The sequence below is a fragment of the Bos mutus genome, chromosome 3 (genome assembly GCF_027580195.1).
Source record: "Bos mutus isolate GX-2022 chromosome 3, NWIPB_WYAK_1.1, whole genome shotgun sequence".
Lineage (NCBI taxonomy): Eukaryota > Metazoa > Chordata > Mammalia > Artiodactyla > Bovidae > Bos > Bos mutus.
Window position 1 is genome coordinate 42,625,499 of NC_091619.1, and position 271,027 is coordinate 42,896,525.

The following is a 271,027-nucleotide window of genomic DNA, read 5'->3' on the forward strand; positions in this document are numbered from 1 at the left end:
CCAGAACCACCCCATACTCCTCATGTTTCTTCTTAGTAATTCTTCATCCACTGACCTCCATCTTGCTCCTTGGCTATCAATTCCTGATTGTCCTTGCTGTACTAGAAATTGAACTCAATCTCTTTCTCCCACTACAAGACCACATTGCAATGATTCCTATACCCATGATGATACAACCCCTTGAGTTCTCCTTATCCTCTTCACGTATCATGAATACTTTTTTTATTTAACAAGTCTTACACCCAACTTGTGTTTCCGCATTGCCTCAGTGGTATAGAGTCTGCCTGCAATGCAGGAGGCAAAGAAGATGTGGCTTTGATCCCTGGGTCAGGAAGATCTCCTGGTGGCGGGCATGGCAACCCACTCCAGTATTCTTGCCTGGAGAATATGGATAGCGGAGCTTGGCAGGCTGCAGTCCACGAGGTTGCAAAGAGTCGGACATGACTGAAGCAACTTAGCATGCAGGCACGCACACTGAAGTTAATTTGAGCATTAGCCCCACATAATTTATTTCTGTGGAATGAGAAAACAACTGTACCTGAATGTCATGGAGACTGCAGATTCTGGATCATCAGTACTCCACAGTTACCCAACAGCAACTATGAACATGACCAGAACACCTACGAATGCCTGGTACTACACTAAGTTCTAGAGGTACAGGTAGATATAAGACTTTTCCATGCCAAGCCAAAAATTACAATTGTTTGGAAGAAAAAGTATATTTCATAATGGCAAATAACTATTTACAGCTTCTTTAGGTCAATATTTCATTTCATGATTTATGTTAAATCCCAGTCTTGTCTTATTGTCCCTATAAGTCCAGCAAAGAAATTGTATATATCTTGAATCCTTTCAAATTGTCAGGACAGAAGAATGTCTAAGCAAATGAAATAAATTAGGAAATAGAGCAACATTACCAATAGACTACTTCTATGTATTTGAATTTATCTTATGTTTACACAACTTACTAGGTTATAAGAGTACATGCTGCCTCAAAAATTCACCAAGAAAGTATATAATGTTTTGTATTCTAATTTCAGTTCAGTTCAGTTCAGTCAGTCAGTCATGTCTGACTCTTTGCAACCCCATGGACTGTAGCACACCAGGCTTCCCTGTCTATCATCAACTCCCGGAGCTTACTCAAACTCATGTCCATCGAGTCAGTGATGTCATCCAAATACCTCATCCTCTGTATTCTAATTTACTATAGAATAATAAGATATTTATCTAATTCATATCCCATCTGACACATTTAAACTCAGTAGGCTCTTGAAAAATTTTGTGACTCCTGCTGATTCTTCTCATCTCCCTCTCCTGTTTCCTTTTATCTTTTGAGAAGCACATTTTTAAGAAGTTCTTCTAAAGGAACTGCTCGAAGAGCAGTGTTGATTCTGTATACAATATGCTTCTCATCACACAATTTAGATTGCTTTGGTAACCTGGTAATTTACATTCATTCCCTTCAGGTAGCATTCAGACTCCACAAAGCACCTTCCCCATAAGGCTTAATGCTTTTCAATCCTGTGGAGTCTTATGCTGAGACAACTTCAGACACAGGCCTTCAATCACAACTCCTAGACTCACTAACACCCTGCTGTGATTCTTACATTCATTGCAAGATGGTTTGATGGTTTACATTGCCAGCTTTCTACAGGAATAATAAGAAATGTTGAGAGGATTTGATCTGTTACATCTCTATAAGAATTGGTCAATTTAAAACAACTATAAAAAAGCACCTTCCAAACAAAAGCTTTTCTTCATGCCATAAAAAGCATCATCAGTTCAGTTCAGTTCACTCGCTCAGTCGTGTCCAACTCTTTGCAACTCCATGAATCACAGCACGCCAGGCCTCCCTGTCCATCACAAACTCCTGGAGTTTATACAAACTCATGTCCGTCGAGTCGGTGATGCCATCCAGCCATCTCATCCTCTGCCGTCCCCTTCTCCTCCTGCCCCCAATCCCTCCCAGCATCAGGGTCTTTTCCAATGAGTAAACTCTTTGCATGAGGTGCCCAAAGTACTGGAGTTTCAGCTTCAGCATCAGTCCTTCCAATGAACACCCAGGACTTATCTCCTTTAGGATTAACTGGTTGGATCTCCTTGCAGTCCAAGGGACTCTCAAGAGTCTTCTCCAACACCACAGTTCAAAAGCATCAATTATTTGGCACTCAGCTTTCTTCACAGTCCAACTCTCACATCCATACGTAACCACTGGAAAAACCATAGCCTTGACTAGATGAACCTTTGTTGGCAAAGTAATGTCTCTGCTTTTCAATATGCTATCTAGGTTGGTCATAACTTTCCTTCCAAGGAGTAAGGTCTTTTAATTTCATGGCTGCAGTCACCATCTATAGTGATTTTGGAGCCCAGAAAAATAAAGTCTGACACTGTTTCCACTGTTTCCCCATCTATCTCCCATGAAGTGATGGGACTGGATGCCATAATCTTCGTTTTCTGAATGTTGAGCTTTAAGCCAACTTTTTCACTCCCCACTTTCACTTTCATCAAGAGGCTTTTTAGCTCCTCTTCACTTTCTGCCATAAGGATGGTGTCATCTGCATATCTGAGGTTTTTATACTTCTCCCGGCAATCTTGATTCCAGCTTGTGCTTCCTCCAGCCGAGCGTTTCTCATGATGTACTCTGCATATAATTTAAATAAACATCATGGTATACCTTATAAAATTTATTTCATCAGAGAAAGACAGTATGTCAAGCCCTATATAAGTAACTGTAGGTATATATTCTCATGAATGTTTCTTTTTTCTCATTTGGCTCATTTTTAAGCAAAAAAAAAAAACAAAAAACTGTACTTTAACCAAGACTACTAATACTGATAAAAATGATACTGAAGAGGCAGTGTGATAAAATGCCCACTAAGTTGAGATGCTCGTGATTCCTGTGAAACCTGGAATTACTTGGTGGAGAATGTTTTGTTTAGTGGATAACCATATTTTGGAGTCAGATCCTTGGATTCAAATTCATCTCTTAGTAAAAGTAAAAGCTTTGGGAGTTACTTTTTCTCTGAGACTCAGTTTCTGCTTCTGTAAGATGGAAATACTTCGAGTGCATTGTTCACAGGATTGTTGCTAGGAATAACTAAATCATTTTACATAATGTATTTAGTACTACACCTTGTACATATTGGTTCTCAATACTGCTAGTTGTTAACGTTTATTTATTCAACAAGGGGTTATTGTGCTGTTTCTATGTCCTCATCTGATTTGAGTATTCCAAACTGAGTGTTCCTGCACTCAAGGATTGTGCAACTTAATATAAGCAATAACCTCATATTTAAGTCATTTGAACAAGCAGAACCTGTAGAAGCAAACCTAAGAAGCCATACCTCCTTTCTGTAATTTTTTCTTTTGACCAGTTAATTATACCAGGATATCTGATTCAAGGCGATTCTGTCAGTTCCTGACAATGGAGATTTGGAATTGGTGTTAAGAAATACAAATTAGTCTCTGAATATTGCCTGAACTGAGGTTAGGTATATTTAGGAATTAAGGAAATCATGCCATGTATTTCCGAAGCAAATCAGAGAAATTTGATATTCTAGGAAAGAAGAAGAATGAGAGTAAAGCTGCCTTGCTTTTTGGTAGTTTTCCAATTTCTGATTCCATTTCTTTGTGAAAGCAAGCTTCAGTCTTCTGCCTATGGGTTACATTTAAAGTCTATGTCTTAATAATTAATTTTCCTTTTGGTCTAAATTTGTATCATTTATTACTTAAAACCAAAGTGCTTTAACTAAGACTCACAAATTGATATGAGTAAATGATATGAGGATATTTAAAGATCTGGAAACAAAGTCAGATGTGATGAAGGATTTGTTGTCAGTTATATCTAATAGAAATGAAAAGAGAGAGAGAGAAAGAAGTGAATGATAAGCAAGTCATTGCATATTTATATAACATAAAACTCCTCAGCAGCAAGAAGGCATAAACTATAAGCCTAGCAGCACAGATGAATCTCAGTTGTGCCAAGCAGAAGAAGTCACAGGCCCTAACAGGACTATATCCTATTTTGGTTTATTTATTTATATATTTCTAGAACACAAAAAATAATATATAGTGAAATAATATATAGCAGATCAGTCCTTGCTGAAGCATGGGAGACGGAGGTGGCAAGGGGAAGAAGCTTTACATAAAGGGCATGAGAAAAATTAAGTTGATGGATTTGTTCATTATCTTGATAATGATAATGGTTTCATGGGTGTATATATCATCTTTACTTACCATCTTATGTATTTAAAATATGTGTGGTATTTTGTATGTATGTAATATACTGTATTTGTTGTTTAGTTTCCAAGTCGTATACCAACTCTTTTGCAACCCCACAGACTGTAGCCTGCCAGCCTCCTCCGTCCATGGGATTTTCCAGGCAAGAGTACTGGAATGCGGAGAAGGCAATGGCAACTCACTCCAGTACTCTTGCCTGGCAAATCCCATGGACAGAGGAGCCTGGTAGGCTGCAGTCCATGGGATCACACAGAGTTGGACACGACTGAAGTGACTTAGCAGCAGCAGCTGCAGCAATAGTGGAGTGGGTTGCCATTTTCTTCTCCAGGGGATCTTCCTGATCCAGGGATCAAGCTCATGTCTCCTGAATTATAGGCCACATCTCTTGCATTGCAGGTAACTTCTTTGTTGCTGAGCCACTGGAGAAGCCCATGAGTTATATATACTATGCATTATGAATTATATGTTTATATCTTCCATTATCCTATGTGCTTTTCTTGAGCCACCAGGGAAGTCCAAAATATTGTATATGTGCAGTCAAATTTTATCAATTTTATCTAATAAAGCTGATAATGATTTTAAGAAGCAAAAAAAGCCTTTTAAATATGAATATTTTAGCATTTTAAAATTTTCAAGTAAAGAAAACCAATCTAGGCCTGCTGCTGCTGCTGCTGTCGCTTCAGTCGTGTCCGACTCTGTGCGACCCCATAGATGGCAGCCCACCAGGCTCCCCCGTCCCTGGGATTCTCCAGGCAAGAACACTGGAGTGGGTTGCCATTTCCTTCTCCAATGCATGAAAGTGAAAAGTCAAAGTGAAGTTGCTCAGTCGTGTCCGACTCTTAGCGACCCCATGGACTGCAGCCTACCAGGCTCCTCCATCCATGGGATTTTTCAGGCAAGAGTACTGGAGTGGGGTGCCATTGCCTTCTCCGCAATCTAGGCCAGTTTACACTAAAACACCTATATACAATCTTGAATGCCATTAGGTGGAATGAAAAGAGGAGTTTTGTCATTAATCACATATCAATATTGTTTCAGGATGATGATTGTCTATAGGTCTAAATTTTTACAATGTTCCCCACTGAAATCTGTGTTCCTTGCTTTTTTGTTCATTCATCTATAAAGTACATTATTTTTCATTAAAAACTGATCCAAATAGTTAATTGATTGGATAAAGGCAAAATATATTTTATTATTATGCCATTTATTGATGAGATTATCCATTTATATATTAGCTATTATAGGCAAAAGCTTTCTTTGCTTTTATGATCAGACAAATTTAAATAATTTACTTAATTTTATGAATATTGATGAATGAAGAAACAAAACATGATTCATTTCCTTATCATTTCTCATTTAAAAATTATTGTAGGAAGTACATAACACTCAGCTCAACACAGTGAACAGGGCCCTCAACATGGGGGTAGTTTTGCTTCATCTCTTTAATTGATAAACTGTCCTTAATTCATACAATGGAATAGTACTCAGTCATAAAAGCTATTAATATATAAAACAACATGAGTAGAGCGCAAAGATATTGTGTTAAGTGAATGAATCAATCTAAGTAGATCCCAAAAATATAATTCCATGGACATGGCCCTCTAAAAAAGGTGGGTACCAGAAGTTAGCGAGAGGGGAGGGTCTGACTCTAACAGATCGGCAGAAGGGAATTCTCTGGGATGTTGTAATTGTTCTGTATCTTGTTTGTGTTCACTGTAAGCTTTCTTTTAAAGTTCTCCTTTAATTTATTTTTGGGTAGCAGTGTTTCACCTAAAACCTCAATTTCCTAGCCTACCTGTCCTTGAAGCTATGAATAGCCATGTAACATAGTTATGGTTATTAACGTGGAAATATGGTACCAGTGGGAGGTATAGAAAACTTTTCTCACCTAATAAAATATTGACCAGACTAATCTTGTGTGCACGTTTTTTCCCATCATGATTTCCCATTACTCTTTCCCTTAGTGCAGATGGCATGAATGAAGGTGTGGCAGCCATCCTGTGACCATGGTGTATACACTATTAAAAAAGAGAAGAACAAGTTCTCATGTTCTCAATCAATGAGTTTGAAAAAATGCTGACATTTCTATTACTCAATTTATGTTTTAAGATTATCGTGTTCAAGTGAATAAACGACCTAGGAAAACTGTGCTTGGTTAACAAAGAAACTTGCCTTCATATTGGTAGCATGAACGTTCCAGTGATCTGTTATAAAAAGCTTCCCCTTTGAATTCCTCTGCAACTTTTCATAGCGATCATTAAATCTACTCTGAGACTGTATCAACACGTTCAGACTTTGCCTTTTGTGGGTAATACAAACGTTGCACTCTATCAACCTGTCACTGCATTTGGCTTTTGGAGCTCTTACTCAAAGAGATTCATTCCATGTTATCTTGAGGTGGTAGCAGCTTGTAAAATTTTACATGTGGGAAAAGATTTTTCTCCTAATGCCCATCTCTTACAATGAGTAATTATCAAAACAGATGGAGTAAAAGGAAAGCTGCTGCTGCTGCTAAGTCGCTTCAGTCGTCTCCGACTCTGTGTGACCCCATAGACGGCAGCCCACCAGGCTCCCCTGTCCCTGGGATTCTCCAGGCAAGAACAGTGGAGTGGGTTGCCATTTCCTTCTCCAATGCATCAAAGTGAAAAGTGAAAGTGAAGTCGCTCAGTGTGTCTGACTCTTAGCGACCCCATGGACTGCAGCCTACCAAGCTCCTCCGTCCATGGGATTTTCCAGGCAAGAGCACTGGAGTGGGGTGCCATAAATAGCAAAATGTGAACTTTTAAAAGGATATTAATACCTATATACATATTTGCTTAGTCTATATCTTTATCATATAGATAAATGCAGGACACTGTATAGAGGATGGCACTATTCCCTACAGACAGACATTAAGAAATGTAAGACTTCCCGGGACTTTCCTCATGGTCCAGTTGCTAAGAATCTGCCTTTCAACTCAGAGTATACAGCTCTGATTCCTCGTCTGGCAACTAAGATTGGACATGTCTCAGGGCAGCTAAGTTCACATTTCCATGTCTAGTGAGTCCGTGGGCTGCAATGAAGACCCAGAACAGCCAAAACAAAAAGACTTCCTGATCTTGTATTTGAGAAAGTACTATGATTTTAAAAAATATAATACGATGAATCATTTGCTAATGTATAAAATAGCAGAATCTCTTCAACAAGGAAAGAAAGAAGTCTTGTTAAATAAAATTGTCTAAAGAGTGCTACATAGCTCCTTCTGCACACTGCTGAAAGCAGTAAGAATCTCAATGGTAGTAACTCTCTGAGGTCCCCCCACCACGTGTATATCTATGACATCAAATTTACTTTCTTGGGGAAAAATAGGCATTTTCCTTAATAGGTACCTTGACATAGGAAAATGAATTTCAACCAACTTGTTAGCAATTGGTAACACTGTGGTAAGAAGAAATCTGAAGTCAAGTTTGGGTTCAACATAGAAGAACTTTTTTTAAAATAATTAATCAATTAATTTTAATTGAAGCATAGTTACAGTATTGTGATGGCCTCTGCCATACATCAACATGAATAGGCCATGGGCATGCATATGGCCCTTCCCTCCTGAACCCCTCTCCCACATCCCTCCCCACACTATCCTTCCAGGTTGTCACAGAGCACCGACTTTGTGGTTCCCTGTGTCATACATAAAGCTCCCAATATTTTACATATGGTAATGTGTATGTTTTAATGATATTTTTTACAATCATCCCATCCTCTCCTTCTCCCACTGTGTCCAAAAGTCTGAAAAAACAAGATTCTTGATTACCAGTATCTGCACTGGCTCAGCAGGTGATGTGAAGGTTGATGTACTGTGCACAAGCCAGCTGTGGACTGTATCGTAAAAGATGAAGGGATTCATATACAAATGTCTGATTTCTCCTTAAGGAATTAATGAAAATCCTCAGTTAAAGGAATTATTTTCATTCTGAATTTCTTTTCTTTTAGGTTCTCTTTATCTGTGTGTGTGTAGCCCCTGTCACCATTTTTCTAGTAGGTTTGCACTGGAATAAAATGTTCTGGAATAAGACACTACTTATTGGAGACAATTTTTGGTCTTGGCTTCCGTATTTGCCATTTCTTGCAATAGATTTTGTTTCCATATTTTTGTCTTCCTAGTATCTGGTCTCCTTTCCTGAGCTGTGTGAATTTCCTGCTTCCTATGTGTGTGAATCCTTAGGCTATGTGTACAATTTTTGGTCTTTATGGAAGATGGAGCCTGATTCCCATCTTTTAGAAAGCTAACTGACTAGATGAACATTATCCCAGATTCTTGAAGCAGAGTATGTATAGTTTACCTGTGTGTATGTGTCCCCAGTCACTCAATCATATCTAGCCCTTTGCAACCCCATGGACTCTAATCCACCAGGCTCCTCTGTCCATGGAATTTTTTAGGCAAGAATATTGGAGCAGTTTGCCCTTTCCTACTCCCACGGTATCTTCCTGAATCAGGGATTGAACCCATGTCTCTTGCATCTCCTGCATTGGCAAGTGAAAGTGAAAGTCATTCAATCGTGTCTGACTCTTTGCAACTTCATAGGTATAGTCTGTGGAATTCTCCAGGCCAGAACACTGGAATGGGTAGCCTTTCCCTTCTCCAGGGGATCTTCCCAACCCAGGAATCAAATCAGGGTCTCCTGCATTTCAGTGGATTCTTTGCCACCTGAGCTATGCAGGAAGCTCCACTCCCTCCCCCGCTTCACCCGGCTCCCACCCACCCCGGGGGAACTGCTTCAGAATTTTCCTGTCATCCTTGCACAGGGGCCATGCTAATCTTCTCTGTATGGTTCCAATTTTAGTATATGTGCTGTCGAAGGAAGATTCTCCACTGTGCCACTTGGGAAGCCCCATAGTTGACTGAAGATCAACCAATCAAATACTGTAGCCATTCAGACAGCAGCTATTGATAACAAAGATGCAAAGACTGCAATAGAAGCAGATACGGAGATTGTGATGGTGGCAGCAGTAGAAGTATGTTTCCAAGAGCAGCTATGGCGGTAGTTCCAGTGGCAGCATCCAGTGTCCAGGGCTGGTCCTCCAGGCGGTGGCAGCTGCAGTGTGCACTCTAGCACCTAGCAACCAGTGTCTTTACTAGACCAGCTCTGTGACAGGATTCAGGCTGGGCTTCTTGCTACTTCCTGACTTCCTGTGCTTCTGCACAAGTCTGTTTTTCCACACTTACCAAAATTCTGTGGAAAGTCCAGTATACTTTCAATAGTAGTACTTTTTCTGCTTAAATGAATCAGAATGGATTTCTCTTGGTTGCAGCTAAGATCATTGACTAACAGACTTGTGAAGTCTTTATTAGTGAAAAAACTTCTCACTTTGCTCTGTAGATGATAGCTAGCTTTGCTACTTGTTGTAGTTGTTTAGTTGCTAAGACATGTCTGACTCTTTTGTGACCCCATGGACTGTAGCCTGCCAGACTCCTCTGTCCGTAGGATTTCCCAGGCAGAATACTGCAGTGGGTTGCCATTTCCTTCTGCAGGGGATCTTCTTTACCCAGGGATCCAATTCTTTACCACTGAGCCACCTGGGAAACCCAGCTTTGCTACTTGTTAAATCTCAAAAACTGTGGTGTTGGAGAAGACTCTTGAGAGTCCCTTGGACTGCAAGGAGATCCAACCAGTCCATTCTGAAGATCAGCCCTGGGATTTCTTTGGAGGGAATGATGCTGAAGCTGAAACTCCAGTACTTTGGCCACCTCATGCGAAGAGTTGACTCATTGAAAAAGACTCTGATGCTGGGAGGGATTGGGGGCAGGAGGAGAAGGGGACGACAGAGGATGAGATGGCTGGATGGCATCACTGACTCGATGGACGTGAGTCTGGGTGAAGTCCGGGAGTTGGTGATGGACAGGGAGGCCTGACGTGCTGCAATTCATGGGGTTGCAAAGAGTCGGACACGACTGAGCGACTGAACTGAACTGAACTGAACTGAAACCTCAAAAAAGGGTTTTCTGTCTCCCTATTGAAATGTGCTCCTTTATATAAGCTCTTCATATAGGTTATATGCTGTGGTATCTGCTACACTAAGTAGTGAGGCTGATAAGTTTTCTACCTTTTTGACAAAAAGAGTAACTTTAAAAGTCAGAGCTAAAAGTAGAAAATTCATCTTCAGAAACACAGATACCATAACTATTTTGTCATAATTTCTAATGATGAAGATGATATATTCCAAATTCAACCAATTCTCACATCTCTACTTCAACACTGTCAGCATCATTTCTCCATAGATGACTCAACAACTGAGTAACTGATCCCTGGTTTGTCTCCTGCCCATCCTAGCCATCTCCCACGAGTCTGGGTTACCTTCCAAATAAAATTATTAATGACATCTCAGCATGATTTAGGCAATGGCACCCCACTCCAGTACTCTTGCCTGGAAAATCCCATGGACAGAGGAGCCTGGTGGGCTGCAGTCCATGGGGTTGCTAAGAGTCAGACACGACTGAGCAACTTCACTTTCACTTTTTACTTTCATGCCCTGGAGAAGGAAATGGCAACCCACTCCAGTGTTCTTGCCTGGAGAATCCCAGGGATGGGGGAGCCTGATGGGCTGTCATCTATGGGGTCGCACAGAGTCGGACACAACTGAAGTGACTTAGCAGTAGCAGCATGATTTAGGGGAAAAGTCTAGAATCATCTCCATGGTTTACAAAGAGCTACATCTCTGACTTCATTTCCTATCACCTTTCATTGTGCTGCACTGGCCTTTTTGCTGCTCCTTTACCAAGTCAGCAATGCTCCTGTCTCAGGGCCTTTGCACTTGCTCTTTTTCTCTGCCTAGAAGACTCCTTTCCCAGATGCTCACAAAACTCATCCACTCACTTAGTTCTGATCTCTCTTATGACACCATCTCCACAGTAAGGACTTAACTCATCCTTCTTTCTAAATGACCACACTTGTTAGTCTTTGATCCCTAATCTACTTTATTTTCTCCTCATAATTCTTATCACCATCTGACATTATACAAGCCTTTGTTTGCTTATTTATTTTATTCCCTACCCCCATGAAAATGTGAGCTTCTTGGAAGAGGCAGAGACTCTCATATATATGCGTATTTCATGGCTATATTACAAGTGCCTGGTCAAGTGTCTGACACATGGTATTAAATAAAGGGCTGAAGGACAGTTTAGAGTTGAGTACTGGTTGAGTGTATAAAACTGCTGCATAGAATCTCAGATTTTCTTTATTACTATTGCACGAATTGTTTTATTGGAGCTGGACTCAAAAATAAAATCTTTGCGAGAAGCATGAACCTAGCACCTGACAAATTCTAAAAGTCTCTATATGAGTGACTGAATAACGACATAAATTAATCGGTGACAAAACCACTCAATAAACATTTAAATAATGATCAAATGATTAAATAAGTGAGTGATCAAATATTAATTAAACAGTCAACTTGGAATCCTTAAAAACACTAGGAAATGGCTTAGCATTCCTCAACTCTATATTTTTTTCCAGAGGTTTATATTTTGTTTTTGTACCAGCGGCTTAATAAATTTTTGTGAGCTTTTATGTTAAATCAGAGCAGCATGGACAATATAAATTATTTGTTTAGTTATAGTTCTTATTTGGTTGGTATTTGTGGCTTTTACTGAAATTCAACTAAGCAATTCATTTGCCATCATTTATCATGAGTGTCCGGGTAAATATTATTTACTCTGTTCCAAGAATATGATGTTATCTGATGCTTGCTTCAAGTCAATCAAATTCAGAGCACAGTGCAAGGAAATGTGGAGACTCTCTAAAGAAAATGGCATATTTCCTGCCTTCAAAGAATCTGTCAGTTCTAACATTAGTACAAATTGGGTCTCTTTCTGGGTATGACACTTGGTCTATTTCCAGCTGAGTCAGTCTCTATCTTAGCTTTCCCAGCTGCAAAAGCTAATAATATCACTGTCATGAAAAACAGTGGAGAATAGTGAGGTAATGTTTAGAGTTTGAACTTATTAGTAAGGTACAAGTTAGGTCGATATAGTCTAGAATGTTTTAGTTGCATGAAAAAACTAACAAAGAAATTAGAGACTCTTCTAGTATCTATTAGAGCTAGATGATCTATTAAAGCTGTAATTCTAACAATTCTCACAAAATAACTAATGTAGTGTTTTGCAAACTTAAAACATTGAAATCATTTTGCAATGAAATCTTAAGCTGAGGCATAAGTGCTTAAAGTTGTTAACAATAAAACTATATACATGTATACTGCTTAGTTAGAATTTGACATCTCTGGGACTTACCTCCTGATAAGCTGTTATAGGATACAACAGCCTTGCAGTTTTATGGTCAGTGGCACCAATTCAGATACAGTCTTCCCACTGGCACCGTTAGACAGAGATACCCATTTCCAGGACAGTAATACAAGCTGTCCCAGTGTAATCAAAAGTGAAGTCTAGTTGCTCACCTCCCAAAAGTCATTAAAGAGGCCCGGTTGGTGGAAAGGAAAGTATGCTTTATTTTGGATGCTCACAACCAGAGGGTAGGGTGGCAATGGACTCCTGTCCAAAGGTCGACTTCTCCCCAGTGACAATCAGTGGGCTAGAGCTTTGATAGGTGGAGGGAGGGGGTTATATGTAGACAGCACAGTCAGCTCTTGACAGTCATCTTGAAATTGGTCTGATCAGCATCATCTGGATGGTTTTGAGTACAGTTAATCTTCAGTTCTAAGGACCACTTGTTCCCATTTCCTTGAAAACAGTTCTTAGAATTGGAACTGTGACAGTTTATATCATCATGTAGTTTGGTCATCATGTAGCTAACCTGTTGGGGTTCAGTGCCTATACGATAGCTCACAGGATATGGCTCAGAATATTCTCTATTACCCTTGAACGTGAATGTGAACGTGAAGTCGCTCAGTCGTGTCCGACTCTTTGCGACCCCATGGACTGTAGCCTACCAGGCTCCTCTGTCCATGGGATTTTCCAGGCAATAGTACTGGAGTGGATTGCCATTTCCTTCTCTAAGGGATCTTCCCAACCCAGGGATCGAACCCAGATCTCCCACATCGTAGACAGACGCTTCACCGTCTGAGGCACCAGGGAAGTCCTATCACCCTTGAGGAGGAACTAAATGTCCTTGACCATGCTTAATGACTAAACTATTATTATTTGGTCTCCTTTGACTCTTTTCCTTTGTTTCTCCATGTTCTCACGTCTGTGATTAGATTAGACTTACTGTTTGGCTAAAGTTTTTCCACAGACAAAAGAGAAGCTGAGGACATGGGGAGGTGGGCAGGACCAAAGGGTCCGGCTCCATTTCACCAGCCCAGAGAGATAAGAGGAAGAAATTTAGCTGCCTTAGATAGAAGAGTTAGACTCTATCTTAGCAATTTCCTCTTGATATTTTGAGCTATAACCAGCCTTCTTATCTCTTTAACTGTGCTGCCTTCTGAAAAATTAAGAACCTAACTATTGCCCCAGATGTGATTATCTGTTCTCCCAGTCTGTGTGTGCAGGAAGGTCACCTGCACACACCACCACACACACACACATACACACACACAATCTGATCCCATTCAAGTTGGTGGTCACAACCCAAAGCAGACAGGCCTCTATCTGTTCTACCAAGACAGTGTTGGCAGAGAACTTGTAGATCTTGTTCACCATTGTATTGATATCCCAAATGCTGCCTGTATTCATGTATGTTACATCTATTTACTTACCACTTAGTTAAATATACACGTGCTTTCTCTGCATCTGACATTGTTCTTAATACAGAGAAACAATGTTAAGAGAATTTGTTCCTGCCTTTCTGGATATTACCATCCCATGTATGGTTGGTTTAATAGTAACACTTTTTCAGTTCATAAACAGTTTCTTGCTGGCAAATAAAGAAGCAGTCATGATTGAACAACAAACAAACAAGATTTTTAGAGCAGATTTAGGTTCACAGCAAAATTGAACAGAAAATATGTGGGAACAGAGAGTTCCCATATACTCCTTGCTCCTCCACCCCCACAGCTTTCCCCACTACCAACATCTGGCGCTAGAGCCTATGCTGCAAATTACTACCCTACACATAAATTACTACTCTAAATCCACAGTCTACATTAGGGTTCACACTTAATGTTGTACATTCTATGCTGCTGCTAAGTCACTTCAGTCGTGTCCGACTTTGTGTGACCCCATAGACGGCAGCCCACCAGGCCCCCCCAGGGATTCTTCAGGCAAGGATGCTGGAGTGGGTTACCATTTCCTTCTCCAATGCATGAAAGAGAAAAGTGAAAGGGAAGTCGCTCAGTCGTGTCCGACTCTTAGCGACCCCATGGACTGCAGCCTACCAGGCTCCTCCGTCCATGGGATTCGCCAGGCAAGAGTCCTGGGGTGGGGTGCCATCGCCTGCCTTCTCTGTACATTCTACGGGTGTGGACAAATGTCTGTTGACACGTGTCTCCCATTTTAGCATCATACAGCCTAATTTCACTGCCCTCAAAATCTGGCTAGACTTTTAAAATTCTATTTTAGGATATACAGAATTTAGATTGAATAACATCTCCTTTCAGCTTTTCTGATCAAAAGTTCTGGCTTGGATGATATTTGATTTTCTGAGGAAGCAGCCCATTCTGGCTGAAGCGTGCTTTCAGATCAGGTGACCTCACAAGTATAAAAGATCTGGCTTCTCAATCTCTCATAGCAAAGTAGTTTCTAGAGAAATTTCCCCAATGAGGCAGTACATGGAATGAAAAAAAAAAAAAAAAAGCTCTGCCTTTATCATTGCTAGGCATGAACATCACTTCGCTAGTCTTCTGTTTAACCTTTTATTCCCTTTTGGAAAAGGAGCCTCAGTTGGCTGATTTTATTTTCAGAAACCCACGCAATCTAGAGGGGTTTCTTTATAAATTAGGGATTGGCTGGCATGAGCCCCTCTCCAGTCATGACCCAACCATTAGGCCAAACAGGTTGCCACTAAGACTTGACTTTGCACTTGGCTGCTCACAGGTGGGCTCTAGACCAGGGGTCCCCACCCTCTGGAATCTAATGCCTGATGATCTGAGGTGGAGCTGATGTAATAATATTAGAAATAAAGTGCACAACAAACATAATGTGCTTGAATATCCTGAAACCATCCCCCACTCCAGTCTGTGGAAAAACTGTCTTCCACAAAATCAGTCCCTGGTACCAAAAAGCCTGGGGACCACTGCCCTCGACCTAGAACCTAGAGAGTCTCAGAAGTCAGAAAACAGTATGAGTTGAGCACAGTTCTACCTGACCCAGTGGTTCCTGCAGCACTGAACACAACTTGAAGTTCAGATTTTTGATTCCTTCCTTTTCAGAGAAGGGAACACAGACTTACAGGGTGAAGTCACCTACTTGCTTCAGGTTAAATAGCCAAGTGGAGGCAGAGCTTATGCTGCAACAGCAGGATCTGGCATCATTCCACTGCTTTGTATTAGTGATGTATTTTCCAGTGTACTTACTGTCATCAGTCTAAACCGACTAATCAGAAACCAAGATGTAATAGAATTGCATGAAGATAATATTCCTGACTTAGTAAAACACTTTGTAGCAAGATGAATCAAAATTTTCCCATTGAGGAAACAGTTCTCTAAAAGCAGAAATATGATGTCTGCGTATCTGAGGATATTTCCTTATCCTAGAAATTCTTGGGCTACCCTGGTGGCTCAGTGGTAATGAATCTGCCTAACAATGCAGGAGACATAGGTTCGACTCCTGGGTCAGGAAGATCCCCTGGAAAAAGGAAATGGCAACCCACTTCAGCATTCTTGCCTGGAAAATCCCATGGACCTACAGCAGTCCATGGGGTTTCAAAGAGTCATGAAGAGACATGACTGAGAGACGAAACAACAGCAACAACAACAAAAGGATCGCTCAAGATAATTTTTGATGACACTACTCCTTCCTGAATCCCACATATAGGGCATGAGTAGCCATTTGCAGGGCCTTGGATTTCTTCAAACTCTATTATTTTCTTCATCCTTTAAACTCAAATATAAATCTGACCAACACAACTCTGCAACTACTGAAAACAGAAAGGAAGACTGTTTTAAGTAGGTGAAATCCCTAGAAGTCTCAAGCAAGTCAAATACAATTATTTGAGAACTACATGGCATTTTTAGTGAGAAGACACAGTAAAACATCTAGTTTTTTTTTTTTTTCCCTTCAAAAACTGATCACATTTAACTCCTCTGAGAATAATGCAAGAGTTAACCACTACTGCCATCTAATTATAGAAGTCTAGATTTCTTTTTGAAATATACAGAAGCTGACAGATTCGTTGAGCCAAGGCTACCGCATCCCACAGGGTTTCGCTTGAGTACTCGTAACAGATGGCTGTCTAGACTGTTTTGAATACCCTAGGGATGAAATTCCAGTTTTAATTATGAAAATCATTTATATAATACATTAACATGCTTAAACATGGTTTTCCTACTTTACACAGCAATGGTGAGGATAAAATGAGATAATACATACAAAATGTTAAACACAGAGGCTGGAATACTATAGAGTTTAATACAATTTACTTTCTTTTCCGTTTCTATCACCAAAAGTAAACAGAAAATAAATTCAAAAGACATTAAGGTAACTGCATGTGCATTTTTGCTAATATAATAAGAAAGAGTGTGAAAGGAGAAGGGTGAGAAAAAAGGGAGGGAGGAAAGAAGGAAAAAAATAAGGAGGGAGAGGGTAGGAGATAGCAAGCAGTCAAACAGGCCTATATTTTTCTAGTAATTCCCTGCCATTTTTAGCTTGGATATACATACAATTTATTTTCATCTCCTTCTCTGTCACCAAATGTAAACAAAAAATAAATTGCATATACCTGAAACAAATACAACATTGTAAATCAACTATACTTCAATACTTTTTTTTTTAATTTCAAAGACTGTAAGCTAACAATGTGAATTTTTTTCTAATGCACTATATAAGCCCTTAAAGCAGACGCTATCATAATTCTGTACTCTTCCTGCCTAGTTCTGTGCATTGCTGAAGAGTAGGAACTAAGGAAGGAAGGAAAATAAACATGAAGGGCGAAGGTAGGAGACAACAAGCATCAAACAGGATTTCTCAGTGATTAGCTGCCACTTTCAGGAGGGAGAGACATGCATCTCCTAAGCTTGGCTTACAAGAAGGATCTTGTTTGGCCCTGGCAGCCTCTGTAACCTCTATAAATGCAGTCCATATTCAGCTTCTTCTGCTGTTAAGTCGCTTCAGTTGTGTCTGACTCTGTGTGACCCCATAGAAGGCAGCCCACCAGGCTCCCCCATCCCTGGGATTCTCCAGGCAAGAACGCTGGAGTGGGTTGCCATTTCCTTCTCCATATTCAGTTTCAGTGATGTCCAATTAGGAGAACTTTTGTGAATGCACTCTCCAGTCAGAGCCCCCAGCATTTGCATACTTTACACTTCTAACTAGAACATGCCCCCTCTTGATTTCTGTCCCTTTAACAGCCTAGCTAACTTCTCTCCATTTAAGCCTTGCTTAATGCATTTCATATAACCACAGTAAGTAGATTTTTCCCACTCTTTTCCTTTCTATTTCCTCGCATTTCATTAAGATGTTTTGTGGTTTTTTTTCTCTTTCAAATACTCATACATGATAGCATATTTGCTTTCTTAAAATGTACCCCAAATATTTTTTGTTTCCCATCCTATCCATTTTATGTATACCAAGTCCACATAGAAATTTCTTTATCCATAATATGTGCAATCTTCTTCCCCCTAAATGTTACTGGTTCCCACCTATTCTTTCCTGCTATGTATTCAAGAACCAGTGTTACACCTTAAGTAAATAGCTCTCTTTGACTCTGGGACTCTGGAATATTCTGTAGGAGAGCTTTTTTTTTTTTTTAACTTCAGTCCTACTTTAATGAAATGAAACTTTTTTATTTTATATAATTGTAGATTTATATGCAATTGTGAGAAACAGTAGAGAGATGTCTAGTACCATTTTCTTAGTTTCTTCCAAATGTAACATCTTTGAAAACTCCAGTACAACATTACAACCACGATTCTATTATCAATATACTCAAGATATGCAATAGTTCCATCATTACCAGGATCCACTGAGCTGCCTTTTATATTACAGCCACCTCCATTTCCCCAACACTATTTTTGACAGGTGGCAACCACTGATCTGTTCTTCATTTCTACAAGGTTTCATTTAAAGAATGTCATAGACATGAGACCATATAGTATGCAACTTATTAAGATTGGTTATTTTCACCCAGTACAATCCCCTGGAGAGTCATCTAGGTTTTTGCACATATCAGTAGTTCCTTCCTTTATGTCACCAGCTAGTATTCCATGATGTGGACACACTATAGTTTCTTTAGCCAGTCACCCACTGAAGGGCATCTAGGCTATTTCCAGTCTCAGGAATTATAAATTTGTTTTGTTTTTTTTAAATAACTATTTATTCAATGAATAGATAAGGACTGTGAGAACAGAGGTTATTACTCCATTATTTAAACCTCTATGTACATGTAGCAGTATCATTAGCACAGAGTATGTGCTTGATACATATTTTTGAATAAATAAAAGGTAGAATCTTGTTTTCACCTTATGATCCAAATGAAGATAGCTATACACACAAAAACTAGGTATTCTGAGTATTTCAGGGTCCCTCCTTTCTGCCACATAAGATGCGTATCTTGCAAATATATCATGATAGGAAGGTAGCGATCAAGTCACGCAGTCCCACCATTCCTTAAGCCTGACAAATGCTATTGCTCTATGTCTCCTCCGGGTCTCTCTGCTCTAACTGCAGCTGACAACCTCTGAGAGCTTCACTCCTTCAGTCCCATCTCTGTGAAGCCCCTCAAGACTTTCAGTTTATTCAACAATTGTATTGAGCACTTTCTCTGTGCCATGCACTGTGTTTGAAGCTGGGGGTAAAGCAGTAGACAAGATGAAAAGAGAACCTTAGCTTTTATGTACTCCATACTTAATCAGTGAAGACAGGCAATAAGTATGAAACATAAATTAACAAGATTTCAGATACAAAATACAAATGCAAAAATATTTAATTCTAATAATCCACATTGTCTTATATGACCATAGTCTTATGGTCTTATATAGACCATTGTCTAACATAGACCACGGACTATATTATGTTGTGGATTTTTGTGAGAAATTTCATCAATATATTATTTCAAAGTCCCTTATATCTTCAAATGTTGTTTTATTTGAGTAACTTTCATCCACCAATCTTTTTGTGATCCTCTTTCTCCCTTGGCCCAAACTCTACTTGTTCCTGCCTCACTGTTGTTGGTAAACCCTCTTGCCATCCATTTTCACCTAATTTAAGATCCCAAGGCAGCTCTTAGGTATTTATTCCACTTTCATAGGAAGTTATAATTTATGTATGAAGTTAATTCCCCAGAAATTTAAAAACTGTATTTATTTATTTTTGGTTGCACTGACTTTCTTCAGTTGTGGCAAGCACGGGCTACTTTTCACTGAAGTGCACGGGGTTCTCATTGTGTGGCTTCTCTTGCTGTGGAGTACAGGCTCTAGGCACACAGGCTCAGCAGTTGTGGCACACAGCTTTAGTTGCTCCAGGTCATGTGGAATCTTCCCAGACTAGGGATCAAACCCATGTCTCCTGCATCGGTAGGCAGATTTTTATCCATTGTACCACCAAGGAAGTCCCTCAGAAATTTTAAAAGAGTCGTTTTAGCTAGAAAAAAAAGTTCAGTTCAGTTCAGTTGTGTCCAACTCTTTGTGACCCCATGGACTGCAGCACTCCAGGCCTCCCTGTCTGTCACCAACTCCCAGAGTCCACTCAAACTTATGTTTGAAAAGAGGTGGCAAGAATACACAGAAGAACTGTACAAAAAAGATCTCCACAACCCAGATAATCACGATGGTTTGATCACTCACCTAAATCCAGACATCCTGGAAGGTAAAGTCAAGTGGGCCTTAGGAAGCATCACTATGAACAATGCTAGTGGTGGTGATGGAATTCCAGTTGAGCTACTTCAAATCCTAATAGATGATGCTGTGAAAGTGCTGCACTCAATATGCCAGCAAATTGGGAAAACTCAGCAGTGGCCACAGGACTGGAAAAGGTCAGTTTTCACTCCAGTCCCAAAGAAAGGCAATGCCAAAAAATGCACAAACTACTGCACAATTGCACTCATCTCACACGCTAGTAATGCTCAAAATTCTCCAAGCCAGGCTTCAGCAATACGTGAACCGTGAACTTCCTGATGTTCAAGCTGCTTTTAGAAAAGGCAGAGGAACCAGAGATCAAATTGCCAACATCTGCTGGATCATGGAAAAAGCAAGAGAGTTCCAGAAAAACATCTATTTCTGCTTTATTGACTATGCCAAAGCCTTTGACTGTGTGGATCACAATAAACTGTGGAAAATTCTGAAAGAGATGGGAATACCAGACCACCTGACCCACCTCTTGAGAAATCTGTATGCAGGTCAGGAAGCAACAGTTAGAACTGGACATGGAACAATAGACTAATTCCAAATAGGAGAAAAAGAAAAAAAAAAGTCATGGAAAGACATTATTTTTTCCTAGGAGCTACTTTTTAGAATTTTTGATAGTTTTTTATGGAAGTATGGTTCATTTACAATAATATATGATTTAGGTGTGTGCGTGTCCTAAGTGTGTGCTAAATCACTCCAGTCGTGTCCAACTCTTTGCACCCCCATGGACTGTAGCCTGCCAGGCTCATCTGTCTGTGGGATTCTCCAGGCAAGAATACTGGAGTGGGTTGCCATTTCTTCCTCCAGGGGATCTTCCTGACCCAGGGATCTAACCTGTGTCTCTTAGGTCTTAGGTGTATAACAGTAATTCACATTTTTTGAAGATTATACTCCGTTGGCTGTATTTCCTGTGCTTTATGATATATACCTGTAGCTTATTTATTTTAAACATAGCAGTTTGTATCTCTCAATATTTTACCCCTTAATAGCCCCTACTCTCTTCTCTCTCCCACTGTTAGCCACTAGTTTTGTTTCTCTATGTCGGTATCTATTTCTTATTTTGCTATCATCATTAGCTTGATTTAGTTTTTAAATATCACATATAAATTATAACCTACAGCACTTGTCTTTATCTATCTGACATTTCACTAAGCATAATACCATCCAAGTCTATGACAATTATTAAATGGTTTAAAAGAAAGAAGCCTTCAACCGCCAAAGAAACTCAAGACGGTTTTCATAAATATGGTAGAATTATGACCAGCCTTTTCCTAAAGGAACTTATGAACTGAACTAGTCCTTATATAGAATGGCGGATCAAAGTGACTAATGTTTCTGAGACTTTGCTAATCATGGCACTATGTCAAAAGGCTAATTAATTCAGCTGAAAGTTATGAGATTTTACCTGCAACTATACTTGTGGAAATAGCCATTGACTCAGCAAATAAAGAGCAATAAGAATTTCCTAGTAAATCAATTTAATTATTATGTATGTGTTTATAAAAACATGTTTTATGTGATACTGCTAGCAGTTAATGAGTTATTGAGGTGCTGTCTCCTAATTCTCTTTAAGCCACATGATTTTATATTCTGTTTCTACAGAATTATAAACCATGTAGCAGAAATCTCACATTAAGCTACTACCTTTGCACAATCTAATGGTGGGATTTTTGCAAAGTTAGATAAGTTGTAGAATAGATCTTCCAATGACATAGAAACTTTCTGGAAAAAAGACATAACTGGGTTCATTGCTGATCTTCAAGAATATCTGATCATGCTTGATGAATTGATGCATTGGCTCCAAAGAAGTCTAATTGTAGTAAGAGATTAAAAACTATATAGAGAGAACTGATTCCAAAGAAGAATAAACCAGGCGAATGGCTGGGATCCAATAACAAAGATTTTAGTCATCAAAGGAGGAGGAACTCAGTATGTCTTGGTTGATGCATGATTTCATTCTAGGCTCAGCTTCAAGAACCTATAAATTAAAACAGAAAGACTTCTTTTGCTAAATGCTGTAAGACTTTGTGACACAGGCAACACTAAATTCCATCATTGTAGTAAAAATTTGTTTAAAAATATTCAGAGGGAAATAAGATTGCTCCCACATCATTTCATAGACCATGTAGACTCTTGTTGTAACTAAGGGTTCAGAGTAGACATTCAGAGGTCTTGGGTACCCAGGAAAGCAGCAAGAAAGACTCTCACAACCATTGTAGCTGTGTGGTGGTAATCAGCAGTCTCTGAATTCTCGAGAACAGAGATTTTCATGCAAGTGAAGCATCATATAGAACATACGGTACCAATGAAGCAGCATGGATGCTATAAGTTAGGTCTTCTTCCTGACAATTTAAGACACTTCCTAGGGAACCTCTGACTAATTTATGGCCAGCTGTGTGGAGCTGGAAGTAGGAAGGAGGTGGTGCAATGCTAGGAGAGGAAATTTAGCTATATTGGATTTTCCTATATTGAGTATGTCAAGGCCAGAGTCAGAATAATTTAATAATCTAAAATAGGATAAAAATTTTAATTTACTCTAAAATTGAGAATTTATATAGGTAGCCATTTATACATTTTAAATATATTCATGACTGCCTTTATTTCTTCCCTTTGAAGCCAAAAATGGAAAAAATTGTGCATGTAGTTGGGCTTATAAAATTTCTGCCATTTTTCAGTTCTTTGTCTTGTCTTAATCTTAGTTTCTTTATTCTTTCTTAGTTCCCTATCCCTCTTTGATTATGTTTTGAAAATTGTTCTTAGAATTATGAAGTACTATATCAATAAAAATTGACATTTTTGTTGTAAAATTTGTTGGTTATTAATTATTCACCATCCTTTTCTCCTGGTTCTAGCTAATTGATAAAAAGAAAAGAGGGGTTAAATAAGGGATACAATTAAGTACCGATTTTACTGATAAAGTGGGATTGAGAACCCAGTCTGGATCTGAGGCCAGAATGGTCCTTCTGGTAGCCCCTCCTGAATGGAGTCTCCTCAGTCCCAGCGAAGTATTGCCTGATTCACAGGCAGAGATGCTGAGTTAGGGAGAACAGAGGCCAAGCTGGGCTCATCAAGGCATGTTTCAATTTGGTGACCACAGGGTGGGAATGCAAGTGTGGCTTGGCCCTCAGCACTTGTGGGTTGGTGGGTGACTGGAATTGGGGGGTGGAGATTACTTAGCAATATGGGAGCATTTCAACAGAGTAACACTGCCTTGAAGTAAATGCAGCTCATAGACATTAAGCTCCTCTAGATCTCACCAAGCAGATGTTTTATCTCTGCTCCTATGTGTGGAGTATGTTACATACTGTCTTTGCTACATGGAAATAGAGAGAAGGAAGTCAGGGAATGAGTTTTCTTCCCTGGTATTCTCAAATTTTGTTCTTATGTAATTGTTTATTTTTAATAGCCAAGCCTATGTTCATCCAAGGTAGTGGCTAAACTGTTACTGAGTCCAAGCTCACTCTGCTCACTACATGACAGGAAATGAAGTGTTGAGGCAAGGAATATGACTTTATTTGAAAAGCCAGGGGACCAAAAAGATGGCAAACTAATGTCTCAAAATAACCATCTTATCACGGTCTGGATGTCAGGTTCTTTGATGGACTAGAGAGCGGGGGGCGGGGGGGAGGAGGCGGTGAAGAAGCAAAATAAAAAGGCCATTAATCTTGCAAATACCTGGAATGGCAAGTCTAGGGGAGGGGATGTTTTCATTTTTTAATTCCTGTAGCCACCCAGAGGTGGAAGAGGTCCTGAACAGATGCATTATGGTTTAACATTCAAGCAGATGGGCAGGGTTCCCCAAGGCAGGCCATTATATATAAACAATATCCTTTTAGTGAATAAAAGCAATCAGGAAGCAAAGGTTAAAGTAAAAGAAACAGTTTTAATCTGAAGTCAGAATTGACTCTTTCTTTCAACAATACCTCTTGTTGCAGGAAAAAGGAATTAGAAGTGTATCAGAGATGCATCATGGCCCACCACTGTCCTCTGGGCCTCCTTCTGGGTAAACAGTTCAGTTTTTGCATTCAGAAAGTTCAGACAGAACTTAGAATAAACAGTGAATTGGTGTAACTCACAGAGTACAATGTGTTCATGGCCCACAACTCTTTCCCTGTTCAATTTCTAACCTCAAATTATGCCCCACTACATTGTCAAATGCTTCTTATTAGAAGCTATGCAAAAAATCCATATAAAAGCAAAAGTAACTCTGACCAAAAGCAAAATCTTATTCAAGTTAATGAAACTTCCAGGAAATCCAAAATCTTGCTTATTCAATACACTTTTCTTGCTATTTTCAACAAGAAGCATCTCAGTCACATGCAATCAGCATTCTTTTAGGAGCAAGTTGGCCTTTTTCTATGGGAATAGGTGTAGCCTCTCCAACACCTTTGAAATTTAATGACTCCAATTTTAAGTCACACTCACATATGATGTTATCAGGCAGAGAATCCAGGGTCAATAGGACACATAAGATGATCTCAGCTGCAGCCTTCGCTCATAAAGTTTGGAAGAGACAAGGCAATTCCAATCCTCCCTTATCAGTTGTCCCCATACATAATATGATGTCACAAGGCCATCATCAGCACTGAACCATAGCAGAAAAATACAGTAGATCTGATTTGTCTTGCCAGAATTCCTGACAGGCTAGGCCAGTTTATTTTGAGTCCTTAAACCATGAATATAAATTCAGTTATGAGAATGCTTCCATTAAGAGATTGATTATGATGTTGTTTCTTGTGTTTGACATATTTCTACATTACAAATATTGCAAATTTGCTGTGATGGCCTCTTCGCCTCCAGGCCTTATCTGAAGCTCTTGTCTTTCACTTTATGTTCATTTCACATCTTTTCATTCCCATATCTCCTCGGAGCCATACTCTTCCAGCATGATTCTGACATGTGGATGCTGAGGAGAAAGCACAACGCCTGGGGATGCAAACGCCACACCACCTTAGATCTGGATGCCCAACTTTTTAAGAGTCAGAACTCCAAGGTTCACTGCATCACATTCTCCACAATGTTAGTCTTCTACTCTTTTTCTGGATTTATTCAACTTCAGAAATATCTCAAGGCATCTTTAGCAGTATGCTTTTTGCTATTGCCTCTTCTGGAATTCCTTGGGCCTGGAGAATCCCAGGGACTGGGGAGCCTGGTGGGCTGCCGTCTTTGGGGTTGCACAGAGTCGGACACGACTGAAGCGACTTAGCAGTAGCAGCAGCAAGAATCCTGTATCTTAAGGGGATCCTTTCTGAATCTTCATATTTGCCTCAGCTGGAGATTTTCCTTCAATATATTATTGACTGAAAGCTGCTATTGATTTTTCCAGTATTTGTGCCATTTGTGGTTTGTTGCTCTTGTTTAGTCATTGAGTCATGTCCTACTCTTTGCGATCCATCAGCCTCTTCTGTCCATGCTATTCTGCAGGCAAGAATATTAGAATGCATTACTATTTCCTTCTCCAGGGGCTCTTCCAAACCCAGGGATTGACCTCCCGGTTTCCTGAATTGGCAGGCAGATTCTTTATCCTCCCAGATACTAGGGAAGCCCCAAATTACTCATTGTCTACATTTGAATAGAACACCTCTGTCTCTAAAAATTATGCCCAAATTCCTAATTTCATTAGCCAGTTAAATCACTTATCCTTCAATAAAGAAGAGCAACTGAGGGGTTAGAGATAGTATCAGAAAATACTTCCTCCCATTCTGGAGAAAGGTAGTATTTTCTTGGGGTCAAGGATCTAAAATCTCTGAGTTGTTGTGGAGACTAAATGATTTCCTATAAGTTACCCTCATTAATAAAATCAGTAAGTGCTTCTCCACTCTCAAGAGTGTTACAACAGCTCCTTCTTTCTACACAGTGAAGGAAAGAGAGAATAATTCTGTTCTCTTATAATGTTCAAATTCAGGACACTCAGCCAAGGATGTGACTCCTCACAGCCACAGTGGAAGGAGAATTTGTTGATTCACTTACATCATATTTCTATCTTACAGCATGGAAGCAGAGTACACTGCTTAGGATTTAGCTTGTGGTGATTATGTCCCTTCTATGTTTTATAATAATGGTGCTTGATCATTTTTTCACAGCATTATATTGTATATAAACTTTTGGGTAATTTTCCTAAAAATAGCTTGACTTTTTAAAATTATAAAGCATGCCATTGCAAATATTTCAAACAACACTTAAACAGAGAAAAGAAAATGGAAATCATTGGTTATTCTACTTCCAAGAGTTACTGTTAACATTGTCATGGTAACCTCCTAGGGATTTTCCTGTTCACATGAACACACATAGCTTAAAATTATAAAGTGGGGCATCCACTGTACAAGTGGCCACTTATTTGTAAGAATGTATTTTTCCCTTAATAATATATCATTGATAGAGGGGAATCAAGCTGGTAGAGTAGGAAGCACTGAGCTCAACTGAGGGAACCCCCAAGCACATCAAAGTTTCAATTACATACATGGCAACTCTCAGTAAGAATTACCTGAAGACTAGCAGAACAACCTAGCTCTTCTTCAACTAAGGCTATAAGGAAAGAACCATATGGAGTCTGACAGGAAAGGAGGGGGCTTCCCAGGTGGCGCTAGTGGTAAAGAATCTGCTTGCCAATGCAGAAGACTTTAGAGATACGGGTTTGATCCCTGGGTCAGGAAGATACCCTGGAGGAGAGCATGACAACCCATTCCAGTAACCTTGCCTAGAGAATCCCATGGACAGAGGAGCCTGGCAGGCTACAGTCTATAGGGCCACAAAGAGCTGGACATGACTAAAACTACTTAGCATGCATGCAGGAAGGATAATTGATCTGGTTGGGACCCACACCCTTAAGGGGTGATCCAGAAGAGAAAGGGGATATCACAGGCTTGGAGATCCTCCCTAAGAAGTGAGAGTCCAGACCCCAGTAGAGTACAGCACTGGGAAGATGAGTCCCTTTGATGTGTTGGAAAACTAATGGGCTTACCTGAGGATTGTAAGAAAGTGAGACTCCACTCGTAAAAAGTACATACACAGTTTAGCTTTTTCCCAAGACCCAGGCAGAGGCAGCAGATCAAAAACTGCCTGATGCTCTGGCCTCCTGCCAAAATTGCCCCAGTGCACCTCAACCCACACCAGCCTCTTGCTGCAGTTCACCCTGGTCCTACACTTCTCCCTGCTAAGGCAGAGACCACCACTGTCTACACCAGGGAAAAGCAAAGAGAACTCAGAAGAGCAGCTCCAGGGCCTCGGGCCCCACATCTGTTCACAACCAAAGCAGAGACTGCTGTGGCTAGGAGGAGAAGCTCGACTCCTTCAGGGCTCCTGCTCTAGCCCCGGAGGCCCCAGCCCCACTCCCTGATAGCATGACAACAGCCATTGCTCCCAGGAGAAACCCCAGCTTGCACAGGGCTTTGGCTCTAGCCCTTCCAACTCCCAGGCTTCCCTCCCACCAAGGCAGCACCACTAGGGCATCGCAGAAGACGCAGCTCATGTTCCCTTCAGATTCAGCTCCCCAGTACTCTTGCCTGGAAAATCCCATGGATGGAGGAGCCTGGTAGGCTGCAGTCCATGGGGTCACTGAGGGTCAGACATGACTGATCGACGTCACTCTCACTTTTCACTTTCATGCATTGGAGAAGGAAATGGCAACCCACTCTAGTGTTCTTGCCTGGAGAATCCCAGGGACGGGGGAGCCTGGTGGGCTGCCATCTATGGGGTCGCACAGAGTTGGACACGACTGAAGTGACTTAGCAGCAGCAGCAGCAGCAACCAAAGCCACAGGGCACACACAGACTGCACAGGGACAGTCCCAAACAAGGACTCCTGACTGTCCTAACATGGCCAACCCCCACCAAGGCAACTGATAACAAACACACAACTACTTAATTGCTCACTCAGTGTAGATATTTGCAAATGAGTCCTCAGTTTACACCCACATCTGCCTAATGTCCTATAACTAATGTATTATTTCTTTAAAATCACCTTCCTACAATTCTCCAACAATCCTAGGGAGCATGGAAAATAGAATTTAGTTTAATCCAGTAACTTATATTGATCCAATAACTTAAACTTTTCCTTTACATAACAGTCTTATTCAAGCAAATTCTCCATCTTCCAGATTCCCTGTCCTTTCTCTGATATATCCAAAATGTTCTCAAGAGATATAAAGGGCTACATAACCCATGGTGATGAGAGGATGGGAGGGACAGGCCTGCACACATATCTCTGAATGCCCTGCTTGTATACTGTGCTAATGCTTGTGATTGGGGAATTTATTGCATCCTCTTTGGTTTGATCAGGACCCAGAGATCTTGCCTTCCTGACTCAACCATCCCTTCACTTACAAGTAAGAGATCCTACGTGGCTGCAGGGTTGTGTACTTAGTTGTACTTGGCTATAGTACATTCAGGAGACGGCAATGGCACCCCACTCCAGTACTCTTGCCTGGAAAATCCCATGGACGGAGGAGTCTGGTAGGCTGCAGTCCATGGGGTCGATAGGAGTCGGACACGACTGAGCGACTTCACTTTCACTTTTCACTTTCATGCATTGGAGAAGGAAATGGCAACTACTCCAGCGTTCTTGCCTGGAGAATCCCAGGGATGGGGGAGCCTGGTGGGAGGCCATCTATGGGGTCGCACAGAGTCAGACACGACTGAAGTGACTTAGCAGCAGCATAGTACATTCAACCCTTGCCAGACTTCTGTAGAGCCTCTGGCAGGGGAAGAGGATCTACCATAGCTGGATCCCCAAATACCTCATCCCCACATCAACTTCACTCTTAGGACATGTGGTACCTTCCAGGTCTTTTTCATGGCACATAAGCATTAGCAGCGCCTTAGGAGTTTTGTCTAAGATTCTCATTTTGTCTGAAATCTCTAAAAGGAGAGAAGGAGGGATGCTTTCTGCAGCTATGTCCTCTTTAAGGTAGACTGATGAAGACAGTTTTCGATCCAGATTTCAGTGCTAGCTGATATATTTCTCCATCTTGTTATTAATGTTTCCTGTTTGGTGTGACAGACACATACGTATAGATATCAGGTATAATACAAATATTATGTTCCAAGCTTGTGTCAAAAATATTTTTGATAGTCCTTGGTGTGTTGCCATCCTAGCTTAGTGAGGTATGTAGGATAAGACAATTTTCAGTCACAGCTCATAAAACAGAATTACCATCAACAAGTAGCTACAAAAGTATTTGATCAAGGCTGGTGTGAAGGGTGATACAAACAAACATAACAGAGACATATGAAAGGGTGCCTGGGTCAGCATTATAACACAAAAGTTGTTGCCAGTATTCTTTCATTTCCTAAAGTCATTTGCAATTTTAGAGGTGCCCAGTTTGTACTAGGGAGAAGGCAATGGCACCCCACTCCAGTACTCTTGCCTGGAAAATCCCATGGATGGAGGAGCCTGGAAGGCTGCAGTCCATGGGGTCGCTGAGGGTTGGACACGACTGAGCGACTTCACTTTCACTTTTCACTTTCATGCACTGGAGAAGGAAATGGCAACCCACTCCAGTGTTCTTGCCTGGAAAATCCCACGGACAGGGGAGCCTGGTGGGCTGCTATCTATGGGGTTGCACAGAGTCGGACATGACTGAAGTGACTTAGCAGTTTGTACTAAGGCATAATGAACCCCATGAGGTTTTAACATTGTTGGCCCAGTTTTAAAATGTGGTTAACTGAGTGGTTAATGTAGGGTGAATTCCTGGGACAGCATTAGGCCAATCAGTCTAATTAGGTTGTGTGCCCATTGGGCATGAACTATGGGTATTTTACTAAGTTTTTCTCTAAAACTTAGCACATTTTTTGTTTCAATAAATTTCTTTTGAACTAACTCCCACAAAGAGGTATGCTAAATCACCACTTAAGTATTATAAAAATAAAACACATGGTTTATAAAACTAATACTTTCACTCAGTCTTCAAAACTGGCCTCTGATATTATGAAAGTGCTTTGGTACTGCTAGATAATTTTTTCCCTGAAACATTAATGGAAAAAATCTGTTGATTCAGTTATGCATTAGCTAAATGTTAGGCTATTGGACTTCTGTAGAATTCTATAATTCTATACTTATGTAAAGGAACTTTAGAAAATTATTCTATTTCCACCCAAAATTTCCAGACTGATTTATTAGTTGTTCACTTATTCTAATCAGTAGTTCAAGATACCTTAGGACTTTCCACTTTTTTCAATAGTTTGAACAAATATTAACACCGGTCTATGTAAACAGGACTTTTTACTTCATTGATAGTTAACTAAAAATCTTATGAGAACCAACCTTTTTCTACTGTTCACAGATGTTTGCATTATATATGTTCTAAGAGTTAATATATTTTTCTAGAGAAATTTTCCAATCATATGCCCATATCATTGTATTTAGACTATAAGATTTATGAAGGCACATCAAGTCTTTTTCATCTTAGTTTTACAACAGAGTCTGGCGCATGATCACAACCAAATATGAATAAGTAGCTTATTGAAACTTCTTGGCAATAAAGGACACCCAGTTATGTATTCTTGAGATGCCACCTTGGGAAAGAGAAAGAACAGTGACTCCAGGAGACTCTGCTTATGAAGATTCAGGAGATTCATAAGAACTTCAGTAAGAAAACAATTCATTCAAGATGGCGAGAACCATGCAGGCAAATATTTCCCTACAAATAACATACCTGTATCTTACCCTGGTTATTGTGACTTTAACATCCTTGAGAACACCTTGTAGATTTCACAGAGTATATAAAATCCATAAAAGGTACATAAAAGAGAAAATAAGGCAAACATTTTATAGTATCAGAGATTCTTAGAGTTGAGAAAAATCTTAGAGTTCATCAGCCTAAATTTCTACAAAAAATTAGAGATTCCCTTTCCAGACATGTTATTCATCCAGTTCAAATCCTTCCATTAATAGGAAATATGTGCTTTGTAATTATGTACTTATGTGCTTGTAATGGAGAAGGCAATGGCACCCCACTCCAGTACTCTTGCCTGGAAAATCCCATGGATCCAAGAGCCTGGTGGGCTGCAGTCCATGGGGTCGCTAAGAGTCAGACACGACTGAGCGACTTCACTTTCACTTTTCACTTTCATGCACTGGAGAAGGAAATGGCAACCCACTCCAGTGTTCTTGCCTGGAGAATCCCAGGGACGGGGGAGCCTGGTGGGCTGCCATCTATGGGGTCACACAGAGTCGGACACGACTGAGGTGACTTAGCAGCAGCAGTGCTTGTAATGGGCTTCCCGGGGGGCTCAGATGGTAAAGCGTCTGCCTTCAATGTGGGAGACTCGGGTTCGATCAATGGGTTGGGAAGTTCCCCTGGAGAAGGAAATGACAACCCACTGCAGTATTCTTGCCTGGGAAATCCCATGGGCTACAGTCCATGGGGTCACAAAGAGTCGGACATGACTGAGTGAATGCCTGTAATACAAACTAAGGGCTTCCCTGGTGGCTCACAGTGAAGAATCCACCTGCCAATGTGGGAGACACAGGTTCCATCCCTGGGTCAGGAAGATCCCCTGGAGAAGAAAATGGTAAAACAGTAACCCACTCTGCTATTCTTGGCTGGGAAATCCCATAGACAGAAGAGCCTGGCAGGCTACAGTCTGTTGGGTCCCAAAGAGTTTTACATGACTTAGTAACTAAACAACAAATCCAAACTAAACATGTCCTAAAGAAATGAGTGGGCTTGAAGAAAACAACCGTACATATAGGACAGAAAATTCCAGACATAATGAAGAAATTTACCTAATTAGAAATAAAGCCTATAGCTAGATCAAAGGAAAACATTAGACTTCAAAAGCCAAGATTAATGAAAGAGACCAAACACAAATATTGGGGAAATTGTGATTTCAAGGATGAAGCATCCTTCAGGCTATACTACAACTGCTAATTGACACTTCTGACCCAATATGATTTCTCACCTTCTTTTGTAATAAGCATATTTTAACAGAGCTACCTAAAATAAGCATTCCCTTTCTCAGCCTCTCTTGCATCTCAGTGTGGCTATATATCACATTCTGGTTCAAAGGATGTGAGCAGAATTTGTGTATGTAACTGCTAGGTCCCGTTCTTAGGAAGAAGAGGTATATTTGTCCCTATGACCACTTTCTCCTTCTAGCTGGCTGAGATGTGAATATGGTCATGAGTCATTTACCATGTGGATGAAAACAACCTCCTAGAAATGGCAGAAAAGCAGGTTGAAAGGACTTGCATGTTTCCCTTGATTGTTTATGTTAGGATTATTACAAAGGAGAAAAATAAACTTACTTCTAACTTGTTTAAACTTATATCTTAGATTCTTACTTAATACATACACAGCTTACCCGGGTAGACAAATTGCAAAATATCAGGATCAGGATCTAAGTGATACAGATATAAATGTGTTTAGGAAACTTAAGCGTCATACAACAGATATGATACTTTCTCTGCAGAAGCTGATGAAATATTTTCCAATATTATGTTAAGCCACCAAAAACTCATTAAACTACAAAAAGCAAAATTTGTGCGCATGATTTTATTTGATAAAGAAAAGAATAACAAAAGGGTTCAGTTCAGTTCAGTTCAGTTGCTCAGTTATGTCTGACTCTTTGTGACTCCATGGACCACAGCACACCAGGCCTCCCTATCCATCACCAACCCGCAGAGTTTACCCAAACTCATGTCCACTGAGTTGGTCATGCCATCCAACCATCTCATCCTCTGTTGTCCCCTTCTCCTCCTGCCTTCAATCTTTCCCAGCATCAGGGTCTTTTCAGATGAGTCAGCTCTTTGCATCAGGTGGCCAGGGTATTGGACCTTCAACATAAGTCCTTCCAATGATCACCCAGGACTGATCTCCTTTAGGATGGATGGGTTGGATCTCCTTGCAGTCCAAGGGACTCTCAAGAGACTTCTCCAACACCACAGTTCAAAAGCATCAATTCTTCAGTGCTCAGTTTTCTTTGTAGTCCAACTCTCACATCCATACATGGTTACTGGAAAAACCATAGCCTTGACTAGACAGACCTTTGTTGGCAAAGTAATGTCTCTGTTTTTTAATATGCTGTCTAGGTTGGTCATAACTTTCCTTCCAAGGAGTAAGCATCTTTTAATTTCATGGCTGCAATCACCATCTGCAGTGATTTTGGAGCCCCCAAAAATAAAGTCAGCCACTGTTTCCCCACCTATTTGCCATAAAGTTATGGGGCTGGATGCCATGATCTTAGTTTTCTGATGTTGAGCTTTAAGCCAACTTTTTCATTCTTCTCTTTCACTTTCATCAAGAGGCTCTTTAGCTCTTCTTCACTTTCTGCCATAAGGATGGTGTCATCTGCATATCTGAGGTTATTGATATTTCTTCTTGTAATCTTGTTTCCAGCTTGTGCTTCATCCACCCAGCATTTCTCATGATGTACTCTGCATAGAAGTTAAATAAGCAGGGTGACAATATACACCCTTGACGTACTCCTTCTCCTATTTGGAACCAGTCTGATGTTCCATGTCCAGTTCTAACTGTTGCTTCCTGACCTGCATACAAATTTCTCAAGAGGCAGGTCAGGTGGTCTTGTATTCCCATCTCTTTCAGAATTTTCCACACTTTATTGTGATCCACACAGTCAAAGGCTTTGGAATAGTCAAAGCAGAAATAGATGTTTTTCTGGAACTCTCTTGCTTTTTCCATGATCCAGCAGATGTTGGCAATTTGATGTCTGGTTTCTCTGCCTTTTCTAAAACCAGTTTGAACATCTGGAAGGTCACAGTTCACGTATTGCTGAAGCCTGGCTTGGAGAATTTTGAGCATTACTTTACTAGCATGTGTGATGAGTGCAATTGTGCGGTAGTTTGAGCATTGTTTGGCATTGCCTTTCTTTGGGATTGGAATGAAAACTGACCTTTTCCAGGTGGATAATTATGGAAAACATTTGACTACTTAGAAAATTTTAAAATGTGTCTTTTAGGTCAAAGAAAATTAAAGTTGCAATTATTGCTATTTAGAAAATAATGACAAGAAGTTTCTATTAAAGTTTATGAGATGTGACCTCAGTACTGTGACTGTGGTCTCTGGATGTTGTTTTCTGCCAAAGGGAACCAGAACTCATTGAAAACAGCTGTTTTCATTTCTGGGTTAGGAAATGTACAAATGTACAAGATGAGTCCAGAGTATTTTTCATAACAGAAATAAAGTTTTCACAGTATACTGAGTTCATGTCAAAATGACTCCAGAACAAACATGAAAAGATTTCCATTGGACAAAGTGAATATCTTGAAAAAAAAAATATCTCCCTTGGATTGAAACACATCAAGTATGTTAAATCTGTTGATCCTTTCACTTCCCCCAAGAAATTTTTTTTAAAAATCCTTGGATATCTATAAAGGTAATAGGAAACAAACTCAATATTTTGAAAAATGTGAAAAAGAAAATAATCCATTATTTATCTTGTCCTTCACATAGGAACTACACACCAGAAAAAAGACAAATAATTGATGAGTGAATGTATCCTTTTATGGAAATTTTGGAGTTAATAAATTAAAAAAAAGAATGATAAAAGTGAAAATTACTACTCTGCAACCCCCTAGGGCAGAACTAACATAAATACTCCAGGCAATAATCAACAAAGGCTATAATATGACAAAAAAACATTCAACATAATGTGTTTCTTGATAGAAGTACATAATTCCACTTTTGATTGAAATCAAATATGCTCTGATAAGGACCAATTTAAAGGGAAAACAAGGGACAGAGAAAAATATGATACATGATACCTAAAGAAAATATCAAAATCAAGTCTTCTGAAACTTCTACAGAATAATAGAAAAAAAAGAGTCAGATTTCTTCAGTAAAAAGATGGAGAGAGATGGAAAGAGAAAAAGAGAGACTTGTAGAGCATAAGATATTTAATAGAATTTCAAGATCCTGATAGATAAAATTATATGAGGTCTAAGATTTCTTTTAAAATAATCCAACAGTAAAAGAAAGTGAAAGAAGATTGGCCATCAGTTGATATATTTGGACCTGAGTAAATGGGAGTTTATTACACTAATTTACTTCAAAAATAAGGAAGTTAAAAAATTATGGAAAAAAGCATTTCTCAGAGAAATTATCTTAATCTTAGAACTCTTATTAAACAAGATATAAACAGATCATTCAGCTCAAGAATAAAAGCAATAACTTAATTTTTAAGTTATTATTAAGCAAAAACTTAATAATTTAAAAAGAATAACAAAGCAAACTCAAGGAATATAAAATAAATTTAAAAGTTAAAGAAAATATTAAAAAATTCAGAAGTGTAATGATTTCTTTGTTATAAATGGTCTTCAGTACAGTAATTGATTCCTAATTTCCCGTATGAGGGCATTTGAATCAAGCAGTCTTCAAGTCTAGCTTAATAGCCAAAAGACTTTCTAATGGAATTCAGCCAGCATAGCTTCCTTGTCTTCATCTAACAGATGTAGAATATGTAGACTTCTTACAAGTCTTGGTGTTGCAAAGTCAATAAAAGTGATGGAAATTATTTCCCTTAAAACAGTATTGGAATATTGGTCTGTTTCTGGGACCTCATGGGTATAGTCTTAGGACTGCTGACTCTCCTCAGATTTGAACTCTTGCCAATAACCCAAGTGACAGTCCCTTAAAGAGTCTCAAAGCACTGTCCACACATCAAATTCTTCAAGGAGCTTTCTAGTCATGTTGCATATTGTTGACTATATTGTTTTCTCTCCTTCAGACTGCTGTCAACTTGACACCTCCCTTTACTACTTCTATATAGAGCAAAAATGTCTGGAAGACAAGTTTTTCATCTGATAATTCAATCCTTCTACTCAGGCAAGATAGATTCCAAAATCAAAATCATTATACAAACATCAAAGATGATACTCTCCACTTAAAAGGGTGCTGGCATTGAGCTGGTTAAGTTTCTGACGATGAAGGTCATTTTATAATACACCCCATAAATAAACAGTAAATCCTCAGTGACAGCGCATGATATGTATTTTCAATATGTGTAATCACTTCTTTTTCTCTAACATGTTTTCCCTAAAGTTGAATTTGCAATAGCTCATGTGGGCATTATTTTATGTATCCATGTAACTATTTGCCTAAGAATATATGCAATATTGGGAAAATACTTTGTTTCTCTGAGGCTGCATTTCTTTGTAGGTAATATTGAATAGTGACACTTACCTTATACTGATGTTGTACAAATTAAATAACAACATAAATGTTCAACATAGTGCCTGACATGATATATACATTGTATAACTTAAATTTCTCTGGACACAAAAAGGACAAACATTTAAGCATCAAAGTATATTCCTTAGGAGTTGTATGTATATCACTCTGCTATTGCAGTGGCAACACTATGATATTTGCACAATCATTCTCGTATGCTTTTCATTCTTTCCATTCACCATTCAGAAGAAACTTTTAGAGAAAATCATTTATAAAGAAATACAATTTACATTTTTCTCACAACTTAATGACAAAAATCATGAAATATATACACCTAATGGAAGAAAAAGTCATGCAAAGAAAATTAAAATGAAGCTATTGCTGGTGGCTTATTCATTAGCTATTGATTATGCTGATTTAATTACACAGAGTTATAAGATTTTAGAACTAAAAAAGAAAAGTTTGAGGACATCCAGTGCAATTCTGGTCATCTCAGCTTCTGTAGTTAGGAGTATTATTCATTTTGTAAGGGTACTACAGGTCCCAATAAGTCAAAACCAAATGAATTCTTCCTATGTGAAATCATTTAAGGATATAAAATTGGCAGAAGTTTTGAAAGTTTAGTTGGGAACCTCTCTCTTTCTTTATTCCTTTAATGGAATATGGTAAGGGTAGAAGCCTGGGGAAAGAAGAGATGAAAAATAATATCATTTTGGTTTATTACAAGGCATAAGCTAATATTATTTCTGTCCTCCATAGTACCAAATAGAGAAAGTAAAAAAAGCAGTTATATTCAAGAAAAACGTAGAAGAAAAATAAACTTACTGAAATTTCTTTGATTGTATGGTTGCTAAATCAACCTCATTTTCCACTGATTTATTTTGTTGGAAAAATAAAAAGCTCCCATGATCTTACACCCTATTAACTCTATGATGTCATCTGCTGCTAATTTCTCATTCTGACCTCATCTCATCTCAATTATCCTGCTCTAGCCACAGTGTCCTACTTGGAAATCCAAGAGCACAGTGAGCACACTCGGGCCTCAAACCCTGGCACTTGCTGTGCCTTTGCCTGAGAACGTTTTCCCCGCACATAGTCACGTTTGCCTTTCACTTCTTTTAATTATTCGCTTAGTCACCTCCGACTCTTTGTGACCCCATGGACTATAGCCCATCAGATACCTCTGTTCATGGAATTCTCCAGGTAAGAATACTGGAGTGGGTTGCCATTCTCTACTTCAGGAAATCTCAACCCAGGGACCAAACTTGGGTCTCCTACATTGCAGGTGGATTCTTTACTGCTGAGCCACTACATAGATCCCTTCCTTTAGTATCTGCTCAAATTCCACTTTATTACCTAACTATCCTATAGTATGTCTATACCTTTCTCATTTTGCATAATTTTTCTGCATATTTATCACTACCCAAATATTACTAGGTATTTATCAAGAAACAGCTTTTCCTGCTAGAATATAATCTACGTGAGAGGTTTTTTTTTCACTTCTCTGCTTCCAGCATTCAGATTGTATCTTTCAAGTAACTGCTCTCAATAAATATTCGTTGGCTAAATAATAATACCACTTGTTTTATCTTCTGGTATGTAATTCACTATAGCTTGTTTGCACTGTATATAATACATATTTATCTTCTTGTCCATATACATAGTATATCTTATCAGAGCAATCAATGATGCCTAACAATACATCTGCATTCTGCATACACTATCTGTGTTAACTTTCTTAACAACACTAAGGGTTATATTATGCTCATTTTATAGACATGTAAACAAATTCAAAGAGACTAAAAGTGTCAAATATGGTTACCATTTACAAAAACCTCATTCCTGACTCTGCCACAAATTAAAGTCTTTCCCCATCCCACATTTGAATTTGCTTTTCTAACATTTTGTCCAAACTATGACTATGCCAAAGCTTTTGACTGTGTGGATCACAATAAACTGTGGAAAATTCTGAAAGAGATGGGAATAGAAGACCACCTGACCTGCCTCTTGAGAAATCTGTATGCAGATCAGGAAGCAACAGTTAGAACTGGACATGGAACAACAGACTGGTTCCAGATAGGAAAGGGAGTACATCAAGGCTGTATATTATCACCCTGCTTATTTAACTTATATGCAGAGTACATCATGAGAAACGCTGGACTGGAAGAAACACAAGCTGGAATCAAGATTGCTGGGAGAAATATCAATAACCTCAGATATGCAGATGATACCACCCTTATGGCAGAAAGTGAAGAGGAACTAAAAAGCCTCTTGATGAAGGTGAAAGAGGAGAGTGAAAAAGTTGGCTTAAAGCTCAACATTCAGAAAACGAAGATCATAGCATCTGGTCCCATCATTTCATGGGAAATAGATGGGGAAACAGTGGAAACAGTGTCAGACTTTATTTTCCTGGGCTCCAAAATCACTACAGATGGTGACTGCAGCCATGAAATTAAAAGATGCTTACTCCTTGGAAGGAAAGTTATGACCAACCTAGATAGCATATTCAAAAGCAGAGACATTACTTTGCCAACAGAGGTCCGTCTAGTCAAGGCTATGGTTTTTCCAGTGGTAATGTACGGATGTGAGAGTTGGACTGTGAAGAAGGCTGAGAGCCAAAGAATTGATGCTTTTGAACTGTGGTGTTGGAGAAGACTCTTGAGAGTCCCTTGGACTGCAAGGAGATCCAACCAGTCCATTCTGAAGGAGATCAGCCCTGGGATTTCTTTGGAGGGAATGATGTTGAAGCTGAAACTCCAGTACTTTGGCCACCTCATGCAAAAGAGTTGACTCATTGGAAAAGATTCTGATGGTGGGAGGGATTGGGGGCAGGAGGAGAAGGGGACGACAGAGGATGAGATGGCTGGATGGCATTACTGACTCAATGGACATAAGTCTGAGTGAACTCCGGGAGTTGGTGATGGACAGGGAGTCCTGGCGTGCTGTGATTCATGGGGTCTCGAAGAGTCGGACACGACTGAGCGACTGAACTGAACTGATGGTATTTATTGGAAATTTAGTTAAATTAAGTAACAGGTGGGTTAAACATAGCATCATTTGCACACCTTTGAAATTTGGATCTACAGAAATAGCAGTTGAATTAACTACTTGATAAGAACTATTTTCCCATTCATCTTCATTTTCCTCTATGTTCATTAATGAAAGCACACTTTAGAACCATGAAATTATGGAGTTGTGTAAACAATTAAGCGTGAAAAACTGGAAAAACACATTGTTTCCTCTCAATGAGACATTGAAATTTCTATTTTTAGAAATATTTTTGGAGAGAGTAAAGCTTGATGAAGTACATGAAAATTTGAACTGAAATGTTTTATTTATTGACCTAAATTTTAAAAAACACCCAGCTTTTAAATCTTTTTCAGACTTAATTAGTTTATGCCACTAATTTTCTATGACTTTCTACTCATGCTCCCGTATTATTTCCCTCAAGTCTTTATATTTCTATTTCTCACACATATAATAAAGGCTGGAACAAATTGATGAGAAAAAAGAAGAAATTTGCCTTTCAAGATCTTTTTTGTAATTTCTAGCTGTGCATCCCCTGCTTTTAAATTAGCTTCAGCTCAGGATGTGATGCTCCTGTAGCTCCAAACTGAATATATGAGTATTCAGATATTCAAAAGAAGCTGGACTTTAGACAGAGAACCTTTCCTGTCTTGCACATCTCTGCACAGGGTTATATCATCCACTCAGGGGCATAATGTTTATTACCACATGCATGGAAATCACCCTGGACATCTCTTTTCCCTCTCTATGCTTTATGTCGCCATATTCAATCCATCACTGAATCCTATCGACTTTGTTGTTGTTTAGTTACTAAGCAATGCCCAATTCTCTCATGACCCCATGAACTGTAGCCCTCTAGGCTCTACTATCCATGGGATTTCCCAGTCAAGAATCCTGGAGTGGGTTGCCATTTCCTCATCCAGGGGATCTTCCCAACCCAGGGATCAAACCTATGCCTCCTGCATTCTTTACCTCTGAGTCACCTGGGAAGCTCCCTATCGACTTTGCTTCTAAATCACTCTCTAATCTATGAACTTCTCTGCCTATTTATTGTCCTGGTCCAAGTCTCTGGTTTATGGCAACAGTTTTTATACATGTTTTCCAGCTTAAAACCTTTTTTTTTTTTTTACTAAACTAGTCACTGTGATCTATTTTAAGCACAAATCAATTTGTAACTGTGTAAAACTTTTCAATATCTTCTTGTTGTATTTAGAAAAAATTCAGCTCTTTCCTGTAAATTATAATGTTCTTTATTCTTTGGCCTAGCTAATACCACTCTCTCTCTACCTACCATCCAGTGTATAAACTTCATTGCAACTTTTTCAGGTGGTCATCCCTTCATCTAGAATGTTCTTTTCCAGACTCTGTAAGGCTGGATTCTCACTTTCAGGTCTCTGTTTAAATGACTCTTCAGAGAGGTTCTCCCTGAATAACCAAATTAAAGTGATTCTTCTCACTGTATTCTCTGTCAAACAATTTTATTCATTTTCTCTGTGATATTTTTTGCCTTCACAATGATATATTTACTTGTTGACTCCATGTGTCTGTCATTAGACTACAGACTTCATGGGAACAGAGACAAGGTCTATATTGCTCTCCAGTGCAAAACCAAGGCCTCACACAATGCCTGGCATATGGTAGTTGTTCAATAAATAACAGATGAGTAAATGTTGAGCAAATGAAAAACTGAAAAAATTGTTTGATTAACTTGGTAAACCAAAATTATTGAGTTCAGATTATTTTACAAGATGTTCAAGTCAAATAAGCTTAATTACAAATAAAATAAAACACACACACACATATATATACATAACTTTTGAAAACTGTAAAGCACAAAAGAATTTTTAAACTTTTTCATTCAATAAAAAATATATTCTTTGTTCGATCTGATATCTATAATTATGGATTAAATCCTGGCTCCTTAAAAAAGCATAAATAAAATCATTACTGCATAAAAATATACAATAGTGCTTTACATTTTTAATAGTATAAGAGTAAATTTGTCTCTGTGGAAACATCAATTTTATCAACACAGCTTTAATTAGCAGATAAACTATAAAGGTTGGGCTCCTTAATTAAAAGTGAAGGCTTATCTGACTCAGCACTTCGAGTCCCTTATCCTCACAACGTTCCTCATGAAAGCATCTCCTTGTGTTTAAGCCTCATTCCTTTCCACAGGGCTAGGATTTATTTACGTTGTACTATTGCTCCGGGAAAAGGACATCACGCTGCCTACTTTCACTGCCTCAGACTCTGCCCCATTCAAATCAACTTATGCAAATAGATGTCTGAGAGCAGCCTTCTCTATCTCCACCAACTCAGCAGATAAAAGGAGTTCTTTGTTTAGGGTCAACATGTGTCATGTGTACATCCACATGGCATGAAAAATATTTTTCTTATATTTTTAAAAGATAATCTTAATATAAAAATGTAAGCTAAAAGCACAGAATATAAAATGTGGGAAAGAAACTATAGTAAACGTGACTAAAGACGTGATATGTAAAGCTATATTATAATCCAAGAAAATTCATCACAGCAAAGATGAGAAAACATAGCCTTAATATCTATTTACTCTCCCCAAATACTGCTGAATTCTGAGAAGAACATGTGGGAAAAAATAACAGCAAAATATTTTGAAGCCTTAATTTTCCTAAGCACTTTCTGTGTATCAAATAATTTATGCCTCACAAAAATTCAGTGACGTAGGTAGTATTATTCATAATGTTTTAGAGATAAGTAAGCATGACACATAAGTACTGGGGAACTAATACACAATCATGCAGCAAGTAAGTGGTATGGTTGAGATTTGAGTCAAAACCCACATTCTTAAATATTGGTCAATACTGCCTCTGATAAATAGTTATATTCCAATCCATTCTTAAGGACCCTACAGATCAGTAAGGCAGAAAGACATGTGCCTGAACAAACTATTAATCCTTTTACACAGATATTTATAGTTTCCATGATATTTTACTATGTTGTTCTGTGCTGTGTTACGTCACTTCAGTCGTGTCTGACTCTCTGCGGCTCTATGGATGGTAGCCCACTGGGGTCCTCTGTCCGTGGGATTCTGCAGGGAAGAATACTGGAGTCAGTTGCTGTGCCCTCCTCCAGGGGATCTTTCTGACCCAGGGATTGAACCCACATCTCTTACATTTCCTGTATTGGCAAGCAGGTTTTTTTTTTTTTTTTTTTTTACCACTAGCATCACCTGGGAAGCCCAGATATTTTAATATATTATTACATTAATTAATATAGGTAAGCAATTTGCATAATACTTGGCAGAGCATATATGGGTGAAAAGTGTTTTTCTTCACTGGATCCTCAGCTTTACTCTGTGAGATAGGAGAGAATAGGTGTCAACATGAGGAAAGCTATTCATGATTAAAAATTAACCCTGAAATTCCGGAGACACATTCAGTAAGTTTATTTCTCACTCATGCAAAGGGTCATGTGAGTCAGCACGGGGTCTCCTTCAAGCATTGATCAGAAAGAGTAAATCTTTGACCATGGTTAACCAGTCATAAACCTCAGTCCTACTTCCTCCACCTCAACACATGGCTGCTTGAGAAGGCACAGCATAAGGTCAGGTGCTGATAGCTCCCTCTGATTAATTCAAACCAAGTCATTTCTTTTTGGTTTTTTTATTGAGGTATAGTTGAAGAAGGCAGTGGCACCCCACTCCAGTACTCTTGCCTGGAAAATCCCATGGACCGAGGAGCCTGGTGGGCTGCAGTCCATGGGGTCACTATGAGTCGGACACGACTGAGCGACTTAGCTTTCACTTTTCACTTTCTTTCTTTTTATTTATTTATTTATTTTTTAAATTTAATTTTATTTTTAAACTTTACAATATTGTATTAGTTTTGCCAAATATTGAAATGAATCCACCACAGGTATACCTGTGTTCCCCATCCTGAACCCTCCTCCCTCCTCCCTCCCCATACCCTCCCTCTGGGTCGTCCCAGTGCACCAGCCCCAAGCATCCAGTATCATGCATCGAACCTGGACTGGCATGAAAGTTCACTTTTCACTTTCATGCATTGGAGGGGGAAATGGCAACCCACTCCAGTGTTCTTGCCTGGAGAATCCCAGGGATGGCGGAGCCTGGTGGGCTGCGGTCTATGGGATCGCTCAGAGTCGGACACGACTGACGTGACTTGGCAGCATAGTTGCTGTGGGCTTCCCTGGTGGCTCAGCAGTGGCCCCCTGCAATGCAGGAGATGTGATTTGATCCCTGGGTTGGGAAGATTCCCTAGAGAAGGAAATGTAACGCACTCCAGTATTCTTGCTGGGGAAATCCCATGGCCAGAAGCACTTGGGGTGTTACAGTCCATGGGGTCCCAAGAATCAGACATAACTTAGTGACTAAACCACCATAATTGCTGTACAATATTACATAAGTTTCAGATGTACAACATGGTGATTCACAATTTTTAGAAGCTATATTATATTTTGTTATTATAAAATATAGACCATAGTCCATGTACTATACAATATATCCTTGCAGCTTATTTATTCTATACATAGTAGCTTGTACCTATTAATCCTCAACATCTGTCTTGCCCCTACTCCTTCCCGCTCCCCACTGGTAACCACTAGCTTGTTCTCTATATCTGTGAATCTGTTTCTTTTACGTTATATTCACTAGTTTTAATTTTTTCAACACAAGTCATTTCTGCTGCTTACATTTTCTTGATCAGAACCAGTCATACAACCTGAATGCAAATCCAAAAGAAACTGAGAAACATTGTTTTTCTATGGGCCTATAAAAAGAAAATCATATAATAAACAGAAATAATTGTATCTGTTATAAGTATTCCTCTTTGTTGAATCAGTAGAGTGATTACAGTGCCCTATTGACCAAATGCAATGGGCTGTCTGCCTTTTAAATTAGTGGTCATTATACCAAGTACTTAAAACCAAAGTACTTATAACCAGATAGTTAAAATCTTATGAAGAAAACAGTCATTTCAGTTGATATTGAGGGAAAGCCTCCATAGAAGACATGCCATTGAAACTGCTACTAAACGTACGCAGGATTTGTGTATGGAAAGATGGGATTGGGGAATCCTAGCAAAACTACACAAAAGAGTAGAAGGAGAACAGTAGAAGCATAAACAAGAACTAACTCAGTGTGACCAAGTCAGGATGATTACCTTAACGGCATATACTTACTCTGCTAGTGGGAAATTTCACCTTGATCTGATTGACACAAAAATCTAAGTACTAAGTTGATATAAATACTAAGGAAACTTACTATTTTATAGTTTTATCACCTTTGCTCCTTTTATTGTTAACCTAGACAACTCCTTGGGTTGTAAAATGTACATATGACACCGAAAAACCCATAATTTATTTAGAGCTTGCTAATAATGGTGATGGACAGGGAGGCCTGCTGTGCTGAGACTCATGGGGTCGCAAAGAGTCGGACATGACTGAGCAACTGAACTAACTAATGGTAAAATGCTTCAAAATATTCCCCAAATTTCAAGAATGGTCATTAATGACTGGTATATACTTGAAAAAATAGAAGCCATCACTATAGGAATATTAAATTTAAACAAAACTAAATTTAAACAAAACTAGCATTCATTCTGGAGAAGGCAATGGCACCCCACTCTAGTACTCTTGCCTGGAAAATCCCATGGATGGAAAAGTGGTGGGCTATAGTCCATGGGGTCGCTAAGAGTCAGACACGACTGAGCGACTTCCCTTTCACTTTTCACTTTCATGCATTGGAGAAGGAAATGGCAACCCACTCCAGTGTTCTTGCCTGGAGAATCCCAGGGACAGGGGAGCCTGGTGGGCTACTGTCTATGGGGTCACACAGGGTTGGACATGTCTGAAGCAACTTAGCAGCAGCAGCAGCAGCATTCATTTATTTATTCTTTTGTCATCTACTTTTCAAGGCTTTGTTATGTTCTACGCAAGATACTCATTGCAGGTTAGACATGATTGAGAGAGTTCACTCAGATTCTTTTTATTAGCAGCAGCTCAGTACAGTTGCTCAGTCGTGTCTGACTCTTTGCCACCTCATGGACTACAGAACACCAGGCTTCCCAGTCCATCACCAACTCCAAGAGCTTGCTCAAACTCATGCCATCGAGTCAGTGATACCATTCAACCATCTCATCCTCTGTAGTCCCCTTCTTCTCCGGCCCTCAATCTTTCCCAGCATTATGGTCTATCCAGTGAGTCAGCTCTTCGCATCAGGTGGAAAAAGTATTGGAGCTTCAGCTTCAGGACCAGTCTTTACAATGAATATTAAGGATTGATTTCCTTCAGGACTGACTGTTTGGATCTTCTTGCAGCCCAAGGGACTCTCAAGAGTCTTCTCCAACAACACAATTCAAAAGCTTTAATTCTTCTGCACTCAGCTTTCTTACTCTCACATCCATACATGACTACTGGAAAAACCATAGTTTTGACTAGATGGACCTTTATCAGCAAAGTAACGTCTCTGCTTTGTAATATGCTGTCTAGGTTTGTCATAGCTTTTCTTCCAAGGAGCAAGTGTCTTTTAATTTCATGGTTGCAGTCACCATCAGCAGTGATTTTGGAGCCCAAGGAAATAAAGTCTTTCACTGTTTCCACTGTTTCCCTATCTATTTTTCATGAAGTGATGGAGCCAGACTATGATCTTCATTTTTTGAATGTTGAGTTTTAAGCCAACTTTTTCACTCTCCTCTTTCACTTTCATCAAGAGGCTCTTTAATTTCTCTTCACTTTCTGCCATAAGGGTGGTCTCAACTGCATATCTAAGGTTATTGGTATTTCTCCCAGCAATCTTGATTTCAGCTTGTGCTTCATCCAGCCTGGCATTTCTCATGGTGTACTCTGCAATAAGTTAAATAAGCAGAATCAAAATATACAGCCTTGACATACTCCTTTCCCAATTTTGAACCAGTCTGTTGTTCCATGTTCAGTTTGAACTATTGCTTCTTGACTTGCATACAAATTACTCAGGAGGCAGGTAAGGTGGTCTGGTATTCCCATCTCTTGAATAATTGTCCACAGTTTATTGTGATCCACACAGTCAAAGGCTTTGACATAGTCAATAAACCAGAAATAGATGTTTTTCTGGAACTCTCTTGCTTTTTACATGATCCAGTGGATGTTGGCAATTTGATCTCTGCCTTTTCTAAAACCAGCTTGAACATCTGGAAGTTCACGGTTCATGTATAGCTGAAGCCTGGCTTGGAGAATTTTGAGCATTACTTTACTAGCATGTGAGATGAGTGCAATTGTGCAGTAGTTTGAGCATTCTTTGGCATTGCCTTTCTTTGGGACTGGAGTGAAAACTGACCTTTTCCAGTCCTGTGGCCACTGCTGAGTTTTCCAAATTTGCTGGCAAATTGAGTGCAGCACTTTCACAGCATCATCTTTCAGGATTTGAAATAGCTCCACTGGAATTCCATCACCTCCACTAGCTTTGTTCATAGTGATGCTTTCTAAGGCCCACTTGACTTTACATTCCAGGATGTCTAGCTCTAGGTGAGTGATCACACCACCGTGATTATCTTGATCTTGAAGATCTTTTTTGTATAGTTCTTCTGTGCATTCTTGCCATCTCTTTTTAGTATCTTCTGCTTCTGTTAGGTCCATACAATTTCTGTCCTTTATTGAGCCCATCTTTGCATGAAATGTTCCCTTGGTATCTCTAATTTTCTTGAAGAGATCTCTAGTCTTTCCCATTTTATTGTTTTCCTCTATTTCTTTGCATTGATCGCTGAGGAAGGCTTTCTTATCTCTTCTTGTTATTCTTTGGAACTCTGCATTCAGATGCTTATATCTTTCCTTTTCTCCTTTGCTTTTTGCTTCTCTTCTTTTCACAGCTATTTGTAAGGCCTCCCAGACAGCCATTTTGCCTTTTTGCATTTCTTTTCCATTGGGATATCTTAATCCCTGTCTCCTGTACAATGTCACGAACCTCAGTCCATAGTTCATCAGGCACTCTGTCTATCAGATGTAGTCCCTTAAATCTATTTCTCACTTCCACTATATAATCATAAGGGATTTGATTTAGGTCATACCTGAATGGTCTAGTGGTTTTCCTTACTTTCTTCAACTGAAGTCTGCATTTGGCAATAAGGAGTTCATGATGAGCCACAGTCAGCTCCTGGTCTTGTTTTTGTTGACTGTATAGAGCTTCTCCATCTTTGGCTGCAAAGAATATAATCAATCTTATTTCTCTGTTTACCATCTGGTGATGTCCATGTATAGAGTCTTCTCTTGTGTTGTTGGAGGAGGGTGTTTGCTATGACCAGTGTGTTCTCTTGGCAAAACTCTACTAGCCTTTGCCCTGCTTCATTCTGTATTCCAAGGCCAAATTTGCCTGTTTCTTGACTTCCTACTTTTGCATTCCAGTCCCCTATAATGAAAAGGACATCTTTTATGGGTGTTAGTTCTAAAAGGTCTTGTAGATCTTCATAGAACCTTTCAACTTCAGCTTCTTCAGCATTACTGGTTGGGGCATAGACTTGGATTACCGTGATATTGAATGGTTTGCCTTGGAAACGAACAGAGATCATTCTGTCGTTTTTGAGATTGCATCCAAGTACTGCATTTCAGACTCTTTTATTGTCCATCGTGTCTACTCCATTTCTTCTGAGGGATTCCTGCCCGCAGTAGTAGATATAATGGTCATCTGAGTTAATTTCACCCATTCCAGTCCATTTTAGTTCACTGATTCCTAGAATGTCGTTCACTCTTGCCATCTCCTGTTTGACCACTTCCAATTTGCCTTGATTCATGGACCTGACATTCCAGGTTCCTATACAATATTGCTCTTTACAGCATTGGACCTAGCTTCTATCACCAGTCACATCCACAACTGGGTGTTGTTTTTGCTTTGACTCCATCCCTTCATACTTTCTGGAGTTATTTCTCCACTGATCTCCAGTAGCATATTGGGCACCTACCAACCTGGGGAGTTCCTCTTTCAGTATCCTATCATTTTGCCTTTTCATACTGTTCATGGGGTTCTCAAGGCAAGAATACTGAAGTGGTTTGCCATTCCCTTCTCCAGTGGACCGCATTCTATCAGACCTCTCCACCATGACCCGCTTTTCTAGGGATAAACATTGACATACAAAAGGACAGATTTTTCTTTTTAATCTTTCCTGGCAGGATTTACTTAAAGAAAACAGAGGATCAGCTTTTTCTCTCTTTCTGTGTATATTGTCCAGAATGAACAGGAGATTCTACAGCTTTGGCAGAGGACTTGGAAAAGAAGCACACAGCATTTCCCTAGGCAAAGCCCTAACAAGATTTAAACTGTGGCTCCTGTGAATCACAGTGTATGTGATATTATTAGGTGAAGTAACCAAGAGCGTAGAAAACAATAAAAACAATGCAGCTTTTCATTTGTATTCCACTTGAAGATTAGGCAAAGAGGATTCACTCAAGAACAGACTAGCTACATAAAACATGACACATGTGCCCAATTGGAGGACACCTCCATGTTTACGTTCTTTGGTTCCTGTGGTTACAGAAGGCTTGGCCAGATGGAGATAGACTGGCCTTGTCTTTCTTATAGGGTGAAGGGGTGACAGGGAGATATTTTTCCACAGTCTTACCATGTGTAAGTGTGTCTGGAAAGAGTAGACTGAGTAGTAAGCTACAAATTTAAAAATATTATTTTAGGATTTTGGGCTTACAAAGATAGTGAATGGATTTTGGTACAAGTTATAAAATGTTCTAATTTAAAACTGACTATATATTCTAGAAGACACTCCAGGTTTAAAGGAAGTTCCTATAGCAAATAGAAATATATAATGTAAATGTTCTCTGGGGTCACATTTTTGTGGCTTCATTATTTAGTGGGAACTTCTGATGTGGGAAACTAAATTATTCACTGGAGAGAGATAGTGATATATGGAATCTAGAAGTAGAATATTTCAAATAGGGCTTCAAGGTTTAATTAGAACAGGAAAGTTAGCAACCTATAAACCTAAAAAGAAGATTCCAGGTTTTCTGTCTTAAAAAACAAAAAAATAAACATATCATCAATAGACCGCTCTTACAGAGCCTTTGCTATAAGCAATGAGGGATATTTAAAAGAGAATGAGAAAATTTAATGCCATTTTTGAGGGGACAAAATCCTCCATGATGAACATTGTTATTTGTCAGTTCTGAGAACCCTATGAACAGAAGAGGACTGGCGGCTAATGTGCTATAATCAGGAAACAATATAAGTTGGGATAGAATGAAGAACCAAATTGTTGACTTTTCATATTATAGAATTTTGGAGAAAAGGTCTATCTGTAAATACTAGATTAGAGAGAAAAATATCAGGAGAAAAGTAAGGCTTGAGTTGAAGCTTCAGTGATGGGAAGAAATGATATTGAAAAGAAGATAGCAGAGAATTCTGACAGCGAATGGTGAGAAGCTAGGACATAGACAATAAAAACCTGGGAGGTGGCATCAAGAGGGAGCTGAAAAATGATAAAAAATTATGGAATTGATATGCTTAGCAGAGAATTCATTGAAAGTCATTTTTATAAAGTGTGATGTGATAATTAAGCTCAATGTCTTCTGAAGAATAATCTGGAAAGTTAAAGATCACTGATAGATGAATAAAGAGGATATAGTGTATATATATATATATATATATATATATATATATATACACAAGTCAGGTAAAGACAAATATCATATGATATTGCTTATATGTGGAATCTAAAAAATGATACAAATGAATTTATTTACAAAACAGAAATAGGCTCACAGATATAGAAAATGAATTTATGATTGTCAAAGGGAAGAGGAGGGAGGGATAAATTAGGAGTTTGAGATTAACACACTACTATATATAAAATAGATAACCAACAAAGACCTATTGTATAGCACAGGGAACTATATACAATATTTTATAATAACCTATAAGGGAAAAGAATCTGAATCACTTTGCAATATACCTGAACTAACACAGCATTGTAAATCAACAGTACTTCAATTATAAATAAATAAATAAGATAAAGTATAAGAAGTGAGGGAAAAAAACAAAACAATGGCTCCAGGGAATACAACCTAAAATATTCTTTAAGTGATGGGAACAGCTGAAGAGTTTTTATCCAGTGGGTGTAGTTTGGAATCAAAGATTAGAACATAAATCATATTAGAAATGTATTATTTGGTTAGTGCTGTCTTTTCCCCCTTAACACAGTACCTACAAAGTTAGTGTTCCATAAACTGGTTTTGAAAGAATACATTCTATACTGAGTTTCAGGATTAGCGAATGTGTTCTTTTTGGAGTTGGAAAGGTAGGTCTGAAAAGCAGGAGAAAATAGGAAAGATAGATTTGAGAGGCTTCTGAATGGACCTAGATGATGATCTGGTGTGGAAAAGGAAGTTTCAGGTGTCAGAAATGCATAAGTGTTTTAATACATTCGCGTGACTAATTTGTGTAAGAAAAGTTACTCTCATTTGACTAAAAAATTGTTTTAGCAAATTTAGAAATTAATTTGAAAAATTTGCAACCTAGAGGCAGAGCATACAAGTGCTAAACTTCTGAATTAATTTTATGCATACATGTCTTTTATTCATTAGGTAAATTTCTGAAAAGTAATGTGCAAATCAAATAAGGGCAAATCTAATTACATTGACTTACATTAGAAGAGCTATTTTATATGCATTTCTGATTGATTTGCAATTGGCAGTCCTTCATAACACCTTCATCATTTCTTTGCCCTTCAAGATTCTGTCAATTAGTTGATGAACTGTCAGCATTTAAATTCATCAGGAGCTTACTATTTAAAGGATGCCATAGTGAATGCTTTAGTTAGATGAGAAAATCATACTGGGATATACTGAGTTTTACAGAGAGTAAGGCACATCTTATCATGACATCTCAGAAAAGTTCGAGTTTCATAAGTACACACAAAGCATAGAATGAGATAATAGCTGTTTAAAACACAATAAATGTTGATACAAATTAGTTCATTGAAGTTTAAAGGGAAGATATATAAAGTTTTTAATTAGTGTAAGAATTTGACCAGCTATGAAGGTCTCTGAATTCAAATTTCGAAGACTGGGGATTTGATGAAAACTTGAAAAAGCTATTGATTTTCTTCTATTTCATTCTCTTTGGTCTCAAGCTTAATGTTTTTACTTTGGGATTTGTTTTAATTATGTGTGTCTGTGTGAATAGTAATTAGTTAACTTATCTTATTTTTCCTCCCTGTCCTTGGAACATCTATAGTAAATATTTGAGTCCACTTGAACCAATTAACATCTTCAAGAAAATGTTTTTTACATGAAAATGTTGGGGAAACAAATTTGAAGAAACTCTGAGCCTGACTCAAAGAGTTCTGAAATTCATGATCCAAAGAGCACCCTGAGGAGGAGGAACCCAAGAGCAGGGATCCTTGTCAAGTTCTCCCTTTTAGATCCCACGGCACCAGTGAAAGCTGTGAGGTTGGTACTTGCACAGAACATGTTCTCTGCTCTGAAATAAACTTCTTGCATTCATATTGATATAGTTACTCTTTCCCCCTGTCTTTTGAAAAAGTGACAATAACATGAGCAAGTGAGGCATCAGACCTTAGGCACAGACTCTTTTCTAATGTTAACTTCTTCTAAACCAAACCCACTTCTCATGTTCTCACCTAACCTCAGTTATTCCCCTTTTCTCACCAAAAGGTATGATTTTGATACTGATGGTCTCAATTTCTTTCCCTAAGCATTCCTGCTAAAGATACAGACAGAACAAGCAAAGCCCCATTTTAATACTGTTCATAATCTTTCCAAAGATTAAATAATGACCGAGAATGAGAGTAAATTATATAGGAAAATATCATTGAATAATTCTCATATGCAAATATACTGAGTGTTAATCAAATACACTAAAATACGTTGTAGTTATTTTTTTTAAAATCCTTTAAAATCTTAGTGGCTTCCAGCAACAAAAGATTTGGATTTGTTTATTTGTTTTGTCTTCTTTATTCCTGCAACATATCCATCTCAGGTCAGTAGTGAGCCCCGTTCCTTGTATTCTTCATTCAGTAGGGGTGGAAGCATACAAGCCAATATGGTATCAAGTTGAGAGCAATCAACTCTGTTTTTCCCAGGCTTCCAGGTGGAAGCTGCCACTCAACTTACCTTCACAATACTTAAACTAAAGCACATCACAGGTCTACACGCATCCTCAAGGGGATGGAGACTGTTGTCCCATCAGATTCCTGGAAGGAGGAAAATCACAAATCACAAGTACTCCTAAAAGGAGGTCACCTTGAAATGAATAAGCATTGTGTGTATACACTTTCATTTTAAATATAAATGTTCAGTTTAAATCGGTTCAAATGCATTTCGGGGAAGAATAAAGCACTATATATATTTTATTATTGTTAACATATTTTAGGCAAATATGCTCATTACAATAGCGAATTTGGTAATTATAATAAACGACTAAAGTATCCCTTGATATTTTTTTTTCTCTCATTCATAGAGAAATTTACTGAGCACTTCTAATTTTTCTAGTACTAAAGCACATAAGGATAAATGAGTCAGATGGCTTCCTATCAAGGAAATGACAATCCAATAGAAAAGAGTCACTAGTAAGTCAACAATAATGATAGACTACATTAAAATGATGGCAGAAACAAATAAGGGATGCAAAGAGAGATTTCACACAACGAGGTCAGGGTGACTCTGCCCAGACAGACTGCCAAGAGTAGGCGACTTTGAGATGAGTCTAAAATACTGAACAGAGATTCTTGTAAAAAGGATGAGAATGGTTTGGACAAGGGAAATACTATAAAAAGTTTATATGATGGTGAAAAATGGCAGGGGGTTCCAAGGCTAGAGAACAGATGTGCGGGGGCAAGGAGTCCACAAAGCTAAATATAAGTTGAGAGAGGTAGGCAGATACATGTGTGTCATGCTAAAAATTTGTCAATTTTATCTGAAAGATAATGGTAAAACACAGTAGATTTTCCACATTAGAAAGAACATTCTGTTGGTAGATAAACAGATCTTCACTCTGTTATATAATACCTGGTATATAATTCAGTTCAGTCACTCAGTCATGTCCTACTCTTTGCAACCCCATGGATTGCAGCATGCCAGGCTTCCCTGTCCTGGTACATAGTTGGCACTCAGTAAACAGTGTTGACTGAATGAGTGAAAGGTGACAGGTAGGCTCACTGCAATACATCAACCAATTTTTCTGAAATTTGGAAATATATGCATTCAAAATGTTGATAATATTTATGACAAATATTTCTGAATAAAGTAGTGATTCAGAAATGCAATTATTAATTTATTCATTCCTGTATTCATCTACTGATTTTCTAAATTCATTAATGAATGAATGAATTTCCTAAATTCATTTCTTTCTAAATTAATTTAGGTTTTTCTTTCTGTGCAAAGCACTATATTAAGCGACATGAGAAGAAAATATATTAATCATATAGATTTGTTTTTTTCTTGCAATAACTGTAGAATCCAACAACAAAAAAATAAGACCCATGCTCAAATAATTGCTTCAACATGGTGTAAGGTGAAAGGAATAAAAAAAAAAAACATATTGGTACTTAGTCTAGGCCAGTGGTTGTAAATAGTTTTTGGAATAGGTTATTCAGGCTGGCCTTTGACAGATTTTAGACTTCCAGAGACAGTCACATTATGAGTAAATAAAAAGCAATGCCTATTTCGAACAATCTGGTCATTTTGTTTTTTATCGTCATTGTTTACTCTAATCTGTCAAAATTATGAGTCAGACTGATTTTTAACTAAGCAGCAGATTCCAGCAAAACAGTCACTTAGATAGCCCTGAATTTATCTTGCATGCAAATGAGCTATCAGTGCACTCATATTTAGTTACCTTGTCTGACTTGTGGAACAAATACTGACAATTTGTTTTTATCACCAATATTTCCAGAAAATTAAAAAGTATCAGCATTTTGAACAGTTTTAAAATTTTATCCTTTGGGGAAAAAACTGGTAATGGAATAATTGAGTACATATGGATATTTTGCAGAAAACATATTACATTTTATAACCTGATAGTTGATAAAATACTTTTATTATGCTATTTAATCTCACTAATTTATTAACCATTGGAGTATTAGTTATGTTCCAGAAAATGTACCAAATGATTAATAATACCAGATTCATTAAGCCTATTGATTTGTCAGGCACTCAACTGTTTGCTTTGTACCCTTTATTCATTTAACTCTCAAAATGGCAATATCAGTCAGTTCAGTCACTCAGTCATGTCCGATTCTCTGTGACCCCATGGATTGCAGCATGCCAAGCTCCCCTGTTTATCAGCAACTCCTGGAGCTTGCTCAAACACATGTCTATCGAGTCAGTGATGCCATCCAACCATCTCATTCTCTGTCGTCACCTTCTCCTCCTGCCTTCAATCTTTCCTAGCATCAGGGTCTTATCCAATGAGTCAGCTCTTCATATCAGGTGGCCAAAATATTGGAGTTTCAGCTTCAGCATCAGTCCTTCCAATGAATATTCAGGACTGATTTCTTTAGGATTGCCTGGTTTGATCTCCTTGCAGTCCAAGGGACTCTCAAGTGTCTTCTCCAATGCCATAGTTCAAAAGCATCAGTTCTTTGACACTCAACCTTCTTTATGGTCCAACACTCACATCCATCCATGACTAATGTAAAAACAATAGTATTGACTAGACGGACCTTTGTTGGCAAAGTAATGTCTCTGCTTTTTAATATGCTGTCTAGATCAGTCATAACTTTTCTTCCAAGGAGCAAGTATCTTTTAATTTCATGGCTGTAGTCACCATCTGCAGTGATTTTGGAGCCCCTAAAAAATAGTCTCTCACTGTTTCCATTGTTTCCCCATCTATCTGCCATGAAGTGATGGGACCAGCTTCCATGATCTTAGTTTTCTGAATGTTGAGCTTTAAGCCAACTTTTTCATTCTCCTCTTTCACCTTCATAAAGAGACTCTTTAGTTTTTCTTTGTTTTTTCCATAAGGGTGGTGTCATCTGCATATCAGAGGTTATTGATATTTCTCCCAGCAATCTTGATTCCAGCTTGTGCTTCACCCAGCCTGGCATTTCACATGATGTACTCTGCACATAAGTTAAATAAGCAAGGTGACAATATACAACCTTGACATACTTCTTTCCCTATTTGGAACCAGTCTGTCATTCCATGTCCAGTTCTAACTGTTGCTTCCTGACCTGAATACAGATTTCTCAGGAGTCAGGTAAGGTGGTTTGGTATTCCTATCTCTTAAAGAATTTTCCACAGTTTGTTGTGATCCACACAATCAAAGGATTTGGCATAGTCAATAAAGCAGAAGTAGATGTTTTTCTGGAACTCTCTTGCTTTTTCGACGATCCAAGGGATGTTGGCAATTTGATCTCTGGTTCTTTTGCCTTTTCTAAATCCAGCTTGAACATCTGGAATTTCACAGTTCACATACTGTTGAAGCCTGGCTTGGAGAATTTTGAGCATTACTTTGCTAGTGTGTGAGATGGGTGCAACTGTTTGGTAGTTTGAACATTCTTTGGCATTGCCTTTCTTTGGGATTGGAATCAAACTGATCTTTTCCAGTCCTGTGGCCACTGCTGAGTTTTCTAAATTTGCTGGCACATTGAATGCAGCAGTCTAACATCATCATCTCTTAGGATTTGAAATAGTTCAGCTGGAATTCCATCACCTCCACTAGCGTTGTTCATAGTGATGCTTCCTGAGGTCTACTTGACTTAGCATTCCAGGATGTCTGGCTCAAGGTGAGTGATCACACTATCGTGATTATCTGGGTAATGAAGATCTTTTTTGTATAGTTCTTCTGTGTATTTTTCCCACCTCTTCTTAATATCTTCTGCTTCTGTTAGGTCATACCATTTCTGTCCTTTATTGTGCCCATGATTTCTTTGCATGAAATGTTCCCCTGGTATGTCTAATTTTCTTGAAGAGATCTCTTTACTTTCCCACTCTATTGTTTTCCTGTTTCTTCGCATTGATTACTGAGGAAGGCTTTCTTATCTCTCCTTGCTATTCTTTAGAACTTTGCATTCAAATGGGTATGTCTTTCCTTTTCTCCTTTGCATTTAGTTTCCTTTCTTTTCTCAGCTATTTGTAAGGCCTCCTCAGACAACCATTTTTTCTTTTTGCATTTCTTTTTCTTGGTGATGGTCTTGATCACTGCCTCCTGTACAATGTCATGAACCTCCGTCTATAGTTCTTCAGTCACTTTGTCTATCAGATCTAATCCCTTGAATCTATTTGTCACTTCCACTGTGTAGTCACAAGGGATTTGATTTAGGTCATATCTGCAAAATGGAAATATAATATTAAGATAATCTTATTCTTGCAAAGAAGAAATTTCAAGAGTAGAAGATTAAGTAACCTGCCCAACATCACATAAACAATACATGGAGATCTGAGATTCAAACCTAGATCTGTCTTTTCCAAATTACGCTCTTAATTTCTACACATATTGAAGAAATAGTGGGAAAAACATCTGACTCATCCTTAACGTCAACACACATGCTGAAATAGAACCTGAAAGCTCCCAAAGGCAGAGGCTGCCTTTCACCCTTTGAAATCCCAATACCTTATCTTGTTTGATGGTATATAATTGGGCTTGCCAGGTAGTTCAGTGGTAAAGAATCTGCCTGCCAATGAAAGAGATGCAAGAGATGTGAGTTTGATCACTGAGTCAGGAAGATCCCCTGGAGGAGGATATGGCAACCCATTCCAGTATTCTTGCCTGAAAGATTTCATGAACAGAGGTGTCGAGTGGGTCACAGTCATGGGGTTGCAGAGTTGGATAGGACTGAGCACAGCATAGCATGGTGGTTGCTTAGGAAACTTTTGTTTAATGGACAAATGAATAAATAACTACAAAGTGATACAAGGAGAAATTGCATCATCAGGAGATTTTTTTCTGAATAAGAAGAAATCGAGAGGTTAAATGTCTGCCCCAAATCAAACATCTATTCTAATCAAAATTAGGCTTGAGCCCAGATCATCTAACTCTATTCTTTTCCATGCTATCACAACTGCAGGAAGGTGGCACGCAGACACAGATAACACTTGTCGTGTATTTAGATGACAATACCCTGAACTCAGGTGTTGCTCCATATTTACTCTAAAGCTCCAGTTTGCTACTGTATGCATCAGGGGGCAGTATGTAGTGAGGAGAGCATGAACTGTCAGTTAGGTGTGAGCAGGTTCGAATTTAGGCTCTGCTCTTTATCAGCTGGGCTTCCCTTGTGGTTCAGCTGGTAAATAATCCACCTGCAATGCAGGAGACCTGGGTTTGATCCCTTGGTGGGGAAGATCCCCTGGAGAAGGGAAAGGCTACCCGCTCCAGTATTCTAGCCTGGAGAATTCCATGGACTGTATAGTCCATGGGGTCTCAAAGAGTAGGACATAACTGAGACACTTCCACTTCACTTTATCAGCTGTGCAATCTCAGGTAAATTGCTTAACCTCACTAAACCTCAATGTATGTGTGTGTATCTTAGTCTCTCAGTTGGTTCCGACTCTTTGTGACCCCATGCACTGTAGCCCACCAGGCTCCTCTGTCCATGGGATTCTCCAGGCAAGAATACTGGAGTGGGTAGCCATTCCCTTCTCCAGGGGATCTTCCCCACCAAGGGATCAAACCCAGGTCTCCTGCATTGTAGGCAGATTCTTTATTGTCTATGCCACCAAGGAAGCAAAATACCTCAGTATGACCACTTTATTTTATATAGACATGTTGCTCCCAATCCATAGGACTGTGGATTGGGAGCAATCCTCCCAAACTGTGAGGACTGAATGTGAAAACTTGTAAAAAGAGCTTAGCTCAGTGTCTAATGCACAGTTCAAAAGAACTGGCTATTATTTTGTATTATCAGATGTATCTGCTTCTTAGGACTGCTGTAGCAAAGCACCCCAAACTAGGTAACTAAAAACAATAGAAATGTGTTGTCTCACAGTTTGGGAAGCTACAACTCAGAAATCAAGGTGATGGCAAGGCCATGCTTTCTCTGATGGATCTAGGGGCAATCCTTCCTTCCCTTTTCTAGCATCTGACATTTGATGGCAAGTCTTTGGCATTCCTTGAAGAATGTATTACTCATTATTGGCTTGAGGGCTCCAGTCACATGGCCATCTTCTCCTTGGGTGTCTTTACATCATCTTCCCTCTGCACATGTCTGTCTCTGTGTCCAGATTTCCCCTTTTTATAAGGATACCAGTCATACTGGGTTAGACCCCAATCTAAAGACTTCATTTTACCTTTACAGACTACCTCTGTAAAGATGCTACTTCTAAATAAGATACTGGGGACTAGGACATCAACATATTGTTTTGGGGAGACAAAATTTCGCCTTTAATACCAGGCGTCTGTTTTTAATACTGCTCCTTTGTTTTAAACCTTTGAGGGTTTGTTGTTGTTGCTGTTGTTATAATTTTATTTATTTTTGGCTGTGCTGTGTCTTTGTTGCCGTGCAGCCTCTAAAGTTGTGGCAAGTGGGAGCCACTCTTCTCTGCAGTGAGTGGGCTTCTCATTGTGATGGCTTCTTTTCCTGTGGAGCACAGGCTCTGGGCATATGGGTTTCCGTAGTTGAAGCCTGTGGGCTCAGTGGTTGTGGCTCTTGGACTCTAGAGCATAGGCTCAATAGTTGTGATGCATGGGCTTAGTTGCTCTGCAGCATGTGAGATCTCAAACCAGGGATCAAAACCAGCGTCCCTTGCATTGCAAGGCAGATTCTTAACTAGACCACCAGGGAAGCCCAAATACTTTTCTTTAAAGGAGCCATGTAACTTCAAATCTCCCAACCCACAAAAGCTGTATAGAAAGCATTTTTCTGAGAACTGTCTCTTGTGCGTCCTACTTTTCTTTACCTAGCTTCCCAGCCATCTCCTGACAGCCTCAATTGAGAGTTGCCTCTTGGGTCTGGTTTAGATGTCACTCCTGGTCTAATTAGGGAGTCACTTGCTGACCTGCAGCTTCTATCCCCAGTGGGCCCTGAGTTCTGTTCTTGCATCAGTATCTGCCTTTGGTGCTGAGATTGCCTTCCCTGGAGACTGACCTTGTCCTCATTTTACCTTCATTCACCTTCTATTGACATAGATGATGGTAGTAACATGTTTACTGAAAGCTCTAATGAGCTAGGAGTTATATCAAATACTCTACAGGCATTGCCTCATTTAATGCCCACAACAGCCATATGTAGTTTACAGATGAGGAAACTAAGGTACGGAAAGGAGGTTAAATTGCCCAAATTGCACAGCTAGGAAAAGACAAAGTTAGAATATAAGCCTAACTGTATTTACTATCAACAATTGGTCCTTAACTATATAATCTGTGCTCTAAAGGAGCACCTAGTATAGTAGTAAATAAGACCACAAAAGCAGTAACTATAGGAAGTAAAATGGGTAGAAAAAAGGTAAATGTAAAAAACTGTGTGAATACCCATCAACCGTCTTAATCCCCATGGGGGTTATCAGAGAAGGCAGCTGAAGGATTTTCTCTCAACAAACATATGTGAGTATCATGGGCAGAAACTTGAAAAAGGAGAGGGATAAGGAAGAATTTTAAGCATACAGAAGTCTGCAGTCTTAAAGATGGTAGAGGGGTGGAGAGCATACCAAGAGGAGATAGCCTCAAAGATTCTTATTTAAGTAAGGAAATGACATTATTTGTTCACATGTTGGGAGGAGATATGAGAGGCACACACTGAGAGGTAGGGCATGTCTGTTGCATGAAACAGATGAGAAAGCATGAGGCTTGAACTAAGATGGTGGCTGAGAAGTGGAAGAGAGAGGATTTCAGAGAGAGCAGGTCTAATCTGTTGCACTTCAAACTGACTTAATGTGTGCATGAGAGAGTAAACAATGAAATCACTTCTGAGGTTCTAGTGGTGTACCTGATGGATGCAGAGCATTGCTTTCCACTGGAACAGGGAATGAGAAGGGAAAATCAGGTGTGGAGAAGGTGAGAGGCAATCATGATTTTACTTCTGAATTTGCTGACTGTGAAGTACTCTAGGTTATTGCAACTGAAGAAATTTCAAAACAGGAAAAAGAAGTACAGATATAAGACCAAAGAGGTTAAGTACAAATCTGGTATTCCCAACTTGAATTAAAATGTCAGTATGAGTTCATGGTGTATTTTCTCTAAAAGAAAAAAAAAAAAAGCTCTATCCATTGAAAAGACCTAGAAACAGTGATCAACCTGGTGGCAACAGAGCAATCCTTATTGATCAGGTTTGGTTTATAAATACCATTTTCCCCTATTTAGAATCAAAGTATTTTGGAAAAATATCTCATTCCAGGTCTGGGGCAAAACACGTATAAGACAATTCTGGGATACCTTACCATGACAGAGGCAAGGAAACCACATCCCAACAAGACACAAGAAGCCAATGTGAAGACGCTCTCTGGCCAAAAATAGGGTAGATGGAGTATAAGTAAGAATAACAATCTAATGGCTTTAAACACTTCAAATACTTTTAAATCTATAAGTTTGTAATTATATATATATATATAAACATTTATAAACTTTTTTGAGTGTTTGAAATGTTTCATAATAATAATGCAAAAATATCAGGTGGTTAGTACAATACCAACCACATAAAAGATATGTTGGACTTCTTATTTTTTATTGTCACATCCTGAAAGTAGTTAACCCCTTTTATAACTCATGTTATGCATGCTTTCATGCTAAGAAGTTTACTTTCCATTGATACAAACTTGCGGATTCAAGGGCACGTGTTGAATTATCTTATTCCTCTTGGTTCCCCAATTTTTAAAAGGGAACAAATGAAAATTGATAATTAATAAACTTGTTTTTCTCAGGTTCAGGTCACATGTAGAAAATTATTGCAACATAATGATAGTATATGTAATTAATCTTACCATGGACCACATTGATTTCCTTTTTGGGTTTAATACAAAACAGCTTTACTCCACATTTTGAAATGTTTTCATCTTTCTCATAAAAAGGCAGAGGTGCATAATACATTACTGATTTTCACTGGCAAGTGCTAGACCATGTGAAAAACCTCGTGGGGTTAATTTTCTGCCTTTCCTTTTTCCCATGCTATGCTGATTGGATGTGTCCCACAACTTAGTTCAGCCTCAAATTATGGCACTGGATCAATCAGTGGATTTGGCACAACTTTAGTTGCTCTGATATAGGATTCATCAAAAAGGAGTCATATTCATAAGCTATTTTAACTGATAAAAAGAGAAAAATAAAAGTGTTTTGTGTGCTTGTTACTTTTTCCCAAGGGGAAAGGGAAGAAGGGGAGCTGTTGGGATAAAAAGTCAAGGGAGTGGAGGCCATGTTTCTTGGATGCAGGAATCTTAAGGTTTGCCTTTCAGCTTCAAGATTAAGCTTTTTTCTCACAGGGGTATGGGTTTCCAAACTGGGATGCCCAGGTCCCTTCATATATATATATATACATATAGTCTTCTAAACTTCTGCTTTTTTTCAATTGGGTTACTGTGTTCTATTTTAGTACACTTCTCACTTACTCTATAAAGAGAGACTGATACCAGAACTAAATTAAAGAGGAAACAGTGCCTATTTTCAGATAAAGTGAGAACCATCAGCCTTCTTGAAAACATTATGTTTTGATTGATAAGACTTTCTTACTGGCTCTTTTCTTTCAACTTCCCCTTGGTAGAGGACCTCATAAACCTTTTTCTGCTTTCCATCAGTTTCAGTGGAAAAAGATGGTTTCACGAAGGGTGATCCTATTTCTCATCTCATCTTCTCACTCTTTTCTGCTCCTTTCAAAATCAAAGATGAGTTCTTCCCCTCTGGCTCCTTTATTCACTCACACTTCTGTTGGTTCTCAGTCATCAAATGCGTGCGCTGATTCTTCCTTTCACGGGAAAACAGAACAGAACAAAGAAGTCTTTACCTTGCACAGCCACTGTTGTATTCCCCTCACATTACTGATTCTCAAACTAAGTAGACCCAATGCCTTCGTGTCCTTACAGCTTTCTGAAACCTGGCTTACTCTTTGACCATCTCATGTAGAATAAAATTGTACAGGTGATCGGGTACCCAGTCACCACATTCAGTGGCTCAGATTCTGTTTTCATGCCCCATGTCTGCTTGGCAAATTTTATTTGTATTCCTCATACATCCTCTGTGAACTCTCCCTCCAAGATCTACCTGACACTGGAAAAATCCTTGATATTATCGAATGTTTTCAACCATTACTTCTCTGCTAGACCAGCTCCTTTATTTTTCTCCACACTTATACTTTTCTTTCTAAAACATTCCAGAATATTGGGGCTGTAGGAGGCTAATACATTCTTGATTCTACTGCATAATTTTGAAGCAAGTGAAAAACTGGACACAGGTGATTAGTAATTGGATATTAACTGTTTCTCTAGATCCATGGTCCAAAAAGGGATGGAATGTTCTTTGTTTCTCCACCTAGCTCAAGCTCAGAGATTGAGGGAATCTATTTAAGGACACAAATTGGATCTGTAGGGCAGACATACATACCAGAATGGTTGCTTCCCACTGAAAGGGGGAAATGAATCTCCATTTTTTAAGCCTTTATATAGATAAGATTTATGCAGTGGAGAATGTGAAGCAGTGATTGTCACTGCATTCCCAGTCAGATAAATCACTGCTTCCTCTTGGGCAGAAATGATTAAGACACATCTTGAGTATTACTCTAACACAGGTTTCTCCATAAGGAAATGCAGAACTATGCATATACACACAAGGTGGGATATTCTTTATTCTTGGGTTAATCATAATCTTTAGGTAGATAATTCTGTGTCTCTGAGTTTAATGTATACAAGGCAAAATCTCTACTATGCAAAACCTATTCACCCTATGATCTTCTCCATTATGGTCAATGGTACTACCACTCCCAGTCATCCAGACAAAAATCTTCAGCATCATCTTTAATTCATTGCTCTCCTTTCTTCTTAGCGGTTTTTCTTATGTCTCTGCCACTTATCCTTTCTCTTCAATTTGTACTTCTACCACTTTCTGCTACTCTACATTTATCACCCATGCATTCAGTAACTATGTATTGAGTACATATCAGGTGCTAGCAAGTTTTTTTAGGCAGTGGAGATACAAAAGAAAGGTAAACCATTGATTCAGATTTCATGAGGCTGAGAAAAGTGCACAAAGAGTTATCAAATAGCAACTTTAGCAAATCTATAATCTTAACAGGTTGTTGTTTTAGTCACTAAGTTGTGTCTGACTCTTTTGGGACCCCATGGACTGTAGTCTGCCAGGCTGCTCTGTCCATGGGATTTCCCAGACAAGAATACTGGAGTGGGTTACCATTTCTTTCTCCAGGGCATCTTTCTTACCCAAGGATCAAACCTGTGTCTCCTGCATTGGCAAGCAGATTGTTTACTGCTGAGCCACCAGAGGAGGCCAATCTTAACATAGACAATTACAATGTCTAAAGGCGCTTGGTGCTCTGTGAGCCTTTAATAGGAGGATTAGGGAAATGGGAGATCGTGTTTCTGAGAAGTGACCTTCAAATTGAGATATAAAGTATGAGCAGGAGTTAATTAGCAAAGAGGGCAGAGAAGAGCATTGCTGGCAGCATTCTCTATGTGCAAAAGCCTTATAATTGGAGGTAGCATGGTGAGTGAAAGTTGCAAGAAGTAGAGATAAACTTAAAGGGAATAGAGTAGACAGTAGGGGATCTGCAGAAGTAGGTAGGGGTCATGCCACATAGGGATCCGTACACCATGTTAAGGTGTATTTTCTCTATTTTGTTATGAAAGAAAGTCACTTAAGTATTTTAACAGCAGGATGACATGATTAGCATTGCATTTTAAAAGATCATTCTTGCATTTTTGGATAACTGCCTTTGCTTCCCAACTGCTCAGTTGAGTGTGTCTCCCATCCCATATAATTCTTTTGTGAATTATATATAAACCAGTGTCCAGATACTCCTCACAATGTGCTGTGAGAACTTATCTGTTTCCTAACCCGTCTGTTTAGATGAAGTGGAAGTGGAGGTGTTAGTCACTCAATCGTGTCTGACTCTTTGTGAACCCATAGCCCGTAAGGCTCCTCTGTCCAAGGGATTCTCCAGGTAAAAATACTAGAGTAGGTTGCCATTCCCTTCTCCAGGAATCTTCCCAACCCAGGGCTTTGTGTATTACAGGCAGATTCTTTACCATCTGAGCCACCAGGGAGATGACTCCCCATTCATTTGAGGGCTTCTAGGGTGGTGCTAGTGGTAAAGAATCCGCCTGCCAATGCAGAAGACATGAGAGAGGTGGGTTCGATTCCTGGGTTGGAGAGATTCCCTGGAGAAGGAAATGGCAACCCAGTCCAGTATTCTTGCCTGGAAAATCTCATGGACAGCAGAGCCTGGTGGGCTACAGTCCATGGGGTCACAAAGAGTCAGACACAACTGAGCATCTGAGGATGGAGCATATTATTTGTAGGAAAAACACAAACTATTACAATCTGTTTTGCTAAGGCTTGCTACAATCTGGGTTTAGCCTCCTAGCTAAAATCCTTTCCCATTTCTCCCCAACACCGACCGTCTACTCTGACTAAGTCAACCTTCCACCTGCCTCCAGGACATGACAACCTCACCCCAACCCTCCATTTCTTTGTTCAAAACTTTGAGCTTTCTAAATTCCTGCCAAAATTTTTCCTCTGATTAAAATCCAAATATAGTTCCACTCAGGTCCTACCTACTCTGTGAAATGACTGCCAAGTACTCTAGACCACAGTATGGGCTAAACTGATAGCATTTGTGATAGAGTTAAATGAGAATGGAGTTACATAAGTAGATTTCCTTTGTGGGACATGCCTTACCTACCCCCTACTTTAGGCACATTGTCTTGGCTTACTGTATCAATTTAGACCTAAATTATGGCCTTATCAGTGACATCATTGTGTTTTGTTTTGTTTCATCTTTATGAATGTGATATGTTTCTCAATAAAGTTTTAGAAATAGAGAAAAAGAGAGGGATAATAAAATAATCTGAGTCTAATGATTATTCTAATAAAACATTTTCAGCATTCTTAAAAAGCATTTAATGAGTATTTTTATTTGTGGCATGATAAACTGTTTTTCATAATTTACTCAAAGGTGCTGGAGATTTGAATCCTTTCGTTTTGTCATGTTATAAATAATATGACTAAACTCCATTTTATTAAGTTTCAATTATTTTCTTAGGATGTTCACCATATTCTTACCAGGGTGGAATTTTATAATTGATAGATACATCATTTATAACTCAAGATTTAAAAAATAGTATGGTGTTGCTTTGATTTGAATATTGTAACTAATGAGATTTGAGATTTGTCTTTCTGTCATCTGGAGGAGTGGGTATTGGGGAAATTACTGCAAAAAGTGTTGTGATAGTTGGTCAGTCGTGAGCGAACCGTGGCAACCCCATGGACTATAGCTCTCTAGCTCCTCTGTCCACGGAATTCTCTAGGCAAGAATGGATAGATATTTCCTTCTCCAGGATCTTCCCGACTCAGGGATCGAACCCAGGTCTCCCAAATTGCAGGAAGATTCTTTGCCATCTGAGCCACCAGGGAAGCTAGGTGCAATCAAACCACAATAGTTAGAAGACTGCCTGATATGAGTTTGATTCTTTTATTTATTCTACAAATATTCATGGAGTACCATCCATGTATCAGGCACTGGCACTACGTTCTATGTCAGACTGGCCAAAAATTTAGTTCAGTTCAGTTCAGTTCAGTCGCTCAGTCATGTCGGACTCTGCGACCCCTTGAATTGCAGCACGCCAGGCCTCCCTGTCCATCACCAACTCCCAGAGTTCACTCAAACTCATGTCCATCGAGTTGGTGATGCCATCCAGCCATCTCATCTTCTGTCGTCCCCTTCTCCTCCTGCCCCCAATCCCTCCCAGCATCAGGGTCTTTTCCAAAGAGTCAACTCTTTGCATGAGGTGCCCAAAGTATTGGAGTTTCAGCTTTAGCATCATTCCTTCCAAAGAACACCCAGAACCAATCTCCTTTAGAATGGACTGGTTGAATCTCCTTGCAGTCCAAGGGACTCTCAAGAGTCTTCTCCAGCACTATAGCTCAAAAGCATCAATTCTTCGGTGCTCAGCTTTCTTCACAGTCCAACTCTCACATCCATACATCACCACTGGAAAAACCATAGCCTTGACTAGACAGACCTTTGTTGGCAAAGTAATGTCTCTGCTTTTGAATATGCTATCTAGGTTGGTCATAACTTTCCTTCCAAAGAGTAAGCGTCTTTTAATTTCATGGCTGCAGTCATTATCTGCAATGATTTTGGAGCCCAGAAAAATAAAGTCTGCCACTGTTTCCACTGTTTCCTCATCTATTTCCCATGAAGTGATGGGACCAGATGCCATGATCTTCGTTTTCTGAATGTTGAGCTTTAAGCCAAGTTTTTCACTCTCCGCTTTCACTTTCATCAAGAGGCTTTTGAGTTCCTCTTCACTTTCTGCCATAAGGGTGGTGTCATCTGCATATCTGAGGTTATTGATATTTCTCCCGACAATCTTGATTCCAGCTTGTGCTTCTTCCATCCCAGCATTTCTCATGATGTACTCTGCATATAAGTTAAATAAGCAGGGTGACAATATGCAGCCTTCACATACTTCTTTTCCTATTTGGAACCAGTTTATTGTTCCATGTCCACTTCTAACTGTTGCTTCCTGACCTGGATATATGTTTCTCAAGAGACAGGTCAGGTGGTCTGGTATTCCAATCTCTTTCAGGATTTTCCACAGTTTATTGTGATCCACACAGTCAAAGGCTTTGGCATAGTCAATAAAGCAGAAGTAGATGTTTTTCTGGAACTCTCTTGCTTTTTTGATGATCCAGCAGATGTTGGCAATTTGATCTTTGGTTCCTCTGTCTTTTCTAAATCCATCTTGAACATCTGGAAGTTCATGGTTGACGTATTGCTCAAGCCTGGCTTGGAGAATTTTGAGCATTACTTTACTACTTTCGAGCGTGTGAGATGAGTGCAATTGTGGGTAGTTTGAGCATTCTTCGGCATTGCCTTTCTTTGGGATTGGAATGAAAACTGACCTTTTCCAGTCCTGTGGCCACTGCTGAGTTTCCCCAATTTGCTCGCATATTGAGTGCAGCACTTTTACAGCATCATCTTCCAGGATTTGAAATAGCTCAACTGGAATTCCATCACCTCCACTAGCTTTGTTCATAGTGATGCTTCCTAAGGCCCACTTGACTTCACATTCCAGGATGTCTGGCTCTGGTCCCCAAATTTTGCTCATATTGTAATCATTGGGGGATTATTAAAAAAGCAAAACAAGACAAACTACTACTGCCTGGTTTTCAGACAGTTTTCAGAACTCCTAACATTCTGATTTATTAGTATGGTGTATGACCTGGCCAGCAAGACTTCTAAAGACTTTCTAGGGATTAAAATGTGCAGCAAATTTGGGGAACCCTGTTAGCATAAAGAAAGATGGAGTTCCAGAATATCATCAGGGGTGCAATTGCTCTGAAGTATACAAACAAGACACACACACACACACACACACAATGTTTTGAGTCTGCATGTGCTAGGTTGCCATAGACAGTAGCTTTAAACAGCCCTGCTTGAATGAGTTCAAAGAATAAGACTAAGCATTGGACAGAACAAGGCACTGATGATAAACCAAATAGCTATTTACTATTTCATGTCTGAATCTTAGCTTTCCTTTGAGATGCCTGGGAGCCTCAGAAGCATCAGAAGTGTCATCCTCACTATCAGTGAATCATCTGGATGAAGAGGAGCTCTGCCTAGGAAGTCACTGTTAAAATAGAACTCAAGCCTTTAACCAGGATGCCTGGTAGAAGACATTAGTGTAACACTGTAAATGTACTTAATCTTTTGATATATCTGAATTATATAATTTTAAAGTATCTATTCCCTTGTTTTTGCCTCTAAAATACTCATTATAGAGTCTCTCTCTCCTAGAAAATATATGTAAAATCTATGCAAAGGTTTTATCCAGCTCCTTTTGATTTAGTTATCAGAACACACAACATCTGCTAAAACTGAAGCCCACAGTCTCAGAAATTTTTCTTTCACTGCACTCCAAATCTGCACATCATTAGTACAATTCAGATGGAAATCCTGTAGAGATGCGGTATTGCTAACAGACTGCACTTTCCCAGAAAATCTGACCTCCCAAATTTGATTTATTTAACATATTTGCATTTTAATGGATTTTTCTGAAATGGTAATCTCATCAAGATGGGCTGCTGTGGTTTTTTTGAGTAATTCACAATTTTCAGCTCATTTATATGTATTTATTAATGTGCAGTATGTATATTTGCACAGTGCACAGGCACATACGGATTATGTCCACCAGAAAGACACGTTTAAAAATGTCAAGGGCTGAGCATTTGGTACTTTGGTTACCTTACGGATGTTCCTCCTCTAGTTTAATATACCCCACTGAGTCAGTCTTCCAGTTTTAACGTTAATAATAACTAACACACAAAAAAGGCAAAACAAAACAAAAAAATAATAACTAACACGTCTATGCACAGCACAGCATTTATACTCAGTCATATCCGACTCTTTGTGACCCCATGGACTATACAGTTCATGGAATTCTCCTGGCCAGAATACTGGAGTGGGTAGCTGTTTCCTTCTCCAGGGGAGCTTCCCAACTGAGGGATTGAACCCAGGTCTCCCACATTGCAGGCCGATTCTTTACCAGCTGAGCCACCAGGGAAGCCCAACACTTCTATGGTAACCTGCAACTTATAGTACATACTTTTCCAGGCTCCTCTGTCCATGGGATTTTCCAGGCAAGAGTACTGGAGTGGGGTGCCATTGCCTTCTCCGTCTCATACATTAACTCACTTAATAACATGTGTGATGTCTTGGGAAAGCTCAGTAACATTTTGAAGCTATAAAAGATCCATGTAAAGGGCCAGTCCCTCCCTCCCTAGCCTCTGTTTTCAGGGATGCAAGTTGCTATATCAATCCTGACTAAGCTGTTACACTTAGGGATGGCATGTGGACAAGGTCAGTGGATGTGGCCAGAGGGTGACTACTTGATATGACCAGATTAAGTTCTGGCATTTTCTCCTTCCACCAGCCACACCTGCTTCCAAACTCCATTTTCTAGGTTCAGTAGGCACTAATGTATTTTTTCCAACGTCTCTTTCCTAATTCTCTAGTTCTACAAGGGAACTGGTACGCTTTTCCCTCATCATTGGGACAGGGTGCCTATTTCTGCCAGCTGCTACCATGAGAAGGAGGTCTGGCAGAAGAACCCTATCTATATTCTTCTCAGATAGTGAATGGTATGTTTACATTAATACACTGAATTCTTCTCTGAAATGTTCACAATATTCATTAAGAGATAGACATATATTCCAAAAGACTGCCACAGGTACATATGAGTCTTCATTATTCTTAAGGATCAATTTTTATCATCTTTCAAATACAGGTAAGTCATAATTTACAACTTTCTGTATGGGATTAAAAATTCTCACAAAACATGTCATCTCTAAGTGTAAGAATAAAACTATAAAGTTTTCAAGTTTTATTAGTACAGTGATGTCTTTTCTATAATTTTTCAACACTTCAAACATTTTAATTTTTTATTGATGTCTTGAGTACAGTTCTATGAATTATAACCCATGTATATTTCAGATAATTGTTACAACCATTGGAATGCAGAACAGCTCCATCACCCAAAGAACTCCCTTGTGCTATTTCTTTAAAATCACGCCACACATCCACTCCTAGCCTGTGGCAAGCATTGATCTGTACTTTATCACTGTAGATGTGTCATTTCCAGAATGACATAAAGGTGGAATTGTATAGTATATAACCTTTTGAAACAACTTCTTTCACTCAGCATAAGGCCTTTGAGATTCCTCCAAGCTACGGAGTTTTATTCCTTTTCATTGTTGAGTAGTATTCCTTAATATGGATATACCACAGCTTATTTGTCTATTCAAGTATATATTTTAATACATTTACATTAAATACAAATGATATTTGCAGAGTTGGTACAACACGTTAAAAATTGTCAATATGATGCCTTAGAAATTACTTAGGGACCAGCCAGATATAGACTTAGACATCAGTACTACTTGACGAAAGTGAAAGAGGAGAGTGGAAAAGTTGGCTAAAAGCTCAATATTCAGAAAACGAAGATCACGGCATCTGGCCCCATCACTTCATGGGAAATAGATGGGGAAACAATGGAAACAGTGGCAGACTTTATTTTTGGGGGCTCCAAAATCACTGCAGATGGTGATTGCAGCCATGAAACTAAAAGATGCTTACTCCTTGGAAGGAAAGTTATGAACAACCTAGACAGCATATTCAAAAGCAGAGACACTGCCAACAGAGGTCCATCTAGTCAAGGCTATGGTTTTTCCAGTGGTGATGTATGGATGTGAGAGTTGGACTGTGAAGAAAGCTGAGTGCCAAATAATTGATGCTTTTGAACTGTGGTGTTGGAGAAGACTCTTGAGAGTCCCGTGAACTGCAAGGAGATTCAACCAGTCCATTCTAAAGGAGATCAGTCTTGGGTGTTCTTTGGAAGGACTGATGCTAAAGCTGAAACTCCAGTACTTTGGCCATCTGATGTGAAGAGTTGACTCATTGGAAAAGACTCTGATGCTGTGAGGGATTGGGGGCAGGAGGAGAAGGGGAAGACAGAGGATGAGATGCCTGGATGGCATCACTGACTCAATGGACATGAGTTTGTGTAAACTGCAGGAGTTGGTGATGGACAGGGAGGCCTGGCATGCTGTGATTCATGGGGTTGCAAAGAGTCAGACACGACCTAGCAACTGAACTGAACTGAACTGCTATTATTAATCATGGATCAGGAGGCAACTCTCTGAAATTCAGTTTTGGCAGAGTGGGAGGTAATGATACTTACAACGTTTTAGAAATACCTAAAAAAAATTAGTGGGCTTCCCAGGTGGCACTAGTGGTAAAGTACTTGCCTGCCAATGCAGGAGACTTAAGAGACTTGGGTTCAATCCCTGGGTTGGGAAAATCCCCTGGAGAAGGGCATGGCAACCCACTCTATTACTCTTGCCTGGAGAATCCCATGGACAGAGGAGCCTGGCAGGCTACATGTCCGTAGGGTTGCAAAGAGTTGCACATGAATGAAATAACTTTGCCGACAAAGTTCCATCTAGTCAAAGCTATGGTTTTTCCAGTAGTCATGTATGAATGTGAGAGTCGGACCATAAAGAAAGCTGAGTGTCAAAGAATTGATGCTTTTGAACTGTGGTGTTGGAGAAAACTCTTGAGAGTCCCTTGGACTGCGAGGAGATCAAACCAGTCAATCCCAAAGGAAATCAGTCCTGAATATTCATTGGAAGGACTGATGCTGAAACTCCAATACTTTGGCCACTTGATTCGAAGAACTGACTCATTGAAAAAGACCCTGATGCTGGGAAAGATTGAAAGCAGGAGGAGAAGGGGACAATAGAGGATGAGATGGTTGGATGGCATCACCGACTCGATGGACATGAGTTTGAGCAAGCTCCAGGAGTTGTTGATGGACAGGGAAGCCTTGCGTGCTGCAGTCCATGGGGTCGCAGAGTCAGACACGACTGGGCGACTGAACTGAACTGAAGTAACTTAGCACAAATACAATTAAAACATGTGAAATGTCTGGCACATAGTAAAGTGTCTGTATTACCTTCCATCTGCCACTAAGTTAAGGTAGTATAGTATATATTTTTAGTAATTTTTTTTTTTTTTTTTTTGTATAGGAATGCAAGGGATTTCTGTGTGTTAATTTTATATCCTGCAACTTTACTATAATCATTGATTAGTTCTAGTAATTTTCTGGTGGAGTCTTTAGGGTTTTCTATGTAGAGGATCATGTCATCTGCAAATAGTGAGAGTTTTACTTCTTCTTTTCCAATTTGGATTCCTTTTATTTCTTTTTCTGCTCTGATTGCTGTAGCCAAAACTTCCAAAACTATGTTGAATAGTAATGGTGAAAGTGGGCACCCTTGTTTTGTTCCTGACTTTAGAGGAAATGCTTTCAATTTTTCACCATTGAGGATAATGTTTGCTGTGGGTTTGTCATATATAGCTTTTATTATGTTGAGGTATGTTCCTTCTATTCCTGCTTTCTGGAGAGTTTTATCATAAATGGGTGTTGAATTTTGTCAAAGGCTTTCTCTGCATCTATTGAGATAATCATATGGTTTTTGTTTTCAATTTGTTAATGTGGTGTATTACATTGATTGATTTGCGGATATTGAAGAATCCTTGCATCCCTGGGATAAAGCCCACTTGGTCATAGTGTATGATCTTTTAATGTGTTGTTGGATTCTGATTGCTAGAATTTTGTTTAGGATTTTTGCATCTATGTTCATCAGTGATATTGGCCTATAGTTTTTTCTTTTTGTGGCATCTTTGTCAGGTTTTGGTATTAGGGTGATGGTGGCCTCATAGAATGAGTTTGGAAGTTTACCTTCCTCTGCAATTTTCTGGAAGAGTTTGAGCAGGATAGGTGTTAGCTCTTCTCTAAATTTTTGGTAGAATTCAGCTGTGAAGCCGTCTGGACCTGGGCTTTTGTTTGCTGGAAGATTTTTGATTACAGTTTCAATTTCCATGCTTGTGATGGGTCTGTTAAGGTTTTCTATTTCTTCCTGGTCGAGTTTTGGAAAGTTGTACTTTTCTAAGAATTTGTCCATTTCTTCCTCGTTGTCCATTTATTGGCATATAATTGTTGATAATAGTCTCTTATGATCCTTTGTATTTCTATGTTGTCTGTTATGATCTCTCCACTGTCATTTCTAATTTTATTGATTTGATTTTTCTCCTTTGTTTCTTGATGAGTCTGGCTAATGGTTTGTCAATTTTATTTATCCTTTCAAAGAACCAGCTTTTGGCTTTGTTGATTTTTGCTATGGTCTCTTTTTGTTTCTTTTGCATTTATTTCTGCTCTAATTTTTAAGATTTCTTTCCTTCTACTAACCCTGGGGTTCTTCATTTCTTCCTTTTCTAGTTGTTTGAGGTGTAGAGTTAGGTTATTTATTTGACTTTTTCTTGTTTCTTGAGGTGTGCCTGTATTGCTATGAACTTTCCCCTTAGGACTGCTTTTACTGTGTCCCACAGGTTTTGGGTTGTTGTGTTTTCATTTTCATTCGTTTCTATGCAAATTTTGATTTCTTTTTGATTTCTTCTGTGATTTGTTTGTTATTCAGCAGCGTGTTGTTCAGCCTCCATATGTTGGAATTTTTAATAGTTTTTTCTCCTGTAATTGAGATCTAATCTTACTGCATTGTGGTCAGAAAAGATGCTTGGAATGATTTCTATTTTTTGAATTTACCAAGGTTAGCTTTATGGCCCAGGATGTGATCTATCCTGGAGAAGGTTCCATGTGTGCTTGAGAAAAAGGTGAAATTCATTGTTTTGGGATGAAATGTCCTATAGATATCAATTAGGTCTAACTGGTCTATTGTATCGTTTAAAGTTTGTGTTTCCTTATTAATTTTCTGTTTAGTTGATCTATCCATAGGTGTGAGTGGGGTATTAAAGTCTCCCACTATTATTGTGTTATTGTTAATTTCTCCTTTCATACTTGTTAGCATTTGTCTTACATACTGCGGTGCTCCGTGTTGGGTGCATATATATTTATAATTGTTATATCTTCTTCTTGGATTGATCCTTTGATCATTATGTAGTGACCTTCTTTGTCTCTTTTCACAGCCTTTGTTTTAAAGTCTATTTTATCTGATATGAGTATTGCTACTCCTGCTTTCTTTTGGTCCCTATTTGCATGGAAAATCTTTTTCCAGCCCTTCACTTTCAGTCTGTATGTGTCCCCTGTTTTGAGGTGGGTCTCCTGTAGACAACATATGTAGGGGTCTTGTTTTTGTATCCATTCAGCCAGTCTTTGTCTTTTGGTTGGGGCATTCAACCCATTTACGTTTAAGGTAATTACTGATAAGTATGATCCCGTTGCCATTTACTTTATTGTTTGGGGTTGAATTTATACACCATTTTGTGTTTCCTGTCTAGAGAATATCCTTTAGTATTTGTTGTAGAGCTGGTTTGGTGGTGCAAAATTCTCTCAGCTTTTGCTTATCTGAGAAGCTTTTGATTTCTCCTTCATACTTGAATGAAATCCTTGCTGGGTACAATAATCTGGGCTGTAGGTTATTTTCTTTCATCATTTTAAGTATGTCTTGCCATTCCCTCCTGGCTTGAAGAGTTTCTATTGAAAGATCAGCTGTTATCCTTATGGGAATTCCCTTGTGTGTTATTTGTTGTTTTTCCCTTGCTGCTTTTAATATTTGTTCTTTGTGTTTGATCTTTGTTAATTTGAGTAATATGTGTCTTGGGGTGTTTCGCCTTGGGTTTTATCCTGTTTGGGATTCTCTGGGTTTCTTGGACTTGGGTGATTATTTCCTTCCCCAGTTTAGGGAAGTTTTCCACTATTATCTCCTCAAGTATTTTCTCATGGTCTTTCTTTTTGTCTTCTTCTTCTGGAACCCTATGATTGAATGTTGTAGCGTTTAATATTGTCCTGGAGGTCTCTGAGATTGTCCTCATTTCTTTTAATTCGTTTTTCTTTTATTCTCTCTGATTCATTTATTTCTACCATTCTATCTTCTAATTCACTAATCCTATCTTCTGCCTCTGTTATTCTACTATTTATTTGCCTCCAGAGTGTTTTTAATTTCATTTATTGCATTATTCATTGTATATTGACTCTTTTTATTTCTTCTAGGTCCTTGTTAAACCTTTCTTGCATCTTCTCAATCCTTGTCTCAAGCTATTTATCTGTGATTCCATTTTAATTTCTAGATTTTGGATCAATTTCACTATCATTATTGAATTCTTTATCAGGTAGATTCCTATCTCTTCCTCTTTTGTTTGGTTTGGTGGGCATTTATCCTGTTCCTTTATCTGCTGGCTATTCCTCTGTCTCTTCATCTTGTTTAAATTGCTGAGTATGGGGTGTCCTTTCTGTATTCTGGCAGTTTGTGGAGTTCTCTTTATTGTGGCTATTCCTCACTGTGTGTGGGTTTGTACAGGTGGCTTGTCAAGGTTTCCTGGTTAGGGAAGCTTGTGTCAGTGTTCTGATGGGTGGAACTGTATTTCTTCTCTTTGTTCAGTCGCTGTGGGGGGGGGGGGGGGATGCTGCAAGCAAATAACACTGGCGTGCGCTCGCAGTGCCTCAGCCACACTGGGTCTGCCCCCGCTCACTGTGCGTGTAGCCTCCCTGCCCACACTGCTCGGGCTCTAGGTTGTTCCGCCGGGAACAATCCAAGGCTGGCCCTGGGTTGCATGTACCTCCCAGGTCCAAGCCGCTCAGGTTCAGGCACTCGGATAGTCCTCAGGCGCAGACTCAGTTGGGCCTGAGTATTGTGCTCTTCCCAGGTCCGAGCAGCTCAAGTGATGAGGTGTTTGTGCGCGGCGCCAATGCTGCGACTTATCGCCTCCCGCCACTTTCGGTTATCTGGGCGCAAAACGGCGCACCTTCTTAGGCAGATGTTAACCGTCCAGACCCCAAGAAGTTTTAGTTAGCAAAAAGCCTGCTTACAGTTTTATAGATAATGTCTCTCTGGGGCTGCGATTGCCCCCTTCGGCTCTGGCTGCCTATCACGGAGGAAGGTCTGCAGCCGGCTATCTCTGTTCAATTCTTTGTTCCGTGCGGGCCTGGCGGTCTTAGGTTGGGGCTGGCTTTTCGCGTAGTAGATATCCCACAGTCTGGTTTGTTAGCCCAAATTATTTCGCTCAGATAGTGCTCAGGGTATTCAGGCCAGATTCTTACTCTAAGCGATGCAGCCCGCGCTCTCCTCCCTGCCCAGCCCCGCTTGTTAATGGCGCCTGCAGGCGTCTGCGCTTCTTCTCCACTGGGGAGTTACCGTAGGACTCGCAATCTTGAGTTTTAATTGTTTATTTATTTTTTCTTCCTGTTACGTTGCCCTCTGTGCTTCCAAAGCTCGGCACAGATTCGGCAGTGAAGGTTTCCTGGTGTTTGAAACTTCTCTCTTTTTAAGACTCCCTTCCGGGACGGAGCTCCGTCCCTCCCTCTTTGTCTCTTTTTTTGTCTTTTATATTTTTTCCTACCTCCTTTGAAGAGTTGGATTGCTTTTCTGGGTGCCTGATGTCCTCTGCGGCATTCAGAAGTTGTTTTAATGGAATTTACTCGACGTTTAAATGCTCTTTTGATGAATTTGTGGGGAGAAAGTGTTCTCCCTGTCCTACTTTCATTTTATACTTCCGGAAACACAACTGAGTAAGACTGTCCTTCAGGTACCAACATTTATCGTCTGAAAATTATGCTGAGGTGGGTTTTAGAGCAGTTGTATTTCCAATTTTAAATTGAAACACAACTTAAGAAGGTACCAACATTTATCGTCTGAAAATTATGCCATTGATTTCAATTATTGCCATTGATTCAATTTTAACTCATGCTTTCTGACTTTTACAATGAGGTAGTAAAAATTCACTTGGTCTCAAACAACTTTAAAGACTTCAACTAGAAATCTATCAGATTGGGAGGCTTAGACATCATTAAAAAGTGAGTAAATATAAACTTATTTTTTCTTAATGTTACAATCTATGACATAATCACCTGGACATCTCAGCAATCAAGCAGATTTGTATTGACCTTGTATAGGTTGGTCCATTTGACGTTGCCAGTAATCAAACTATTTCTCACCTGTTGTTGTTGTTGTTGAGGCACTAAGTAATATCTCTTTGTGACCTGATGAACTGCGTCAGGCCAGGCTTCCCTGTCCTTCACTATCTCCAGAGTTTGCTCAAACTCATGTCTACTGAGTCGATGATACCATCCAACCATCTCATCCTTTTTTGCCCCCTTCTCCTCGTGCCCTCAAATGGCTATTTCATATGATGCAACCTAATGAAACACTTTAATATATATTGAACTGGGAGAGCAGTGGAATGCTGTCATGGAATGAACAGTGTCCTCTCACTACTCGTATATTGTTAAGCTCTAACCTCCAGTGTGACTATTGAAGATAGGGCCTCTAAAAGGGAGACAACAAAGGTTAAACGAGGTCATAAGGCTGGGACCCTAATCTGCTGGGATTGGTGTCTTTGTGAGGAGAGGAAGAGCTACCTCTCCATGCAAGGACAGAGTAAAGGCCACATGAAAGCATGGTTAGAAGGCACTGTCAGCAATCCAGAAAGAGAGGGTTCACCAAGGGAAAAAAAAGGAAGCCTGATGGGACCTTGATCTTGAACTTTCAGCCTCCAGAACTGTAAAAACAAAAATTTCTATTGTTTAAGCCACCCAGTCTATGGTATTTTGCTATGGCCACCCAAGCAGAAACTTTCATTTCTGGTTTGGTTCAATAGCTAAGGTAGATCATCCAAAGTTAAAAGGACATGGGGCATCTACTCCCCAAGCCTATGGTCTCATTTACAGGTCCACTAAACACTGAAATGAAAATTCTGTGGCACTCCAGAGCAACTTTCGTTTTATGCTGCTGTAGAATTACAAACAAGAATCTTGATTAGTGAGAATCTGATCTATTTAAACTAGACTCCACAAAGACTCGGAGAAGGCACTGGCGACCCACTCCAGTACTCTTGCCTGGAAAATCCCATGGGCGGAGGAGTCTGGTAGACTACAGTCCATGGGGTCACTAAGAGTCGGACACGACTGAGCGACTTCACTTTCACTTTTTGCTTTCATGCATTGGAGAAGGAAATGGCAACCCACTCCAGTGTTCTTGCCTGGAGAATCCCAGGGACGGGGGAGCCTAGTGGGCTGCCAAGTGACTTAGCAGCAGTAGCAGCCACGTAGACTGGGACCTTCACTACATGGTAGTATTGTATATACTACTTTTTGAAAGACTAATGCTGTCATATCTCTTCAGTAAATGGAGTGGAGGGAGAACTGTTTTAACATATAGTAGTCACTCAATATATAGTATTGCAGTTTCAAATAAATAAAAATATATTTGGGGCATTTTTTAAACAAAATGTCCAGAGTTTATCCTACCATCAGCACTTACAAAAATTAATCTCCTACATCTTGAACCACTACAGAAATGAATAGTGAGAACTGAACTCAAAACAATGACCCCTATGTCAGATCATCAAAGAAAAATGTAGTATATTCAGCACAATTTGATTACTAATTTAACAGTTCTGACAAAAAACGGTAGAGGGTTTCTATTAATAAAAGCAGTAGTTTCCCAGGATACCTATTTAAGAGCCTTTTTGAAGTTAATTAAGATTTTAATATTCATGTTCTTCTATTTTTATTGGAGATATGTATGAGCCAAAAGAAGTATTAAAGCAAGACATCAGTAAGTGGAAAACAAAGTAAAATGCTTTATCTTTATCAATTACATTAAATTCAAGACACCATTACACACTGAGGCATTGATTATAGTAATGAAATATGATTAATCATACTCAACAGCATAGAGTGCTAAGCACAAGAGTAAACACAACAATATGCACAGTGATGTTTCTTTTCCAAATATTTCCTCCACTTTCTTTCAAAGTGATACAATCCACACGCACTTATATTTTAATGGAAATTTTTCTGCTACTTACTATCTTCCAATTCAGTAATTAAGACATTATGTCTTTACTTGTCCAAAAAATTACTTTCCATGCTTATAGTTGTAAATTTGTAGATGGAAAAAAGCCCAGTCATTTACTAATCCATTCAAGAAAGATGAAATTTAAGCCAGAAATTCATCATGCCAGAAGCCTTTATGCTCTCACTAAAACAGCATTCTGAAAATCCTCTGATATTAAACTAATAGTTGACCCTGGACCACATATGAACAGAAGGACTATTCTGAGTGTTTAGTTTCTGTTGTATCTTTGTTTCAAGCACTATCTAGTGCATTGAAGGACAACCGAATAAATGCTGATTAGCATTCACAAGCTGTATCCTTGACAAAGGACCCACAGCTGTCATAACCATAGTTTTTCCCACATGCTCCATATCGCTGCTAAAGAAACTGTTTCTCAAAGTGTTAGCAGGATTTGTGATTTTGTTTAGTTGGATGGTTTTCATTTATCATAGCACACATAACGACTTTCAGGTGTCTTCAAGTAACATGAAGTTACAAAGATAGTTCAGCAGAATTTTATGCAGGCACATTTCCAAATGGATCAATAAAAGTTTTGCTGACCCAGCAGTGGCAGGATTAATTACACCAGAAGAGTAACAATATCTGTAATGATCATTTATAGTCGTGAATGGCCAAGGTTCTATACCACATCTTGGTGAAGCAGGCAACATTATCCCCATTTTAGGACACCACAGAAATTAAAATGACTTGGCCAAGGTCCCTCAATTATGAATCTACATAGTAAAGATATGAACTCAGTTCTGTAGAGTTCTGGGTCCTCGGGCTTATCCATCATAGTTAACTGCCACATTTTTATGTTCTTGTCCTTAATAATTGTTTAAAGACATTCTTAGGGAACATGCATATTCTGAAACTTCCCTTGATATTATGGATCCATGGAGTTATAGGTAACAACTTTTTTATCATTAAAACACATGGTCAACAATTCAATATTCACAGATATAGCAACTGACAGGGCAGCAATTAATCTGAGTTTTTGTGATTTGAAACAGTGCTGGGGAGAAAATCCAGGACCCAGTCAGATTAGGTATCCTCTTCTCCTAATTAGAATGTTTTCTAATGCAGATTTGTCCAGTGCTTTAATATTTATTAAGCATTTTATAAATATAAGCCGTTTGATGGCTTTGTAAAGATTCATTAACCCAATTTTACAGATGAGCAAACTGAGATTCAGAGAGGCCAAATGACTGTCATGGGCATACAGTTTAAGTATTAGCCACATGTCCTAATTAACTTTCACTGACTTAATAATTTAAATTTTAAATATAGGATAATAACATTATAATTTTAAATAACAGCATGTTGTTTTTTTTATTATTTCCCAGCCTTAATATTTAATAATTATTTTGTGCTTTAACTTGGCCCATCAATTTCATACCTTTCCCTTCAGTGATATATAACTAGGTTTTCTAATAAAACATATGCTTCATTTGTGTTAACTGTTTTGAAAGTGAAAACTTGAAACTCTGTAAATGTAGACTAGAACAGCTGTAACACGGCCATACAGTGAGACACTTCCAAGACTTCTTAGTGGTCCTAGTTGAAGATAAGCATCACTTCTCCCGATCAAAAGCATCTGACCTTTGAAATAAACATCCCATTACAGCAGGAACCTCAAAGACAGACATACAAATTACTATTCTAGCTGGTTTCTCTTCCTGTTTTCTTGAGAAAGAAGCTACCTCCTAAATCAAGCACTGAAAATCATTCTGTGAGGATGCAGTATGCTATGACGCCCAAAATGAAAAAGTCATAGGTATAATCCTGAATGTTCCTAGCTCTCTTTAGTTTGACTTTGAGGATGTTGTCTTTTTGAGTTTATATGACGGGGTTTAAGCACAACAATTCTTGAGTTAACCAGTCCTACAATGTATTTCTTATACAAGCTTCAGGGGTGTTCTCTATATCAAACTCTCCTGAGGTTAGTAAACTGGTGCCCTTGTTCATTTTCTAGATCCACATCAATAAAGATCTGTTAAGATACTGTCTTTTGTAGTTCAGTAAGTATTAGAATGAATTACCAGATGCCCTTACTTATTCTGAATACAGTTATCTGGCCTAAAATATGCCTTTTTCCATACCTATTCCCATGAGATCTTCTACTAATATGTATGTTAATATTTAAAGTTCCTCACTAGTGCATGTGACAAGTCATGTGATCTTCTACTAATATGTATGTTAATATTTAAAGTTCCTCACTAGTGCATGTGACAAGTCATGTGACCTGTCACATGTGTGAATCTCCTTAAACATCTCTAGCACACGTTAAGCATTATGAACACAGATTTTTGAAATTTTTAAAAGAAAGACTTTTTTTTTTGAGAGCTTCTGAATTCTTCGTACCTCATCATCTCAGCTATGCATTGACATTGTGATGTTATTTATCTCTGTTGTACATGGAGTGAGAAAACATCAGGAAAATGCCTGGGTTTACCTCTGAATTACCTTAAACACTAGGAAAACAATGTTTATAATTCTGCATCTTCTTTGGTCTTTGGAAATGCTCAGGCATCTCTGCCAAAAACATTCTGTCTATCCCAAACTCCCTAACTACTCCTTTTCCCTTTTCCCCATCCTTTCTTCCAGGAACCATAAGTCTGTTCTCTAAGTCTTAGTTTGAGATGGACATGTACACACTGCTATATTTAAAATGGAACAAGAACCTACTGTATAGCACATGGAACTCTGCTCAAGGTTATGTGACAGCCTGGATGGGATGGGAGTTTGGGGGAGAATGTGGTGGTTTAGTCGCTAAGTTGTGTCTGACTCTTGAGATCACACAGACTTTAGCCCGCCAGTCTCCTCTGTCCATGGGATTTTCCAGGCAAGAATACTAGAGTGGTTTGCATTCCCTTCTCTAGGGAATCTTCACAACCCAGGGATTTAACCCGGGTCTCCTGCACAGCAGACAGATTCTTTACCAACTGAGCTACCAGGGAAGAATCCCTTTGTGGGAGAATGGTTACATGCATATGTATGGCTGAGTCCCTTTGCTATCCACCTGAAAATTATCACATTGTTAATTGGCTATACTCCAATGCAAAATAAAAAGTTGAAAAAAAAAGAAATAGCTGTGATGTAAACCTAACAATAAATAAAATCTAATAGTAAGTAAAACTGGATCCTAACTTTAAACAAATATTCTGTCTATAAATTAACGAGGTCCGAATCCTTGAACTTGAGCAGGGAATCTCAATCTGACTCTCAATATGCATAGATTCGATGTACGGAACCCATTTGGTTATAATATTGAGAAGCCAGGTCCATTTCCTATTCCCTTCTGTTAGGCACCTGAGGTTCTAAAACTTAAGAAGAATACATTCACTCATCTAGCTACCCACAAATACTCAGTACTTGACTTCCCAAGGACTATTCAAATGGTCTTTTCACTTGCTGCCAATCTAAAGACCACTGCCACCCTGACTTTTTGTATGTCTGTTTTCTACCTATAGAAGAAAAGTTACAAACCATATAGACAAGGACTATATCTTCCTATGCCAGTCTAGCACCTTACTAGTTCTTACTAGAGCATCAGTATTGTGGTGGGTGGATGAGATGTACTGGAACTGATAAATAATTCCCCCAAGGTCTGTCCCAGGATTTATCATGGTTTTATAGGTGGAGAAAGATGGTAGGAGGGAGTGGTTGTTAAGTTCTGCACAAATAAATACAATATGAATCACTGGAAGTTGGAAAAGAAGAGAGCTCTAAATACCACACTTTTGATCTATATTATCCAATTTGCTGGGAGCTAAGATGGGGAGAATTTTGTTTTTTGTTAAGAAAGACTGACTGCTACAATACATTTGAAAGCATAATAATATGCCTAGGAATTAAATTAAGAATTTGGGCAAGATTCCAAAAGATTAAATATGGGTAGTGCTGTTTTTAATCTAGAAATAGATAGTTAAATTAATAATTGAGGCAGGGTTCCAAAGGATTCTTTGAAATTGAAAATACATATTTTGGAAAAGAATTAGCTTAAATGATTCATAAGAAAATAAAATGAAGAAACACCCTAAATAAGTACCTTTTTTGGGCCAGGCACTTTACATATTCTCATTTAATTGTCAAAATAAGCCCAGAGGTAAGAAAAATTAGTTCATTTTGTCTCTAAGAAACCTCAGGCTTGGGAAAGGAAAGGAACCAGTCCAAGGGCACACTGCTCATGCTCTTTCACCCGCCTCACACCATTTCTATGTATAACCAATTTGCTCAAACATTCATAGACATTTTATGTTGGTATCTTTAAAACATGAGTTAAGATTCAACATTAACTTTGAATTTCAGCACTGGATGTTAATTCAACCACAAATCAGTCAGCAACACCAATTTGACCATCTAACATGAACAAATGATGGGGACACTGAGAATTCTGAAGGAAAATAATATCTTATTCTTGAGATGGATACCATCTGAAACAGAAGATGGAATGTGCACAGATCTACAGAAAAACAGATATTCCTACAGAAATATGGATATGCCCAGAATCATTTTGTAAGCAATAAAATGACAAGGAAGTGACTGGGGATGGGTATTAGAGTGGCCTGGGTTAAGGCTGCTAAAAACATGTATGACTCGGGTATATTTTATAGAATTAAAACACAATGTGCCAGATATAATGAAATAAGCATCAATAACCCTCATATCAACCTTGTAAAGTAAGTACCAGTATCATCGCAATTTTATCAGTGATGAAACTAAGGCAGCAAGAGGTCCAGCCTGTTGCCCAGGTTCCCTGAATTGGTTAAGTGGTAGAAGGACTTGAACCCAGGTAGGACCCTGAGTTGGTGCTATTATGTTGCCCCGTGTTGCAAATAAGTATACAGGCTAGGTTTATCTAGGGAGATAAAGACGATGATTCTCTAACCTTGACAACAATTTTATATGTGAAAACACTTCCCTGTTGTTTAAGTTTAGAGGGGTAAGGTCCTTAATTTATTCAGACTAAATACCTTTGTGAATGGTACAATGTACCATTCCCTGCTCACTGATGAGGACAGAGCAGTGAACAGCACTGCTTTGTTATGCATAGAGCTAGGCACACGTGCATGCAGGCTAAGCCGCTTCAGTTGTGTTCAACTCTTTGCGACCCACCAGACAACAGCCCACCAGGCTCCTCGGTCCACGGGATTCCCCAGACAAGAACACGGGAGTTGCCTTGCCCTCCTCCAGGTGACCTTCCCGACCCGGTGTCTCTGGAGTCCATGCTGGGAAGTCCAGTACATGCTGGAAGTCCATGGACTGTCTCCCAGTCCATGTACTGGGAAGCCCAGTACAGGAGCTTGAATTAATTTGAATTCAAATTAATTTGTCAAAATGAATGTTTTCATTAATTTGAATAAATTACCTACATTAGACTCTCCTTAATCCAAAGTTACATTTAAAAACTACCTTTTAGAATTAGCACCATTCTTCAAAAAATTCTGTTAAACAGGAAGGTTTGGGGGATTCCTGTTTAGAACCAGATTTGCAGTTCAGACACTCTTACAGCCTTAGAATGATTTTCTAAAGGTAACCCGAGACCATGCATCTCTGCAGTAATTACATTTTCACAATATCATGTCTTTTTTGTCCATTTAGGAACAGTTTACTCCCAGTGCCCAAAACTGTTTATTATACAGGTTGTTAAGTGTTGTTTATCTGGTAAGCACTAAGTAATTAGTTATTAAATGATGTCTGTAACACCGTAGAAGGTAAAATATTCTACATTAAATTCATACTGCCTTTATTATCTTATCCTAAACAATCATTTGCCAAATTTAAAAGGGCTTTTTCGCCTAAAAATGTTTCTTTACCGATGATAAAGGCCCACCTCTAAAAATCATCAAGCTACAACCAATTAAAATGAATATTCTAGAAATCTGCTAGATTGATTCCACGCTGTAATGAGAAATGCAGGGCTCCGGGAGTATTTTCATCCCCTCGCCTTGCAAACAGGCTTCCTACCTTCTCTCTGGAGTGGAAGGTAAGCAGTGTCAGGTTCCCCTAAGCTCCCCCACCCCCATGTCCCCTCAGTATGCTGCCTACTCTTGCAGGCAGGGATACACATGGCACACGAACGGGCTCTTTACATACATGCAGTTGCACTGCTACTTACATACCCACGCACACGCGTGCATGGCCAGTGTATTGGAGGGTTCTGTATGCCTGTGGTGTGAGCCCTCTTTGTCTCCCAATCCTTTCACTTGACCCCTGGGAATTGCAGCAATACTCAGGGAATAGCGAGGTGAGGCAAACGGTCCGTTTTTCCTTCCCTAGTGGCTGCCACCGCTGGGTCCTAGGAATTTGCAATGGCTCGACTCACAGGCATCTAATAAAGGGAAACTGAGATGATAAGCCAGAGGAGAATACGTGAGCGAGAAAGGGGCCGTTGTACAAGAGATGGTGCTTCCGGAACTCCGGAGCTCTGATTTCTGTTTTTACGTACAAAGCCCTAGGAAACTGGAGGAGGAGGCAGAGAAACTCCGAATCTAAAATCCTCTGAGATGATGCTTCTCTCTGCGCCTAGAAACCAGCGCTGGGCGTTTGTCCTGCGCGGGATTAAGGAATCCCAGGGAGCGCCGGCTGAAAGTCGCTGCACGGCACCGGGACTTTGTGCTTCGAGGGGCTGCCCCCCGAAGACGCATCCACGCACCGTTTTCCCAGGCGTTGTGCGGGTTTCCTAAACCGTCCAGCTGCTGCCTCAGAAGGGAGTTTCTAGAAGCTCCTTCTCTGCTGCCTCCCCTCCCCCCTTTTGGGTTTTTACCCCGGCGAGGAGCTTCTCCAGCTCTACTGCGTCTGCCCTCCGAGGGGTACAGGTGCCGCTGTCCCAGCCGCCGCCGCCTGGTCCGCCCCTCCGCCGGGCGGGCCCGCGGCTTCGGTCCGGCGCGGCTGCATCGCGAACCGTCTCCTGCCCGGCCGCTGCCGGCGGCCCGGGACTCCCCGCCCTCCCGCGCGACCCCGCGCCCGGGCGGGCGGCGCTTGCGGCGGGCAGGGGGCGGGGAGGGGAGCGGGGGTTCGTCCGGGGGGTAGCCGCCTCCTCCGCAGCCCGCCGGCGCCTCGAAACCCGGACCTGCCTCCGCCTCTTCCTCCGGCAGCTCCATCCCGCCTCCCGCGCCTCGTCCTCCTGCCGCCCCCGCCGCCGCGCCCCCGGGTGGCTGCCTCGGCGGACCCGGGAGGGGGTCCGTCCGTCGCCCGCTCGGCTCGGCCCGGCCCGGGGGGCGTGCATGCCCCTGCGGCCCGCGGCGCTCACCAGCAGCATGCTCTATTTCCAGATGGTGATCATGGCAGGGACGGTGATGCTGGCGTACTACTTCGAGTACACGGACACGTTCACCGTGAACGTACAAGGCTTCTTCTGCCACGACAGCGCCTACCGCAAGCCCTACCCGGGCCCGGAGGACAGCAGCGCCGTGCCCCCCGTGCTCCTCTACTCTCTGGCCGCCGGGGTCCCGGTGCTCGTGGTAAGCCCGGGGGCACTCGCCCTCGCCCCGACACCGCTTTTCTTCCCCTCGCCTTCTGGGTTGAGGCCCCGCCGAGGTCCGGGCGCCTCAGCCTCTGCCTTCTAAGTTCCTTCAAGTTGCCGGCAGCCCCTTCCCCAGAGGACAGTGTTTTAGGGCGCGTCGGGGGTGGGTGCCAAGGAAGCCCCCAGCTCTCCGCGGCTGCCGCCCCTGCCTCCCCGCACCCCCGCGATGGCTGCACCTTAGGGTGTCACGAAGAGGGATGGGAGGGAAGGGGGTTGTAGGAGGTGATGGGTGGGAGTCGGGGCTGGGGAGGAGGTGAGTTATCGGGTTGAATCTTGAGTTCATCTACTCTGTGGCCTTGCTCTGCTGTCCGCCGCCTCTCACCTAGAGACTGGAAGGCGAGCGGTAGCGGGGCCGGCGAGAGGGAGACGGGGATCAATTGCTGGATTGTGGAAGGGACTCCTGCTTCCAGAGTCGGGGCGCATATGTCCGGTTTACCGCCTGTTTTCTTTCTCGAAAGGCAGTGCCAATGGCACTAAGCTGACCAGGGAACAAATACCTAAAAAAGAATATAAGAACTCTTAAATGAAGAGGGTCCAGAAGCAGTGCTTGCTGAAAAGCGGGAGCTATGCTTAAATTACAAGATTTATTTAAAGGCTGTTCCACTCCCTGGGCAGCTTAAGTCCTTTTCCTCTAGAGCCTCTCAGAGAATGTCTCTTGGGTTTATGAACTGTGTGTGTGTGTGCGCGCGTGTGTGTCTACGGACACGCCTGCACACACATAAATATATATACACGCACATATACATATGTAATTATTAAGCTAATAATCATTTAATAATTTCTTATGTGAATGTGGTGCAAAGTTATCGGTAGGAGAATTCGTGTTTTTTCAGAGGACAATATATGGTTCCTTTAATATTGTCAAAGTACTGGAGGTTCCCTTCCTGTGGTAGCTTCTTCCCTTCTCTCTCAACAGATAACAAATGGAGAAAGAAAAGGTACTTTTTTTTCAGTGGTTGAGTTGCAGTAATGAATGTTAAGAACATCTCTTTTATCTAAGGTTTGGATACTCATGGTTTCTTTGATTTCAGGGGAAATGAGTCAATAATTTACAAAATAATGATAAGTTCCCACCCATCATGGAATTCCATAAACAAGCCAAGAAACTTCTTGGTAACTTTGAAGTAACTTTATCACAGGTACTGTGATAGTTGAGTTCAAATCCAGCTCAAATTACTGGTTTGAAAAGTGTTAGACCTTGCACCAGAAAATGTTTGGTTTTTTTTCCATTGTAATTTGCTAAACTATGCCAGAAAGTCCAAATATGGTGTCATTTTTATTTTCCCTTCTCTATTTGAGAAGCTGTAATAGAAAAAAATTAATTGGTGATTCTCAGGCCCTTTTGCTTTCTGCAGATGTTGGGTTTCCAAGGCACATGTTTTTAAGAGACTGAATAGCTCAGGGATTTTTCAAGATTTTTTTTTTTTTTTTTTTTAAGGAAAAAGCCTGTCACTTTCAGGACACTGGTTTGGTTACAACCATAATCAGTAATGTCTGTAACTTGTCAGTTGGTGATTACCATTCAGATCCAAGTATCCATCCCCGTTGACAGGTGCCATTTAGAGATGCTAACATATTTGCACAAAGAACTTGATTATTCTCCACTTAGGGGGAACTTCTAAGGGGAAAGGGAATTCATTAGTCATTATTGAGTGCCTACTTTGTGCTGGGCACTGAAAGTCAGGGCCACATATACTTCTCAGAGCAGTCCTTCCAGGAGATACAGTCGATTAACATTTGGGGCCCCCGAGGATCAGATAATAAACTCGAAGCACCTGAAAATGAAAATGGTGAGTGTGGTGTTTGATGCCTCTGCGACCTAATGCCAAGTGCCATACTGCTTGTCCTAGTTCCAGAGAACACTTTCTCTGAAAGAAGCTAAGTAAAGCTGCCAGGGTGAGAATCTAGAATATACTCACGAGATTTTAAAAGGAACGACCCAACTTGATTTCTATGTTTTGATTTTCAGTTCTTTAGTTACAAGAGAGAGAATTTGGGAGTCAGTGTGCAGAGCAGGAAGTGTTGGGTTTTTGAGGCTAACTGTGCTGCTGCTGGCCTTTGTTTCTTCTTCTGCTCTTCCCACTAGTACACTCTCACAGTGTGAACGGTTGGGAACAGTAATGGCAGCCCCGCCTTTCCATTCCTCTCAAGAACACTGACTTAGCCCAGTCACTATTCATGAAAACAATGTTACTAATAATAGTGTTAGCAATACCTGTCATTTGTTGGATTTTATTCTCTGTGCTTGCGTGCTAAGTCTCTTCAGTCGTGTATGACTCTGCGACCCTATGGATTATAGCCCGCCAGGCTCCTCTATCCATGGGATTCTCTAGGCAAGAATACTGGAGTGGACTGCCATGCCCTCCTCCAGGGCATCTTCGGGACCCAGGGATCAAACCCGCATCTGTTAATATCTTCTGCATTTGCAGGCGGGTTCTTTACCACCTGAGGACTTGAGGGCTCAGACGGTAAAGCGTCTGCCTGCCAATGCAGGAGACCTGGGTTTGATCCCTGGGTCGGGAAGATCCCCTGGAGAAGGAAATGGCAACCCACTCCAGTATTCTTGCCTGGAGAATCCCATGGACAGAGGAGCCTGGTAGGCTACAGTCCATGGGGTCGCAAAGAGTCAGACTTCACTTCACTTCACTTCTTTACCACTAGCACCACCTGGGAAGCCCTTATATTCCCTATACCTATCTAATACTTGAATTACCTATGAAAGCTGTTATTATTGTCAACTAACCTTTGGGAAAACTGAGATTTAGAAAGCTTAATTAACTTGCCAAGGACCAAGCCTAAAAACATTACATCCAGAATTTTAACCCTACTATGTCAAACCTGTGCCTTTTCCGTTACAATATTCAAATTCATCTTACTCATAAATCATTCTTCTAAACAAATGCCTCAAATGGTCTCTTTCCCCATCTTCTATATTTCTTGGACTGTAGTGATAAAGATTCTATATAATATAAATATTTTAACCTTCAAACTCATTTCTAATCTTTAAAACTAATTTTGGAAAGTAGTTCTCCTCACTACCACAATCAGTGGTTTGGTTTCAAATTTGCCAGATTTATTTATCTAAAAGTGAAAAGCAATATATTCTTTACATTTTGTTACTTATATATAGTGTTGACTTGGGGTGCATGTTTGGAATCTGACAGATTCAAAGTGCATTCTGCTGTTACATTAAAAGTTGGGGATTCTACTTGCTATGTAACCTTGGTTGCTATGTAACAACTAATTTACAGCTCCTTAATTCTTGATTTTCTAAGTCACAGGATTTTGAATATTAAATGGGATATAATATGTAAATATCATTCTTGGCTCATAGTTGATAATCCATAGGAGATCACTCTATAATTAACATTATTTTAACAAAATAGTAATTCAGTATATGCTTATTGAATTCCTGTGTTACATGCATTCTATTAGCCAGAGTGCTAAGTGCTAAGTCGCTTCAGTTGTGTCCAACTCTATGCAACTCCATGGACCGCAGCCCACCAGGCTCCCCCGTCCCTGGGATTCTCCAGGCAAGAACACTGGAGTGGGTTGCCATTTCCTTCTCCAATCCGTGAAAGTGAAAGTGAAGTCGCTCAGTTCTGTCCAACTCTTAGCGACCCCATGGACTGCAGCCCACCAACCTTCTTCGTCCGTGGGATTTTCCAGGCAAGAGTACTGGAGTGGGGTGCCATTGCCTTCTCTGATTAGCCAGAGTAGTGGTTATAAAAACGGCAATTTCGGAAGTAATCTATGGTCACTGATCCTAAAGGGTTTACACACTAAGTTGGGAAAGTAGATAACCATGCCAAGAGTCATAAATCACCATAATAGAAGTGTCATATGCACATATATGTGTATATATATATACACACACACACACACACACACAGATATATACCACAAGGACCCCTGGTGGTTCAAAGAGGACAAGATCATTTTTAATTGAAGAGGGGGAGAAAGGGTTCTTAAAGCAAATGGCGACTTTTGGGATGTGATTTGAAGAAGGGCCAAAATGGAGTTTGAGTCAGGACATCGAAGAGGCAGCTGTATGAACATGAACTGCGTGCTTGGTAGAGAGAATGCAGCTTGTACTTGTGAAACAGGGAGTGGTCGGTCTTGTTTCTAAAGTGTTGTGTGGGGAACACAGGGATATATGGCTGAAGAGGAAGACTAGGGTCTCAGCACTGAGTCCTGAAATGTCAGGCTGAGTTTTTCTCAATTTGTTGGGAACTGAGTAGGGACTTGTGTGATGGGTGGTGTTTTAGGACCTTTGGGGGACCGTAGTGTAGGGTTCTTCTGTTATTAAACATCCGTGTAAGATAATTTTAGGCTCTTTATCCCCAGGTCTATTTTGTGTTGTGAAATATTATTATTTTAATTGTGTTCTCAGGAAACACCTGTAATTTGACTCATTTACAAAGATGACATGGTTTACAAACTCTTTTAAAACAGGTATTGTTCAGTTTGACCTGTATAGCATTTACAAAAGCACCACCTCCAGGATTTACAGGTGTAAATTTAATAAGGGACCTGTGTTTTTCATTGATTAAAAGACCTGGTGATGACAATGGTTTCTGCTCTCTACATTTGGATACAGTGGCCACTACACTAGCCCCTATTGTTCCTAAGATCTCTGAGCAACACAGATGATCTGAAGGAGACAAAGCTAAACCATCCCTCTTCATAGAGCCAGAATGAAGGCTGGAAAAACAACACTGAGCTGGGCACGTTTGAGTGTGAGGGAATATTTCTGATTCTTTATGCCTGCATCCGCAGGAAGCTCCCTCGGCTCTGAGACTGAGGCATGGAGCTGCTGCTGCTGCTATCCCAAGGATGTTGCATTTCTAAATGTTGTGGAAGAAGATGGTGATAGAAAGATATCTCATATCCAGTGCTCTGTCTTGTTAAATACTTGAAGCTTCCCCACAGACTTCTCGTTCCTTGAATCTTGCCTTGGGTGCCCACTCTCAACTCTGCCCATCTCCACTCCTAGAATACACTATACTTCTGTGGAGTGGGCAGGAGAAAAAGCACAGATATTGGCATTAGGTCTGAATTCTTATCCTGCTTTTTCTCACTATCCATGTGAACTTGGGAAATTTTACTTATTCATAAACCAAGGATTAAACAATATTCTTCCTGAGAGGCAGTGTCTATAGAGGTTAAGATCACAATTCTGGGGTCAGATTGCAAGCCCAGCTTTACCACTTTGCAGCTATATGAACTTGAGCCTGTCTTTCTATGCCTGTTTCTTATGTAAAATGGAGATCCTATGAGTATGAAATTGGTTAACATATGCAAATATCAGATTAGGGCCCAGCTGTATGTGTGTTAGCTACCATCATTCCTCCCAAGGTTTGGGGATAGTTAATCACACAGCCTATTTAAGGCGTCTAGCAAAATACCTTTGTTAGGGGCTCCAGGGCTGATAAAATATTCGAGGTGGACAAAAGCCACCTAGTTCCATCCATCACCCACAAAATTGGGGAGGCTGAATAGCAAAAATAGTAAAATTCAATCAGACCTCTGTTCTTCCAATGCAGTCAGTGATTTCTGCCTTTGACAGCTGCTTCATTTCTTCAGCAGGCTAACACTAGCGAATATTTCCTGTGTACCAGACACTGTGTAACATAAATTTAATGTGTTCCTTTGTTTAATGCTCACCATAGTAACATAATACTTTCTTTAAACATACACACTATCATTAAGCCCACTTTTTAATGAGAAATGAAATGTTTACTGAGATTAGATGTCAGACTTGTATTAAATTTTTTCAATCCATTAATATAATTAATCTTCACAGTAAACTTATGAAGGAGACTTGGATATAAAAAGGTGAGATGATCAGTCCAGAGTCCTACAGTGACGGAATCGTCAACGCCTGTGTATTTACTTATTTTGTAATGTACCTTTTATCGTTACATGTCAAACAGATCTTTAAGGATAATTAGTCATAGGGATTCCATACTGAAAGGGTCAAATTTTTCTCAAACCTTTTTTCTTCGGTTTCTTTTTTTTTTTTTCTGATTTGATGGGAAACTTTGTGTTCCAGAATAGATAATGGTTTCAATGTGTAGTGTAGGAAATTGATTTGTTTCCTATTAAGCTTGAAATGTCGTGGAAAGGTGGGTGGCAACAGGACGGACTCAGAGATGTTTCTGTTCTGATCTGTAGCCACGTTTCTTATGTCTCTGGCGCACGTGGGTGTGGTGCTGTGGGTACCTGCTTTTCTCTGGAGCCCTCTGGTTCTAGGTCTGCAAACAGCGGTGCATGGAGAGCTGAGGCATCCCCTGCCTCTAAGACGTGTTTCTTAAAATGGACCCTAGCACTGGATTTGGGGGGAGTAGTGAACACACTGAAATTGTGGTATAAAATACCATATGTATGTATGTGTGCCCATATGTGTGTGCAGGTATGTATGCATTTTTATAGTAAGAGCCTTGTGGCTTTATCAGATTGTCAGAAATGCCCAAGATTCCTAAAAGTTAAGAACTACACTTGGAGGATTTATGACTCTGTTTAAACTCCTCCTCATGTCTCTGAGGGCTTTTCTTTACTTAGATATTCTCATTCATATTCATTCATTCATATTCATTCTCCCTCTTTCCCTTCTCCCTCCCTGCATCCCTGTGATAGTCTCTTTTTTTCATTTATCCCCTCCCCTTTGCATACTGATTAAGAGATTGTTATGGGGGTCAGGAATGTGAATCCTCTCCTCCCTCTGCCTCTTCTCCTGCCCCTCCTCCTCCTCCTCTTCCCTTCTCCCCCACCCCCTCCATCCTCCGTCCCTCATTATCCCTGTGGCTTCTCTGCAGCAGTTACCTTATCTGAAAAAATGTTGACTTATTCCTGCCCGTCTTTCCTGTCTTGCGGAGCGAGTTTTGAGGATCAAATGGGTGTAAATGCATGTTAGAGACAATAAATCACTGCATGCGTATAAGGAAAACATACCATGAGCAGATTACATGGGTTATCTAGCTGCTTGGTCATTGGAGATGGTTATATTGCTTATAGCATGGCTTTGCCAGCTCAATACACTTACTCTGTGGAGTAGAAAAATGAATGAGATTTTTATACTTCTTTTCTTAGTTTCTTGTAGAGAGAATAGCAAAAATAAAAAGCCAACAGTATGAAATGGCCTAATTATTATAGCACATAATTCTAATACCCAATGCTGTCTATCAAAATATTTCAATAAGCTCTTATTTTCAAGATTATTATAAAGAGTCATCTCATTCATTTGTGTAATTTGAAAGAAATAATGTTTCCAGGGAGCAGTGTTGATACCATCTGTTAAGTGTGCATTGTATCATATTAATTTTTAAATTAGAACTGTGCCCAAAAGTCATTATTTATAAGTTTGGAATGATAACCATGCATCTACTGTGTGCTAGGCACAATGGTATTACTTGGCATGTATAACAGGGGAGGCATATTCACTGCCCTGCGACAGTTCAGACACTGTGCGTGAAATTGTATCTCTTATCCTCAACTTTCTTGTCTGTAAGACTGAAATGATGATACTTCCCATACCTTTTAAGAATTAAATATAAACATGCATGAAATAGTAAGTGATAGCTGCTCTTTGAACATAAATGCCAATGACATCTATTGGTAGTACATGGCAAAAGGATGTCACCCTTAATCATTTGTTGAATGGAAGTGGTAAGTCATTAACTCTTCATAATAACTCTTTTAGGTACTATGTGTGGTAACACATCTAAGGAGCTTAAGCAGTTTGCTCTACTGGGATCTGAATCAATTACTTCAAGTCCTGTTCTCTCTTGGCTACCTACGGTTGCCCACCAATTGGACTCACAGCATAAATGGTGTCATTCCTAGAAGACAGGGGAGAGTTAAAGCATCTTGATTATATATCACTGTGCACTTTACAGTAACCTTATGCTTGTAAATGTATAAGCTCATTTACAACCAGGCATGAAAAGGGGAATTTAAAATCTGTGTTCAAAGATAAAACTTCATTGGTTTCTAAGACCAGCGGAATAGCCAGTGGCCGTGCGGCACATGTTTAGTTGTGTCCAGCTCTTTGGAACCCCATGAACTATAGCCCGCCAGGTTCCTCTGTCCATGGAATTTTCCAGGCAGAAAACTGGAGTAGGTTGCCATTTCCTACTCTAGGGGATCTTCCCGACCCAAGGGATCAAACCTGTGTCTTTCGTGTCTCCTGCTTTGGCAGGCAAATTTCTTTAGCACTGAGCTCCCTGGAATAGCCAGTAGAACTTGCTTTTCCCAGCTCAACATTCCGTGTAGATAGATGGAGGAGGCAAGTTCTGAGGTCAGAGATCTTAACCTATAGTTAGGAAGATCTTTTTAACAGTCTTTGGAAAATCATAGGAATATCATTTTGATGGGAGATATTTTATCTGAATATAGCATGTGAAATGGAGTTCTATATTCAGTAATATTTAAACTATTTCTGAGAATGCCAGTTTTCACTCAGCAGGCTGGTTACTTTTTTAGTCTTATTATGACAGATGTAGTTTGAGAATCACTGTCAGGAAAATCACTTTTTTTTTTTTTTTTTGGTGAAAACAAAATCTTGAGATTTTTTTCCCGATCAGGTGCATTTGAAACTTTAAAGACAGTCTTTTGGTGGACTTTTCTCACTGAGAGAACATGTGTGAATGGAAGTGTGTGTGTGTATTTGGTATTTAATACATTGATAATTTCTTGTTATGAATTCATTATCTCCCTTGCTTCTAACCTTTATAGTGCTCCCCCACCCTTCTCCTAAGAAAAGAAAATTTCTGGAACATTCCTCTGTATCCTTTCAGACCAAGCACCAACCCTGTGAGCAGATGTTTTTCCTTAGATGAGACAGCTGCATTCACTTCTGTGATTCCTTCACATCTTTAGCATGTGCGTGTATGCTAAGTTGCTTCAGTCGTGTCCAACTCTTTGCAACCCTCTGTACTATAGCACACCATACTTCTCTGTCCATGGGATTTTCCAAGCAAGAATACTGACATATCTACAGTTACCAAAGTCACTTACGGCATTTCCTCTCTAAGGACATGTGTTGATACAACCAGAACTTCTGTGTTGCGGGAATTGTGTTTTGCAACACAATTTTCTCCAGGGTATTTTCCTGACCCAGGGATCAAACCCACATCTCTTAAGTCTCCTACATTGACAGGTGGGTTCTTTACCATCTGTGCCACCTCTTTAGCACATTATGGCATTAAAAAATCTTATATTGTGCTTTTTGTTGTATTTATTTTTATTCATGTTTCCATCACTGGATTTGAGCATCTCAGAGTTTTATAATCTGACTCATCATGCCCAGCTCTTTGGTTATTTTTGGGTAGATAAATTATCCAGGGACTAACTGAAGTTTGTGATGATGAGATTATAACCAAATTCTGCTGAGCACACGCTTAATAACCATTCATTAAAATAGGCAACGTAGTCTGTACACTCTGTTCTATAAGTTTAATAAACTGGCAGGTCTCTGTCCTTTGAGGTATTTTAAGTGTATAAACCTTATATGAAAGATATATAGAAAAGAAGCATAGTCAAGATATGATTCTGTGTCCCCCAGTTGATATACTTCAAGCAGAAATACTCCTGTCCATTGAGAACAAGTCAGAGGGCTATAGGTTACAGGCCTTGCAGGAGTTTTATACCTTGTTTGTTCAAGGGTAGGAAGTATTTCCAAACTATTTTAGTCAATCTGCATAGTTTGAATTTTACCAATAAGAGTCCTTTTTTAGCATTTATCATGCTAACTAAAATTCTCTACTTTGATCAATTAAATATATATATATATTTTTTTTATCAACAATGCTTCTCTAGTTGTTAATTAACATGCATGCATGCCAAGTTGCTTCAGTTCTGTCCGACTCTTTATGACCCTATGGACTATAGCCTCTGTCCATGGGATTCTCTAGGTAAGAATATTTGAATGGGTTGCCATGCCCTCCTCCAGGGGATCTCCCCAACCCAGGGATCAAACCTGTCTCTTGTGCCTCCTGCTTTGGCAGGCAGGTTCTTTACCACTAGTGCCACCTGAGAACCCCTATTAATTAACATATGATGGCAAAAAGATTTATGGCAGTCTCTTTGGTGTGTGACCTTTCTGATAAAACTCTTGTGACTATTGGGATTTCCTTCTTCCCTCCCTCCTCTTTCCTTCTTTCCCTGAACAAACATTTGTTGAGTACTTTCCATGGGTAGCTTACCTTGAAAACAAGGCTTATAGAGATTGCTTGACTTGCTCCAAATTCCAAAAACAGGATTAAAGCTAATTTCCCCCATCTCTAAGTCTCTCAGAACAATCTCAGGAAATAAAAGGCTCGTGAAATCATGGGGCGCTTAAAGACAAATGTAGTCCTGACATATCTACAGTTACCAAACTCACTTACGGCATTTCCTCTCTAAGGACATGTGTTGATACAACCAGAACTTCTGTGTTGCGGGAATTGTGTTTTGCATTTCGAGCATAATGATCCCTTTTTTAAGGGTTCTCTCAGCAGTGCCGGCAAAAACTGTACTTTCCTATCGAGGTTTTTAATCGAGATTTCAGATTTAGCTTTTTCTCACACTGGGTTGCACGGAAGTGCTCTTGACACTGAGAAATATCCTGTATTTCCAGAGATCTCATCAAAGCAGAATGCCATGTTCTCCCAAACATCAAAATTGAGCAGTCTTGGATAAAGGCAGTGCACCTGGGGCCTCATCTTGTAATTTAAAATGAGCTCCTGACATTTCCAGTTGAAAAACAAACCACTATCTTCGGGTTGGTGGCAATGACCTCTTCCTTCACACGTGCCTTTCCAGCGTGGGCTTTGCTGAGTTACTCAATGAATGAAGAGACTTAGTCAAAACTACGTGACAACCCTTTTGGTCTCTCACAAAGAGACCTTTGTTTCTTCTTCTCACTGGCTCCATCACATGGTTCCTTGGGGTCCCCTTTTCCTTTTTCCCGGGGCTCAGTCTAGAATACAGATAGAGGAATCCAGTAGACACTTTATTCCAGCCACACTGACAGGCTTTTTCTGCCAGTCCATTTTTGGAAAAGATTTGTGAACCCATTGTGAGAGAGATTATGCTTCTTTGTAGCTGGAACTTTTTCATCATGAAAGAGGCCTTAGAGATCATTTAGTTTCATCTCCTAATTTCCAAATGAATGGCCAGAGAGATTAAATGACTTGCCCAAGGCCACGCAGCTAGTGAGAAACTACACCGATGGCGGAACATATACAGGCACTTGGTGTACATCAATCTTTGTAAGTACTTTACACATATTAACTAATTTAATCCTCGCAATATTAGGGATAGGCACTATTGTTATCCCAGTTTACAGATGAGGACACGGATGCTCAGGAAGATTAATCAACTAGCTCATGACCCCACAGCAAGGAAGTGATGTACCTGCATATGCGCTTTTAACACAGAGATGGTTCTCCTCCTCAGGACCAAATTTTTTGTCATCTCTGGGAGGAGTTATGACTGCCTACAACAAATCATTCCACGTAGCAGTATTATTAATAGTTAGAGATGAAGAGTATATGATTATTGTGATAGCTTATTTTTTATGAATTTATACTATTGATTGAATATTGTATTTATAGTTAACACTTAATCTGTGATAGTGAAGAGGTAGTAGCAGGTTAGGAAAAAAGCATTTAATTTAACCAAAATCATTTGGTTCTATGATGCTTTCCTTTATTTTGCTGACATCAAATCTTTTCAGACAAAAAGTAAAACTACATTTGAAATTTGCAAATGGATATAACAAAAAACTACCCATTTTTGATACACAGATCTTAAATTCTTATAATATGATTTTAACATGGCACAATATAGTTGTCATACTATATAATTGAACAACTGCACTCACAGCATAGTTACTACATTTAGCATACTAGTTTGGCATAAGTTTGGCAACTAGTTAGAGTCATGGAAGAACTATTCAGTGATGTATTTCAGGGAAAAATATAGACATTTATATATTTATATATTTTTAATCCTTTTTTTTTTTTTTGGAGGTACTTAGAAATACTCTTGAATCTTGGTCCAGTCCTGTGGTGCTGTTTCCTGTGAAACAGCAGTGACCTAAGAAAGTGCAGTTCTCTGCTCTGTGTGCTTTATGTAATTCTCCCTGCTCTTGGTTTCCATCTATTTAAATAATCTCTGTTCTTTAATTGGGCAGCCCCAATCCCATCTTTTTCTTAACACTTCTCTTGATGCATCTAATCAATGGTAATCTTTCCTATAAACTCCTTTTTAAATAACTCTTTCCCCTTATGTACTTACATAAAATAGGAGTCATTGCAGGTGTGGACTGGGGAGGTGGAGAGAAAGCAAAACAAAAGGAACAGTAGTCATAATATACTATTTTATGGAACTAGTGAATACAGAGAATTGTGAATAAATTGTGTATATGTAGGGTTCATGGATCTGAAATTAAAACAGATAAATAAAAGGAGCAGTGACTCACTGATCTGACTGGCAAGTGACCCCAGTTGTCTTCCTTGCTCTGCTAGTTGCTACTTTTGAGACCTTGAGAAAGCCACCTAGCTTTTTGGCCATTGTAACATCGGATAACTGGTTTTAACTCCACTCAGGGCAGAAAACAGACTCATGGCTCCCAGAGAAGCCCTTTCTGTGCATGAAACAATTCTGACTGTTTGGACACTCTATTTTAACAGTGAAAGCCTGTCTCCTTGTCTTCTGCTTGGTGGTCTCTCACCTTTTGAAGCCATATGGAACAACCTAGATGGTTTCCCAGTGAAAGTGTTGGTTGATCAATCGTGTCCAACTCTTTGCAACCCCATGGACTGTAGCCCACCAGGCTCCTCTGTTCATGGAACCCAGGCAAGATTGCTGAAAGGGGTTGCCATTTCCTTCTCCAGGGGATCTTCCTGGCTTAGGGATTGAACCTGGTTCTCCTGCATTGAAGGCAGATTCTTTACAGTCTGAGCCACCAGGGAAGTCCAATGTATGAAGTTATCTTTCAGTTCTCTGACTCTTCTTGAGATTTATGGTCTTCAGCTTGACATAGCATGAATTTGAGTCCATTTTACCATTCTGGCCACTCATATCTGACTTTTCTCAGATGTCCTGTGTTTTTAAAGCCTGGCGCCAGTACCAAATAGTATATTTCAGATGCACTTTCACTCCTGGCCAATAGAGCAGAAATTTTTCATACTCTTTTTTTTCTTAATGCTTTCGCCTTGGGATCAGTATCAAGTCATCTTATGGACAGCTATGTTATCTATAAAGGAAATGGGTTAAATTTTTCACCAAGTAGGCAAAAATACTGTATGACAATGTACACTCTTCTTCCATGACTATGGCAAACATTGCTAAGAGACTGTGGCACTTTCTCTCTGAGTCTGATCTAGGAGTTCAATCTTTAAGACAAAACTCCACGCAACTTATGATCAGACTTGCCCTCTTGGAATCAAATGACTAATAAAATCTTTCCAACTGTAGATAGCCTATACAATGTAGTATACTACATGACTATGCATTATGGTTCAGTTCAATTCAGTTGCTCAGTCGTGTCTGACTCTTTGCGACCCCATGAACTGCAGCACGCCAGGCCTCCCTGTCCATCACCAACTCCCGGAGTCCACCCAAACCCATGTCCATTGAGTCTGTGATTCCATCCAACCATCTCATCCTCTGTCGTCCCCTTCCCCTTCCCTCAATCTTTCCCAGCATCAGGGTCTTTTCAAATGAGTCACCTGTTTGCATCAGGTGGCCAAAGTATTGGAGTTTCAGCTTCAACATCAGTCCTTCCAATGAACACCCAGGACTGATCTCCTTGAGGATAGACTGGTTGGATCTCCTTGCAGTCCAAGTGACTCTCAAGAGTCTTCTCCAACACCACATTCAAAAGCATCAATTCTTCGGAGCTGAGCTTTCTTTATAGTTCAACTCTCACATCCATACATGACCACTGGAAAAACCATAGCCTTGACTAGATGGACCTTTGTTGGCAAAGTAATGTCTCTGCTTTTTATGGTTAATTGCATGCAAATATTATGGCCATCAAAAGATTGTGAATTCTTATAGAAGAGCAAATATGTCTTGTATATCTTTGACTCTTGTTCACCACATAACGCCCAATATAATGCCTTTCAAATAGTAGATATAAGTAATGATTTGTGTGTTTTAAGAGAAGAGAATTAAAGAAGTATAAATTATTTGGGGTACCTATTCATAGAGGCTTCCCTGGTGGCTCAGAGGTTAAAGTGTCTGCCTGCAATGTGGGAGATCCAGATTCGATCCCTGTGTCAGGAAGATTCCCTGGAGAAGGAACTGGCAACCCACTCCAGTACTCTTGCCTGGAGAATGCCATGGAGGGAGGAGCGTGGTAGGCTACAGTCCATAGGGTCGCAAAGAGTCGGACATGACTGAGCAACTTCACTATACACTATTCATAGATACTTAAACCATAAAGTCCAAATTACTTTTCTAAAACCCATTTTTAAGATTTAACTTTGCCAGTCATCTCTAATTTCAAATCTTTTCCCATGTACACTCAGTTTTTTCATGTATGCAAAGAGGTTGCCCTAGTGGTAAAGAATCCACTTGCCAGTGCAGGAGACCTAAGAAACACGAGTTCAATCACTGGGTCGGGAATATCCCCTGAAGGAGGAAATGGCACTCCACTCCAGTATTCTTGCCTGGAAAATTCCAGGGACAGAGGAACTTGGTGGGCTGTGTAGTCCATGGGGCCACAAAGAGTTGGACATGACTGAGTGACCAAGAACACACACATATAGAATGTAGTTCCAAATAAGTCTTATTTACTTTGTGTGGAGAATATTTCAAACATCTATCATTTGTTGTAAACATTTTTAACATCATCAGATTTTGCCTCTGTATTCACTATGTCTTTCCCCTCCATGTCCTTAATTGTCCAAGGCACAATTAAATTTTTATTACTTTGAATCATCTCTACTTAAGCATTTATGTGGGCTTCCCTGGTGGCTCAGATGGTAAAGAATCTACCTGCATTGCAGGAGACACTGGTTCAAAATGTAATATTTTCTCTATTTTCGGTACTTTATGTTTTTCAAAACAAATTGGTCGGAATCTTCCCGACCCAGGGAGAAGAGAATGGGTACCCACTCTGTTCTTGCCTGGAGAATTCTGTGGACAGAGGACCTGGGGGGCTACAGTCCATGGGTCTCAAAAAGTCGGACATGACTAACACCACACATATAAGCATTTATGCAGCATATGCTCTTTCTTCATCAAATGTGATATTGTCTCTATTTTCAGTACTTTATGTTTCTCAAAACAAATTGGTTGATTTAAAGAGCATATCATCTTCCATTCTATTTGGTAAATTAAACCACCAATACATTTCACATGTGAAGTTTGCATGTTTGGTAAATTAGAAAACTTTTTTGATGTTCTCAAGTAGGATTCAGATCATCGCTAGCAGGGTTTCTAAATGAGATGAGTCAAGATTTTATTGTCACTCAGGGTGTCTGAATCATACTCTGTACATTTTCATTAGTAATTATAGATTAAGAGTTGAAACATTTGACTCAATACATGGAACTATTTTTGAGAGGAGTTTCTTTCCTCGGAGAGTGATAAAAATTGGTGGTGCTTTAGAGAATGACATTAATGAGTAAAGGAAGATTCAGTGCTCTGGTGCAGGCAGAATCACTTACAACTTCAATTAATTTCAGAAGGAACCAGGAAAATGAAATTCGGATTTTACTGCTTATGGATACTTTTCATTGAAATTCAGGATTTCCCAATTAGGGTGAAATATCAAACAAGTGCAAATTAGTTCCTCTCCAAAGAATCCAGTGGTTACAAAGGAAATAGCCTACTCCCAATCACATTAAAGCACAATGATCTGGTATTTAGTAATTCAGTCCTCATTTATTCTTTAGGAAACATTTACCAGACTTCCCTGGACAAGGCTTTGTGGTGTCAGGGGCTCTACATATTCAAAGATGGAAGGAAGAATCTCCATTCTCAAGGAACTCAAGTTCCATGTAGGTGAAGAGTTGAAATATCCTAATCCTGATAACTGACAGTGATCTGGGATGAGGGAAAGGGAAGAAGGCATGAAAGATGTGAGGCAAGGGTGTTCCAAGCAAAGAACAAAGTCTTTTAGACTCAAGAAACCTTCTTGTTTGAAGAAACTCTAAGAGTATCTGGAATAGAAAGGTAATTAGGTTCAGAACATAAGGATGTTTAGTAAAAAGTACATTATAGTAATACTCAAGGGTTTGAAGTAAAAATTCCCTCATCAGCTTGGAGAGATAAACCTGTGATATACTGTCTAACCTCTAGGCTCACTTGATCTATCTGCAAAATGTGACATCTAAATCTGCCTGTCTTGCAAAGTAACTTTATTTCTGTAACTGATTTTAACTAAAAAGTTAACCTTTCAGACACATATGTTACATAATATTAAATCATTATTTGCAACATGGGCAATGCTAAATTTGTACAATTGTAAAAGCTTATGTTAGTATGCACAATTAAATTAAAATTGGCTAGGATATTTTTGTTACTATTGCTGTGTTTTGCTTGTATAATGAGGTCATTTTGACTTGCATTTTATAAACTACTTGACAGGTGTACTCACCTGTGTAGTAAATGTCTTTAGTCTTCTCATTTTAAATTGGATAGTGAAGTGGAAAATATGTATCTGCATGTTGCTCTAGAAACGTGAGGACATGCTCCTGCAGTTCTTTTAAAAAGCACAGGTTGAAATTTATGTGTAATCGAACTGTACTATTCTCGGTAGGTGAAGCTCAGATTTTCCAGTTTATGGCATTAAGGATTAAATGTGCTTGCTTTTCTTGCAAGATGCTCTATCCTTCTAAATTTAGTCATCTAATTAAGATTTCCATTCATGGGAAATGACTTTAAAGAGCACATAAGACATGCTTTTACACAAACAAGCTTTGATTGGATTAATTGGATTTGCATAAATTTTATGATTTGAGTGTGTTAGTGTCTTGGCTTCATCCACCTGGAAGGGAGAACTTAAAGGGATTTGTAAAGAGGAAACACATTAAAGGTTGCAAAGGAAGCATGTAAAAGCAGTCAGGTTAATGGCATGTCAAGAACACTGCAGCCAAAGCTTTGGCAATATACAAGTTGGCCAAGTCTGGAAAAGCTGGGCATAAGTAAAAAGAAGTGGGAGGTTCAGAAAGACCACAGGATTTTAATGTTTGTTTGTTTGTTTGTTTTTCCCAAAAGAAAAGGGGTCTAGAGCATCCCTGATGCCCAATATGGGTTTGGTAACAGAGGATGGGGGAGTTGGTGGTACATTTAGGACTGCTATGACTAAAGCAAGGATGGCAGCTTGGATTGTAGGCAGGCAGGCTTCTTGCAGGCAGTTCTAATAGAGGGTCACTTATTCATCAGGGACCTGTCCTGATCGAGGTTTACCAAAAGGATGGCAGCCTGGAACTGGGGCACTGAGAAGTAGGGCAGGGCAAGGCAGGGCAGTACTGGGAAGCAAAGAGGTAGTGATATGGAGGAAGGCATCCTGAGTAAGAAAAGGCAGGCTGGTCTGAATAGGCACATCCAGAAGAGTCAAGGGGACAGAACAGGGTGCTGAGATGAGGCCCCAAACACACAGTCTGGGCTATGGGGCTTGGCAGCCCAAATTAGGATCATCAGCAGTGGAAAACAGGAATCCTTCCCACTAGGCAGTGATCAGAGGCTCAGAAGTTGATTCTGAGCCAAGTTTAAACAACAGATGTGAGGCAACAGAATTCAGAAAGCCTTGGTATGGAACCAGACTTCAGACCTTACAGCTGCTCCTGCAGAAGTGATCTGCAGAACATTGGTTCTGGCATTCATGTGTTAAATAGTAATGATGGGACATCAACAGTAGCAACCTCATGACCTCTTTTCCTGTATAATCATTTAGAGATGATAAAACCCAGGCTCAGAAAAATTAAATTTTCTCACAGTCTTACAGTAAAACAATGGCAGAGTTTAGATTAGACCTGTCCCTGGTGTTTTAAACCTTTGATCTTTAACGTGCTTCGTAGAGAGTAAAGAAAAGGGCAGCTGGTGTGAAGATAAATGAGCAGGGCTTTCCTGGCCTCAGGAAGCTCATGGTCCAGTCAAGGATCCAGGCTTATGCAGAAATAACCTTAATGTTTTAAAAATCTCAGCTTGGTACTAGAAGAGCACCTGGGACTCGGCCACTGTTTGATGTCTGAATGAATATTGAGGGAACTTCTGTGGTTGACCAGTGAAGAAAATGATCAATTTGAACTCAGCCTACAAAGAAGGTGCTTCCCTGGTGGCTCAGAGAGTAAAGAATCTGTCTGCAATGTGGGTGACCTCGGTTTGATCCCTGGGTTCCAAAGATCCCCTGGAGAAGGGAATGGCTACCCACTCCAGTATTCTTGCCTGTAGAATTCCATGGACAGAGGAGCCTGGCAGGCTCCAGTCCATGGGGTCTCAAAGAGTCAGAGGCGACTGAGCAACTAACACACACTCCGTCAAGAAGGCTTCTCTGGGAACATGGCAGTTTAGTTACTCAATGCAGGATGCTTCCGTGAAGGACAAGCATGTTTGGATTTGCATGGAAGGGAAAAAGAACTAATATTTACTAAGGTAGATTTAGATCAGATACATCTGAGCTTGGATCCTGGATCTGCTACTAATTAGTGTACTCTGAGACCTGACCTCATTGACTCTTGGTCTTCTTATAGCACATGTTCATTGTAGAGGAGCTAGTGCTTTGAAACATGGTAATTTTGGGAGGAGGGTTTGTGATTCAGTTTTCACAAAGGTTCTTTCTTTTTGTATTGTCACCCTTTTGCAAAAGAAGAAACTGAGACTTAAAAAATGTTAAGTTACTTGCATGCAGTTAAGCAATTTGAAACCAGAAGATCTCCCAGCCTCCAAAATCCATTCTTTTCCTGCCACCTCCAGTGACATGCAAGGGATGTACGGAGGGGCTCCAGGGGGAACTTTGAAAAGAGGGAGTATGCTTCTTTCATTTACTCCAATTGACTGCCTTAGGGAGTTTATAGAAGGAGAAAGTAAGAAACAATAGGAAGGAGCAGTAATTCATGTGTAATTGAAACAAGTCCAAATGCAACAATAAACCCATCACAAGTGGAGGAAAAAGGTTTAGAGAATGTGGTAAAAATTCCATATGAACATCAAATGCTGATTGAAAACATGGCGCTTATAAACTAAGGGGTGTGTGTATGTGTGTGAAAGTCACTCAGTCGGGTCCAACTCTTTGAGACCCCATGGCCTATACAGTCTGTGGAATTCTCTAGGCCAGAATACTGGAGTGAGTAGCGTTTCCCTTCTCCAGGGGATCTTCCCAACCCAGGGATCAAACCCAGGTCTCCCGCATTGCAGGCGGATTCTTTACTAGCTGAACCAGCAGGGAAGCCCACAAGTAAGATGAGGTGGGTTTAAAGATGTAAACATATTCAGTGAGTGAATCAAGACTATACTGAGTTGATCTAAACAACCAGAAGAATAGATATATTTTGAATTAAGGATTCAAATTTAAGAATTTATGGGTATTTTGAATTAGGAGAAAAGAGCTGAACTGTAAGAACAAGAAATGAAAAAAGGGAGGTAGTGTTAGTTTCTTCCCAGAGTATTATCTGGGATCCATGTGTATTTAATTATCTTTTCATATCTCCTTTTGTCAATTCTGCTGTTCCCAAGTTATTCTCAGTTGTTGCAGGATCGCAGATAAGTAGGTATGATAAAAATATAAATGTGAGGACTTGTGGATTCTCATAGTACCATAAAAAGGAAGCTGTCTTGCTGCTAAATATGTAATATGTATAGTTTTTATCATATTAATATATTAGGAAAGGTGTAAATTCGGAGCTTCACGGGTTATGTGAGTGTGTGGGATGGATGGGTGATGAAACATTGACACCAGGGCATGGTATGTGGTGTCAGATCCACAAATGTTCCAGTCAGGTCCTACCATTGTCATAGAGAATATCATTCATTCAGATGGCAGGTATTCAGTGTGTGATTCAGCCAAGCCAAGTTTCTTTTCATTCTTCCTGTCTCCCTCTCTTCTTCCTTTCTTCTCTTTCTTCCTTCCTTTCTTCAGCAGACATTCGTATTAATATTTTTCTTTATACCAGGAACTGGGCAAAGATCTGATAATACAAAGATAAATAAAAGAGTCAGGAATTATAGCTGAGATTCAACCATTGTAGACATTCAGTTCAGTTCAGTCACTCAATCATGTCCAAGTCTTTGCGACCCCATGGACTGAAGCACAGTAGGCTTCCCTGTCATAGCCATCTCCTGGAGCTTGCTCAAACTCATATCCATTGAGTCAATGATGCCATCCAACCATCTCATCTTCTGTTGTCCCCTTCTTCTCCTGCCTTCAATCTTTCCCAGCATCAGGGTCTTTTCCAATGAGTCAGTTCTTTGCATCAGGTGGCCAAAGTATTGGAGTTTCAGCTTCAACATCAGTCCTTCCAATGAATATTCAGGACTGATTTCCTTTAGGATTGACTGGTTTGATCTCCTTGCAGTCCAAGGGACTCTCAAGAGTTTTCTTCAACACCACAGTTCAAAAGCATCAATTCTTTGGCGCTCAGCTTTGTTTATAGTCCAACTCTCACATCCTTACATGACCACTGGAAAAACCATAGTTTTGACTACATGGATTGTTGGCAAAGTAATGTCTCTGCTTTTTAATATGCTGTCTAGGATGGTCATAGCTTTTCTTCCAAGGAGCAAGCGTCTTTTAATTTCATGATTACAGTCACCATCTGCAGTGATTTTGGAGCCCAAGAAAATAGTCTGCCACTGTTTCCATTGTTTCCCCATCTATTTGCCTTGAAGTGATGGGACCAGATGCCATGGTCTTAGTTTTTTGAATGTTTAGTTTTAAACCAGCTTTTTCACTCCCTTTCACTTTCATCAAGAGGCTCTTTATTTCTTCTTTGCTTTCTGCCATAAGGGTGGTATCATGTGTGTATCTGAGGTTATTGATATTTCTCCCTGAAATCTTGATTCCAGCTTGTGCTTCATCCAGCCTGGCACTTTGCATGATTTGCTCTGCATATAAGTTAAAAATGCTAGTTGTAAACATTAGAGGAATTAAAACTCATTCCTGCTTTTCTTCTTTGGTTTTTGACTGACAAAACCTTGCAACTGTCAAAAAATCTTACAACTTTCATCAAAAGTTGCATTCATTAATGATTTATAGCATAACTATAACACCAGAGGTAGTTCTTCATGAGAATTTTAAAACAGTTACATTCATACTATTCCACCATCTCCTTTTCATCTTTGTTATCTTTAATTACTGGTTTATTTACGAGGTACTTTCCAAAAGCTTGGTCTACTGTAGTAGAAGTATATATTATATAAGATGGCAGTGTTCTGTAAGAGCCTTTTCTATGATTTTTTGCCTTTGCCAATATATTAACATACTAAAAACTCTTTATTCATATCACATATCCAGCAGCAAGTTACCCAGCAGCAGTATTCTTAGGCCAGTTCTTGACCAGAGAATAAACCATCCCTCCCTAGCAAATATCCACAAATATCAGCCACTTATAGGGAAACTGAGTGGATTAAAAACATACCAGGAAAAAGGTATACTTAAATAATGCAAAGATGAGAGACTTTTTAAGGGGAGAAGCTGTTTCACTTCAAAGTGTTTATTGAGTTTGCTGCATTTAAGTAGATGGCGTCTATAAAAAGGTTACTTGATTTGCAAAAATTAATAGTAAAGAAAAAAGTTAGAAGTTCTAGATACATTAGCATATGTCTATAGAAACAATAATAATATCGCTTTCAGAAAGGTAAGTAGGAAAAAAGGTACAGGTTTTATGAGTTGATTCCTTTCTGATCTGTTTGTTTTACTTAGACCTTGTAGGAATAATGGATGGTGAATTGATTGTTGCAGGATGTGTGATTGAAACATCAGAGCAGGATCTAATTCAGGAGCATGACAAATGTCAGAACAGCTGATTAAAATACCCATCCAACACACTGGAGTTTCCTGTGTATTTATTTAATCCATCCACAAATGTATGCTCAGTTGTTTGGTAGAGTGTTTATTATAGAGCATTTTATCTTTTAAAGACCAAAAGACAAAGAAACATAGTGAAAAGTTTTCTAAAAGCTCTTCTCTTATTTAATTTTGTATTTCTACCTTAGAGAATCAATCAGATGTGCACAGTAAGTAAATGCCTAAAAATCTATATCTGTGATACCTTGGCAGATCTTGCTTCTGCTCGGGCTCCTCTGAAAACCAAGAATCTCCTGAGCCATCTGCTATTATGATGGACCAGGGAGTATAAAAATAAAATCTAGTCCCATGATATCTAGTAGAAATATGCGTGTGGGTGTGCTCAGTCGTGTCTGACTCTGTTACTCCATGGACTGTAGCCTGCCAGGCTCCTCTGTCCATAGAATTCTCCAGGCAAGAATCCTGGAGTGGGTAGCCATTCCCTTCTCCAGGGAATCTTTTCAACTCAGGATCGAACCCAGGTCTCCTGCATTGCAGGTGGCTTCTTCTTCATCTGAGCCACCAGGGAAGCCCACGTATAGCGCATCTCAATTTGGACCAGCCACTTTATGAGAGCTCAATAGCCAAGTAAGTGCCCAAGGCTAATGGCAACATACTGAACAGGGCAGATGTAGACATGTTTTTCTTGTTATCTTAGAGAAGCTGAGTGGTTTCCTCATCTATTTTTCTTATGATTTTAAGGAATACTTTTGGATTGATATGCACCATTGTGAGCTGTACTTCAGAAGACACACCTAGATAGATATTTTAAAAAGTTTTCTCAAAGTAACAAGCACTTGGTTTACTGTAACCACTTCACATATGATTTTTAAAACATACTTTTCCATCAAGGTTAAGAAATAGAGAAAGCTGTGAAAATATTAGCCCCATGTGAAGCTTAAACTTAGATCAGAAGGGAAATTACAGATTTCCCTTCCATGAATCTTGTTGTGGGAGGAAAAAATTCATTGCTGCGTGTGGATTCTCCTCCATTTGCCCTTTTGTCAGTTCCTCGTTTATGTTAAAGAAGTATGTGGAGAAAGCTTATTCAAGGCATCATTTAAGCATTCTTGCTTTTTTAAAAAAAATAATAGGATTTTGCCTTATCTTCAGCCCACACAGTGGCAGCAAGTCCCCTCAAGGCCCCAGTTCTATCACTTGTACCTTTTCTTTGTTTCATTCATTCATTGGTTCATGTAACTGTTAGTAAATATCTGTTATTTGTCAGGCAACTTATTGGGAGTAGAGGTTAAACCAATGAAAAGACTCTCACAAGGTCGTGGGAAAATTGTATGCAAAAACCCAAAACACAAATATTAATATATGATGTCCTTCACCACACTAAAGAGGACATATTGTTTATTCTTTGTTGGTGTGATGGAGTTTGGGCCCAGATGTCTTGGAAATGGGGAAGTGTTTCTCTCTTCCTTCACTTTTATTGAAGGTGCTAATTATGTAAATGTTCTTGGGTTCCAGCCAATCCCTTTTTCAAGCAAATACCCCCATCAAGAGAAGCTTGTGTTCATGTTTGTTCTCAATTAGTAATATTAGAGGCTTCAAATCAGGCTGGATAAATATCAAAAGAAGTGAATACTATTTGAAATTACACATAGGGTATATTGGTACTTTTAATTCAAGTATTGTCACCAAAATATCATTGTTGACAGCTTTATTCATACTAGGAATATTGTCAAAAAATATACTGTTGCAACCTTCAGTTCTTCTATATGTGTGGATCAGAGCTTCTCAGTTGCTTCTTACACATCTCTAAGTACATGAATCACATGCCATGGTTTATGTTAATAGAGGAACACGTGTGTATGTGTTAGCTGCTCAGTTGTGTCCCGACTCTTTGCGACCCCACGGACTGTAGCTCACTAGTTCCTCTGGCCACGGCATTCTTCAGGCAAGAATACTGGAGTGGGTTGCCATTTCCTTCTCTAAGGGATCTTCCCAACCCAGGGTTTGAACCCTGGTCTCTGGCATTGCAGGCAGATTCTCTACCATCTGAACCACCAGGGAAGCCCCTGAGTTGCACATTGCAGAATCTGTTTTTCTCTGATTACAATTTCCAAATGTTCCCACTTGCCAGGATGTTCTTTGCAAAGATGAGATTGGATACAAACATCTACTGCCCTGTGTCAGTATAGGTGAGGCAGAGAGCCATTCTGTAATCCAATGGAAGGTATAAAGTCAGGAAGAGCTGGGAATGGGAACAATTGAGGAAAGAGCACAGGAGGGTAGACTACCCCAAGGGTGCTCTGCGCATCTGGTCTTGCAGCAGAACACAGGCTGTTGAAGAAGAGTTACAGAAAATAGGTATTGTAGGAAAGTCTCCATCAGGGAGGCCTGGGGCATGTTCTGCTGTTGGGCAGAACAAAGCTCCCAGGATCTAAGAGCTGGTGGGCGTGGGGAAGACTTGCTGCTAAGTTACAAGAGGTCCACTGCTTGGAAGACAGAGGAGGACTGCCAGTCTCATCCATAAGGCCACTGGGGTGCTACATAGGTGACCAAGGTAGGTCAAGCAGAAATCAGGCACAAAGTAGAAATTGCATTTCAGGAACAATGCATAAATCCCATTATCAAATGTAGGCCAGAATGTTCAACTTGAATTAGCGGCAGACTTGATATTGAATCACAGAGCCTGGGCTATACCAGTGTAGTTCTCTCCTGCCTGAAGTCAGGGTTTTCAGAGATCAGGGAGACCAGAGATTAAATTTGGGGGACAAAGGATCAAGAAATATACCCAAGTGGCCCTGGTTTTGTGAATAGGGTGGAGAGTGGGAGATACAGAGCAAAGAATGAAGTAGGATGAAGCACTGTTATCCATTTCAGAGTCTCATCTTTCACTTCTCACCAAATTGACCTCATTATTTAAGCTGATCCCATTGTCAGGTTATTTATGGTTAGACCGTATGGGGAATTGCCCCATTGATTCAGCTAACAAGGTTTTGTGAAAGGCAAAGGCAAGACTAAAAAGTTTTCTGCTTTCATCACTGCCAGACCTTTTCTTGGAGGTCACCAAGAACAACCTCTTGTTTGGACATTAACTTCCTCCTCTTCTTTGCAACACCGAATGCTGCTGGTCGAGGACCTCCACCCCGTGACATTCTCCTCTCCTGGTTTCTTTGACATGATCATTTTCTTCCATCTTGCTGACATTCCTGCTTTGTGTCCTTTCTTTGTTCCTTTCTTTATCTCCCACTCTGCAGTTATGTGCTTCCCTGGTGGCTCAGAGGTAAAAAATCCACCTGATAATCTCTAGAAGAATATTTCTTCTGTTAGTTTCTAAGCAAGAATCCCTATTACAGAAGCACCCTCTCTTAGCAGTCACCTCATCCCTCCTTAGGCAGAATTTCATTACATACCCAGGCCTGAACTAGTCACACATGAAGCTATCGGGACTTGACAGATCATTCATCCCCTGAGGCCGAGGTGGCCCTGATTCCCCAGAAGATCGTGGCCAGGAGAGAAGGTTGCTAACTGAGCAAAATCAAGGCTCTATGAGGAAGAGAGGCTGTTAACACTGATTAGGCAAACTACTGTATCTTCTTCATGTAAGTTTGGGTTCAATCAATGTTTATTAAGTAGGGCTTTTGTTTTATTTCAAGATATGAAGAATTTTAACTCACTTGAATATTCTAATGCTGTAATGAATTATAAATACTGATATTGAATAAACCTTTAAAATGATCAGTGCTGCACATAACAGGTTCATTTCAACTGTTTTGCTTAAGTTCATATGGAGCGATTATAATTAAGATTTTGAAAGCAAACTTGATTGAGATTTTAATAGCTGTCTAAAACTGCTGGCCAGAAAACTGTGCTCGGAATTGCTCATTAAGTAGAATTGTTTCCTGTCACTTTTTGAGGGAATGTTTTTCTGAGTCTTTGAGTGCTATATTCACAGGATTCAAATGTTCATAGAATTTCAGCTATCTGTTAACAAATTTACCTTTTGGCACTGAATTGCAGAATTCTCAAAATGCCTGCCAAGTGTGAAATGTAATAAGCAATAGGTCAAAAAATTATGATTTTGAGATGTTTTGTAGCATTTTAGAGTTGGAAAGAGAGGCTGCTTAACCAGAATCCTCTTCTCGTACCCCTGAGAGGACTCTTGTCCTTCCCACTCGGTGTCTGTTCAGGCCCAGCACCTCTCAAGATCCACTGTGGATCAGTCAGAGGTGGAAGCCAGAGAATTTGAAGAAATTCTCGTATCCTTCGCACAGCAGTGAGTACCGTCCTCTGTGAGTGGGGGCTCGTTTAACCTTCTGAATTGTTGTCACCGGTCTACCACACAGATGATCCCAGTGGAGAGATCAAAGCGGGCCAGCACCCTCTGGGTGCTGAAGATATTCTATGCAGTCAAAGAGATCAGAAAGATTCATTTTATTTCTGAATGAAACAGAAGCGACAGAACAGAGGAACACTGCTTCTAAACTCTTCATTGGATATTGCTGCTCAGAGTTATGGACCTTGGCACCAGAGGGCTTTGAGCTGGCATTTTATGTTTTCAGCAACCCTCTTGCTAACTGCTGAGAAGTGATGACTCTCAATATTTTGACAGCCTGCAATAGGACTCAGGAGAGAAGCAAAATCTAAGATGATGCCTGGCTTGGGCATTTGAACAAGTTTTCTGAAGGTTAAAGGGTCTGGATAAGATCAAATTCCTCCCAAGTGTAAAAGTCAGGTATTCTTATCTAAGGGCAGTTTGTTTACATGCATGCTCAAATATGTGTAAAAGTTAGTGTGATTCTCACAGGGAGTAGTGGTAGGAAAAGAGCAGAGAAACTGAGTAAGCTATATACAGAAGAGATAATGGATTTCAAATCGACTTTCTTTCCCTTAATAATTCATAGAAACATTTTTACATCAGTTCTATAGGCTTCTACTATTCTGTTGCAAAGGATACATGCATGTGTGCTCAGTCATGTTTGACTCTTTGCAAACCCATAAACTGTAGCCCACCAGGCTCCTCTGTCCATGGTATTTCGCAGGCATGAATACTGGAAGGGATTGCCATTTCCTCCTCCAGGGGATCTTCCTGGCCCAGGAATCGAACCTGTGTCTCTTGCGTCTCCTGCATTGGTAAGGAGATTCTTTACCACTGAGCCACCTATTCTGTTAAACATCTGCAAATACATATTTAGTCATTATTCCTTTGAGAAAAAAATATGAATCTGTAATTTTTCTTCAAAGTTTTAAAAATGAACTTCCTGCTAATATTATCTGAAACTCCCAGCAAACTTCCACATCACTAGTACTTCAAAATGACATTTTGGAGTAACAGGCTGATTCTAAAGTAAGATGCAGAAGGCTGGGAAAACATTGCAGAAATTAAGTATTCCCAGCCCCACTGTACTCTGCCTATCCATACAGATTCTGTACATTTTTTTGAATACATGTAACTGTTATAGGCTTCCCAGGTGGCTCAGGGATAAGGAATATGCCTGTCAGTGCAGGAGATGCAGGAATGATCGCTGGGTATCGAAGATCCCCTGGAGAAAGAAATGGCAACCTGCTCCAGAATTCTTGCCTGGGAAATCCCATGGACAGAGGAGTCTCATGGGCTGCAGTCCATGGGGGCGCAAAGAGTTGTATACAACTTAGCAACTAAAACAACAATTCTTCATTAGAATACCTTATCTGTAAGCCTCATCTAGCTTTTTTTAACTTTTAGGACAAATTCCAAATTTGTGCTTTATTCAGGAAAGTTAATTGGGGGAAATTATGTTCATAAGTGCAGAAGTTCAGGCGAAAAACTTTAACTGCTAGACTTTTCTTCTTAAAGCAAAATAATAAAATATTACGATGTCAACCTTGACAATGAGTCATAAAGTAGGTTAATATGGATTTTATACAGTGCTTTGACTCCATTCCTGCAAAAACCTTTAATGATGAATATAATATTAAAATTGGAGCTATGCTTCCATGTTTGAATCTAAGGTTTGCCATTAGCTATTAGACTTTATGAAAATTATTTAATCTCTTGGTGTTCCAGTTTATCTGTGAAAGGTCTTCCCTTGTGGCTCAGCTGGTAAAGAATCCACCTGTAATGTTTGGAGACCTGGGTTCAATCCCTGGGTTGGGAAGATCCCCTGAAAAAGGAAAAGGCTACACACTCCAGTATTCTGGCCTGGAGAATTCATGGACTGTGTATAGTCCATGGGGTCTCAAAGAGTTAGACACGACTGAGCAACTTCCAGTTATCTGTGAAAAGGAATAATGCCTACCTCATAGGGTAGTTGTGAGGATCACAAATTGATATACATAAAATGTTTAGAACAGTGCCTGGTCCATGATAAGTGTTACATATATCACTTTTTGGAATGACAACAAAGGGAATGTATTTATGAATTTACATAACAAATATGTATGTATCATAGGCTTAAATTAAGAGCATTTGGGATAAATAATCAGTTTTCTGAAACATATTTCCCATTGTATCTTGGAAACCCTTACTTTGGCTTTCTTATTAATGAAGTCAACTGAATCAGAACTGTTAGGGTTTCACATTTAAGTTATAATTATACATTTCCTAATACACTGGGAGCAATAAGCTGAAAAGTTATACATACACCAAATGCAAGTGAGACCAGACTGCAAAATGAGCTTCTGTTCCAAGATTCATCTCATTCATTTATTTTTGGGTTTCAATCATGCTAGTCTTCATACATTCTCATCAACATTTTTAATGACTTGGTAAAGTAGAAGGATTTCCTGTGTAATCAACTATTTTTTTTTCCCCTGCGAGTGTGTTTTAAAAATAAAGTTCTTTAAATGTCTAGTCTTTTTTGTTTTTAGTAAAAATGAATGGCCTTAAAAGACATTTGTCCTGCTAGTCTATTTAAAGATGAGAGAGATGAAAGCCAGGAAAACTGGAAGAAGATGGCCTCAAGAGAAAGATCTGTATGATAAATTTGAAATTGCAGGGAATACTGTTTCTCCTTTCCAAGGCAGAGCTGTCACCTCAGAAACCTATTTTTTATGAAAAGAAGAGTGTTACACAGAGTATTAGAGTTTAGTCTGTTGAATACATGTGGGTAAGGCACTTGAAGGTGACCACGAATCATTCAATCCTGGTATATTAATACAACGGAGACTTGCATTTTCATCCAGGAGAAATCTTAACCAAACAGAAGTATAGAGTCTCCAGAAAAAAAAAAAAAAAAAAAAAAAGATAGAATTACTGTCTACTATAAGACAGTGGCTCAGATGGTAAAGAATCTGCCTGTAATCCAGGAGACACGGGTTCAATCCCTGGGCGAGGAAGATCCCCTGGAGAGTGGAATGGCAACCCACTCCAGTATTCTAGCCGGAGGAATCCCCATGGACAGAGAAGCCTGGCAGGCTACAGTGCATGAGGTTGCAGAGTCCAACACAACTTAGTGACTAACACTTCTACTTTTCACATAAGACAGTAATGCAATATTTCAGGACCCAGGATAATCCCCCCTGGATTCAATAGCCAATAGACACTCCAAGGAAGTCCTGTGAGGAAAAGTATAATTCTTCTGTACTGTAGAGAAGAAATGTCATTCTTTCTTAGCCATTGATTGGAAAGGTCAGGTAAATCCCACTCTACTTCCCTGACTGCTTTGTGCTCACAAAAACATCTCAAAGCACTTCTTAAATGCCTCTTTATTTCCCACCTGTGTCACTTGCAAAGTAATACTTTTCTCTTTCGTTGTGTGAATTAATACTTGATCTCTTTGTTTTAGACATTCTCTACCTAATGTCACGGGAGTGGTGAATGAGTTCATCATTACTTTATAAAGTTAGTATTTCTCAGCTTTACTTTTTCTTTCTAAAGAGCCCTAATTCTTTTATCCAGTTATCATAAATAGGTATATAGCAAATCCTTCCTAAATGTGAATTTTTCTCTTCTTAAAAAAAAATAAAGAAGATTTTGCTTTAACTTACTTTGCCTAATGTTTCTGAGATACAATCTCTACCTAGAAGATAGATTGCTAAGAGTAGAGAAATTTGGGAAACACTGGGCAGAAAAGTTAACAGTTTTACTTAACAGATTGTCATGCTTTGGGTCATGCAGGAAAGCTAATTGGGAGGAAATTACACCTTTAAATGCAGAAAGTTCAGACAAGAAAGCTTTAACTGCCAGACTTTTCTTCCTAAATTAGAACAAAATAATGAAACAGTGCAGTGTCAACTTGAATGCCAGAACTGGACTGCATGGGGTTGAGTGAGCCCTGGCTTCCTGACTTCTTACCTGAATGCCCTTAGATAAGCAGGTAATCTCTCTACACCTTGGTGTCCTCATCTGTAAAATGAAGACAGTGGAATAATACCATTCTGGGGCAGCTGGAAATTATGAATCTTGATGTGCTAATATGCACTGTGACTCTCTAGGAGGGGTTAGAGTTTAAAGCTGATTTTTTTTCACCCAAGAGTCTCCCCATAACCCCTCTTAAAAAACTACTTAACATCCTGTTGAACTTAGTTTTAGAAGCACTGACATGTTGCTGCTGCTGCTGCTGCTGCTAAGTCGCTTCAGTCGTGTCCGACTCTGTGCGACCCCGTAGACGGCAGCCCAACAGGCTCCCCTATCCCTGGGATTTTCCAGGCAAGAACACTGGAGTGGGTTACCATTTCCTTCTCCAGTGCATGAAAGTGAAAAGTGAAAGTGAAAGAAGCAGTGACATAGGGACATTTGATTTTTGCTTGTCCTTCAAAGGCTCATTTCTAGAAACTTTATTATCTTCAAGTCCCAAAGACTCTTTAAATTTTCTCATGTTGCCTTTTTATTATTGATAAGAACAGGGGAAATTAATTCAAGCATGTACTTTAGAAGGGCTTGAAAGCAAGCTAATAACCTGTTTACTAGTTTTTATTAGGGCTTGCCTTGTGGCTCAGCTGGTAAAGAATCCGCCTGCAATGCGGGAGGCCTGGGTTTGATCCCTGAGTTGAGAATATCTCCTGGAGATGGGAAAGCCTACCCCTTCCCGTACTGTGGTGTAGAGAATTCCATGGACTGTATAGTCCGTGGGGTCACAAAGAGTGGGACACAACTGAACGACGTAGCTTTTATTTTATTGATGATGAACTAGCTCTTTTGAGGAATGACAGGTGCATTATAACAGTACTGGCCTACAGATTTGTGAATATACAGAATCTGACCTTATATGTTAAAAATTAAAAAAAAATAACAACACAAGTATACAGAACGAATTTTATTATAGTGCTCTTATGATTCATTTTTCTCATAGCTATGTCTCCTACATTTATATGAACGGTTGAGCAAAGTATGGATATCATGTAAAGTTTAATTAGCTTTTATTTCAATTAGGAAAGAAGTTTTAATTTTTTTTTTTAACAAGCTTCTAATCATTAGAAAAAAAAAAGAATGAGCATAGCATGTAAGTCCGTGTCTGGTTGTTAGGTAGACCATGTTTCCTTTATGTCCTCATGCTGCTCCCCCATTGCACACACGTATGCACCCCAGGCTTAGTGTCTGGACTTTCACACTATTCCAACTTATCAAACTGCTCTGTTATGCTGTTCCAGGCATCCCGCATTCCTTTGCTTGCTTGCTAAGTCGCTTCAGTCATGTCTGACTCTTTGCGACCCTATAGACTGTAGCCTGCCAGGTTCTTCTGTCCATGGGATTCTCAGGCAAGAATACTGGAGTGGGTTGCCATGCCCTCCTTCAGGGGGTCTTCCCGACCCAGGAATGAAACCCGTGTCTCATGCATTGACAGGCTGATTCTTTCCCGCTGAGCCACCAGGGAAGACCTGAGAGAGCTTGAGGGCTTATTGGAACATTAGTGGTCTGAACCCTTGCCCAGAGTTGCTGAGTCATTAGAATTGGGATGGAATCCAAGCAGCATTTTCATCCAGTTCCCAGGTGCTGTGGATGCTGCTGCTGTGGGGAACCACATCGAGAATCTCTGCCCATAGAGTGCTCTCAAAAAAGCAGGTCCCTTTCCTCTAGTTTCCCAACTAAAAAATGATTCATTATGATTGCCCCATCCATTGGTTGATTTCCTATCCCCTGTCATCTGCATTTGAACAGGAGTCTCCTTTTTAAAGACTACAAACCTTAATTCACAGGAATAAATCTAGTTCTTGGCTTCATATCCTTCAATCTAAGCTGCTTTTGACCCACTGTTGCACTAAAACTGTCCTTTCCCTAGGGTATTTAGGCTTCCTGGTTGCCACACACCCACATCTTAACTGCTACTAGTAACATGTAAAGGTTAAGAGCATGGTCTCAGGAGGTGGACTGCCTTGGGTTGAGATGCTGGGTCCTCACTCTACCCAGCTGTAGACACTTTATCTCTTCTTGATATTCCTCATCCGCAGCTGGATTTCAATAACAATACCTATCTCATAGGATTGTTTTGAATATTAAATTTCACCAACTCAGTGGACATGAGCTTGAGCAAACTCTTATAGATAGTGAAGGACAGGGAAGCTTGGCGTGCTGCAGTCCATGGGATGGTAAAAAGTTGGACAGAACGTTCGGACTGAACAACAACAAAAAATATTTCCAAAGTACGGAGAATAGTCCCTTAAAAGTAGTACGTGTCATGTACGTTTTTAAAAGCTTTTTCCTCAACTTCATTGAGATATAATTGACCTAAAACAGTATAAGTTTCAGGTTACAGTGTGTTAATTTGACACATTTTATATTGCAAAATGATCACCACCAGAGCAGTAACCAACACCTCTGTCCCATCACATGATTACCATTTGTGTGTGTGTGTGATGAGAATGTTTAAGATCTACTCTTTTAGCATCATTCAAGTATATCATACACTATTTTTAGCTATAATCACCATGCTGTACATTAAACCCCCAGAAGATGTTAATCTTATAAGTAAAAGTTTGTGCCCTTTGACAAGTATATCTGCATTTTCCCAACTTCCCAGTCCCTGGGATTCAAACCACTGTTCTACTTTCTGTATCCATGAATTTCACTGTTTCTTCTTTTTTTTAGATTCCATGTGTAAGTGATCCCATGCAATATTTATCTTTCCCTATCTGATTTATTTCACTTAGCATAATGCCCTTAAGGTTCATTCACATTGTCACAAACTGTGGGATTGCCTTCTTTCTTGTGGTGAATAGTATCCCACTGCATATACATGAAACATCTTTATTATCCATTCATCTGTAAATGAACACTTAGGTTGCTTCCACATCTTAGATACTTTGAAAAATGTCACAATGAATATAAGAGTGCAGATGTCTCTTCAGTATTCTGATTTCAGTTCCTTTAGATAAATATCCCTCGGATGTGGGATTGCTGGATGACATGGTAGTTCTATTTTTAATTTTTTGAGAAGCCTCTGTACGGTTTTCTGTAGTAGTTGTACCAGCTTGCATTCTGATCAACAGACCAGCAATGCACAAGGGTTGCCTTTTCTCCATACCTTGCCAACACTTGTCATCTCTTATGTTTCTTGATGATAGCCTTTCTGACAAGTGTGAGGTGATATCTCACTATGGTTTTGCTTCGCATTCCCTGTTGCTTAGTGATGTTGGGCACCTTTTCATGTACCTGTTGGTCTTTTGTATATCTTTTTTTGAAAACTGCCTGAATAGGAAGGAACTGAATAGTTCCTTCATACACTTTTAATTGGGTTGGTTTTTGTTGTTGTTGTTGCTATTGAGATGTGTGAGTTCTTATATGTTTTGAATTAGTATTAGTGAAAGTCACTCAATCGTGTCTGACTCTTTGCAACCCCATGAACTGTACAGTCCATGGAATTCTCCAGGCCAGAATACTGGAGTGGGTAGCCTTTCCCTTCTCCAGGAGATCTTCCCAACCCAGGGATTGAACCCAGGTCTATTGGATACATGATTTGTATGTATGTTTTCCCATTCCATAGGCTGCATTTTCATCTTGTTGTTTCCTTTGCTTTGTCAGAGGTTTATGTTAGCTATTATTAAAAGTTTCCCAGATTTGCCTCTCAGGGTCTCACCTTCATGATTTCTATCATGGCAGCATATCACCTCAACTATCAATTATTTCTTCAAACCAATCTACTTTACCAACATTATTATAAAAGAAAATGTATTACTATAAATGGAATACCAGCATCACTTGATATAGAAGGTAACCATAAAATAAATACAGTGAAAAATCAATTTTTTTTTAATTCTAGACCGTTATTTTCTGCAGAACACTCTGAGCCTGAGACTTAACCCTTTTTTATGAAAAAGAGGTAAATTAGCAAGCTCTAGCTGCTATCACATTTCAGTGACTAGCCCCACATTTCAGTGTCTTCATATGCTAGAGTTTATCATCCACTCACGTAGTAGTCCAGTGCAGGCCTGCTACCTCCGGGGACCCGGGCTCCTTCCACTTTGTGGCACCAACACCTGCTGGACCCAGGAATCTCTTTGCTTCTAGTCAGCAGATAGAGGCAGAGAACATGGAGAAAGACACCTGTTTTGTTGCCTTTTAGGTCTGAAACTGTCCTAAGTCACTCATCCCTTGATATAAGTCACCTAGAGGCAGGTGTGCAGGGAATGTTGGTCCAGGCTAAGTAGCAACTTTACGCTATGAAATCGAGAACACAAGTTTTTGGTGGTCAAATTCTGACATACATATAGGTTATAGCAAGACATAGCCACAGTGTCTTAAATGCTAGGAGGGATCGTACAGCTATTACTTCTTTGGGAAAGGGAAAGTGTTAGTCACTTAGTCATGTCTGACGACCCCATGGACCATAACCCACCAGGCATCTCTGTCTATGAGATATGGGATTCTCCCAGCGAGAATACTGGGGTGGGTAGACATTCCCTTCTCCAGGGGATCTTCCTGACCCAGGAAGATCGAACCCAGGTCTCCCGCACTGCAGGCAGATTCTTTACCATCTGAGCCACCAGGGAAGCCAAGTATTATTTTTTTAGTTCAATTTATTCTCCTCTCTCTGAACCTTAGTTTTACTGGGAAACTGTTCCAAGAAGTTAGCAACTGTCTTACTTAGCAAGTATGAAATCCATATATACATGGGAGAAACCTGTTTCTCTATATCATGATACAAAGTTAATAAGATAGTACCAAAGTAGCTTTTTACCTCCTAGTGTAGCCTAGAACTCTCCTTGGCTAGATGGGAAATGAGCTCACTCTCTATATATGTGTCTTTATAATAACCAAGAATGCATGATGTGTTTGATAGGAACATATACCCTCCTACATTTTAAAATTTAACTGTGTGCCATTACTAGACTTTTATAAATTCAAGTTGCTTTTCAGGTATTATTTGACATATATCTGAAGTGTGTGAGACTCATGCCAAGTACCGTGACACTGATTGCATGATTTCTGCTGGTGCAGTACGTCTGAAATTTTTTCTTGTACTAATCTCAAGCTGATGAAGCATGGGTATGTTTGAGTGGCCAGTTGAAAGGGAGAGGAATTTCTCATTGGATTTTTAAAAAATGAAAATATGAAGCTGTTTGGAGTTTGACTATGATGTCATAAGAAAAAACTTGGTTCAGTTTGTCATTAAGAAATACGTCTCCCAGAGGGTCAGCCTTTGGGAGTTGAGGTATGAGGGCAGCATGTGCTCATAATAGAGATATTTATACTTAGTGATTTATGATTCACAGCTGCATTTTTGTAGCTTGCTATTCATCAGCCAGCTGGGGAACAGGGTAGAAGATAAAAACAGAACTGGATACCAGATCTATTGTCAAAGATGAGATGGAGACATGAATGGGTCATTTAGGAAGTAGGGGTGGGTGTATAGGTACAGCTTGATAAACAAGATAGGGTTCACGGAGCTTCACGGTGTCAACACTGAGTTCAATAAAGTGTGACAGATGGCTCAGTTGGAGGATGATGGATCATAGTACTAGGACATAGTACTTAGAACATAGTACTCCCTTTTGGTTGCTCAGTGGACTTAGGACTTCCATTTTCAGGGTGGGAGAGATTCAGGAGCACAACTGTTTCCTCCAAGGAGGTGGACTGTCCAGTTGTGGTGGGGAGGGGACTGTGACTCACGGAACAGCACTTGCTCACACGCAGCCCTGTGAGGTAGTGACAGCCCTTCAGTATCAGCTCCCCAGCCCTTGGTGGGCATCTTACCACATTCTGGATATATTGTCCTAGATCTTGAGTGAACTTCCACGGACATTGCTTCAGGGTTTCCTGTAGAACTGGGGGAGCAGGGCCTTCGCCTCTCTTGGCAGAGGAGGGCTGGTGGTGGGATGAGGTTAGTGAGGCCATATGAGGGGAGCTGGAAAACAGATGCAAGAAATGAACTGAGGGTTTCCTGCTGTGTTCTTCCTGTGCCAGCCTACACCTCCTTCTACCGTTAGAGTCTTTTTTCCTTTTTCTGTTATTTCCCAGTGAATCAGAATCTTTGCTGAGGTGGGGGAGGAATGTCCCCTGTGAGCTGCTGGCCCTCAGGAAATCAGTTGATTTTCCCCACCAGGGCCACCAATGTCCTTCCCAGTGTCCCACTCCTTTCTCACTCTCTGGAGCCAGCTGCAGCCTGTGGCAGACAGGAGGAGGTTCTGTGCTGGGTTAGCACTGTTCATCCCCTCAGCTCTCTCTGGAAACAGCTTTCAGTTACAAGTTCACAGAGAAAGGGAATTTTATCAAGGAAAACGGCAAAGGATGGAGTGACACAGCTTTCACATCTCCATCTCTTGCTTCTATGTCTTTGTCCTGTCATGTTTCCTGTCTCCCACTCCCAGGAGAGAAAACAGCCAATCAGGATCTTTCACCAAGAGCTTCTTCGGGAATCTAATGAAAATGGCAGGCGGTGACTCCTGATTAAGAACTTCTCTTGCCAATGGTGGTGAAATGACCAAACCACCAGGTCCTCAGTTACATATGAAGACCAAAAGCATGCAATAGAAATACGAAGAAATTTCTCTGAAAACAGAACCTCAAAAAATAATAATAATGGCAGAGTTAGAAAGGATGGTGTGAAGCTCTTTCAGTCTTTGTTGGAAGACTGGAATGTGCGTCAAAAGGATCAGGAAAGTCTTTCTATACTCAGTTCTCTTATACCTGGAGACCCCAGGAGCTGTGAAGGTGCTTTGTGCCCCAACAAGTTTCCCTTAAAACTATAGAGATACACTGGAACTCCTGGGTGTGACTTGAGTCTTGAGGAGTGTCAGAGTGGAGCAGGGAGGTGATCTGGCTTAACCTGGAAAAATTAGAGGAAAGGCTTACACAGTCCTAGATAGAGACTGTGGTCAAAATAGCTCTGATCTTGGATTCAAATTTTGGCTGTGCCAGGAATAGACATGATTAACGTCTTTATTTCTCTTTGGATCGGTGTCCTTATCTCTAAGGGAAGACTGAGCTAAATTTCATTCATTCTAGCAGCCATTCATATTCATTGCCAGTCACTGTGCTTTAATATGAAAGTATAAAGAAAACATTATACAATCCTTGTCTCAGAGAACCTCTCAATTAAGTGGAGGAGACAGATGTTGCTGATACTTATAAAAGCATGTGTAAAGTACCATAATAAATGTACAAAGTGCTATTGGAATGCAGAGAGGGAGGGATGGCTTGTCCCAGGAATAGAGCTGCAGTAGAGTAGGCAATATGTAAATCATGTCTTAAGAACAGAACTGCCTACCATTGCCCAAGTATAAAAGCCAGAATATATGGGAATGCCTGGTATGTTTGAGAATGAAAAAGTTTAGCTGTGACTATAACATTGCATGTCTGGAGGTTTGTAAGAGAAGCTGAAAAAGATGGGTTTAGGTTCATCTGTAAATAGTCTATTACAACAGCTCCTGTCATTCCATTGCCTATAAAGACACACTGGAAATTGTAAATAGAGGACCTGGATTGCACACAATTTGAGCAGGGAATATGAAAGCACAGAAGCTGAATTCTGATGATGCTTTAATGCAGGAAAGAAATGATGAGGGACTGAATTTTTAAATAGGGATAATGATAGAAGTGTATATATTTGAAATACAATCAAAATATAAGAGCACTGGTGGTGGGGGTGGAATGGTTTAGTCATTAGCACGTTCGACTCTTGTGACCCCATGGATGGTGGCCCACTGGACTCCTCTGTCCGTGAGATTTCCCAGGCAAGAATAATGGAGAGGGTTACCGTTCCTCCTCCAGGAGATCTCCCGACCCAGGGGTCAAACCAGGGTCTTCTGTATTGCAGGCAGTCTCCTCCATTGCAGGGGGATTCTTTACTGGACTGAGCCACCAGGGAAGCTGATAGAATTTAACAGTTGATAGAAGCAAAGGAAGGAAATGAAGGTTTTAGTGTTGAGGTAAAGGTGAGAATTTCAGCCTGTGTGTCCAAGGTGGCAGGAGGTTTAGGGTGGGAGGCAGGAATTTCGTTTCGGATGGGAAGGCTTGGAGCACTTCAACATGCCAATCTGAGCATGCAGAGATTTTGCTATGTAATAAGTGGTTTTGCTTTGTAATAAGTGGAGATTTGCATCTGGAGCCCAAGGGAGAAAGAAATATTTAGTAGCAGGGGTTGGTAAAGCCTTAGGAGAAATGAAGTCCTCTAGAGTGGGCTTCTGACAGGCTAAGAGAAAAAGAATCAAAATAAAAATCAAGGAACATAGAATTTAGAATTTAGGTCTGCAATTCACTGCCCAGAGCCTCTACCTCCAAGGCAGACTTAATCCGCCTTAACCTATGTTCAGGTCAAGTTGAGAGCTACTGGGAGAAATGCTATCTCCTTTCCTGTTCTAATACTGCCTTCTCTGTAGGGCTTGCATCAGAATTCTCTCCATCTGTCTAATAATTATTCTTCCTTGTAGTGTAGTAAGGATCACCCCCTATCTTTCTTTCATGTCATGTTAATTTAGGTTCTCCTAGGGGAAAAAAGTGAAAGTGTTAGTTTCTCAGTTGTGTCTGACTCTTTGTGACCCCATCGACTATAGCCCACCAGGCTTTTCTGTCCATGGAATTCTCCAGGCAAAACTACTGGAGTGGGTTTCTGTTTCCTTTTCCAGGGGATTTTCTTGACCCAGGGACTGAACCTGAGTCTCCTGCATTGCAGGCATATTCTTTACCATCTGAGCCACCGGTTCTCCTAGAAACAGGTACCAAATGTGACTAAATATATAAGAGATTTATCAAGGGAAACATTTGTAAAAGACAAAACTTGGAGGGTGGTAAGCCAGAGAAGGCAGGAGAACATTCAGATTATGATGAAGGTCTGACTCATGTGAAGGAGAGAGGGAAGGAAGAAGGATAGGGTAGGAGGTATCTCAGAGTACCGCATAGTTCCAAGAAAACTTTGACCAGAATTGTGGGGAGTCTTTATGTCACATCTTGGAGGAATAGACTCACCTGAATTCCCCCACCATGCTTAGCCATTTCTAGGAGAGCCCACAAGCAGTGCTCAGTCACATGCATGCTTAGTCACTTCAGTTGTGTCCAACTCTTTGCAACTCTATGGACTATACTCTGCCAGGCTCCTCTGTCCATTAGATTCTCCAGACAAGAATACTGCAGTGGCCATCCTCCAGGGATCTTCCCGACCCAGGGAACAAACATGCATCTCCTGCAAGCCTCCTGCGTTGCAGGCTGATTTTTTTACCCACTAAACCATCTGGGAAACCTGTGACTCAGTAATTAATCCAAAGGAGTGACAACTGGAACCATCAGACCAAAACCCTCCCAGAGCAGAGATGCTAGTGGTGCACATTTCATGGCCACTATAGATGCCTTCAGTGAGTCAGTGACGCTTCCTAAATGTTCTACTGGCACTTATTATCCACACCAGTCAAAACTCAGCATGTCCAGCATTCCACCATAGTTTCATTTTGTGTCCACCCAACTGGATTATAAACCCTTCTTTAAAGATCAGTGCCGTGTCCTTAACTCAGAGGCATCTAGGTATTCATCATAATAAGAATTGTGTTATTTTCTTTACTTGAATTTATCTGAGAGTTGTAGCAGTGGGAGTTTTGACTTAGGAAGTTGAGATGGGGGAAGTTAAGAATATGATTTGGTTGAGGAGTCCCATAGATATCACAGTGAGGGAGGGAGGATTAGAGCATGGAAAGTAGACATACCCGCTAAAGAAAAGCAGACACTAGGGCCTAGGCACATGCATTTGGTTAGGTAAAGTCCAGGTATGCAAACAAAACACAGTATCCAGAGAACATGATGGAAATGCTAGTCTAGGCAAGAGCTAGCAGGGAGGAGGTCCAGCAAGGTATAATGGATGGGAGTTTGAAGTAGACATCACTGCGACTCTTTGAAAACTAACCTTTATACCCACAAGGCAGTTTTCATACACCATATCACACCTTCTTTACCTTGATTAATTGGACCAGAAGAGACACCTGTCTCAAGCTGAACCTTTCAGAAATTTTTACTCCGGGTTCAGTAAATCTAATTAGTTGAATTTTCCTTGAACTGAGCTGACATGTTCAACACAGAGTTCTTGGAGCCTGCTGGGGCACTCATATACACTAAGAAGCAGGAGACGCAGATTGCAGAAAGACAAGAATGAGTCAGACATTCAGAGAATTGAGGTGAGAGCATAACTCTAGAAAATAAGAATGAGACTGAGAGAATGGTTGCCTGGACTCCTGAGACATTTCCAACCCTGGACCCAATCCTGTGCGTTACAACACTAGGTTCTGAGATAACCTGCCAACCTTAGATTAAATTCCCTATTTTTCTTAATCCAGTTTGATTGGGATTCTTTTAGTGGTTCAGGTGGTGAAAAATCTGCCTGCAATGCAGAAGACCTGGGTTCAATCCCTGGTTTAGGAAGATCCCCTGGAGAAGGGCATGGCAACCACTCTGGTATTCTTGCCTGGGAAATCTCATGGACAAAGGAGCCTGGTGGGATATACAGTCGACAGAGTCGCAAAGAGTCTGACACTACTGAAAAACTAACCCACACACACTTTTAGTGGTAGCCAAATAATACTGACCTTGACAGTTTGTCAGGTATGCTCAAGACATAAACAGAAAACTCAGAAAAGTGCAATGTGCAGAGATACAGACAAGCAAGAGGTTATCATTAGGAAAACTCGGAAGAGTAGCCTGAACAAGGCAGCTTTTAGTCTGGTAACTGGAAATGGGTAAGCAAGTCAGAAACTAAGCACACAGAACCTGGTTACAGGAACTAGGATATAGGGTAGAGCCTTCACTGCAGAAACAAGGCAGAAAATGTTGGTTATTAGGAATAAAGTAAAAGAGGCAGATGAAGACCTCTGATCTAGCGAGGATGAATTAATTCATACACTCAGAATTCTTGGGTGTCTGCTACAGTCTAGGGACTGTAGTGTGTTAACAGACTGAGCTCAGGGTTCAGTGTACTGTGGGATGGAGCCAACCTGTCGGTGGAGACACCATGATACCTGCCCTGGAGAAGAGGAGGCTCAGAGGGCTGAATCAGGGCACCAGTCAGCTGATTATGTGGAGTGGATGATAGAATGTTAGAATTTGAAACATTCTGGACAAAAGCAGAGATATTACTTTGCCAACAAAGGTCCATCTAGTCAAGGCTATGGTTTTTCCCTTGGTCATGTATGGATGTGAGAGTTGGACTGTGAAGAAAGCTGAGCGCTGAAGAATTGATGGTTTTGAACTGTGGTGTTGGAGAAGACTCTTGAGAGTCCCTTGGACTGCAAGGAGATCCAACCAGTCCATTCTGAAGGAGATCAGTCCTGGGTGTTCTTTGGAAGGAATGATGCTGAAGCTGAAACTCCAATACTTTGGGCACCTCATGTGAAGAGTTGACTCATTGGAAAAGACCCTGATGCTGTGAGGGATTGGGGGCAGGAGGAGAAGGGACGACAGAGGATGAGATGGCTGGATGGCATCACCGACTCAATGGACATGAGTTTGAGTGAACTCCGGGAGTTGGTGATGGACAGGGAGGCCTGGTGTGCTGTGATTCATGGGGTCGCAAAGAGTCAGACACGACTGAGAGACTGAACTGAACTGAATTAGGCAGAACAGACTTGGAAAAAGTTGAAATTGAAAACTCAGTAACTTTCAAGGAGAAGCTGAGAGGAAGATAGGCCATAAAAAAGTGATTCAGAACAGGAGATAAGATGTCAGACACTCAGCTTGTCTATTTGTCAGTGTTTCCTAGGGCCCTGGTGGCAGCTGACGAACCTGTAAAAAATACCTCTTGTTCCTTTTTAGGCTAAATGAACTGTTTTGTCACAAACCTTCTCTACTTTGCCAAAGTTAAAAACTTCAGGAGGATTTGGAAAGCTTTAGATTCTAGCCTTTCCTAATTCAGTTGTGCCTCACCAGACAGACAAGACTAGATTCCTTTAAATTAATTCAGCTCAACATCTTCTGGTTAAACCTTGAACTCTCACATACTTGTAAGAAGAAATATAGTAGAAGAAAAGGAGACAGAAGGAAGGATAAAAATTCAGAGATACCTCATGATCTGTTGCATACAGCTATTGGGATACATATTGGGATAAAATTAAGTCAAACACTTGATCTCCTGTGATCTCTTTGTCTACCTCCCACTTTGAATTTTGAATATCTTGTAATCATAGATATTGCTTTTCACAAAGACCCCAAAATCACTTCTCTAGTGGGTGTCAGGGAGTCCCTATATAGTCTTATATTTAACCTTGATAAGATGACCTAAAAAGTAACCTAAACAATGAAATTAGGAGATGTGCTATTGGCTCTGGTTTCTTTTCTCATAATCTTATTTCTAGTATGGTTGTTCATGGTATTAAATCGAGTCAAAAGATCGAGGACTGAGTCAGAAACTTCTGTCTGGCTTGTGATTGGCCTTATGGGGAGCAAATTGTTTAACCTCCTCAAGCTCTAATTTCCTTATCAATATTATTATGACACATGACGCTTGCTCTAGTACCTTGCTGGGTGATGTTTTTTAATTGGGGTATAGTTGCTTTATAATATTGTGTTAGTTTCTGTCATACAATGAAGTGAATCAGTTATATGTATACATATATCCTCTCCTTTTTGGACCTCCATCCCACCCCACCCCCTGTCCCATACCATTATTAATTTCATACATTTTTGAATTAAGAGAAATGTGGGTTTTATATATATGGGGGGGAGATTATAATAAAAAGGTTTGGTCAACCAAATATGGTTCAGCTTTATATTGAGATTGTTACCACTCAAAAGAACTCATTTTTATCCATTTTTTAAAAGTAGAAATATTCTGCATTTATGCTGGTTAAATTCTAATATTCTTTAATCTTTTATTTCCTTGCAAGATAATAGTTGGAGAAACTGCTGTGTTTTGCCTACAACTGGCCACAAGGGATTTTGAAAACCAGGAGAAAACTATTTTAACTGGAGACTGTTGCTATATAAATCCACTGGTGAGGAGAACTGTACGATTTCTTGGTATGTGTTCACTGAATTGTTTTTATTGTTTCTGAAATAATGTTTATGTATAAGCTAACCTTTAAAATGACCAGCATTTTAACTGTTTGAAAATATTAGGTTATATTTTCTTTGAAATGTGTCTATTTGGTTTTAAAATAAACACTTCATATTATTTTCTCTCCTGTTCTGCAAAACTCCACTTCATGGTGTCATTTCCACATTATTTTAAGGGAAAAAAAATCCCACCACACTTGGATATTTAATATTCTGAAAGAAATTAAAAATTATGTAAATAAAAGAAATGGTTTAGTGTTTGTTAAATTTCAGAAACAATGCTTAGGTAGAAATGATGATCTAGGTTGATTACTGAATGTCACAAAAGACAAAAAGAATAGCTGGACAAATAAATGCCATATTTGTTAATTATAATAAGTATCACTCCATGAACTACTTTTCAATTGTTGCTTTTTTTTTGTAATACCAACAAAATTGTATTGGTGATTTTATTAAGGGACAAGATTTAATGATACTTTAAATCTCAGATTCTAGCACTAACACATATGAATATGAATTACTGAAAATCATCTCAGTCCAATAGACATTTGGCCAAGGCAAGTTTTTAACTGAACAATTAAACTTAATATAGATTATTCTTTCCTGGCTTTATCAAATAATAAAAAATACAACTGTATATATTAAACAACATTTAGGATAAATTCTTATTAGTATTAAGATTAAGGATACTATAACCCTTCGATGTTTTTCTCATATTGATGGGATCAAAATGACAACTGTGGAGATACTGTGTTTCAGTTCAGTTCAGTTCAGTTCAGTCGCTCAGTCGTGTCCGACCCTACGCGACCCCATGAATCACAGCACGCCAGGCCTCCCTGTCCATCACCAACTCCCGGAGTTTACCCACACTCATGTCCATTGAGTCAGTGATGCCATCCAGCCATCTCATTCTCTGTCATCCCCTTCTCCTGCCCCCAATCCCTCCCAGCATCAAGGTCTTTTCCGATGAGTCAACTCTTCCCATGAGGTGGCCAAAGTACTGGAGTTTCAGCTTTAGCATCATTCCTTCCAAAGAAATCCCAGGGCTGATCTCCTTCAGAATGGACTGGTTGGATCTCTTTGCAGTCCGAGGGACTCTCAAGAGTCTTCTCCAACACCACAGTTCAAAAGCATCAGTTCTTCGGCGCTCAGCTTTCTGCACAGTCCAACTCTCACATCCATACATGACCACATGAAAAACCATAGCCTTGACTAGACGGACCTTTGTTGGCAAATGTCTCTGCTTTTTAATATGCTATCTAAGTTGGTCATAACTTTCCTTCCAAGGAGTAAGCGTCTTTTAATTTCATGGCTGCAATCACCATCTGCAGTGATTTTGGAGCCCCCAAAAAATAAAGTCTGACACTGTTTCCACTGTTTCCCCATCTAGTTCCCATGAAGTGATGGGACCAGATGCCATGATCTTAGTTTTGTGAACACTGTGCTTAGATCACCTAATCTATATAAAAGCCCATTAAAGACTAATCAGATGTCATCATGACTTTAAAGCTCTCTGGAGATGAAAGGTCTTCATATCTAAGAGTGTTCTTTTTATTGCCATCCACTTATATATCCCCATAGCTCTCATTTATACTGTTGAAAGGATAACTTTTACATAAAACTTAGAAATTACATTTGTCACATGCATCAATACTGTATTCTTGACTCATTTAATCTTTGCATGAGAATCATTTAATAACAAAAAAAGCAATAATATAGTCAGAACTGAAATGTTTTTGATGAAACTGAACCTTCCTAAATTCTGTTAAATTATATTATGCCTACTTAAGTAAAATTTTTTTTATTCATTTGCACCCATATTTCTAAAGAATATGCAGGCATACCTCCTAAGATATTTGAGCTCAGTTCTAGACCACTACAGTAAAGTGAATATCACAATCAAGTGAGTCACATGACTTTTTTGGTTTCCCAGTGCATATAGAAGTTATATTTATACTATATTTTAGTCTATTGAAAAAATACATACTTTAAGTAAAAATACTTTTAAAAATAAAAATGGCTAAAAAATGCTAATCATCATTGGAACCTTTAATGAGTTGTAATCTTTTTGCTGGTGGAGAGTCTTGCCTCAGCTGATCATATTGGTAGAATCTGAAGATTGGGGTGGCTGTGGTAATTTCTTAAAATAGGATAATAACAAAGTTAGCCATAGTGATTGACTCTTCCTTTCTCTAGTGATTTCTTTGTATCATGCAATGCTCCTTGATAGCATTTTACCCATGATAGAACTTATTTTGAAGTTATAGTCAGTTCTCTCAAGCCCTGCTGCTGCTTTATGTAGTATTTCAAATCCTTTGTTGTCATTTCAACAATCTCCACAGCATCTTCCCTAGGAGTAGATTCCAATCTCAAGAAACCACTTTCTTTGCTCATCTGTGAGAAGCAAATCCTCACCCATTCATGTTTTATCATGAGATTGCAGTGATTCTGTCAAATCTTCAGGCTCCACTTCTAATTCTTTTGTTATTTCCACCACATCTGCAGTTACTTCCTCCACTTAGTTCTTGAACCCCTCAAAATCATCCATGAGGGTTGAAATCAATTTCTTTCAAACTCCTATTAATGTTAATATTTTTTTAAATTTTTATTTAATTTTTAAACTTTACATAATTGTATTAGTTTTGCCAAATATCAAAATGAATCCACCACATGTATACATGTGTTCCCCATCCTGAACCCTCCTCCCTCCCCATACCATCCCTCTGGGTCGTCCCAGTGCACTAGCCCCAAGTGTCCAGTATCGTGCATCGAACCTGGACTGGCATCTCGTTTCTTACATGATATTTTACATGTTTCAATGCCATTCTCCCAAATCTTCCCACCCTCTCCCTCTCCTACAGAGTCCATAAGACTGTTCTATACATCACTGTCTCTTTTGCTGTCTCGTTCACAGGGTTAATGTTAATATTTTAACCTCTGCCTATGAATCATGAATGTTCTTAATGGTATCTAGAATAGTGAGTCCTTTCCAGAAGATTTTAAATTCCCTTTGACCAGAACCATCAGTGGAATCCCTATCCATGGCAGCTACAAATTTATGAAATGTACTTCTTAAATAATAATGTTACTGAGACCAAGCTCACTCTGCTCACTGTACAACACGCCAATTAACCAAGAAACCAGTGTTGAGGCAAGGAATAGGACTTTATTTGGAAAGCTGGCTGACCAAAAAGATGGCAGACTAATATCTCAAAATGACCATCTTATTGGAGTCTGGGTGCCAACGTCTTTTATAGAACAGAGAGGGAAAGGAGGTGAGGAAGTAAAGTAAAAAGGTATTTATCTTGCAAAATAGGGGATATGTTAATTTCTTCTTCTGTGCAGCCATTTACAGGTGGACTGGGTCAGACTGTCTCTAATAAAGGCAGAGGGGTAGGGTTCCTGGAGACAGATCATTATGTGTGATATATTTAAAAAAAACAAAAAACAAAAGTGAAGATTAAAATCAAAGAAACAGATCCAACATGGAATCAGAATTGGCTCTTCCCTGCAACAGTAAGACTTGAAAATCAAAGTCCTCCTTGATCCATGACCTGCAGAATGAATGTTGTGTTGGCAGGCATGAAAACAACATTAATCTCATTGTACATCGCCATCATCAGAGCTCTTGGGTGACCAGGTGCATTGTTAGTGAGCAGTAATAACTTGAATATTTTTTCTAAGCAGCGGGTTTTAGCAATGGGCCTAAAATATTTAGTGAACCATGTTACTAAATAGATAATCTGTTATCCAAACTTCATGGTTCCATTTATAGAGCACAGGCAGAGTATATTTAGCATAACTCTTTAGGGCCCTAGACTTTTCAGAGTAGTAGGTGAGCATTGGTTTCACCTTAAATTCACCAGCTGCATTAGCTCCAAAGAAGAGAGTCAACCTGTCTTTTGAAGCTGTAAAGCCGGGCATTTTCTTCTTTCTAGATCTGAAAGTGCTTGGTGGCATCTTCTTCCAATAGAAGGCTGTTTTATCTACATTGAAAATCTGTACTTTAATGTAGATACCTTCATTAATGATCTTGGCTAGGTCATCTGAATAACACTGCAGCTTCTGTATCAGTACTTGATGCTTCACCTTGTACTTTCCTGCCATGGAGATGACTTCTTTCCTTAAACCTCATGAATCATCCTCTGCTAGCTTCGATTCACACTTTTTTTCTGCAACTTGCTCACCTCTTTCAGCTTCTGTAGAATTGCAGAGAGTTAGGACCTTGCTGTGGATTAGGCTTTGTCTTAATGGAGTACTGTGGTTGATTGGATCTGTCCAGACCACTACAACTTGCTTCAAATCAGCAGTAAGGCTGTTCCATTTTCTTATCATTTGTGTGTTCACTGGCATAGCACTTTTAATTTCCTTAAAGAGCTTTTTCTTTGCATTCATGACTTGGCTAAATGTCACAAGAGACCTAGCCTTCAGCCTGTCTCAGCTTTCAACATGCCTTTCTCATGGAGCTTCATCCTTTCTAGCTTTTGATTAAGGGTGAGATGTGTGACTGTTCCTTTCACTTGTATATTTGGAGGCTATTGTAGGATTTTTAATTGGCATAGTTTCAATAATATTGTGTCTTACAGAGTAGGGAGGCTGGAGGAGAGGGAGAGAAATATAGGGGAATGAGTAGTTGGTAAAGCAGTCAGAACACACACACATTTATCAAGTTCGCTGCCTTATATGGGTACAGTATGTCTTGCACCCAAAGAACGACCATAGATTACCAATAACAAATAAATCATAATGAAAAACTTGAAATATTGGGAGAATTGCTAAAATGTGACAGAGACACGCAGAGTGAGCCAATGTTATTGGAAAAATAGCGCCAGTAGATTTGCTCAACACAGGGTTGCCACAAACCTCCCATTTGTAAAAAAAAAAAAAAAAAAGTATTATTCATGAAGTCCAATAAAGTGAAGTTCAATAAAACAAGCTCTGCCTGAATGGCATAAAGTATGCGTTTAAGCCTGTGCATGTTTCTTACTTATGTGATTTAAAAGATATTTAGAAGTACTTGATTTGTTTCTTGTTTCCTTGTTTATCATGATTTGGATGTTTCTAGTTTACTATAATAAAAGGGAAGCTTGTAAGAAAAGCATTACTATAGACTAGGACATCACTCTTTTTTAGTGACTTTATTCTGGAGGTCACACTCCAGTGTATCTGGAGGATACACTCATGGGATCTCACTTACATAAGTATCTTTGTAGACAACTTCAATATTGGACTTGGGCCTGATGCACTATTTTAATTCTGAAGCACATCTGGGAGCTTTATAAATATCAAGAGACATTTCCATATCCTTATCAAATATTCCTCTCTAGACAGGAAAACTTATTATACCTGATAAAAGAATGGTTTAGTTAAATAAAATGAGTACATCTTAGCCTAGATTTCAAGAGAAGAGAGATGAACGCTTGCCATTTAGGTTCCCATGCTAGGCCATGAGATTTGCAAGGTGAGGGTATATACAATGACATTTTATTGAGCTTCATTCTCTTCTTTTTCTCTGCCTCTGCCAAATTTCTGATTTTAATAACATTTACTTGTATGACTCATGGAATGCTGGTAAGATGGAAAGAAAGCTCTTCCTTGTAAATGTTTTCAATAAGGAACTAAGGTCTTTGTTTCATTGTGGTTTATATACACATGGAGCTTTGCTGTGTGTGGATTTGGGTGTTAGAACCTTTTATAATCTTATATAATACTTTGAAAATGAAAAGATAGTCATGTATCTAATCCTGGAAAAATATTTTTTCCTGCTGATTTGCAACACAACAGTCAATAATTATGTAAAGCCTTAGGAAACAAACAATCCAGAAATACATGACAAAGAAAAAAAGCATCTAATTATCATAATAGAATTATATGCCTTTTTAATGAACCAGCTGTTTGGGAAGTAGTATTTTGGTATAGTTTTAAAATGTCCTTGATGGATTTTATTATCAAAAATTATAAAAGAATGGATTTCTTTACATTAATACCACATCCTTGTAGATTATAGCTGGAAGTTTGACAATGATGCCAAAGAATCTGTTTTGCCTTTCTTACCTAAATAGAGAGATAAGTTTTGGCATTAGTGGCCAATTATATTGAATTTAGAAAACAGTTTTTGTTTTTGAGTAAATTGACATATTCCTTATGAAAGGGGGGAAATTTATGTACTTAATTTTTTATGTTCAGGTAAACAAAGCAAGTAAATTTTAATATTGTGAAGATAATTTAAAAATTATAATCTAATTGCTTTATTATTTACTAAATTGTCCCAAACTTGAGAAATTGAAACTCAGTACATAAAAGATAAGCTGGGACTTCGCAGTTACATGATTTTTTAAAACTGATAGCCTAGGATTTTGCTAATTGGCACCTCCAGCTGAGTTAATATTAGTTAGAATGGGCTTAAGAGGTATAATTAAAAGGAGATGACTGCTCTGTATTATGTTAGTAAGATATTCAGAAATAGGGAAAAAATAAAGATTGCTAACATTAGTAGAAGGTGATAGACTGAACCCTCTCAAGGGAAACACATCTCCATTTAAAAAATCACGTTACCCAAACACAGTCTTAGAATATATTTTCTTCTTTTATCTTATGTCTTATAAACCTGCCATGCATAAAAATGTAGCCAGTGGCAGACAACTCAATATGTTAAATAATTTAACACTCCCACTACTTCAGAAAGCAAAGGGGGAAGCTGGAGGGAGTGAAATGGAAGGAACCATATGTATGGACGTGTATGAACTATTTTATAGTTTCTAAAATATTTCCATGTTGGTTTATTGTAAACTGAACCACAACAAACCAAAGGGTTTAAAATGGTGTGTTTTTCTTCCTCAGGAATTTATACATTTGGACTGTTTGCAACAGATATCTTTGTAAATGCTGGACAAGTTGTCACAGGAAACCTGGCTCCCCATTTTCTTGCCCTGTGTAAACCCAACTACACGGCACTTGGGTGTCAGCAATATACGCAGTTCATCAGTGGGGAAGAAGCCTGCACAGGCAACCCAGATCTCATCATGAGAGCAAGGAAGACTTTTCCATCCAAAGAAGCGGCTCTCAGTGTCTATGCAGCTATGTATCTGACAGTAAGTAAGGATTAGAAGCCATTCTTAATTTGTCTTTCTGATAATTCTCCCAAAGTAGAAATTATTTCTCCCTGCCATAATGGAAGTCACATTAACAGTTTTCTGCAGGCCATTTAATTTATCTTTAATAATAGCTGTTGGTACTGTGACTAAAATTAAGTCAGTTGACTCTCATGAGATTATGTGTGGGTAGTTGGTTGTATTAAAAAATATAGCTATTAGCATTTCCATTTGAGAATATGTTTGTCTTTATATTAAATAGGGCTTAATGGAAACAAATTTGTCCTATGCAGTTCTTATAAACTTATAACAGTGCAATTAAGAGAACTCCCGAGGCCTCTTTGCCGCCTACTCAACTTCCAGTGTTCTCTGGTGAAGGTAGGGAAAGACACACTCTTTTTCTAGAAAGTTCTTTTTTATTGGTAACTCTATCATCTTAGTATCTCAACCACTGTTTTAGTATTTTGTTATAGAACTAACCAAAATGCCCTTAAAAATGATACTCATTTTATTTATTCTTGAGTATTTGCCGTCATTCTAGTGGTAAGAGCCAGACCGTAAGTGCAGCTGTCTTAGGACGTCTAGGTGGAAGGAAGTGGTCACCACTGAGTGCATTAATGGTGGGCAGGAGTAGGAAGAAGAGCAGCCTTGGCAGGCAGCTCTTGTCCCCAGTGTTTGTATCCATCATTCTTACTCTCTATCACCAGAGGCTGCCTTGAAGCTATAAAGTTGCACTCCAAAAGTGTTCTTTGAAGACTTTTTCTTAGCTCCAGTAAGAAGTGCAGAACATTTTTCCTTTTGGAGTTCTCCTAGTAAATGGTGCCAGTAACTACTTCTGATTTCAGCTCATTGACAAGAGATCTCAGGGCCAATGTCAAGCCAAATTTAACTAATTTCTAATTGCTTGGAAAAACTCAGAATTGTTTTTCCCCTCAAAGAGCTATTCATTTATGGAAATGTTTCTAATGTTCCTAATGTAAGCTTGTACGTTTATCTCTAAAAGAGAGAATATTTCCTGTGACACCTCTGCTTGATATTGGAAATAAAGATTTCTAGATAAAAGACAATTTAAGAGTGGAACTATAGCATCCTATATAATACTCACAATGGCCGAGTCATTTTGGAGGTCATAAGGGTGTGCGTTTTAACATTTTTAAAATGTTTAAGCCAAGTTAATTCTACCATTCACTTCTTGGACTTTAAAAGAAATCCCATCAGGAAAATTTTTATAGCATTAAGGACCAAATATCATTCTATCCATTTTCTCTTCTGTACAATTTTCCAGTTACAACTCTTTTCTTACCCTCATACTGCTTCCAACACTGTTCCTCTAATTGCCCCTGATTTCTTTAGCCCATTAGTTTTACTTTCTGCTACACATTTTAAGGTACTTCTAGACTTGATATAAAATCTTCTAATCCATGTGTGTTCTTTCTTAGTCACTAAATTGCTTGACTCTTTGTTCCAACTCCTCTAGAAGGTGGAGCAGTTAGCCTTAATATGAAGATTTAAAACTTGTGTGAATCAAGAACAGTAAAATATTTTTCTTTCCTTGTCATTACATCTAAATCTTATGTTTGTATTTGTATCTGGGTATTAATTGTAAAGGTCTTCCCTGGTGGTTCAGATGGTAAAGAATCTACCTGTAGTGCAAGAGACCTGGGTTTGATTCTTGGGTTGGGAAGATCCCTCGGAGAAGGAAATGGTAACCCACTCCAGTATTCTTGCCTGGGAAATCCCATGGACAGATGAACCTGGCAGGTTATACAGTTCATGGGGTCGCAAAGAGTCAGACACAACTAAGCAACTAACACACATTAATTGTAAACACATCTTGTGTATAGATATGTGACCAAGCCAGTGACTTGAGACAAATTCCGGAATACTCTCAGACACCAAATACTGATACATAATTATCTTAGCACTAATATAGACTTCGTTGTGTAATCAGGATATGCCAGTGGTAGTGAGTGTGTTAGTGTAGTGAAACACCTGGTGTTTTTATTCTGCCAAAATGGTGTGTCTGCTGGCATTTGTTTAGCAACTTCTTATCTGTTTGTTTGTTTTACCAAGTTACTTAAAGGCACTTATTTAAGCTATGTCTGAATTATAAGTCACACTTCTCTAGACTTGGGGCTTCCCAGGTTGGCACAGTGGTAAAGAATCCACCTGTCAGTACAGGAGACACCAGAAATAAGGTTCAGTCCCTGGGTTGGGAAGATCCCATGAGGAGTAATGGCAACCCACACCAACATTGCTGCCTGAAAAGTCCTATGGACAGAGGAGCCTTGCAGGCTACAGGCCATGGGGTCTCAAAGAGTCAGACACAACGAAGTGACTGAGCACACACGCACACGCTGTTCTAGTCTGTAGTAAACACTTGGAGATGTTTTAACAATAATGATTATTATTATTAGCAAACATTTATTGAGCATGTAGTATATGCCAGGCACTAGTGCTTTACTTTTATTTATTGAATACTTTACTAGTTCTTATTTATTTTAAAATTTCTTTATTATTTTTATTATTGTGTAATAGTTGATTATTTATCACTGGAGACGGGAATGGCAACCCACTCCAATATTCTTGCCTGGAGAATCCCATGGACAGAGGAGCCTGGTGGGCTACAGTCCATGGGGTCGCACAGAGTTGGACACGGCTGAAGCGACTAAGCAGCAGCAACAGCCCTAATGTGTGTGTGGTTAGCTGAATTCCCTCCTGGTCCTACATAACCTCTGCATCCATAAAAGTTAAAACCAGAGGTTCAGGTGGTAGATATGTTTAGAGAAAAAAAAATGTAATAACAATCTAGCACTCAGAAATCTATCATTAAACAGCGGTTCAGACTAAGAATCAGGATTCCTGCTTGTAATTACATTGAAAGGTACCGCTGTCTTTTTAACAATAGATTCTGTTCTCTGCTAGCTGCTTTTCTCTCTTTTCCACCACCCCTTTGTGTGTGTGAGCGTGGGTGGCTGCTATGGCAACCCTGAATCTAACTCCTCCTGCAAATGGAGGCAGTACAGTCAGGGTTTGCTGTTATATTTGAACCTATACACATGCATATATTTTCTCCAGCTTCACTGGAGACACCTTGGGAAAACTTTATAATAAAAATGTTGGGGTTTTCAACAGGAAATGCTTGCCAGAATTTTTACATGTAGATGAATAGGAGAAAACAGCCATATTTTTAATATTCTCTGTGGAAACAGGCTTATTGCTGTATTAAGGCAGAGATATATTTGTTTAGTGTGGTGAAGGTGTTATAAACATATATAAACACATAAATAAAAATAAATGAGCCCTATTAGGAAGTATGCAAATAAGAGTTGAAGAACATTTTCCTGATGCTTCTCTTTGTGGATTAGTAAATAAAATGAAGGAACTCGAACTCTCCCTTAGCATCTGACTTTAATTAAGGCTGTGGGGATAATTTGATCACTGAGTTGTTATCTTTTGCTTTTCTGAGAACTTTCAGGGAAGAAAATCCTATGCCTATTTTTGCAAATGCTGTCAGTTTCCCAGGAAAAACTTCTGGAGGTTATTTAACCTTCAACCATTAAATTTATAATTCAGTGTTGAGTTGCACTAGAATAATATTTAAATTAAGCTTTGTGGCATTTCTTTTCATATAAAATGGATACAACTTTTTTCAGTTAAAATCAAATGAACTCCAGAATTGGAATGAGACATAATGTTTGATGACTTTCCAGTTAACCTCATAAACCATTGAAACAAAAAGTCATAGAATGGTCTCTCTAGATCACTTCCAATTCTGACCTCAGGTTTTATGAAAATATTTTTTTTTTAAAGGGAAGTGTCAACTATATTTATTAGTCTTTTTACATTATCTGTTGCTGCTTAACAAACCACCCTAAACCTCCTCCAGAATTTAGGGAAGCATGCCCATTTTTGAAACAGTTGACTCCATGAGACTGTCTAGGTGGGGACAGTGTTTGGAGAAAGGATTGGGGAAGGTAAAAAGAAAATCTCTGAACTGTCTTCACAAATTTGTCTTCACCGGCTGGTAAGACCTGGCTGACATCAGAAAGCCCTTCCTGTAAATTGTCCCCACTCAGGAGTAATTTAACACTGAAATGTATAAGGTCCCTGAGCTCCAGATTTCAAATGAGCAAAATTGTGTCTGGTAGACAATACATCAAACAGTATTTATTGAGCATCTACTCATAATGTGGCTGCTATGCTATCACTTGACCACTGGTGCCACACTGATATTAGTCTTTTGACATTTCTGTTGTGAGCCTTCAGCTATGTGTTAATTGGTATTAGGCAGGGGAAGGAACTAAAGATATCTGCCAAGTAGCCATTGGGTTCCAGTATTTTCACCACCATAGACCCTTTTATGGTTTACCTTTTTCCTCCCAACTACCACTCCTCCATGAACTCCATGTTTTCAAATGTTCTGTTTAACATAGTAACACTTTCCCATCCCAACTTAAGCCCAGATATTAAACAATGGTCCATAATAATAAAAATGTAATATGCTGTTTGAAACTGCACGATGCAGTTATTAAACTTGCATACATACAATTATTAAATAGCAAACAGTGAGTGATTGAAGACACATGGGTACTCTGCCTCTTCACCATAATTTTACCTGCCTTCTGTAGGTGATACTTATATCTGGGTATTCTGTGATTGATCTATGGATTTATAGTGGCATCTGGTTCTCTGGTTAAATCTCAAATATTCCTGTGTATTCCACGTATCAGAACCACTCAGCAGCATGAGATCACCAATGTTGCCAAATGACTTAGTATAGTTCCAGCCAAAAGCAAAGAGTACTGGCATTTCAGTTAGTGCGTGTGGGCTTATTATGGGTAAATATACTTTTCTATTAAGCTCTTTGAAATATTGAAAAATACATCATAGAATTTCATTGATATGTCTGGAGTTTCTTAGGTGTTAGCAAACTCCAGTTTGAGGATTGCTGGCAGCCTTTGGATATTCTAATTAGGAAAATAGGACTTACTATCGTTGGGCAATATAAGATAGCCAGGGCTCCATTATGACTTCTGTAGTCCCTAGCACTTGGATATGTGCCTTCATGGGCCACTGCTGCCATTAAAAAGTATGTTCATGTATGCTACATAGCTTCAGTCATGTCTCACTCTTTGTGACCCTGTGGACTGTAGCCTGCCAGGCTCCTCTGTCCATGGGATTTTCCAGGCAAGAATACTGGAGTGGGTTGCCATTTCCTCCTCAAGGGTATCTTCATGACCCAGAGATCAAACTGGCGTCTATTATGTTTCCTGCGTTGGTAGGCAAGTTCTTTACCACTAGCACCACCTGGGAACCCCCTAAAAATATATATATATATGTGGGCTTCCCTGGTGGATCAGCCATGAAAAATCAGCTTGCCAATGCTGGAGACATGGGTTCGATCCCTGGGTCAAGAAGATCCCCTGGAGAAGGAATCGGCAACCCACTCCAATATTCTTACCTGGAAAATTCCATGGACAGTGAAGCCTAATGGACTACAATCCATGGGGTTACAAAAGACTGAGATATAACTAGCAACTAAATAGCAACAACAGCATGTGTATGTGTTATGACTTCATTGCTATAAAAACATTTATAAATAATATATGTTGAATATTTTATTTATTGTTCACTTTTTCCTTCTGGTGTTAATATTAAGACAATTTCATAGGTCCCTACAAGTATCATTGTGCCTACTGGATAAGTTTTTCTTGTGGATGGTACACACATAGTACAGTTCTGAGTGAAATATGATTGTTAATATACCTGGTAATGACAGTGGGAGCCTCTGAGTCAGATGATATGAAATATATAGATTGGAGCAGCCGGGGGATCCTTCAGCACTTTCTCTGAGAGTCCAAGAGGGAAGAGGTCACTATTGGCAAGCACCGTGGGGAGTGCTTCAGAAGTAAGTGGTACTTGGGATGCATCTTGAAGATGAATATGATTTGAATAGGTAAAGAAGAGTCATTCCAGGTAAGGGGACAGGGAGAGCAAAGGCCAGGAGCAAAAACAGCAGATACATTTTGGAGGGACTGAGAGAGGGTAACTCTCATAAGGAAATATGGTGGGGGTGGGATTGTGGGGTTTAAGAATTAGCAAGGGTAAATAAATCAGAAAGACCTGTAAACCAACCTGAGACTTCATGCTCGAGTTAATAAGCAAATAAATGCCATACAGAAGCAGTTCTTTAGAATGATTCTATTTATTCCAATTCCTGTAAATATATATTGAATATGTAGAATGCATCAAGCCTGTACATACTGATGTAAACTCCTCCTGAAGTTTAAAATGGTTTAATAGAGAGTAAAGTGAAAGTCGCTCAGCCGTGTCTGACTCTTTGCAACCCCATGGACTATCAGATCAGATCAGATCAGTCACTCAGTCGTGTCTGACTCTCTGCGACCCCATGAATTGCAGCATGCCAGGCCTCCCTGTCCATCACCAACTCCTGGAGTTCACTCAGACTCATGTCCATCGAGTCAGTGATGCCATCCAGCCATCTCATCCTCTGTCGTCCCCTTCTCCTCTTGCCCCCAATCCCTCCCAGCATCAGAGTCTTTTCCAATGAGTCAACTCTTCACGTGAGGTGGCCAAAGTACTGGAGTTTCAGCTTCAGCATCATTCCTTCCAAAGAAATCCCAGGGCTGATCTCCTTCAGAATGGACTGGTTGGATCTCCTTGCAGTCCAAAGGACTCTCAAGAGTCTTCTCCAACACTACAGTTCAAAAGCATCACTATAAGGTAAGATAAGTTACTTCAGTCGTGTCCGACTCTGTACAACCCCATAGACAGCAGCCCACCAGGCTCCCCCGTCCCTGGGATTCTCCAGACAAGAACACTGGAGTGGGTTGCCATTTCCTTCTCCAATGCATGAAAGTGACAAGTGCAAGTGAAATTGCTCAGTCGTGTCTGACTCTTAGCGACCCCATGGACTGCAGCCTACCAGGCTCCTCCATCCATGGGATTTTCCAGGCAAGAGTACTGGAGTGGGGTGCCATTGCCTTCTCCGTCCATGGACTATACAGTCCATGTAATTCTCCAGGCCAGAATACTGGAGTGGGTAGCCTTTCCCTTCTCCAGGAGATCTTCCTGACCCAGAGGTTGAACCCAGGTCTCCCACGTTGCAGTTGGATTCTTGACCAGCTGAGCCACAAGGAAAGCCCAAGAATACTAGAGTGGGTAGCCTACCCCTTCTGCAGTGGATCTTCCTGACCCAGGAATCAAACCAGGGTCTCCTGCATTGCAGGCAGATTCTTTACATCAACAGTAAAGAGGGAATTACAAAGAAAAGAAACTAAAAGTGAAGGGACGATTTTAAGAAGATGGTCAGTCTCAGACTTGAAATGATAACCATTTGAATTCAGTTGGTTTCCTTAAGACTGAAAGCCCTAGTGCTGATGAGACCAGAGTCAAGTGATATGAAATGTATAGATCTGAGCAGCTGTGGGACCCCTGTTTTCTCTGAGAACACAGGAATAGGAAAATCAGATGTAGACCCAGAGCCAGTGCTCTGATGTACACCTCAGGGTTTATACACCATCACCAGCTTACTTGGGCTTCTCTGGTGGCTCAGGACAGTAAAGAATATGTGTGCAATGCAGGAGACCCTGGTTCGATCCCTGGGTCAGAAAGATCCCCTGGAGAATTCTCATGAATGACTATCCACTCCAGTATTCTTGCCGGAAGAATTCCATGGAGAGAGGAGCCTGGCGGGCTACAGTCCACAGGTTTGCAGAGAGTCAGACACTTCTGAGCGAGTTAACACTTTCACACTTTCACCAGCTTACTTAGATGCTACGGCTAAACAGAGCCAAGCTTTCATTTATTGAAAAGTAACAGTCTAGCACCATACCCAGAACTCTCTATGCCTTAATCTTCACAATGGCTGGAATGAAATTTGGGTATCTTCATTTTACCGGTAAGAAAACTAAGGATGCATGCATGTGTGCATGCGTGGTCATTTCAGTCGTGTCTGACTCTTACACAGAAGCTAACTAACCTGCCCAAGCTTATTCAGCTAGTTATTTGTTAGAGCCAGGACTGTGACCCAGGGTGGTGTGACGCCAGAGCCAGCATTAGGTTTCTTCGTCACACTACCTCCTGAGGTGTGCCCAATGAACAGAAGGCAGCTGCATTTTATCTCCCAGTGCCTTACACAGAGTCGGTGAAGGAAACTAGTTCATTGATTTTCACTGAAATGTTGCACAATATAAATTAGGAAGGTTGTCAAAAAAGTATGCATTCCATAAGTTCCTGTTTTGTGTCCTATTTTCCAGGCAGCCAAGTAGCTCAAACACTAAAAGTAATATGAATGATCATTATTATTGGACTTTAATTGTACTTTGATTTTAAGTAAATGCATATTTTATTCTTATGAACCTTAATTTTGAGTATCTTATGTCCTGCATAGTGTTTTCAGATGGTACAGAACTTTAATGGCTTTAAAAATGACAACTTCTAACTTATCTTCAACTTCTTTACAAGTACGATAGTTGACTGCATAGTAACATAACTACTCTTGGCCATGCTTCATACTTACTAAACCTCCACAGTAGGCAGTATCACTTTGATGTTATGGGCCAGAAGTGTATTCATAAGTGCGGGATGTTTCCTCAAGTGTCTTATCAAGGCTCCAGTGCGCTAACCACCTCTCGTTTATCTTGCCTGATCAGAAGACGTCTTGGATGTAAAGGCTCAACATGGCTTTCAGTAAGGTGTCCAAAATGTCCATCTCACTTCAGACTATGATGTGGCAGTGAGTCAGAGAGTTAACATAGCACGGACATAAACTGAGATGTGAGGAGCAGCCCATTCCAAGTGAAAGTGAACCGATGACATCTTTTGCATGAGATAGAAAAGAACACACTTGACAAATCAGTGGTTACCTCTACCTGGTTGAAGATTCAGTAGTCTATAGTCATTCTCCAGGATCTGTCTAGACTGGTAAATTAAATGGACACATGAGGAGACCTGCAACCTCCGCATTCTTGAGATCCTAAGTGGTGGCATTAAATCTTTACCATTCCCTTTCCTAATGCAATATGATTTTTCATTTCTATCCTGGCAGGAGTGGGAGAATACTGTTTTCATAAGCTTCCAATTGAATTCCCCCAGTACTCCACCTCCTTAGGGGAAAATGACCACTGGCTGTGCTCTCAGACCTAGTAAATCCACTGTGAGCCAGAGTCTGGTCTGGATTCATTTATTATGTTGTCCTCACATGACCCGACTTTACCCTGAGGCCATGATGATGTTAATTCAGGTATCCAGGTAACAATGTCCACTAAGATCCTATGTCCAATAGTCCTCAAAATATCTGGATGTTCTCTTTTCCCCAGTGTATAGTCACTTGAATGAATGGTCACCGGTCCTTTTGGGGCAGAACTGGGAAAGTCATTACAGTATCTATTTTCTGTAGTGTTGCAGATCCTTCCCTCTGGGTCCAAAAGTTGTCTCATTGGCTCTCCATCTGTTTTCCTCCAAGGGAAGGCTATGATCTGTAAGTCATCTCTAAAACTTTCAGATGGTCAAATCCCCTTGGCTGTCACTCAGGCCTCTGCATTATTATAATAATTGAGACACTCCCTCCCACCCCACTGCTGCTTCTGATGGTTAAGCTCCATAACTGGCTTCTGTTTCTTCAGGCTCGCCTTCATCCACATGGGTATAGGGGAACTCAGCTCTGTGATGGGCTCTTCTACCATCAGTCCTGGCTGTACAGGAGGGGTGCTGCTGGGATTTTGCATTGTGCTGGTGGCCCTCTTGCTCACACTTTCCTGAAACTTCAGTGAATAGCTCATCACCTAGATCCTCCCATGGTGCACAACCCTCTAGCAAGCCTTTGTGATCATATCAAATGTCCATTCCAGCAGTGCCCATTTCTTTGAGACTTCTCATTCCTTCCTTCACCAACTGCCAGGGCAATTCAGGCATGTCAGGTTTATTAAGAGAAAGCAGTCATTTTCCTCTAGGCTTTTAGGAGCCAGCCCAGCAAGGTGTTTTTACTGTCCTCTGGAGCCTTGTAAGAGTGTTAAATCCTTAGTGCTCAGGGAAAGTATCCCTATGTCAACAAACATTTGCTTATCCTTTTTCTGTTTCATTCTTATTGATAAAGTCCCCGGAAAATCTAGCCCCCTAGGTCTGCCCTGCCTCCAGCCTGTGTGTGCTGGCTAATTCTTGCAGCTTCTTAAGTGTGGAGTCTATCTGCTTCTCATCAGGTTCCTCACATCCTGAGCAACTTAGTCCTAGTCATTGGCCTGGCAGTCAGGAGGAGCAGTGGGGGCAGATCATGAGGGAGCCCCCGGTGCATTGGGGGAGAGTGACTTCTTATTTCCCCAGTCATGCATCTTGGCATGGGTAAGCTGAGGGAGTACTAGCATTTTGTAGGTAGAGGTGGGCCACATCTGAAGGCTCTAAGGGTTTACAGCAGTCTCGTTAATCAAAATCTTCAGTCATATCCACCCAGATGTCTCTGTCCTTTGTGTTAAGGTCTCAGATTTTCCACACCAGGGTCCTGACCTCGTGTGCATAATAGACCTGTCTTAGCTGAGCACTCAGTCATCTTTGAAGGTCCCCTGTCTCTTAGTAAGTCATAAGTTGGTCTTCAGATTTTTCTACCCTCATATTACAGAATAAACAACCTCTTTCTAAGTTACCAAAGAGGCTCTCCAGCTTACACATTCAGTTTTCGTTTGTTCGTTAATTCCCCTCAGCTTTTCATTTTCTCTCTGTAGGGCACCAGCAAGACTTAATAAGAATCAGCCAATTTTATTATCCCTGAAGGCATTGTTTCCCTGATTCCTCAATTGCTTGAATCATTGACCTGGCTAACATCTTCCTCCCACCTAGAGGGACCAACCACCAGGCTTCAGACTTCCAGTGCTGAAATCAGGGATGTTTGTGTAAACAAGGATGAGTTGCTTAGCCCGGGGGTCCCCAACCTCCAGAATCTAGTGCCTGATGATCCAAGCTGAAGCTAATGTAATAATAATAGAAATAAAGTACACAATAAGTGTAATGTGCTTGAATCATCTTGAAACCATGCCCCCTCCTCCTGGTCCATGGAAAAATTGTTTTCTATGAAACCAGTCCTGGGTGCCAAAATGGTTGGGGACTGATGAGTTAGCCTGTTCCTACCAGAGCATTCTTCCAAGCCACTACTGATGACTTTTAGCAATTGCATAGCTACCTGGTGGACTGTCTGTGCCTCACACACCATGTAGGATGAGGCTCTCATTTCCAGCCAGGATATGTTCCCAAACGCATCTTACCTCCTGCTATCTTAGACCAGCCCTGGTACTGACTCCATTAGTCAGGATTCTCCAAGAAGTGAAAGAGATTTATTGGAGGGTTGGAGGGGGGCAATATTTGCAAAAGTTAGAGGAAAGACGCAAGATTGGATAGGGAGAGTCTTAGCCAGTTCTGAGCAGAGGTTGTCCATTAAAAGAGCCCACACTGGGCATAAATGGGCAAGCCTTAGAACCCATGCTATGCTTAGTCATTGACTTGGGGCTGGCCAGGAAGATTGTGGCCTCTGCTCAAACACTATGGTGAATCCAACTGTTTTAAAGGCACAGCCTCTCAGCTCACTGCTCTCCTAACAGCACAATAGCTTGATCTTTGCTGAGAGGAGGTCAGAGGAACTTACCTCTCTGGCTGCCATACAGATTTCATCTAGTTCTAACTTAGAGAGGTTCTCATAAGATAATGCACAGCAAGGGGCTATGAGTGTGCTGTGTTGTCTTCTGTGATCCTCTCTGTACTAAATGTATTTGCATTTGAAGTGCCACAATGTATAGCAAAAATTATAACTCTGTAATTTCAGTCATCAAACTTCTCCTAAATTGATGGACGTTATAGTTCAAATCCTAAAGGAAATCAGTCCTGAATATTCATTAGAAGGACTGATGTTGAAGCTGAAACTCCAATGCTTTGGCCACCTGATGTGAAGAGCTGACTCATTGGAAAAGACCCTGATGCTGGGAAAAATTGAAGGCAGGAGAAGGGGATGACAGAGGATGAGATGGTTGGATGGCATCACCGACTCAATGGACATGAGTTTGAGTAAACTCCGGGAGTTGGTGATGGACAGGGAGGCCTGGTGTGCTGCAGTCCATGGGGTTGCAAAGAGTCAGACATGACTGAGTGATAAACTGAGCTGATAGTTCAAATCAAGGAGATTCTTGACACATCTTCCACTGTATTACAAAAGACATTACCTTCTCCTATGAACACAGTCTGCTTTGAGCCTTTTGTTTGTTTATGTCATGGAAAGAAAATTTTGAAAGGAGAACAAAGGACTTCAAATAACAAATAGAAATTCTTCTATAATAGTGTAGAAATTTAGAGTATAAAAGTAATAACTGTAATTATGGCATGCTTACTGGGCTAAATGTTTTACAGATAGTATATTTACTGCTTTCTTTCCTTTGTCAAACATATTAATCAGGCATATTTTTGTATATAGGAATGTGTGCTTTTAGCTTATGTACAGTGTAGGAAAATGTGATTTTTTGAGACATGGTAAAATCTCCACCATCAAAAAATAAAACCAACAACCCTACAATACCATCCATAAATTTGAACTAACTTCTCATTTCTGAAAGCCTGCATCTAGAAAGACTAATTAATACTTCCTCACCTTATAAACTAGATATTATGTGGGTTTTGTTCTTCTCCACCCCAGCTACACTCTACCTAAACTACTCTTCAGAATTCATCCACTAGAGATTTTATCAAAAGTCTCTTAAGACCCTTGTCTTTCTGACCATTTCAACATTACTAAGACTCTTGATCACCCCCTTCTATCTGAATTTTTCTTTTTCTAAACTTTGGGAACATTTTATTTTCTAAATTGGCCTCCTCCCTTATTAAAAGTGCTTTATTGCAATGTCATAAAACCACCTACCAGCATTTACCAGACTTCCACTCTTGACCTCTTTTTGTTCCCTCAGTTATCCCTCCCATGGGTGATCTCATTCATTGCCACTTCCATGTCTTTTCAAGTGAACCCCAAAGCTCCTTCCCTGGCCTTACCTTTCTCCTGAACTCCGAGTGTATTCCTAACTTGAACATAAATATATTGTTTTTTATCAGCTCCTTAAATTCTGCATTTCAAAAATCGAAATCATGACCTGCCATTGCTCCAAACTAGCTACTGCTTTTCTATCTTCTGATTTGATTATTGGCATTCCTACTGTCTCAGTTACCCAAGCAAAACCTCTGAGTCATCCTCAACTCCTCCCACTTCCACACCCCCACATCCAGATGTCTGATTAATTATGTTGGTTCCACATTTGAAATATCTCTCAAATTTAGACTTGTCTTCTCCACCCTGCCCCTCATGCTTCTCCTTGAACATGGTTCCTTTACATCACTCACCTTGACTATTGCAGTAGCCTCCCAAAGAAGCTTCCTAAGAAAGTTCTTCACTCACCCCATTCATTTTTCACTGTGCCACTAGAGTAACACTCCTAAAGCAGTTGTTTAAACAAGTCTGTTTTTGCACAAAAGCTCTTCATAGCCTCCACCTCATCAACCCTTCAAAGGTCACACCCCTATATGTGGCATATGAGACCTTCTTCATCCTGGCTAAGCTTGTGTTCCCTTCTGCCATAGATTGAATTGTGTCCCCTGAAAAATTCCTGTTGTTGTTTAGTCACTAAATACCTGTCATTGAAGTCATCTAGTCTCTGGTATTTTGTTATGGCAGCTTCAGCTAAGACACCTCCCTTCATTCACTACACCGTCTTTCAGGAGCTCAGTTCCCAGGTCATGTGAACTCAGTTCACACTAGATCATCACCAGTCACTAACTACAATATTTTTTCCACATTAGTACTTTTACCTTTGCTGTTTTCCTGACCTATTAATATAATATCTTCAGTACCTCCTACCTCCATATTCAGCTAGTCAAAATTCTAGTCATCTTTGTATGTATCAACCAGAGTTCTCCACTACACATAATGGAAAGTGAATCTGGCTGATTTGGCCCAAATGAGGTGAAAGGATGGGCTTACAAACTAGGTTCAGGGAATGAGCAGGAACCGATGGAACCTGAGCAGCCAGAACGTCAGCCAGGACCTGACCACAGGAAGGACACGGTGAGGATACACTGCTGTGCCTGCGGGACCCAGGACCCCACATGGCCACCCTCTGGTGGTGCCTCCACCGGCATGGCTGGCACCGCAACTGCTAATAAAATGGATATTTCACTTTGTCTGCTTCTTTGCATCACTTTCAGGCATATCTGACTGACTAAGTGTGGCTTATGTGCCAGCAAACTTCTGGCCAGGACTTTGAGGAAGGCACTGTCCAGCTCTTGTTGGCTTTGGTAGTGGGATAGAGTCTGTGCTTCCCGTATGGGAGGTATACTGTGTGGAACGGGGTTCAAACATTCCATAGGGAAAAGAAACATGTTCTTTGTCTTTATTATCTAGATCAAAGTTGCTTTCCTTTTTGGAGTTTACTCTCGTCTTTTTAATTGAAAGTAATCTACTTATCAAGGGCTTCCCTGATAGCTCAGTTGGTAAAGAATCCTCCTGCAATGCACAAGACCCTGGTTTGATTCCTGGGTCAGGAAGATCCACTGGAGAAGGGATAGGCTACCCACTCCAGTATTCTTGGGCTTCCCTTGTGGCTCAACTGGTAAAGAATCTGCCTGCAATGTGGGAGACATGGGTTCAGTCTCTGAGTTGGGAAGGTCCCCTGGAGAAGGGAAAAGCTACCCACCCCAGTATTCTGGCCTAGAGAATTCCATGGAGTGTATAGTCCATGGGGTCGCAAAGAGTGGAACACGACTGAGCGACTTTCACTTTCACTTTCAATCTACTTATCTTCAGTGGCACACCTAGCATGTTTGACACCAAAGAAAATCATTCTTTAGTATCCCTTCCTCTGGATGGAAAAATTACTTTCAGCAATAGTTACATGGTAACAGTAATAAACATAGTATTGATTGATTTTTCAAGTTTAAAACAAACAAAATTGTTTTAATTTTTTTTAATTGGAGGACAATTGCTTTATAATGTTGTGTTGATTTCTGCTGTACAACAATGTGAATCAGCTATAAGTATACTTATATCCCCTCCTCTTGAACCTCCTTCCCACCCCTACCCTACCCCACCCCGCTAGGTTGTCACAGGGCACCTGGCTGAACAGTCTGTGTTGTATAGAAACTTCCCATTAGCTATCTGTTTTACATATGGTAATGTATATGTTTCAGTGCTACTCTCTCAATTCTTCCCACTTGTCCACAAGTCTTTTCTCTATATCTGCATCTCTAGTCCTGCCCTGCAAAGAGGTACATCAGTACCATTTTTCTAGATTCCACATATGTGCATTAATATATGATATTTGTTTTTCTCTTTCTGACTTACTTCACCCTGTATAACAGGTTCTACATTCATCCACCTTACTAGAACTGACTCAAATCCATTCCTTTTTATGGTTGAGTAATATTCCATTGTATATATGTACCACAATTCTTTATCCATTTATCTGTCAATGGATATATATTTTAAAGGCATTAAAATTTAGTAAAATATTTTATGTATGAAGTAAAATTTGCACATTCCCAGCAAAATACTATACTCTGTATTTACATTATTTTATGATTTTATTATATTGAAATAACCTATTATTTCATTAAGTTAAACTCCAGGTAGTCACATAAATTGGCAGAATCAAAATAGTTGAAGTTCTCTTTCTTCATCTTTACCTTTACTAAGGTATCATTTTAGCACCATAGGAGTTGGAGACACTTCATAGCCAAGGCATGGTTGAATGCTTCCCAGCCTTTAGAGCAAACTTACTCTCCAGATGAATGTATATAGCTGAATGCACATGCCAGAGGTCAAATTAACTTCCATGTACAATACAATATTTATTAGAAATTATGTAGTAAAAATGTGCTGATCATTATATATATTAACACGTAACAGTAACAATAGCAATTATTTCAGTTTAAACCAGTGTCCCACTTACTATTGCTCCTTAACAAACTGTTCCTTGGTGGCATAAAACAATTTACTGTGCTCACAGATTCTGTAGGTCAGATATTTAGAAAGATGTGGCCTGGCTATCTTTCTCCTGTATGATGTTTTTGGCCTCTGTTGAGAAGACTCAAAGCCTGGCTCCAAGGATGCCTTGATATCTCAGGCATGGAATTATCTGAAGGATTGTTCATTCAATTGCTGCATCAGGTCTGGGAGGACTTCATGACTTGGGCTACGTATGTGTGACTTTTCTGTATGTCTTGGCTTCCTCACAACATGGCAGCCCCAGGTGGGTCAGGTTTCCTGCAAGACTCCAAGCACAAGTGTTTCAGTGAACAAAGCAGAAGTTCATTGGCTTTTATGAGTTCATAGTGTCACATCTGCTGTATTTTGTTGTTTACAAGCAAGTCATAAGATGGCCCAGTTTCAAAGGGAGGAGAATTTGACTTCACCTTTTAATGAGGGAGTGACAAGGGAATGAGAGACTGTTGCAGCCAGTTTTGAAGAATACAATCTGCCACAACCAACAGGATTCTGAGAGGCAGAAGTCTGTATTCAGTGACATTGTTTAGAATTGCCTGGCAATTATATAGAGCAGATAGTTGGTTTTATTATTGCATTCCTGTTATTGCCTCCACCTGGGGTAGACTGCTGTCACTGCTCCTGTTCTGATCTGGAAAGGCCTTGGTAAAGGAGCACTTAAAAAAGGTAAAGATTAGCCCAGTTGTTTTATCATTTATGTATTTCTGCCTCCAGTAGACTAAATTCACTGGCATTAGAGACCATTCCTTTATAGCCATCACAGTGCCAGCAGTAGCATGAATATAAGGCAATCTAGAAACGTCTGTTGATTGGTTCAAATAATGACAACCTGTTTCAGATGCTCATTAGTTGTTACTAGGAAGTTTTAAAAGATGTTTTGCCCTTGCCCCCTAATAAATCTATAGTCCCTAATTATAGTGATGAAGAAAATGATACTCAGAGGTTGTGCCTATACAAAGCCCTGGATCAATTCTTCTGAATAAATAGGTCTAATTCCTTAAGTAAATTAAGCATTGGCATTCTCTCTCTCTGGCACTTTATTAGAGACAAGAGAGGTAATGGGGATACACCTTGGCATTTATGTAAGTCTCCATAGGCCCTCCCCCAGAGCCTCTTCGCCACTCTAACCTCAACTAGGAAAACCTTTACACAATCTCATCTTTGGAGATGAGGCCTGAAGGGAATCTATGCACATATCGGGGGTGGGGAGGCTTTTGTACACCCTTAAATGATCCTACTTTGTCCTCATTGCCTAAGAATGTGGACGCAGCTGAGTTGGATCCACAGAGATGCTGGCTGAAAGGACCTCTGTCCCCAACCCAGTCTGTGGCTGCTCATGGACATAACCTCAGCATCCTGTACAGCAGCGGTCCCCAGCCTTTTTGGCACCAGGGACCAGTTTCATGGAAGATAATTTTTCCATGGACCAGGGCGGGCCATGGAAATCATGATTTTCATAAGGAGTGCACAACCTGGACCCCTCACATACACAATTCACAGTAGGGTTTGTGCTCCTGTGAGAATCCATTGCTGCTGCGGACCTGACACGAGGTGGAGCCCAGGTGGTAATACAAGTGATGGAGAGTGGCTGTTAAAGCAGATGAAGCTTCACTTCCGTGCAACCTGGTTTCTAACAGACCATGGACCAGAACTGGTCTGTGGCCCAGGTATTGGGCCAGCAGTCAACTTCGCAATACTTATACACTCAAAAAAAGCCCTAAAAATTAATGCTCTTTTGATTCTTACTTTCCCTAAAAAGAGGTCCACCTTATTTGTGTGAATAGCTGCATAACAAGTGACAGGCTTTTACCATGTGTCCCAGTATTGTGCTAAGTAGCTTCTGTAGCTGATACTGTTCAGTCCTCACAATTGTGAGCTATTATAATTCTGAAATTAAAGATGGAAAAAAAAGTCAGACTCAGAGAAATTTAATAACTTGCCCAAAGTCACACAGTGAGTGTATGCTGGAGCCAAAGTCTGAATCCAGAATGCTTCCCACGTGTCCTTTCTGAGCCACACCCCCTCCACGGCCCCCCAGTGCAGCCGGTAAAACCAAGGTGCGCAACTGGAGTGCTGACTCTGCAGATTCCAGGTGCCTTACCTGAGACCCTTTGTTCCGGTAGCTAATGTCTCTGTAGTTTCCCAGGAGCAGAGTTTTGACTCACACATGGCAGTGGCCTTAGATAGTGTTCCAGCACAGTTGGTTTCTTAGGGCGAGCCAGAAATCACAGTGCACTTGCCAGAACACTAAAGATAGCCACTGCACATCAATCAGACATATTTCTTATACTTAAGGGTTCCTAATGGCTCCAGTGTGCTCATATATTCATTGCTATTAAGTTTAACTAACTGACGATGACACTCGCTAATTCAGGTGGACCATTTTTAACATAAAGACATGGTCTTTTAAACTCATTCTGTAATTGATTTTCTTTGTAAAGTTTTTCTTACTGGGTATTTTCATTTCGTGAAGGTCTGTGGTGTTAAGATGGTAGTTTGGGGGTAATTTACAAATATAATTGAAATAGGGAAAATTAAATAGAAAAGTTGAACTCTTATAAGAGGTGTTAACTTCAGCATAAAATCCTTCTCTTCATCACACCTACAAATGTGGTTGGGGCCATCATCATAGCTTGCCTGGATTACCAATATCATTTTCCTATAGCCTCTTCTATAGCCTCTCCTCCTGCCCCTGTAATCCATTTGTTCTTCAGGTAATTTTCCAAGTGGCTGTCTAAAATGGGAATCATAACAGGTAGGGCCAGTTCCATTGTGTGTGTAACCTGTGCTGTCAGGCACTCAGGAGGGCCCCATGCTTGGTTTTGATGCTCTACTCATTATCCTGACATTGCTGATGATTTCTTCACAGAGATCTCTCGTTTTCACTTTGCACTGGACCTTGCAAATTAAATAACCAGTCCTGGTAACATAGAATCATGCAATCCGCTCACCACACTTCCTCATACATGCTCTAGAAGCCCCTTTTTGAATTTCCAAAGAATTAATGGAATATGATTTAGAAGCATCTGGATTATCTGTGAACTTCCTTGTTTTGCACTACTTTAGTTCTGTGATCACAAAACACTTTACAAATACAAATATTAAGGAATGTCAAAGATGTAATATTTACACAAGCACCTTAAAAACTAACCCAGTGCAAATAAACCCAAGATGGCAGTAGTTTTTGTTCACTTGTTTTGGTTTCCCTGCTTGCTTATTTTATCACACTGTTGAGTCCATGGTCACACAATTCCCAAGGTTTTTCTTTAGCAGTAAACTTTGTCTTTTTATTTAAACTCACAGATCTAGATTCATTTTTTAAGTAATATTCAATGACACTAATTATCTTAATATCTGATAAGAAATACCTAGAAGGGCTCAAAGTAAAATAATCTTGATTCACTATATATCAATTGATAGCACTTGTGCCACATTTTAAAGAAAAAAATTAGATTTAAACAATAATTAGTTGGTTTAATTCAAACACTGACAATAACAGTTAATTCAATTATATAGTCATTAATTTAACAAAAACCATTGCACACCTATAATATGCTAAGAATTTGAAGACAAGGACTTTCAGCCCTTGATCTCAAGGGGTGTCTGTGTGTGTGTGTGTGTGTGTGTGTGTGCGTACGTGCACACTCAGTTGCTCAGTAATGTCCGATTCTTTGTGACCCCATGGACTGTAGCCCACTAGGCTCCTGGGTCTATCTAATTTTAATTTCTCCATGGCAGGAGTATTGGACTAGGTTGCCATTTCCTTCTCCAGGGGATCTTCCTGACCCAGGGATTGAATCTGTGTCTTCTGACTGAGAGCAGCTACTGCATGTGCCATGGTGGTGGTCAGAGCATGGACTTGGCAGCTAACTGAAATTTATAGTTTTTTTGACCATGCCCCTTGGCATGTGGGATCTTAGTTCCCACAACCAGGGATCGATTGAACCTGCACCCCCTCCATTGGAAGTCCAGAGTCTTAACCACTGGACCACCAGGGAAGCCCTCACTAGCTTCTTGAATTTGGAATGCTGCTCCATCACTTTTAGCCATAAGTCCATGGGCAAGTGGCTAAACCTTTATATGTCTTAGTTACTGCTCCTGTTAAGTACCAAAGTCACGCGGTTATTTGGATTACATGATTGACACAGGTACTGAAGTTAGCACAGTTCTTGACATATAGCAAGCATTCTGGTCATCTTAACTTTTAGTATAATTAATCAGTTATTGAGAGTTAGCCAAGCACTGTGTTAGTCACCGAGGTGACCAAAAGGATATTTCTATCCTTCATAAGCTAGCAAAGGAGAAAAAATATATATCGTTTCAATACAAAAATGATGTCTTTTCATAATTGTTATGAGCAAAATGCTGGGGAGCAAAGTGAAAACGACAGAAGCCTATCTTTATCTAAATATTATTTACTTTCTATGTGGTGAATGGAAACAGCTGTTACATGATGGAAATGTGAGAAAATGTCTAGTAAAAGCATTTTTGTTCTTCCGGCTGATGGACAAAGTGCTGTGTGTACAATATATTGATCATGGGGGTCATACTGGAGAGAAATGGTCTCCATGTGAAACCAGCCACGGCTGCACTTAAGGGATAAGGTAAATGTGTCAGTGATGAAGGGGCTGTTATTCACAGCCAAACCATCAGTCGGCCATTGTGCTGAGGGCAGCTGAGCCACTGAGCGTGTTCTGATCTTAACTGCACGCACCAGCTGGTCCTGAACACTGAGCTTGTTGTTAATTCACTTCACATTTGTGACTCCCTAGCATTACCCATTCAGCAACATCAACTACATGATAAATTCTGTGTCTGTGATTATGTAATCTTTTGTTAGGGACCCATTAAGTATATTGTAAAGAAAATGGATGGCCACTCTTGGTTTTTCAGATGCAATGTGTTCAAGGGCCTTTATTCCCATGCCCATAAGTTAAGCAATATAATTTGTTATTTCTCTCAGAAAATGTAGTTTTCATCCAAATATATCATTTTAATCCTTTAGGTTTATTCCTGGCACAGAGCAAGCACAAATCTTCACGGTGCCTGTGACAGTAATAAAATTTATACTACTTGTGAGATAATTGTGCTAAATCCTGTCATTTTCATTTAACAAATGATATAATAAGATTCACAGAAATTAAGTACTCTAAGGTCACAGAAAGAATCAGTGGTGAATTGACATTTTAACCCAGGTCACTAAATACCTAAAGTTGAGCTTTTCTTCCTGGTTTACACTGACTAAATATGGAATGCACCAAGTATTTAAAGGGTATCAGTAAAATATGAAGCAATTGATTAACTTTCAGAGGCAAAATATTTTTAAAAGCTGTTATAATAATCAGAACCTGAAAAATGGACTAACTCTGATAGTTTAACTCTGAAAATTCAAGATAATTTCATAAAATCATTTTATTACATTGTGTATTTCTTGAAACAGTAATGTATTAATAGATGTAAAGAAAGGCAATGCCAAAGAATGCTCAAACTACCACACAATTGCACTCATCTCACACGCTAGTAAATTAATGCTCAAAATTCTCCAAGCCAGGCTTCAGCAATATGTGAACTGTGAACTTCCAGATGTTCAAGCTGGTTTTAGAAAAGGCAGAGGAACCAGTTGGAATAAAATTGCCAACATCTGCTGGATCATGGAAAAAGCAAGAGAGTTCCAGAAAAACATCTATTTCTGCTTTATTGACTATGCCAAAGCCTTTGACTGTGTGGATCACAATAAACTGTGGAAAATTCTGAAAGAAATGGGCATGCCACATCACCTGACCTGCCTCTTGAGAAACCTGTATGCAGGTCAGGAAGCAACAGTTAGAACTGAACATGGAACAACAGACTGGTTCCAAATAGGAAAAGAAGTATGTCAAGGCTGTATATTGTCACCCTGCTTGTTTAACCTATATGCAGAGTACATCATGAGAAATGCTGGGCTGGAGGAAGCACAAGCTGGAATCAAGATTATCAGTAACCTCAGATATGCAGATGACACCACCCTTATGGCAGAAAGTGAAGAACTAAAGAGCCTCTTGATGAAAGTGAAAGTGGAGAGTGAAAAAGTTGGCTTAAAGCTCAACATTCAGAAAACTAAGATCATGGTATCTGGTCCCATCACTTCATGGCACATAGATGGGGAAACAGTGGAAACAGTGTCAGACTTTATTTTTCTGGGCTCCAAAATCACTGTGGACGGTGATTGCAGCCATGAAATTAAAAGATGCTTACTCCTTGGAAGGAAAGTTATGATCAACCTAGACAGCACATTAAAAAGCACAGACATTACTTTGCCAACAAAGGTCTGTCTATTCAAGGCTATGGTTTTTCATGTGGTCATGTATGGATGTGAGAGTTGGACTGTGAAGAAAGTGAGCACCGAAGAATTGATGCTTTTGAACTGTGGTGTTGGAGAAGACTCTTGAGAATCCCTTGGACTGCAAGGAGATCCAACCAGTCCATCCTAAAGGAGATCAGTCCTGGGTGTTCATTGGAAGGACTGATCTGAAACTCCAGTACTTTGGCCACCTCATGCGAAGAGTTGACTCATTGGAAAAGAACCTGATGCTGGGAAAGATTGAGGGCAGGAGGAGAAGGGGACGACAGAGGATAAGATCATGGCATCATCGACTTGATGGACATGGGTTTGAGTGGACTCCAGGAGCTGGTGATGGACGGGGAGGCCTGGTGTGCTGCGGTTCATGGGGTCGCAAAGAGTCGGACACGACTGAGCGACTGGACTGAACTGAACTGAAAAGATATAGATAACTATTGTTGGACAGAACACAAGTGTCCTAAAAAATGATTTTATGTGCAGTACCCAACTCCAACCAATATGATAAATAAATTAATAAGATAGCAATAAATGCTGAAATGAGGACAATATTTTTGAATATTAACTGATATAGTTTTCATTTCCTTTGGATCATGGTGCTCTTGTCTAGGTCGGCATTATATAGTAGAAATACAAATAAATCACATAAATGATTGTTAATTTCCTAATAGTCATATTTTTAAAAAGCAAAAAGTTAAATTAATTTTTGAAATATATTTTGTTTAACCAAGTACGTCCAAATTTTAACATTTCAACCTGTATCAATATAAAAAGTATTAATGAAATATTTTGCATTCCTTTTTCTGCAAAATTTTCAAAATTCAGGGTCTGTTTGACTCATAATGCATCTCAGTTCTGATACTACATTTTCATCTTAAGTATTTGCTCTCTATTTAGGTTTCATAAAACTTACAGTGTAAAAGTACGAGCACATAACCAATTTATTCCAAATATATTTAAAAGTTTTCTAATAATCAAAGCAAGTGCCAGTTTTAAAATTTAAACTAAAAAATGCAGTCCTTTTTTCCCACTATCCATATTTCCAGTGCTCAATAGTTCTAATTAGTGGCTTCTATACTGTACAACATAGCTGTAGGATTTCTCATCTGTTATTCAGTGTCTCAGAGAAGAACATGCCATAAGAGAAAGGTCAACATCTCTCCTCCAATTTCCTGTCCTCTAGCTCCTGGAAGCCCCCACTCCACTCTCCGCATGTATGAGTTTGACTATTTTAGATTGCATATATGGGTTAGATCTTGCAATATTTGTCTTTTCTTGACTGGCATATTTCACTTAGCATAATCTCCTTCAGGTTGATTTGTGTTACCTCAAATGATAGGACTTTCTACTTTTTAATACTGAATAGTATTGTATCTATACACACCACACAGATTTAATATATAGCAATGTAACTATAGTTTACAATACTGTATTGTAGACTTGAAGCTTGCTTAGAGAGTAGGTAGATCTTAGATGTTCTCACCACACACATACACACAAAATGGTAACTATGTGAGGTAACAGCTATGTTAATTAGCTTGACTGTACTGATTACTTCTCTCACATTGCAGAAAGGGGGACCTCTTCCAGGGCCTGAGAATGGGCTTTTGTCTAACACTCAAAAATGAATTGTCTGAGGAGACACACATACTAACGAAAAAGAGACTTTTTTGGGAAGGGGCGTCCCAGCAGAGAACAGCAGGGTGAGGGAACTCAGCTGGACTGCTCTGCCACTTGGTTCACAGTCTTGAGTTTTATCATAATAGGATGAGTTTTCAGGTTGTCTCTGGCCGGTCATTCTGGCTCAGGGGCCTTCCTTCTTGGTGGTGTACGCATTGCTCAGCCAAGATGGATTCCAGCAAGGAGGATTCTGGGAGGTTGGTAGGACACGTTGTGTCTTCTTTTGATCCTCCTTAATTCTTGAATTCTTCTGTTTGGTGGTGGCTCGTTAGTTCCATATTCCTTACTAGGACCTCCTGTCATAAAATAACTCATGTAGATAGTTAATATGGTGCCTGGCCAGGATGGGCAGTTTCAATCAATTCTTCCCTTAAAACACATGTAAAAAAGCATCATGTTGTATACCTTAAATATATCCATTTTTAAAATTTGTCGATTAAACCTCAATGTGTGTGTGTGCTCAGTCCCTCAGTTGGGTCTTACTCTTTGCAACCCCATGGACTGTAGCCCTCAAGATGCCTCTGGCTCTTCCTACCACGGGGCCAGAGTCCCTGAGGGAGTCCAGCTGCGCTTAAGTCTGGCCGGCACGACCTGTCTCGAAATGCCCCCCAAGAAACAGGCTCAGGCCAGGGGCAGCAAAAAGGCAGAGCAGAAAAAGAAGGAGAAGATTATCAAAGACAAAACTTTTGGTCTGAAGAATAAGAAAGGAGCAAAGCAACAGAAGTTTATCAAGGCTGTCACTCATCAAGTTAAATTTGGTCAACAGAATCCACGTCAGGTAGCACAAAGTGAAGCTGAAAAGAAGTTGAAGAAAGATGACAAGAAGAAAGAATTGCAAGAGCTAAATGAGTTGTTCAAACCTGTAGTTGCTGCTCAAAAAATAAGTAAAGGTGCAGATCCCAAATCCGTAGTATGTGCATTCTTCAAGCAAGGACAGTGTACTAAAGGAGATAAGTGTAAGTTCTCTCATGACTTGACTCTGGAGAGAAAATGTGAAAAGCGAAGTGTTTACATTGATGCAAGAGATGAAGAACTTGAGAAAGATACTATGGATAATTGGGATGAGAAAAAACTGGAAGAAGTTGTGAACAAGAAGCACGGTGAGGCGGAAAAGAAAAAACCGAAAACTCAAATAGTGTGCAAGCATTTCCTTGAAGCTATTGAAAACAACAAATACGGCTGGTTTTGGATGTGTCCTGGAGGGGGTGATATTTGCATGTATCGTCATGCACTGCCTCCTGGATTTGTCTTGAAAAAAAATAAAAAGAAAGAAGAGAAAGAAGATGAAATTTCATTAGAAGATCTAATTGAAAGAGAGCGTTCTGCCCTAGGTCCAAATGTTACCAAAATCACTCTAGAATCTTTTCTTGCATGGAAGAGAAGAAAAAGACAAGAAAAGATTGATAAACTTGAACAAGATATAGAAAGAAGGAAAGCAGACTTCAAAGCTGGGAAAGCATTAGTGATCAGTGGTCGTGAGGTGTTTGAATTTCGTCCTGAACTGGTTGACAATGATGATGAGGAAGCAGATGATACCCGTTACACCCAGGGAACAGGTGGTGATGAGGTTGATGATTCAGTGAGTGTAAATGACATAGATTTAAGCCTGTACATCCCAAGAGATGTAGATGAGACAGGTATTACTGTAGCCAGTCTTGAAAGATTCAGCACATACACTTCAGAAAAGGATGAAAACAAATTAAGTGAAGCTTCCGGAGGTAGGGCTGAAAATGGTGAGAGAAGTGATTTGGAAGAGGACAACGAAGGGGAAGGACAGGAAAATGGAGCCATCGATGCTGTTCCTGTTGATGAAAATCTGTTTACTGGGGAAGATTTGGATGAACTAGAAGAAGAATTAAACACACTTGATTTAGAAGAATGACACCAAACAAGTCAATGAAAAAATTGAGCCAGCTCAGCAGGAGTTGAAATTGACTACATTAATTTTTTTCCACCTAAAACTTTTCAACAGGATGTTTGTTTCCCATGCTGATTCTGGAGGGCTTAGTTCCTCCAAAAAAGGAATATTCTCCCTACATCTTGTTTTCTGACTTTGGCTACATCTCATAGTAAGTTCAGAGTAGTTCATGATAAATTAAAGATAAATGGTCATTGCAGGAAATGATTGATTATTGTAATTGTGTACTCAAGTGGGAAGTGTAAACTACTTTTCCAGCTTTTGATTTTCATTGGGCATGTGTTGTTATAAGGACAACATAAATTTAAATTACCCTTCATTTAATGCAATTTTTAATGAGTGATTCTATTTACTTTGTATTTATATGTTTAAAAGACTTCCTAAGATATGAGCCTGTACTTCATCAAGGAAACTGTGTATGCAGGTTCAGTATTATATATCTTTGGACAATTAGATGGTCATTTAAAATGAAACTTCATTAATCTGACAGGATCAACTGCATTGCCCTGTGTTAAACTGTTTGAAACTACTCCCTTTTCTTTTTTTGCCAATAAAGTTGTAAATAAAAACAGTGATACAATAAATTCAAAAAAAAAAAAAAAGATGCCTCTGTCAATTGGATTCTCCAGGCAAGAATACTGGGAGTAGGTTGCCATTTCCTACTCCAGGGGATCTTCCCGACCCAGAGATCAATCCCTGTGTCTTACATCTCCTGCATTAGTGGGTGAATTATTTAACACTGTGCCACCCTATTCCTCAATAAAACTGAAAAAAGAGAGAGATGGGCCAATACCAATCAGAAAAGGAAGGTGGTGTTTGGTTTCAATAGTCAAGTCTCATTTGTCCTAAGAGAACAGGAATTTCTAAATTCCAAAGCTACCTTTACATACCAAAAGCAAAATTTGAAGATTTGTATATATTATTACAAGATAACAATAGAGAGTACACAGAGTATAATATAAAAAGGATGGTGCAACCATACCTGGGAGTGGACGGTGCCATCTCTTCGCCAAGAAGTGGGAGGACTGGAGGAGAGGAAAGGGTAGAATGGCAGGTATAAGCATTTGGGTGAGCACCCTTGGTTTAGAAACCCTTAGAAGGGAGTTGACCACCAGATTACAGATACTCCAAAAAGGTTGAAGAGGAAACAGAAAGTAGATGGGCTTATGTCTGTTTTCTGCCATGAAACTGGGAGAGCTTAACCTCAGGGCAGCCCTGTGGCAGGTGGGTCAAGCAGCAGAGCAGATGGTTCTGTGGGAGCCGCAGAAGCTGCATCCAAGCTAGAGAGGGCAGAAAGCCCCAAGGCCAGAAGGGGATGTGCTGAGGACCAGAGTGCGAGTCTAAATGCGCCACGTCAGGGTGGGCCACAGGGACGTTCACAGTGGCAGTTGGGAGGCCTCAGGAGACCCGTGGGAGAAGCACGGTGCGGTAGTAGTGTTAGTCACTCGGTCCTGCCCAACTGTTTGAACCCCGTGCGCTATAGCCTGCCAGGCTCCTCTTCATGGGATTCTCCAGGCAAGAATATTGGAGTGGATTGCCGTTGTGTTTTCCAGAGGATCTTCCCAACCCAGGGTCTCCTGCATTGCAGGCAGATTCTTTACCATCTGGGCTAAAGGGAAGTCAGGGGAGGCCGTTCAGCAGGACAGCCCTGTGGCCACCCTGAGATCGCCTCCTCTCCTCAGGCAGTCTTGAAGGCTTCCAACTGGGCCAGGGTATTTTGCCAGAAAGAGAACAGTGAGAAACTCAGAACAACTGAGCATTTATTCCGGTTTTTCCCCTCCCCCATTCCATTCCTCTCCAGTGTGGGATGGATGCCCATGATAAAGTTTAGGTCAGTTTGTGGGGTGGGGGTAAGTAAATGCATGCTCCATACAACCTATGCTGTAGTATATTAAAGTATGACTTCAAAACACCACCATTTATTGCACTTTCCCCCCACAGCTCTGAAAAGTCTGAATTAGGTGAACACAAATCTGTCTGGTACAAAGTCCATGGCCTTTCCAACATCACATTACCTTTCATCACAGTTCTATTACAGAAGAATTACACAGCTCCATTCTAATACACAGTTCTATTACCCCATCAGATACATTTCCATTGCAGTTTGGCAAATTTATGATCATTGATAAGTTTGGATACAATAATAAGACAATAATTAGGTCACTGCACACCTGGCTTAATAAGTGAACACTCCATATTTTGTTCAGTGTCTCTGTACCAATTTGCGAATAAGTCTCCAGTAGAGCGTCATGGAATTCCACCCTTAACACTGTCTTGTTATTGGTGATCTGTATGTACTAATGTAACTAATTCAAAAGCAGAGACATTACCTTGCCAACAAATGTCTGTCTAGTCAAGGCTATGGTTTTTCATGTGGTCATGTATGGATGTGAGAGTTGGACTGTGAAGAAGGCTGAGCACCGAAGAATTGATGCTTTTGAACTGTGGTATTGGAGAAGACTCTTGAGAGTCCCTTGGACTGCAAGGAGATCCAACCAGTCCATTCTGAAGAAGATTAGCCCTAGGATTTCTTTGGAAGGAATGATGCTAAAGCTGAAACTCCAGTACTTTGGCCACCTCATGTGAAGAGTTGACTCATTGGAAGAGACTCTGATGGTGGGAGGGATTGGGGGCAAGAGGAGAAGGGGACGGCAGAGGATGAGATGGCTGGATGGCATCACTGACTCGATGGACATGAGTCTGAGTGAACTCCGGGAGCTGGTGATGGACAGGGAGGCCTGGCATGCTGCGATTCATGGGGTCGCAAAGAGTTGGACACGACTGAGCGACTGAACTGAACTGATGTACTAATGAGAAACTGAGAGAAGGAGAACTAGTTTGATAGATGTCAGCCTCACAGTTCAAAAGGGTTTTGACAAGGTGAAGTGCTATTTTGAAAACAATTATGAAATTTGATTTTTTGAAAAAAACTCCGGAATCCGGGATAAGAGGAACTTGGTAGGGCATTGGTCCATGTGAGGACTACAAACAATATGACCAGAAATGCTATGTAGTTATTTAAAAAAACAAAACCAAAATTAAAAAAAAATCTGATTAAAGTAGTCAGTACTTGGATATCAGTTTAAAGAATCCAGTTCTAACCTAATTGTGGATTGTAGTTCCATGAGTAAGACTATAGGGTGCAATTCAAATGAACTACTCATTTATGGTCAATTAATCTGTGACAAAGGAGGCAAGACTGTATAGTGGAGAAAAGACAGTCTCTTCAATAAGTGGCGCTGGGAAAACTGGATGGCTACAAGTAAAAGAATGAAACTAAACCATTCTCTAATAGTATACACAAAAATAAACTCAAAATGGATTAATGACCTAAATGTAAGACTGGACACTATAAAACTCCTAAAGGAAAACATAGGCAGAACACTCTTTGACATAAATTGCAGCAATATTTTTTTGGATCCATCTCCTAGAGTAATGGAATAAAAACAAAAATAAACAAATGGACCCAATTAAACTTAAAAGCTTTTGCATAGCAAAGGAAACCATAAGCAAAATGAAAAGACAACCTAAGGAATGGGAGAAAATATTTACAAATGATACTACCAACAAGGAATTGATTTTCAAAATATACAAAGAACTCATATAGCTTAATATCAAAGAATAATCCAATTGAAAAAAAATGGCCAGAAGACATTTCTGCAAAGAAGACATACAATGGCCAACAGGCACATGAAAAGATGCTCGACATTGCTAATTACGAGAGAAATGCAAATCCAGACTACAATGTGGTGTCACTTCACACCAGTCAGAATAGTGGTGATTAAAAAGTCTACAAATACTAAATGCTGGCGAGTGTGTGGAGAAAAGGGAACCCTCCTACACTATTGGTAGGAATGTAAATTGGTGCAGCTGCTATGAAGAATAATATGGGCGTTCCCTAAAAAACTAAACATAGAGTTACCATATGAGCCAGCAATCCCAGTCCTGTGCATACATCCAGAGAAAACTCTAATGTGAAAAGGTGTGTGCACCCCAGTTTTCATAGCAGTACTATTTTCAATAGCTAAGACATGGAAACAACCTCAGTGTCCACTGACAGATGAATGGATAAAGAAGATGTGGTGTATGAACACAATGGAATATTACTTGCCCATTATAAATGAAATGTCATTTGCAGCAATATAGATTATTTTAAGTAAAGTATGTCTGGAAAAGAAAGACAAGTGTTATATGATGTCACTTATATGTGAAATCTAAACAATGATATAGATGAGCTTACAGAACAGGAATGGACTCAGAGTGAAGTAAGCCAGAAGGAAAAACACCAATACAGTATACTAACGCATATATATGGAATTTAGAAAGATGGTAACAATAACCTTGTGTACAAGACAGCAAAAGAGACACTGATGTATAGAACAGTCTTATGGACTCTGTGGGAGAGGGAGAGGGTGGGAAGATTTGGGAGAATGGCATTGAAACGTGTAAAATATCATGTATGAAACGAGATGCCAGTCCAGGTTCGATGCACGATACTGGATGCTTGGGGCTGGTGCACTGGGATGACCCAGAGGGATGGTATGGGGATGGAGGAGGGAGGTGGGTTCAGGATGGGGAACACATGTATACCTGTGATGGATTCATTTTGATATTTGGCAAAACTAATACAATTATGTAAAGTTTAAAAATAAAATAAAATTTAAAAAAAAATTCAAAAAAAAAAAATCTATGGTTACCAAAGTGGTTGGCAGAAGGGTGATGGTGAAGGTGAATTAGGAGGTTGGAATTAACATATACACACTTCTATGTTTAAAATAAACAAGGACCTACTGTAAAGCACAGGAAACTATATTCAGTATCATTTGAAACCATATGTATATATATATGCACTTTTACTGCACCGGGTATCAAGCATTTTGTGTGTGCTTAGTTGCTCAGTCATGTCTGACTCTGTGCAACCCCATGGACTGTAGCCCACCAGGCTCTTTTGTCCATGGGGATTCTCCAGGCAAGAATACTGGAGTGCGGTTGCCATTTCCTCCTCCAGGGGATCTTCCCAACCCAGGGATCAAACCCAGGTCTCCCACATTGCAGGTGGATTCTTTACCATCTGAGCCCTTATATATAAAGAAATATATATAGAAATGGATGGATGAAATCAAGGCCTTTTAGTTTGTAGTAAAGAAAAGGCAAAGGCTAAGAGAGTTCATGATAATTACCTGCAAATAATTAGTGGATCTTTTAAGGAAGAGAACATGAAAGGGAGGGAAAATGGCAAAATAGCATAAGGAAAAAGTGAAAAAGTATGAAAGCAAGAGAAGAATGTGGGTTTTCCAGGCTCAGCCACGATGCTGCCACAGCCCCGATGATCTCTGTTCACCAGGCACTTCTGCAGCAACATGTAGTGTAGTCGGTCTGGGTCCTGCTGTATTCTCCAATCTGACCATGACTGAACCCCTGCAGTACTAAGAGCTTACTGTGCACTATCGCTGTGCTAAGTACTTCACCTGTATTATGTCATTTAATTCTTTCCACACTGCCTGGTAATATTTCTATCATTTGCATTTTATGCATCAGATCAGATCAGTCGCTCAGTCGTGTCCGACTCTTTTCGACCCCATGAATCGTAACACGCCAGGCCTCCTTGTCCATCACCAACTCCCGGAGTTCACTCAGACTCACGTCCATCGAGTCGGTGATGCCATCCAGCCATCTCATCCTCTGGCATCCTCTTCTCCTCCTGCCCCCAATCCCTCCCACCATCAGAGTCTTTTCCAATGAGTCAACTCTTCACATGAGGTGGCCAAAGTACTGGAGTTTCAGCTTTAGCATCATTCCTTCCAAAGAAATCCCAGGGCTGATCTCCTGCAGAATGGACTGGTTGGATCTCCTTGCAGTCCAAGGGACTCTCAAGAGTCTTCTCCAACACCACAGTTCAAAAGCATCAATTCTTTGGCGCTCAGCCTTCTTCACAGTCCAACTCTCACATCCGTACATGACCACATGAAAAACCATAGCCTTGACTAGACAAACCTTTGTTGGCAAAGTAATGTCTCTGCTTTTGAATATGCTATCTAGGTTGGTCATAACTTTCCTTCCAAGGAGTAAGCGTCTTTTAATTTCACAGCTGCAGTCACCATCTGTAGTGATTTTGGAGCCCAGAAAAATAAAGTCTGACACTGTTTCCACTGTTTCCCCATCTATTTCCCGTGAAGTGATGGGACCGGATGCCATGATCTTCGTTTTCTGAATGTTGAGCTTTAAGTCAACTTTTTCACTCTCCACTTTTACTTTCATCAAGAGGCTTTTTCGTTCCTCTTCACTTTCTGCCATAAGGGTGGTGTCATCTGCGTATCTGAGGTTATTGATATTTCTCCCGGAAATCTTGATTCCAGCTTGTGTTTCTTCCAGTCCAGCGTTTCTTATGATGTACTCTGCATATAAGTTAAATAAACAGGGTGACAATATACAGCCTTGATATACTCCTTTTCCTATTTGGAACCAGTCTGTTGTTCCATGTCCACTTCTAACTGTTGCTTCCTGACCTGCATACAAATTTCTCAAGAGGCAGATCAGGTGGTCTGGTATTCCCATCTCTTGAAGAATTTTCCACAGTTTATTGTAATCCACACAGTCAAAGGCTTTGGCATAGTCAATAGAGCAGAAATAGATGCTTTTCTGGAACTCTCTTGCTTTTTCTATGATCCAGCGGATGTTGGCAATTTGATCTCTGGTTCCTCTGCCTTTTCTAAAACTAGCTTGAACATCAGGAAGTTCACGGTTCACATATTGCTGAAGCCTGGCTTGGAGAATTTTGAGCATTACTTTACTAGCGTGTGAGATGAGTGCAATTGTGCGGTAGTTTGAGCATTCTTTGGCATTACCTTTCTTTGGGATTGGAATGAAAACTGACCTTTTCCAGTCCTGTGGCCACTGCTGAGTTTTCCCAATTTGCTGGCATATTGAGTGCAGCACTTCCACAGCATCATCTTTCAAGATTTGCAATAGCTCAACTGGAATTCCATCACCTCCACTAGCTTTGTTTGTAGTGATGCTTTCTAAGGCCCACTTGACTTCACATTCCAGGATGTTTGGCTCTAGGTCAGTGATCACACCATCGTGATTATCTGGGTCATGAAGATCTTTTTTGTACAGTTCTTCTGTGTATTCTTGCCATCTCTTCTTAATATCTTCTACTTCTTTTAGGTCCATACCATTTCTGTCCTTTATTGAGCCCATCTTTGCATGAAATGTTCCTTTGGTATCTCTGATTTTCTTGAAGAGATCCCTAGTCTTTCCCATTCTGTTGTTTTCCTCTATTTCTTTGCATTGATCGCTGAAGAAGGCTTTCTTATCTCTTCTTGCTATTCTTTGGAACTCTGCATTCAGATGTTTATATCTTTCCTTTTCTCCTTTGCTTTTCGCTTCTCTTCTTTTCACAGCTATTTTATGCATAACGAGTTCAAAATAGGTTGAATAACTTGTTTAAGTAAGTGGCAGAGCTGGGACTCAACCCAAAACTCTTTAATTCTAGAGCAAGTGATCACTGGGCCACAGTTCTCTCTTATAGGTCATTTTTACAAATTCCGGCCCATTTATTCATTCACACATGAAGCAGATATTGATTCATTATAGTAGTTTTCTTTTTAAACCATGACACAATACCACAAACATAGGGGCTTAAAAACAACCTGAAGTTATAACCCTAGAGTTCTGTAGATCTGAAGTCCAGTGTGGTCTCACTGGGCTAAACTGAAGGTTTCAGCCTGTCTGCATCCCTTCAAGAGTCTCTAAAGAAAATTTATTTCTTACCTTTCCAGATCTCAGAGGATATCTGAATTCCTTGGTTAGTGGCTCCCTTTCTCCATCATCAAAGACAATAGCGTAGCATCTTCAGGTCTCTTTCTGACTAAAGCTAGGGAAGGTTATCCACTTTTAAACACTCATGTGATTAGGTGACCTATTCGCAGGTTCCCAGGATTAGAGCTTCAGCATTGTTAGAGAGCTAATATTCTTTCTATCACAGGTCCATTCTGTGATAGAAAGTTCAAGTTTTGATTCAGGCAATATGAGATAGGAGGAGAAGGACAATAGCAAGTAAACAAATGCATATGCAAGACATTTTCTGATAGTGATGTGTATTTTCTGACAAAAGTTCAAAATTTCACTTTCCCCCAAGCATGCCGTTTATACATTCACTCATTCAACATTTTTGAGTACCTTCTATGTAAAAGGAGTTCTGTGCATTTCAAGTGGGCTTCCTTGGTGACTCAGTGGTAAAAGAATCTACCTGCCAATTCAGGAGACACGGATTTGATCCCTGGGTTGGAAAGATCCCATGGAGAAGGAAATGGCAACCCACTCTAATATTCTTGCCTGGGAAATCTCATAAACAGATGAGTCTGGTGGGCTGTAGTCCACGGGATCACAAAGGAGTTGGACTTGACTTAGTGACTAAACCATGACAACAGCAATGAATTTCAGATAGAATTGTGAATGGACAGAGGTTTTACTCTGATGGAATATTCTCATAGAGGCAACAGATAAGCATACATACACAAAGTAGAGAACATGATTTTTAGATAGTGGCAAATGCTATGAGGGAAATACTCTATGCTCATTCTCCTGTACCTTTGCATTTTTCATGTATTCCCTCTTTTATTTAGTTTAATATTTATTTCAAGTGCTTACAGTGTTTCAGGCAAAGTACTAACTAAGCACAAGGTTTACAGTACAGAACACAGATCTGGCTTATATGTCATTAGTGTAGTGAAGGGAACAAATTAGTATAAACCATGCATTGCGGTGAGTGCTGTGGGGATGATGCAGGTATTGGGAGACATACAGGGGGCCATGGGTGCTCTGCCTGGGTCTAGGACAACTTTTCCCCCCACTTCCTCTTCACTGAGAACTCATGCTCATCCTTCTGGATATAACCTAGATGGCTTCTCTTTGAATAATAGTTTCAGGTTTATACTAAGTGCTTAACACAAACATTTGTGTTTTTATTTTTGTTTTATAATAGTATTGTTTTTAAAATTACACAGTGCTTTCTCAGTTTACCCAAGAGATCGATGATTATTCTTACAGTTGTGTCCATTCACATTACTACATGACATGGGCATTGTGATTGTGGAGTGAAAGTGTTAAGTCGCTCAGTCATGTCCAGTTCTTTGTGACCCCATGGACTATAGCCCACCAGGCTCTTCGGTCCATAGAATTCTCCAGACAAGATTACTGGAGTGGGTAGCCATTCCCTTTTCCAGGAGATCTTCCCAATCTAGGGATCAAACCTGGGTTTCCTGCATTGCAGGTAGATTCTTTACTGTCTGAGCCACCAGGGAAGCCTGGGCTTTGTTATTATATTTTAGTAAAAGCACTCAAGTAAGCAAAACCCCTTTATATATGTGTCAATTATTGTATACAATGTAGAAACAAGGGAAAAGGTGTTGAAGAATATACCCCAGCTGTTAGCAGATAGCAAATGACCAGTTTTGGCTTTCTGCATTTGGGCAAATAGACATTTGTGGGATGGATGAATAAGAACTGCCCAATTATGGCTAAATGGCTTGGCTTATAAGGTAGCGAGCATCCACTGAGGACTGAACAGATACCATCCTGCTCAAATCATACACCCTTCTGCTTGTGTTTTATTTTAGTTACATTTTGACATCTGGTTAACCTAGATGGTTTCATAACTGAATTAAAAACCAAGAGAGCATAAATAATCAATTTCTGTCCTGCATCCAACTTGCTTAATAGTTTCTTATGCCATAATTTCCTTTTCTGCAAATTAGGGATAATAGACCTTCTGAAAGGATAACACAATTAGACTGGTTAAAAGGCAGTCATATTCATAAGTACTAGGGAACCAGAAAGTTTTCTAGTATGTATAAGTGAAAACTGAAAATTTTCTTTTGTGACATCCATGCCAACTGAAAAAAATCTGTGCATTATAAAGGATTATGATCCACTTTAAAGTTGAAAGTATTTGAACAAATGTCACCCTTCTTTCATAACCCTTTGCATTCAGTTTTCTTCTCTTCTGGTTCTGGACATTAAGTGGGATCTGTTGGAAGAAGAGCGAAATCTCAGGCTATTCCTATTATAGAAGCTCCTTCATGAGTTTGCATAGTGACCAGGCTGTATCCTAGGGCCGCTTATAAACAATACTTGAGTCATACAACTTAGGAATGAATTGAAATTTAAGCGAAACTTAAGAGGATCATAGCCCAAGCTCAAGGATTACTAATAAGCCAACACAACTTGGACAAGTAAGGCCTGAGCTCTATCTGAGGTGGCCTCTGGAGATGAAGGAGAAGGCAAATACTTTCCAAAGTCATATAGATTCTATAGAAGATTTTCTACACAAACCACACTTATACCATTTCCTACTTCTCCCTAATAGTAGAGTACAGATGTAGCCTCACCCCTATGTGCTCTGCTGGCCTTCTTTCCCCTGTTTTTAATTTTATTTCTCTTGCATTCACTGATACTTAGTTTATGTCCACTGGCCATTTTTTTCCAGGCAAGAAATTAATCAAGAGAGAAAGGAAGGGTGGAGGCACCAAAATGCTCTATCCTTACTTCCCTTTGACATCTCTCTTTCTCAAAAGTACCACCCTCAGTAGTCAAATTGCGTATTCTTTATAATAAGCTTTATCTTGAGTCAATTTTTTTATCTGTCAAATGAAGGTAATGATGATATCTTACAGTTATTTTGAGGACTTAATAAGTAAAATGCTTAGAACATTGTCTTGAACAGACATCGCTCGTGAAAATCATAGCTCTAATGATTATTAGCATATTAATATTATTCAGTTATCATTTCATATTCATTTTGTTTTAATGAGGATGGTTGTCTTTTAGTGTTCTGACAGATATGAAGAAATGCAAAGGTAAGAAGTCAGTAATGAGTCAGAAAATCTCACTAGCAGCTTAAATTTCACTCCCTGTTTATATGTGTGAGTCAAATAAGAAACTACTCTACTAGATGCATCACTGGAAACCTGAAGTGGTGTAATATTCTTGTCTTCTTACTCATGTGGGCAGATCTCTTTAATATATTCTCTTGGAATGGCAAAAGCATCCTTTTCTCTTCTCATCTCCTCCTATTTCTCTCTCATGTCTACTTATTCTTCTTAACTGAGATTATTCAGCTCTTCTAAGCACAGGCTTAGAATACACAGACGTAGCTCTGAAGGTCATATGCCAAAATGAAGATAATCCAGCTTCTTAAATTTATTTCCTAGAGTATTGAGACCTAAGATAGTTTGCAAAAGGCTAGGACTTGGCTAGATAGAAACCTTGTATCATATGAACTCTTTAAATATTCATAGTGTGTACTGGCAGCTAACAGGGCTACAAACTTTGCCCAGAAAAAAAAAAAAAAAAAAGAATTACTGAATTTCATAGCATCCAAAAATGGCTGCCATGGACTAAAAGCTTAAGTGCTGATTTTGGTTTAATCTCTTAGTCAAATATATATATTTTTTATTCAACTGAGGACAATAGGCAAGTGGTTATATGCATTTGTAAGTATTTTTCTGACTATATTATCAGTATCAGATTCTGACATTAATGTCATAAAAACTTATTGTACTGTGAAAGCCATCTCTTTAATAATTACTAGTGACTTGAAATAGGGGCTTCCCTGATGGCCCAGACAGCAAAGAATCCTCCTGCAATATAGGAGACTAGGGTTCAATGCCTGCATCAGGAAGGTTCCTCAGGAGAAGGGAACGGCCACCTCCTCCAGTGTTCTTGTTGGAGTATCCCAAGAACAGAGGAGCCTGGCAAGCTACAGTCCTTGGGGTCACAAAGAATTGGACACAGCTGAGCAACTAAACACACACACGGTGACTTGAAATAACTGACACATTCCTTCACAGTCAACAGATTCACTTCTATAGAAATGCATATAGGAAATTATGAGCAGTTGAGCTATAAAATAAATCAGATTGGGGAAGAACTGCGTTTCTTGACATGGTGTCTCGCAACTTGAAAAGATTTCATTCTGTGCAACCAGCTGACACTTACACGTTCTTCATTAGCATATATGAAGATGCCAAAAATGTAGGTGTTTACTGCTTATTTTGGTTTAACTGACACATTTCTCCCATATAATTAAGGGTTTTTTGTTGTTGTTCTTATACTGGTTGATAAAATTTGTTAAAGTATTTTCACAATTTCAGATAACAGCATAAAAGTAAATGTTTGTACTGTAATGAACTTTAAATTCTTTTTTCCAAGTAAGATCTATTTAGTGAAATCCACTTGATTTTGTTTTTTATAGATATGCTCACAAGTTTGATTTTTATAAAGTATGTGTGCACTCTCAGTAGCCAGTCCTGTCCAACTCTTTGTAATACTGTGGATTGTAGCCCACCAGGCTCCTCTGTCCATGTGATTTCCCAGGCAAGAATACTGGAGTGGGTTGCCATTTCATCCTCCAGGGTATCTTCCCAACCCAGAGATCAAACCCACACCTCCTGCATCTCCTGCATTGGCAAGCGGATTCTTTACCACTGAGCCGCCTGAGAAGCCCCTTTTTAAAGTGTTCATCCTCTCAATTTGGTATACACAAATGTAAACATTAGAAACATTCATTAGTTTTCCCTTTCCAATAGTATTTATATAAAATGTAAATTCAGATAAAATGAGAGTAAGTAATTAAAAGTTTATGAAAAGTGACTTGGAATGTCTGCAACTCAATATCTTAAATGATTAATGTTACATAAGAATTGACCATTACTTAATATAAGGTAAGTACAATTAACTAATCACTACTTTTAAACTCTACTTTTAAGAAACTTCTTCAAAAAATGTATAAACTGTAGTTAATTATTTGAATTATATAAATATATCGGTTCCTATAAATATGTGTGTACAGATACATGTATAAGGTGTGTATCAAGGAAATACATTCACGCTTTTTGTTTGCTATTTCAGATGTACATTACCAACACAATCAAAGCCAAAGGAACAAGACTTGCTAAGCCCGTTTTATGCCTAGGCTTAATGTGTTTGGCTTTTCTTACTGGACTCAACAGAGTTGCAGAATATCGAAATCATTGGTCTGATGTGATAGCAGGCTTTCTGGTTGGAATATCTATAGCAGTATTTCTTGTAAGTACAAATTTCTTTACATATAATTTATTTCTTAATTAATGTGTATAACCACCTAGTAGACAATACAGGTGTGAATCACTGGGTTTAGCTTTTGAAAGGTGGTCTATGAAATGGAAATACGTATGTTTTAAATCACTCATTTCTTTCTTCTCCTTCATTTGTTCTGCCTAAAGTCAGGCTTGGGGTGAGAAGTGCTTATTTTCTACATTTAAAAGTGAAGAGAATATTTTCATGCAAAGTGGAATGGGGCTAAAAAAACACTCATACCTCCCTAGATGTTTTTTCTTTTGAATTTATTTTTTGATTGGAGGAAAATTGCTTTATAATATTGTGTTGGTTTCTGTAGTACAACAATGCAAACCAATCATAATTTATACACACACACACACATATCCCTTTCCTGTTGAGCCTCCCTCCCCAGCCCCCTCATCCCACCCCTCTAGGTAATCACAGAGCACCAGGCTGGGCTCCCTGTGTTATATAACATCTTCCTACTATTTTACACATGATAGCATGTATATGTCAGTGCTACTGTCTCAATTTGTCCTGTCCTGTCTTTCCCCCAATGTGTCCACAAGTCTGTTCTTTACATTTGCATTTCCATTCCTTCCCTACAAATGGGTTTTTAAGACTGGTTTATTTGAATGTTTAAAAAATTTCCTCAGGGCACTTAGCGTCCTGAAGTATGTAGAGTATCCCAAAGTGCCCTGGTGCCTCCAAACAGCCCTCTCCTGAGCTGCCAAGTCCGTGAACCTGATAACAGGTGAACCTCACTTATGAGATGAACCGGTCGCCTTCAGTGACTGAAAATCCATGGAGAGTTTCCAAGGCAATATCACTCAAATCAGATTTTGCCAGGGAGTGAAGAGCACACACAGTGACTCCTAATGAGGCAAGCCTGCCATCTCTACTTCTGTGATAAAAATCTCCTTGGACTATTTCTGTAAATTTTAGTTCTGTAGGTTTAGTTGTTTCAATCTGGCTTTCAGTTCAGTTCAGTCGCTCACGTGTTCAACTCTTTGTGACCCCATGAACCAAAACACACCAGGCCTCCCTGTCCATCACCAACTGCCGGAGTTCACCCAAACTCATGTCCATCGAGTCAGTGATGCCATCTACCATCTCATCCTTTGTCGTCCCCTTCTCCTCCTGCCCTCAATCTTTCCCAGCATCAGGGTCTTTTCAAATGAGTCAGCTCTTCACATCAGGTGGCCAAAATATTGGAGTTTCAGCTTTAGCATCAGTCCTTCCAATGAACACCCAGGACTGATCTTCTTTAGGATGGACTGGTTGGATCTCCTTGCAGTCCAAGGGACTCTCAAGAGTCTTCTCCAACACCACAGTTCAAAAGCATCAATTCTTCGGCTTTAGACTTAATTAATCCTTTATAGGTATGGATATGCAACATTTTTGTTGTAGTTGTTGTTTAGTCTCTAAGTCATGTCCAACTCTTTTGTGACCCTATGGACTATAGCCCACCAGGCTCATCTGTCCGTGGGATTTCCCATGCAAGAATACTGGAGTGTGTTGCCATTTCATTCTCCAGGGGACCTTCCTGACCCAGGGATCAAACCAATGTCTCCTGCATTGGCAGGTGAATTCTTTACTGCTGAACCACAGGGAAGCCCGATGTAACATTTTACCTAGATGGAAAAAGGTGTAGACTACTGAATAAACCAAAACGTACTTTTGCATTGACACATTGCAAGAAACAGTTTATATTTTAATTACATTTAAATTGTTTCTCAGGAGTAACTTTCTTTCTTCAGCTTCTTTTCACTAGTTTATAACAGTACGTTAAAGCTTATATAAACTTTTCCAGCTACCAATGATTTGCACACTGTTATGTGCCGGGCATTTTATATAGGTTATTTCTTCTAGACTTCTTGTGGTAAAAGTAGTGACTATATCCTGATCCCTTTCTAGACCGTTTTCTATTTTTCTTTCTGATGCCTTTCCTTGCTGTGTCCAAGGTCCCTTGGAAACTTAGGCTTACCTTCCCTACCCCCAGAGATATCCTGTAGCCTCATGCAAACAGGGGCCCAAGTATGGCCCCAAACCTTTCCCTTGCTTTCACTTATGACAGTTGAAACAGGCTAACTTTTTATAAAACAAACAAAAAAAATGCTTCACATAAATCCTAAGAAAATAATCATAGGCACAGCAAACAGCATGCCAAAAGTTGAAGCATTAAAGCACTAGTGTCAGACGTAACTGAATTTCAAGTCCGTGGGTCTGGAACATCTTGGCTGGTATTTCATCAGGCTTCATCTCCTCCTGTGGCTGTGGCCATCTTCCCTTGACTGCCAGTGAACATCGTGATACCTTGCAAGGTTAAGCCTAGAGCACTCATATCTTCCTTTCGCTTCCTCGTCTGAGAACCATGTGGGGAATAATGAATTGGACTAGGGGTCCCCCTTGAGCTCAAGACCCTCTTACTGCACATATTCAGAACCTTCCATAAGGCCCTTCAACCATCCCCATGCATCCAGGGAAAGGACCTTATAAAAAGGTCATATGGAAGTGCTTTAACCATGTAATGGCTAAACAAGCTTTTATGCATAAAAATAGTGTTTCTGATTTTACAGTGTCAGTGTAAAAGTATGTTTTGCTTTATACAATGGTCTCCTCCTATACCCATAGGAGGAGAAGATGAGGTGCCAGCAAAGATGTTCCAGACCCATGGAGCTGAAATGCAGTTACATCTGACAATAGTGCTTGTTAAAGGGGCCTGCAAAGGGGTCATAAATATGACTTGGCTTCTCTGGGAATCTGTTTCTGGAGTCAGACAGTAATGGCCAGTCTATTCCCTCAAACATTCCCTCCTTTTCTTCTTTCATGAAACAAACATTTACTGAGACCCTACTCTAATCCAGGCATTGTGCTTGGTACTGGGAATAAGTACATGAAAAGGATACAATCCAGGTACTTAAATAGATTGCAGTCAGGTGGGACGAGATGGACATGAAGAGTTCTATAGAGGATGAACGTAATGGTAGATGTATGGTACATATACTCAAGAGATCTACTCTGTTTGAATTAGGGACAAATCAGAAAGAAGAGACAATATATAAACTTGAAGAGTTTGTAAAGCAGAAAGGTGTAGCTTGGGGCATAAGGAATGAAGGGCAAAGAGCACAGTGCACTGGCAATATGAAACGTATCATAAAATAAGCATGTATGAAGCCCCTAATGTATTCTAGGCCGAAGGCACAGTATGCATCTGGCACCCAGAAATGATACCAGTCGTCCAAGATGGGTGACAAGAAGGGGAATGAAGAAGCACACAGGGGACACCCTGAGCCTTGTGTGCTATGACAGTAATTTGGGCTCTTGCTTAAAAATGTAGGTGATTTGGCAGCCTCTGTCAGCTCCCAGACAGCTGAAACAGAGAAAAAGTCTGGTTGAATCTCATCCTCACTATCTACTCAATTTGTGCCCTTAAGCAATTTACCTAACCTCAGTTTCTTCCTCTTTAAAAAAGGTTCAGTTCAGTTCAGTTCAGTCGCTTCGTCATGTCCGACTCTTTGCAACCCCATGAATTGCAGCACGCCAGGCCTCCCTGTCCATCACCAACTCCCAGAGTTTACCCAGACTCATGTCCATCGAGTTGGTGATGCCATCCAGCCATCTCATTCTCTGTCATCCCCATCTCCTCCTGCCCCCAATCCCTCCCAGCATCAGGGTCTTTTCCAGTGAGTCAACTCTTCGCATGAGGTGGCCAAAGTATTGGCGTTTCAGCTTCAGCATCAGTCCTTCCAATGAACACCGAGGACCAACTCCTTTAGAATGGACTGGTTGGATCTCCTTGCAGTCCAAGGGGCTCTCAAGAGTTTTCTCCGACACCACAGTTCAAAAGTATCAATTCTTCGACGCTCAGCTGTCTTCACAGTCTAACTCTCACATCCATACATGACCACTGGAAAAACCATAGCCATGACTAGATGGACCGTTTGTTGGCAAAGTAATGTGTCTGCTTTTTAATATGCTGTCTAGGTTGGTCATAACCTTCCTTCCAAGGAGTAAGGATCTTTTAATTTCATGGCTGCAATCACCATCTGCAGTGATTTTGGAGCCCAAAAAAATAAAATCTGACAGTTTCCACTGTTTCCCCATCTATTTCCCATGAAGTGACGGGACCAGATGCCATGATTTTCGTTTTCTGAATGTTGAGCTTTAAGCCAACTTTTTCACTCTCCACTTTCACTTTCATCAAGAGGCTTTTGAGTTCCTCTTCACTTTCTGCCATAAGGGTGGTGTCATCTGCATATCTGAGGTTACTGATATTTCTCCCAGCAATCTTGATTCCAGCTTGTGCTTCTTCCAGCCCAGGGTTTCTCATGATGTACTCTGCATAGAAGTTAAATAAGCAGGGTGACAATATACAGCCTTGACGTACTCCTTTTCCTATTTGGAACCAGTCTGTTGTTCCATGTCCAGTTCTAACTGTTGCTTCCTGACCCGCATATAGGTTTCTCAAGAGGCAGGTCAGGTGGTCTGGTATACCCATCTCTTTCAGAATTTCCCACACTTTATTGTGATCCACACAGTCAAAGGCTTTGGCATAGTCAATAAAGCAGAGATGTTTTTCTGGAACTCTCTTGCTTTTGTGATGATCCAGCGGATGTTGGCAATTTGATCTCTGGTTCCTTGCCTTTTCTAAAACCAGCTTATACATCTGGAAGTTTACAGTTCACATATTGCTGAAGCCTGGCTTGGAGAATTTTGAGCATTGCTTTACTAGTGTGTGAGATGAGTGCAATTGTGCGGTAATTTGAGTATTCTTTGGCATTGCCTTTCTTTGGGAATGGAATGAAAACTGACCTTTTCCAGTCCTGTGGCCACTGCTGAGTTTTCCCAATTTGCTAGCATATTGAGTGCAGCACTTTCATAGCATCATCTTTCAGGATTTGGAATAGCTCAACTAGGATTCCATCACCTCCACTAGCTTTGTTCATAGTGATTCTTTCTAAGGCCCACTTGACTTTACATTCCAGGATGTCTGGCTCTAGGTGAGTGATCACACCACCGTGATTATCTTGATCTTGAAGATCTTTTTTGTACAGTTCTTCTGTATATTCTTGCCACCTCTTCTTAATATCTTCTGCTTCTGTTAGGTCCACACCATTTCTGTCCTTTATCGAGCTCATCTTTGCATGAAATGTTCCTTTGGTATCTCTGATTTTCTTGAAGAGATCCCTAGTCTTTCCCATTCTGTTGTTTTCCTCTATTTCTTTGCATTGATCACTGAAGAAGGCTTTCTTATCTCTCCTTGCTATTCTTTGGAACTCTGCATTCAGATGTTTATATCTTTATTTTTCTCCTTTGCTTTTCACTTCTCTTCTTTTCACAGCTATTTGTAAGGCCTCCTCAGACAGCCATGTTTCTTTTTTTGCATTTGTTTTCCATGGGGATGGTCTTAATCCCTATCTCCTGTACAGTTTCACGAACCTCCGTCCATAGTTCATCAGGCACTCTGTCTGTTAGATCTAGTCCCTTACATCTGTTTCTCACTTCCACTGTGTAGTCATAAGGGATTTGATTTAGGTCATACCTGAATGGGCTAGTGGTTTTCCCTACTTTCTTCAATTTAAGTCTAAATTTGGCAATAAGGAGTTAAATAAGGTTACAGTCTCCTTGAAGGATTGTTATACAGATTGATAATGTGTAAACGAAATGGTGTGTATGTTCAGTGCACGGCCACACGGATGACTGAAATAATTTTACAAATGAGAGATTGTTTACTTTCAGACGCTTTTACTCTGTGATAAGATTTGTGCTTTAAAAATATGTTTTCTGGAAAATAAAGTTCCAGGTGAGGATAGAGACAAGTTATGCAGATCCAGGGAAGTGGTGGATGGGCCTCTGATTGCACAGAGGGAGGGGAAGCTGGCTGGAGGTGGGATGGTTTGGAAGTTGATGAAACAGTGGAATTGATGAGGATGAAGTGGACAACAATCTATGATGATTTTCGAGTTTCTTATTTGGGCAACTAAGTAGAATATTTATTTCAAGCAGTGACTACAGCTCTGGCTTGCAATATCTTGGAGTGTTTTCAATTATTCTGCAGTGTGTGCAGATCACTAAGATGATTCCAAGATAAAATTAACACTAACCTACTCCAAGCCATTGTATGTCGGTTCAAGGCATTTGTGTCCCCTGTCACCCACATCCAATGTCTAGCATATGCCTTTGACTCACTCTCCTCCCTCATCCATCCCCACACCCAGTGATTCATCTAGTTGAAGCTCGTTTCCACTACAGAATCTTTCTCCCATGTCTTATTTCTTTGCTGTTCTGATCATCACTTCTTGATTGTAGAGATCTAACTGCTTACCTCTTCTATATCTATCGGTTCCTAGCTACCTTCTCACTTTAGACTCTCCTCCAAATGCCTTGCATGCTGCTTCATACACATGATAATATAATTCATTGCTAATAAAACAAACAGAAAACCAAGCTGCTTTCGTGCTGGATTAAATCAGACACTTCCATTGGGCTCCTGGGATCCTCCAGAATCTGGCTGCACTCTTCCTGGTCAAGTTTATGTTTCCCTTTTTTTTTTACAGTGGAAATCCCACACTTGGAATCCAGTCAGTTTTCTTCCTCTCTCACACACTCTGTCCAGCCTGCACATTGCCTCTGCTGGAATGCTCCGGTGTATATTTTAGAGAACAAAACAGGTGTGGGAGTCAGAAAAACCTAGATTGAATCCTGCTGTTGCCACTTTTTTTGCCAGTTTTCCTCAATGTGATATTGACCATCCCACGTAGCTCCTTATTATTCCTAAAGTGTGGCCTCCCCTGAACTGTATTTAAAGTGATTACCTCTCCCCCGGACTCCTTTCCTCATTTCCTATTCACTTTTCTCCACTGCACGATTTTGAGTTTTGTCTTTTGCTCTCAAACCCTCTAGAATGTAAACCACTTACAGAGATGGTGTTTGTTTTCATCACTGTATATTCCCAGTGTTATATAGGAAGTTCTCAGGAGATATTTGATGAATGAATGAATGAACTGTTTTATTTATTTCCCAGAGCTCTTTTGAGGGTTAAGTGAAATCACATATGTAGTCAAGTCAGTCAATTGCATGGTACAGAGAAGGCTATGGATACCATACTCTTCACCTTTGATGACTTTATTATTGTAGATTGATTCATATTATTTTATAAAAATGGACACCTCAAAGTACTTGCAAGAAAGATGGATATTACAGTGTCAGGCAGGATAATTCAAGTTTACTGACCAAAGCAAGAGCTTGTCAGGTTATCATGCATTTTCCTAATAGTAATAATAAAGAGTTATTTGAGTATTCTTTACTGCATTAACTCAATTAATCTTCACGCACGGTGAGACCCAATTATTATTGTCCTAGTTTTGCAGATAAAGCAGACAGATCTAGTTATATTAAATAGTTTGCCTAGGCTCACAGAATTAGTAAATAAAAGAGCCCAGGATTAAGCCCCAGGCCTGGTTGACCCCAAAGCCCATGAACGTAACCCCATACAGCAGAGATGTTTTATTTGCCACAAGGAAGAGGCAAACTGATCACAAATGGATCAGATTAATTTATTATCACTACTGGAAAAAGAAAACAAAAATGTATATGTAATGGTGACTTATTACTAGTGTTATTTTTTGGAAGAGAGAGTAGAATTATACTCATGGAAACCACTAATGTAAAAATAGAATGTTTCTAAAGAAAGTCACTTTCAATTATATAGGAACATCAGAAAATTTGAGAATTTTTATCCTGGATTCATGCTCATTTATTAATCTGTTCATTCACCTGGCACTGAGAATAGAATAGTGATCAGAAAAAGAAGCATGTCTGCTTCCATGGAGATGATAACCTTGGAAGAGAATCACGTCAACCAGAATGCTATGCTTGCAGATATATAATTTCATATAGAGATAGGTATTTCAGAGAAAAGAATCATAGGTCCTTGCCAGCAAATAAAAACAGCCTGGGATCAAGGAAGACTAATAAGGCGGTGATGCAGAGATGAGATATCACAGATGAATGAGATATGATGCCCAAAGACAGTGGAGATGAGTATTCCAAACAAAAGGAAGTGAAAGGAAATAGAAGGTGTTTGCAAAATAGAGAAAGAAGGCTGAAAGGTGGACCTGAGTTTACATTTTGAGAGGAATGAGAAGCCAAGCCACAAAATAGTTTTAAGGAGGTCGACATGATAAAATTTGCATTTTGGAAAGACCATTCTCACTTCTTTGTAGAGAGGGATTGGAGGGAGTCAAGATTGGATTTAGTCTTGAGAAAGCCATGCAGGAATTCAGGCAAGTAATGATGATTGCTTAGTCTTTGGAGTTGGTGTTCGAGATAGAACAAGGCAGATATAAGAAATCAAAATCTTTAGGAGGAAGAATTGAACAAATTGAATGACTGGTTGAGTACAAGAGGTGTTCAAGCTTTCAGCCACATGCAACTGCATTTGGGGATGAGGGGGAATTACCTTTCCCTGAGAGAATCCAGAAAAGGATCAAGGTTTGGAGTAGGGTCAGAAGATGGGCACATCTTGGGTTTTATTTTGAACGTTTGTTGAATTTTTCATACCTTTGACAACCAAAGAAATGGAACTGACCTTGCTGATCTGTCACAACTTCTTCACTTTCAAATTGAGAAAACTGAGACCCAGAGGACTGTCCAAGAACAGAACATGCAGACTCAGCCTCAAAAACCATGTCTATTGCTATTTCCTATGAGCATTTTTCTAATAGGAAGTCAATTTCATCTTTGTGAATGTTACCAGACAAGACTTACTAAATATTTGAATATGATTCTATGATAATTTCCTTCCTTATAATTTAAATAATAACAGTAATGAAGAGTAATCATTATGTTAATAGATGCTTTAATGAATATCTGCTATGTGTTAGGCATTTAAATATTTCACATGTGAATTCTTAGCTGCTTCAGTGGTGTTGTCCTGACCCTCAATTAAGGCAAAGAGATAACTGGTAATATCTTTCAGAGTTTTCTGAACCAAAATTAGTATAAAAAGCAATTATACTAATTTCAGTAGCCACTGTTAAATCTGTTCTTCATCTAATGACTTCCATTTGTCTGTGTATATAGTTATTTCAGCAAATTTTAATTCAGAAGAATTTGTAGCAGTTTTTTTCACCTGCTGATTTTCCATAAATTTATATAATATTAATGGTGCTTCCCAGGTGGCCATAGTGGTAAAGAACCCACTTGATAATTTAGGAGGCATAAGAGACGAGGGTTTGATCCCTGGATTGGAAAGATCCCCTGGAGGAGGGCATGGCAGCCAACTCAAGTATTCTTGCCTAGAGAATCCCATGGACAGATGAGCCTAGTAGGCTACAGTCCATAGGGTCACAAAGAGTTGGACATAACTGAAGTGACTTAGCATGCATAATATTAATGCAAAGAAAATGTGTGTGTATGTATATTTCATGAAATGGGTATGAAACTGCTGTTTGTTATATTGTTGTTGGCTCAAATTCTTGATTCTATCCTTTGCTGCTTCCACACCAAAATGGCAGAGCTGAATACTTGCTGCAGAGATTGTATACCCGCAAAGCCAAAAATATGTCCTATCTACTCATTACAGACAAAATTTGCTGACCTCTACTTTAGGTCAGTTACTGTCTATTAGTCCTTTGCAGGCTCATCATTTGATAGAACGTTTATCAGGTACCCATTTCCAAATCTTTGCCACGACTTTACTCTAAAGATCTTGATGGTAGTGATGAAATTGAGTATTAAGTTATTAGGCTTTGATCTGTGCTTCTGATCTGTAATTATTCAAAGAATTGAAAGGTAATAAGTATATATCCATTTGCAAGGAAATTTTTTCTGAGATAAAGTTTAATAGTGTGTGTTATTTTGCAGATTTCAAAATTTAATTTAAAAGCTGGAGAACAATCAAGATGTGTTGACCTTTGAAAGTATTCAATAATGAGCCCTACACTTTCCAGTGTGATCTGTGGAAAATATACAATGTAAACCTGTGATAGTATATTAAGCATTTATTTATTAAATGAATGTTAAGTTATAAACTAGCTACAAGTAAATTCTGTATTTCAGTTTGATAATAGAATATAAAACTCAGAAAAAGAAGGCTCAAGAATATCTTACCTACTAGTTCAGTATAAGCAATATAAGCAACTAATTTTCCTGTATTATTTAAATCACTAATTCTTGAAATTTGATCCACCTACATCAGAAGCTTTAGAAATGCCTTTTAAAAGTGGCAACTCCTAAACCTTATCCTTCTATCTACGAAAGCAGAATTTTTAGGAGACGGCTTAGGAACGTCTTTTTTTTTTAAGTACCAGAACTTTATTTTCATGTACAGTAGAATATGAGAAATTCTGGTTTAGTATGGGATATAATCAATTGAAACAAGGGTCAGTTTGCTTTGTGTAAAAGGTCTTCTATTTTAGTGGTAGCCACGGCAAGCTGTTGTTGAAATGCCAAATATATATGGGATGTGATAATAGACAATAAACTAGGGTTAATGATGCTACTAAATTAGAAAGTGCCAATCGTAGTAGGTGTATTATGAATGTAATGATCTTGAAGCAATGGGATATAATTAGCATTTAAATTAAGTTGTAGGTTAGCCACATTAAGGAAAGGTTAGCTTGCTATGAATTTTTATAAGGTTATGGTGTTATTTTTATCAGTTTGAGCAATGACTATAACCTAATTTAATGAAAATTTTGGAATAATAGCATTGTCATTATTAACTGAGCTACATATTAATTGATGAATACTCTTGAACACACTTGCACTGGACTACAAGATAAATTTGAATGTAAAGTTATAGACATGTAGTATTTAAGTCATGCCAATACTTTATTACTGTGATTAATCAGGCTGCTCACAAAGATCATGTTTATAGGGAGCATGGCTATGTTTTAATTGTATTTTTTCCTGAAATTGTAGGTTGTATGTGTGGTAAATAATTTCAAAGGAAGACAACCAGAAAATGAGCATACACACACGGATAGCCTGGCACAGCTGCCAATGATAAGCATTCCTCGAGTAGAAAGTCCTTTGGAAAAGGTAACATCTGTACAGGTGATTCATAATTTAAATTCTAAAGTGCGATTGTTCTCTAGAGCAAATGAATAATTATTCTTGAGAGTTCTTTCACATTTTTTATTAGCTAAAATAAGCTCAGAGTCTAATGTGGTATTTAGCAAGAACTTAATCACTGAAGAGAACATCTTTGAAAAATGCATATCACATAGAAAACATTTCTTGGAACCTCTCAGGCTTAAAAGTTGAGTCTGTACATGGACTGTGCTGTAATTTGCCATAGCTTTAAGATAAGGAATGTTATACAGTGGTCCCATGCATGGGCAAAATATAAGTTTTACTTGAGAATGTATACATTTTTAATAATACATATTCCATTTCTTCCATGCTTCATTTATATGAAAATCTGTGTAGTGTAACTGGCACATACTCAGGACTCAATAAATATTGTTAAATCTCAGTGTGTAAAGTTCTGGCCTCAGGGAAACACCACTGTGCTTTCCTGATCAGGGAGGCCCTGGGATCAGGCTGGGCTTAAGGGAGCCTGATGAGGTAGCACTTTGAGTAGCAGGTCAAGGCCTCATGGAACATAGCAATGAACAGAAAAGCCAGGTTGTAATAACTTTTCTTGAGACTTCTGTGAGCTAGATAGGTTAATATTTCTTAAGCGATGATGCATTCATGCATGTATGTAACTGGTTAAATGACTGCTCATTTAGTGACAGAGGGTTACTAATGGCTTCTCAGCCCTGTCCACATCCAGATTTTGATCAATATCTTAGATGAAGTTATTAATAGATGCTAATTTGGGGTTTAGATGGTATGAATCTGTGGAGGGGTCATATAGGATACATGCTCAGTCATGTCTGACTCTTTGCAACCCCGTGAACTGCAGTCCATGGGATTATCCTGGCAAGAATACAGAGGTGGGTTGCCATTTCCTACTCCAGAGGATCTTCCTTACCCAGGGATCGACCCACGTCTCCTGCAGCTCCTACATTGACAGGTGGAGCCTTTACCACTGAGTCATTCACCTGGGAAGCCCCAGGTGAATCTGTGAGGGATAATTGATACATTGGATGAAATATTAAAAATTCTTGGAAGATTGCAATAAATGTACAAATAACAATTAACTAGAAATAAAGGAAGCATTTCACATTTGGACTTTAAAAAGTTCCTGTAGGGCAGGGTATGTCTAGGTTAACTGCACAAATGCAAAACGCTCAGAGGGTTTAAGAGTCTACCATTCCGCATGGGTCAACAACATGATATGACTGCCAGAAGTTAATATAGTTTTAAGTCCCACTTAGGGAAAATGATATCCTGAATGAGGGATTGATGGTTTGCTTTCTCAGGTAAACTTGGTATACAGTGTACTACCCTTGGTGACATGGTTATCAGATGAACTTTGATTAAAACATAAAAGTTGACAGTAAATTTTTTTAAGTGAGTAACTAGATGTGTCTAAGATGCTGAGTAGAGTCAAAGTCATGAATTGTGAGACTGGAAGGAATAAAAATATTGTTTAAAAAATAATAAGTTTATAGGAAAAGGAAACTCAAGAAAGAAGCAATAGCTTCCCATAAATATCTGAAGGACTGTTGTATGACAGAGGGATGCAGTTTGTTTTATGGGATCTCAGAGATCACAATTCAGATCAGATCAGATCAGTCGCTCAGTTGTGTCCGACTCTTTGCGACCCCATGAATCACAGCACTCCAGGCCTCCCTGTCCATCACCAACTCCCAGAGTTCACTGAGACTCACGTACATCGAGTCAATGATGCCATCCAGCCATCTCATCCTATGTCGTCCCCTTCTCCTCCTGCCCCCAATCCCTCCCAGCATCAGAGTCTTTTCCAATGAGTCAACTCTTCGCTTGAGGTGGCCAAAGTACTGGAGTTTCAGCTTTAGCATCATTCCTTCCAAAGAAATCCCAGGGCTGATCTCCTTCAGAATGGACTGGTTGGATCTCCTTGCAGTCCAAGGGACTCTCAAGAGTCTTCTCCAACACCACATTTCAAAAGCATGAATTCTTCGGCGCTCAGCCTTCTTCACAGTCCAACTCTCACATCCATATATGACCACAGGAAAAACCATAGCCTTGACTAGACGGACCTTTGTTGGCAAAGTAATGTCTCTGCTTTTTAATGTACTGTCTAGGTTGGTCATAACTTTCCTTCCAAGGAGCAAGCGTCTTTTAATTTCATGACTGCAGTCACCATCTATAGTGATTTTGGAGCCCCCAAAAATAAAATCTGACACTGTTTCCACTATTTCTCCATCTATTTCCCATGCAGTGGTGGGACCGGATGCCATGATCTTCGTTTTCTGAATGTTGAGCTTTAAGCCAACTTTTTCACTCTCCACTTTCACTTTCATCAAGAGGCTTTTGAGTTCCTCTTCACTTTCTGCCATAAGGGTGGTGTCATCTGCATATCTGAGGTTATTGATATTTCTCCTGGCAATCTTGATTCCAGTTTGTGTTTCTTCCAGTCCAGCGTTTCTCATGATGTACTCTGCATAGAAGTTAAATAAACAGGATGACAATATACAGCCTTGACGAAATTCTTTTCCTATTTGGAACCAGTCTGTTGTTCCATGTCCAGTTCTAACTGTTGCTTCCTGACCTGCATATGGGTTTCTCAAGAGGCAGGTCAGGTGGTCTGGTATTCCCATCTCTTGAAGAATTGTCCACAGTTGATTGTGATCCACACAGTCAAAAGCTTTGGCATAGTCAATAAAGCAGAAATAGATGTTTTTCTGGAACTCTCTTGCTTTTGCGATGATCCAGCAGATGTTGGCAATTTGATCTCTGGTTTCTCTGCCTTTTCTAAAACCAGCTTGAACATCAGGAAGTTCACAGTTCACATATTGCTGAAGCCTGGCTTGGAGAATTTTGAGCGTTACTTTACTAACGTGTGAGATGAATGCAATTGTGCAGTAGTTTGAGCATTCTTTGGCATTGCCTTTCTTTGGGATTGGAATGAAAACTGAACTTTTCCAGTCCTGTGGCCACTGCTGAGTTTTCCAAATTTGCTGGCATATTGAGTGCAGTACTTCCACAGCATCATCTTTGAGGATTTGGAATAGCTCAACTAGAATTCCATCACCTCCACTAGCTTTGTTCGTAGTGATGCTTTCTAAGGCCCACTTGACTTCACATTCCAGGATGTCTGGCTCTAGGTCAGTGATCACACCATCGTGATTATCTGGGTCGTGAAGATCTTTTTTGTACAGTTCTTCTGTGTATTCTTGCCATCTCTTCTTAATAGCTTCTGCTTCTGTTAGGTCCATACCATTTCTGTCCTTTATTGAGCTCATCTTTGCATGAAATGTTCCTTTGGTATCTCTGATTTTCTTGAAGAGATCCCTAGTCTTTCCCATTCTGTTGTTTTCCTCTATTTCTTTGCGTTGATCGCTGAAGAAGGCTTTCCTATCTCTTCTTGCTATTCTTTGGAACTCTGTATTCAGATGTTTATATCTTTCCTTTTCTCCTTTGCTTTTCGCTTCTCTTCTTTTCACAGCTATTTGTAAGGCCTCCTCAGACAGCCATTTTGCTTTTTTGCATTTCTTTTCTATGGGAATGGTCTTGATCCCTGTCTCCTGTACAATGTCACGAACCTCTGTCCATAGTTCATCAGGCACTCTATCTATCAGATCTAGGCCCTTAAATCTATTTCTCACATCCACTATATAGTCATAAGGGATTTGATTTAGGTCATACCTGAATGGTCTAGTGGTTTTCCCTACTTTCTTCAATTTCAGTCTGAATTTGGCAATAAGGAGTTCATGATCTGAGCCACAGTCAGATCCTGGTCTTGTTTTTGCTGACTGTATAGAGCTTCTCCATCTTTGGCTGCAAAGAATATAATCAATCTGATTTTGGTGTTGACCATCTGGTGATGTCAATGTATAGAGTCTTCTCTTGTGTTGGTGGAAGAGGGTGTTTGTTATGACCAGTGCATTTTCTTGGCAAAACTCTATTAGTCTTTGCCCTGCTTCATTCCGTATTCCAAGGCCAAATTTGCCTGTTACCCTAGGTGTTTCTTGACTTCCTACTTTTGCATTCCAGTCCTCTATAATGAAAACGACATCTTTTTTGGGTGTTAGTTCTGAAAGGTCTTGTAGGTCTTCATAGAACCATTCAACTTCAGCTTCTTCAGCATTACTGGTTGGGGCATAGACTTGGATTACTGTGATATTGAATGGTTTGCCTTGGAAATGAACAGAGATCTTTCTGTCGTTTTTGAGATTGCATCCAAGTACTTCATTTCAGACTCTTTTGTTGACCATGATGGTTACTCCATTTCTTCTGAGGGATTCCTGCCCGCAGTAGTAGATATAATGGTCATCTGAGTTAAATTCACCCATTCTAGTCCATTTCAGTTCGCTGATTCCTAGAATGTCGACATTCACTCTTGCCATCTCTTGTTTGACCACTTCCAATTTGCCTTGATTCATGGACCTGACATTTCAGGTTCCTGTGCAATATTGCTCTTTACAGCATCGGACCTTGCTTCTATCACCAGTCACATCCAGAACTGGGTATTCTTTTTGCTTTGGCTCCACGCCTTCATTCTTTCTGGAGTTATTTCTCCACTGATCTCCGGTAGCATATTGGGCACCTACTGATCTGGGGAGTTTCTCTTTCAGTATCCTATCATTTTGCCTTTTCATACTGTTCATGGGGTTCTCAAGGCAAGAATACTGAAGTGGTTTGCCATTCCCTTCTCCAGTGGACCACATTCTGTCAAATCTCTCCACCATGACCTGCCCGTCTTGGGTTGCCCCACGGGCATGGCTTAGTTTCATTGAGTTAGACAAGGCTGTGGTCCTGGTGTGATTAGATTGAGTAGTTTTCTGTGAGTATGGTTTCAGTGTGTTTGCCCTCTGATGCCCTCTTACAACACCTACTGTCTTACTTTGGTTTCTCTTACCTTGGCGTGGGGTATCTCTTCATGGCTGCTCCAGAAAAGCGCAGCCATTGCTCCTTACCTTGGACCGAGGGATATCTCCTCACCACCGCCCTTCCTGACCTTTAATATGGGATAGCTCCTCTAGGCCCTCCTGCGCCCGCGCAGCCAGGGCTCCTTCGATGTGGGGTTGGTCCTCCCAGCCACCACCCCTGGCCTCTGTCCTGCGGTTGCTCCTCCCCGCCGCCGCCGCTGCCCTTGGCCTCAGGCTTAGGGGCCTGGGTTGCTCCTCCGGAGCGCCGCCCCTGGCCTCGGGCTTAGGGGCGTGGGGTATCTCCTCTCGGCCGCCCCCCCTGAGGATGAAAGAAAAGGAAGTGTAGGAAGATAAATAATGTCTAGAAGTTAGTTAATAACTTTTCCACCTTAAAAGCAATGAAATTTCTTTTTACTATAGGGATTCAAGAATAGCTAAATAAGCACTTATCCATGATACTGTGGAAGGATTTTAAGCATTTAAATGATAGAGACACTAGATGATGATGATGGTGATGATGACAATAAAAAGAACAATGACCATTTAGTGATCATGCACAATGTGCCAAATGCTATACTAATTGCTTCCACAAAACCACTTCTGTGCTCTACAAAGTATAATTTTGTTCTTTGCAACAGTTTTTAAAGCTGAGTATCCCTCGTGGCTCAGTGGTAAAGAATTTGCCTTCAAGGCAGTAGATCCAGGTTCAATCCCTGGGTTGGGAAAGTACTCTGGAGAAGGGAATGGCTACCCACTCTAGTATTCTTGCCTGGAGAATTCCATGGAAAGAGTTCCATGCAAAGAGGTAGCCCGGACATGACTGAGCAACTAGCATTTTCACTTTCATCATTATAGTGGCAAAGACTGCTAATAGATGATCAGTATTCCTTCTCCTCTTCTTCCTTTCAGTAACTGAGTTTCTCACTCCAGTTTTAACTACACTCATGGTTGTCCGTCTGTAGTCTTTATTCCCCAGCTTGCCCTGCAGTTAGGTGTGACCTAGTAACCAAGTTTAGACCCATGCAGTGTAAGCAGAAGGGTAGGTGCCACAACCTCTGGGTCATCTCTTTGAAAACTCTTGTGCTGGACAGTCTGTACTCCTTATCACCAAATGGAAAGATAAGTGACTGGAATAATATTTTATTTTTGAAGATGACCAATACTCCTGGACAACCTGGGTTCTGGATGAGCTCATGGAGCAGTCCATATACATACCCTAGGTGGTTCTGAAAAAGAAATAAACTCCTTCTCTAAGTCATTGATTATTTTTTTTAATTTTTATTTATTTTTTAATATAAATTTATTTATTTTAAATGGAGGTTAATTACTTTACAATATTGTATTGGTTTTGCCATACATCAACATGAATCCACCACAGGTATACACGTGTTCCCCATCCCGAACCCCCTCCCTCCTCCCTCCCTGTACCATCCCTCTGGGTCATCCCAGTACACCAGCCCCAAGCATCCAGTATCATGCATCAAACTTGGACTGGTGATTCATTTCATATATGATATTATACATGTTTCAATGCCATTCTCACAAATCATCCCACCCTCTCCCTCTCCCACAGAGTCCAAAAGAGTGTTCTATACATCAGTGTCTCTTTTGCTGTCTCGCATACAGGGTTATCATTGGCGTGGTTTAGCTGATGCCCTCTTACAATAAATGTCCTCATTATACAGTGAAGAAAGGCTCCCAAGTAGTTATGTGTGTGCTGTTTAGTCATGTCCGATTCTTTGCAACCCAGTGGACTATAGCCCACCAGGCTCCTCAGTCCATGGAATTTTCCAGGAAGAAAACTGTAATGGGTTGTCACTTCCTTCTCCAGGAGATCTTTTTGCACGTGGATTCTACCATTGTACCACCTGGGAAACTCAAGTAGTTAATCAGATTGCAAATGTCCATGTCATTGGTAAACAGCAAAGAAAAATTATACAGGATAGCGATTCAAGATATATACCTATGTAATAAAATATATACATACATGCATGCTAGTTGCTTCAGTTGTGTCCAACTCTTTGTGACCCCATGGACTGTAGCCTGCAGGGCTCCTCTGTTGGTGAGATTCTCCAAGCAACAATACTGGAGTGGGTTGCCATGCCCTGCTCCAGGGGATCTTCCCTACCCAGGGATCAAATCCTCTTTTTTATGTCTCCTGAATTGGCAGGCGGGTTCTTTACCAGTAGCACCACCTGATAAGCCCCAATAAAATATATATCTAAGTGAAGATTTTTAAAGAGATGAGAATACCAGACCACCTGACCTGCCTCCTGAGAAATCTGTATGCAGGTCAAGAAGTAACAGTTAGAACAGGACATGGAACAACAGACTGGTTCCAAATTGGGAAAGGAATACATCAAGGCTGTATATTGTCACCTTGCATATTTAACTTATATGCAGAGTACATCATGAGAAATGCTGGATTGGGTGAAGCACAAGTTGGATTCAAGATTGCCAGAAGAAATATTAATAACCTCAGATATGCAGATGACACCACCATTATGACAGAAAGTGAAGAGGAACTAAAGAGCCTCATGATAAAAGTGAAAGAGGAGAGTGAAAATGCTGGCTTTAAACTCAATATTCAAAAAACTAAGACAATGGCATCCAGTCCCATCACTTCATGGTAAATAGGGAAACAATAGAAACAGTGACAGACTTCATTTTCTTGGGCTCCAAAATCACTGCAGATGGTGACTGCAGCCATGAAATTAAAAGACACTTACTCCTTGGAAGAAAGATATGACAACCCTAGACAGCATATTAGAAAGCAGAGACATTACTTTACTGACAGAACTCCATACAGTCAAAGCTATGGTTTTTCCGGTAGTCATATATGGATTTGAAAGTTGGACTATAAAGAAAGCTGAGCGCCAAAGAGTTGATGCTTTTGAACTGTGTTGTTGGAGAAGACTCATGAGAGTCCCTTGGACTGCAAGGAGATCCAACCAGTCCATCCTAAAGGAAATCAGTCCTGAATATTCATTGGAAGGACTGATGTTGAAGCTGAAACTCCAGTACTTTGGCCACCTGATGCAAAGAACTGACTCATTGGAAAATACCCTGATGCTGGGAATTGGAAAGATTGAAGGCAGGAGGAGAAGAGGATAACAGAGGATGAGATGGTTGGATGGCACCACTGACTTGATGGACTTGAGTTTGGGCAAGCTCCGGGAGTTGGTGGTGGACAGGGAAGCCTGATGTGCTGCAGTCCACAGGGTCGCAAAGAGTCTGACATGACTGAGCGACTAAACTGAACTGAAGTGAATAATACATATAAAATTAGATCTTGTTGAACTTTAAATACAAAAAGCAGTAGCAATTAGGTAGAGATCTTAAATATACTTTGAAGAAAATCGTCAGGGTAAAAATTAGGTATTTTAAGCACCTCTCAATATATTAACTTGAACAGTAATCTCAGTCTTCTACTTTTTTACATTTATTTGCAAAATGTTTCTTTAGAGGTCTGCTAGCCTTGCCAAATATCTTATATACCATTACATCATTATGTGTATTAAATGATGAAAATATTTCTGTTCTTGATTTTATGCAAATTCATTTTTATTTACAGCGACTTTTAGGATACTAGATGATGAAAGCAAAAGTATTCTATTAGAATCTATTGATTGCAAGAGATCAGTGTTTATTCTTTAACATTTTTGTTCATGATACATTCGTGTGCTTTATCTTCAATCTGATAGTTAGGCAATAAAGATGATTGGAATCTAATTTGATTCTCCCTCTACACACCTAGAGCATTGGCACTCGCCCCGTTGAGCTCTGCCTTCCCTCTCCACTCTCTCCATCCCTGTTTCCAGGCAGAACCCTGTCTGCACTCACACAGGAAAATCCAGAATCTTGGGCTTCCCCTTGGAGCTCTACTGCTGAGAGGATATGTATTTCTGCTCATCAGCCAGAAAGGGAGGAAGGCCATCACTTCAGAGAAGCCCAGAGTAGCTTTCTCTTCCTTCTTTAATAAGGAATATTTGGAGTAAATGCATTGCTTTTCATCATAGATCACAATGGGAAACAAGTGAATGCAAAAACCCTCCCTAGTAGTTTGATCTTTATAATTGACAGTTGGGAAGTGACATTAGCTCCTTAAGCTGGCCCTCTGAGGAGAGAAAGGGGGCCTCGTGTTAAAGTTGGGTGGCAGTTGTGGCCTATTGTTTTAGCATGGTTATGCCAAGCTGTCATTTTCTGGTTGTCAGTTTTGTGTAGAGCAGACAATGGGTTTCTTTTAGAAGTTATGTACTTAATATAACTTCTTATAGTCAAAGTACACATTTGATAAACTGTAAGCTACAGAATAATTACAGCATGCAAGTGTTCTTGCTTATGAAATGCCAACAATTTATCCCTTAATTATAGGGAGTTCATCATATAGTTAATTACCATAGTTTGAGGGAAAGTCATGATTTTTCTGAAGACTAAGTAAATCTGAACATTCGTTACATTTGGTTTTATGAAAAGAATTAATCATCTGTGGAAACCAGCCCATCATATCTCAATGTTCACTAAACATTGAAGTTACCAGTAACTTTACTTACAGCTGTTTGTAATATCAAATCAGGAGAGGTCTAAATGTTTATCTGTAGTGACTTATTAAATCCATTGGGCTACATTCCTACAGTAGGATCCAGAACATTTTAGTGTGGTGTTTCTGTTTACAGTTTCTAGCGGTAGAATGGCTGGCAGTTTGGGGTACTTTGGATCTTGGGCAGCTTACTTAATTGCTCTGTGACTCAGTTTTCTCCTGCATAGAATGATTCATAGAATGAGAGCCATAAGAGTTCAGTAACATAATAAGCAAGCACTTAGAACAGCCTGGCACCTCTGAAGCCTTTAATCATTACCAATTATTATTACTATTCAACAGCTGAAATGGATGAGGTAAATCAAGATGTGGAAAGTTTTCTGACATATTGTAGAATGTGTTTTTTTAAGTTGATGTGTATAAAATGTGTCTATATATGATGAAGCCAGTTATGCAAAATACCAAAGATATTTCTCTCTGCTGCTGCTCTGCTAAGTCGCTTCAGTCGTGTCCGACTCTGTGTGACCCCATGATGGCAGCCCACCAGGCTTCCCTGTCCCTGGGATTCTCCAGGCAAGAATACTGGAGTAGGTTGCCATTTCCTTCTCCAGTGCAGGAAAGTGAAAAGTGAAAGTGAAGTCACTCAGTCATGTCCGACTCTTCCCGACCCCATGGACCGCAGCCCACCAGGCTCCTCCATCCATGGGATTGTCCAGGCAAGAGTACTGGAGTGGATGCCATTGCCTTCTCCACCTGTTTCTCTCTAGTAGGAAACAAAAAGATCATGTAGATGAGACAGAGAAGTGGGAAGGTTGCCTATAGACACTAATCTGAGAGCCACTGACATTGTGGACCTGATTGTTGCTCGCTCTTCCTCCTTTTCCTCCCTTCTTCCCTTTCTCCCTTCTTTCATTCCTTCCTTCCTTTCTTTCTTCCTTTTCTCCCTTTCTCTTTTCTTCTTATGATGAGGTTATAGTCATGAAAAATTGTGTAACTAAAATACTTACAATGTTTTAAAATTAGTCTTCTTCAGCTGCTCTTTAAGAAGGTCCTGGTTATGCTTCTTTGTATTAACTATCAATATATTCTAATTGACCGAAGTCCCTTGGAAAAATTCCCCCAGAATTATTTAAATTCCTGTGCCCCTTCCTTATGACTCACACAAGCCTTTTGAGAGCGTTCAGTGTACTTTTCTCAGCCAAATTGGGCACGGAGACCTTGGTTGTAGTGCACATGTCTTTATGCCTCATGCCAGGGTCCAGCTGCCCTTGGCACACCTCTCTTTTGGGTCCTGTCTGTCCTGGGGCCCTTATAAAAACTGTGCGCAGGTGCCTCTCATGTTCAGGACCCACACGTCCCACCAACTGAAGGTCCCAGGGAGCCAACATTTTTCTTCAGTCACACCACTTCTCCCTTTCCAGCTCATCCTTTTCTGGCTCCTGCCTTCAAGAGCTCATGCATCCAAAACAGAATCTTCAAGGGTGCTGGCTTTAGGAGGTTAGCAAAAATACAAAGGCACTGTTAATCACTCTCAGGAGTCCAAAAAACAAAAGTCTGCCTCTCAGGGTATATGCCCAGTTGTGGGATTGCTGGGTCATATGGTACTTCTATTTTTAGTTTTTAAGAAACTTCCATAATTTAAAAAGACACATGTACCCTAATATTCATTGCGGCACTATTTATAGTAGCCAGGACATAGAAGCAACCTAAGTGTCCATCAATAGATGAATTGATAAAGAAGATGTTATACATACATACAATGGACTATTATTCAGCCATAAAAGGAAGGAAATTGGGTCATCTGTAGAGATGTGGATGGACCTAGACTCTGTCATACAGAGTAAAGTAAGTCAGAAAGAGAAAAACAAATATCGTATATTAACGCATATATGTGGAATCTGAAAAAAATGGTACAGATGAACCTAGTTCCAGGGCAGGAATACAGATACAAACATAGAGGACTGACATGTGGACATGGGGGATGAAGGGGAGGATGGGATGAATTGGGAGATTGTTGTTGTTTAGTCACTAAGTCACGTCCAACAGTTTGCAACCCCATGGACTGTAGTGCGCCAGGTTTCCCTAGCCATCACTGTCTCCCAGAGTTTGCTCAAACTCGGGTTCATGGAGTCAGTGATGCTTTCCAACCATCTCATCCCCTTTTCCTGCCTTCAAGGAGATTAGGTTTGACATGAATACACTCAGTTCAGTTCAGTCGCTCAGTCGTGTCTGACTCTTTGCGACGCCTTGAATCGCAGCACGCCAGGCCTCCCTGTCCATCACCAACTCCCAGAGTTCACTCAGACTCATGTTCATCAAGTCAGCGATACCATCCAGCCATCTCATCCTCTGTCGTCCCCTTCGCCTCCTGCCCCCAATCCCTCCCAGCATCAGAGTCTTTTCCAATGAGTCAGCTCTTTGCATGAGGTGGCCAAAGTACTGGAGTTTCAGCTTTAGCATCAGTCCAAAGAACACCCAGGGCTGATCTCCTTCACAATGGGCTGGTTGGATCTCCTTGCAGTCCAAGGGACTCTCAAGAGTCTTCTCCAACACCACAGTTCAAAAGCATCAATTCTTCAGCGCTCAGCTTTCTTCACAGTCCAACTCTCACATCCATACATGACCACTGGAAAAACCATAGCCTTGACTAGACGGACCTCTGTTGGCAAAGTAATGTCTCTGCTTTTGAATATGCTATCTAGGTTGGTCATAACTTTCCTTCCAAGGAGTAAGCGTCTTTGAATTTCATGGCTGCAGTCACCATCTGCAGTGATTTTGGATACATTACCATGTGTAAAACAGCTAGTGGGAATCTGCTATAAAGCACAGGGAGCTCAACTTGGTGCTCTGTGATGACCTAGATGAGTGGGATGGGAAAGACGTTCAAGAGGGAAGGGATATACATAGATATAGATATAGGTATAGCTGGTTCACTCTGTTGTAGAGCAGAAACTAACACAACATTGTAAAGCAATTATACTTCAATATAAAAAGATTCTACCTCTCCTAGGAAATGAAGATGGAAACATTTACATATTCATTAGCTTTACTCTCCTATATTAGCAAGAGTAAAGTAGGAATTAATGTCTTAATAGCTGTGTCACTGAGAGCAAAAACTAGATAGAGTAAAATTTTAGGCATTTCTGCTAGATATAGTATGAATAGTTTCAGTTTGATGGATGTCACCAAAGGACAATTAAAATTTTTCTTTGCCAGTAAAGAAGTTGGATGTTGTAAAAGTGGCTAGCATCCTATATAATCCCAGTAATATCCTTCAGATTTCAAAGAGTGAGAACAAGAGATAGGAGCAACCTCTGAGAGAATGAGAAGTCTTATTTACCACATGATTCAGCACCATGAACCAACACCATATGAAACAGGGCTAGCAAATAGGCAAGTACACCCCAAAAGAAAGCCTTCAGACAAGAAGCTTTCCTCTGATCAGGCTTCTCATTAATAAGGGTCCATGCCAGATGAAGAAATCCCTTCCTGAACTGAATAAGTACTATAAAATGGGATGGAGAGTTATCTTCAGTCAAAAATATAAATAAGCTACATCCAAGGACTATATCATTCTCCTGTAGAAGAGATTAAGCTGAACAGAATAGCAGTCCTGACATTTCAGCAACCATAGCAATGAAACTGTAGAAATAAACTGACCTTCCTGAAAATGTCCATGGCCTCAGCTTCTTCTTCCACTCCACTCAGGCTGCCAAATCATCAACATGATGTTGTAAAACTATATTCTCCAGCTCTTCAGCTCAAGATCTAAGTGAAGGATCCCCTGACTATTCATGAAAACACTTAAAGGATCTTTGAATCTTCTCCCACTACATTTAGGAATATAAACTGAGCTAAATCTATTCTGATTCAGGCATAAATAATTAGAACAGTTCCTTAAATTCTTTAAGATGATTTTATGACACAGAAGGATTTTATGACACAGAAGAGACATTTTAAAGAGTCAGAATACATTTTTTTAGGAAAAAAAGATGAGTCAAGATATTTAATTAAATTTATTATAGATAATATGTGTTTTCTACTGTCAATGAAATTAAAGAAAATATGTTTAATGAGAGATGAAAGATAGCTAGCACAAAGGTACAGTTAGGAAACTAATGTGAGAAAACAGTGTCATGGCAAGATTAAAACCAGTACTGTGTATGTGAGCTCAGTTGTGTCTGACTCTTTGTGACCCAATGGACTGTAGCCCACCAGGCTCATCTGTCCACGGAATTTTCCAGGCAAAAATACCGGAGCAGGTTGCCGTTTCCTACTCCAGGGGATCTTCCCAACCCAGGGATTGAGCCTGCCTCTCCTGCCTCCCCTCTGGCAGGTGGATTCTTTACCAGTGTGCCACCTGGAAAGTTCAAAATCACAAAGACAAAATCCACCATGGAGAAAGTAAAATCAGTTATGTTAAGGACAGGTTTCAGAATTCGCAGTAAAAGTACAACAGAATAAAATTGATCCAAGTAAAGATAATAGATATGAAGGATATACCTCAGAATATAACAGGTGAATCACTTGTTATATGGATGTTGAAGAAGAGGACACTATTCAGATAAATACTATAAGGAAACTTTCCTTCCAGATAAATATCTGAATCTTTAGACTTGAAGGATTAACAAGATACCAGGTAAAATATACTAGAAGTTAGATATTTCTTGGTAAAAAATTCAGATTTCAATACTGAAGAAAGAATTCTATAAATATTGTGGTAGCTGATATTATCGTTCCTAATTACTATCTACCCCCTTCCATAGGCAGAGTATCCTTTCTGCTTCAGTTTCTTTAGACTTGATCAATGACAAGTGGATGAACCTGACAGATAGCTCATCAACCAGAAACTTGTAGAGTCATCATAAGCTTTGCCCAGTCTTGTTGCTCATGATCCTTTCTTTCGGGGAAGGCCATGTTCCAGATATGGGCTGTTTCTGACGGCCTAGGTCACAGAATGGGAAGTCATGGGCAGCAGACCAATGCCCAACCTGTAGCTTGGAGCAGATCTACAGTACCTGAGCACCAATGTGTAGTATAAGAAAGAAACACACATTTGTTACTGGTAGCCAACTGAGCCTTTGAGGTTTTAATACAGTGTGCCTAGTGAATGAAACCAAATACACACAAAGCGAACACCCCACGCAAGACTAACAGCATGCTAGCTACAGACTTCTCCCTCGACAGCATGAGATGCCAGAATAGAATGAAGCAATGTCTTCTGAGTTTCCATGGAACAGTTTGTGACATACGAATTCTGTTCCCGCCCAAAAGGTCATTTAAGCATTAAGATAACCATAAAGCACCAGATATGTAAGAATTCCCGGGTGGTTCAGTTGTAAAGAATCCATCTGCAATGCAGGAGACACAGGTTCAACCCATGGGCCAGAAACATCCCCTGGAGAAGGGAATGGCTACCCACATCAGTATTCTTGCCTGGAAAATTCTATGGACAGAGGAGCCTAGCGGACTGCAGTCCCTGGGGTTGCAAAGAGTCAGACACGACTAAGTACGCACACACATGGTAAATACAGTGACAGAAACAGGGCAAAATTAATAAATTCATTTAAACAGAAGATCTATTGCAAAATTAATTAATGCAGCAATGACAAAATGAGACAAATCTTAGATAATACCAATAAAATTGTGAAAGTGTGATGAGTTGTAGACTTTATAAAGGAGGGACTCAATATTAGTTTCATTCTTGCAATAACTAGAAAATTTAGGTTCAAGCATTTTTAAAAATAAACCTGTAAAATATAAATGACGTACTTGCTAGTGAGTTAATGTCTGTAATATATAAAACATACTAGTTGAAAAATAGGCAAAGTTCATAAATAGGCACACCATTAGAGATGAAATTCAAACCAAAAAGAAGTATAGGAAAAAGTATTCTTAGATTCATGAAGTCTTTTATGCAATACTGTGGGGTTGATTATTACCCTATAAGCAAGGACGAGCCAAGAAAGAGTATCAGGAAGGAAATGGCATGTTCAGAATGGAAAATAAATTGAAGGAGAGCAACACTGAAGCAGAACAAAACCAAAAAGAAACGAGTCTGTGACAGACTGTTGTAAAAATCCAGACAAATGATAAAAGATGATGTAGACTCTGCCTCAGTACAGCCTTGTCATGCCTTTTGACTGACCAGGCATCAGTTCAGTTGCCAGTCATGTCCAACTCTTTGTGACCCCATGAACTGCAGCACGCCAGACCTCCCTGTCCATCACCAACTCCCGGAGTTTACCCAAACTCATGTCAGGTGGTCTGGTATTCCCATCTCTTGAAGAATTTTCCACAGTTTATTGTGATCCACACAGTCAAAGGCTTTGGCATAGTCAATAAAGCAGAAATAGATGTTTTTCTGGAACTCTCTTGTTTTTTCAATGATCCAGCGGATGTTGGCAATTTGATCTCTGGTTCCTCTGCCTTTTCTAAAACCAGCTTGAACATCTGGAACTTCACAGTTCACGTATTGCTGAAGCCTGGCTTGGGGAATTTTGAACATTACTAGCATGTGAGATGAGTGCAATTTTGTGGTAGTGAGCATTCTTTGGCATTGCCTTTCGTTGGGATTGGAATGAGAACTGACCTTTTCTAGTCCTGTGGCCATTGCTGAGTTTTTCAAATTTGATGGCAAATTGAGTGCAGCACTTTTGCAGCATCATCTTTTAGGATTTGAAATAGCTCAACTGGAATTCCATCACCTCCACTAGCTTTGCTCGTAGTGATGCTTTCTAAGGCCCACTTGACTTCACATTCCAGGATGTCTGGCTCTAGGTCAGTGATCACACCATCATGATTATCTGAGTCGCAAAGATCTTTTTTGTATAGTTCTTCTGTGTATTCTTGCCGCCTCTTCTTAATATCTTCTGCTTTTGTAGGTCCACACCATTTCTGTCCTTTATTGAGCCTGTCTTTGCATGAATGTTCCCTTGATATCTCTAATTTTCTTGAAGAGATCTCTAGTCTTTCCCATTCTATTGTTTTCTTCTATTTCTTTGCACTGATTGCTGAGGAATGCTTTCTTATCTTTCCTTGCTATTCTTTGGAACTCTGCATTCAAGGGTATATCTTTCCTTTTCTCCTTTGCTTTTCACTTCTCTTCTTTTCACAGCTATTTGTAAGGCCTCCTCAGACAGATATTTCGCTTTTTTGCATTTCTTTTTCTTGGGGATGGTTCTGATCCCTGTCTACCATACAATGTCATGAACTTCCGTCCATAGTTCCATCAGTCACTCTTTCTATCAGATCTAGTCCCTTAAATCTCTTTCTCACTTCCACTGTATAATCATAAGGGATTTGATTTAGGTCATACCTGAATGGTCTAGTGGTTTTACCCACTTTTTTCAATGTAAGTCTGAATTTGGCAATAAGGAGTTCATGATCTGAACCACAGTCAGCTCCCTGTCTAGTTTTTGCTGACTGTATAGAGCTTCTCTATCTTTGGCTGCAAAAAATATAATCAGTCTCATTTCGGTGTTGACCATCTGGTGATGTCCATGTGTAGAGTCTTCTCTTGTGTTGTTGGAAGAGGGTGTTTGCTATGACCAGTGCGTTCTTTTGGCAAAACTGCATTAGCCTTTGTGCTAGTTTGGTGAAATGTATTTTGGGCGGGTGCTGATTCTGTTCAGAGGAGTTGTCTTACTCCATTCAGTCTGCTATAACAGAATACTATAGACCGGTCAGAGAAGGCAATGGCACCCAACTCCAGTACTCTTGCCTGGAAAATCCCATGGACAGAGGAGCCTGGTAGGCTGCAGTCCATGGGGTTGCTAACAGTCAGACATGACTGAGCGACTTCACTTTCACTTTTCACTTTCATGCATTGGAGAAGGAAATGGCAACCCACTCCAGTGTTCTTGCCTGGAGAATCCCAGGGACTGCGGAGCCTGGTGGGCTGCCGTCTATGGGATCGCACAGAGTCGGACATGACTGAAGTGACTTATAATAGACCGGTAGCTTATAAACAACAGAAGTTTGTTTCTCACAGTCCTGAAGGCTGGGATGTCTGAGGTCAAGGCACTGGCAGATTCAGTCCCTAATGAGGGCTCTCTTCCTGGTTCACAGATGGCCTTATCCCTGTGCCTTCTCACAGCAGCAGGGTTGAGGGAGTTCTGTAAGGTCCCTTTAATAAGAACAGTTATCCCATTCATAAAAGTCTCTGCCTTTAAGATCTAATCACCCCCTAAAACCCATTTCCTAGACTCATCATGTTGGGAATTAAGTTTCAACATAGGAATTTGGGGTTACAAAAGAATGCAGTCTATATGCAGCGGTTATCTAACCACACCAGTGATTTACAGTGAAAAAGGGCTATATGCTGTCCAGGGTGTCATTAGGAAAACTATTTCTCCATCCCACCCACCTTAGGAAACACGCCAGTCTTTCATCTGTGTCATTTTCCTGTCCTCCCTTCAAAGATTTCTCTTGAACAGAAAAATGATCAATGAAAAGAAATAGAGGAAAACAATAGAATAGGCAAGACTAGAAATCTCTTCAAGAAAATTAGAGATAACAAGGCAAATTTTCATGTAAAGATGGGCACAATAAAGGACAGACATGGTAGGGACCTAATAGAAGCAGAAGATATTAAGAAGAGGTGGCAAGAATACACAGAACTATACAAAAAAGATCTTCATGACCCAGATAATCATGACAGTGTAAACACTCACCTAGAGCTAGGCTTCCTGGAATGCGAAGTCAAGTTGGCCTTAGGAAGCATCACTACGAGCAAAGCTAGTGGAGGTGATGGAATTCCAGTTGAGCTATTTCAAATCCTGAAAGATGATGCTGTGAAAGTGCTGCACTCAATTTGCCATCAAATTTGAAAAACTCAGCAGTGGCCACAGGACTAGAAAAGGTCAGTTCTCATTCCAATCCCAACGAAAGGCAGTGCCAAAGAAGGCTCAAACTACTGCACAATTGCACTCATCTCACACGCTAGCAAAATAATGGTCAAAATTCTCCAAGCCAGGCTTCAACAGTACGTGAACTCTGAACATCCAGATGTTCAAGTTGGATTTAGAAAAGGCAGAAGAACCAGAGATCAAATTGCCAACATCCACTGGATCATCAAAAAAGCAAAAGAGTTCCCTAAAAACATCTACTTCTGCTTTATTGACTATACCAAAGCCTTTGACTGTGTGGATCACAATAAACTGTGGAAAATTCTGAAAGAGATGGGAATACCAAACGACCTGACCTGCCTCCTGAGAAATCTGTATGCAGGTCAAGAAGCAACAGTTAGAACTGGACCTGGAATAACAGACTAGTTCCAAATTGGGAAAGGAGTGTGTCAAGGCTGTATATTGTCACCGTGCTTATTTAACTTATATGCAGAGTACATCATGAGAAATGCTGGGCTGGATGAAGCACTGGCTGGAATCAAGATTGCCAGGAGAAATATCAATAACCTCAGATATGTAGATGACAACACCCTTATGACAGAAATCGAAGAAGAACTAAAGAGCCTCTTTATGAAAGTGAAAGTCAAAAGTTGGCTTTAAACTCAACATTCAGAAAACTCAGATCATGGCAGCTGGTCCCATCACTTCATGGCAGATAGATGGGGAAACAGTGGAACCAGTAACAGACTTTATTTTGGGGGGCTCCAAAATCACTGCAGATGGTGATTGCAGCCATGAAATTAAAAGACACTTGCTCCTTGGAAGAAAAGTTACGACCAACCTAGACAGCACATTAAAAAACAGAGACATTACTTTGCCAACAAAGGTCCGTCTAGTCAAGGCTATGGTTTTTCCTGTGGTCATGTATGGATGTGAGAGTTGGACTATGAAGAAAGCTGAGCACTGAAGAATTGATGCTTTTGAACTATGGTGTTGGAGAAGACTCTTGAGAGTCCCTTGGACTGCAAGGAGATCCAACCAGTCCATCCTAAAGGAGATCAGTCCTGGGTTTTCACTGGAAGGACTGATGTTAAAGCTGAAATTCCAGTACTTTGGCCACCTGATGCAAAGAACTGCCTCATTGGAAAAGACTCGGATCTGGGAAAGATTGAAGACGGGAGGAGAAGGGGACTACAGAGGATGAGATGGTTGGATCATATCACCCACTCAATGGACGTGAGTTGAGTAGACTCCAGGAGTTGGTAATGGACAGGGAGGCCTGTCATGCTGCAGTCCATGGGTCACAAACAGTTGGACGTGACTGAGGACTGAACTGAACTGAACTGAACAGAAAAGGAGTTCCTTGTCTTCTTTCCTTCGAGGGATCCTCCTGGGTCAAGCTGCATTCATTCCAGCAGCAGAGCACTAGGTGCTTTTATTTTTATCCTCTCTCTTGCCCTCTGCTTGTTCTCCCTCTTAAGGCAGAAGGCTACCATTCAAATTTGCATAGGTAAGCACATTCAAATGATGTATGCTTATGCATCATCAGTTTTAACTGATGCCAAACAACAAAATCTAAAGAAGTGGACACTATATGGCAAGGGAACAAAAAATGTTTTAAATAAATATAAGGATGTATGGGATTTGATAGAAAATGAAGTATTTCCAGTAGATCCAAGAGCAATTGATATCTTTTTTTTTTTTTTTAGTTTTGTTAAGGCATGTATTAATAGGACAGGCTGCTATAGCCACTTACAGCTATTCTGAGATATCTCTGAGAATTCATTTAATGGATTGAGCCAGGTAGAGGAAATAAATGCTTTTTGAGAAAAAAATTTTCTCCATTATATATATATATTTTTAAGGTTTATGCGATCTAATCATTTAAACCAAAAGTGATCCCCTTTTGCCTACAACAGGAAAGGGAAAGTAATGCTAGAAAGAATTTACAAGATTGCAGATTACAGTTTTGTACATCAAAACAGGGACTTTTTACTAGCCTGTACTACCCAAGAAGCTCGTGGTGTGAAAGCACTCCCTTATCAACAGAAGCGTCACTGGAATGAAAGTGGTGAGCATTGATCACAACTCAAAAAATCTAGAAATGGCATAAGAAGTGTGTAATATTACAGATGGAAACTTCTGTGTTATGTTTAATTCTCATGGCAACTGTGCTTCCCAGGTGGCTCAGTGGTAAAGGATCCACCTGCCAATGCAGGAGACACAGGTTCAATCCCTGGGTCAGGAAAATCCCCTGGAGAAGGAAATGGCAACCCATTCCAGTATTCTTGCCTGGAGAACACCATGGACAGAGAAGTCTGGCGGGCTGTAGTCCATGGAGTCACTGAGTCAGACACAACTTAGCAACTAAACAAAAATAATGGCAACTGTAATGGAAATTTATATGGATAAGAAAATTCTAAGGGAATTCATGGTGACCCAGAAAAGGCCATGCATTGACATTTACACTGATTGCTTTGCAGATTATAAAATCATAGAAATCAGAGTGAAGCCTGTGTTGAAATTTAGGCAGAGTTAGGGTGGGTGAAGGATGGAAAGACAGGCTTTTGCAGCTTGACCTTGAGAGCTTCCCTGGTGACTCAATGATAATCTGCCTGCAATACAGGAGCAGCAGGAACGAGGGCTCCATCCCTGAGTCTGGAAGATCCCCTGGAGGAGGGCATGGCAACCCACTCCAGTATTCTTGCATGGCAAATCCCACGGACAGAGGAGCCTTGTGAGCTATAGTCCATACGGTTATAGAATCAGACATGACTGAAGTGACCTGGCACTCACACATGCAAGCATCTTCAGTTTGAAGCTTGGTTTGACTACATTATAGCTAGTCAAACTAGGTGGGATTACATGAATACTCCTCTCCTCATTTTCTGAAAAATTGATATAATAATCATTTCCTTATGGAGTGATTGATGGGATTAACAGATCACAAATGAACTTCTTGGCACATGGTAGGTGCTTAACATTAGTTCCCTCCTGTAACAATAATGCTTCCCTTAATAGGATTTTCATTGTGTTTCAGGAGCTAGATAGATAATAGATAGATAGAGATATAGAGATATATACCTATCCTTATAGATATATTTCATGGATTTAAACATTTATACAGATTGTCTATGTCATGCATAGCACATGTGGCAGAAAAGATTATACTATAAAATGTTGCATACATTAGTGTCACAGCAACAGCAAAACAATCCTGTGGTTTCCTGCCAAAACAAATATGATTATACATTACGGTGCTGTCTGTGATAAATTCCTTTGAGGTTTCAAAATGTCGTGCTTGAATAAAGATGGCAATCTATTTGAGATTCAGTTGCTTTTCTGGAATGCAAATCTTTGTTTTACAGAGCTGCTGAACTGTAATGTAAATGTTATATAGGATCTTGTCAAAACAACTGTATTAGTGATCAGATATTGGAATAGTTAGTGGAACTAAATACCCTCATATTTTAGGGCTTTTTTCTCAATCTAAGGTTTGATTACTTATGAGAAATATTTGAAGTAAATCAGTGTTTGCATGCTGTACTCTGTTCTCACTTGTTTAATTTTGCTTAAAAAGGACAATTTTAAATGCAGGCTTAACAATTCCAACCAGGCATCAACATTTTAGTTTAAAAAAGTAATTATATACTGATATTACTTTGCCATATGTCATTTTTTTTCCTATTTGTGCTTCCATGTATCCATTATTTATTTCTCCACACTATGTATACCTGATAATACACTTCACAAAGAATAAAAGATAGATTTTTTTTTCAATCTTACCTAACAGGCCTATTATAAAAACCTCTTTTCAGTAAATTACTTCTGAATATAAACAAGCTATCTCATCTCGTTTTACTAATAAATAGAGAGTTGATGACTACATTTTTAAATTATATGATTTATGTAGTCATTAGTTAAGGAGAGAATAAAACCATGATGGATTAAAAAAAAAATCCCTCTCAGTGCACACATCGTTAGTTACACATGGAAAACTGCTCCTACCCATTCATTCTCCTCTTCTCTCAGATCGGTTCCCTTTTGCTAGACGGTCCCTGGGACTCTATGGAGGGCTTCAAAGTCAATCCAGGGCACCATGGCTCTATGAACATTTTTGGAGGAGAAAAATGTAAAATTCTACTTGACTGAAACTAGGAAGATAAACAATTACTTCATTCCCTGTCTTACAAAATAATCACATTTTATTGTGGTTTATTGTTTCTATTAAGGAAGCAACAAGTTATTCAGGTATATTGTTTAAAATTTGAAAATCTGGAGAAGCAAAACACAAACAGAAAGTATCCATATCCTACCACAGTAATCACTGGAAATATTTTCTTAAAATAGCCTCGAGGCCCCATGAGTGTGTGGGTGGGTTTGTGTGTGGTAGAGGACCTACCTGATCCTGCTTTTTTCTGATCCTGCTTTTGCTCTCATAACAGTATATTGTGAATATGGCCACAGGTCAATGAATATATAATCATATCAGGCATAACTGTAAAAGCTAAATCTTCAGTGAAAGCTTAATATGTGTCAGGAATTATGCAAAGAACATAACATATCATTTTAGTTTTTACAAAAATAATTTGAATATATCTTATTCATTTTTCTCAGAGAGACTTAAAAAAGTAATTTGCCCAAGGTCATATAACCTGTGTTCTGAGACAGGAGTATAGGACTGTATTTTCCACTTTTGATTTATGTTCCATGTTTATTACTGCAGAGTTCAAAATCATAATCACTGTGCTATACAGTATTACAGAATTACATTGAAAAAGTTTTCATCCATATAAATTAACCATTACCTCTATTAGGCATAGAGAATGGCTTCCACTTCCAAGTTCCCACAATTATAAACAATACTGGGGTAAACATCTCCAAAATAGACATATCTATAAGTTCAATTAATAAAACTTATTTAAGATATATTTATAGAAGTGGAAATGCCAGGGGGAAAAAATGATGAGTACTCTTAAGGTTTTTGGTTTAATAGCCAGTGTTTTCTCCAACAACAGAGAATGTTCTTAAGAATAAGAGAATTGTTCTTAATAATTTTCATACATCTTAAAGGTCAAAAATAAATGAAGTACCTCATTTTCATTTATATATTTTTAATATCTTTCCATACATTTATTTTGTGCCTTTCTTTTGTGACTGAAATAATCAACTGTTCAAATAATAACTCAATAACCGGGCTTTCCTGATGACTCAGACAGTAAAGAATCTGCCTGCAATGGGAGACCCAGGTTCAATCCCTGGAGAAGGAAATGGCTACCCACTCCAGTATTCTTGCCTGGAGAATTCCATGGACTGAGAAGCCTGCCAGGCTATACAGCTCATGGGGTTGCAAAGAGTCAGACACACCTGAGCGACTAACGCTTTCACTAACTGACAAATCAAATTCTAGGTACCACTGGCCTTTAGACTTAATTTATGGAGTGGTTAATGGTCCTAATTTTTTAATTAGAGTTCATTAAAGGCATAATTTACATCCTATAAAATTCCCTTTTATAATACATTTTAGTGAGTTTTGACAAATGCCTACCATCATGTAACCATCACCATATTCAAGTTATAGGACATTTCTACCACCCTAAAATGATAGCAAACTCCTGCTTTATCTCCTAACACCAGCGAGAACTAATATGTTTTCTGTTCCTATGCTTTTGCCTTTTCCACGGTGTCATATAAATGGATTCACTCAGTATATAGCCTTTGAGTCTGACTTCTTGCATATTGTTCAATGCATTTGAGATCCATTCATGTTTTTACCTGTTTTCTTTTTCTTCCCTTTTTATTGCTGAGTGGTATTCTGTTGTGTGGATGTACCACCATTTTTTAAAATCTATTTACCAATTGAGGGCTATATAAGCTGTTCTAGTTTTTCCCAATTATGAATACATCTGATATAAAACTTTATGCACATGACTTTGTATGAATGGGCTCTAGGGCATGCAGGCTTCAGTAGTTGCAGCCCGTGGGCTCAGAAGTTGCGGCTCCCGGGCTCCAGAGCGCAGGCTCAATAGTTATGCTGCACAGGGTTGGTTGCTCTTGCAGCATGAGGAATCTTCCCAACCAGGGTTCGAACCTTTATCTCCGGCACAGACTCCTCACCACTAACGCACCAGGCAAGCCCAAATAGGCAAGTTTTTTAAATAAGTTTTAATCAGTTCCTGGTTGTATATGAACTTATCATACAGTTGATCCTTTACCCACATCCTTTGATTCATCTCTGTCAGGTAGTATTAGGCTACTTATTTAGCAAATCACAAGCTGTAATCAAGATTACCGGGAGAAATATCAATAACTTCAGATATGCAGATGACACCACCCTTATGGCAGAAAGAGAAGAGGAACTAAAAAGCCTCTTGATGAAAGTGAAAGTGGAGAGTAAAAAAGTTGGCTTAAAGCACAACATTCAGAAAATGAAGATCATGGCATCTGGTCCCATCACCTCATGGGAAATAGATGGGGAAACAGTGGAAACAGTGTCAGACTTTATTTTTTTGGGCTCCAAAATCACTACAGATGGTGACTGCAGCCGTGAAATTAAAAGATGCTTACTCCTTGGAAGAAAAGTTATGACCAACATAGACAGCATATTCAAAAGCAGAGACATTACTTTGCCAACAAAGGTCCGTCTAGTCAAGGCTATGGTTTTTCCTGTGGTCATGTATGGATGTGAAGAAAGCTGAGCACCGAAGAATTGATGCTTTTGAACTGTGGTGTTGGATAAGACTCTTGAGAGTCCCTTGGACTGCAAAGAGATCCAACCAGTCCATTCTGAAGGAGATCAGCCTTGGGATTTCTTTGGAAGGAATGATGCTAAAGCTGAAACTCCAGTACTTTGGCCACCTCATGCGAAGAGTTGACTCAGGAAAAGACTCTGATGCTGGGAGGGACTGGGGACAGGAGGAGAAGGAGAGACAGAGGATGAGATGGCTGGGTGTCATCACTAACTCGATGGATGTGAGTCTCAGTGAACTCCAGGAATTGGTGATGGACAGGGAGGCCTGGCGTGCTGTGATTCATGGGGTCACAAAGAGTCGGACATGACTGAGCGACTGAACTGAACTGAACTGAACTGAATGTGTTTTAAAAAGTTCAGTGCAGTTCAGTCACTCAGTCATGTCCAACTCTGCAGCACGCCAGGCCTCCCTGTCCATCACCAGCTCCCTAAATTTACCCAAACTCATGTCCATTGAGTCGGTGATGCCACCCAACCATCTCATCCTCTGTCGTTCTCTTCTCCTCCCGCCTTCAATCTTTCCCAGCATCAGCGTCTTTTCAAATGAGTCAGCTCTTCGCATCAGGTGGCCAAAGTATTGGAGTTTCAGCTTCAACATCAGTCCTTCCAGTGAATACCCAGGATTGATCTCCTTTAGGATGGACTGGTTGGATCTCCTTGCAGTCCAAGGGACTCTCAAAGGTCTTCTCCAACACCGCAGTTCAAAAGCATCAGTTCTTCAGCTTCTCAGCTTTCTTTATAGTCCAACTCTCACATCCATACATGACTACTGGAAAAACCATAGCTTTGACTAGACAGACCTTTGTTGGAAAGAAAGAAATAAGAAGCCATTCGTTAGATTAAAATATCAGTGTAAATCAAGGCATGGGTACATGGGTGAGTTATATTTCTTATCATCAGTTGTGATGTACAGTAAATTCTCTGTCCATGGGATTCTTCAGGCAAGAATACTGGAGTGGATTGCCATGCACAGCTCCAGGGGATCTTCCTGATCCAGGGAATCAAACCCAGGTCTCTTGCATTGCAGGCGGACTCTACCATCTGAGCCGCAAGGGAAGCCTATGGAACATGTAACAAATATCAAATAAGAAACACTATGGTACATTTCTCAGGACGAATGAGTTTACAGTCTCATGAGTCTCTACTTATAGATTTATAAATAATTTTATAAGAACAGAGTGATGATAGTTATGTTAGAGGAGCATATAAAGGGTGACCTATCCAAACTTAGTGATGCTGCTGCTTCTGCTGCTGTTAAGTCGCTTCAGTCGTGTCTGACTCTGTGCGACCCCATAGACGGCAGCCCACCAGGCTCCCCCGTCCCTGGGATTCTCCAGGCAAGAACACTGGAGTGGGTTGCCATTTCCTTCTCCAATGCATGAAAGTGAAAAGTGAAAGTGAAATCGCTCAGTCGTGCCCGACTCTTAGTGACCCCTTGGACTGCAGCCTACCAGGATTTTCCGTCCATGGGATTTTCCAAGCAAGAGTATTGGAGTGAGGTGCCATCCTGTAAATAGAGATCTGAAGGGCTGTTAGCCAAAGAGGGGAGAAGAGAATGTTCCGGACAGAGGAACCAGCTTACACCAAGATTTTGTTTGGCAGGTGAGAGAAGAGTACTAGGGCAAGAGAATTGAGGATGCCATCAAAGAATGTTCAACTTGACTACAGAATGAGCATAATAGAAATAAAATTGAGAAAGAGTAAGATGGACTAGAACAGATGAAAACAACTATTGGTTGGGAAATTTCCAGAATGGCCAGAGAAAATTTATTGTATGAGGGAGATAGGCCAGGAGGTAAATAGGATGGGTGGTTGACCACGTAGTTGTGACTGTGGACTAAAAGTATTGGACAAATCATTAGAATTAGGGAAGTTAAAAAACTTCAGATAGAGTCCTGGGATACCGACATCCACCAAATAACATGAACACATTCGTATTAATAGACTTGCATGGAGTTTCATGTCAGTACATTGGGAAACTGAGCTAAAATGAAACATAAGTGTTTATTACAAATCTTCTCAACACCTTATGCCCCGTGAACTCTCAACAAGGAATGCAATGTGCAGCTATTGCCAGAAGTGTTAGAACACAAAGATTTTATTTTATTTTTTTGAGAAACATTCAATATTACTGCTCTTGTAGGCCATGCTCTTTTTGCCAGAGAAGTGATAGCATTTTAAAGAAACAATTGATTGTCTATACCTGACAGTGCTCACATTGCTAACTGATCACTTTTCCACACCTCTTGGCAGTGGTTCTCAGACTGATGTAAAAGGGAATCCATCACTTGCAGCATTCAAAAAAAAAAAAAAAAAAGGCCAGACTCCTGGAATGCAGCCTCAAGAATCGGATCCAGTAGCCCTGGGCTTGAGCCAGGCGATTGGTCGTGTATCAGGCACCTCAGGTGATTTGGACGTGTTGCCAGCGGTTGGCGTGGGTCCAGCTGGGCATGCAGAGTTTCTGAAACAGTTTTCAATATTAGCTGCACACTAGAATCATCTGGAGAGCCTTTAAAAATCCCACTGACCAGACCACGCCTCATAGCAATTAAATCCAAGTCTCCAGAGTTGCCTCAGTATTTGTTTAAAGCCCCCAGGTGATTCCAACATGCAGCCAATTAGAGAACCCGTGCTCCTAAAGATTCATTGTGGAAAGCCTTAAGTTTCTTTGGCTCCTTGGGACTTGGAAATATTTCATAAGATCTATAGCTAATACTCCAGTAAAAGCTTGGCCTGCCTCTGGGTTAATTAGCTTATCAGAGAAAGCCACCTAGAGTTTTCCCCTTTCTCTGGGGAGGAACAATTCTCTCGGAGAGTGTTTTAGCCTCTTTCTCCAAATAGTACCAAAAGGAAATTCCTGAGAAGAAACAAAACTCAGAGCTATTATAAAATTCTAAATTGAAACAGAACCACCATAAAAAAAAAAAAGAAAGAAATGGTTCCAAAAAAGTTGTCATTCCCAAGAGAATTCTGGTTCTGTCATCTTTAGCTCTTATGTCATCACATCCCCAACTTTTTAAAACAAGAAATTGCTTGGATGAACTTTACAGTGTTTCATAGCCTCAAGTTTGAAGTTCTTTAGTAATTTCTTCTTAGATGGACTTAACATCATTTCTCTTTTCTGAAATACCAACTTCAGGCTGTACCAGGAGGATAACCTACTGTGATGGAGTTGAATCTTAGAGCACACACTTCATACATGACTGCTTTTCTTCCTCTCTCTTCTCCTTTTCATTTTGCCTCATCAGAGGACATGGTGAATGAAGGAAGAAGCAAATAGCAAAATAAAGATGGCCAGTATTTGGGAATATGACATCCATCTACCTTCCCCTGGTAAAACGTAGGCTGTATCTGTAACAATTGTTGGTTATAGGACTGTGGTTCCGTATCCTAAATCATTAGTGCTAGATGTTTCTCAGGATTAAACTATTTTATATTTTAGGAGAAAATACCGTGTATTGTTACACAAGCAGGATCTTGAGCATCACTTTGTAATCAAAGATGGATATTTCTGCAGCACAGCAGAGTACAAATTGCCTCACAGGGAATTCACCAATGGTGGTAAGAAACACCACCAAATGAGCTTGCACCAAAAAGAAACATTTGGGTTTTAAAGCTCGTTTGGATATTAGAATTGTAGACTATAGCATCCTGGAATTCCGACCAATTATAAAAAACTTCTTTGTTCTCTGTCTTTTTCTTCCTCTTTTTTACTTTTTATCTTGCTTCTGGCTTTTATGGATAACCATAATATGTTTGTGTAGAGAGATGAGGACCTTTGTGCATATCATCCCATTTAATCCTAATCAAAATCCATTCAAATATGTATTATTATTTCCACTTTACAGATAAGAAAGCCAGATCTCTGAAAGATTAAACTGCTTGTGAAAATGTCAGTTGCTACAGAGCCCACCTTCAGACACCTGACATTCACACTACCTGACCACAGCATCCACTGTGCCCCACGGCTTCCTTACCAATAGAGTGAAGACACAAATCACTGAATTCAAGATACCATATGCACAGATCCCATTTTATATTTAACATAAAAGCTGATTGCTGATAACTTCCAATTAAAAGCCAAAAGCTGTTTATAATCATCCAGAAAGAAAGAAATGGAACAGTATTTAAGCTCAGCATTTGGTCCAGCAATATAACATCGGCTTTTAAATAGACGAGTGCTTTATCCAAGTAAGTCAATACTTAAACACTGAAATAATATATAAAATACATTTTGTAGGTGTCCCGAATCCAACCCATTGAGAATGGTCAAGAAGAAAATTCACAGGGAAGGTCCTTTAAAGATTGTCTCGCAAGACTCTTCAGCTGGATAATGGGAATCAGCCACTGTGAACACCTTCAATTAAGGCAATAAACGTATGTGCGCTCGCGCGCACTGGTGTTAGAATTGAGTTGCAAAGCTAAGGCAAATACAAAATATGTGTCCTTCTGTGCAAGTTTCCATTATAACCAGAAGGGATCTAGATACTAGATCATTTTGGTTATTATTGTTATTTTTATTTTTTCTTGTTCAAATATATTTTGGTTTATCACTGATATTTCACTCATTAATGGTAACTTAGCATTCCTCAATCAAATAGCCCTTGATAGTAGTAACTTTTTTTGTTTTCTTATCTGAAGTGCTGTTTTTGCATCTCCCTGTATTTTTTCGAGGAAAAATGGTGAGTGGCAGATCTCACTAAGTAGCAAGTTATTGCCAAATTTCATGTCATAAATAACAATTTTGTTTTAAGTAACTTTAAAATTCCAAAGTATAATTTATACAAATGGGATATAGGATAAATAGAAAAATCAAGATTTTTAACATGGAACTTAAAGCTTCAAAAATTGACATACTAGGGACTTAGAGTTTATCAAATTTAAGAATCCAAAACTACTTTTCAGAAACAAGTACTTATTTTTCCATGGGACCTCTGCACTCAAGGACTGGATTCAGTATTTTGCTCACTGACTTGCTGTGGACTTGAATGAACACTTTCTAATGAGTATAACATATTCTAATCTTCAGTACTTTGGACTCAAGCTCTGTTAACTTCTCTGTACACCTCTCTGTGTGTAATTGCACTGATGAATTGTATGACCACTTTCTTCTTAAGACTCTGATTTAAGCTTCTGTGCATGAATGTTTAGTTTGCCTATTGAAAGTTTGCCCTGTCTACTAATAAGATTTAATATTGCATATAAAGAATTCAACCAGATTAAAAGGCAAAACCCCTTGTCACCTAGTTTGACTCATTCAGGGGAACTGAAAATATTAAGTGCAATTCTGATTTTTTTAATATTACTAAAAAAAATGCTGATGGGGAAGTGAGGAACATATCTTCCTGCATAGGAATCATACCATTTGAATATTTCAAATCATGCAGTTACATACATGTAATTGTTATAATAGAGAATCATACAGTTTTATAGATGATAAGGATTTTACTTTGTCCTTTCTCTAGATTCTTTCAGGAAAAAAACTATTCCTGGGCTAGAAGAGAATTCATCTTATTTCTTAAAGCCTACTGAGGTTAATAGTCCATCTCTTTCATTCTACGATTTGGGTTTGTTTGCTGTTAGTGAAATTAATGAACAGATGGCCCCGTGCTCTCTGTCCACTCCTTTCATGTACTTGGAAACTATTATTAAATTTCCCTTTAATGTTTTCTTCCCTACACATAGTCACTTCGTTGTTTTCTTTTCATCTGTTTATCTCTCTAACTACCGCCTTTAAGTGGTAAGTCCTGAGCAGAATCTTTTAATTCCAGCCAAGTAGGTAAAGCCATCTCAGAGGTTAGAACTTAAGTCTGATGTGAAAGTGTAAGGGTACTGATTAGAAAAAGCAGGCTTTTCCCCTGAGTCCTGGGATCTAAAAGTGGAGTCAATCTGGAACCACAGTTACCCTTGAATTTAACCTGGTTATGACTTAGCATAAAGAAAGGGGTACTATTGCTTGGAATTTATAAGCAGTGAAAAGAAGATCTAGTGGTCACCAAAATGTGCTTTTAAATGGCAAAACCTAGATCTTAATAGCTCACTTACACTTATCTATGCAATGCCTTGTTTCTAAGGTGACCTTTTATCCGTATTTGGGACGGCCCCAGTTTAAGCAACCGGAGAAGGCAATGGCACCCCACTCCAGTACTCTTGCCTGGAAAATCCCATGGATGGAGGAGCCTGGTGGGCTGCAGTCCATGGGGTCGCTAAGAGTCAGACACGACTGAGCAACTTCATTTTCACTTTTCACTTTCATGCATTGGAGAAGGAAATGGCAACCCACTCCAGTGTTCTTGCCTGGAGAATCCCAGGGACGGGGGAGCCTGGTGGGCTGCCATCTATGTGTCGCACAGAGTCGGACACAACTGAAGCGACTTAGCAGCAGCAGCAGCAGCAGCAGTTTAAGCCACAAGGGAAGCTCAGCTGGTAAAGAATCCGCCTGCAATGCAGGAGACCTGGATTCGACCCCTGGGTTGGGAAGATCCCCTGGAGAAGGGAAAGGCTACCCACTCCAGTATTCTGGTCTGAAGAATTCCATGGATGGTATAGTTCATGGGGTCGCAAAGAGTTGGACACAACTGAGCGATTTTCACTTTCACTTTCAAGCCCAGGTTTAGATGAAAATTTATATGCTCTCCCTACAGTCACTGCACAGTCTTTGTCACTCTCCAGCTTTTTTACCTGTCACTTGGTTTTTCCTCTGCTTGTTTTCTCCCTTGCATTGATTACCAGTGATTTGTTTCTGTTACTTTCTTGGCTTTATTAAGGTCTTTTAATACAGGAAGTCCCCTACATATGAAAGTTTCTAATTTTCAAAGATGCAAATGTGCATTCTCATGTCCAGTCACATAAGTTAGTTCATGTGTCTGGCGTACATTGTCACGTGTGTGTATCCTCTGCAAGTGGTTGTGCATTTGTGTACTTTACAGTACTATATAGAGTACAGAAGTGCAGTTTCTTTATTTCAAGCCCAGGATGTCCAGAAGCATTGGTGACATAGCTGGTACTGCTAAGAAGTGCCAACTGTTATACCATACTACTATACTTTTCAAGGTACTGTACTGTAAAATTAAAAATTTTTTATTTTTTGTTTGTTTTTTATGTATTATTTGTGTGAAAAGTATTACAAACCTGTTACAGTACAGTACTATATAGCTGATCATGTTATTTGGCTACCTAGGCTGACATTGTCGGACTTATGAACCCGCTCTCAGAACAGAACTCATTCATTTGTGGGGGACTTAGTGTATTTCTTCCCTGGTGGCTCAGAGGTTAAAGCGTCTGCCCGCAATGTGGGAGACCTGAGTTTGATCCCTGGGTTGGGAAGATCCCCTGGAGAAGGAAATGGCAACCCACTCCAGTATTCTTGCCTGGAGAATCCCATGGACGGAGGAACCTGGTGGGCTACAGTCCACGGGGTCGCATAAGAGTCGGACACGACTGAGCGACTTCACTTTCATTTTCCTTTAGTGTATTTCAGTTCTGCTTTCCAGGGAGATGGTCCCTTCACTCAGGATCATCGTTAGTAAATTTAATGAGCCTCGTGTACATTATTATTTAGGGTAAGAGCACATTGATACCTAGGCCAGCGGCCTTTGGAGCAACATCTGTTTTCTCTCCCTTGTTTAAACCTCCTTTCGTTTCTTTCCAGTGTCACATCTTCACTCTTTCTTTACCCACCAGTTGCCACAGACTGATTAATCTTCCATTTATAACTTAACATCTTTCCAGAAATTACTATGTGCTGGGCCCTGTCCGGAGGAGACATTCCTGTCAGTTTTGCACTGAAACACTGTGTATTAAATTGTATTTTTTCAGTTCACAGATTTCAAGTCCCCGTGGGGCCACTAGAAATAAAACTATGATGTACTGTTTCCACAGTTCTTATGGCTTTTTTCTATCCTAGTGCAATCTGTAACTCCGAAAGATCTCTTTTGTCTTAAAGGCATGCTTGTGCTTTTGGAAGGAATACTCAAGAAAACTTAGAGATGAGACACTGAATTAGTCAACATTTTTATCAGGACTTTTTGTTTTTAATGGGAAATTAAACTTTCTAAGGGCTTATCAGGAATTAGTAAAAAGGTCCACATGCTCTGGTCACTACTGATTCTTACTGATACTGTTGTTCTCTAGTAGGTTGAAGTGGGTAAGACCTAGAAAAAAATGCCTTAAGCAGTCATCAGTGGTATTCTTCTAGTTGTGGTTAATATGCCTCGATTCAGTGAAAATGAATTTATTCACATACATTCAAAACATGTTTTAGCTATTCAAAACACCTTACCTTGTAAAGTGCCACACATACATGGAAGAAATCTCATGGCATGTGTTCATTATGTAAAATTCTATTTATGATATCTTTGACTTATAAAGAGTCAAAGCTACAATGAAAAACATTCTAAACATGTAATTTGATGGTAAAACCCTTTTGTAATGCTGCTATTATTGGTTTGGGCTGTCATTTATGTTAGCTCCTGACATGACCTATATGTAGCATGATTAATTATGTCATATCGATTTCCACTGCAGTATTTCAGCAGCTATATTGCATGTCTGAAACCATTTAAATATTAGCAATTCCTCAGGCTTCCTTTGTACACAATTCAGTTGCTTTAAAAAAACTGTAAAAAAGTCTCTACAACGAATTCTCTGGTTGAGGTAAACAACAGAGATTGCAGTCTGTAGTCTGGATTCATGCATCAAAAATGAAGTGTTTAAAGTAGATCTTTGTCAGCTAGCAAATGCCATTTCAGTCTGAACATTTCACCACTCCTTCTATGCCATCTGTCTCACAGGGAGCAATTAATCTGAAACTCCAACATGCAGCATTAAAATTCCATTAACGCTGAACAGAATATTAACATGTCTGGCATTACCATATTTATCTCTCCAAATTTCAGTGTTAATTTTGAATAAGGCAGGTATAACATTTTCCTCTATTTGGTTAATTAAGAATATTGGATAAAATATATAATTAGTAGCTAAATTGATATAATAATATATGCAACTCATTTGAATAATGCTGAATGTTTTTGCAATTTAAGTGTATCTGGGCTACAACTTTATATAAGGCTACTGATTATTTGTAAAAGCACCAAAATCTTTTACAAAGCCAGTTTTCCCAAGACTCTGACTTTGTAATTCCTTTTTCTTTTTGCAGAACCACATCACTGCCTTCGCAGAAGTCACATGATATTGAAGCAAATGGTCTCTCACTGCATTGGACATCATCCCTTGTCACCATTCATTCGTAACACCCAAAGTGTGTTTGATGACAAAAAAGGTTTATAAAGTTGTCTAATCATTTTTATAATTTAAAAACCAGTGTCACCTTATCTGTTTCCCCCACTAGACTGTGAGCTCCTCAAGGGCAGGACTGTGTCTTTCTTCTCTGTCTCCCCTAAACCTACAACAAAGCCTCACACAGAGTAGGTAGGTGTTCAATAAAAAAGTGATGACCAATGAATAAAAATTAATTCTGAAATAAAACATTCATTTTAATTTCTCACAGAATCACTGAGACTAAGTGAAAAGAAACCTCTATACGAGTCATATTTGTGTGAGACGTCCCTCCACTTTGAGCTAGTTAAGCTTTTTAATTTATCATGTATCTTCTATTTGGCAGCATACCATATTTCATTCGAAGTGGACTTTGAAAGTCATGGGGGTTTTTATTTCATTATTCAGCATGACCTTATTTCCATTCTAACAGATTTCAGTGTGTGAAATTACTTTACTTTTAGAAAGTATGTTCTATACTAAAATAATGTTTGCACATAATATTATGCTATATTTCACTTAAAATACCATTCATACTATAAATTCTAAGACTGGTGCTTCTGCTTTTGAAGGTGAAAATGCCAATTTTTACTGTAATAAGTAATGTATCATAATTAAAAATTATTTATTTGGATTTTTGTTCCTGACAATCGTGATTTAATTGTTGACTTGTAGTTTTTGAATGCAGGCAGTGTTTAGGATAGTCTAAGTGACTGAATCCAGCAATCGTACCTATGTATTGAACAATTTTCCACAGATAACCATCTCAAGAGTGTTCAAAGGCTCCATTCTTTGGCTAGTCCAAGTTTCCACATAATTTAAATAGAGAAGAATCACCCCCAGACAATGCAGATTAAATGATATAAATGCAAGAAATATAGTCAATGTATTTTGCTTTGCATAATTGTAGTAGTTTACAGTTTACAAAGTATACTGTACTTTGTTACTTCATCTAATCCTCACAATGAAAAAAAGTGAAAGTTGCTCAGTCCAACTCTTTGTAATCCCAAATCCTCACAATAGCCCCAGGTAAACCGTTAAGAGTTTGGCTTTAGTGTTACAGATGAGAAAAATAAAGACAAGGCAGGGTAAATAATGTGCCCAACTCCACACAACTAGGATGAGGCAGTTAAAGTTTAAATTCAGATTTAGCATTCTTTGTAAATATGCCACAGCTGCCATATCATCTGGACACATCGAGGCCTTTCAGTGGTCAGTGGAGTCCTGGGCAATCACCTATATGTCAAAAAAATGAAAAAATGTCCAAATAAAGTTATAAAAGTCATGTGGTATTAGTGTTTTAAGGATAAACACTTTTCAAAATACAATATACTAATCAATTTATAATCTTATTTAAAAATAATGTCAAGACTAATACAATTATGTAAAGTTTAAAAATAAAATAAAATTTAAAAAAAAAAAAAATAAAATAAAATCAAAAAAAAATGTCAAGAATCTAGATGTGAGGTCTTTGTAAAGTCAAAACCTCAATCAGCTGTCTCTCCTGCAACCCTCCCACCCATGCCCTAACCCCACCCCTCAGGAGAGGCCCTGAGGGGCATCCCTTACACTGAACATGTGGAATCAAGAATGAAAGTTATAACATAAGGAAAATAAATTGGACTATGACAAAACCATTCAACATATTCCTCAACAATAACTATGATTTTCAAAGCTACACAGAGTAGCTTCATCTTATGTGAGTAATTGATTGAAAAGATTCTTCTTAACCTTGACAAAACTAAAGGACATAAATTTTTAAGTTTTTATACAATTGTAACAGAAATCAAAAAGTAAAAGACTTCTCCATTACTCTCAAAATAGACATAACTTACTCTTTTCATCACTGTAGGATTTAAACTACTTAAAGTAGGACCAGAAAAGCAGAAAATTCCTATTTCTACCTTTCAGACTTCTGTAGCAAGTTCAGTTCTGGAGGAAATTTAGAATACTAAAAAGCTTGGAAAGCCTTGACACTCTTTAAAGATTTTTTTTAAGGCAATAACAGTGGTGGAGGATTCACTTACTGGAAATAAAAGTGGAGGAAACGATCATAATATTTTAGGAGGCAGGATTACCAGTAACACTTAAAGAGGTCTATTTTCTCAGTTCTAGCATCAGTCTTCAAGGAATCAGTCACACTTTTCTTGTTGGAAGCCTTATATATATATTTGTACCTTGCTAAACCTGGTCTGAATGCAGGAGTTAAAAATTCCTCAGAAATCCAGATTTAAACCTGTAATGTCATCTGTAAATATAAATGTCATGGACCCAAGATTGTATAATGAATGATCCTGCCATGAAGGAAATTCAGAAGAATAAAAAGATACACATGCCTAGGGCAAGAAGTCAGCAAAGAGCCCTTAACCATGATGCTGTTACTGAGAATAATGAAAACACATTAAAAAAATACTCATTTGTAAATATGTGTATATATAGTCTAGTAAAAGCAGGCAAACACATATCTTTCTGATAAAGACATCTTTTTATTCTACTTACTTGGGGCCCAGGTCAGTATCAATTGGTCAGCCTGAAAATTTCAGTAGTCTCTGTTTGCATGGCAGAAATTCTGCACATGTTTTATCTGATTCCTAAGAGTATCTAAAAGGATCTTTTATGTTAAAAGAGAGGTGAACCTTCTTTGACAGACTTTGTCTATTCCACTTCTAACTGGGCCTCTCTTTTCTCAGGATCTATCCTAGCCAAATATCTCAGTTACATTTACCATGCAGTTTCCTTTGTGAAAGAGCAGTAGGGGAAGAAATAGTTCTCTGCTGTGAGTTGTATTTTTCAAATAAAATATTAAAAATTAAAAACATTAAGTATGATTTTTGTCCCATACATTAATTCTTTCTTGAGGGTAGAGGAATAAAGAATGCTTGCTATCCTGATGAAAGTCAGATTGCCATAGTGACTAGAGAATATTTGGAAAGGCATCACGTGGTTCTGATTGGACCGGTCCTTTGGGCAGATAAGTGACCCCCTGCGTCCAATGGGCCATCCTGGGATCTCATCAACTTTCTTATTTACAAATCACAATCTTCTGGAGACAGCCTGGGATATTGAGCAGGTACACAGTCTACAACATACTCTGCCTCCTCCATGTGAGCAAGGTGCTGAAGAATAGGGTTGGTCAAACATTCCTTCACGTTTTTCTGTAAGTTGGTTTTAGTCGTGCTTACTTATTTTAACTAAGTCTTTAATTTCATTTGAAACAATTTTGCTAGATTGTCATTGTTGACAGATGTCATATCAGCATGCATTTTTAGAAAAAAACATCAAAACTGGTGAATTTTTGTGGAATCATTTTAATACTGAAGCTGGAAGGGAAAACAACATTTTTGACATACTATGCTTTACTATTTCAAGAAAGGTAAAAAGAAATGAAGTGCAAAACAAGATCTGCATTGTATGGAGAAGATGCTGTGACAGATTTGAATGTGTTGAAAGTGGCTTGAGAAGTTTCATGCTGGAGATTTCTCACTGGATGATGCTCCGTGGTCTGGTAGACCAGTTGAAATCAATGATTAAGTTGAGACATTAATTGAGAATGGTCAGTGTTATACTACACAAGAGAGAGCCAACATACTCAAAATATCCAAATCAAGCACTGAAAATCATTTGCACCAGCTTGGTTATGTTGACCATATTTCCATATGCAATACTCCATTTTGAAATGTAACAAAAATGTTTTGTTTTTAAAACAAACTGTTACAGGCAATGAAAAGCAGATGCTGTACAGTAAGGTGGAACAGAAGAGATTGTGGGGCAAGCAAAATGAACTACCAACAACCACACTGAAGGCCAGTCATCAACCAAAGAAGGTGATTTTGTGTGTACGGTGGGATTGGAAAGGAGTCCTCTATTATGAGCTCCTTCTGGAAAACCAAATGATTAATTCCAACAAGTACTGCTCCCAGTGAGTCCAACTGAAGCGGCACTTGTCGAAAAACGTCCAAAATTAGTGAACAGAAAACCATAATCTTCCATCAGGAAGACCCAAAATGGCAAGCTTGCTTTGATGACCAAGGAAAAACTGTTGTACCTTGGCTTGGAAGCTCCAATTCATCTGCTGTATTCACCAGACATTGTACCTTCGAATTTCCATTTATTTTGGTCTTTACAAAATTCTCTTAATGGAAAAAATTTCAATTCCCCATGTATAAAAGGAACCTCGAACAGTTCTTTGCTCAAAAAGATAAAAAGTTTTGGGAAGAAGGAATTATGAAGTTGCCTGGAAAATGCCAGAAGGTAGTGGAACAAAATGGTGAATATGTTGTTCAATAAAGTACTTGGTGAAAATGAAAAATGTCTTTTATTTATACTTAAAAATCAAAGAAACATCTTGGCCAACCTGATAAATAACCTTGTTCCTGCCTCTAGATTACCATTTATTAAATTTTTATTGCATGCTCTAAAAAGTTGTCCTGGACATATACCAAGTGATTCTATTTATACCTTACAAATATTGATCTCACATTTGGCAGGCATTGTTTTTCTAATGAATTTTGTGAGTTAAGTTTCTTTTAAAACATCAATTTAGAAAATTTCTTCCAGATTTTCAGTGAATGATTCTCTTCTAATAAGAAAATATAAAAATATTCGATTTCTTTTTTTCTGTCCCCTTCACTTTAGACTATAGCTGAATCTTGGTGTGATAGAGCCTCAGGACTTGGTCAAGGTATAATAACAATTTTGCTCTCCCCACCCCAAGATTTGTGAGCCATGGATGTATTGTTGTTCAGTCATGTCCTACTCTTTGCAACCCCGTGGACTGCAGCAGTCCAGGCCTCTCTGTCCCTCACCATCTCCCAAAGTTTGCCCGAGTTCATGTCCATTGCATCAGTGATGCCATCCAGCCATCTCATCCTGATGCCCTCTTCTCCTTCTGCTCTCAATCTTTTCCTTCATCAGGGATTTTTGCAGTGTGTCAGCTGTTGACATCAGATCACCAAAATACTGGAATTTCAACTTCAACATCAGTCCTTCCAATGACTGGATGGTTGGATTATAGAATCTAAATTCAAAATTCACATTGCCATTTTCAAATCTGTGGCCTTGCTCACAAGGATCTCTCATAAAAAGAAAGAGATGAGTGGGTACACAATCACCTTCAACCATCAGACAAAAGCTGAAAGTTCACATCTCAAAGATGCCAATAATTAACAAGGGTGATTCTTACTGACACCATCTTTGACTTACTGTTGTTTACTTGCTAAGTTGCGCCCAACTCCTTTGCAACCTCATGGACTGTAGCCCACCAGGGTACTCTGTCCATGGGATTTCCCAGGCATGAATACTAGAGTGGGTTGCCATTTCCTTTTCCAGTGGATCTTCCCAAGACAGGGACCAAACCCACACCTGCTGCTTGGCAAGCAGGTTCTTTACCACTTCCATTTTATTGCATTTATAAATGCATTTTCATTTTTCACTGAAGCACTATCATTTGTAGAAAAGGGTAAAAAAAATTTTTTTTCCCAGGAGTCAAAACAAGTGTATTTTTAAATTGCTTCTGAAAAGATAAAAATGCTTTCCAAAATATTGAGACATTTTGAATATTAATCAGGTTTCCCTAGAAGTAGTGCTCTTGCTCAAGAAGGCCATTCAACCTTCATTCATCCAGCAAATATTTGTAGAGTGATTTTGTACAACAGATAATTAGGAACATGCTGACTAAACAGTGGTTAGAAAGGGAGACATGGTCCCTACTCCTCCAGGTGGGATAGATCAGCAGCAGTGACACTAAACGTGTCTTAAGAGACTGTTTAAAGTTAAGGGGAGAACTGGCTTGGAATTTACCAGCTACCTAATCTCAGAACTAAGCAAAAGACATTTTTATAGATTACAGTGACAGCTAAAGTTAGTAATTTTTTAAAAGTCTCTGCCTCTATAAATAGCACTGTACTATTTAACTAGTTAATATTCAACAAGCTTTAAAGATTTCTAAATGCTATAATAATAAGCAAATACTATTCTCACAAATCTATGGTTCAGCTGAGCTATTGTTCTAGTCTGAGCTGGGCTCATTCATTAATCCATGACCAGATTGGCAGCTCTGCTGATCTTGACTGGACATTCTCCCATGTATGGGGGCCATCTGAATATAGACTAGTCTAGAATGGCTTCTCTTTGGACAACTTAAATTTTCTTTACATGATCTCAACTCCATCAGACTAGCTAAGCTCCTTCACACAGGGGATAAACAGAGAAGAAGCATGCAAGAGTCTGACACATCGTCAATTTCACCTCATTCAGCTGGCCAAGGCAAGTCCCAAGCCTGGCCAAGTTCCAAGGGGTGAGAGAGGGGTTGCAAAAGCACACTGCAGAGTGGTGGATGCAAAGATGAATGGAGAACAGGGACTCTACCACAGATGTCATGCAGCTAGATCTAAAAAATGTTCATGCAGTCCCTAACTAATTGAGTTACTCAAGGTGAAAAGTATGGATTTATTCTGATAAGCATGAGAAACTCACAAGTGACAACAGAGAGTAAGCTTATTGTATCTGAGCCAGAATGACCACATCCTCAATTTCCAGCTATCCCTGAAAAATGCTTTTGAGATAAACTGGCTAGAGAACTGTCCATCCAGAACTTAGCTGAGAGCAATAGGGAGCTTGTAGAGTCTCTTAGGTTTCCCAAGAAAGCCTTCCTAGGTTTTTTGTATTCACAAAAGAAAGAGGGCAAGAAAGTGAGAGAGAGGAGGAGGAAAACATCTGAGCAAAAAGAGTAGGAAAGAGATTGAAGTAAAAAAAATAAAACCTGAAAAAAATAATAATTGAAATATAAGACCAAGTTCTGATACTTTGATTGACTGTGTGTGTGTGTGTGTGTGCATGAAAGTGCATGCAAACATGCTCTTGCTTTGTGCAACTCTGATTTTCAAAACATCAGTTATCATGGTAGTGCCAGGCTGTCTAAGTCAGTAGAGCGTGAGACTGTTAATCTCAAGGTCATGGGTTTGAGCCTCATGTTGGGAGATACTTGTTTGTAGAGTATAGGTGGCACAGTGGTAAAGGATCCTCCTGCCAGTGCAGGAGACTCAGGAGACTTGGGTTCAATTCCTGGGTCAGAAAGATTCCCATGGATGCGGAACTGGTTACTCACTCCAGTATTCTTGCTTGGAAAATCCTGCAGACAGAGGAGCCTGGCAGGCTACTGTCCATGGGGTTGCAAAGAGTCAGACACAACTGAGAGACTAAACACACGCACGCACATGGACTGGATATCCACCACCACCCTCTAAATTCACACAGTAAACCCTGAATCCCCAGTGTGATAGTATTTGGATATGGAGTAGTAAAGAACTCGCCTGCCAATGCAGGAGACTTAAGAGACGAGGGTTCAGTCCCTGGGTTGGGAGGATCTCTTGGAGGAGGGCATGGCAACCCACTCCAGTATTCTTGCCTGGAGAATCCCAGGGGCAGAGGAGCCTGGCAGGCTACAGTCCATAGCATTGCACAGAATTGGACATGACTGAAGTGATGTAGGACACAGGTAGGCCATAAGGATGGAGCCTTCTTGATGTTAGTGCCCTTATAGGAGAACTCACTTCCTGCCTCACTGCTCTCCACCATGTGAGGATACGAGAAGACAGCTATCTGGGAACCAGGAAGATAGCTCTCCTCAGATTCCAGGTTTGCAGTTACCTTCATTTTGGACTTCACAGCCTCTAGGCCTGTGGAAAGTAATGTTTATCGTTAATGTTTGCTTTTACCCAGTCTATGTGTGTGTTAGTCGCTCAGTCATGTCTGACTCTATGTCACCCCATGGACTTTAGCCTGCCAGGCTCCTCTGTCTGTGGAATTCTCCAGGCAAGAATACTGGAGTGGATTGCCATTCCCTTCTTCATACCCAATCTATGGTACTGTGTTTTAGCAGCCCAAAAGACACATGGTTCAGGTAAACAACACCACTCTCCCAACAACAGAGTTCAAATTTTAGGTACTGTACCATGGTATAACTAATTGCATAATGTGCTTTCCTGGTGGCTCAGAAGGTAAAGAATCTGCCTATAGTGCAGGAAACCCATGGCCAATCCTGGGTTGGGAAGATAACCTAGAGAAGGTTATCACTTTTTTAGAGACTGCCAGGGATCGCGGCAAATGTGCTCACACATAGGCAGCAAAGTGTGCAGTTGTATTTACCATTTTTCTCCCATTGATAAATCCATGTGATAGTTTTTAAAATTACACAACTGAAAGGAGGAAATGGCTAACAAAGACGAAGTGCAGCAAAGAAGAAAAGGTGATAATGCTCAAAATGAAATTCAAATCTAGCATGAATGACCATGGGAATTCGACGCTACCACCACTGTCTGAGAAACTCCGTGAGTGCAGCCAGAGGAATTGAGTAAAAGTGAGATTCTTGACAAGAATAAGAAACAAGATTGTGATGAAATGAAGATATTCCGGAGATAGTGATTCTGACCAAAAACATCACATGAAAGTAACCCTTAGAGATATTTCACAACGTTGAAAGTCAAAGGACACAATATGATAAACTTAGAAAGGAGTATGAAAATAAGACAGGAAATACTGTATGCAATACATTGAGAACAGGAAGAAAGCAGCAAGCACTGCTCAGAGCTGCTCTGGATAAACTTTTTTACAAGGAAATAAGACATTTAACTCCCAATGTTTCTAATGTTTTAAATTCTAGTGTGTTGAATAAATATGTTTTGCTAAAATTTATTTACTTACATATTTAAAATTGACAGTAAGAGATTGTTAATTTTGTGACTAAAAAACAAAGAGCATAAATTTAAGAGCAGAAACTATAAAACTCTTAGAAGAAAATGTAGGCAGAACACTCTGACAAATCATAGCAAGATCCTCTATGACCCACCTACTAGAGTAAGTAATTAAAAACAAAAATAAACAAGTAGGACCTAATTAAAAGCTTTTGCACAGCAAAGGGAACTATAAACAAGGTGAAAAGACAACCCTCAGAATGGGAAAAACTAGACAGCAGACAAAAGATTAATTTCTAAAATATACTAGCAACTCATACAACTGAGTACCAGAAAAACTAACAACCCAATCAAAAAATGGACAGAAGATCTACATTTCTCCAACGAAGACATACAGATGGCTAATAAACACATGAAAAGATGCTCAACATCGCTCATTATTAAAGAAATGCAAATCAAAGCTACAATGAGGTATCACCTCATACCGGTCAGAGAAACCATCATCAAAAAATCTACAAACAATAAATGCTGGAGAGGGTATGGAGAAAAGGGAACCCTCTTGCACTGTTGGTGGGAATGTAAATTGATGCAGCTACTATGGAAGATAGTATGGAGAGTCCTTAAAAAAACTAGAAACAAAACTACCACATGACCCAGAAATCCCATTCAGGGTGTATACCCTGAGAAAACCATAACTGAAAAAGACATATGTACCCCAATTTTCATTGCAGCACTATTTACAATAGCTAGGACATGGAAGAAACCTAGATGTCCACAGACAGATGAATGGATAAAGAAGCTGTGGTACATATATACATTGGAATATTACTCAGGTATAAAAAAGGGTCAGTTCTTATGAGGTGGATGGACCTAGAGCCTGTTATACAGAGTAAAGCATATCAGAAAGAGAAAAACAAATTTCATTCATTAATGCATATGTGTATATATATATATATCAGTTCAGTTCAGTTCAGTTGCTCAGTCGTGTCCAACTCTTTGTGACCCCATGAATTGCAGCATGCCAGGCCTCCCTGTCCATCACCAGCTCCCGGAGTTCACTCAAACTCACGTCCATGGAGTCGGTGATGCCATCCAGCCATCTTATCCTCTGTTGTCCCCTTCTCCTCCTGCTCCCAAACCCTCCCAGCATCAGAGTCTTTTCCAATGAGTCAACTCTTCTCATGAGGTGGCCAAAGTACTGGATTTTCAGCTTTAGCATCATTCCTTCCAAAGAACACCCAGGACTGATCTCCTTTAGGATGGACTGGTTGGATCTCCTGGCAGTCCAAGGGACTCTCAAGAGTCTTCTCCAACACCACAGTTCAAAAGCATCAATTCTTCGGTGCTCAGCCTTCTTCACAGTCCAACTCTCACATCCATACATGACCACTGGAAAAACCATAGCCTTGACCAGACAGACCTTTGTTGGCAAAGTAATGTCTCTGCTTTTGAATATGCTATCTAGGCTGGTCATAACTTTTCTTCCAAGGAGTAAGCATCTTTTAATTTCGTGGCTGCAATCACCATCTGCAGTGATTTTGGAGCCCCAAAAAATAAAGTCTGACACTGTTTGCACTGTTTCCCCATCTATTTCCCATGAAGTGATATATATAAAATCTAGAAAGATGATACTGATGAAATTATTTGCAGGGCAGTAATGGCAACAGACATAGAGAAGAGACTTGTGGACACTGGGGGTGGGGAGGAGAGGGTGGGATGAAAGGAGACAGTAACATGGAAACATACACTACCGTATGTAAAATATATTGCCAATGGGAACTCAAACTGGGGCTCTGTGACAAACTAGAGGTCTAGGATATGGTGGGAGGTGGGAGGGAGGTTCAAGAGGGAGGGGAAATAAGTATGCCTATGGTCATGTTGATGTATGGCAGAAACCAACACAATATTGTAAAGAAGTTATCCTTAAATTAAAAATAAATTTTAAATAGAAAAATAAATAAAGGTAGCAGAAAACTGTAATAGTTCCCATTGCTTGTTAAGAACTTTATGCATGAATTTGGTTTGCAGGTCATTTTATTTTTTATGGTTCCACAACAATGTACAAAGTAAAGACTGCCTGTCTATATGGATACAATATATATTATTATTATATTATATTAATTATATATATTATCAATATATTATTATATGATATATATATATTCAGTCATTCAATCATGACTGAAGCAATTTAGCATGCACTCACACACACACACACACATATGTGCTGTGTGTGCTCAGTCATGTATGACTCTTTGAGACTCCATGGACTGTAGCCTATCAGACAATGCTGTCCATGGAATTTTCTAGGCAAGAACACTGGAGTGGGCTGCCATTTCCTACTCCAGGGGATTTTCTGAACACAGGTTTGAACCCGCATCTCTTGCATCTCCTGCACTGGCAGGTGGATTCTTTACTACTGGGCCACCTGGGAAGCTCCACGCATATATATTTGTTGTTGTTGAGTGTTAGTCACTCAGTCATGTCTGACTCTTTGCGAGCCCGTGGACTGTAGCCCACCAGGTTCCTCTGTCCATGGAATTTTCTAGGCAAGAATACTGGACTGGGTAGCCATTCCCTTCTCCAGGGGATCTTCCTGACCCGTGAATTGACAGGGTCTTCTGCATTGCAGGCAGATTCTTTACCGTCTGAGCTACCAGGGAAGCCCCACAAATATGTGTCATACTTATAGTATATAAAACTGTCGGTATAGAGAAACCTAAATAGAGACCTACATATAAACATAGAGTGGTGTCTCTAAAATTCCCTAACATATATGTAATATAAAGCTTTATTATTTATTATTTTTTTGAAGTATTGAATTTGTTACAATATTGCTTCTGTGTTGTGTTTTAGTTTTCTGGCTGGGAGGCATGTGGGATCTTAGATCCTTGATCAGATATCAAACCCACATCCCTTGCATTAGAAGGCCAGGTCTTAACCAGTGGACCACCAGTGAAGTCTCCAAAGCTTTCTTTTTAAAAGGAAAGTTATGTATTTGTTTATATTAATCCATAAGAATTTCATAATCTCATAATTGTTCATTATTAGATCTCTTTTTAGAACATTTTACTTTTTATTAAAGTTAATTTATAATATTGTGTTAGTTTCAGGAGTATAGCATAGAGATCTAGTTATACATATATTTGTTTATGTGTATACATATATATACACATATGTACATATGTGTGTGCATGTGTGCTCGGTTGTGTCTGACCCTTTTGCAACTCCTTGAACTGTAGCCCACCAGGCTCCTCCATCCATGGGATTTCCCAAGCAAGAAAACTGATGCCATTTCCTCCTCCAAGGATATATATATAAATCCATATATATATGGAAGGAAGCCACTGGGCTTCCCTGGTGGCTCAGACAGTAAAGAATCTGCCTGTAATGCAGGAGTCCTGGGTTCAGTCCCTGGGTTAGGAAGTTACCCTGGAGAAGGAAATGGCAACCCACTCCAGTATTCTTGCCTAGAGAATTTCATGGACAGAGGAGCCTGTGGGTCCTCTGGTCACAAAGAGTGGGACACGACTGAGCGATTTTCACTTCACATATATATATATATATATATATATATGGGAAAGAGTCTGAAAAGAATATAGATATACACATAAATAAAAAATATATAAAGTATATATATATATATATATATATATGTTCCTTTTCAATATCTTTCCATTATAAGTTATTACAAAATATTGAGTATAGTTCCCTGTGCCATACAGTAGGTCTTTGTTGGTTATATATTTTATATACAATAGTGTATATATGTTCATATGAACTCCTTAATTGATCCCTCCCCATCCCTTTTCCCCTTAGGTCTTTTCTTATTGTGATTATTCAGTCACTTATTCTTATACAGTCAAATTAAGAAATACTGGTTACATCAGTGGATAGAAATGTGTTTGTATTAGAGTGCTTTTTTAGATATTCAAACTATTTAGTAGAAGGAGTAGAAGCGAGATCAATAAAAGTGACTTTCCGCCCCCCCCCAAATACCTCAAGCTTGATGCTTTAGGTAATCTTTCTAAATTGTATCATGCACATCCTGGCTCACTACACAAATATAAATATTTTAACCCACCCAGGCTTTTGAACATGAATAATTTTCAGTCCTCTAATAAAATAAAGTCTTGGAAGTTACAAAAGGCTGTATAAAGGACATTGTGGTGGTGGTTTAGTTGTTAAGTCGTGTCCAGCTCTTGCAACCTCATGGACCATAGCCCACCAGGCTCCTCTGTCCATGGTATTCTCCAGGCAGGAATACTGGAATGGGTTGCCATTTCCTTCTCCAGTGGATCTTCTTACCCAGGAATCGAACACGGATCTTCTGCACTGCAGGGAGAGTCTTTACCATCTGAGCTACAAAAGACATAGTACCCTTGATCTAAAGAATTTCAGAAGCTCTGATTGTAGATTTTTTTTCCTATTCACTTGCCTATGGCTTTCCCTGAACTCTGCTATTAATTCTATTTCTTGTCTTGGAGTTTTCTCTCTTAGCCACCTTCTCAACTGCTTTCAGTCTGCTATTGTCAATTCAGTCTGCTGTAACAGAATGCCACAGGCCGGATGGCTTAAAGCATAGAAATCTATAACCTCACAGTACTGGAGCCTAGAAGTTCAATGTCAAGGTGCCAGCAAGACTGGTATCTGGTGGGGCCCCTCTTCCTGGGTTGCACACAGCTGTCTTCTCTATGCGTCTACATAGGGCCTTTCCTATCTCCCCAAAGATCATAATCTCCAAATGCAGTCACATTAGAGGGTAAGGCTTCAAAATACGAATTTGGGGCAGAACACAATTTAGTCCCCAACAGCTATCCACTACCTTAAAATTTCATCTCCCACAGTTGTGTCCTACAGAAGAACTAAAGAATGCCAATAGGACACAGATAACCATGGAGCTATTACATGTAAAATTAAGTCAATTTGGCTAAAATGGACTCAATTCTTTTATGTAATAAAACCATGTGGGCCTGGTGATAGAATGTTTTCACTACTGTTACTCTGAATTGTTTGCTGCTGCACGATTTCAGATGGCTCTCTATGGTTTAAAGTCATCTGATCATCAAAAGCGGGGCCATAATTATATACATGATGTTGATAAATATATCTTAAATTAGGATATTTTTTCTTCTCACTACTAAAAGTGAAGAAACATAACATGAGATTTCTGGATCTTATATTAAGTCATAATCTGCAACAACTCAGATGTCAAATCATTATGTTTGCTCTCTTAGAAAATTCTTTTAGCATATGGTTCCATATTAATAGTTTTATTATACATGAAATTTCAACCTTTGAGAACATAAATTGCAATGATTGAAAGTGAAATTTCAGTGCTATGAACATTTCAAGCTCTCTTCGCTATTTTACTTTATCTGTGATTCAGCGCTTTGTGCTAGATCAACTTGTGTATTATACCAGATAAGCTAAATGATACAGACCTGGTATTTTTTAAATGGGAAATTCATAAGACATATGGTGACAGCATCTGGGATCACATCCATACCATTTGAGATGCCTTTATATTTATTCTGAATGCTTGGTCTTAATCTCGAAATGCTAAAGACATATGGACATACCAGCTGGGCCACCATCAATTGAGGCTCTAACACTGTTCACTTGAACAATATATATTTTAAAAAGATAACATTGCAATTTTTCAACTCCCGTTTTTTTCATTATTTCTGGCTCCTAATTCAACAGATTTCCAGGAACACTGTAAGGATAACAGAATCAACAGTGAGGTAAATTCTCTTCTATCCAGGTTTACCTAGATGTAGTCACAGAATTGTTATACACTGTGTACATGCTTATCTAAGTTCATAGGATTTATTTGTGATTTGTGTCCCCATATCATTAGTATGTTGAAGTCATAATCTAAAGCATCTCAGAATGTGACTTTATTTGGAAACGGAGAAGTTGCAGATATCATGAGTTAAGGTAAGCTCAAATTGGAGAAGAGTGGGCCCCCAATCCGGTAAGATTGCTGTCCTTCTGTGGTTGTTGTTGTTTGGTCACTAGCCATGTCTGACTCTTTGCGACCCCATGGACTGCACCATGCCAGATTTCCCCATCCTTCACTGTCTCCTGAATCTTGCTCAAATTTGAACACAAAGGGAGACTGCTGTGTTGAGATGAAAACAGAGAGTAAAGCCGTCTACACTTCAATAAAAAGAAAAAAAGATGAAAACAAAGACTGAGGTAATGCCTTGACATGCCAGGAACCTGAGACAGAAGCTGGCAAGAGACATGGTACAAATTTTTCTTCATGGCCTTCGGAAGGAATTAACTTTGCTGACATTTTTATTTAATATTTCTAGCCCCTAGAACTGTAAAACAATAACTTTTTCTTATTTATGCCACCCAGTTTGTAGTACACAGCCCTAACAAAATAAGACACCTATTTACTGCCTGTGGTACTCTGGGAGAGTGGAAATGGCAGAGACAGAGCCAGATTTGATCCTGGCTTCTCCACTGCCAGCTCTGTGATTTAGACCACATACTTAACACCCACTAAATTCTGCATCAGTAGGGTTACAATAGATTTTACTACTGCAACAGTCAGCCCTCAAATATCAGCTCAAATTAATTACTGCTTATTTCTGGTTTACAAAATGTATTTACCAATGGCTTCTTGGAGGCTTTAATCTATTTAATAGCCATCCTAAATTTGAGACCTAGACTGGCAGAGGAGAACTATTTGGAACTCAGGCATTTACTCTAGAAGAGGTGAAAAACAACAGTGATGAGTATGCCCAGCTCCAAAACAGTCTACCCCACTGAGACACACATCACTTCTGCTCACCTTTCATTGGCCAAAGCAAATACACCATGCTTGACCGTACTTGAATGTGACGGAGTGAGAGAGTACCCAGAAAGGAAAAGACAGCACCATATATCTCAAAACAGTCTCAGGGGCCAGTTATTAGAGGTGACATGATTATGAACTGAGACTCATTAATTAAATCCTTCATATTTTCATTCAACAATGTTTTTACAGGCTCTACTGTGGGCCAAGTACTATCATAGTTAACAATACACAAGACAAAACTCAGCGAGTTTTCATTTTATTGGAGAAATTGGTAAAATTAAGTAGCACATAAATGTGTAGCAGAATTTCAGATACTTATAAGTGTTCCAAAGGAAAATGAAGCAGGAGAGGGCTGATGAGGAACACTGGAGTGGGGAGACAGAGCTAGGGTCAATATTTCAGGCAATGAGTATAAATTTCCTAACATGGTGCATAGCAAGTGTAGGCATCCACAAAATATTTCCTTCCTTTTCTAAACACCCTAGATCAGAAGCATCAACACAGAAGACGAAGTGAATTTTGTGACTATTAAACTATAAAACATAGAAAAAAAGGATTAAAATGCCCAATTCTGGCAAGGAGGTAATATAACTGAAACAAGCATATATTTCTGCTGGCAGTATAAATCCCTTTGGAGAGCAATTTGGCAATACATTTCATGATCCACTAAAATGCTCATAACCCTGACTCAGTAATTTCATTCCTGTGAATCTCTCTCCAAAAGCAATATAATTTAATAATCACAAAGATGTTTGTTGCAGTGTTATTTGTGATACCAAAAACAACCTGATTATATAGCATCAAGGGAATTGTTAAATGGATTACGGCTTAACAACTATATAGAATATTATGTTGTCATTAAAATGATAGTTATGCATATTACGTAAGCAACAGAAAAAATGTTTATGATCTAATTTTAGGTTAAAAAGGATGCAAATTATACCATGTAATTACCGTGATGCAAAAATCAGGTATGTAAAAGTATAAGATTAAAGAGAACATAGAAAAGTGAAATCTAGAATGTGTAAATTTGGAGCAATTAAAAAATATATTTCAGTCTCTTTATTACCTTTATCAAATGTTTAAAAAGCACTGTCACAGTAGTATCATTCATATGAAAAAGTGAAAAAGCTGGCTTAAAACTCAACATTCAAAAAATGAAGATCATGGCACCCAGTCCTATCACTTCGAATGGCAAATAGGTGGGGAAAAAATGGAAACAATGACAGACTTTATTTTCTTCAGCTCCAAAACCACTGTGGATGGTGACTGCAGTAATGAAATTAAAAGATGCTTGCTCCTGGGAAGAAAAGCTATGATAAACCTAGACAGTGTATTAAAAAGCAGACATCACTTTGCTGACAAAGGTATAGTCAAATCTATGGGTTTTGCAGTAGTCGTGTACAGATGTGAGAGTTGGATCATAAAGAAAGTTGAGCACCAAAGAATTGATGCTTTTGAACTGTGATGTTGGAGAAGACTCTTGAGAGTCCCTTGGACAGCAAAGAGATCAAACTAGTCAATCCTAAAGGAATTCAGCCCTGAATATTCATTGGAAGGACTAATGCTGAAACTGAAGCTCCAATATTGTGGCCACCTGATGCAAAGAGTCAACTCACTGGAAAAGACCCTGATGCTGGGAAAGACTGAAGGCAGGAGAAGGGGAGGACAGAGGATGAGATGGTTGGATGGCATCACCAACTCAATGGACTTGAGTTAGAGCAAACTCCAGGAGATGGTGATGGACAGGGAAGCCTGGCATGCTGCAGTCTATGGGGTCGGGAAGAGACAGACACGACTGAGTGAATGAACAACAACTGAATCCAAACCTGTACTGCTTGCTTCACAGAAAGTAAACAAATGAAGAGTTGAATTGTTGGGGCAACGAATAGTGACTTCATTCAAAATGCCAGCAGACCAAGAAGATGGTGGACTAGTGTCTCAAAGAACCATCTTCATGAGTGAGAATTAAGGTTCATTTTATACTAAAAGGGGAACAAGTAAAGCCCTGCTTTCTGTCAGACTCTAGCAGGAATGTATTAATTCCTTCCTTCCTGCAGCCATTCATGGATGGGCCTGGTCAGGAGGTTTCCTGAGAGCTAAACTTCATGGCAAATAGATGGGAAAACAGTGGAAACAGTAGCTGACTTTATTTTGGGGGGCTCCAAAATCATTGCAGATGGTGATTACAGCCATGAAATTAAATGATGTTTGCTCCTTGGAAGGAAAGTTATGACCAACCTAGACAGAATATTAAAAAGCAGGGACATTACTTTGTCAACAAAGGTCAGTCTAGTCAAGGCCATGGTTTTTCTAGCAGTCATATGGATGTGAGAGTTGGACTATAAAGAAAGCTGAGTGCTGAAGAATTGATGCTTTTGAACTGTGGTGTTGGAGAAGACTCTTGAGAGTCCCTTGGACTGCCAGGAGATCCAAGCAGTCCATCCTAAAGGAGATTAGTCCTGGGTGTTCATTGAAGGACTGATGTTGAAGCTGAAACTCCAATACTTTGGCCACCTGATGAGAAGAGCTGACTCATTGGAAAAGACCTTGAAGCTGGGAAAAATTGAGGGCAGGAGGAGAAGGGGATGACAGAGGATGAGATGGTTAGATGGCATCACCAACTCAATGGACATGAGTTTAGGTAAACTCCGGAAGTTGGTGATGGACAGGGAGGCCTGGTGTGCTAGGTTCATGGGGTCGCAAAAAGTGGAACAGGACTGAGTGACTGAACTGAACTGAACTGAAACAAAGTTATTTTAGCTTAACACTTATTACATGGTAGGCAGGTTTCCCAGAGATGGGCCATTACGTGTAATTTAAGCTTATAGGCCACAGCCCTTTAGTGATTAACTTGTAGCAAAAGTAACAGAATAGAAAGGTTATAGTAATTTGTTCTTCCCTGTTATATAATGAGTTTGATGTTATAATTAAAAGGGCCACGGAGAACAATACCTTCTTACTCAATGGATCTAATCTTGATTGAAATCCTAACATGTATGCGCTCTAATCTGACAAAATGGTATCATCTCCTAGTTTATAATCCTACAATTAGCATTTTTATGATTTTTGTATTAAATTACCATTGTAAATGATGTCCTATATATTAAACAAATACAATTCTGAAATTTAGTGAATACTGTAATCAGCCAGAACTTTTTTCTAATGCATTACAACAAAATGTGAATTCTAAAATTTAAGATGTTTGATATCTTAATTGCTGAAATATCTGTATTGCTTAAAAGCAGATTATGAACTAAGGCCAGTAGTTCTTTAACATGAGGTCAATTTTGCCTCCAGGGAACATTTGACAATGTCTAGAAAAATTGTCACAACTTGCAGGAGGCAGGTGTGCTACTGGTATCCAGGGAACAGAGACTAGGGATGTGAATAAACATTCTACCTTGTACAAGACAGCTCCCACAACAAAGAATTATGTGACCCAAAATATTATTAATGCCCAGGTTGAGAAATCCTGGAGTAAGAAGTGGTAAGATTGTAAGCTTGACAGTAAAGAAACCCAACTTTTAGTTTCATTTTCACAGCTAAAAGGATGACCGTTAGCCAGCTACTTAAATTCAGCCCCTCAATTTACTTAAGTGTAAAATAGAGATAAATTATGTTTATCCTATCTCATGGGTTGGTTCTGACAGGAAAATGGGAGACATAATGTGACAGTGCTTTGAGGAGCTAAAATATTACCATCACATATCTTGAAATATCTCAGAGTTAATTACCCAAAAAATGAAGGTGGAAACAATTATTCAATACTTAATGAGTAACTGCTTTGGATATTTTTAATCTGTTGTGTTTCACTGGAAAATATTAATGAAAATTGTGACAAAATATTGCAATCTTACAATATTTCCAGATAAAATAGTCTACCTTCCTTAATCAATTATCTGCCCTGTTCTGCATCTTCAATTTCTTCATTGTCATTGGATCCTTGCCTTTAGAGACAAACACTCCCAGAATCATTCAGGTATGACCTAAATCAAATCCCTTATGATTATACAGTGGACGTGAGAAATAGATTTAAGGGACTAGAGCTGATAGAGTGCCTGATGAACCATGGATGGAGTTTCATGATATTGTACAGGAGACAGGGATCAAGACCATCCCCATGGAAAAGAAATGCAGGAAGCCTTACAAATAGGTGTGAAAAGAAGATAAGTGAAAGCAAAGGAGAAAAGGAAAAATATAAGTATCTGAATGCAAAGTTCCAAAGAATAGCAAGGAGAGATAAGAAAGCTTTCCTCAGCAATCAATGCAAAGAAATAGAGGAAAACAACAGAATGGCAAAGACTAGAAATCTCTTCAAGAAAATTGGAGATACCAAGGGAACATTTCATATGAAGATGGGCTCAATAAAGGAAAGAAATGGTGTGGACCTGACAGAAGTAGAAGATATTAAGAAGAGGTGGCAAGAATACACAGAAGAACTGTACAAAAAAAGATCTTCATGACCAAGATATTCACAATGGTGTGATCACACACCTAGAGCCAGACATCCTGGAATGTGAAGTCAAGTGGGCCTTAGAAAGCATCGCTACGAACAAAGCTAATGGAGGTGATGGAATTCCAGTTGAGCTATTTCAAATCCTGAAAAATGATGAAGTGCAAGTGCTGCACTCAATATGCCAGCAAATTTGGAAAACTCAGCAGTGGCCACAGGACTGGAAAAGGTCAGTTCTCATTCCAATCCCAAAGAAAGGCAATGCCAAAGAATGTTCAAACTACTGCACAATTGCACTCATCTCACATGCTAGTAAAGTAATGCTCAAAATTCTCTAAGCCAGGCTTCAGCAATACGTGAACCATGAACTTCCAGATGTTCAAGCTGGTTTTAGAAAAGGCAGAGGAACCAGAGATCAAATTGCCAACATCCTCTGGATCATCAAAAAAGCAAGAGAGTGCCAGAAAAAAACATCTATTTCTGCTTTATTGACTATGCCAAAGCCTTTGACTGTGTGGACCACAACAAACTGTGGGAAATTCTGAAAGAGATGGGAATACAAGATCACCTGACCTGCCTATTGAGAAACCTGCATGCAGGTCAGGAAGCAACAGTCAGAACTGGACATGGATCAATAGACTGGTTCCAAATAGGAAAAGGAGTACGTCAAGGCTGTATATTGTCACCCTGCTTATTTAACTTATATGCAGAGTACATCATGAGAAACGCTGGACTGGAGAGACACAAGCTGGAATCAAGATTGCTGGGAGAAATATCAATAACCTCAGATATGCAGATGACACCACCCTTATGGCAGAAAGTGCAGAGGAACTAAAGAGCCTCTTGATGAAAGTGAAAGAGGAGAGTGAAAAAGTTGGCTTAAAGCTCAAGATTCAGAAAACGAAGATCATGGCATGTGGTCCCATCACTTCATGGGAAATAGATGGGGAAACAGTGGAAACAGTATCTGACTTTATTTTGGGGGGGCTCCAAAATCACTACAGATGCTGATTGCAGCCATGATTAAAAGATGCTTGCTCCTTGGAAGGAAAGTTATGATCAACCTAGAGAGCATATTAAAAAGCAGAGACATTACTTTGTCAACAAAGTTCCATCTAGTTAAGGCTAAGTTAGTTAAGGCTATGGTTTTTCCAGTGGTCATGTATGGATGTGAGAGTTGGACTATAAAGAAAGCTGAGCACTGAAGAACTGATGCTATTGAACTGTGGTGTTGGAGAAGACTCTTGAGAGTCCCTTGGACTTCAAGGAGTTCCAACCAGTCCATTCTAAAGGAGATCAGTCCTGGGTGTTCGTTGGAAGGACTGATGCTGAAGCTGAAACTCCAATACTTTGGCCACCTGATGTGAAGAGTTGACTCATTGGAAAAGACCCTGATGCTGGGAAGGATTGGAGGCAGGAGGAGAAGGGGATGGCAGAGGATGAGATGGCTGGATGGAATTACCAACTCGATGGACATGAATTTTGGTAAACTCGGGGAGTTGGTGATAAACAGGGAGGTCTGGTGTGCAGTGATTCATGGGGTTGCAAAGAGTTGGACACGACTGAGCAACTGAACTGAACTCCCAGGATCTTTTGGATGTTCACCATCCAGGCTCCACCTCAAGCTACCACTTCCCTTCTACCACTTTTTACTTTTGCTGACAATTTCTAACCTTTCATTCACTCTACTGCCAACTGGCATATAACCCATGCTATTCTTCATTGCAACAGCTCAGAGTAATCTAAACCTCCCTTCTGGCCTCCTAGCAGCTAAAGAGACTGGCCTAGAAGCAGTGACATCCCCATAGCAACAAGCTCACTCAATACCTATATCTTGGTTTTATCATTCTCCAGGAAGAGGAAGTAGGGTTCTTCAGAGAAATGGCTGATCCTAGGACTGGGGCAAGGAATATGCAATGTGTGTCTAAGACATCTTGTAGTGCCAGAAAGAGAGGGAGAGATCACCCACAGTGAGAGTGGTGGGGGTATGTTGAAGAAAAACAGGAACCTACTAAAAGAACTCCCAGTGACCCAAGCTGGAACAATTTGTGCAACCAAATAAAGCAGTACTGGATTATAACCCAAGGTGTAAAACAAATACCAATGATCTCATGTTTATATAAATAAATGATTGAATAAATACATGGGGGAGAATGGACCAATCTGTGCAGCAGAAGTGTTAATTTATGGAGCTACTTAGCCCTCAGGAAGACGGAGCATAACGCCCCACTCCTTAAGTGGGGACTGAGCTTGATGACTTCCATCCCGTATGGAAAGAGAAGAAAAGAAATGATTTTGCAGTGAAGAAACCTGTCAGTTACCACCTCAGCCAGGCAATCAAAGCTATTATCAATAGTCGTATATTGTGTTTATAGCATGTATCCTTGATATAATGTGATGAGAATGGTACTTTACTTCCTCTTCCCAAAACCCATAAACTCAATATAATTATGAGAAAAACATCAAACAGTCTCCACTGAGAGACACTCCACAAAATACCTGATCAGTAATCCTCAAAGATATCAAGATCATCAAAAACAAGCCAAGTCTGAAAAATAATCACAGTCAAGAGGAAACGGGACAAGTTAATGCAGTATGATATCCCGGAAGGAATTTAAAACAAAACAGGTATAGAGGACAGGGAAGCCTGGTGTGCTGCCGTCCATGGGGTCTCAGAGTCAGGCACGACCGAGCGACTGAACAATGACAACAAAGGACTGAACAAGAACAACAGGGAATATTAGGTAAGAACCAAGAAAATCCGGATAAAGTGCAGAATTTGGTTAATAATGAGTGACTGTTGGTTCACTAACTGTGAAAAATGAGCCATAGAAACGTAAGATGTTAATAAGAGAGAAAACTGTGTTTAGGTATTCAGGAACTCTTCTTGTACCATCTTCACAACTTTTCTGTAAACCTAAATATTTTGGAACAGAGTTTACTTTAAAATAATACTGATTGGAAAAAAAAAAAAAAAACAGCTATCCTCAGAGATTTGCCAAACTACCTGAAAGTCACAGACAGAGATAGATACAAAGTCCACATTCTCTAACACAACATTGTAAAGCAATTATACTTCAGTAAAAACAAGCATGCAAAAAAACCAATTCCATATTTTTTTACTATCCAGACTTCAACTCCATCTATTAGCTGCAACTAGTTATTCACAAATATCCCTAACATCTATTTGGCAGCCTCTCTATAAATATTAGTTTATATATCAATTAAGAACTAGAGATATTTTATTAAAAAAAGAGTGATATTGAAGAGAAATAGCTTCATGCTTCTTTAAAAGAGCAGAGCTTACTGAGTAGGCTTTAATGGGATAAGTCTGACTAAGGGATGGGGCTGTAGGGTTTTAGGCATGGTGGCCACTGCTGGCCCAAAATGGAAGGCCAATCTGGTAGGTAATAATGCAATACTCCCAAAATTGCAAGGGAAGAGAAAACAAGAGGTAATGCAGACATTCTTCTCCTTCCTCCTGCTCTGCTCCTAAAGAAAAATATGAAGGCAAACCTAAGTCCTGACATGATCAAAGTAATTAAAAGGCTTGTCATTACAGCAGGCATAAAGACACGAGGATCAAATAAAAATCTGATTACCAGTGGAAATAGAAGATTAAGATCAGACATTGGGACAAAGCAGAAACCTGGGTTTATTCAGCAAACATTTAGCACTTACGTATCAGACTATACTCAAGCACTTCAGAAGTACTAATTTGTGGAGTCCTCATAAAAAAGATAATTTTTTACCATTATTTCATCCTTAATGATTACGAAAATGCTTAATTTGTAATAAGCCATCAGTAATTTTTTGTTTTGCAGGGAAGAAAAGAAAGAAGGGAAGGAGAGGAACAACAAAGGAGGGGAGAAAAAGAGAGAGAGACAGGAAGGAGGAAGGAATGGATCGCTACTCCTGAAAGTCTAGGTTGAATCTACCTAAATATCTCGTGTAGATCTGGATTGGTTCCAGGAAATGAAAACAAACAAAGAATATAAGTGGGGAGATAAAGAAGTTTAAACTATCTTTGAGGAGGGGATGGAGAAGATAGCAATAAAATGATTAGCATTTATTGATCACCCACTGTGTGTCAGCACTGCAGATGTATAAGCCTATGTGATCCCCAGAGATCAAATTGCCAATATCTGCTGGATCATGGAAAAAGCAAGAGAGTTCCAGAAAAACATCTATTTCTGCTTTATTGACTATGCCAAAGCCTTTGACTGTGTGGATCACAATAAACTGTGGGAAATTCTGAAAGAGATGGGAATACCAGACCACCTGACCTGCCTCTTGAGAAATTTGTATGCAGGTCAGGAAGCAACAGTTAGAACTGGACATGGAACAACAAACTGGTTCCAAATAGGAAAAGGAGTACGTCAAGGCTACATATTGTCACCCTGCTTGTTTAACTTATATGCAGAGTACATCATGAGAAACGCTGGACTGGAAGAAACACAAGCGGAATCAAGATTGCCGGGAGAAATATCAATAACCTCAGATATGCAGATGATACCACCCTTATGGCAGAAAGTGAAGAGGAACTCAAAAGCCTCTTGATGAAAGTGAAAGTGGAGAGTGAAAAAGTTGGCTTAAAGCTCAACATTCAGAAAACAAAGATCATGGCATCTGGTCCATCACTTCATGGGAATAGATGGGGAAACAGGGGAAACAGTGTCAGACTTTAATTTTTTGGGGCTCCAAAATCACTGCAGATGGTGATTGCAGCCATGAAATTAAAAGACGGAGTTATGACCAACCTAGATAGCATATTCAAAAGCAGAGACATTACTTTGCCAACAAAGGTCCGTCTAGTCAAGGCTATAGTTTTTCCTGTGGTCATGTATGGATGTGAGAGTTGGACTGTGAAGAAGGCTGAGCGCCGAAGAATTGATGCTTTTGAACTGTGGTGTTGGAGAAGACTCTTGAGAGTCCCTTGGACTGCAAGGAGATCCAACCAGTCCATTCTGAAGGAGATCAGCCCTGGGATTTCTTTGGAAGGAATGATGCTAAAGCTGAAACTCCAGTAGTTTGGCCACCTCATGCGAAGAGTTGACTCATTGGAAAAGCCTCTGATGCTGGGAGGGATTGGGGGCAGGAGGAGAAGGGGACGACAGAGGATTAGCTGGCTGGATGGCATCACTGACTCGATGGACGTGAGTCTCAGTGAACTCCGGGAGTTGGTGTTGGACAGGGAGTCCTGGCGTGCTGCGATTCATGGGGTTGCAAAGAGTCGAACATGACTGAGCGACTGATCTGATCTGATCTGATCTGATGTGATCCCCACAAATCACCTTAATCATTAGTATTAGTATCTCTCATTTTGCATATAAGGAAAGTATAACACTTAACTTACTTGAGGTAACAGATAGCAAGGTCTAAAGTTGAAACTCAAATCTGAATTAGATTCTCTGCTCTTAGCCATGAGGCTAAAAGCTGACAGAGCCCGACAAAGTAGAAAAAAGGTGGACCCCTCTTTTAAGAGATCAGTGTTGTGCTTGTTTTAAGCAATCAGGGCTGCTTATTGGTGTAAGAAGCACATTCTACAGAGTCAATATAGACAGCATTTGTGAAAACAAGTCAGAAACTGGTAGACAAAGAGCTAGGCTGGAGGGAGTGGTGGAGGGTGGACAGGGTAAGATAAGAAACCTTGATATTTACATTATTTATAATTTTATAAATTATAAAATCATGTATTAAAATTATATCTAAATAATTATTTAGATATAATAATTATTCTGCCCACATCCCCCTGCAAAGACCCAACCCAGCTTAAACAATTACCCCAGTGGGTAACGGAACTTTCTCCACAGTTGAAGGAAATCTTTTTTTGTTTGTTTGTTTTTATGTGGATTAATTGCCCTATCTCTTTTCAATCAGTGGACTCTGAACTTTGGAAAATCAGAGTTACTATCTTACTATCTGTCCCCTCAATATCTCAAGGAGTGGCATGAAACTTTAAGCAAAAGTATGAAAATATTTAAAATGAAGCACAGATTCCTTCCTCTGAGTTGGAGCTTGTTCATTCTTCAAGACCTAGTACATTCATTACCCCATTCATGAGCTTTCACCCATGAGCTCTCTCTCTTCAGCATGATTTGTGCTTTTAGGGGGTAACATGTTAGGTTATTGCTTTACCTGCAAGTATATTTCTTAAACTCCTTGAAGGCAGCCTGTCTTATATTTTCTGAGTATTCACTGAATGAATGAATCAATGAGAGAATGAATGATTTATAAGTGGGGAAATGAGTCAGAGGGAATAAATGGAGCATGAGAGAGCAAATAAATGCATGAGCAAATTTAAAAAATAATTATAAAAATAAAATATAATATTATAAAATTATTCTAATTTTTTTTTTTTTTTTTTGGTTTTCCACTATTACCATCATCTGAAGGGGGAAGACCTTTGTAACAGTAAAATATTAATCTCAAACTGATGAAATCAAAATACCATATAATATAATAACAAAGAACCAAAGCATCTTCATTTTTAGGCACTTTATTCAAACTGCTCCATATTCAAGGGTCTCAGAGACACACTGAGAGCAGAGTCACAAAGCTCAGGAGATGGTCTGTGTCTTGACTTCTTGTATCCTTGTCTTTGAACTTCAATTTTCCCAATGTTTGTTTTAGTCCCAAAGCCAAGTGGAATTGTACTGTCTCAGAATCTGTTCTCTGACCTGAAATGTCAAATTAGTTTCCAATCACTATTAAAAATTGCTGCCTGGGTTGCTCGGTTAAGATTGTGAAGCTGCTTGCCTTGGGAAAGAATCCAGTGATCGATTAGCAATGTCTGGCACAATTACTGGGGGGCACATTGTGGGATAATGTGCCATATTTGGCATCCATGGCCCCTTGAGGCTTCTATTTCTAGCACAGCCTAAATAGGACTCTCTTCCTGTGCTTTCCATCCACCCACACTGAAAGGAGCGGATAGGTTAATCAACCCGCTGTAAGCCTAGAAACTTGCTCTTCCATGCATATTCCCAGGAACTGGAGTGGGGGACATTTCACAGCTGTTAAAGTGAAAATGTTAGTTGCTTCAGTTGTGTCCAGCTCTGTGTGACCCTATGGGCTGCAACTTGCTAGCCTCCTCTGTCCATGGGATTCTCCCGGCAAGAATACTGAAGTGGGTTGCCATGCCCTCCTCCAGAGGATCTTCCTGACCCAGAGATTAAACCTGCATCTCTTACATTACCTGCATTGGCAGGTGGGTTCTTTACCATGAGCGCCACCTGGGAAGCCCTCTCACAGCCATAGAATGAATCAAATTTGAACACAGCTCCTTCCAGCTCTGGGCTGCCAACTCTCACTCCCATTTGCTTCTCCCCATGTGATAAGCCGACTCCCAGATCTACCAAGAGTGTCCTGGGGCATTGGCCTGGGAACTCGCCTGACTCTTGCTATCCTTGCCTTAAATATATAAGCCAAGACATTCCTAAAGGCAGCATTATGACAAATCATTCTTGGTCCATTTTGCCAAATTATCTCCCACACCCCCAGTTTTCATGGCAGATGATACTAATCCATCACTGAATCACTTCTCACTGAGACTGTGTGCAGCTTCAGAATCAGCTTAACTTAGCCTCTCAGAGTGGATAGGGAAGGAGCAATTCAGTCACGGCTAGGAATCAGAGGGGTGTGTCTCCCCACCACCACCACCAGAGGAACAAAAATCTACGAGGACTCAGATTCACTCTAATGACATTGTGTCTGCTCAGGAAGAGAAAAACTTAATTATAGAGCCAGAGAGGACCAAAGCCAGTATATTCTGAGTCATAGCCAAGGCTGAATATAGACAAAATTCTGAAGGAGACTAAGTTAAGTTTATTTTTAGTGAAGAATAGTTGATTTACAATGTGTCAGGTATACAGCAAAGTGATACATACGTGTGTGTATGTGTGTTAGTTGCTCAGTTCAGTTCAGTTCAGTTGCTCAGTTGTGTCCGACTCTTTGCGACCCCATGAATCGCAGCACGCCAGGCCTACCTGTCCATCACCAACTCCCGGAGTTCACCCAGACTCACGTCCATCGAGTCAGTGATGCCATCCAGCCATCTCATCCTCTGTCGTCCCCTTCGCCTCCTGCCCCCAATCCCTCCCAGCATCAGAGTCTTTTCCAATGAGTCAACTCTTCACATGAGGTGGCCAAAGTACTGGAGTTTCAGCTTGAGCATCATTCCTTCCAAAGAAATCCCAGGACTGATCTCCTTCAGAATGGACTGGTTGGATCTCCTTGCAGTCCAAGGGACTCTCAAGAGTCTTCTCCAACACCACAGTTCAAAAGCATCAACTCTTCGGCGCTCAGCCTTTTTCACAGTCCAACTCTCACATCCATACATGACCACAGGAAAAACCATAGCCTTGACTAGACGGACCTTTGTTGGCAGAGTAATGTCTCTGCTTTTGAATATGCTATCTAGGTTGATCATAATTTTCCTTCCAAGGAGTAAGCGTCTTTTAATTTCATGGCTGCAATCACCATCTGCAGTGATTTTGGAGCCCAGAAAAATAAAGTCTGACACTGTTTCCACTGTTTCCCCATCTATTTCCCATGAAGTGATGGGACCACATGCCATGATCTTCGTTTTCTGAATGTTGAGCTTTAAGCCGACTTTTTCACTCTCCACTTTCACTTTCATCAAGAGGCTTTTGAGTTCCTCTTCACTTTCTGCCATAAGGGTGGTGTCATCTGCATATCTGAGGTTATTGATATTTCTCCCAGCAATCTTGATTCCAGCTTGTGTTTCTTCCAGTCCAGCGTTTCTCATGATGTACTCTGCATAGAAGTTAAATAAGCAGTTAGTTGCTCAGTTGTGTCCAACTCTTTGTGATCCATGGACTGTAGTCTGCCAGGTTCCTCTGTCCATAGAATTCTCTAGGCAAGAATACCAGAGTGGGTAGCCATTCCCTTCTCCATGGGATCTCCCCGACACAGGTATCGGAACCCATATCTCTCATATTGTGGGAAAATTCTTTACCATCATAGCCACCAGGGATCAGATCCTTTTCAATTATAGGTTGCTACAAGATATTCAATATATAGTTCCCTGTGCTATACAATAGGATTGTGTTCTTTATCTATTTTCTATATAGCAGTGTGTATCTCGGAGAAGGCAATGGCACCCCACTCCAGTACTCTTGCCTGGAAAATCCCATGGATGGAAGGGCCTCGTGGGCTGCAGTCCAGGGGGTTGCTGAGAGTCGGACACGACTGAGCGACTTCACTTTCACTTCTCACTTTCATGCATTGGAGAAGGAAATGGCAACCCACTCCAGTGTTCTTGCCTGGAGAATCCCAGGGACTGGGGAGCCTGGTGGGCTACTGTCTATGGGGTCGCACAGAGTCGGACACGACTGAAGCGACTTAGCAGCAGCAGCAGCAGCAGTGTGTATCTGTTAATTCCAAACTCCTATTTTATATATTCCAATACTTTCCCCTTTGGTAACCATAAGTTTCTTCTGCAAGTCTATTTCTGTTTTGTGAACAAGTTCATTTGTATCATTTTTTTAGATTCCATATAAAAGTGATAGACTAAATAGAGTTTTAAATTTCCTTCCTTTTAAAATTTCTTCACAATTTAACTGGCCTAGAGTCCCTCACCACAGTCTCCCCTCCTGCCAAAAGTTTTTTTTCCCTCTAATGACTTCTTCCACCTCAAACTTGGTAATTCACTGCCTCATTCCTTCAAAACTAAGCTCTCAGTTCAAGTACATCTTAAGTATTTAAATACTGACTCACTGATCTGAGAGGGGAAAGTGTCAAGAAAAAAATGCCCATTAGTTATAAATGGTTCTTCCCAATAGGTAATAAAATATATTGAATCTTGTGACATAGTGCAAGATCATGACTACTTGGATGAAACTTACATGTAGTGGGCATGAAATAGTTAAATAGCAAGTCTCAGCTAGGTGGCCCTGTGTTTTAAGTAAATAGTTTTAAACCCAACTACAAAAAGCCTGAGGGAAAGATTGCTACACAGAAAATGGCTTCCAAATAGTAAGGAACAATTAAACAAGCTATATGTGTGCTAAGTCATTTCAGTTGTGACCAACTCTATGTGACCCCGTGGGCAGCACTCTGCCAGGTTCCTCTATCCATGGTATTCTCCAGACAAGAATACTGGAGTGCACTGCCACGCCCTCCTCCAGGGGATCTTCTCCACCCGGGGATCAAACCCATGTCTCTTACATCTCCTGCATTGGCAGGCAGGTTCTTTACCACTAACATCACTTAGGATGCCCATTCAAGCTATAGTATGAAGTGTTAGTCACTCAGTCGTGTCCAGCTCTATGTGACCCCACAGACTGTAGCCTGCCAGGCTCCTCTCTCCATGAAATTCTCTAGGCAAAAATACTGAAATGGGTAGCCATTCCCTTCTCCAGGGGATCTTCCCAAGTCAGGGATCGAACCCAGGTCTCCTGAACTGCAGGCAGGTTCCTTACCATCTGAGCTACCAGAGAAGCTGTCACCATAAAAACAAATGAAGTTTTAAGGATATAAGGTTGTCAGACTTGGAAAACTAAAATACAGATGCCAGTTAGCTTTGAGTCTGAGACAAATAATGGATAATTTTATTCGTAGCATCATTACTTAACAAAGCTAGTGGGGACGATGGAATTTCAGTTGAGCTATTTCAAATCCTAATAGATGATGCTGTGAAAGTGCTGCACTCAATATGCCAGCAAATTTGGAAAACTCAGCAGTGGCCACAGGACTGGAAGAGGTCAGTTTTCATTCCAATCCCAAAGAAAGGCAATGCCAAAGAATGCTCAAATTACCGCACAATTGCACTCATCTCACATGCTAACAAAGTAATGCTTAAAATTCTCTAAGCCAGGCTGCAACAGTACGTGAACCGTGAACTTCCAGATGTTCAAGCTGGATTTAGAAAAGGCAGAAGTACCAGAGATCAAATTGCTAACATCGGCTGGATCATCGAAAAAGCAAGAGAGTTCCAGAAAAACACCTACTTCTGCTTTATTGATTATGCCAAAGTCTTTGTCTGGATCACAACAAACTGTGGAAAATTCTTAAAGAGATGGAAATACCAGACCACCTGACCTGCCTCCTGAGAAATCTGTAGGCAGGTTAAGAAGCAACAGTTAGAACAGGACATGGAACAATGGACTGGTTCCAAATCAGGAAAGGAGTAAGTCAATGTTGTATATTGTCACCCTGCTTATTTAACTTATATGCAGAGTATATAATTTGAAATGTCAGTCTGGATGAAGCACAAGCTGGAATCAAGATTGCCGGGAGAAATATCAATAACCTCAAATATGCAGATGACATCACCCCTATGGCAGAAAGCAAAGAAGAAATAAAGAGACTCTTGATGAAAGTGAAAGAGGAGAGTGAAAAAGTAGGCATAAAACTCAACATTCAGAAAACTAAGATCATGGTCCCATCGCTTCATGGCAAATGGATGGGAAAACAGTGGAAACAGTGGCTGACTTTATTTTTGGGGTTCCAGAATCACTGCAGATGGTGACTGCAGCCATGAAATTAAAAGATGTTTGCTCCTTGGAAGACAAGCTATGACCAACCTAGCAGCTTATTAAAAAGCAGAGACATTACTTTGCCAACAAAGGTGCATCAATCAAAGCGATGGTTTTTCCAGTGGTCGTGTATGGATGTGAGATTTGGACTATAAAGAAAGCTGAGCGCCAAAGAATTGATGCTTTTGAACTGTGGTGTTGGAGAAGACTCTTGAGAGTCCCTTGGACGGCAAGGAGATCCAACCAGTCCATCCTAAAGGAGATCAGTCCTGCATATTCATTGGAAGGACTGATGTTGAAGCTGAAACTCCAATACTTTGGCCACCTGATGCAAAGAACTGACTCATTTAAAAAAGATGATGATACTGGGAAAGATTGAAAGCAGGAGGAGAAGGGGATTATAGAGGATGAGATGGTCAGATGGCATCACTGACTCATTGGACATGAGTTTGAGCAAGCTCCAGTAATTGGTGGTGGACAGGGAAGTCTGGTGTGCTTTAGTCCATTTGGTTGCAAACAGTTGGACATGACTGAGAGACTGAACTGAACTGAACTGATACTTTATGCAATACTTGGGCATGCTTGTACTAAAAAATTATTCACTGTTTTTCTGAGATTCTAAGTTAACTGGGCATCCTGTATTTTATCTGGCATGTATATATGGATATTTACTCTGTGTCTGGCACAGTATTAACATTATACACATATTTTCCTGTCTTTTATTCCTACATTCAGATCTCTAGTCCCGGGCTATCCAGCTGTCAAGTTTATCTGTAAAGCTTCAAAGTGTCTTTCACACATGCTACCAGTAAGCTACTCTATTACACAACATCACTTTTTCCTCTGCCTCTCTGCTTTCCTCTTTTGCCAGGATAGCCCAGCCACTTCATCAAGCAGTAATGCTGATATTGCCGCTCCTGTCAGTAGTACAGCATCTTCTGAGTACTATACTGCTCCTTAGGTGCCTCTAGCATCACCAGGTATCTCTGTCTTCCTATGAACACCTGTGGTGCTTCTGCTGAGTACCACCATTCCCTCTGGGCACCACTTATTTTCCAGGCAGTATAGCAGCCTCAGATAAGGAGTGCCACTTCCTCCAGGAACTATCTCATCCAGTCAACTTTACCACTGCTCTGGGGATTGCCATCTCATGCAAAGTATGTTGCTACTGAAGCCAAAGCACTAAATCCAATTGTGTGCTCTGTAGAAATAGAACTCTCTGGACCTGTTAGATTTGTACTTTCTCTCAGGGACCCCAAGAAATCTTGCTTGTGTTCCAATATCTCAAGGGTTTTAAGTGCAAGTAGATTGCACTTACAAGTTTTTACTTCCAGCTCATTCTGTCCTGTCCCTCAAGAGCATCTTAGTTCCACATAGTCCACATTAGTCAGACACAACTTGGATATGAGACTGAATATGCTTACATTGTATAAATGAATGAGGTGTACCCAGATAAATGGTTGGTGACTGCAAGGTGAAACTCTTGTTAAATGTTTCCACTTACTTCTGGATCTTGTAAGATTTCAAGAGAAGCCAGAAATCTGGACTTTTAGAGAAAAAAATTCTCATTTTAGTTTACAACCCTCTTTAGGCTACATTTCACAGCTATTTGTAAGGCCTCCCCAGACAGCCATTTTGCTTTTTTGCATTTCTTTTCCATGGGGATGGTCTTGATCCCTGTCTCTTGTACAATGTCACGAACCTCTGTCCATAGTTCATCAGGCATTCTATCAGATCTAGTCCCTTAAATCTATTTCTCACTTCCACTGTATAATCATAAGGGATTTGATTTAGGTCATACCTGAATGGTCTAGTGGTTTTCCCTACTTTCTTCAATTTCAGTCTGAATTTGGCAATAAGGAGTTCATGATCTGAGCCACAGTCAGCTCCTGGTCTTGTTTTTGCTGACTGTATAGAGCTTCTCCATCTTTGGCTGCAAAGAATATAATCAATCTGATTTTGGTGTTGACCATCTCATGATGTCCATGTGTAGAGTCTTCTCTTGTGTTGTTGGAAGAGGGTGTTTGTTATGCCCAGTGCGTTCTCTTGGCAAAACTCTATTAGTCTTTGCCCTGCTTCATTCCGTATTCCAAGGCCAAATTTGCCTGTTACCCTAGGTGTTTCTTGACTTCCTACTTTTGCATTCCAGTCCCCTATAATGAAAAGGACATCTTTTTTGGGTGTTAGTTCTAAAAGGTCTTGTAGGTCTTCATAGAACCATTCAACTTCAGCTTCTTCAGCACTACTGGTTGGGGCATAGACTTGGATTACTGTGATATTGAATGGTTTGCCTTGGAAAAGAACAGAGATCATTCTGTCATTTTTGAGATTGCATCCAAGTACTGCATTTCAGACTCTTTTGTTGACCATGATGGTTACTCCATTTCTTCTAAGGGATTCTCGCCTGCAGTAGTAGATGTAATGGTCATCTGAGTTAAATTCACCCATTCCAGTCCACTTTAGTTCTCTGATTCCTAGAATGCTGACATTCACTCTTGCATCTCCTGTTTGACCACTTCCAATTTGCCTTGATTCATGGCCCCTGATGCTGGGAGGGACTGGGGGCAGGAGGAGACGGGGACAACAGAGGATGAGATGGCTGGATGGCATCACCGACTCGATGGACTTTGGGTAAACTCAGGAGTTGGTGATGGACAGGGAGGCCTGGCGTGCTGCAATTCACGGGGTTGCAAAGAGTCGGACACGACTGAGGGACTGAACTGAATTGAACTTAGGCTCCATAAGTATGTCTGTGCACCAAATGAAACATTCTGGCAGTTGGTTTGCAACTCTAAGCTAGTGATTCTCTGGTTATTCCTCTAAGACACATGCAGCCTTTGGCTCTCTAGACCTTTGACGCTCTGTGTTCAGATACATTATTCTACCAGGCTGTGTGGGGCAAGCAAGTGTGATGGGGTACTCTTGATTAACAGAGATTACAGTCTTTTCTTCCAGCTCATGTAAGTACCTAAAACAGTCCTGGTTATTGACAGCACTGAATAATATTAAAATAACCTTGTCTTTGCTCTGGATCATATATTTGGTTTGTAAATGTTGGGGATTTCTGTGTTTATTCTTTATTACAGACCTTGTTGCTTTCTTTTGTAGGTTGCTAACATTTGAGCCAAGGATATAGTTCAGTCATATCATTGAATAATGATTCTCAGTAGCCCAATGTGTGGAGTGGTTTTCTTTTTCCTTCACAGTTTTTCTTCAGCTAATAATCTAATTACTGTATTTAATTTGGTCCATTCTCTGCATTCAAACAGCATGCTCTGTATTCCTCACCGGAACTATTGATTACATGTTAAAATTACCTTGTAAATGCAGCCCTTCCTCTTTGCCAGATCAATTCCTGTCAGTTTAGTTTTACTTTTTCCATTACAGTAGGTTTCCAGTTGTTTCCTGATCTCAAGTCTCATGCCCATTTTTCCAGTCATTTACACTGCTGCCTGAATAAATATTCTAAGATCACAGTTTTACAATAATCACATAAATATTCATAGCTAATTATCTGTAAGAGAAAGTCTATGCATCAGAGCATGCAATATTATCAAATATATTTAAAATGACACCTTTTGGTAGTCTCCCAAACAATATAACCTTCCCTGTCTTTACCATATTCACATTCTTTAGTGCTTAACGATTACAGTTTTACTTTAACATAGCCAATTTCTTCATCTGATGTAGAAGAAGAAGCTCAACAACTATCTATTGAGCTGTCTGAAAGATGGTATGTAAATATATGTTCCAAGGGCTTTTCAATGGTAAGTTGGCATACATGCAGCTGTTATCTTAGATGTCAAGTTTTAGAATTTACCCTCTATACACCCCACCACCATCAATACCACTAACAGCACTTAAAATGTGATTTTACTACATTCAGTTCAGTTCAGTTGCTCAGTCGTGTCTGACTCCTTGCAACCCCATGAATCACAGCACACCAGGCCTCCCTGTCCATCACCAACTCCCGGAGTTCACTCAAACTTAAGTCCATTGAGTCACTGATGCCATCCAGCCATCTCATCCTCTGTCGTCCCCTTCGCCTCCTGCCCCCAATCCCTCCCAGCCTCAGAGTCTTTTCCAATGAGTCAGCTCTTTGCATGAGGTGGCCAAAGTACTGGAGTTTCAGCTTGAGCATCATTCCTTCCAAAGAAATCCCAGGGCTGATCTCCTTCAGAATGGACTGGTTGGATCTCCTTGCAGTCCAAGGGACTCTCAAGAGTCTTCTCCAACACCACAGTTCAAAAGCATCAATTCTTTGGTGCTCAGCCTTCTTCACAGTCCAACTCTCACATCCATACATGACCACAGGAAAAACCATAGCCTTGACTAGACGGACCTTTGTTGGCAAAGTAATGTCTCTGCTTTTCAATATGCTGTCTAGGTTGGTCATAACTTTTCTTCCAAGGAGTAAGCATCTTTTAATTTCGTGGCTGCACTCACCATCTGTAGTGATTTTGGAGCCCAAAAAAATAAAGTCTGACACTGTTTCCACTGTTTCCCCATCTATTTTTACTACACTAATTACTCTTAATTTCTGTAGCACATTTTTCTAGGACTGAAAAGTGTAACATTTAAATTTTTCCATAGGGAAAAACTTAAAACTCTATTAAAATATTAAAAAATAACAAAATTATATTTCAGTTCCTTACTGAGAAGCTATTATTAGAATTACCCTCATGTAATAAAAACTACAATATTCACTGAAGCACACTTTACAATAGCCAGGACATGGAACCAACCTAAATGTCCATCGACAAATGAATGGATAAAGAAGTTGTGGAACATATATACAATGGGATATTACTTAGCCATAAGAAGGAACAAATTTCAGTCAGTTGTAGTGAGGTGGATGAACCTAGAGCCTGTTATACAGAATGAAGTAAGTAAGAAAGAGACAAATATTATATATTAACACATCTATATGGAATATAGAAAAATAGTACTAATAAACTCATCTGCAGGGAAGGAATGGAGGCACAGACATAGAGAGCAGAACTGTGGACTCAGCTGGGGTAGGAGAGAGTGGGACAAGTTGAGAAAGCAGTATTGACATACATACACTACCATGTGTAAATAGGTAGCTAGTGGGAAGCTGCTATATAACAAACGGAACCCAGCTTAGAACTCTGTGATGACCTAGAGGGATGGAGTGGGGGTGTGGGAGGGGGTTCAAGAGGGAAGAGATGTATATAATTATGACAGATTTGCCTTGTTGTACAGCAGAAACCACCACAACTTTAAAACAATTATCCCCCAATTAAAATTTTAAAACCTGTAATAATACTGGAGAAAAAAATATTTCTGTTTTCAAATGCTGAAAAATGGACAAGGCAAGGCTATCCATTGCCTTGAAAGCAGGCAAGCTTATGAGGTTAATTTTCCATTCATGCTGGCTTTCTGTCTGGGAAAGATTTCCAAATCATTTCTCAGCAGATTGAACAAGCAAAAGGAGCCACACGACTGGTATGGGAAAAGGTAAGTTGGTAAAAGAAATGAATATTAGACTTTGGAGATTTTAAGGCATCTGTAATTATAAGGGCAGGACCCTGGAGAGAGGGAACCATGAAAAGAAGTCTGAGAAATTAACATAAATTCCCAGGTTGTTGGCTGAATTCTAAGTTGTACATGCGTGGGACACAAAACTGGGAGAACAAGGAGAAAACAACTTCTGGCAGGATGAGAGGTGAACAGAGATTTCAGAGTCCTCACAGTACTGGGGAAACATTTGGTATCCCCACCCAATGGGAGACCTTCAGGAATGACTTGACCATCCAATCGAGAACTTAGAAAGCCTATGCCTAAGGAGTTGACTGCAGCGTAAGATCCTTACTCTGGTAACATGCTAAATCAAGAGCAAGAGCAAAATTACCTGCTGAAAACTTAACTATTCATCTGGACAAACTCCCATTTTTAGAGGAAAATTTAATCCAGAAGCTCTCCAATATATCATTCACAATGTTCAGCATATAATAAAATTACTGGATATGCAAGAAGATGAGACACGAGATCCATCTTAACAGAGAGTTGGGCAATAGAAAATCCATAAATTATTCAAATGTTGGAATTTGCAGTAAGGCATTTAAAATAGCTATTATAAATATGTTATAAGTATGTTACAGCTTCCCAGGTGGCACTAGTGGTAGAGAACCCCCATGTCGGTGCTGGAGATGAGGTTTGATCCCTGGGTTAGGAAGGCCCCCTGGAGAAGGAAATGGCAACCCACTCTAGTGTTCTTGCCTGGAGAACCCCATCTGGGCTACAGTCCATGCAGTTGCAAAGAATTGGCCATGACTGAAGTGACTTAGCATGCATACATTATAAATATGTTAAATAATTTACTAAAAAGTATGGACAAAAGATATGAAAAGATGGAGAATTTTAGTAAAAAGTTGAAACTCCAGAAAAAGACCAAATGAAAATTTTAGAACTGAAAAGAAAATCTCTCTGAAAAATTTTTTTAGATGCTTAAACAGATTTGAAAAAAAGCATGAAAGTTTTAGTAATCTCAGAAACCATAGAAATTATCTAATCTAAGGTAAAGAGAAGAAAAATGAAAGGATGAAAAATGTGGGCCAAAGTTTATACATATCATATGGCTAATGACAAAGAGTTGGAGATACATGCAAGTAGCATATGAGTCGGAGAAGGCAATGGCACCCACTCCAATACTTTTGCCTGGAGAATCCCAGGGACGGGGGAGCCTGGTGGGCTGCCGTCTCTGGGGTCGCACAGAGTTGGACACGACTGAAGTGACTTAGCAGCATATAAGAGTAAAGAGAGAAAATGGGGCAGAATACAAAATATTTGAGAAGATAGTTGCCAAATTTTTTTCAAATTTGATTAAAAACATTAATCCACAGGTGAAAAAAATCTTCAAATTCTGGGAGAATGAATAAATAAAGACCCTGCTGGGGCACATAAAAGTGAAAACTGAAGAAAAAAAAAGTGAAAACTGAAGCATGTCAAAGACAAACAGAAAAATCTTGAAATCAATAAGGGGCAAAACACATGTTATATTTAGGAGTAGAACAATAAAAATGAAAGAAATGCAAATCAAAACTATCAATACATAGAGGAATAACCTCACACTGATCAGAATGACCATTATCAAAAAATCTACAAACAATAAATACTGGAGAGAGTGTGTAGAATGGGGAACCCTCTTGCACTGTTGGCAGGAATGTAACTTGATACAGCCACTATGGAGAATAGTATGGAGATTACTTAAAAAACTAAAAGTAGAACTACCATATGACCCAGCAATCCCACTCCTGGGCATATACTCAGAGAAAACCATAATTCAAAATGATACATATTTCCCAGTGTTCACTACAGCACCATTTACAATAGCCAGGACATGGAAGCTACCTAAGTGTCCATCAACAGATGACTGGATAAAGAAGATGTGGTACATATATACAATGGGATATTACTCAGCTATAAAAAGTAATGAAACTGTGCCATTTGCAGAGAAGTGGATGGACCTATAAAGTCATATATGGTCATACAGAGTGAAGTAAGTCAGAAAGAGGAAAATAAATAACATATATTAACACATACATGTGGAATCTAGAAAAATGTTAAATATGATCTTATTGGCAAAGCAGAAATAGAGACACAGATATAGAGAACAAATGTATGGATACCAAGGAGGAAAAGGAGGTTGGAATGAATTGGGGGATTGAGATTGACATATATACACTACTAGGTATAAAACAGATAAACTAATAAAAAACCTACTGTATAGCACAAGGAGCTCTACTCATTGTTCTGTGTGACCTGAATGTAAAGGAAATTCAAAAAAGCAGGGATATGTGTATGTATGCCTGATTCACTTTGCTGTATAGGAGAACTTACACAACAGTATAAATCAACTATACACCAATTAAAAAAAAAAAAAAAGAAAGGAAGTTCCCTAGAACGATCAGCAACTGCATAGGTGCCTTTTGGGAAAGGTAGTCACTCAAACCAAAGTGTTGTTCTTTAGCAAAGAAAAAACAATATGCTGTTTTGAAAAGGACAGTGGACCTCCAGTGTCAAGGCCAGTGCAACTTAGAATACTGGATGATCCATTCAAAGAGATGTTGCAGGGGATCCAGGGTCATAGTGTGTGGGGGCAGTAGTTTGGGGAGGACATTGCTGATTACATCAGGAGGTCAATATGCAGCAGCAGCAGCAGAGACACATGAATGATGCTGAAGCATAAGATTATGGAAAGAGGCTTTTGTTTTTGTTTATGTTTGGTTAAAAGGGCAAATAAAGATTTCCCTGGTGGTTCAGTGGTTAAGCATTCACCTGCCAATGCAGAGGATATGGGTTCGATCCCTGCTCTGGGAAGATCCCACATGCCTCAGAGCAACTAAGCCTATGTGCCACCACAACTACTGAGCCCATACACCTGAGCCTGTGCTCTGCAATAGTGAAGGTACCACAATGAGAAGCCTGTGCATTGCAGTGAAGGATTGTTCTCTGCAACTAGAGAAAGCCTGTGCCCAGCACTGAAAACCCAGCACAGCCAAAAATAAATAGATAGATAAATAAACAAAAAATTTTTACAGAGGGCAAATACTGGCCTCGAAGTAGTAGCAAACATGACAATGCAAAATGCAAGAAAAAAAAACCTTGTCACCCATCCTTTTCATAAAAGCTAATATTGCCCATTTTAGTAGAAAAGAAAGATGAGAGAATGAATACATGCTCAAATGTGACCAGGTGGAGGAAGGAAAGTAAAGTTTTTCTAGGAAAAGAAAACAAATCATATCAGTAATTACAATAAACCTAAGCAGACTAAACCATTATATTTAAAAGATAGTGATTACCACACTGGAAACAAAAAGAACCAAATTATTGCTATATATGAGATCTATTTTTAAATATAAGGACACAGATATATTGAAAGAAAATGGACAGGAAATTATATAGCATGCAAACACTAATTTAAAAAAAATAGTGTGTCTATATTGACATAAGACAAAGTAGACATGTTTTCTGGCTCAAAGATAGAATTATTAACAGAAATAAAGGGAGAGAATTCATAATGATAAAAAAATGTCAATTCATTAGAAAGTTATAATGACCTTAAACATATTTAACCAAATAACACATTTCAAAGTGCTTGGGAAAATGGAGGAAAAAAGGAAAAGAAAAACAATAGGTAAGTCCACAAATAACACTTGGAAATTTTCACACTTTTTCTTGAATTCCACTGTAATTTACACGGTAATTCCACTGTAATTCACACTGTAATTCCACTGTAATTTACAGTGGAAGCTGACAAAAATTTCAGTAAGGATATGGAGATTGGAAGAACACTCTCTATTAACCAACTTGACCTAAATAACATTTCTAGTGCACTGTCCCCAACAACTGCAGAAAATACTTTGCTTTCAAGTATACACAGAACATTGACCAAAACAAACCATATGCCAGGCAGTAAAAATGAGTCTGAATAAATTTAAAAGACTGAGCTCACACAGACCATGTTTCTTAAACACAATGGAATTAAAACTAGAAATCAATTTTAAAAAGTAGAACATCGCCTAATAAATAAAAATTGAATAGCACACTTCTAAATAACTTAGGGGTCAAAGAACAAATTGCAATGGAAATTAGAAACTATTTTAATCCCTCTGACTGTTGTGTAAGAATAGAAAAGAAGGAGAGAGATAGCAAGGGTAGAAACAATGAGACCAGTTCAGTGGTTGTTACATTTATCCAGGTGAGACACGATGGCATAGATGACTGTGTAAATTGGTCAGGTTTTGAACATGATTGAAGGTACACACAATAGGATTTGTGGATAGGTAAATGTGACAATTGATAGAAAAAGAGAAACTGAGGATTAATTTGAAAATGTTGGCAAAAAGATGGAGCTGCCATTAACTGAAATGAAGAAGATTAAAAGAGAAACAGGCTTTGAAGAGAAATAGCATGGACTGAGTTGTGAACATAGTGATTTATTATGTATTCTAGAGATGTCCAGTAGACAGTTGGATATACTAGTTTTGAGTTAAATTTTATTTATATATATATATATATATATATATATATATATATATATACACACACACACACACATGTAGATATAAATTATATATATATGTGTGTGTGTATAATTTATACCTGAAATAAATTCAACACTCTATCCTGGGGCTTCCCAGGTGGCTCAGTGGTAAAGATTCCTCATGTCAATGCAGGAGACATGGATCTAATCCCTGGGTTGGGAAGATCCACTGGAGGAGGAAATGGCAATCCACTCCAGCATTCTTGCCTGGAAAATCCCATGGACAGAGGAGCCTGGTGGGCCACAGTCCATGTGGTTGCAAAGAGTGAGCCTGACTGAACACACACACACACACACACACACACATACTATAATGAGATCACCAATAGAGTAAGACCTACCTCTGAGGCACCCCAATACCAAAATGAAGTGACCAGGGAAAGGCAAAAGGAAGAGTCATCCAAGGAAACTGAGGAGAAGCAGGAAAAGCAATATTATGATGTTCTGGAAGCCAAGTGAAATTGTTTCAAGGAGGAAAGAATGATTAAATATGTCAGCTTCTACTTGTAGGTTAAATGAGGTGAGAACTTTAGACGGGCCCTTGGTTTAGAATGAGCAAGTCAGCTGATGATCTGATGAAGACTAGCTGTGGTGGGATGGTGAGAGTTGAGAGCCTGACTAGAATGAGTTCAACTCAGGAAGCAAACCAGTATGTGACTCTTTACTGTCTGAGTCACCAGGGAAGCCGCAAACCAGTGTGTGGAGATAACTATTCTTAGCAGGGCTGCTCTCAGACAAGAAAAAAATAGAATAGTGACTGAGGGGGAAGTTAGGTTAAGAGATGGTTTTTTAAGATGGAAGGAATGGTAGTGTTTTCATAAACCAATGAAGAAAATCTGACAGAGAGAAAATCACTATCAACTTGGACATAAAAGATGAGAATTGGTTGACATCGTATCCTTGAATGAGCAGAAGGTAAAGGGATCTAGCACAAAAGAGAGAGGCTGGCCTTACCTCAGAGTGCAAGCAATTCTACTGTAACATGAGGAAATAAAGTACATAGAAATGGCAAGAGCTTGACAGATCCTTTTCTGATTGCTTCCTCAAAAAATGTGAGAAAGAGATTAGAAGTGTGAAAAAGGAGGTATAAAATAGTCATTTAGGAGAACTGGGAAATGAATCGAGAGTGAAATACCACACTATTGTTGATCAGTGTTAGAGGCCCACTGAAAGTTATCGATTGTGAACTTAAGTAAGACCAGTCACCATGGTTGCTTGTTTTTCACCAGACTCTTGCCCCTGAACAGTTACAGGATAAGGCAGGCAGAGATTTATATTTAACCAGGATTGGGACATTGCCAGAAAGATATAAGAAAGATAAAAGCATTTTCAAACAAATGATTATGATGATTGACAATGGAATTTCAGGAATGAAGGGAGGACATGAGAATAAGTTAAAAAGTGGTATAATCAGTGGATTTTAACTCTGAAAAGGGGTTGAAACAGTAATCAGAGCAATACCATGAGTGAGCAAAAGCGCTAAGAGATGCTGTTCAGAGACTAGGATACTTGGATTTAAGTTATGAAGGGATTTCAGTATCAGTGGAAATAATGTATGTGGTGGCTGAGAAGAAAAATGTCATTGGAGGAGAGGGGTTAAACAGATTTTATGGGGTTGGGAAAATGACTCAAGTGAATATTGAAATCGTCCACTGTTATGATAGGAGTAGTGCCGGGGAGAGTGGCAGTAAGCCTGGATCTAACATCTTCAAGACATAAGGAGGTGCTGGTTTGGCAGATGGGTTAGTAGATGGGCTGCACTGGGTGTTTTCTGTTGGTTTAGAAAGGAAAGAGAAGGGTCCATGGGGACAGTAGGGCAAGCAGGGCTCTTGCCTCACCTCTAGCACCTGCTTGGTTCAGGTGCAGGAGAGAAGACAGCTTCCAGAGAGCCTCATGGGAAAGAGGTTGTCTTCAGAAGAGACTCTGGTTTCAAGTTGGTTCTTCATGACAGAAGAATCCTGGTCTCCAGGAATAGCCTGGGAGAGAATGGATGTCGCTGCATCTGTTTTTCTGGCTACTGAAGTGTCTGCTCTATCTTGACACTTTCTTTAGTGCTACAGGAAAGTGTTACTGCTGCATCTCTGGCAGTCTCAACCAGCCCCCATACCACTGACAATGCTGAAGACCTCACATTTATTAATGACAAAATTAGTTTCCATGTGGTGAGACAGAGGTTTCTCTCTCTCTCTCCCTTCCTTCCTCCCCCATATCCCCCTCACATATCCCTCTCTCTGTCTTTTGGGGAAGGAGAATAAATGAAGAGACGATGTGATAGCTTAAATCTCATTTAGTTACTGTTAGATGCAGAAGGTAGGAAAACTATACTGTCAGAAAACACTAAATATTAAACTGTAGTATGTAATTTGTTAATACTCTGCAACATACTAAGTGGGATGTGGTGGATCCTGAAATCAGCCAGAGAGAGTTCTGATAGGTGAAGCTTCCAAGCTGGGAAAATGTCAGCAGACTACATTAAAGAAGAAACACTGTCAATGGCCAGATGCTCATCTCTCTCCTAGTTCTGCACACATTTCTTATTTCCAGATGGGTTTTTCAGCAGAGGAAAACTATTCTTAGGAGTTAATGTACTTGACCATTAGATGACAGTCAGGAATCAATTCCTAACATTTATCTGATGAAATGAAGTGAAATAACTTGCAGTGGCTCTCACAGTAAATTTTCTTTTCTAATATGGCTTGGTTCAGAGATAAGATCATTGAAATTCAAGTCAGAATATTGGCGTTCCAACATTGATGCTGTTTTGGGACGGACCTCTTACTCACATCTTAGAAAAAGTTCATCGTTGCCTTTTTTTAAAAAATCACCTTAGGCGACTACATAGCTGATTTAATAAAGATTTCTCCTTCAATCTCACAGATTGTTAATATTTAATCACACCAAGAAAACACTCACTTGTGTACACCTATACAGTACATGGGTACTACTACATGGTAGCCAAGCCCCAGGAAGGTCTCAGAGAAACTCCCCTCCTTGTATTTCTGCCCTTGTGTAGTCCCCTCCCACAATGATTCATGGCTGGTCTGGGTGGTCAATTGGACACTGTGGAATTTAAAGTGTGTAACTTCCAAAGGGAGTCCATAAAACATTGTGTTTTTCACCTTGCTTTTTCTTGGAATACTCTCTGGAGAAAGTCAGTTGCTATATCAAGACACTCAAGAAGTCTATTTAGATGTCTATTTGGTTAAGAACTCCAATATCCAGCACTAGCTTGCTATCTGGGTCTCTGAGTGTCCCTGGGACCCTGGAAGCAGCTCCTGAAGCCCAGTGAACCCACAGATGACTGTAGCCCCAGATGACATGTGAAACCTGTGAAAGAACCTGAGCCAGAACCACCCAGCTAAGCCACTACTGTATTCCTGACCCACAGAAACTGTATGAGATAGTAAATCTTATTGTTTTAAGCAGCAAAGAGTTTTTATCAGTATAGCAAGCAGAAATTTTATTCATTGATTGAGGGATGGAGAGGGCAGGGCTTATGCTCTGAAAACACCTTCTCCCCAAAGGGAGGGGAGTAATGAAAGTTAGCTGATTTACAAAGCTGTGCTAGTTTCAGGTGTACAGCAAAGTGATTCAGTTATATGTGTGTGTGTGTGTGTGTGTATCTGCATATATATATATATATATGGGTGTGTATGTGTGCCTGCTAAGTCACTTAGTCATGTCCAACTCTTTGAGATCCCGTAGACTATAGGATGCCAGGTTCCTCTGTCCATGAGATTCTGCAGGCAAGAACACTGGATTGGGTGGCCATGTCCTCCTCCAGAGGATCTTCCTGACCCAAGGATCAAACTCAAATCTCCCGTGGCTTCTGCATTGCAGGCAGATTCTTTACTGCTGAGCTACCTGGGAAGTCCATATATATATATTCAGATTCATTTCCCTTATAGGCTATTTCAAAATATTTAGTATAGTTGCTATACTGTAGGTCATTGTTGGTTATCTATCTTATATATAGTTTTAATAGTGTGTTTATGTTCATCTAAGCAGCAAGTTTTGAAGTTATTTATTACGCAGCAATTAGAGCTATCTAATAAACATGATCAAGACACCTAATACAGCCTACACATTGATCACTTATAATCCCAGAAAACAGTGAATCTAATTCTACTAAAAGCAACAGTTCAAGAAGAGAAAATTTTTGGGTATCATGGTAAACAGAATAACAGCCTCCCAAAGATGTCCATTGGACTAAAGAGGTTCAACTTTCTGGACTTCTTTGTTTTGTTTTGTTTCCTTGCATATATTGTTTCCTTACATGACAAAATAGTACATATGTGATTAAATTAAGGATCTTTAAGTGAGGCGGTTACCCTGGATTGTCCAAGTAGGCCCAATATAATGACAAGGGTCCTTAGGAGGGGGAGGAGAGAGAGTCAAATGGGACGTAGGAGGTGCAACAGTGGAAACAAGAGGTTGGAGTGATACATGGATGGGACCATGATCCAAAGAATGCAGGCAAATTCTAGAAGCTGAAAAAGATGGGAAATTGATTCCACACTGAATCCTCCAGATAACAGTTTAATTTTATCCTTCTGCCCTCCAGATTTATAATAGTATAAATCTGTGTTTTTTTCAGCCATTAAATTTGTGGTAATTTGTTAAAGTAGCAAGAACCTAAAAAAGTAAAACCTATACCTATACTAAAACCTATACTGTGCCTCAGGAAAGAAAAACAAACCAAAGTCAAAATAGTGGTTTGTTTCACTTTATCTTACAGAAGCCTCCCTGAGCCTGCTATAAGCAAACCAAGCTTCTACTCTGAGCAAATACACGACAAAGGTTGCCATACTCAAAAGGAAGGGCTTCAGATAACTCTTACTATTTAACCAGGAAACGCATTGGGTGATGCCAGACTTCCTGCACTTTCACAAAAATACAAGTGAATAAATTCTGTTTCCAGCACACGTTCTATAAACATTTGTTGACAATGATCAGAGCAAAATTTACCAAAAGAATATTTGGTGATAAAGCAGACTTGAAGATCTTTGGGTACTTGTTCTTTTCATAAGTGAGTTTTATGCAATCTGACTTTTGACACTGATTCTTTTAGTGATAATAACAAACTTAATACTTTAACAAAATGTTTTTTGTGTTGGTCTTAGGCAATCTTCACATCATCACTGACAGGTGGATGAGATTTTTTTTTGTATTCATGAAGAGGCTAAGTTTCATCAAGATTGAGTTCTCAAATGTCATTCAGCTATAAATGACAGAGCAGTGACAGAAAATCCCTTGTTTAATAATGAATACTGTATATCTGCATGCTTCTTCATTTTATACTGTGCTTTTCTAATTTAACTTAGATAATATGTTCTTAGAAAAATAACTGGATAAAATATTTATCATTCTGACCTTTTCTTTTGACAAATACATGTTGAGCACTGTATGTTTCAGGCATCAGGTCTACAACAAAGAAAACAATGTAATCCTTAACCTCAGAAAGTTCATTGTGTAGTAGAAGAGACATGTTAGTGGGTTGGCATTTACTCTTAAACCAGTGGAAACTGTTACAGGGGTAACCCTGGGATTTCTTTGGAAGGAATGATGCTAAAGCTGAAACTCCAGTACTTTGGCCACCTCATGCGAAGAGTTGACTCATTGGAAAAGACTGTGATGCTGGGAGGGATTGGGGGCATGAGGAGAAGGGGACAACAGAGGATGAGATGGCTGGATGGCATCACTGACTCGATGGATGTGAGTCTCAGTGAACTCCGGGAGTTGCTGATGGACAGGGAAGTCTGGCGTGCTGCGATTCATGGGGTCGCAGAGTCGGACACGACTGAGTGACTGATCTGATCTGATCTGACCTGACTGTGTCGCGGGGGCAGGGAGCAGAGGACACTAATATGAAATTGGGGACATTGAGAAGAATTTCTCAATGGTGGTAACTCGTATTTGTCAACCGTAGCTGAGAAAATTAGCATGGCAAATGGGAGATGGGGACAGCGGATGATGTTCCAAAAAGAAGAACCAATGTGAGCTGGGAACCGGTTTCCAAGAGTGTTCCAGTTCAGCAGAACTGCTCTGCCCCCCACATTGTGTAACACACCTGCTACTCAACAGATGCTACCCAGATACCAACAGCACTGTGTGGAGTCTCACTGGTCCAAGAGGTCATCTGAGTAGAAGGATCATTTTTTCTTTTCTAATTATTTTTTTCTCAAGAAATTGGCAGAACTCTTGGATATCATAAGGTTGATTTGTGTGCTTCACATCTCAAAGGACTGTTGCCTAATTTCTTCTAGGAGAACTCCTAAAACACACTTATCATTTCAGACTGACTGTGCATTGATTCCTGTTAGCACTTGCCCATAAGGATCTCTTCCCTGAATCCTGCCAGTTTCCCTGCACTGGAAGGAGCAGATGTGGTAAGAACATTTGTTAGTATACCATTTTGCAAATTGCTTAGCTTCAGAAGTATCCGGCCTGGAGTGTCTAAATTTTAATAGCTTAGAAATACAAAATTAGAGCAAAGCAATGTTATGCTGAATAGCAATTAATTTGCTTACAGTGTTGTATGTTATGTCATTTAACACACAGTCAGAATTAATTCACTGAAGGTCATGCTGGGGACCTAAAAAAAAAAAGATCAGTAGTTTTTCTAACATCCAAACTTTATCCCCAGGTGGTATTCATTTATTAAATACAGCTGAAGTGTTTACTTCTTGCACAGGGTTTGAAAAATGAGAGATATGTGTATTAGTTTAGCTACTTAATATATGGGATTAAAATGTTAAATTAATTTGTTTAGAAAATTCATAAAGAGTCCAGTGAAATATAGCAGAAAGAACCTTGGGCTAGGCAAGTACCAGTGAGAAAACATATCACGAGAGCATGGACTTTATTTGTTTCATTTATTGCTTACTCTCCTCCACCCAAAACAGTGACTGGCACCCAGGAGATGTTTAGTAGTTATGTGCTTATTAAGTAAATGCATAGATATCTCTTTGGCCACAATTTAGACACAATTTGAATTATGTCCCCTCAAAACACATATGTTGAAGTCCTAACCCCACATTCCTCAGAATGTGACTTGTTTGGACATAGGGTCTTTAAAAAATTGATCAAGTTAAAATGAGGTCATAAGGGTGGGCTCTGACCCAATATGATTAAAGTCCTTATAAAAAGAGGAAATTAGGAGATAGATATGCACATAGGAAGAACACCATGTGAAGGCAAAAGCGGAGATTAAGGTGATGCTTCTATGAGTCAATAAGCCAAAGATTGCCAGCCAACCACCAGCAGCTGAGTGAGAGGCATGGAAGTGATTCTCACAACTCTGAGAAGGGACCTACCATGCTCACACCTTAACCTCAGATTTACAGCCTCCAGAACTGAGACAAGATATTTAAGGAATTCAAGCCACCCCATTGTTTAAACCCTAGTGAAGTAATGCAACATCTTTCTAACAGTTGTCTTGCATATCCAAGTTACAGATTTTCTCAATTTTAATGTTTAATTATGGATTGCTTAAGTTCTTTGGTTGTTTGTATCAGCATTTGGCTACCTAACTACTCTGTAAATTAGTAAACAAACTTACTTTCTTTGGATTTCACATATAAAACAATGTGCAGGAGAAGTGCTGGAAAGTTGCTTAAGTGTACAAAAGCTATAAAATAGTTTTGGCTATTCTATCATTACTTTCACATATGCTTATTGGAGGACTACTTGAGATAGTCTAGTCGTACAAAATACTAAGATGGCCCAGAGAAACCCCTCTATAAATTAAATTTGCAAGGATAACAGTTTAATGTAAAAAATGTTTCAAAATTAGTTGTTACGGGCTTAAACTTTTACTAAGTGTGTGAACTTGAGCAAGCTATGCCATTTCTCTGTGTCCATGAAGCAGTTCATTATTGTTACTCATTGAGTATAAGAACACTGTGCTAGTCACTGAGTGGGAATATAAGTTTCAAAAATGAACGATTCAGTTTTATTTCTTAGTACATTCATAAAAGCATACAAAACGATTATAGTTAGGAACTATCAGCTGCTGTAACAAATAAATCACCAAGTTTCCCTGATTAACCCCAGAAGAAATTCTTTTCCTACTCATGCAAAAGTTCAAGTTGGCAATTCTGGTTTGGTGGGTGTGACATTCCTTCATACAGTGATTCAGAGAAACAGGTTCTTCTGCCTGTTCTTCTGTGGCTCTGGATTCCCTTGGGACTTCTTTGTCATCTGCTTGCAGCCAGCAGAAGGGGAAAGGGAGACAGTGTCAGAGACATTGAAGAAGGTAT

At 39.7% G+C, this 271,027-nt stretch overlaps 1 protein-coding gene, 1 non-coding gene and 1 pseudogene across 4 annotated transcripts; 2 read left to right on the forward strand and 1 right to left on the reverse strand.

Moving 5' to 3' along the window:
- Nucleotides 1–8,973: 8,973 nt before the first annotated feature.
- On the reverse strand, nt 8,974–9,079 carry LOC138987305 (U6 spliceosomal RNA). The gene has a single exon (XR_011463796.1). It is a non-coding gene; the product is annotated as a U6 spliceosomal RNA (small nuclear RNA).
- Nucleotides 9,080–85,914: 76,835 nt separating this feature from the next.
- Nucleotides 85,915–221,868, forward strand: PLPPR5 (phospholipid phosphatase related 5). Of its 3 annotated transcripts, none has more exons than XM_005906505.3 (6): nt 85,915–86,275; nt 129,509–129,641; nt 136,518–136,768; nt 175,658–175,834; nt 186,776–186,910; nt 221,118–221,868. In XM_005906505.3, the coding sequence occupies exons 1-6, from the start codon at nt 86,039–86,041 to the stop codon at nt 221,148–221,150; spliced, it is 966 nt and encodes a 321-aa protein (XP_005906567.2). In that variant the 5' UTR covers nt 85,915–86,038; the 3' UTR covers nt 221,151–221,868. The 3 variants fall into 3 exon arrangements, with proteins under 3 accessions (XP_005906567.2, XP_005906568.2, XP_070223722.1); XM_005906506.3 differs by having other exon boundaries at nt 186,776–186,895; XM_070367621.1 differs by lacking the exon at nt 186,776–186,910.
- Nucleotides 161,429–162,987, forward strand: LOC102267228 (zinc finger CCCH domain-containing protein 15 pseudogene; annotated as a pseudogene).
- Nucleotides 221,869–271,027: the final 49,159 nt, after the last annotated feature.

What these genes read in the sequence shown, in the direction of transcription:
- PLPPR5 (XM_005906505.3), top strand. Translation starts at nt 86,039, where the DNA reads ATGCCCCTGCGGCCCGCGGCGCTCACCAGCAGCATGCTCTATTTCCAG. An exon ending in CCGGGGTCCCGGTGCTCGTG is followed by an intron (nt 86,276 to 129,508) that starts GTAAGCCCGGGG and finishes TTTCCTTGCAAG; the next exon opens with ATAATAGTTGGAGAAACTGC. An exon ending in GAGAACTGTACGATTTCTTG is followed by an intron (nt 129,642 to 136,517) that starts GTATGTGTTCAC and finishes TTTCTTCCTCAG; the next exon opens with GAATTTATACATTTGGACTG.